The sequence below is a fragment of the Denticeps clupeoides genome, chromosome 8 (assembly GCF_900700375.1).
Source record: "Denticeps clupeoides chromosome 8, fDenClu1.1, whole genome shotgun sequence".
Taxonomy (NCBI): Eukaryota; Metazoa; Chordata; class Actinopteri; order Clupeiformes; family Denticipitidae; genus Denticeps; species Denticeps clupeoides.
Genome location: NC_041714.1, coordinates 3,150,332 through 3,438,689, shown reverse-complemented (window position 1 = coordinate 3,438,689; position 288,358 = coordinate 3,150,332). Strand labels below are relative to the sequence as shown.

General features: G+C 42.5%; 3 protein-coding genes and 1 non-coding gene across 9 annotated transcripts; 2 read left to right on the top strand and 2 right to left on the bottom strand.

Annotated features, from left to right (window-relative positions):
• Positions 1–35,349: 35,349 nt before the first annotated feature.
• On the bottom strand, positions 35,350–35,421 carry trnas-aga (transfer RNA serine (anticodon AGA)). The gene has a single exon. It is a non-coding gene; the product is annotated as a tRNA-Ser (tRNA).
• Positions 35,422–69,663: 34,242 nt separating this feature from the next.
• Positions 69,664–90,642, top strand: col9a1b (collagen, type IX, alpha 1b). 2 transcript variants are annotated; one of them, XM_028989268.1, is made up of 36 exons: positions 69,664–69,828; positions 70,267–70,347; positions 70,631–70,763; positions 74,226–74,622; positions 75,141–75,241; positions 76,545–76,605; positions 76,702–76,737; positions 76,829–76,891; positions 78,134–78,187; positions 78,784–78,819; positions 78,904–78,927; positions 79,022–79,075; positions 79,548–79,601; positions 79,681–79,716; positions 80,410–80,466; positions 80,598–80,651; positions 81,094–81,147; positions 81,253–81,306; positions 81,402–81,455; positions 81,600–81,653; positions 81,755–81,808; positions 81,938–81,991; positions 82,074–82,127; positions 82,455–82,499; positions 82,622–82,675; positions 82,775–82,828; positions 83,843–83,896; positions 84,788–84,859; positions 85,248–85,283; positions 85,370–85,414; positions 85,524–85,556; positions 85,701–85,847; positions 86,999–87,053; positions 87,797–87,985; positions 88,389–88,466; positions 88,994–90,642. In XM_028989268.1, the coding sequence occupies exons 1-36, from the start codon at positions 69,744–69,746 to the stop codon at positions 89,188–89,190; spliced, it is 2,763 nt and encodes a 920-aa protein (XP_028845101.1). In that variant the 5' UTR covers positions 69,664–69,743; the 3' UTR covers positions 89,191–90,642. The 2 variants fall into 2 exon arrangements, with proteins under 2 accessions (XP_028845101.1, XP_028845100.1); XM_028989267.1 differs by lacking the exons at positions 69,664–69,828; positions 70,267–70,347; positions 70,631–70,763; positions 74,226–74,622; positions 75,141–75,241 and adding an exon at positions 75,874–76,030 and having other exon boundaries at positions 76,543–76,605.
• LOC114795692 (collagen alpha-1(XIX) chain) lies at positions 90,127–209,113 on the bottom strand. Of its 5 annotated transcripts, none has more exons than XM_028989256.1 (53): positions 209,014–209,113; positions 208,050–208,153; positions 206,335–206,409; positions 205,945–206,044; positions 197,259–197,382; positions 195,261–195,536; positions 195,104–195,184; positions 193,979–194,098; positions 193,571–193,624; positions 188,454–188,498; positions 187,683–187,736; positions 172,874–172,909; positions 167,507–167,527; positions 167,325–167,351; positions 167,081–167,125; positions 145,235–145,279; positions 143,487–143,522; positions 137,663–137,725; positions 137,530–137,574; positions 136,472–136,504; positions 132,904–132,942; positions 132,777–132,812; positions 131,649–131,684; positions 130,719–130,763; positions 130,098–130,151; positions 129,584–129,637; positions 126,654–126,734; positions 123,330–123,371; positions 123,014–123,091; positions 120,455–120,490; positions 120,302–120,355; positions 119,946–119,999; positions 118,968–119,009; positions 116,592–116,696; positions 116,296–116,349; positions 115,602–115,655; positions 115,435–115,488; positions 114,683–114,736; positions 113,460–113,504; positions 112,589–112,639; positions 112,005–112,040; positions 110,776–110,802; positions 109,194–109,247; positions 108,351–108,395; positions 106,903–106,947; positions 106,737–106,799; positions 106,134–106,169; positions 104,516–104,560; positions 102,371–102,532; positions 100,225–100,291; positions 99,771–99,908; positions 95,037–95,114; positions 90,127–93,828 (listed from the first exon to the last, which is right to left on the bottom strand). In XM_028989256.1, coding segments are annotated over exons 1-53 (3,369 nt in total). In that variant the 5' UTR covers positions 209,016–209,113; the 3' UTR covers positions 90,127–93,709. The 5 variants fall into 5 exon arrangements, with proteins under 5 accessions (XP_028845089.1, XP_028845090.1, XP_028845091.1 ...); XM_028989257.1 differs by lacking the exon at positions 209,014–209,113 and adding an exon at positions 208,343–208,490; XM_028989258.1 differs by lacking the exon at positions 209,014–209,113 and adding an exon at positions 208,347–208,490.
• A 4,906-nt stretch (positions 209,114–214,019) lies between these two features.
• lmbrd1 (LMBR1 domain containing 1) lies at positions 214,020–285,046 on the top strand. Its single transcript, XM_028989271.1, has 16 exons — positions 214,020–214,127; positions 216,303–216,479; positions 221,390–221,453; positions 231,927–232,024; positions 232,816–232,883; positions 234,914–234,999; positions 240,743–240,816; positions 250,966–251,091; positions 251,468–251,620; positions 254,367–254,431; positions 254,831–254,933; positions 263,836–263,940; positions 264,158–264,307; positions 266,006–266,072; positions 283,322–283,413; positions 284,000–285,046. Exons 1-16 carry the CDS (start codon positions 214,068–214,070, stop codon positions 284,108–284,110), a joined length of 1,599 nt encoding a protein of 532 aa, XP_028845104.1. The 5' UTR covers positions 214,020–214,067; the 3' UTR covers positions 284,111–285,046.
• Positions 285,047–288,358: the final 3,312 nt, after the last annotated feature.

Genomic DNA, 288,358 nt, shown 5'->3' with positions numbered 1-288,358 from the left:
TGCCCTTTGTATTTCCCAAACTGGACAACATATTCTCCCAAACTTTTTGTCTGTAAGACACATCCCCTCCTCTGATTAAAACAATGGACCGTGCATTCTCTTTCAACACCTGCTCTCTCTGAGGAGCAGACTTGTCTTGCAGGGAGGGGTTGTCTTTGATCCTCCTAGCTTCATCTGAAGGATACTGCCTTAGATGTCCTGATGGTCCTCTCCTGAAAGACACCTTAAGCTTCCCAGGGAAGAACCTTTTCATCTTCAGTGACAGGAATAAAGAAACCAGGATAGACATTTAATTATGAACAGGAATTCTGTATATTGACATGTATTTAGTACCTTTATTTGAGTTTAAATTTGTAAATATTTAAACAAATTGATAGAGTGGGTTTATTAATAATTATGTTGTAAATTGGTATTACCTAAATTGAATAAAATACCAGCACACAATATGGATACAGTTAATGAGTTTTAGTCATATATAAGTGACTGACAGGTTACCATAACACGAAAGTGCATCATTAGTATAACATTAGTTTATAAACAATATGTCACGACTATGGACTTACGGGGGAAGGAAGCGCAGAGGTGTGACATGCTGGGAATGGGTTTTTATTATAAATGAACAATAAATAAACATAAACAATTTAACTTAAATGAAGAACATAAACAAACCCGCAGGCGTGTGCCGATTGCCAGAACTCAAAATACATAAACAATTGCAAAGGTCAAGTTCACTACCGTTCACCAGAGTTCACGAAAATGCCGGAGATTCTGAAGGGGCGGAAGTCTCTGGCATTTATACGCCATCAGGATTGGTCACCGGTGTTGAGCCCAGCTGCAGTCAATCCTGACACAATAATCCAGTTCATGCAGGCTCATCTGCCTATAATCCATTATATCCATTATATCCTCGTTTCACTACAAATAATTGTCTTCATAAATTGATTGCGGTGCGTTTTGCCGTGTTACTAATAAATACGGTGGCCCTGAAGTGCAAATCACAACGACAAATTGAGAATCACAACGACAAATTGAGAATCACAATTACATTAAGAAACCGTAAAGGGTAGGTACCAGTCAGCAACGGGAGACATCACTGATTGGACGACAGTCTTTCGTCTTTGGAACCAGGCGTTCCTCTGCCTGTAGCGCATTTCGTTTGAACGGCGGAATGTTTTGTTCTGACTGTGGGAAAAAGTTGGTGGAGGAGTCACCGAACTTTTGCAGCGGCTGTGGCAAAAGGCTTTATGATGCATCCAGCATCGGAGACACTTCACTCCCATCGAGTAAGTTAATAAGCATGATAAAAGGTTTGTATTAGCCTAGCATTAGCATTGTTTCCAGACCATAGCAGACCAGAGGGCTGTTCCATGAAGCGAACTCGGAAAATCGAGGCTCATTTGAAAATGCACACCGCTGTCAACATGAGTGCTCAAGACCTTTCTAGTAGTGAAGGTTTGGGGGCAGTTCTAGTGTTAAACAAACCTCACAGCTAGGGTGCCACGAACCAGGCTTGTCCATATAAGTGAATAAGCTGAACTACTGCAGGTTAGCTTGTTCCTTTATTGAGCCGTGATTTTCAGAGTGAGCCTGGCTTTTGGGATTAGTTTTTTAAGTGCACTGCAACAGCATTCCAGTGTGCTGACCCCACTCATATGCTTCTCTGCCAAGGCCCTGACTGCTTCAGAACTGGAGAGCATGTTCAGACCAGATCTCAGCCCAAGCAGGAAGCAACAGGCAGCATAAGGAGGTCCTAACACTTGGCTTTTGGGCAGATTATCTCCTTGATTCTGAAGGCTTGAATGGATACCTTTTTGTTTATAGTTTTATGAAAGGAGAGATAAGGAAATTAATTTTAATGTACTACAGTGTTTACTTTCTTCTTTCAGAGAAGGCAACAGCAGTGTGTCTGGAAGATTTGATGATGTTTGCCACAGGGCTGACGGCAGTTCCGCCGGCAGGAATGACACCACCACCATGCATCCAGTTTTTAAGTGATTCGCCTTTTCCAGTTGCAAACACCTGTGCAAATACTCTGAAGCTTCCCATCTGTGACTCATACAGCATCTTTAAGGCCAACATGGACTTTGGAATTCAAAATGCTCCAGGATTTGGATGTTCTTAAATCACCAAGGTCATGTTACAGTCACTATGTTACCCTGTGAAGTTCAGCTGCCCTTGGCACACTACTTAACACATTCATGTGAGAAAGCAACTTCCATCTTGTTAAACACTTGTTTTATTCTGAATATTGTGTATGTTGGAAAAGTAACAAATGCTGGACACTATTTATAAATGGTTTTATTAAAGAAAATTTAAAATGTTTCCTTGTGGTTAAATGTTAATATTTAAATCCATACCAGGTGCTGTATATTATGAACAATATTATATTCAATTTAGCAAGACGGAAAGGAACCACTACATACATTAAAAACTGAAGGAAAAACAGAAGGGCTGGAGCACTCCATTGAGTCCAAAGGTTCTATTAGGTGCAAAAAACGAAAGGCACTAAAGTGTCAACACAGTGTGTGTCTTCGTCAGAGTAACTCTGACCCTTCTGTTTTTCATTATGGCTGTCCATCAGCTGTAGAGCAACTCGTGAGTGGATGACGTGCGGAGTGCCTTATTACACATTCAAAACTGAAGTTCAGTTAGTTGGTGTCTAAAACCCAGCTACGTCCTTCAGGGTTAAATACAGTTCTGTGGCTGATTCCCAGTCTTGTGGCTGCTGCAGTGTAGAGCCTGTTGTAAATATTCCTCAATGTTTGGATCACCACACAATCCAACCGGTGGCCTCTCCTCAGGAAATGCATCCAGTTCCCTCTCCTCAACAGCAAATCCTCAGTCTGTTGAACCATATCTGCAAAATGAAAATAGAACAGTGAAGGATTTTTTTGCTGACAATATGGAACTATATAAATCAACGCATGCAGTGACAGGTTATAAACTGCTCTATCATACTTATGTGTAAAATTATGAATATATTAACCAACTTAAGCAATAAGATAACAATTTGCATTTAGTTTAATGCAAAAGCTTAATTCATTTTGTTAAGAACTCAAATACCTGTGAGGCAAGAGATAGAGTTTGCTTGGAATCCCCCCTGGACACGATGCAAGTCTGCTTGGCCGGATCCTGTATTTGTTCCAGAGGTCTTTGCATTCATCCAGGTCTGTCTGTAGAACCCTGCTGAAGCAGAATCTCAGCAAGCATTGGTGTTCGTGGCTTTCCAGAGTCTCTTAGGTCTCCAAACAAGTCCATCCAAAACTGAGACCTGGGTATATAATTAGTAATATTTAAGTATCAATTTAGCTTTGTCCCATGTTACATTTTAGTCTAATTTAAAACATGCCACAAATGGATGTCAAACTAAGTAATGCATATTAGTTTTCCATAAATATTGTAGCGACCCAGCAGTAATGTTATTGTTAAAATGCTTTTCACTCTGCTCTGTTCTCAACACGTCCAGCAGGACGCTACTATATTCTCTGTAGCCTACATCTACCGGACACAAATGTACCCACCTTCCTCTTCTGAAATAAGACCACCATGACTCGATGCGCTGATTCCCAGTAGATGATCTGTAACTGTCCGTGTGCGTGTGACGGAGCGTACACTGTATTGCTGCCATAGTCCCATTCTCAGTCCCGAGGTCTGTTCGTAATCTCATTGGTATCACACCAAGACTCTTTACACAGTTTATATAATTGTAAGCTATAACAGCCGGATTGTTGTTTGTTGCTCCACACACAAGCCACATCATTCTTCTTGAAAAGCCATCTATACATCCTGACAGGGCCAAGCCAAAGGGTATCAGTTTGTCATAGCCATCTACATGCCATATGTAATTGGGCCCCATGGAGTGATACGTTCATCTTGTGAACCTCCTTCGAGTTCTCAAAGCGATTCCTTGAGGATTTTGTTGTCTCAACAGTCTCAACAGCTTGACACGCAGCTTGTGTTTTTGTTTGAGAACTTGCCACATGGTCCAATACCCAAACAATTGTCCTGGTCCTCGAAGATCGGTCAAAATGGCACGCCTCACCTCAGGAAAGGGAGAGTAGTTGCCTCGTCTGTACAGTCCAGATTCTTTTAGATGCATTTTCAGTGTACGCATACTAATTGAAATGTCATGATTACACTTGAGCATATCCACTATCACCTCGTATGTATGTCCTGAATCAAAATATTCTCGAATAGCGAGAGCTACGTTTGGGTCACTGGTAATGTTCATGTTCATGTCTTTTGTTTTTGTGATTCTCAATTTGTTTGTGTGGTTTGCACTTCAGGGCCACCGTATTTCTCCCTTCTCTCTTCATTTTTCATTTTTCTGTATTCTAGGACGGTGCTGAAGGTTGGAGTCGGGCAGTTTGAGGTAGTCTGTGATGCTAAAGGGAAACAAAGGAAAAACGTACTACAATGTCACACATTAAAGACATATTCATTCACGTGACATTCCATTGTCCACACAACACGCAAATAAGGACAACACTGAATAATTTCACTAAAAAATTTCTACCATGCAATGACAGTTCCTAAAGTTGATAATAAATGAACTCATTTATTATTGTTGTGGAAATGCTCAGAGGGCTGTTTCACGAAGCAAACTAATCCCAAAAGCCATGCTCACTCTGAAAATCACGGCTCAATAAAGGAACAAGCTAACCTGCAGTCATTCAGCTTATTCACTTATATGGACAAGCCTGGTTCGTGGCACCCTAGCTGTGAGGTTTGTTTAACACTAGAACTGCCCCCAAACCTTCACTACTAGAAAGGTCTTGAGCAGTCATTTTGACAGCGGTGTGCATTTTCAAATGAGCCTCAATTTTCCGAGTTCGCTTCGTGGAACAGCCCTCTGGTATGCTATGGTCTGGAAACAGCTAATGCTCGGCTAATACAACTGTTACGTCCTCTGACGTATTTATTTTAGGTTTATTGTATTGTAAACATGAATCGTCATGCTACAGTATGTTGTGTTTCTCTCATCTTTTTCCCTTTTTTCTTCCTCTCGTCTACCACACTGCCGGCTTGGTGGAGCTCAGCTGTGCTTAATTGCACCAATCACCGCTGGATCCACATTGGCTAATGAGGGGAGCTCTGTGGAGTTAAAGGCTGCAGACACCTGAAGGACGGGGGAGGGTGTTTTGTGAACAGGCAGAGTAGAGCAGAGCAGCTTAGGAGAAGGTGCCCTCCTGCTTTCTGACCCGCTCACTAGAGAAGATTGTGTTTTCTCCTGCCTTAGACATTAGCTTGTGTGCTATTGCTTGTGTTATGTGTTAGCTTATTATTTGTGCTAAGGTGCTAGCCTTAACTTCAACTTCACCCGTTGTCATCTTATGAGTCATTACTACAACCCCATTCCTACTCTTTTGCGAAACTTGAGTTCTTTGTTTTTGTTTACTTACTTATTTTATAAGGAGCAGTAGGGAGGAGGACGCCATTTACTTTTGGTCATCTTTTCTCATGTGTTGAGTTAGTAAGGGAGCCAGGTAAGACTTCTGTCGTTTATTTGATATTTTCTTTTGTGAGGTTACCTGAGTTTCTTTAACACTAAGTTAGAACTGTTATGTTTGTTATTTTGGCCTTGTTCCCTCCTGAAGTTTGTTTTGCTCCCTGTTTTGGATATTTGAGTTTGTAAATAAAATCTTTTTGTTTGGCATTTAAGAATAGTGTGATCTTTTCGGAGTGTTGGGACAGGGGAAATGCCAATTAGACATTGTATTCAGGTTAGTAGATAAAAAGCTGCTATCTTAATTCGTTTTGTTACTTCTCTTCCACCCCTAGACACGAGGAGAACGTAACACAACCATAAAAACAAACCTTTTATCATGCTTATTAACTTACTCGATGGGAGTTAAGTGTCTCCAATGCTAGATGCATCATAAAGCCTTTTGCCACAGTGTTGTGTTTGCTATTTGCGAATAACCACGCAGACTCTCGACACGCGGTCTGCTTCTTTTCTCTTTTATTTCCGTATACCCAGAAACCCTTACAGCAACACCCACAACCTGGAACACACACAAAACGCACACTGCCCATGTGCATATGTAACATTCCCCCCCCAGGAGGAACGGCAACAACACAATATAACTAGGCGACCGGGGTCGACTACCCGGAATGCCAGCATAGCCATGTGGGTTATTCTGCCACGTGACAGGCTATGCCCTAACTACGTGGTGTGCTATTCAGTCACATAGTCCTTGAGGTAAGCTGGTCTACAGCGGACACGGACAGGGCGTGGTGAAGCTGCGCTCGCCCGGCCTCCAGCCTCCACTGGACAGTTCCGTGTATCATCGGGTAGGTCCTCCACTAGGTCCAAGTCACTAGCCATGGAGTAAGGGTCTACGGGGGTGGGCGGTGACACCTTCTTGAGCCGGCTCGCATGCCACTTCGTACCATCAGCCAGGCGGAAAGTGGCCAAGCCCAGCTGCCCCGTAATCTGCACTGGTTCAGACCAAAAGGAAAGGAGCTTGTTGTCCCGGTGAGGCCGACGAACCCTGACCCAATCATGGACTGCCAGACAGGAAGGTGTCACCTTCCGTCGGCGATCAAAGGACTGCTTCATCCGGCACTGAGAAGCCGAAACCCTGTGATGCAGGGCCGCTGCAGTAAGCGGAGGAGTCTGTGGCCGCAGCCGGTCTAATGGAAGCTGCAGCTCCCTGCCCAGCATGAGGAGAGCTGGGGAGACGCCAGTGGTGGAATGGAGAGATGATCTGTAATGAAGCAGGGTGCGCTGCAGGGCTGAGGAAAAGGCCAAGCCATCGGCCAGGTGAGCCCGAACACCGTTCTTCAAGGTCTGGTTAAACCTTTCCACGCCAGCCTCTGGGTGGTAGAAAGCGGTGCGTGTGTGTCGAATCCCCCTGTCCCCGAGGAATGTCTGAAAATCCATGGAGGTGAACTGAGGCCCATTGTCTGTTGTAATGGTGTTGGGAAGGCCCCACCTTGAGAACAGACAGTCGAGGAACTCCATGGCCGCCTGGGACGTGACCGAGCCTGTGGAGGAGATCTCGGGCCATTTTGAGTACAGGTCATAGGCAACCACTAGAAAACGCTGATGATATGGGACCCCCTGAAATGGCCCACAGATATCCAGCTGAATGTGCTGCCATGGCCCAGCCAGCCACTGCACAGGTTGCAGTGGTGGAGGTGTGGGAGGGCCCGTCTTTCCACTGACGAGACAGGCTGAGCAGTCCTTCACCGCAAATTCAATATCCCTGTCGATCCCAGGCCACCACACCCTGTCACAGCAGCGCTGCTTGACTTTTACGATGCCTAGGTGTCCCTCATGAGCCATGGCCAGGATGCGAGGTTGTAGGCTGCCAGGGACGACGGCTCTGAGTCCCCGCGCCACACAGACCTCATTCCAACAGGACAGCTCATCTTTAACCCAATGAAATGGCACCAGATCCTTAGGCACTGTGCGTGGCCACCCCTCTCGAATGCAAGTGCAAAGCTGTGATAGCACTGAGTCTTGCGCTGAAGCCAGTCCGAGGTCCTGTAGAGACACAACCTTCCGGAGTGGCCCATGAAGCATGTGGATAAGCTCTGGCTCCAGTGTATCCGTGGCTGGGCCTGGGGGAGTGTCTGGAGTGGCCCTGGAAAGGAGGTCTGCCACAACATTGTCCCGGCCGGGGGTAAACAGCGGAGTGAAATTATACTGCAGGAGCCTCTCCGACCAGCGGTGGAGCCGGAGCGGTCTGTGCCCCGTGCCTGAAGATGAGAGTAGGGTCATTAGGGCCTGATGGTCCATGCGGAGGGTGAAATGTCGGCCATACAAGTATATATGCCACCGCTCACACGCCCAGACACAGGCCAGTGCCTCCCGCTCCCCAACTGAATACTTCTGCTCGGCCGGAGTCAGAGACCGGGAGGCAAAAGCAATGGGGCGCTCAGAACCATGTTGGCACTGAGAAAGGACGGCACCTAGCGCAACACCAGACGCATCACAGGTCAGAAAAGTAGGGCATGACAGGTCAAAGTGAGCAAGCACCGGTGGTGAGGTAAGCTGGGCCTTAGCAGGGTGGTAGTAGCCTAGTGGGTAACACACTCGCCTATGAACCAGAAGACCCGGGTTCAAATCCCACTTACTACCATTGTGTCCCTGAGCAAGACACTTAACCCTAAGTTGCTCCAGGGAGAATGTCCCTGTAAATACTGATTGTAAGTCGCTCTGGATAAGGGCGTCTGATAAATGCCATAAATGTAAATGTAAATGTAGCTGACGGATGGCTGAGGAGCAGGCTGAGGACCAGGCCCATGGGGCTCTGGTTTTCAGAAGCGCACGCAAAGGGGCTGTAGTGGCAGAGTATTGAGGGAGAAAACGCAAGTAGTATGCAGTCATTCCAAGAAAGGATGCGAGCTGGGCTGGGCTGGAGGGCTCAGGGAGACGTAGAACAGCCTCCACGTTAGAATTTAAGGGTGTGATGCCCTCTCCAGACAGGCGAAAGCCCACAAAATCGACCGCTGGCACAGTGAAGACACATTTGTCCCCATTCAGCGTAAGATTGTGACCTGCCAGGATCTTGAAGACACGGTCCAGGTGCTCATCATGTGATGCGAGGGTTGGACCATGCACCACAATGTCATCCAGATAATTCACTACCCCCGAAACTGCAGCAAAGATGGTGGACATGATTTTCTGGAAGCAGCTAGGGGCAGAACTGAGACCGAAAGGCATCCTAGTATAGCGGAAGACGCCCATGTGTGTGACAAAAGCGGTCAGGTTGCGGCTCTCGGGATGCAGCGGAACTTGGAGATAACCCTGTCGAAGGTCTAGTTTGGAAAAGACAGTAGAACCATGGAATTTAGCGGCCAGCTCCTCCACAGTAGGCAGCGGGTACTTGTCAGGGACAACAGCTGTGTTGACCGACCTTAGATCCACGCACGGCCGGAGAGTCCCGGACTTCTTCCGTGCCAGCACCAGGTTGGAGACCCAGGGTGAAGCATCAATCCGCTCAATTATGCCCAGCTCGAGCAGGTTGTTGAGTTCCGCAGTGACTTCATCACGAAGAGCCAGAGGAAGGCGGCGCAATGGCTGAATGACCGGTCGCACATCTGGTTTGAGCAAGGGCTGGTGGTTAAATGCGGTGAGGCAGCCCAGGCCAGAGAACAGAGAGGGCCAGCGTTGCTGCCAGGGTGAGCCCACCGTGAGAATGGTGGCACCATCCACATCCAGCAGTGAAAAGCCCAGACTGCTGAACAAGTCCAGACCCATTAGTTTAGCCCCGTGGCGCGAGACGTTTAAAGTAAAAGACGGTAAAGTTACACTCTGATACTGAAGTGGTAGGGAAACTGTGCCTACTATGTCTATTTTGGAATTCCCATACCCACTCAGGAGCTCACAGTCAGGGTGGAGGGTATGATGGGAAAAAACTGCTTGACAGTGGCCAGGTTCAGCAAGGAGCGTGAAGCCCCTGTATCCAGCAGCAGTGGCAGTGGAACACCGTCCAGCCGCACCACACACGTTTTAAATGGGGGAGATGCTGCAGTAACAGAGTGAATAGTAGTAGGTGGCGCTGGAGAAGATGGCCTCTGAGGGCGGCCGGATGCGGCTGAACGGCAAACACGGGCGAAATGGTTAACTTTCCCGCATTGTGAGCAGGTTTGGCCATTAGCCGGGCAGTTAGGCGCCCTGGTGTTATGCGTGGAGGATTCGCAGTTTCCACACGGGCGGCGGGTGGACGCGCCGCGGCGAGCGGCATAGTTTACGGGGAGGCCGTGGTCAGGTGTGTCGTCCCGGAGCGCAGGCGGCTGGACAGTAAGTGTGGGCACTGCGGGCTGAAGAGAGGGTACCGGCGCCAGGCGAGATGCTAATTCGGCTGCTGACTCCATCTGAAAAGCCAGTTCCACAGCTATGGCGAGCGTGAGGTCGTCCGAGGACATAATGAACTTTTCGCGGATTCTGGGATTGTTTGTATGCTCTGCCAATTGATCCCGAATGAACTCGTCTTCCATTGTTCCGAACTTACAGAAACTCGCCAGCCCCCGCAGGTCCGTCACGTAATGATGAACCGACTCGCCCGGTTGCTGCCTCCTCTGGTGCAGGATAACGCTCTGTGGGGCGGCGAAATGCGCGGCCAATTTTGCGTCGCCGTCCGTGTACGTTGTGTCGGCTCCCAGGGTCCTGAAGATCCGCTGCCCTTCCGTGCCCAGGTTATGGAGCAGCAAGGCTCGCTGACGCTGGTCTGGAGAATCCGCGAGGCCGACGGCCGTGAGATACGTCGAAAAGGATTCAAACCAGCGGTCCCAGGGCACCGGCGGCTCGCCGGGCAAAGCCAGAAAAGGAGGTGGAGGAGGTAGAAAAAACTCCATCCTCGTCGCCAAATGTTATGTTTGCTATTTGCGAATAACCACGCGGACTCTCGACACGCGGTCTGCTTCTTTTCTCTTTTATTTCCGTATACCCAGAAACCCTTACAGCAACACCCACAACCTGGAACACACACAAAACGCACACTGCCCATGTGCATATGTAACACACAGCCGCTGCAAAAGTTCGGTCACTCCTCCACCAACTTTTTCCCACAGTCTGAACAAAACATTCCGCCGTTCAAACGAAATGCACTACAGGCAGAGGAACGCCTGGTTCCAAAGACGAAAGACTGTCGTCCAATCAGTGATGTCTCCCGTTGCTGACTGGTACCTACCCTTTCTGGTTTCTTAATGTAATTGTGATTCTCAATTTGTCGTTGTGATTCTCAATTTGTCGTTGTGATTTGCACTTCAGGGCCACCGTAAATGAAATATCTACTTGAATGTAATTTCAATAAACTGTACACAAGTTCTCGAAACACAAGTGTCTCTGCAGAGCGCATTTTCTCCACTGCAGGAGATGTGGTCACTGCTAAAAGATACACTCTCAAACCAGAGCATGTAGATCAGCTGGCATTCTTGCACAAAAACTTACAAATTCCCAAAGTGTATTGTTTTGTGGGTTGTGTCTGTGGTTTCTGTATTTAACAGGCATTTCTTTTTCTGAAGAAAATTAATTTTACACTCAACTTTACAAACATTTCAATTCCACATATTACAAACTCTTCTTCAATCCCCTGTAATATACTCACTTCCTAAAATATGTTTTCAGTCCACTCACAGGTTCACCTCAGTGAAACATTTCAACAGAAATACATATTACTAAAATATTACATTCATTCAATACCCCTTTACAGAATGAACACACATTCATACTTTCAACCCACCAAACAACAATTTTCATAATAATACACAACAGTTTTAACTCCATATGAATGCAATAATTACTTTCCATCACACAGCACATCAGTGGTCTTAAACATATGGCAGTAGTAATCTACCTGGCAGTAGTAACATAATCAAAGAAACACGAATGGCGCGACCACCATTTCACTGAACTCCTGCGGTGTGTTTTTACTAACTCCTAACCACGTGATACCTGTCGCTTTTTCCGACCGCTCCTATGAGTAATTTCTCTATTATACCCAATGGGTGTATTTAGAAATAGTGGTGCATTATACTAACCTGTATTTAACAGAGAAAACACCAATGCCCCCTCAAGTGATAGCTTCCACTGGTGTTAAAACCGAGCTCTTCCCTGAGTGTGTTCCAAGATGTGGGATAAAATACAAGATACTCAAACACATGCGTCTATTTATTACCAAACTTTTGTATGCGTCATAGTAGCATCTAACTTAAACATGTAGACAACAATGAGAAAGACTTAACTAGTGATATGAGTAATAAATGTGCAAAGTAAAACAGTTCAAATATTGCTGTGAAAAAGACAAATGGTGCATTAATAGATATTATTACAGACAGATAATATTACTAAATTTAACAGAGGTGGAGTGTGTGTGTCGGACCAGAGTGGAAAGTTCCTAAGTTCATGTGTCTGAGGGGCTGTTGGATGAAGTTGTTGCAGAGTCTGGCAGTGAGGGCCCGAATGCTTCAGTTCCTTTTTCCAGATGGCAGGAGGGTGAAGAGCCTCTCGAAGCACTTCATCATGATGGGTGTAAATGCAACGGGATAGTGGTCATTGAGACACGAAACTGAAGACTTCTTCAGCACGGGCATGATGGTGGTGGCCTTGAGACACGTTGGAACAACGGCGGTGCTCAGTTTGCAATGTAACACTGTTGTTCCTGTCTTGTCAGAACTATTGACAAAATATTTGCAGTGAGTTTGGTGCAGGGAGGACCAGCACCAAAATCTCAAATTTTAACAATAATCATATATCTGAAACTTGTTCAGATCACAGATGCCGCTTTAGATGACATGAGAGAGCTGACTACTGATATTTTGTCCTGTGGCTATACAGGCATCATATCAGTTGCCCATAAGCCTGGCATTCTGTGGAATGTTTTTCTATATGAATGTATTTCTAGATTGATTAATTGTTTTATAGCAACTGCTCAATGCACTCTTGTTCTTGTTCTCCCTTCCCTGATTTCCTGCTCGCTCCTTCGTCTTGTCTACAATCTCATACCTTGAGAGACTCTCCCAGCCCTGCTCTCCGAAACGAGGAAATCATGGATTTGATCAACTGGCCTTTCAATGCGATTGACAACACTTTTTTGAAGAGAAATCAAGCTGTGGGGAACCTGAGTGTCGTATTGGACCATATGCAGCGGGCTACGTCATGGACAGTTGAATGGGGTGCCTTGCAGCTCTTTCCTTGGAGAAAATCGAGGATGTCTACCTATTCAGAACCATGATAACCGGTCTTCTGCTGATTGGATTAGGCACAGCCCTGGTTTATCAAAGATTAAAAATGGTGAAAGCTGCTCAAAACCCCACAATGCTGGCTGGGATGAGTGGGCGGAGCTGCTGATGCTCAGACTGTGATGATCGATCACAGATTGAACAACATCACCCTGATAATTGATCACAAATTGGATGCCCCTGGTGACATCATAACAGTATAAATCCACATTTAAAATTTTGCAGTTCATGAACATCTTATCATTTTTAAATATGCTTTTGCAATGTTTAAGGTACCTGATGCAGATTTCCTTCTATCCTGCATATCTCTAATTCTCAGTGACAATGGCACAACACAGCACCATGTGGAAATACAGTCAATCAACCACATACAAGCTTGAAGATTGAATCTGCTGGTTTGTTGAGAAGTCTGCAGTATGAATGGCCTGTAATGTCTTGACATTTGATGCCAAATGTACAGTGTTCATGAGTCATTAACATCCTGCTAAATGCATAACCAGATAATGTGGCATTTGTTATATTATGGGCAATTAATATGTAAAGTGTCGGTGATTTATAACTGAATGTGATGTATGAAATGTAGCAGCATGCAAATGTTAGTCAAGTTAGTTAGCACTATTAACTAATTATTTATTTATGTGCATAATGTATTCAAATTGAATCTCATGCAGATGTACACTATCATGAAATACCATATAAAAAATACCATTTGACAGCAATAATAAATTCAAAACAGATAACATGGGATTACTGCTGGCTTCATCAAAGTTTTGAGAACCTGGCTGGTACTATATGTAATTGAATCTTTATTTTGAGGTTACTTAGTAATTTATTGACCCTACTGACTGCTGGACTAATTACTTTGTATTCTGACATCAAGTCAGAAGTAAAAAATAAGGCAAATATATCTTGAACATCTTTTATGCTTTAGATGTCATTATTGAAAGCTTGCCACATACAGTGCAGATGAGAGAGAGCATATAAAGTTAAACTTAAATTAGAATAATTTATTTATTACATTTAATGTATTACATTAATGAGAAGAAAATGAACTTAAATTATTTTAGTAAATGGCTGCAATATAATAAAGAGTGAAAAATTATAGGAGGTCTGAACACTTTTGGTACTCACTGAATGAATTAATTGAATGTACATAAAAGTGAAAATGTGAAAGTCATGGTGAAACATTGCAGCACAGGACACCAAATGTGTCCTCTGCTTTTAACCATGACCCTTGGTGAGCAGTGGGCAGCCATGACAGGTGCCCGGGGAGCAGTGTGTGGGGACGGTGCTTTGTTCAGTGGCACCTGAGTGGCACCTTGGTAGCTCGGGATTTGAACCAGGAACCTTCTGATTTAGGGGCCGCTTCCTTAACTGCTAGGCCACCACTGTCCCTTAAATGGAAAACTGATAAAAAAAATGAAACACTGATCCTGTTTTCCATCCTTCCCAGTGACATACGATGCATGCTGATGTGGCGCCTTGGACATTTGTTTGGATGTATGGTGCCCTGTATGTATAAGGCGTATGTAATGAAGTGTGGGTGGATGTCGGCACCTAGTGGGGAATCTGTATAGTTAAGGTAAAACATATAAGAGGTGAAAACCATAACAAACAGACACTACACATTGTTCTGGCTGAGCAGTGTAGTTTCTCTGCTCGTTCTGTTTGTTTAATTTGTAATATATTTTCTATCTCATTGTCTTGTATTACTTGCCAGTATAGTAGACAGTAAGTGAGGGACAGATTTGGTACTGAAATTTTAGAGTTGGTTTGCTCAAAGACAGACGGTGGTTTTGCCCATGCTTGTTGAAGTGTGTACAGTGCTGTTTCTTGCGCTAGAAACCCTCGGTGTAGATACGTCTGTAAGTGATATCTGTTTACCGACACTTGTATGCTTATGTAGCTTTATGAGATGTACGGGTTTGGAAAATGTCACATTTGATCATGTGACAGTGTTCTTTTTCATGTTAGCATTACTAGCCTGATGTGGACTCAAGTTTGCTAACGAACTAGCATGTAAAAGCAGAAGTTTTGCTTAATGTATTTAGCTGCTTACTCTATGTAGTGAAAGATTGTCGTGTTGTAGTTTTACGGTGGGATGAAAGACATCTGTGTGAAGCCATAACTTGTTGGAACAAACGAAATATACAGTAAAAAGTGAACTGAACAAGTGTGCTTAGGCTTCATTCAAACCGTCTGCTATCTGCCTATACATTGTTGGGACACATCGTTAGGGCAGAATACTTACAATGAAAGCGAGACACAGGGCTGAAGTGAATGTTTATTTGAGCGCTGTCGGCCACAGTGACGTTTCCTCGTTCATAAAAAAAAAAAAGTTAAATGTTATTCATGCCAATGACCGGATTCGAACCGGCGACCTCTGGACTCTTGTCACAGCACGCTACCGCTGCGCTACATTGGCAGAACAATTCTTAATGGTAAAATAGTACATTTGACTTGGCAAATTTTTTTGAAAATATTTTGCCCGTGTCCTACGGTAGTCATTGCAAACTTTTGGGCTGCTGCTGCTACCACCTGCTGGTGTTTAACGCTCCCACACCGGCGCGCACCGCAAGCGGAGCGGCTTTTGGCTCAACTCGCAAGGTCACGTGACACTCTTTATGCAGCCGCAAGGGGGCGCAAAGTCCCCGCTGCCTGCAAACAACAACAGCCACGCGAATCAGGGAAAAACAAAAGAGGAACAACAATCATTTCATGGAAGCGCCTGACGGACTGCACAAGTGCTCGCCGGTGCAACATTAGGCACCAAATGGGAAAACCTGCTGTCTTCACCTTAAAGAACCAAAAAAAAATGCGCGTGCCCACATCTTATGGAACTGCTCTTTGGTGCAGACGACCCGGGTTCGAATCCTACCTGAGACGCATTCTCAGTGCAACAAAACTTTAAACTTTTACAACATGTGTGCCACAACACTCAAAAAATGTACTAAAATAAAGTATTTCAAAACAAAATTGTTTAGCTTTTTTATTATTATTTAATTAATTCTTCCCAGAACAATTGTTACATTTCAAATTCACTGCACCGCCATATTACAGTCTTATGACACAGCTGTTTAAACCCAATTTAAACTGCATAATGAAAGTATAAAAGCAACGATTAATAGAAAAACTTTATTTTTATAAACATTGTATTTTCATAAACATTGTATCAACTATAGAGAAAGAACAGAGGACACTTTAAACAAACTGTAAATTGCTCTTTATTGCTTTAAGTACACATTACTACTTATGATTTCACAATGATAAGTTTAGGGAACATATAAACATTTCAAACAATAATCATCCATTCAAGTGTGTGTGTATATTTCCATGGGTTAATCAAATAACAAAATCAGCATAAATGGTTTTTTAAAAATCTGTCATAATGAGCTGTGAAAGTATGCTGAATTTACATGGAATTACACGAATAACACTCTTGCTGAAGTAGCACGTAAAGTGCTACTTATTTCTCTCTTTTGACCAACGCTGTTTTTCTGTCTCATAAAAGGGAGACTTTTGAAATTGCTCCCAAGTCATCTCTGCCTGCAAACCTGGCTTCCAGATGAAAAATGAATGCAGCTGGAAATGCTTTGGTGAAGGCAGGTCAGTGCTGGAGTCTGTAAGCTCAGGCTGAGGTGGGTGATGCCACAAACAGAAAAGTAGTGAGCTGGACTTGATCCTGATACTTTACTTTACTATATTTAGCAGACGCTTTTATCCAAAGCGACTTACAAGAGGAAGACACCAGCAAATAAACCCATGAACTCTACCTACGATTTCATCCAAAGTCGCTGCTAATGGGAACATTTCCATCGGCTGATTTCATCATCATATTTGGCGACTGTGACAGCAGGCTGATTAGAATGTGGATCTGCTGATCTGCCTGGTGGCTGTGCAGCAGCAGAGCTTATAGGAGGACCATGGTGCTGATGAACATACCATACCATGGTGCATATCAGACATACATAAAAAATACTAATACAGGCAGCAAGAATAAAATATGGGTGGTAGTAGCCTAGGGGCTAACACACTCGTCTATGAACCAGAAGACCCAGGTTCAAATCCCACTTACTACCATTGTGTCCCTGAGCAAGACACTTAACCCTAAATTGCTCCAGGGGGGACTGTCCCTGTAACTACTGATTGTAAGTCGCTCTGGATAAGGGCGTTTGATAAATGCTGTAAATTGTAAATATAACCCCCGGTGTGGGTGGCGGAGGTCCAGGACTCATGCATTCTGGGCTTTCTGCAGGATAAGGGCTGCCAGTTGGACCTGGGGAGGGCCACGCTGAACCTGGATGATGGCCAGGTTGTGGGCTCTGGTGCACAGACAGAGGGCATTGTTAGTGACAGGCACATCACATGTGTGATGTGCGGGAGGAGGAAGCGAGTGACTCAGCAGAGACAGTTGACACAGCTATGGCAGCTGTTGATTGAGAAGTTGTGTGATGAGGGGAGCAATAAGGATTGGAGTACACTCTTCAGACATCAGACATTCTGACCTCAAAAGGTGTCAGGCTGTAGTGCTGCGATGGAAGAATGTCGATATACGTCGGATGACAAGCAAATCCGTAAAACGCTTCGCCGAGGAGCCACTGACCAAAGCACCATCCTCACACACTGCTCCCCGGGCGCCTGTCATGGCTGGCCCCTGCTCACCAAGTGTGATGGTGTAAAAGCAGAGGACACATTCGGTTGTGTGCACCGTGTGCTATGCTGCAGTGTTTCACAATGACAATCACTTCACTTTCATAATATTAGTCCTATTGGAGAGTGGGAATAGATTATTGAATAAATCATTTTTAGGACCCAACACAGTTCTCATCACCCCCGCCTGTGTGCAATACGCTATCTGCTGGTGACATGCCGTCAGAAGTAGACCAGGGACCTCCAAGAGCACATGGTGGTCCTCCCAAGACATTTGCTGTGTATAGTTTATTGGTGTCAATACATTGATGCATTTGACTAATCTTTTGTAATTATTTTTTTCATAGATATTGGACACACACACACACACACACACACACACACTTTACACACTAAATAAATAAGTGGATGCTGCTGTGGTCTTGCCAGCTAGTCCTTAAACTCAATAGGAATTAACTACTGTGTCATTGTGGCATAAGTAATTAAGTACACAGCCCAACTATGTTGAGTAAATCACTGTAAAAGTATCAGAAAGTATTTCTAATGCAGGAACACCAAAATAGTCTGACTTTTACAAAAGTCAATTATTGAATACATACATAAATAAGCAGAGTTCAACCATGTCACCATGGTTACAAATGTGGAGCGCCCACAAGCTAAAATGCTGGTGGTCTTCTGGCATTTAGAAGAAATGTAGTTGTTACTTCTCGTAATGTGTAGAGCATATTTCCTGTTGAAGTGTGTTTGACACAACGCCCCTCCCACCCTTCCCGTCTATTTCACTCTGTCCTCTTTGGTTGGTACAGTGTTTATGGTACAATATTTTGTTCTGAAAGCCTTTATTTTACTTAATTTGTGTTGTGGCACACATGTTGTAAAAGTTGAAAGTTTTGTGGAGAATGCGTCTCAGGTAGGATTCGAACCCGGGTCGTCTGCACCAAGGAGCAGTTCCATAAGATGTGGGCACGCGCAAAATTTGTTTTGTTTTGTTGTTTAAGGTGAGGACAGCAGGTCTTCCTATTTGGTGCCTAATGTTCCACAGGCGAGCACTTGTGCAGTCCGTCAGGCGCTTCCATGAAATGATTGTTGTTCCTCTTTAGTTTTTCCCTGATTCGCGTGGCTGTTGTTGTTTGCAGGCAGCGGGGACTTTGCGCCCCCTTGCGGCTGCATAAAGAGTGTCACGTGACCTTGCGAGTTGAGCCAAAAGCCGCTCCGCTTGCGGTGCGCGCCGGTGTGTGAGCGTTAAACACCAGCAGGTGGCAGCAGCAGCACAAAAGTTTGCAATGGCTGCCGAAGGACACGGGCAAAATATGGCTTTTGTACATTTGCCCATGTCAAATAAACTATTTTACCATTAAGAATTGTTCTGCCAATGTAGCGCAGCGGTAGCGCGCTGTGACAAGAGTCCAGAGGTCGCCGGTTCGAATCCGGTCATTGGCATAAATAACATTTAACTTTTTTTTTTTTTTTATGAACGAGGAAACGTCACTGTGGCCGACAGCGCTCAATTAAACATTCACTTCAGCCCTGTGTCTCGCTTTCATTGTAAGTATTCTGCCCTAACGATGTGTCCCAACAATGTATAGGCAGATAGCAAACGGTTTGAATGAAGCCCAAGCACACTTGTACAGTTCACTTTTTACTGTATATTTCGTTTGTTCCAACAAGTTATGGCTTCACACAGATGTCTTTCATCCCACCGTAAAACTAAAGAAACACAAAGAAAATCTTTCACTACATAGAGTAAGCAGCTAAATACATTAAGCAAAACTTCTGCTTTTACATGCTAGTACGTTAGCAAACGTGAGTCCACATCAGGCTAGTAATGCTAACATGAAAAAGAACACTTTACATTATCAAATGTGACATTTTCCAAACCCGTACATCTCATAAAGCTACATAAGCATACAAGTGTCGGTAAACAGATATCACTTACAGACGTATCTACACCGAGGGTTTCTAGCGCAAGAAACAGCACTGTACACACTTCAACAAGCATGGGCAAAACCACCGTCTGTCTTTGAGCAAACCAACTCAAAATATTCAGTACCAAATCTGTCCAGTAGATGTCACTCACTTACTGTCTACTATACTGGCAAGTAATACAAGACAATGAGATAGAAAATATATTACAAATTAAACAAACAGAACGAGCTGAGAAACTACACTGCACCTTACTAACTAGTATTTTTAACTAGAATACACCAAAAAACAAATGTAACAATGGAGAGGCAAACACAAATAAACTATATATACATACAGGGCACCATACATCCAAACAAATGTCCAAGGCGCCACATCAGCATGCATCGTATGTCACTGGGAAGGATGGAAAACAGGATCAGTGTTTCATTTTTTTTATCAGTTTTCCATTTAAAAGACAGTGGTGGCCTAGCAGTTAAGGAAGCGGCCCCTAAATCAGAAGGTTCCTGGTTCAAATACCGAGCTACCAAGGTGCCACTCAGGTGCCACTGAACAAAGCACCGTCCCCACACACTGCTCCCCGGGCACCTGTCATGGCTGCCCACCGCCCACCAAGGGTCATGGTTAAAAGCAGAGGACACATTTGGTGTCCTGTGCTGCAATGTTTCACCATTACTTTCACATTTTCACTTTTATGTACATTCAATTAATTCATTCAGTGAGTACCAAAAGTGTTCAGACCTCCTATAATTTTTCACTCTTTATTATATTGCAGCCATTTACTAAAATAATTTAAGTTCATTTTCTTCTCATTAATGTAATACATTAAATGTAATAAATAAATTATTCTAATTTAAGTTTAACTTTATATGCTCTCTCTCATCTACACTGTATGTGGCAAGCTTTCAATAATGACATCTAAAGCATAAAAGATGTTCAAGATATATTTGCCTTATTTTTTACTTCTGACTTGATGTCAGAATACAAAGTAATTAGTCCAGCAGTCAGTAGGGTCAATAAATTACTAAGTAACCTCAAAATAAAGATTCAATTACATATAGCATCAGCCAGGTTCTCAAAACTTTGATGAAGCCAGCAGTAATCCCATGTGGTAGTAGCCTAGTGGGTAACACACTCGCCTATGAACCAGAAGACCCAGGTTCAAATCCCACTTACTACCATTGTGTCCCTGAGCAAGACACTTAACCCTAAAATTGCTCCAGGGAGACTGTCCCTGTAACTACTGATTGTAAGTCGCTCTGGATAAGGGCGTCTGGTAAATGTAAATGTAAATGTTATCTGTTTTGAATTTATTATTGCTGTCAAATGGTATTTTTTATATGGTATTTCATGATAGTGTACATCTGCATGAGATTCAATTTGAATACATTATGCACATAAAGAAGTAATTAGTTAATAGTGCTAACTAACTTGACTAACATTTGCATGCTGCTACATTTCATACATCACATTCAGTTATAAATCACCGACACTTTACATATTAATTGCCCATAATATAACAAATGCCACATTATCTGGTTATGCATTTAGCAGGATGTTAATGACTCATAAACACTGTACATTTGGCATCAAATGTCAAGACATTACAGGCCATTCATACTGCAGACTTCTCAACAAACCAGCAGATTCAATCTTCAAGCTTGTATGTGGTTGATTGACTGTATTTCCACATGGTGCTGTGTTGTGCCATTGTCACTGAGAATTAGAGATATGCAGGATAGAAGGAAATCTGCATCAGGTACCTTAAACATTGCAAAAGCATATTTAAAAATGATAAGATGTTCATGAACTGCAAAATTTTAAATGTGGATTTATACTGTTATGATGTAACCAGGGGCATCCAATTTGTGATCAATTATCAGGGTGATGTTGTTCAATCTGTGATCGATCATCATAGTCTGAGCATCAGCAGCTCCGCCCACTCATCCCAGCCAGCATTGTGGGGTTTTGAGCAGCTTTCACCATTTTTAATCTTTGATAAACCAGGGCTGTGCCTAATCCAATCAGCAGAAGACTGGTTATCATGGTTCTGAATAGGTAGATATCCTCGATTTTCTCCAAGGAAAGAGCTGCAAGGCACCCCATTCAACTGTCCATGACGTAGCCCGCTGCATATGGTCCAATACGACACTCAGGTTCCCCACAGCTTGATTTCTCTTCAAAAAAGTGTTGTCAATCGCATTGAAAGGCCAGTTGATCAAATCCATGATTTCCTCGTTTCGGAGATCAGGGCTGGGAGAGTCTCTCAAGGTATGAGATTGTAGACAAGACGAAGGAGCGAGCAGGAAATCAGGGAAGGGAGAACAAGAACAAGAGTGCATTGAGCAGTTGCTATAAAACAATTAATCAATCTAGAAATACATTCATATAGAAAAACATTCCACAGAATGCCAGGCTTATGGGCAACTGATATGATGCCTGTATAGCCACAGGACAAAATATCAGTAGTCAGCTCTCTCATGTCATCTAAAGCGGCATCTGTGATCTGAACAAGTTTCAGATATATGATTATTGTTAAAATTTGAGATTTTGGTGCTGGTCCTCCCTGCACCAAACTCACTGCAAATATTTTGTCAATAGTTCTGACAAGACAGGAACAACAGTGTTACATTGCAAACTGAGCACCGCCGTTGTTCCAACGTGTCTCAAGGCCACCACCATCATGCCCGTGCTGAAGAAGTCTTCAGTTTCGTGTCTCAATGACCACTATCCCGTTGCATTTACACCCATCATGATGAAGTGCTTCGAGAGGCTCTTCACCCTCCTGCCATCTGGAAAAAGGAACTGAAGCATTCGGGCCCTCACTGCCAGACTCTGCAACAACTTCATCCTACAGCCCCTCAGACACATGAACTTAGGAACTTTCCACTCTGGTCCGACAAACACACTTCACCTCTGTTAAATTTAGTAATATTATCTGTCTGTAATAATATCTATTAATGAACCATTTGACTTTTTCACAGCAATATTTGAACTGTTTTACTTCGCACATTTATTACTCATATCACTAGTTAAGTCTTTCTCATTGTTGTCTACATGTTTTAGTTAGATGCTACTATGACGCACACAAAGGTTTGGTAATAAATAGATGCATGTGTTTGAGTATCTTGTATTTTATCCCACATCTTGGAACACACTCAGGGAAGAGCTTGGTTTTAACACCAGTGGAAGCTATCACTTGAGGGGGCATTGGTGTTTTCTCTGTTAAATACAGGTTAGTATAATGCACCACTATTTCTAAATACACCCATTGGGTATAATAGAGAAATTACTCATAGGAGCGGTCGGAAAAAGCGACAGGTATCACGTGGTTAGGAGTTAGTAAAAACACACCGCAGGAGTTCAGTGAAATGGTGGTCGCGCCATTCGCGTTTCTTTGATTATGTTACTACTGCCAGGTAGATTACTACTGCCATATGTTTAAGACCACTGATGTGCTGTGTGATGGAAAGTAATTATTGCATTCATATGGAGTTAAAACTGTTGTGTATTATTATGAAAATTGTTGTTTGGTGGGTTGAAAGTATGAATGTGTGTTGATTCTGTAAAGGGGTATTGAATGAATGTAATATTTTAGTAATATGTATTTCTGTTGAAATGTTTCACTGAGGTGAACCTGTGAGTGGACTGAAAACATATTTTAGGAAGTGAGTATATTACAGGGGATTGAAGAAGAGTTTGTAATATGTGGAATTGAAATGTTTGTAAAGTTGAGTGTAAAATTAATTTTCTTCAGAAAAAGAAATGCCTGTTAAATACAGAAACCACAGACACAACCCACAAAACAATACACTTTGGGAATTTGTAAGTTTTTGTGCAAGAATGCCAGCTGATCTACATGCTCTGGTTTGAGAGTGGATCTTTTAGCAGTGACCACATCTCCTGCAGTGGAGAAAATGCGCTCTGCAGAGACACTTGTGTTTCGAGAACTTGTGTACAGTTTATTGAAATTACATTCAAATAGATATTTCATTTACGGTGGCCCTGAAGTGCAAATCACAACGACAAATTGAGAATCACAATTACATTAAGAAACCAGAAAGGGTAGGTTCCAGTCAGCAACGGGAGACATCACTGATTGGACGACAGTCTTTCGTCTTTGGAACCAGGCGTTCCTCTGCCTGTAGTGCATTTCGTTTGAACGGCGGAATGTTTTGTTCAGACTGTGGGAAAAAGTTGGTGGAGGAGTGACCGAACTTTTGCAGCGGCTGTGTGTTACATATGCACATGGGCAGTGTGCGTTTTGTGTGTGTTCCAGGTTGTGGGTGTTGCTGTAAGGGTTTCTGGGTATACGGAAATAAAAGAGAAAAGAAGCAGACCGCGTGTCGAGAGTCCGCGTGGTTATTCGCAAATAGCAAACATAACATTTGGCGACGAGGATGGAGTTTTTTCTACCTCCTACACCTCCTTTTCTGGCTTTGCCCGGCGAGCCGCCGGTGCCCTGGGACCGCTGGTTTGAATCCTTTTCGACGTATCTCACGGCCGTCGGCCTCGCGGATTCTCCAGACCAGCGTCTGCGAGCCTTGCTGCTCCATAACCTGGGCACGGAAGGGCAGCGGATCTTCAGGACCCTGGGAGCCGGCACAACGTACGCGGACGGCGACGCAAAATTGGCCGCGCATTTCGCCGCCCCACAGAGCGTTATCCTGCACCAGAGGAGGCAGCAACCGGGCGAGTCGGTTCACCATTACGTGACGGACCTGCGGGGGCTGGCGAGTTTCTGTAAGTTCGGAACAATGGAAGACGAGTTCATTCGGGATCAATTGGCAGAGCATACAAACAATCCCAGAATCCGCGAAAAGTTCATTATGTCCTCGGACGACCTCACGCTCGCCGTAGCTGTGGAACTGGCTTTTCAGATGGAGTCAGCAGCCGAATTAGCATCTCGCCTGGCGCCGGTACCCTCTCTTCAGCCCGCAGTGCCCACACTTACTGTCCAGCCGCCTGCGCTCCCAGACGACACACCTGACCACGGCCTCCCCGTAAACTATGCCGCTCGCCGCGGCGCGTCCACCCGCCACCCGTGTGGAAACTGCGAATCCTCCACGCATAACACCAGGGTGCCGAACTGCCCGGCTAATGGCCAAACCTGCTCACAATGCGGGAAACGTCACCATTTCGCCCGTGTTTGCCGTTCAGCCGCATCCGGCCGCCCTCAGAGGCCATCTTCTCCAGCGCCACCTACTACTATTCACTCTGTTACTGCAGCATCTCCCCCATTTAAAACGTGTGTGGTGCGGCTGGACGGTGTTCCACTGCCACTGCTGCTGGATACAGGGGCTTCACGCTCCTTGCTGAACCTGGCCACTGTCAAGCAGTTTTTTTCCCATCATACCCTCCACCCTGACTGTGAGCTCCTGAGTGGGTATGGGAATTCCAAAATAGACATAGTAGGCACAGTTTCCCTACCACTTCAGTATCAGAGTGTAACTTTACCGTCTTTTACTTTAAACGTCTCGCGCCACGGGGCTAACCTAATGGGTCTGGACTTGTTCAGCAGTCTGGGCTTTTCACTGCTGGATGTGGATGGTGCCACCATTCTCATGGTGGGCTCACCCTGGCAGCAACACTGGCCCTCTCTGTTCTCTGGCCTGGGCTGCCTCACCGCATTTAACCACCAGCCCTTGCTCAAACCAGATGTGCGACCGGTCATTCAGCCATTGCGCCGCCTTCCTCTGGCTCTTCGTGATTAAGTCACTGCGGAACTCAACAACCTGCTCGAGCTGGGCATAATTGAGCGGATTGATGCTTCAACCTGGGTCTCCAACCTGGTGCTGGCACGGAAGAAGTCCGGGACTCTCCGGCCGTGCGTGGATCTAAGGTCGGTCAACACAGCTGTTGTCCCTGACAAGTACCCGCTGCCTACTGTGGAGGAGCTGGCCGCTAAATTCCATGGTTCTACTGTCTACTCAAAACTAGACCTTCGACAGGGTTATCTCCAAGTTCCGCTGCATCCCGAGAGCCGCAACCTGACTGCTTTTGTCACACACATGGGCGTCTTCCGCTATACTAGGATGCCTTTCGGTCTCAGCTCTGCCCCTAGCTGCTTCCAGAAAATCATGTCCACCATCTTTGCTGCAGTTTCGGGGGTAGTGAATTATCTGGGTGACATTGTGGTGCATGGTCCAACCCTCGCATCACATGATGAGCACCTGGACCGTGTCTTCAAGATCCTGGCAGGTCACAATCTTACGCTGAATGGGGACAAATGTGTCTTCACTGTGCCAGCGGTCGATTTTGTGGGCTTTCGCCTGTCTGGAGAGGGCATCACACCCTTAAATTCTAACGTGGAGGCTGTTCTACGTCTCCCTGAGCCCTCCAGCCCAGCCCAGCTCGCATCCTTTCTTGGAATGACTGCATACTACTTGCGTTTTCTCCCTCAATACTCTGCCACTACAGCCCCTTTGCGTGCGCTTCTGAAAACCAGAGCCCCATGGGCCTGGTCCTCAGCCTGCTCCTCAGCCATCCGTCAGCTAAAGGCCCAGCTTACCTCACCACCGGTGCTTGCTCACTTTGACCTGTCATGCCCTACTTTTCTGACCTGTGATGCGTCTGGTGTAGCGCTAGGTGCCGTCCTTTCTCAGTGCCAACATGGTTCTGAGCGCCTCATTGCATTTGCCTCCCGGTCTCTGACTCCGGCCGAGCAGAAGTATTCAGTTGGGGAGCGGGAGGCACTGGCCTGTGTCTGGGCGTGTGAGCGGTGGCATATATACTTGTATGGCCGACATTTCACCCTCCGCACGGACCATCAGGCCCTAACAACCCTACTCTCATCTTCAGGCACGGGGCACAGACCGCTCCGGCTCCACCGCTGGTCAGAGAGGCTCCTCCAATTTAATTTCACTCCGCTGTTTACCCCCGGCCGGGACAATGTTGTGGCAGACCTCCTTTCCAGGGCCACTCCAGACACTCCCCCAGGCCCAGCCACGGATACACTGGAGCCAGAGCTTATCCACATGCTTCATGGGCCACTCCGGGAGGTTGTGTCTCTACAGGACCTCGGACTGGCTTCAGCGCAAGACTCAGTGCTATCGCAGCTTTGCACTTGCATTCGAGAGGGGTGGCCACGCACAGTGCCCAAGGATCTGGTGCCATTTCATTGGGTTAAAGATGAGCTGTCCTGTTGGAATGAGGTCTGTGTGGCGCGGGGACTCAGAGCCGTCATCCCTGGCAGCCTACAACCTCGCATCCTGGCCATGGCTCATGAGGGACACCTAGGCATCGTAAAAGTCAAGCAGCGCTGGTGTGACAGGGTGTGGTGGCCTGGGATCGACAGGGATATTGAATTTGCGGTGAAGGACTGCTCAGCCAGTCTCGTCAGTGGAAAGACGGGCCCTCCCACACCTCCACCACTGCAACCTGTGCAGTGGCCGGCTGGGCCATGGCAGCACGTTCAGCTGGATATCTGTGGGCCATTTCAGGGGGTCCCATATCATCAGCGTTTTCTAGTGGTTGCCTATGACCTGTACTCAAAATGGCCCGAGATCTCCTCCACAGGCTCGGTCACGTCCCAGGCGGCCATGGAGTTCCTCGACTGTCTGTTCTCAAGGTGGGGCCTTCCCAACACCATTACAACAGACAATGGGCCTCAGTTCACCTCCATGGATTTTCAGACATTCCTCGGGGACAGGGGGATTCGACACACACGCACCGCTTTCTACCACCCAGAGGCTGGCGTGGAAAGGTTTAACCAGACCTTGAAGAACGGTGTTCGGGCTCACCTGGCCGATGGCTTGGCCTTTTCCTCAGCCCTGCAGCGCACCCTGCTTCATTACAGATCATCTCTCCATTCCACCACTGGCGTCTCCCCAGCTCTCCTCATGCTGGGTAGGGAGCTGCAGCTTCCATTAGACCGGCTGCGGCCACAGCCTCCTCTGCTTACTGATTGGGTCAGGGTTCGTCGGCCTCATCGGGACAACAAGCTCCTTTCCTTTTGGTCTGAACCAGTGCAGATTACGGGGCAGCTGGGCTTGGCCACTTTCCGCCTGGCTGATAGTACGAAGTGGCATGCGAGCCGGCTCAAGAAGGTGTCACCGCCCACCCACGTAGACCCTTACTCCATGGCTAGTGACTTGGACCTAGTGGAGGTCCTACCCGATGATACACGGAACTGTCCAGTGGAGGCTGGAGGCCGGGCGAGCGCAGCTTCACCACGCCCTGTCCGTGTCCGCTGTAGACCGGCTTACCTCAAGGACTATGTGACTGAATAGCACACCACGTAGTTAGGGCATAGCCTGTCACGTGGCAGAATAACCCACATGGCTATGCTGGCATTCCGGGTAGTCGACCCCGGTCGCCTAGTTATATTGTGTTGTTCCCGTTCCTCCTGGGGCGGGGGGGGGGAGAATGTTACATATGCACATGGGCAGTGTGCGTTTTGTGTGTGTTCCAGGTTGTGGGTGTTGCTGTAAGGGTTTCTGGGTATACGGAAATAAAAGAGAAAAGAAGCAGACCGTGTGTCGAGAGTCCGCGTGGTTATTCGCAAATAGCAAACATAACACTGTGGCAAAAGGCTTTATGATGCATCTAGCATTGGAGACACTTCACTCCCATCGAGTAAGTTAATAAGCATGATAAAAGGTTTGTTTTTATGGTTGTATTAGCCTAGCATTAGCTGTTTCCAGACCATAGCATACCAGAGGGCTGTTCCACGAAGCGAACTCAGAAAATTGAGGCTCATTTGAAAATGCACACCGCTGTCAAAATGACTGCTCAAGACCTTTCTAGTAGTGAAGGTTTGGGGGCAGTTCTAGTGTTAAACAAACCTCACAGCTAGGGTGCCACGAACCAGGCTTGTCCATATAAGTGAATAAGCTGAATGACTGCAGGTTAGCTTGTTCCTTTATTGAGCCGTGATTTTCAGAGTGAGCATGGCTTTTGGGATTAGTTTGCTTCGTGAAACAGCCCTCTGAGCATTTCCACAACAATAATAAATGAGTTCATTTATTATCAACTTTAGGAACTAACACTATTATGTTTGTATACATTAAAACTTACTAGTGTACAATTGTATTGGTCTGTAGTATCAGTTGTATTGTCATTGCATGGTAGAAATTTTTTAGTGAAATTATTCAGTGTTGTCCTTATTTGCGTGTTGTGTGGACAATGGAATGTCACGTGAATGAATATGTCTTTAATGTGTGACATTGTAGTACGTTTTTCCTTTGTTTCCCTTTAGCATCACAGACTACCTCAAACTGCCCGACTCCAACCTTCAGCACCGTCCTAGAATACAGAAAAATGAAAAATGAAGAGAGGCAAAAGTTTTCTGAAGGGAGAAATACGGTGGCCCTGAAGTGCAAACCACACAAACAAATTGAGAATCACAAAAACAAAAGACATGAACATGAACATTACCAGTGACCCAAACGTAGCTCTCGCTATTCGAGAATATTTTGATTCAGGACATACATACGAGGTGATAGTGGATATGCTCAAGTGTAATCATGACATTTCAATTAGTATGCGTACACTGAAAATGCATCTAAAAGAATCTGGACTGTACAGACGAGGCAACTACTCTCCCTTTCCTGAGGTGAGGCGTGCCATTTTGACCGATCTTCGAGGACCAGGACAATTGTTTGGGTATTGGACCATGTGGCAAGTTCTCAAACAAAAACACAAGCTGCGTGTCAAGCTGTTGAGACTGTTGAGACAACAAAATCCTCAAGGAATCGCTTTGAGAACTCGAAGGAGGTTCACAAGATGAACGTATCACTCCATGGGGCCCAATTACATATGGCATGTAGATGGCTATGACAAACTGATACCCTTTGGCTTGGCCCTGTCAGGATGTATAGATGGCTTTTCAAGAAGAATGATGTGGCTTGTGTGTGGAGCAACAAACAACAATCCGGCTGTTATAGCTTACAATTATATAAACTGTGTAAAGAGTCTTGGTGTGATACCAATGAGATTACGAACAGACCTCGGGACTGAGAATGGGACTATGGCAGCAATACAGTGTACGCTCCGTCACACGCACACGGACAGTTACAGATCATCTACTGGGAATCAGCGCATCGAGTCATGGTGGTCTTATTTCAGAAGAGGAAGGTGGGTACATTTGTGTCCGGTAGATGTAGGCTACAGAGAATATAGTAGCGTCCTGCTGGACGTGTTGAGAACAGAGCAGAGTGAAAAGCATTTTAACAATAACATTACTGCTGGGTCGCTACAATATTTATGGAAAACTAATATGCATTACTTAGTTTGACATCCATTTGTGGCATGTTTTAAATTAGACTAAAATGTAACATGGGACAAAGCTAAATTGATACTTAAATATTACTAATTATATACCCAGGTCTCAGTTTTGGATGGACTTGTTTGGAGACCTAAGAGACTCTGGAAAGCCACGAACACCAATGCTTGCTGAGATTCTGCTTCAGCAGGGTTCTACAGACAGACCTGGATGAATGCAAAGACCTCTGGAACAAATACAGGATCCGGCCAAGCAGACTTGCATCGTGTCCAGGGGGGATTCCAAGCAAACTCTATCTCTTGCCTCACAGGTATTTGAGTTCTTAACAAAATGAATTAAGCTTTTGCATTAAACTAAATGCAAATTGTTATCTTATTGCTTAAGTTGGTTAATATATTCATAATTTTACACATAAGTATGATAGAGCAGTTTATAACCTGTCACTGCATGCGTTGATTTATATAGTTCCATATTGTCAGCAAAAAAATCCTTCACTGTTCTATTTTCATTTTGCAGATATGGTTCAACAGACTGAGGATTTGCTGTTGAGGAGAGGGAACTGGATGCATTTCCTGAGGAGAGGCCACCGGTTGGATTGTGTGGTGATCCAAACATTGAGGAATATTTACAACAGGCTCTACACTGCAGCAGCCACAAGACTGGGAATCAGCCACAGAACTGTATTTAACCCTGAAGGACGTAGCTGGGTTTTAGACACCAACTAACTGAACTTCAGTTTTGAATGTGTAATAAGGCACTCCGCACGTCATCCACTCACGAGTTGCTCTACAGCTGATGGACAGCCATAATGAAAAACAGAAGGGTCAGAGTTACTCTGACGAAGACACACACTGTGTTGACACTTTAGTGCCTTTCGTTTTTTGCACCTAATAGAACCTTTGGACTCAATGGAGTGCTCCAGCCCTTCTGTTTTTCCTTCAGTTTTTAATGTATGTAGTGGTTCCTTTCCGTCTTGCTAAATTGAATATAATATTGTTCATAATATACAGCACCTGGTATGGATTTAAATATTAACATTTAACCACAAGGAAACATTTTAAATTTTCTTTAATAAAACCATTTATAAATAGTGTCCAGCATTTGTTACTTTTCCAACATACACAATATTCAGAATAAAACAAGTGTTTAACAAGATGGAAGTTGCTTTCTCACATGAATGTGTTAAGTAGTGTGCCAAGGGCAGCTGAACTTCACAGGGTAACATAGTGACTGTAACATGACCTTGGTGATTTAAGAACATCCAAATCCTGGAGCATTTTGAATTCCAAAGTCCATGTTGGCCTTAAAGATGCTGTATGAGTCACAGATGGGAAGCTTCAGAGTATTTGCACAGGTGTTTGCAACTGGAAAAGGCGAATCACTTAAAAACTGGATGCATGGTGGTGGTGTCATTCCTGCCGGCGGAACTGCCGTCAGCCCTGTGGCAAACATCATCAAATCTTCCAGACACACTGCTGTTGCCTTCTCTGAAAGAAGAAAGTAAACACTGTAGTACATTAAAATTAATTTCCTTATCTCTCCTTTCATAAAACTATAAACAAAAAGGTATCCATTCAAGCCTTCAGAATCAAGGAGATAATCTGCCCAAAAGCCAAGTGTTAGGACCTCCTTATGCTGTCTGTTGCTTCCTGCTTGGGCTGAGATCTGTTCTGAACATGCTCTCCAGTTCTGAAGCAGTCAGGGCCTTGGCAGAGAAGCATATGAGTGGGGTCAGCACACTGGAATGCTGTTGCAGTGCACTTAAAAAACTAATCCCAAAAGCCAGGCTCACTCTGAAAATCACGGCTCAATAAAGGAACAAGCTAACCTGCAGTAGTTCAGCTTATTCACTTATATGGACAAGCCTGGTTCGTGGCACCCTAGCTGTGAGGTTTGTTTAACACTAGAACTGCCCCCAAACCTTCACTACTAGAAAGGTCTTGAGCAGTCATGTTGACAGCGGTGTGCATTTTCAAATGAGCCTCGATTTTCCGAGTTCGCTTCATGGAACAGCCCTCTGGTCTGCTATGGTCTGGAAACAGCTAATGCTAGGCTAATACAAACCTTTTATCATGCTTATTAACTTACTCGATGGGAGTGAAGTGTCTCCGATGCTACATGCATCATAAAGCCTTTTGCCACAGCCGCTGCAAAAGTTCAGTGACTCCTCCACCAACTTTTTCCCACAGTCAGAACAAAACATTCCGCCGTTCAAACGAAATGCGCTACAGGCAGAGGAACGCCTGGTTCCAAAGACGAAAGACTGTCGTCCAATCAGTGATGTCTCCCGTTGCTGACTGGTACCTACCCTTTACGGTTTCTTAATGTAATTGTGATTCTCAATTTGTCGTTGTGATTCTCAATTTGTCGTTGTGATTTGCACTTCAGGGCCACCATATTTATTAGTAACACGGCAAAACGCACCGCAATCAATTTATGAAGACAATTATTTGTAGTGAAACGAGGATATAATGGATATAATGGATTATAGGCAGATGAGCCTGCATGAACTGGATTATTGTGTCAGGATTGACTGCAGCTGGGCTCAACACCGGTGACCAATCCTGACGGCGTATAAATGCCAGAGACTTCCGCCCCTTCAGAATCTCTGGCATTTTCGTGAACTCTGGTGAACGGTAGTGAACTTGACCTTTGCAATTGTTTATGTATTTTGAGTTCTGGCAATCGGCACACGCCTGCGGGTTTGTTTATGTTCTTCATTTAAGTTAAATCGTTTATGTTTATTTATTGTTCATTTATAATAAAAACCCATTCCCAGCATGTCACACCTCTGCGCTTCCTTCCCCCGTAAGTCCGTAGTCGTGACATATTGTTTATAAACTAATGTTATACTAATGATGCACTTTCGTGTTATGGTAACCTGTCAGTCACTTATATATGACTAAAACTCATTAACTGTATCCATATTGTGTGCTGGTATTTTATTTAATTTTAGGTAATACCAATTCACAACATAATTATTAATAAACCCACTCTATCAATTTGTTTAAATATTTACAAATTTAAACTCAAATAAAGGTACTAAATACATGTCAATATACAGAATTCCTGTTCATAATTCAATGTCTATCCGGGTTTCTTTATTCCTGTCACTGAAGATGAAAAGGTTCTTCCCTGGGAAGCTTAAGGTGTCTTTCAGGAGAGGACCATCTGGACATCTAAGGCAGTATCCTTCAGATGAAGCTAGGAGGATCAAAGACAACCCCTCCCTGCAAGACAAGTCTGCACCTCAGAGAGAGCAGGTGGTGAAAGAGAATGCACGGTCCATTGTTTTAATCAGAGAAGGGGATGTGTCTTACAGACAGGAAGTGTTGGGAGAATATGTTGTCCAGTTTGGAAATACAAAGGGCAGACTTTTTGCTGGCTTCTTGAAAATGATGTTGGCTACACCTTATATTTGATCAGGAAGGTTGAGGATAAGGAGAAGGCTGGACAGTTTAGTCCAGAAGGACTAAAGCAGGACAATCTACTGTCTTTTTTAGAGTATACTAGAGGTTTCCAGGACATTGAGAACCTCATACACTACCTGGCAGTAAGAGCAACACCACAACTGAGGATGAGAATTTGGTTTGGAGTCTGTGCTGTCAAGATCTAGAAGGACTTTTAGGACAGCAAAGATAATGGATATTATCGTTTATCCTCAGAAAGCAACGTGTCCCAGGCACCAAAATTAACCGGCTACAGCAGGACCTGAAGCTAAAACACAGCAGTCTTCAGAAGACCACTGAACCCCAAATCCAGCTTCACAATCTGTATGTCAAGATTAATTTTCTTCCAGATGAAGGAGGAAGTTCTGTTCAGCACAGTAGAAATATTGATCCTATTTCTTAAAACCAGAAGGATTTTGAAGTACAACTTCAGGGTTGATGTAGGATGTAAACTGGATTTTATGGAGTAAGGTAGTGGAGGAGAAAGATCTTTGCATCCAGTCGTATAGAAAACACAGATCCAGTCAGATCAGACCGGTCAGAAAATGGACGCTACATGGACAAACACAGACAGACACAAACACAGAATGTTAGTGCAGTACATGGTAGCAATAGTACAAATATCAGGTAATTGTCACGGCCACCATATCGCCTCCAGCTTCCCAGAGGAATCACGATCAACCAGGGAGACAGCAGCATAAAAATGAAAACAATACAGAGACTATATACAATTATTTGGAGAAAAGACTTGAAAAGAAGAAATATAAGTTAAACAGAGAGACCAAACTAATTCAAAAAGCGTATGGTTTTTATAGCCTTCCGGTTGGAAGACCCAGTTATGTATCAAGGTAACATTTGAAATTTAACCCAATTTTTTAAAAGAATGTTTTTTTTTGTTACTATATTTACATATGTAGCACCCTCTCAGGTGCACTGATATTATTTGTATTATTTTTGTTATTATCTGTACAGCAAGTGTATTTTTGTTTCATTATATGCTCATATAATATGTTTATATCTTATTTAAACTGTGTAATGGTATGCAGAGTTTATTTTGTGCTGTCTTATCAGAGGGGGATGGAGAGCATGTGACAGGAAGAGTTGGGAGAGAAGAGACAGGAGACAGCGTTTATTCTTAGTTTTAATTTAATTAGTGAAGTTGCACGCTTTTGGTTAAAAGAGCAAATGCATGCACATGCATTTATGTTGTACTAGTTTGGGAGTTAAATATTTTTCATGCATGAGGGTGCATAGTGCATGGCGGAGGTTCGCTGACTTCTAGAAAAATAGCAATTGCTATAAAGGGTAGAAGTGCACAGACTTCGGTGGGAACTCTGCACGCGGCGGAGACCGGGAGACCAGCGCGACGCGGGACGGCCCGGTGCTGTGGAGGCGTTGGACCACGCGAGGAGCGTTAATTCTACATTAGGAGCTGCACCGAAGAAAGGTTTGTTTTTGCAGACGGCAGAAGTGCAGCAGATCCTGGGGACAATACTGGAAGAAGTAGTGAGTAGACTCAACACACCAGTTTGAGCTCCACCAAGCGCGCCAACAATATTAAAAGTTACCTAGACGGTGTGAACATTTAAAACCCGGGTATTTTATTTTATTTGTGTTATTGTTTTAATGTTTATGTGGTGTGGGTTTTCCCCTGTATAATTGTTGGGGATGGAAATAAATGTTCAGTTGTAATATATAGTTCTATTGTACCTGTGTTTTCATGTGTTGTGGTTTTATGGGAATTATAAATTAGTGCAAGGGAGGTGAATCGCATACAGCTATAGCCATTCCAACAGGCTAGCCTGAGCTCTTCGACACACTGCGAGATCATAACCCTAGACAAAATTAAATGTATTTGGTAACTTCCACTTAAACTCCTCCCTTGCATCATATATAGGTGAATCTGGTGGTGGGTTCTTTAAAATTTCATCATTGTAAAAACAAGTTTAGTGGGAGTGTTACACATATATAAATAAAAAAACCTTGCCATAAACTAAAAATAGGTTGAGCATATATTTTCTCAACACAATGTAAAAGGTAATTTTCTTGTATTTTTAATAAATTCGGTCAGAAATCCGGGTCCTCTCCCGGGAACCGTGCTGTCCTCCAGCCCTGCCAGCTCCATTAGCCGTAACGCAGAACGAAGGCAGCCGCTGTACTCCTGCATGACGCGTACAAAGTTGTCCATGTAAACGTTGTCCCCCACGTGACGCCACCTCCTCCGTCTTGTCCATATTGGCTGCGAACTCCCGTGTGTGAAATCGTCCGTTCCCACTTTGACTCGTGACACCATTGTAGTCGTGCAAAACGAGGCACAGGGCTGAAGCGAATATTTAATTGAGCGCTGTCGGTCGCACTAACGTTTCCTCGTCCATTAAAAAAAAGAAAAAAAAAGTTAAATGTTAATTATGCCAATGACCGGATTTGAACCGGCGACCTCTGAACTCTTGTCTCAGCGCGCTACCGCTGCGCTACATTGGCAGAACAATTCTTAATGGTAAAATAGTACATTTGACATGGGCAAATTTTTTTGAAAATATTTTGCCCGTGTCCTTCGGCAGCCATTACAAACTTTTGGGCTGCTGCTGCCACCTGCTGGTGTTTAACGTTCACACACCGGCGCGCACCGCAAGCGGAGCGGCTTTTGGCTCAACTCGCAAGGTCACGTGACACTCTTTATGCAGCCGCAAGGGGGCGCAAAGTCCCCGCTGCCTGCAAACAACAACAGCCACGCGAATCAGGGAAAAACAAAAGAGGAACAACAATCATTTCATGGAAGCGCCTGACGGACTGCACAAGTGCTCGCCGGTGGAACATTTCATTAGGCACCAAATAGGAAAACCTGCTGTCTTCACCTTAAAGAACCCAAAAAAATTGCGCGTGCCCACATCTTATGGAACTGCTCTTTGGTGCAGACGACCCGGGTTCGAATCCTACCTGAGACGCATTCTCAGTGCAACAAAACTTTAAACTTTTACAACATGTGTGCCACAACACTCAAAAAATGTACTAAAATAAAGTATTTCAAAACTATTTTTTTAGCTTTTTTATTATTATTTAATTAATACTTCCCAGAACAATTGTTACATTTCAAATTCACTGCACCGCCATATTACAGTCTTATGACACAGCTGTTTAAACCCAATTTAAACTGCATAATGAAAGTATAAAAGCAACGATTAATAAAAAACTTTATTTTTATAAACATTGTATTTTCATAAATATTGTATCAACTATAGAGAAAGAACAGAAGACACTTTAAACAAACTGTAAATTGCTCTTTATTGCTTTAAGTACACATTACTACTTATGATTTCACAATGATAAGTTTAGGGAACATATAAACATTTCAAACAATAATCATCCATTCAAGTGTGTGTGTATATTTCCATGGGTTAATCAAATAACAAAATCAGCATAAATGGTTTTTTTAAAATCTGTCATAATGAGCTGTGAAAGTATGCTGAATTTACATGGAATTACATGAATAACACTCTTGCTGAAGTAGCACGTAAAGTGCTACTTATTTCTCTCTTCTGACCAATGCTGTTTTTCTGTCTCATAAAAGGGAGACTTTTGAAATTGCTCCCAGGTCATCTCTGCCTGCAAACCTGGCTTCCAGATGAAAAATGAATGCAGCTGGAAATGCTTTGGTGAAGGCAGGTCAGTGCTGGAGTCTGTAAGCTCAGGCTGAGGTGGGTGATGCCACAAACAGAAAAGTAGTGAGCTGGACTTGATCCTGATACTTTACTTTACTTTTTTTAGCCGATGCTTTTATCCAAAGCGACTTACAAGAGGAAGACACCAGCAAATAAACCCATGAACTCTACCTACGATTTCATCCAAAGTCGCTGCTAATGGGAACATTTCCATCGGCTGATTTCATCATCATATTTGGCGACTGTGACAGCAGGCTGATTAGAATGTGCATCTGCTGATCTGCCTGGTGGCTGTGCAGCAGCAGAGCTTATAGGAGGACCATGGTGCTGATGAACTGTGTATCAGACATACACAAAAAAATATTAATACAGGCAGCAAGAATAAAATATGGGTGGTAGTAGCCTAGTGGGTAACACACTCGTCTATGAACCAGAAGACCCAGGTTCAAATCCCACTTACTACCATTGTGTCCCTGAGCAAGACACTTAACCCTAAGTTGCTGTAACTACTGATTGTAAGTCGGTCTGGATTAGGGCGTTAGATAAATTCTGTACATGTAAATGTACCCCCCGGTGTGGGTGGCAGAGGTCCAGGACTCATGCATTCTGGGCTTTCTGCAGGATAAGGGCTGCCAGTTGGACCTGGGGAGGGCCACGCTGAGCCTGGATGATGGCCAGGTTGAGGGCTCTGGTGCACGGACAGAGGGCAGTGTTGTTGACAGGCACATCACATGTGTGATGTGCGGGAGGAGGAAGAGAGTGACTCAGCAGAGACAGTTGACACAGCTATGGCAGCTGTTGATTGAGAAGTTGTGTGATGAGGGGATCAATAAGGATTGGAGTACACTCTTCAGACATCAGACATTCAGACCTCAAAAGGTGTCAGGCTGTAGTGCTGCGATGGAAGAATGTCGATATACGTCGGATGACAAGCAAATCCGTAAAGCGCTTCGCCGAGGAGCCACTGAGCAAAGCACCATCCCCACACACTGCTCCCCGGGCACCTGTCATGGCTGGCCCCTGCTCACCAAGTGTGATGGTGTAAAAGCAGAGGACACATTCGGTTGTGTGCACCGTGTGCTATGCTGCAGTGTTTCACAATGACAATCACTTCACTTTCACTTTCATAATATTAGTCCTATTGGAGAGTGGGAATAAATTATTGAATAAATCATTTTTAGGGCCCAACACAGCTTTTCCTCTCACTTAATACAGAGTGCTGAACTTAGCAGAGAGTAATGAAGATGGTAAGAATGGACATCATGGAAAAGAACGTATGGGCAATACTTAAGTTTTTGTATTTATTACTGTCACATGTACTAATATTAAAATCATGATCCATCTCAATTTTTTTAATCCTAGTTCTCTCAACAGAGCCACCACTTCCTGGTCCCCTGCGTAGGGCTGACATTAAAAACTGGAGCTGTTCTCATCACCCCCGCCTGTGTGCAATCCGCTATCTGCTGGTGACATGCCGTCAGAAGTAGACCAGGAACCTCCAAGAGCACATGGTGGTCCTCTCAAGACGTTTGCTGTGTATAGTTTATTGGTGTCAACACATTGATGCATTTTACTAATCTTTTGTAATAATTTTTTTCATAGATATTGGACACACACACACACACACTTTACACACTAAATAAATAAATAAGTGGATGCTGCTGTGGTCTTGCCAGCTAGTCCTTGAACTCAATAGGTATTCTGCCTTGTGCAGGCAGTAAGTTGGCCTATAGCTCCCTCTAATATTATTTTTGGTTACTCTGAAAACGGGAGAATAAGAATCCAGAATTTCTTTTTTTTATGTGTGGTAACAGTATAATTATTTGTATATTAGTAGCGTTAGAAATGTGTATTTTGTGTTAGTCTGCTGTGCGCATGGAACAAGTTAATTTGCTATCTTATTTAGCTGATCGTCACATTTGTATTTTTTCAGTTTTACGATGGTCATAGAGAAGGCAATGGTCAGAGGCCATTCTTCAATAAATCAGCCCAGAGAAAACCAAATACAAGTCTGTTTATTGGAGCATCGTTATCTCGCTGTCTAGCTGGTGGAGACTAGAAAACCCAGAGCGAGGGCAGCATAATAAAAAGACAACTAGCGCAACGAGCACAACCACGAGGAGATATCCAGCACACCAACCATGAGCCTACGATCGGGGAATCAATATGGCTTGGCTCTTCTAGAAGAGGAAAAAATACAAGACCAAATGGAATCAGAACAATTGGATAACACTGAGAACAAGGATAACGGGAGTAACACAGACACACAGTCAAGGTCTTCTCGCTTGCATGCATCCAAACGTTCCACAACAAGTTCTGCAGCACTAAAAGCACGGGCAAAGGCAGTAGCTGCACGCGCGCAGTTAGCATATTCAGAAAAAGAAGCAGCCATAATGAAACAGAAAACGGAACTTGAGGCTCATTTATATGTTTTGAGTTGTGAAAAAGCTGTTGCAGTTGCTGAAGCTGAGGCTGAGGCTGCAGTTTATGAAGAGGAGGAGGCTCTCTCAAAAAGCGTACTGAGTCAGGATATAGAGGGAACACCTGTCGGTCCAGTACAACGCACAGCAGAGTACGTACAAAAACATTCAGACATTTGCTATGAAGGATTCGCATTGCAAGTTGATCCATCCACCCGTCACAAAGCTGCGCATGAGCAAACTGAAAAGGATATGTACACAGTAACGAACAATAACAACTCTCACACTGCAGAGAAGGTTGGGATCAAAGTGGAGGACCAAACACAGCAGAAAGGGGACTGAATCCCCCCAAACTGTATCCGTACAACACTTTTCACACATTAGCAGAGACACAGGGTGTACAGGACATTACAAGGTACTTGACACGGAGAGAAATGTTAAGTACAGGACCCTTGCAGTTTGATGACCAACCAGAGAACTACTGGGCATGGAAGGCGTCATTTCAAAATGCTATTAAAGATTTGCAGGTTACACCTCAAGAAGAGTTAGATGTAATGATTAAGTGGCTTGGAGTTGAGTCTGGTCAGCAGGCCAAAAGAGTCCGCTCAGCACACGTGTTCAACCCAGCAGCAGCTCTCGAACTTGTGTGGCAAAGACTCGAAGAATGTTACGGATCTCCTGAGGTAGTGGAAAATGCACTGCTAAAAAAGATTGATCAGTTTCCTAAACTCAACAGCAAAGACAACACAAAGTTAAGAGAGTTGGGTGACGTTTTGAGGAATTGAAAGATGGAGTATACCTACCGGGACTTTCATATTTGGACACGGCTCGTGGAGTCAACCCCATTGTGGACAAATTACCCTACGGATTACAGGAAAAATGGATTGCAACAGGAGCAAAGTACAAGGAGGAATGCAGTGTCGCCTTTCCCCCTTTCAGCAGCTTTTCGAAGTTTGTAAGACAACAAGCCAAAATAAGAAATGACCCAAGTTTTGTCATCATACCTCCTGCTAACACCAACTTCAGAAGAGAGAAAAGCTTTAAAGACAACAACAGGCAAGTGGTTAATGTACACAAAACAGACATCCCTACGGAGGCTAGTGGAGCTCAAAATAGGTACAGTGTGCTTACAGAGAGTCCAGACAAGTTGTGCCCTATACATAAGAAGCCTCATCCACTTAAGAAGTGTAAAAGCTTCAGAGCAAAACCCATGGACGAGTGTAAGACATTTTTAAAGGACAACAGAATTTGTTTTAAATGTTGTGGCTCTACTCAGCATTTAGCAAGGGATTGCAGGGTGCAAATAAAATGCACGGAGTGTGGCAGCGACAGACACTTGGCAGTGCTGCATCCAGGTCCACCCCCTGCTCCAGCTGAGAGTACTGAGGATGGTGGGGAGACACAGGATAATTCGAATGTCTCAGTCATTTCTAAATGCACAGAAATCTGTGGTGATGCAGATAGACCACATTCCTGCTCAAAAATAAGCCCTGTGTTAGTCTATCCAGACGGCAAAAGAGAACAGGCAAAAAAGATGTACGCAGTGCTTGATGAACAAAGTAACAAGTCACTAGCTAAGTCTCAGTTTTTTGAGCTTTTCAATATGAAGACATACTCAAGCACCTACAAACTCAGAACATGCTCAGGAATGTCGGATAATGTTGGAAGAACATTGATATGATTGAGTCAGTAGACGGCAGAGTTAAGCTCCCACTTCCAAATCTGATCGAATGTGACATGATTCCAGATGACAGAACAGAGATCCCATCTCCACAAGTTGCTATGAAGTTTCCACACTTGCAGAAGATAGCTGAAAAGGTACCTCCTGTAGAAGAACAAGTACCTATTCTATTGCTCTTGGGAAGAGACATCATACAGGTACACAAGGTGAGAGAGAAAATCAATGGGCCACACAACATGCCTTACGCACAGCATCTAGATTTAAGATGGGTTATAGTTGGGGAAGTCTGCATGGGGAAGATGCATAAACCAACTAATGTGAAGGTTCTCAAAACACATGTTCTTCAGAATGGTTGTGCTTCTTATCTCTGCCCATGCCCCAACACGTTCCAGATCAAGGAGTCAGGTGGTTACAACTACCAGTGTAATACCACATCTACCCCTCAAAACAACGCTAACCAACTTGGAGAAATGGTTTTTCACACAACAACAGATGATGACAAACCAGCTCTGTCAGCAGACGACAAGGACTTCATTGATATTATGGAAAAGGAAGTGTATCAAAACAAAGGTAATAGCTAGGTGGCACCTTTGCCATTTCGCTGTCCGAGACCACAGCTTCCAAGTAACAGAATGCAAGCACTTAAATGCCTCCAGAAAAACACTGGAGCGCAACCCCGAAATAATAAGACAGTACATAGAGTTCATACAAAACATGCTGGACAATGACCATGCGGAGCTCCCACCTCCTTTGGACTCAGACAAAGAACACTGGTACTTACCATCCTTTGGTGTGTACCACCCTCAGGGACTATTTGAGATTCCTTTGGTATGAAGACAATGATCCTAAGAAAGGCATGTGTGACTATAGGATGAAGGTTCATGTGTTTGGAAACAGTCCCTCTCCAGCTGTAGCTATTCACTGCATGAGGCGTGCTGCAGTCGAGGGAGAAAAGGAGCAAGGACATAATGCAAAGCGGTTTGTCATGAGACACTTTTATGTGGATGACAGCCTTGCATCCACAGAAACAGCAGAAGAAGCTATCAAGGTCATCACAAGTGCGCAAAGCATGCTGGCGCAATCAAACCTAAAGCTACACAAAATAGCTTCTAATGACCAAAAAGTAGTGAAGCATTTCCTGCTGCAGAGAGAGCAAAGGATCTAAAAGACTTGGATTTAGAAAAGGACAACATACCCCTGCAAAGGGGTTTAGGGGTACTGTGGAACCTTGAAAATGACTGCTTTACCTTCCACGTCACTACTGAACAAAAACCATTCACCAGGAGAGGTGTCTTGGCCATTGTGAACAGCTTATACGATCCGCTAGGTTTCGTGTCACCCATCACAATGCAGGGAAAAGCTCTTCTCCGTGAACTATCTACAGGGCAAGAGGACTGGGATGAACCACTTACTGTGGATAGAGAAGAGGAATGGAACAAATGGAGGGACTCATTGAAGGATCTTGAGCAGCTACAGATACCAAGGTGTTATCTTCCATAAAATATTGCATATTTTCAGATGCCTCCACCATGGCCATAGGAGCAGTGGCATATCTGAGAGCTCTCGAAAGTGAAGGTCAGTGGCATACAGGTTTCATCATGGGCAAGTCCAAAGTAGCCCCCCGACCTGCCCACACTGTCCCTAGATTAGAGTTATGTGCAGCGGTTTTAGCTGTAGAGATGTACGAGCGGATCAGAGATGAGATGGACATTGAACTGGATACTGTTAGATTTTTCACGGATAGTAAAATCGTCCTTGGTTATATACACAACAACACAAGAAGGTTCTACACTTATGTTGCTAGCCGAGTGAGCAGAATCAGAAAGACCACACATCCAGCACAGTGGGTTTACATATCTACAAGCGACAATCCAGCGGACAAAGCTACCAGACCGATTGCGGCTTCCACATTAGCTTCCACCAACTGGTTCAGTGGTCCTTCTTTTTTGATGCAACATGACACAGAGACATCTTACTGTGACACCTTTGCTCTGGTCGACCCTGGCATAGATGCAGAGATCAGACCTGATATCAAAACTCTTGCTACCAATACCTCAGTAAAACAGCTAGAGTCATGTCGTTTTGAAAGATTCTCTCGATGGAATTCTTTTGAAAGATGCACACGTTGAACTCACACATGAAGTGTTAAGTACATTCATGGCGGAAGTAATGGCAATATTGAATGCAAGACCACTCGTACCAGTGTCAACAGACCCAGACAAGCCAAACCTCCTAACTCCAGCAATGCTTCTTACCCAAAAGACTAATGTAGTATCTGCACCAACAGGAAGCTCTGCACCTCCAGACCTCTACACAAAGCAATGGAAGCAAGTGCAGTGTCTGGCAGACTCTTTTTGGAAACAGTGGAAAAGTGAATACCTTTTGACTCTACAGCAAAGAAGAAGCCAAACATAAATGTTGGTGACATTGTGTTATTGAAAGATGCTCTCACACATAGAAATGACTGGTCTATGGGAAAGATTGTGAGAACCTTTGAGAGCAAGGACAATAAGGTTCGAAAAGCAGAAGTGAAGGTTGTTAAAGACGTCAATGTAAAAGTGTTTTTGAGACCCATTGCTGATATGGTTTTGCTTTTATCAGATGATAAATAAGGTTACTAGACCTGTACACTGTTTTAACTGTTCAAATGTTCATGTAAAAGGTTACATGTAAGTAGCACAATTATATTGTACTAGGTGGGGAGTATTCTGCCTACAGCTCCCTCTAGTGGCTGTCTCGTAATATTATTCTTGGTTACTCTGAAAACGGGAGAATAAGAATCCAGATGGCGGAACATAGTGCCGAAGCATTCCCGTATTCAGAAAGAATGCTGTTGCTTTGGACAAGATTTGTCTGTAAGTATTGGTTAAGACGAGATAAGCACTTTCTTTTTTTGTGTGTGGTAACAATATAATTATTTGTATATTAGTAGCGTTAGAAATGTGTATTTTGTGTTAGTTTGCTGTGCGCATGGAACGAGTTAATATGCTATGTTATTTAGCTGATTGTCACATTTGTATTTTTTCAGTTTTACGATGGTCATAGAGAAGGCAATGGTCAGAGGCCATTCTTCAATAAATCAGCACAGAGAAAACCAAATACAAGTCTGTTTATTGGAGCATCGTTATCTCGCTGTCTAGCTGGTGGAGACTAGAAAACCCAGAGCGAGGGCAGCATAATAGGAATTAACTACTGTGTCATTGTGGCATAAGTAATTAAGTACACAGCTCAATTATGTTCTGTAAATCACTGTAAAAGTATCAGAAAGTATTTCTAATGCAGGAACACCAAAATAGTCTGACTTTTACAAAAGTCAATTATTGAATACATAAATAAGCAGAGTTCAACCATGTCACCATGGTTACAAATGTGGAGCGCCCACAAGCTAAAATGCTGGTGGTCCTCTGGCATTTAGAAGAAATGTAGTTACTTATCGTTATGTGTAGAGCATATTTCCTGTTGAAGTGTGTTTGACACAACGCCCCTCCCACCCTTCCCTTCTATTTCACTCTGTCCTGTATGGTTGGTACAGTGTTTGTAAAGGAATATTTTGTTTTGAAAGTCTTTATTTTAGTTAATTTTTGAGTGTTGTGGCACACACGTTTTAAAAGTTGAACGTTTTGTTGAGAATGCGTTTCAGGTAGGATTCGAACCCGGGTCGTCTGCACCAAGGAGCAGTTCCATAAGATGTGGGCTCGCGCAATTTTTTTGGTTCTTTAAGGCAGCAGGTTTTCCTATTTGGTGCCTAATGAAATGTTCCACAGGCGAGCACTTGTGCAGTCCGTCAGGCGCTTCCATGAAATGATTGTTGTTCCTCTTTTGTTTTTCCCTGATTCGCGTGGCTGTTGTTGTTTGCAGGCAGCGGGGACTTTGCGCCCCCTTGCGGCTGCATAAAGAGTGTCACGTGACCTTGCGAGTTGAGCCAAAAGCCGCTCCGCTTGCGGTGCGCGCCGGTGTGTGAGCGTTAAACACCAGCAGGTGGCAGCAGCAGCCCAAAAGTTTGTATTTTGCCCGAAGGACACGGGCAAAATATGGCTTTTGTACATTAGCCGATGTCAAATGTACTATTTTACCATTAAGAATTGTTCTGCCAAAGTAGTCCAGAGGTCGCCGGTTCGAATCCGGTCATTGGCATAATTAACATTTAACTTTTTTTCTTTTTATTTAATGGTCGAGGAAACGTCACTGTAGCCGACAGTGGTCAAATAAACATTCACTTCAGCCCTGTGCCTCGTTTTTGCCACGATGCTACAATGGTGTCACGAGTCAAAGTGGGAACGGACGATTTCACACACGGGAGTTCGCAGCCAATATGGACAAGACGGAGGAGGTGGCGTCACGTGGGGGACAACGTTTACATGGACAATTTTGTACGCGTCATGCAGGAGTACAGCGGCTGCCTTCGTTCTGCGTTACGGCTAATGGAGCTGGCAGGGCTGGAGGACAGCACGGTTCCCGGGAGAGGACCCGGATTTCTGACCGAATTTATTAAAAATACAAGCAAATTACCTTTTACATTGTGTTGAGAAAATATATGCTCAACCTATTTTTAGTTTATGGCAAGTTTTTTATTCATAGATGTAAATATAGTAACAAAAAAGCCTTCTTTTAAAAAATTGGGTTAAATTTCAAATGTTGATACATAACTGGGTCTTCCAACCGGAAGGCTGTAAAAACCATACGCTTTTTGAATTAGTTTGGTGTCTCTGTTTAACTTATATTTCTTCTTTTCAAGTCTTTTCTCCAAATAATTGTATATAGTCTCTGCATTGTTTTCATTTTTATGCTGCTGTTTCCCTGGTTGATCGTGCTTCCTCTGGGAAGCTGGAGGTGATATGGTGGCCGTGACAATTACCTGATATTTGTATATTGCTACCATGTACTGCACTAACATTCTGTGTTTGTGTCTGTCTGTGTTTGTCCATGTAGCGTCCATTTGCTGACCGGTCTGATCTGACTGGATCTGTGTTTTCTATACAACTGGATGCAAAGATCTTTCTCCTCCACTACCTTACTCCATAAAATCCATTTTACATCCTACATCCACCCTAAAGTTGTACTTCAAAATCCTTCTGATGTTAAGAAATAGGATCAATATTTCTACTGTGTTGAACAGAACTTCCTCCTTCATTTGGAAGAAAATTAATCTTGACATACAGATTGTGAAGCTGGATTTGGGGTTCAGTGGTCTTCTGAAGACTGCTGTGTTTTAGCTTCAGGTCCTGCTGTAGCCGGTACATTTTGATGCCTGGGACATGTTGCTTTCTGAGGATAAACGATAATATCCATTATCTTTGCTGTCCTAAAAGTCCTTCCAGATCTTGACAGCACAGACTCCAAACCCAACCAAATTCTCATCCTCAGTTGTGGTGTTGCTCTTACTGCCAGGTAGTGTATGAGGTTCTCAATGTCCTGGAAACCTCTAGTATACTCTAAAAAAGACAGTAGATTGTCCTGCTTTAGTCCTTCTGGACTAAACTGTCCAGCCTTCTCCTTATCCTCAACCTTCCTGATCAAATATAAGGTGTAGCCAACATCATTTTCAAGAAGCCAGCAAACATATTCTCCCAACACTTCCTGTCTGTAAGACACATCCCCTCCTCTGATTAAAACAATGGACCGTGCATTCTCTTTCAACACCTGCTCTCTCTGAGGAGCAGACTTGTCTTGCAGGGAGGGGTTGTCTTTGATCCTCCTAGCTTCATCTGAAGGATACTGCCTTAGATGTCCTGATGGTCCTCTCCTGAAAGACGCCTTAAGCTTCCCAGGGAAGAACCTTTTCATCTTCAGTGACAGGAATAAAGAAACCAGGATAGACATTATGAACAGGAATTCTGTATATTGACATGTATTTAGTACCTTTATTTGAGTTTAAATTAGTAAATATTTAAACAAATTGATAGAACGGGTTTATTAATAATTATGTTGTGAATTGGTAATACCTAAATTGAATAAAATACCAGCACACAATATGGATACAGTTCATGAGTTTTAGTCATATATAAGTGACTGACAGGTTACCATAACACGAAAGTGCATCATTAGTATAACATTAGTTGATAAACAATATGTCACGACTATGGACTTACGGGGGAAGGAAGCGCAGAGGTGTGACATGCTGGGAATGGGTTTTTATTATAAATGAACAATAAATAAACATAAACGATTTAACTTAAATGAAGAACATAAACAAACCCGCAGGCGTGTGCCGATTGCCAGAACTCAAAATACATAAACAGTTGCAAAGGTCAAGTTCACTACCATTCACCAGAGTTCACAAAAATGCCGGAGATTCTGAAGGGGCGGAAGTCTCTGGCATTTATACACCGTCAGGATTGGCCACCGGTGTTGAGCCCAGCTGCAGTCAATCCTGACGCAATAATCCAGTTCATGCAGGCTCATCTGCCTATAATCCATTATATCCATTATATCCTCGTTTCACTACAAATAATTGTCTTCATAAATTGATTGCGGTGCGTTTTGCGTGTTACTAATAAAATATCTACTTGAATGTAATTTCAATAAACTGTACACAAGTTCTCAAACGTGCCACGCCGTCGAAACACAAGCGTCTCTGCAGAGCGCATTTTCTCCACTGCAGGAGATGTGGTCACTGCTAAAAGATCCACTCTCAAACCAGAGCATGTAGATCAGCTGGCATTCTTGCACAAAAACTTACAAATTCCCAAAGTGTATTGTTTTGTGGGTTGTGTCTTTGGTTTCTGTATTCAACAGGCAATCCTTTATCTGACGAAAATTAATTTTACACTCAACTTTACAAACATTTCAGTTCCACATATTACAAACTCTTCTTCAATCCCCTGTAATATACTCACTTCCTAAATTACGTTTTCAGTCCACTCACAGGTTCATCTCAGAGAAATATTTCAACAGAAATACATATTACTAAAATATTACATTCATTTAATAGCTGCTATACCCCTTTACAGAATCAACACACATTCATACTTTCAACCGATCAAACAACAATTTTCATAATAATACACAACAGTTTTAACTCCATATGAATGCAATAATTACTTTCCATCCCACAGGACATGTGATGGAAAGTGGTTGTTGGAAAATATATATAAGTTATCATGCAATTTCCTTTTTGACATTTATATCTCACATGTATTAAACTGTATTATTCTTTTTAATATGCGCACTATATTTAATCTTTAGTCTCTTGGATGAGAAACTGGTGGGCTAAAGGTTGTTTGCAGAACAGAATGACCGCGACTTGATAAGAGGAGGCCTGCAGCCGCAGCGAAGCAAGAAAACAAGAAGACCTTGCGATGGAGCGTCTACCAAGAGACAACCCTACATGCAAATTATAAGCTTATATGGTGTGATCCTGTGATGAATGTACCGCCCTTTATTAAATAAAAAGAGAGGAAGCGGAAGAGACGGCAGAGCTTTTGGAGGCATGGTCGTCTCTGATCGCTCTCCTTGCAAGTAAAAAGAGAGCTCAACTGCTTCGTGTCATATCTCTCTATTTTATAAGTGTTGGATAAGACGGATAACTCTAACAGTGGTCTTAAACATATGTACACATACACATAAATAATACACTCTACCTGGCAGTAGTAACATAATCAAAGAAACACGAATGGCGTGACCACCATTTCACTGAACTCCTGCGGTGTGTTTTTACTAACTCCTAACCACGTGATACCTGTCGCTTTTTCCGACCGCTCCTATGAGTAATTTCTCTATTATACCCAATGGGTGTATTTAGAAATAGTGGTGCATTATACTAACCTGTATTTAACAGAGAAAACACCAATGCCCCCTCAAGTGATAGCTTCCCCTGGTGGTAAAACCGAGCTCTTCCCTGAGTGTGTTCCAAGATGTGGGATAAAATACAAGATACTCAAACACATGCATCTATTTATGACCAAACTTTTGTGTGTGTCATAGTAGCATTTAACTAAAACAGTGATACTTAACTAGTGATATGAGTAATAAATGTGCAAAGTAAAATAGTTCAAATATTGCGGTGAAAAAGTCAAACGGTGCATTAATAGATATTATGGGTGGTAGTAGCCTGAACCAGAAGACCCGGGTTCGAATCCCACTTACTACCATTGTGTCCCTGAGCAAGACACTTAACCCTAAGCCTAAGTTGCTCCAGGGAGACTGTCCCTGTAACTACTGATTGTAAGTCGCTCTGGATAAGAGCGTCTGATAAATGCTGTAAATGTAAATTATTACAGACAGATAATTTTACTATTTAACAGAGGTGGAGTGTGTGTGTCGGACCAGAGTGGAAAGTTCCTGAGTTCATGTATCTGATGGGCTGTAGGATGAAGTTGTTGCAGAGTCTGGCAGTGAGGGCCCGAATGCTTCGGTTCCTTTTTCCAGATGGCAGGAGGGTGAAGAGCCTCTCGAAGCACTTCATCATGATGGGTGTAAATGCAACGGGATAGTGGTCATTGAGACACGAAACTGAAGACTTCTTCAGCACGGGCATGATGGTGGTGGCCTTGAGACACGTTGGAACAACGGCGGTGCTCAGTTTGCAATGTAACACTGTTGTTCCTGTCTTGTCAGAACTATTGACAAAATATTTGCAGTGAGTTTGGTGCAGGGAGGACCAGCACCAAAATCTCAAATCTTAACAATAATCATATATCTGAAACTTGTTCAGATCACAGATGCCACTTTAGATGACATGAGAGAGCTGACTACTGATATTTTGTCATGTGGCTATACAGGCATCATATCAGTTGCCCATAAGCCTGGCTTTCTGTGGAATGTTTTTCTATATGAATGTATTTCTAGATTGATTAATTGTTTTATAGCAAATGCTCAATGCTCTCTTGTTCTTGTTCTCCCTTCCCTGATTTCCTGCTCGCTCCTTCGTCTTGTCTACAATCTCATACCTTGAGAGACTCTGCCAGCCCTGCTCTCCAAACGAGGAAATCATGGATTTGATCAACTGGCCTTTCAATGCGATTGACAACACTTTTTCGAAGAGAAATCAAGCTGTGGGGAACCTGAGTGTCGTACTGGAACATATGCAGCGGGCTACGTCATGGACAGTTGAATGGGGTGCCTTGCAGCTCTTTCCTTGGAGAAAATCGAGGATATCTACCTATTCAGAACCATGATGACAGGTCTTCTGCTGATTGGATTAGGCACAGCCCTAGTTTATCAAAGATTAAAAATGGTGAAAGCTGCTCAAAACCCCACAAGGCTGGCCGGAATGAGTGGGCGGAGCTGCTGATGCTCAGACTGTGATGATTGATCACAGATTGAGCAACATCACCCTGATAATTGATCACAAATTGGATGCCCCTGGTGACATCAATTAAAAATTTGCAGTTCATGAACATCTTATCATTTTTAAATATGCGTTTGCAATGTTTAAGGTACCTGATGCAGATTTCCTTCTATCCTGCATATCGCTTATTCTCAGTGACAAGGGCACAACACAGCACCATGTGGAAATACAGTCAATCAACCACATACAAGCTTGAAGATTGAATCTGCTGGTTTGTTGAGAAGTCTGTAGTATGAATGGCCTGTAATGTCTTGACATTTGATGCCAAATGTACAGTGTTTATGAGTCTTTAACATCCTGCTAAATGCATAACCAGATAATGTGGCATTTGTTATATTATGGGCAATTAATATGTAAAGTGTCTGTGATTTATAACTGAATGTGATGTATGAAATGTAGCAGCATGCGAATGTTAGTCAAGTTAGTTAGCACTATTAACTAATTATTTATTTATGTGCATAATGTATTAAAATGAATCTCATGCAGATGTACACTATCATGAAATACCATATAAAAAATACCATTTGACAGCAGTAATAAATTCCAAACAGATAACATGGGATTACTGCTGGCTTCATCAAAGTTTTGAGAACCTGGCTGGTACTATATGTAATTGAATCTTTATTTTGAGGTTACTTAGTAATTTATTGACCCTACTGACTGCTGGACTAATTACTTTGTATTCTGACATCAAGTCATAAGAAAAAAATAAGGCAAATATATCTTGAACATCTTTTATGCTTTAGATGTCATTATTGAAAGCTTGCCACATACAGTGCAGATGAGAGAGCATATAAAGTTAAACTTAAATTAGAATAATTTATTTATTACATTTAATGTATTACATTAATGAGAAGAAAATGAACTTAAATTATTTTAGTAAATGGCTGCAATATAATAAAGAGTGAAAAATTATAGGGGGTCTGAACACTTTTGGTACTCACTGAATGAATTAATTGAATGTACATAAAAGTGAAAATCATGTTGAAACATTGCAGCACAGCGCACGGTGCAAAACAACAAATGTGTCCTCTGCTTTTGACCATCACCCTTGGTGGGCAGTGGGCAGACATGACAGGTGCCCGGGGAGCAGTGTGTGGGGACGGTGCTTTGCTCAGTGGCACCTGAGTGGCACCTTGGTAGCTCGGGATTTGAACCAGCAACCTTCTGATTATGGGGCCGCTTCCTTAACTGCTAGGCCACCACTGTCCCTTAAGTGGAGGACTGACCAAAAAATGAAACACTGATCCTGTTTTCCATCCTTTCCAGTGACATACGATGCATGCTGATGTGGCGCCTTGGACATTTGTTTGGATGTATGGTGCCCTGTATGTATATATAGTTTATTTGTGTTTGCCTCTCCATTGTTACATTTGTTTTTTGGTGTTTTTGGTGTTTGTTTTTCTAGTTAAAAATACTAGTTAGTAAGGTGCAGTGTAATTTCTCTGCTCGTTCTGTTTGTTTAATTTGTAGTATATTTTCTATCTCATTGTCTTGTATTACTCGCCAGTATAGTAGACAGTAAGTGAGTGACATCTACTGGACAGATTTGGTACTGAATATTTTGAGTTGGTTTGCTCAAAGACAGACGGTGGTTTTGCCCATGCTTGTTGAAGTGTGTACAGTGCTGTTTCTTGCGCTAGAAACCCTCGGTGTAGATATGTCTGTAAGTGATATCTGTTAACCGACACTTGTATGCTTATGTAGCTTTGTGAGATGTACGGGTTTGGAAAATGTCACATTTGATAATGTGACAGTGTTCTTTTTCATGTTAGCATTACTAGCCTGATGTGGACTGTATTTAGCTGCTTACTTTATGTAGTGAAATATTTTCTTTGTGTTTCTTTAGTTTTACGGTGGGATGAAAGACATCTGTGTGAAGCCATAACTTGTTGGAACAAACGAAATATACAGTAAAAAGTGAACTGAACAAGTGTGCTTGGGCTTCATTCAAACCGTCTGCTATCTGCCTATACATTGTTGGGACACATCGTTAGGGCAGAATACTTACAATGAAAGCGAGACACAGGGCTGAAGTGAATGTTTATTTGACCGCTGTCGGCCACAGTGACGTTTCCTCGTTCATAAAAAAAAAAAAAAGTTAAATGTTATTTATGCCAATGACCGGATTCGAACCGGCGACCTCTGGACTCTTGTCACAGCGCGCTACCGCTGCGCTACATTGGCAGAACAATTCTTAATGGTAAAATAGTTTATTTGACATGGGCAAATGTACAAAAGCCATATTTTGCCCGTGTCCTTCGGCAGCCATTACAAACTTTTGGGCTGCTGCTGCCACCTGCTGGTGTTTAACGCTCACACACCGGCGCGCACCGCAAGCGGAGCGGCTTTTGGCTCAACTCGCAAGGTCACGTGACACTCTTTATGCAGCCGCAAGGGGGCGCAATGTCCCCGCTGCCTGCAAACAACAACAGCCACGCGAATCAGGGAAAAACAAAAGAGGAACAACAATCATTTCATGGAAGCGCCTGACGGACTGCACAAGTGCTCGCCTGTGCAACATTTCATTAGGCACAAATAGGAAAACCTGCTGTCTTCACCTTAAAGAACCAAAAAAATTGCGCGAGCCCACATCTTATGGAACTGCTCCTTGGTGCAGACGACCCGGGTTCGAATCCTACCTGAGACGCATTCTCCACAAAACTTTCAACTTTTAAAACGTGTGTGCCACAACACTCAAAAATTAACTAAAATAAATGCTTTCAAAACAAAATATTCCTTCACAAACACTGTACCAACCATACAGGACAGAGTGAAATAGAAGGGAAGGGTGGGAGGGGCGTTGTGTCAAACACACTTCAACAGGAAATATGCTCTACACATTACGAGAAGTAACAACTACATTTCTTCTAAATGCCAGAAGACATGGTTGACATGGTTGAACTCTGCTTATCATAATGAGTGAGCCGTAATTTTCCCTCAGCCAGAGCCGGAAGAGAAACCCCACGACACAGAGCCAAAGGTCTCCAGTGTCGCTACAGACACAAACAGCACGCACAAGTCTCACCTCTTTGACTTGAACTGAAAGATTTGCACAGGTAAGAAAGAGTTTCGCTTACATTGATTGAAAATGATGAATGCTATATAATGCAGAAAATATGGTCAATCATCAGGAAAAAGGATGTTTTTTTTTACAGGGATTTGTTTTGCTAGATTGTGATCGTTTATATAGTTTTTAATGAATGCTTGATGTGACATTTTAACAGGACGTATGGCGCCCCCTGTGGAAGAACCAAGCACCAAGGTGGTGAAAGTGGCCACTACAGTGGTCAGGAGGCAGTCTACTGCAGAAGGAGATGCGGCTCCCACACCTTCCATGGGGACAGAGGATGAACTCAGCGCTTTGGAAGGCAGCCTAATGAAACCCGGGGTCTTATCCATCTGAGGGCAGGTATGATCACTTTCCATGTTTCATTAATTCTTCTCATTATATTTAAATATTTTATTGTGGTTTTAGAATGTTTGACTGGATGATAAATTAATAAACATGGGCTGTCTGTTTTTTACAGACCAGAGAATCTAGGCACTAAAGAGGATACAGCCACATTTCTTGCCAGTTTGGACCATCTGTGGAGAGGTTTTGTTGACATGCCAGCTGTGGCCAAGCTCCTCACAAAAGCCTACCCACTTTCCGGGATTTTGGACCGCTTGACCGAGGTAAACATTTGCAGAGCGACTTACAATCAGTAGTGTCTTGCTCAGGGACACAATGGTAGTAAGTGGGATTTGAACCTGGGTCTTCTGATTCATAGGCGGGTGTGTTATCCACTAGGCTACGACCACCCTCAGGACATGGATGCGCTGGATTCTCCACGTCTTCAACACGGAGGGTTTGAAAAGGAGCAGATTGTTGGGATCTGTGGACAAGTAGAAGTGGTGCAAGACATCTTCCACTCTCTTCAGTAGCTCCAGTGGTTGTGGAATTTTTATCCTACAATGCTCCCTGATGTGTTGTTTTGTGGGAGTAGGTGGAGAAATTCCACAGAATGTATATGTATCTTTCTACCTCTCTTTTCTACCTTTCTGCCACCACTGGGGGCAGTGGTGGCCTAGCGGTTAAGGAAGCGGCCCCGTTATCAGAAGGTTGCCGGTTCGAATCCCGATCCCCCAAGGTGCCACTGAGGTGCCACTTAGCAAAGCACCGTCCCCACACACTGCTCCCCGGGCGCCTGTCATGGCTGCCCACTGCTCACTCAGGGTGATGGGTTAAATGCAGAGGACAAATTTCACTGTGTGCATTGTGTGCTGTGCTCCTGTGTATCACATGTGACAATCACTTCACTTTACTTTACTTTAGGTCACCTTGATCAACCACAGAGAACGCTGCAGATACAAACTGGCTGAATGCACTGTATGGTGAGTGATGCTCTGAAACACACGAAGAAACACATCGCCTCATGCAGTTTTGGCACATGTGCTTGTTGTACAGGCTGCGTGAAGCTCATTTGTTGATCAGGTTTCCAGAAGTTGCCTCTGCTGCCACGTCCTCTGTTGTCTTCCATGAACCCCAATGCAGATGTTCATCTGGGCCAAGTGAAGGACTTTAAAGGCAGCACAGCAATCTCTGTGAAAATAGGAAAAATAAACAATTTCAATAAATCTAATCCAATTTAGCAGAGCAAATCTAGGAATAGAAAAGTACGCTAAATCTGCTGAAAGCATAAAAACAAATCGTAACTGTTATGTCCTGGTCTAGGTCAGGAACGTGAACAATTAGAAAGAGGGAGAGAAACGTCACAACCGTTGGAACTAAGTTATTTTTAATAAAACAAAGCAATACAAGTCACGCCTTGACACACAGTCAGGCCACGAAAAGCACCGGGTAGACTAAATGTAACAGGGCATCTGTCCTGCGTATTTTACCTCTCTCCTTCTCGTCTCCCTCTCTCCTTTTCTGTCTCCTCCAGGTCGCAGCACGCCGATGGGAGCGCGAATCAGCGTCAGGTCTGGGAGGAGTTCCGTAAATTACAGGCTCCTCCTACAAAAAGGAAAAACACCAACAAGACAGAACATACAAACCACACATCACATGATCACGGGACGTAACAGTAACGTCAAGGAATTATGGGTGGTTCCCAGAATGCGTTACATGCCCAGTTTTAGTTAGGGGCACTAGTTGTAGATTTACCCACCGTCTTGAAGAAGACATGTTGCCTTAATGGGCTTTGGGGGAAATGTAGGCTGTGGTTCCTAGCGGTTGGAAGGCTTATGCTTGTTAAGTGCATCTACTGTTTATATAAATATGGTTTTATTTCATTTGGGTGAGCCGTCTGCTCTTTCTGACATTCGGCGCTACAATATTATTACAAGTAATAGAGCGTTTTTTGTGCGTTTGGCAATACCTGTCTATCTACTGGTACTTAGCTTTCTGAACACCAGCAGTACTGTAACAGCGAGCAAGACCCTGATACAGGGGTACCAGAGAAGGTGACTGCAACATCACCCAGGACAGATCATCCAATTCTCATTCATAACAGCAAATGATGACATGGTGCCAGAACTGAAGGTCACTTTCCTGGCCACCTTCCTTGCGTGGTCACAACACCTGACCAAATGTGCCGTACAGAACACCTGACCAAATGTGCCGTACAGAAGTTGATTGAGAACTAATTCTTGCTGTCTGTACACCTGAAATGAGACAGTCCACCAGGTAATTGGCACTGACAGAGACACAGTGTTCTCTGGCCATACAACCCTGCCTCACCATCCTTGACATTCTGAACACTGAGGAGATATGCCGAAATGGGCTGCACGCTCATTAGGGCTGCACGATATTGGGAAAATATGCGATATTGTTGTTGAATATTCCGATAACAGTGGGAAGTCGACCTGATGGACTTACCACCAAGTGAGAGGGTCCATCTCACTGTCTATGGTGGGACACATCATGCAGTTGTTCAGTTCAACTTCCATAGTGTGCACTGGTTCCATAGAGGATGGAGCTGGGGATGTCTTGAAGAAACTGCCCATGGACTCTTTGGCCTTCTTTAAGGTGCACATCTGTTGGACCCATGCCCTGGTGATCTTTATTACTTAGGTCCTAAAATAGAGAAATAAAGTAATTGTAATCAAATTTAGTTATAGTGCATTATTTTGTCACTTACTATTGTCATATTAACATTTACCTTTGGCACAACTGCTTCAATTTCAGACATCACCCTGGCTCTGATGTCTGACACCTTGTCAGAGCTGATGTCGTTGGCTTTGAATCTGGGGTCTATAAAGGAGGTCATGTCCAGCAGTTCTTGAGTTGCTGGGTTGTCATACTTGGTGTTCATACTTGGTTACTCTAGAATCTTCATCTTTATGGACTTTGTTAGATCACTGTCTTCTTCATTTGCAGCAAGAATTGAGGTGTTCATCAAGTGAAGTATAGGTTTTACATATGAAACACTTACATAACTTACCTGATAGAGCATCTGTAAATTCTTGCAGAGGCTGCAATGCCTGGTTTACAGACTCCAGTACATCTAGGTCCTGCCAAGAGGTAACTAAATGTCTTGACTTTCTGTCTGCTGGCAGGACGTCGCTTATGGCCCGCTGCTGCTCTAGAACCCTCTGAATCATTCTCTGCCTGGAAGCCCACCTTGTAGGGTATTTTGTGATGAGGGAGTGCTCTGGGAGGTTGTGCTCTTTCTGTGCTTTTTTCAGTGCACATACAGGGTGTAAAACATTGCAATATTATAATTACAATATAACAGCATTTGAGATGTGAGCTATTTGAAACAGCCTTTGAAAGTGTCAGCTACAATTTGCTAACCTCTGTGAAATATTTTCCCCAAATTAACACATTATCTTAAATATTACAATATGTGACCCTGCCTATGATAACCCAGCTAAAGTAATTTTTTGGCAACTCTCTGTTTTATACATCAAATAATTCAACATAATTTAAAGAACATTGTGAAAATGTAAGGCTGATATGTTTAATACTGACCAAGTAAGGTCAAATATTTGTGAAATTACAGGCTCCGAAAAACAGGGTTTTGAGAAATGTTGATGTATAAACAAACATTTTCAACCCTGTTGCATCTCTGAAGCATAATTATGGTGACTGTGAGTCATATAGCAAATGAAAGCTTAGAATGAAAGTGTCACGGCCAATACACCTCCAGCCCACCAGAGAGTGCCAGACCAGCCGGGGAGATGGCAACCCGGAAACGGAAGACAGAGCGGGCAGCGCCAAGTATAAAAGCTAGATGACACTGAGGAGACACTGCCCGCTCTTTGATGAATTTATTTCCAGAGACGCCAGCCCTACCCCGACTGAGTAGAGATACATGACCACGACCTTTGCCTGTCCCCGACCTAGGGAAAAACTAAAGAGGAACAACAATCATTTCATGGAAGCTCAGGTTCTGGGCAAGACGTGAGCACACGTTAGTTTTAGTGAGCTGGTGTCACGTTCCTCTAGTTTATATTATTTGATGTTTTTTTTTCCACCCTTGCACGGTTAGTTTTGTTTTATATTAGACACCAAAAAAAACAAGAGAAGGTCCAGTCACCCAAAGAAGATAGGTAGAAAGAGAAAACGAAACTTTTAAAGGATCACGACTACGCATCGGACAGGGAGACTGAAAGAAGTGGAAGTGAAAAACGACCTCTAGATTCGGCAGAAATGCCTCAAACTCCTTCAAAAGGAGCTCACCCTCATAAAATAGACAAGACACAACGATGAAAGATCTACTGGAAGCCATTCAAGTGCTACATCAGAGATTTGACTCCCAAGATGAGAAGATGGCGGACATGAACACAAAGTTGGCACAAAACAGGGTAATGATCAGCAACCTTACCAGAGCTCTAGAATTGAATGCGGCTGAAGTGAAAGATTGTAAGGAGAAGGTGGCTGCTGTGGAGTCAGAGATGTCCAGTTTCCAAACTCCAAGAGGATGCAAGGGAACTGGATCGATATAAACGCAGATGGAACCTGAGAATCAGAGGGATGAAGGAGGCGATGGGGGAAAGCGTTCGGCTGGACGTGATTCAACTCCTGGGGAAGGTGGCTTTAGAATGGGCTGAGGACACTGGGCGAGCGGACACTGGGCGAGCGGAGCAGGAGGACCGGGGGCGCCTGGCCGGCGAGGAATGAGGAGGCAATGGAGCGGGGAGTCAGTTCGGGATCTTTGGGAAGGACCGTGGCAGAGGAGAACCGGAAGACGGCGGGTTCCAGGATGGTCCGGGATCTTGGACTGGACGGGAGTAGGTCTTGGGCGGCAGGAAGGTAGGTGAGCAGGGAATCCCGTCTTAACCGATGGGTCAGGTAGGTTCAAGGTCAGGGGCAGGTAGAGGTTGTAGCCAGGAAGTTCCGGTCGGGGTTCCTTTCTAGGGGGTCAGGCAATTCTCGAAGTCGTGGGCAGGCGAAGGTCGTATTTCAGGAAGGTACAATTATCTTGGGTCGGGGGTGAGAGAGCTAGCGTCTCTGGTGAGTAAACTCATACAAAGAGCGGGCGTGTCTCCTTGGAGTTACCTCACTTTAATACTTGCCACCGCCCGCTTCCATTTCCTCTTCCGGGTCGTCGTCTCCCAGGCTGGTGAGGTGCCCTCTAGCGCGCTGGAGGCGCGTTGGCCATGACAATTTAAAAAAAAAAAAATTTTATACTGTTATAAAGTTATTTTTGTATTTGTTCAATTTTCTTAACTGGTTACTGTTTGAACAATATATTTAATGCTTAAAACAAATGTATAATTTATTTCTTTGAATGCAAGAGGACTTAAGGACAAAGTGAAAAGGAAAGCGTTATTTTTCTTTTGTAAAGGGCAGGCAGCACACTGCACTCTGCTGCAAGAAACTCACTCGTGTGACACAGATGCCACCTTCTGGTCAAACCAGTGGGGAGAGAAGATCTGGTTTAGCCATGGTTCTAATCGCTCTGGTGGTGTAGCCATCTGTTTTAATAGATGTCCTGGAAATGTTGTTGCCTCCAAAACTGATGTGTTCGGTCACTGGATAGTAGTTGTGTTAAATGTTGAAGGATATTTCATCATATTGTGCAATGTTTATGGGTATGCGAATTCGAATGAAAATAAGTTCTTATTGTCAAAATTGACAGATGTTATTGCTGAACTTAAGGACACACTTAAGGACTCAAACTTTATTGTGGTAGGTGGTGATTATAACCTGACACCAGATGACTGTTTGGATAGATGTCCTTCTAGACGTCACAGGGAGAGTTTGAATCCTACTTTATTCGAATTTATTAACTCCAATAATCTAATAGATGTATGGAGAGATAAAAACCCTGATACACGTCAGTTCACATGGATCAAGCCAAATGTTCTCATAAAATCAAGGATGGATTTATGGTTAACCACTCCAGATGTAATCAGATACGTTTCACATGTCTCCATCTCTTCTGCTCCTTTGATGGATCACTGTGTAATTTCGCTTAAATTAAACCCAGTTAATGGGAACAAATTTTAAAAAGATTATTGGAAGTTTAATGCAGATTCATTAAAGGATGGGGGTTTTGTCAAAATAATCAAAGAAATGATACACAAAATTAAAAATGACCAAACTATAGGAAGCTTTTGCAACAGATGGGAATACTTCAAATTTCAGGTCTGTGAATTTTCAATGACATTTAGCAAACAGAAATGCAGACAACAAAGAGAATTTGAGGCTCGTTTGGTGCAGAATCTAAATAATTTATGTAGAAAGTCTGAAATGTCTGAAGCTGATAGATGTGAATTTATAACACTTTAGGCACACGGTGCATACATTAGATCTCAAGCTAAATAAATAGAAGAAGGTGAAAAAAATACATCGGATTTCAGTAATTTAGAAAAAAGAAGGGCAAGAGAGAAAAAACATAAATTCATTAATTATAGATGACAAGGAAGTTACTGATCAGAAAACTATTTCAGAAGACATTTACAAATTTTACTCAACCTTGTATTCATCTGCATACAACCCTGTAAAGTCAAACTTATTTGTAGAAGAAATAAAAAAACATATTCCAAAAATAGATGCAGCCTTTAAAGAAAATTGTGACGCTGATCTCAGGCTAGAAGAATTGGACAGGGCAATTAAAAAACTTGCTATTAGAAAAGCACCCGGCCAAGATGGTTTAACCACAATATTCTACAATTTTTTTGGGGAACATCTTTTTTTTTTTCTTAGAAACAATTAGTGATATGTTATTGGTGAACTCTTTAACGTCTACAATGAAACAAGGACTTATTACACTCATCCCAAAACCAGCAAAAGATAAAAAATACATTGATAATCTTCGTCCAATTACATTATTAAATACTGATTATAAAATATTCACACATGTGATCGCTGACAGGTTGAAGGATGATTTATCCCAGATCATAAGTGATACACAGTCCGGTTTTCTTAAAGAGAGATCTATTCATAACAATCTGATATTAGTTCTAGATTTGCTGGACTATGAACATCTGGTAGAAGATGATGGAGTCATTTTCTTTTTGGATGTCTATAAAGCCTTTGACAGCGTTGAGCACCCATTCATTATAAAAACATTTGAATACTTTGGCTTTGGGAAAAAATTTATAAAAGTGATTCAGATGCTTTACACAGATATTAACAGCTCAGTATCTTTATGCTCTGGAACATCTAAACGTTTTGAAATAATGAGGAATCCGCCAAGGATGTCCTGTTTCACCTTTTCTATTCATTATTGTGGCAGAACTGTTGACAATTTTCATAAAAAACAATTCAAATATTGAACCACTAAATGTGATTGGAAACTCTTTGATAATCACTCAACTAGCAGATGACACGGCCCTGCTCTTAAAAAATCTATCACAATTTTCAAAGGTATTGAAGGAGATACAAGAGTTTTCTGAAGCTTCTGGCTTACATTTGAATAAGAAAAAAATGTGAAATTCTAACTATTCATGATGATCATCCCTTTGATACTGTGTGTGGTATTCCAATTAAATATTTATATATATAAATATTTATATATATTAAGGTTAAATATTTAGGAATTAATATCTCAAAAAATAAAAATCTAATAGAAAATAAAATCCAGAAAAACAAAGTCATTCTTAATAGCTGGCTTCAAAGAGACTTGTCTATCTTTGGACGCATTCTACTTACTAAAATGGAAAGTCTATCTCGACTAATTTACCCAGCTTATTCGCTATATATATCTGATCTTACTTTTAACCTATAAAGCTCTAAATGGTCTCGCCCCACAGTACCTGAGTGAACTTTTGGTTCTTTACGAACCGCCACGCCCCCTTCGATCAATGGGTGCGGGGTCACTACTGGTACCAAAGGTGCAGAAGGTCACAGCTGGGAGCAGATCCTTCTCCTATAGAGCTCCGCAGTTGTAGAACAGCTTGCCTGTCAGTGTCCGGGATTCAGACACAGTCTCAGTGTTTAAATCCAATCTGTTTTCTCTGGCTTTTTGCTAAAGTCCTAGACCCTCATTTCACTTGATTTTGACGCAGTGTCAATTATAAAGTCCAGTTTATCACAGAGTCCCCCTGTTAGACACAGACAAAGTTAAATTCACCAGTTAGGCTGTCCTAGTTAGGGTACCGGGCCACTGTAGCACCAATATACCATTATAACCACAGATTTCAGTATCGGTCGTACAGTGCAACCGTCTGCCGCTGCTTCTGTTTGTTTTTCTCCGAGACATGGAATCAAGCACCCAGACTACTGGCAGACCCCAGTGAAGAGACAAGCAGATACATCCTGGTTCCTGACAACTGCTTTACAACAACAAAACATGAAACAAACCAGAGGGTCACCACAGCCACCACCACCATTACAACTACAGCTCCAGGGATCTTCAAATGGACCAGTAACATCATTATGGACACGTAATCTAGACCATGACAATGACTACATCCTGGACTTCTCCAACCCTACAACCGTAGGACTTATCATTATATCATATCCAACCCTGCACTGACACCATTTGCAGGCTCACTCTACCCTGGAAGGAGGTCCCTCTCTGTATCACTCCTTCCCAAGGTTTCTTCCTCTCTTTTTTTTTCTCTCTCCTAGAGTTTTTTTGTGTGGAGTTTTTCCTTGTGTGCAGAAGGGTCAAGTGTGGGGGTGTCAACTGTAGGGCCTGTCAAAGCCCATTGAGACATACTGTATGTGATTTTGGGCTATATAAGAAATAAATGTTGTTGTTGTTGTTGATGTTGATAAAATTATAAAAAAAATAAATCAGGATAATTTTAATTTTATTTGGAGGAACAGATGTCATTACATTAGGAGAGCCGATGTAATTAAATCTTTAGAAGATGAGGTTTAAACATGATTGACTTTGAGTCAATGAATGGCTGCATTAAACTCAGATGGTTGCAAAGTTTTATAAAAAAATTACGAAAGCTTATGGTTTAGTTTTCCTGAACCATAAACTTTTTCAAAGATTTTCAAAGATCTTGGTGGAATTAAATTTTTGATGACATGTGACTTTGAAATACCTAAATTACCAGTAAAACTATCAGACTTTCATAAACAAGTATTGCAATATTGGAAACTCATTTTCAAACACAACTTTTCACCACATTCAACTCCGATTTGGAACAACAGATACATCTTGATAAAACGCAAGTCATTCTTTTACAAAGATTGGTTTGAAAAAGGTATTTGGTCCATCTTACATCTTATGGAAGCTGATGGTAGTTTCTTATCATATGTAATTTCTGATATTTATAGGAAAATACACGTTAACATGTACAATAACTAAATTTAACAGAGTATTAAAGGCTTTATTATGACTTTATTAATTAAAGGCATGATAACATATTCAGTAATTATTCCAAAAGAACCATCTATGACTATAAATGGATGTGAATTTATAGACAGAAAATGTAATAACAAATTAGTAAGAAACAATCTAACTTCAATATTGTTTCCAGTCACCTTAAGAAGAAAACATTTGTTTAAAGATTATGATGTTATCTCTTTAGAACTAAATACCTCTCTTTTCCAATACCACAGAAAGCTAAAGCTAAAATCCATTTTAAAATCATGTATGACATTTATCCCTGTAATGATCTTCTGCAAAAGAAATTTGGTACAAATGACAATTCCTGTGTTTTCTATAACTCTAATATTGAGACATTAGAACACCTTTTTTGTTTGCAATGCCACACATATTTTTTGGAATGATTTTCAAAATTGGATAATGTGTAAAAACTCTATTCCACCTTTGAGTTTTGAGATAATAAGGCTTGGTCTGATAGGAGATGAAGAATCAGAATACTGTAATAATAACTTAATTCTTATGGCAAATGTTTTTATTCATAAGTCACGATTTCTAAAAATCACCCTGTTTTCAAGATTTTTGCAAATGAAATAAATTTATTCAAGGAAGTGCTAAGTCACTAAAAATACTAAAGCCCAATCATTATACCAGTACATAGACAACTTAATATAAGAACTGTAAGTCCTCTTGTAAGCAAAAACGATCAGTGTTTTAGTTTTTTGGTTTTTCATATTAAGCTATGTTTCTTCATTGAATAGTTTTGCTGTTTTTTTTTTTTTTGTTTTGTTTATTATTATTTTGTATTTTATTTATTTATTTTTCATTTCTTGTTAGGGTGATATTGGTTGTAATATTGTGTACTATTTGTGCTCAATTTACAATGTTCTGAAGACATTCCTTAATATGTGAAATGTGCCTTGTAATTTCTAACACTAAATAAAAGGTTAATTTAAAAAAAAAAAAACATTTCATGGAAGCGCATGACGGACTGCACAAGTGCTCGCCTGTGGAACATTTCATTAGGCACCAAATAGAAAAACCTGTTGTCTTCACCTTAAAGAACAACAAAAAAAAAATTGCGTCTGCCCACATCTTATGGAACTGGTCCTTGGTGCAGACGACCCGGGTTCGAATCCTACCTGAGACGCATTCTCCACAAAAATTTCAACTTTTACAACATGTGTGCCACAACACTCAAAAGTGAACTAAAATAAAGGCTTTCAAAACAAAATATTCCTTTACAAACCAACCATACAGGACAGAGCGAAAAGGACGGAAAGGGTGGGAGGGGCGTTGTGTCAAACACACTTCAACAGGAAATATGCTCTACACATTACGAGAAGTAACAACTACATTTCTTCGAAATGCCAGAGGACCACCAGCATTTTAGCTTGTGGGCTCTCCGCATTTGTAACCATGGTGACATGGTTGAACTCTGCTTCTTATCTGTGCATTCAATAATTGACTTTTGTAAAAGTCAGGCTATTTTGGTGTTCCTGCATTAGAAATACTTTCTGATACTTTTACAGTGATTTACTTAACATAGTTGGGCTGTGTACTTAAATACTTATGCCACAATGACACAGTAATTCCTATTGAGTTTAAGGACTAGCTGGCAAGACCACGGCAGCATCCACTTATTTATTTATTTATTTATTTATTTAGTTAGTTAGTTAGTTAGTTAGTTAGTTAGTTAGTTAGTTAGTTAGTGTCCGTGTTTGTGTGTGTGTGTGTGTGTGTGTCCAATATCTATGAAAAAAAATGACTAAAAGATTAGTCAAATGCATCACTGTATTGACACCAATAAACTATACACAGCAAATGTCTTGAGAGGACCACCATGTGCTCTTGGAGGTTCCTGGTCTACTTCTGACAGCATGTCACCAGTAGATAGCGGATTGCACACAGGCGGGGGTGATGAGAACAGCTCCAGTTTTTAATGTCAGCCCTACGCAGGGGACCAGGAACTGGTGGCTCTGTTGAGAGAACTAGGATTTAAAAAATCGAGATGGATCATGATTTTAATATTAGTACATGTGACAGTAATAAATACAAAAACTAAGTATTGCCCATATGTTCTTTTTTTTACCATGATGTCCATTCTTACCATCTTCACCACTCTCTGCTAAGTTCAGCACTCTGTGTTATTCAAATTCAAATTTTATGTCACATACATAGTCATACACGGTATGATATGCAGTGAAATGCTTTTTGCGACTACTAGACCACAGTATTGCAAATGATGCAAGTATAAAATGAAGACCAATATGCAAATATTGCAAACATAACCAAATATTACACTTTTATGTCTTTAACATAAAATATGTGTAACTGGTAGGGTGAAGGTGTGCAAATGAGTGAAAGACAATGTATAAGATACAAAATGTATAAGTAAAAAGAGCTGAGATTGTGCAAAGAGAAAAAAGATTTTGTGCAAAGTGATTTTGTGCAAAGAGTCCAGCATGATTGAAGGTGAAAGTGAAAGTGCTGGAGATTTGTGTACTGTTGTTATTGAGAGCTCGGACAGCCTGCGGGAAGAACCTCCTCCTCATTCTCTCTGTGTTGGACTTCAGGGATCGAAAGCGCTTCCCTGATCGCAGAAGAGAGAAGAGTCCATTGTTGGGGTGGCTGAGGTCCTTCACTATCTTCCTGGCCCTGATACAGCACCGTAGATGGATTGAAGGTCAGGGAGGTTGGTACAGATGGTAATCAGAAGGTTGCTGCCAAGGTGCCACTGAGGTGCCACTGAGCAAAGCAACGTCCCCACACACTGCTCCCTGGGCGCCTGCCATGGCTGCCCACTGCTCACTCAGGGTGATGGGTTAAATGCAGAGGGCAAATTTCACTGTGTGCACTGTGTGCTGTGCTGCTGTGTATCACATGTGACAATCACTTCACTTTCACATGTCTGAAGAGTGTAATCCAATCCTTACTGCTGCCCTCATCACACCACTTCTCAATAAACAGCCGCCATAGCTGTTCTCGCTGCAGGGCATTAAGGTCCTCCCTGCTGTGCTGCCAGACCTCCTGCAAAGCCTGCAACCGCTTCTCCTCCCTGTCAGGCACCGACCCACTGCATCCCCCCACTAGCGACAATGGACCTGAGGTCTGCCGACGTGGCTGGAACCCCCTGCGACCTGCTCAGCGCACCACTGGTGTTCCAGCGGGGCTGTGTCAACTGTCTCTGCGGAGTCACTCTCTTCCTCCTCCCGCACATCGCACATGTGGGTGCCTGTCACCAACACTGCCCTCTGTCCGTGCACCAGGGCACCTCAACCTGGCCATCATCCAGGCTCAGCGTGGCCCTCCCCAGGTCCAACTGGCAGCACTTATCCCGTAGAAAGTCCAACCCCAGAATGTATGAGTGCTGCACCTCTGCCACCCACACCGGGTGTTTCATAGTGCGACCCAGAGTCCACTAGTGCTTTGCATTGATGCAAACTGGAATATGGCAAAAGTCTGATATGGAGGCTCTACCCACCACCTCCGGCCACTGAACTCTCCCCCCGCCCCCTGTTGCTGGTATATGGGACATTTTCTTGTCACTCTCTTCCTCCTCCCTCACGTCACACATGCCCCTATCCGTGCACCAGGGCCCTCAACCTGGCCATCATCCAGGCTCAGCGTGGCCCTCCCCAGGTCATTTTCTCCCAGGTCATTTTCTCCCACTTTTCCGCATGCCCATAGACATGACTGAGGCTGTAGCTGTGTCTTCTTCTGTCTCTGGGTGGGGTTTGGGGTCAGGCCCAGCCCCTGTAACATTTCAGGCACCTTCTCCCTCCACAGGGGTCCTTGCACCATCTGGACACAGTCTCTCTCTACCCCCATAGAGGCACCAAGCAGCGCAGCGTCCATGACCATATCCCTCTCCAATGCATATTCCAATGTGTCCAGCAGAGTCCATGGCTGTGTATGCACGAGCAGATCAGCTGGAGAGAGACCTGAGGAACTGATCCCAGACCACCCTCAATGTCATTTGCCAGCGCCCGCAATGGTTCCCCCAGACGCCTATGACATGAATGCAGCTCCAAGCGCAAACGTTTTTTTCTTACATTTTTAGAGAACAGTTTAAACAATCAGACAATAATAACAAAAACAAACATTTACAAGAAATTAACAATAAAGAAATAAATAAACAAAAAAGTAAAGGTCCAGGGTCCCAGAGCAGCAGCATATAAACAAACAAATAAATAAATAAATACAGAGACTATATACAATTATTTGGAGAAAAGACTTGAAAAGAAGAAATATAAGTTAAACAGAGAGACCAAACTGATTCAAAAAGCGTATGGTTTTTATAGCCTTCCGGTTGGAAGAACCAGTAATAGTACCAAGGTAACATCTGAAATCGGCCAAAAAGAAATTTAAAGAGGGTTAAAACCTTGCATAAACTATAAATAGGTTCAGCACAAAAGACGAGTCACTATTTGTATAATATATATATATTGTTCTATTTTAAGAAATTGACACAAGTCAAAACAGAACTTTAAAATAAACACATTTCCAAAACAAATTCAACAAATCCATCTTCGCTGCGAACTCCCGCTTGTGAAATCGTCCGTTCCCACTTTGACTTGTGAAACCATTGAAGTGAATGTTTATTTGACCGCTGTCGGCCGCCATGTTAATGTTATTTATGCCAACGACCGGATTTGAACCGGCGACCTCTGGACTCTTGTCTCATTTAACCCATCACACTTAGTGATCAGTGGGCAGCCATGACAGGAGCCTGGGGAGCAGTGTGTGGGGACGGTGCTTTGCTCAGTGGCACCTCAGTGGCTTCTTGGCGGATCGGGATTCGAACCGGCAACCGTCTGATTACGGGGCCACTTCCTTAACGCTAGTCCACCACTGCCCGAATGTCTGTCTATGTCATGTATGTCTGTGAACTTAAATACAGTTGGTAAAAAAAGTTGGTAACTACTGATCTAACACGTTGTTGCTAGCTTTACAAGCAATCTGGCGAGCAGATATCTAGGAAAACGAATAGATAACGAAAGATAACTAATAGATAAAAGATAAAAGCCAATAGACATGCAGGGCCAACCCACAGGCACTGATTGACAGATGAAGTCATTCTGCTGAAAAGTTACCTTATGAAATAAATAGGCCATCTGGGGAAAAAAGCCATTTAGAAATAAAAGCCTGATTCTGAAAAAAAGATCATATTCATTTTTTCCTCAGAATTCTACAAATAAAACTCCAAATGACATAGGCTTTGCTATTAGGTAGTAGCTATTAGTGCTTTAATACCCCCTCCGAGTCACTCTGTAAACTGATCTGGGGTCACATCCGCGGGCTAACAAGGGAAGGAAGCGCAGAAACGGGACATCTGGACAAATGCGATTTATTCAAACAAAATGAGGGCCAAAAAACAGGGGAAACAAAGGGGAGAACAAAAACGTACCCGCAGGTGTGCGGCGATTGCCAGATACATACCCCAAAAACACAAAGGTAAAAAAAGTAACCACATCAATGTCACAGCGTTGGTCTGCTGCCCAACAGGTCCTTATAACAGGGCTCCAGCCAATTAGGCCTAATTAGCCCTGCTGTCAAGCTGATTGGTGCCAGCTGTGTTTCCAGCTGCAAGCAGCCTTGACATCTGGGTTAGTCAGTAACTTGATTGTTTTGCCATATTGACAGCTGTGACTCAACTGAAGTGTTTGACTGGTCTTTTAAGAGAAAGTAAAATGCCTTGTGATGGAATCCCTTTCAAACTAAAGCTGCTGGTTTGAGCGATTCAGATTCAGATGCAAGTTTTCTTTCAGAAGTATAGAAGAAGTTAATCACCGGATGCATGGACTCGGATTAAAAGCTGTAACTATACTGTATAAAAGCTGTAAATATACTGTGAGCTATACATATATACAACGTCTACGACAATGTATCCATACAAAGTTGCGTTGTTAACATTTGTGCTGATGTACTTGCGTCCATCGTAATCCATAGTATGTAATCAATATCAATGACACTGACCACGAGAAATCAGTGTCGAGGCTGCAAACCAAATCAATGAATGAAAACGTGTATCTGAAAATCATGATCTGTTGAGTGCAGACTTCGCAACACTGCCCCTATAAAATTATATAGGTATTGCATCCGTAGCCAATCTGTACATTTTTTTTCACAATTTTTAGGTTGTGCACAAAAACCAACACAGAATGCAGGATATGGACCATTATTCACCATCTCAGTTCTTCTTCTTTTTTTGGCTGCTCCTTCGCCACAGTGGATAAGCTGGTCTGGTTGTCCTGAGGCAGCTCTGCATGTTTCTCCAAGAAACACACTGTCACGTACATCCCCAGTGGCTGGGTTACCCACCAGCCACCAGTTACCTGATGGTAAAGCCCACAGGGCTCCTGCTGTCACAGACAGAGTGGAGGCACTATAATGTGGAAGAGTCCACACTGAAATGTTATTATAAAAAAATAAAAAAACATAAATATGTGTTTTTGTTTTTTTCATTTTTGTTATTACACAAACATGCTAGAAATGTCTGAAAGACAGATTAATCACTACTAACACAGTATTTTGCCACAATGGCTCAAACTATAGGTTGTTGAATCAGACCTATGAGTTGTGTGTTTTTGGTATTAGTTGGGGACCAGTTATGTCCAAAAATTGCTGGAAAAGGATGCCATCACTCTGGAGGTTTGGACCAAAAATGTATTAAGCTACACTTACAGTGTGTGCATTACACATGCAGCTGAACTTCGACAGGTACTTGGTCTACTTTCTTCTAATATTGAAATAGCAGCACGACACGACGAGTGACGTGGGTCCGAGTTCCACGTCCACCCGCGGGGTCGCATCCTCAGGGGACCCGACGCGACGAGTGACGTGGGTCCGAGTTCCACGCCCACCCGCGGGGTCGCATCCTCAGGGGAACCGAGGCGACGAGTGACGTGGGTCCGAGTTCCACGCCCACCCGCGGGGACCCGCGGAAGTCCCGGTGGACGAGGATTTCGTGCAGTGGGAAAGAACGAGGTATCACGTTCGGTTCGGTTTCTGTTCTGTCCACTTGGCCAGATGGCCGGGCAAGTGTGCTGTTTCCTCCTCTTCCTCCTCTGCGTGGATCCTCAGCAGGTGCAGGGCACAGGGATGCACGCCCAGCGTAAGTACACGAGCGTTCTGAAAATATGAAAAAGGGTATATTCCTAAAGCGTTGTTGGTTTATCTGCAAGATGTCCTTCATTATGTTGAAAGGTCCCTGTGGATAAAACACATTCCAGTATTATTGCATAAATAATGGCTTGTGATGGAATAATTTATTGTTGTATGTGACACATAAAAATGCAGAAAATGTGAGGCGGCAGCTGAGTGGTCCCGGGTGCCGCTGTAGGCTCAAGGCTTTACAAACACACTTTTACAGTCACTGTAAACACCAAGACCATCCAGGTCCCACAGCAACGGGGTTGACAGATGGTACACTGACAACACACACACCAACACACACAGTCACACATACACATGCAGACACACACAGATGCACACACACTCACAAAAACACACACATACACAAATATACTAAACCGCCTGTTTTTTCATGCAGGGGTGACTTTTTCAGCTCCAACTATTCAAACCGACCACAGCAAGTGTCCCCAGTCTGTGGTAGAAGGGGAACAATTTCCAGGTAGAAAAAAATAGAAAACAGTACAGGCCAAAAGTTTGGCCACACCTTCTTTATTTTCATGACCATTTACTTTGGTAGATTCTCACTGAAGGCATAAAAACTATGAATGAACGCATGTGGAGTTATGTACTTGAGTTATGTAAATGGTCATGAAAATAAAAAAGGACACATTAAATGAGAAGGTGTGTCCAAACGTTTGGCCTGTACTGTATATGTATATTTTATAAGAATTATAACAAACTCGTGTTAAGCGCAAGAGACACGTTTCTGTTTTTTTCAATAGGATTTTACATCATGTCTCAATTCCACATCGCTGAGTTGGCCAGAAGGGGGATCGTGAGAAGGGTGGTCGGGACGACGCCTTTTCAGGAGGCATTTAAATTGGGGTTGGATTTCAACTTCAGGGTAAATACAAGGTGGGTTTCATTTCGCCTGCCGGCACCTTCATTACATTCATTGTAGATTACAAGACATTATACTTTCACTATAAAAACTAAACTAACAAGCGACAAAAAGTTACTGAACAGAAACACAGTCAGTTCAAATAAAGTGGTTATATAGTGACAAAATGCTTAGTTTAATATGACCAGAATGTCAAGTCATTATGACATTGTCAAGGCAGTCACATGACATTTTCATGTTGTCAGTCACGAGATTTTAGTCTATTTTAGTCTGAAAATGTTCAAATCCTTTAAGTTACACATTATTTTGTGAGAGTCATTCATTGCAAGAGACAGGACATGTAAGTGAAAGTGGCATGTGGAGACGCTACCATGATCTAGGGGACTTCAGTGGCAGCTCAGGATTTGAACCCAGAACTCTTTGGTTATAATTCCGCTTCCTTAATTGCTAGGACATTGATTTCAAAGCAGACCCCGTTTTTTTTATTAATTTACTGCTGTACTGTACATGTACAGGTCTTTCTTATTTGGCCCTGTGAAGGCCCTGGGACGTTTCTGTTAGGCCACATACAATGAAATGTGTCCTCTGCTTTTAAGCATCACCCTTGGTGAGCAGTAGGCAGCCATGACAGGCGCCTGGGGAGCAGTGTGCGGGGACGGTTCTTTGCTCAGTGGCACCTTGGCGGCTCGGGATTTGAACTGGCAACCATCTGATTATGAACCCATTCGGCTGCGAAAAAGACTAATGACATCAGCAGTAGCCTGCAGCAGCTCATAAGCAATAAATGTTCTCCCTTGCAATGCAACATGGGACATACATAGCGGGGCAGTGTTGGCCTAGCGGTTAAGGAAGCGGCCCCCTAATCAGAAGGTTGCTTGTTCGAATCCCGATCTGCCAAGGTGCCACTGAGGTGCCACTGAGCAAAGCACCGTCCCCACACACTGCTCCCCGGGCGCCTGTCATGGCTGCCCACTGCTCACTCAGGGTGATGGGTTAAATGCAGAGGACAAATTTCACTGTGTGCACTGTGTGCTGTGCTGCTGTGTATCACATGTGACAATCACTTCAAAAAAAAAAAAAAAAAAATACATTTACAATTATGGCATTTATCATATGCCCTTATCCAGAGTGACTTTGTTCTTCTTGGATTTACCTCCTTGAATAGTAAATCTGCCCTCTGCAGGACTCGTGCTGTGTTGTCATTGCATGCTGAATCCAGGGCAATAAGCACGTCTGGGGCTGGCCATCAGGTTGTACAGAGCATTTCTAAGCAGACCCCTTAGTTCTCAGGGATGATACATAGGATGTCCAAAACGTGAGCAGATGTTGGGTTTTTGGAGTGGTTTCATTATACCGGTATTGTCACAATATTGTAATTAGGCTGGGACAACATGTCCACATCATCAATTGCATCGACGCAAACAAATATGTTGACGCAAAATATGCACGTATACACGCTGGACCCAAAACACACTGGCAAGCAGCAGCAACGAGAATAAATTTCAACAGTGCAAGAATTGCGATCCTTCATCAAAGTTATGTTATTCTGTAATTTGTAACTTATACTCGATGCTGGAGAATGCTATAAGAGGAAATCTACTGGGGGGTAGAGCAGTATTTCCGTATCGCAAGTGGGTGTGTATGATGCCCAATGTAAAAACTGTAAAAACCTGGCCAATGTCTCAGGCTACTCTTGGTTCTCTGTCTAATACACATGAAATCAGGATATGGGCAATGAAAAGTGGATTTGCTTTTCATGGTGCTGGCCTGTGATAAAATCCCCTGCACCCTCAGTTGATCAGATCAACTGTTAAATGAAATCACATGACTCTGTGACTTAAGCAATGCATGGTAAAACTTTTTTGTGTTTCCTGAAAAATGTATGTTGTTAACATAATTGTTAAATTCTGTTAGATGAGGAAGGACACCATGGTGGGCTGCTGGTTCTTTTTATGAATTTTTATATAAGCAATAAACCAAGAAAGCCCCTAAGTTTACATTGTTAATTGGTCTGATTTTTTATTAAATACGTCTCTATGACATTAATTTGCACTTATTTTATTCTTGGATTTTGTTTTGTAATTAGCAGTTTAAGTGCAATAAACATGTATTGGAATTTTAAGAAATTGCAATTTTTTTTCATTGAGATATGTAAATTAGATAGCAGAAATGGCTACATTAGTCAATTAACGTGGAAATGATTGATAATTGGATTGAATTGATTTAAACTGATTATGAAGAAAATATTTTTGGATTAATCAGTGCCTCATAAAAATAATTGTTTGATTAATAGAAAAAAGAAATAATCATTTTGCCCAGCCCTAATTTTAATGCATTTTCTAATCATATCTCATATTTCAAATGTGCTGCCCATCTAGGCTACTACCACCCCAGTAAGTTATGGTTGAATTAAATCACTATAATCAACTTATAATCACTGCTATAATCATCCTCTCCAATATCTGTTACAAGTCTGTTACAAATATGGCAGGGTAGAGGTTACAGGGATGAACAGTTATTATTAGTCCATCGCTGTTTGTTTATGGGGGAATACACCCCCCCACACACACACACACGCACACACTTCTCTCCTTACTCTCCTCCTCTCTCCTCATGTGATTCTGTTTTCTCTGTTTTTCCAAATCCCCTATCATCCTGACCTGTGTACCCCCATATGTAATGTTTGTGTATATGTATGGGCAGGTTGATGGCCATTTGTTTGCTGGTACATCTCATCTTCTCAGGTAGATTACTATTGCAATTGCATGGAAATATTCTATGTAAAATGGCACCTATTTTACCCAAATTAGAGAAACAGGGAAAGAATAAGAGTGGGAAAGAGAGAGAAAGAGCAAAACGTAAACTCCAGATAAGCAGGGGGAAAGCAGAGGAGAAGAACACCCAGCAAGGAACCAATCTAAAATGTTTTGACCGGCATGGCATTACCCATTGATAATGTACAAAACTGTAGATCATTATACGTAATCGCTTGCTTGAAGTAGTAAAGCATTTGGTGTTTATTTAACATTCCCGTTACAATGTGCACAGTTTGAACAGGCAGTTCTGAGAAAGTAAATTTGATCTAACTCAGAGAAACAAATAACTAGAAACAAAAAAAAGAAACAAATTAATTTTACAATGTAATGGTCGCTAGATAGAAAAAAAATACTGTAAATATAAGATTTCTAAAGATTTCTTAAAAAGATTTCTATATATAAAAAACAAATAATGAAATTAATCCACACAAACCCTTTGCTGTGTTTTGGTACTTTCTCTGTCCATGGTTCTGATTTAGAGGGCATTAAAGACAGACAGACAGACAGAAAAGACTGGACCATCTTTTTCGAAATATGTTAATGCTTTAAATTAATTTCTTTTGACATGAAACTCTGTCAAGTTTGAGGACAGCTAACATTTTTAAAGCTGCAATGTAGTGAATAATATATAAAGCATATCTAAATTTGATTACATTTCAGGTCAGCCTATCCTCTTGGGCTCCCTGAGGAGTTTGCATTCATGTCCATTTTTCGTATGAAGGGGACAACCATAAACAAGACCTGGAATATGTGGCAGATGCAGGATATGGAAGGGAACCAGCAGCTCGCTGTCAGGCTGAATGGGGAAAGCTTGTCCCTGGAGTTTGCCTATATAGCACTCGACTCCAGCAAACGGACAGCCACATTCCCCTACTTGCCATTCCTGTTCAATTCACAATGGCACAAAATCTTGCTGGTCATTAGGAAAGGATCAGCCAGTTTGACGGTGGACTGCAAGGATGTTGGCTCCAGAATTCTGCAGCCCAGAAGCAGAGTTAACCTGGACGGTTTCACCCATATTGGGAAGTTAAAGGATAAAGCAGGAAGTGCAGTTCCTGTGAGTTCTCATATACATCTTTTTTTCTCATGTCACATTTTCCAACAAGTAAAAGGAAAAATCTATTTATTCGGGTAACTGTGTAAATTATATGAAGTCATTTATATCAGTGTAGAATTTTGTTTAAATGGCATGCCGATACGCCAGACCAGATTTTGACGGGTATGTGTAAACTATAACAGGGTGGTTCTACTCCAGTGACTGACCTCAGAGGAAACTAGTTCAGTGTGAAGGTACTTAAATGAAGTTTCTTCTTAATATATCAAAGAGGAGGCTTTGTGTGTATTCTACTATCACAGAGTACATGTAATAATATAACTGAAATCCAAATCAATTTTTCTCATAACGGCTTACAGACTTAAAGGCTGCACACGGTCTCCTAAAAGTTTATACATTCCTCACCTAATTGTTTTTTGGTAAAAATCTCCCATGTTTTTGTCCCTTATTAGTATTTTGTCCCTGTATTAGTTTTGCAGTAGACAGGAGAGTGATTTCATCTGGGCTTTTTGTGGTCTCAGTTCGAGCTTCAGTCCATGCTGATCTTTTGTGACATTGTATGGGCGCAGAGGGAGACCTGCAATGACCTTCCAGCACAGACAGAGGTGAGACGTGACGTCAAGCAAATATAACATTACCTGCTTGTTTTATCGCTGTTGTACATAATTTAACACAAATAAAGAGCCATTGGATCTCAAAAAAGTAAAATAAAAACACAAAACTCCACAAATGTTCACAGGATTTAGTTATGTAGATCAGTCACATGAATACAATTATTTTGTGTTTCTTGCTTTGTTACCATTGCATTTTAATACTAAAGCAGATCCACTTTATGACCTTATATACACCAGAAACACAGAGTAGAGCTGGATCAGTTTCCCCATTTACCGGGCTTGGGACCGGTACCAAGAAATGCTCCGGCACATGCGTCCGCAGTGGCTGAGTTATAGTTAGATTATATATAACAACCTAAAATATGCCCTTTGACCTTGTAACAATAATCTCTGTCACTGCACTGATCAATACACGTTAGAGGTCTCTACTGCTGAAAGAAACCGTCTAAATTCCTCAGGTCTGTAGAAATTCCCGCTGAAAATTTGCCCGGTCCTGTGACCTGTCCTGGGTTCCACCCCCTGAATTCCACCTCTGGTCCACCAATGGCTCCTCCTGAACCCATCCTCATGAATAAACACGAGTCCGTCACAGTTATGCCGCCGGTCACTTTTGTGGAAGTGGTTTTAGTCGGTGGTTTGGTTCTGGGGGGTCCATCCACCAGACAATCCCAGAAAAAGGAAACTTATTTTGGGAGGGGGGGTTCCATCCAGCAGGGGAGACCATGGCTGGGGCCGGGGTGTGTGGCTGCCCGCTCTGGGTGCTTTTGTTCGGGATATTTCTCATTTCTTCTGCTCAAGTAAGTTTTTTCCTCATGTTTCCCTGTTTCTTATAGATCACTGATGCAGATTTTGAGGTGAGCACTAGATCCTAATCGCACCCTGGGTTAAATTAAGACTGCTCTTTAATGATTTATCTGAGGTTTATATAGTGTGCATGCAGATAACGCATGCAGAACAGTACCACATGATGACAAACTACTGGTCAGATGCCTGAAGTTGGATGCATACTGTGTGCACACCGTTTGGTTGGCAAATTTCAGCATAAATCATAAATAAACACACCTGCACCTTTTCTAAAGCAGGTGCCTCCATTTCCCTCATGTGCATTTACTGAAATATACATAGACATATATGCATATATGTATAAACATGCCCTAAATACCTACTCTGTCTGACGTACCACTGCTTACCTCCGTTTTACTCCTATATTAAGACCCACCTGAACTGCACCTGCATGTGAATGATGAATGTGCTTTGCTTCAGTCAGTTTGGTGAATAAATATGCATATTTCTTTTTTTCTTTATATAGAGAAATGGGGGTCCTGCCGGCCCACCGGGTCCTCCTGGTGTTCCTGGAATTGATGGCATTGCTGTAAGTTCATTGTTCATAGAAATACTAAACAGAAATGATTGTTGAACTTCATTAAAAAAACTCGGTTATAATCTGCTTTAAATACATATGTTCCAGGGGGAGAGAGGCGATGATGGAGAAGACGGCCCTTCTGTAAAATCAATTCTTCATTTCTCATGATGTGTGTCTGTGTGTAAAGTGCTATTGTTAATATCTGCTTTGTGGCTTTGAACGGTCCACCTAGGGTATTGATGGAGACGCTGGCAAACCCGGTTCTGCTGGATTACCTGGCCTGCCTGGAGCCGATGTGAGTCCTCCGACCGCTTCCTCTGTCTTCCACCCACATTTCTCTCCAGTGCTGTCATCTGCGATGACTGGCGATGCCAGTTCTCCTGCTCATTTGCATTCGCGCTGACTAATTAAAGTTCCAGAGAGGCGTAAAATGCACAGGGAACTCTTCCAGCTGGTCAACCTGAGCGGAGCTTCCTGAAGGAGACAACAGGCCTTTTGTTTGAGTTGGGAGAAGCAGGGCCTGGACTTAATTAACTGCTGTTGCCTGCCAAAATTGAAGCATGGGTTAAGAAAACAAATCTACAAAAGGCTCTGACAGGTACGTCCTCAGAGTAAGAGCCCGGAGAGAGCAGCCCAGCTCGGCGCAGGAAGAACTCTTTTATGGGAAGAAATATTAGGTTTCCTTTTTTGTCAATGAGGTATAAAATCAGCACAAATGTGAAAATGGAAATAAAAAAGGGTGTTGATGGGGTATGGGAACCCATTGATTAATAACATGTTTTTGTACAATATTTTTTTTATATCATTAGCTCAAGAAAGTGATAATCTGATGAGATGAACAGTCTTGAAACAGTGATGGCAGATTTGTGCCAGACGGATGGATGGATGAAACTTGCTGGTTTATCTGGACAGTTGGAGTATTTGTTTTGTCCGATGGCGTCTCTTGGAGAATCCTCAGATGGATGCGGACTGATGGCTGTGAATGGGCTGTTGTTTGCGAGCCCCTTGTGGAATGTGGCTTCAAAGTCTGAAAGCCATGTCTAAGTGACTTTTTACTTGCTGCAGAATACAAACATTCTTTTAACTTTCTTAAATGTGCTGAATCTTATTTGCAAATAAGAATCTTTTTTTGTATTTAAATGACATATTCAGATTTCACATGCACCTCTTTTGCTTGTACAGATTTTTGCTGAAGGTGGGGCAAATGAAAACTGTAGAGCTCCTCTCAATTATATATTGGGAATATTTCATGTTTTAGGGATTAAATGGAGTAAGCTAATGCATAATATCTTACATTTGCTGATTGCATTATATTATCAATCAAGAACATTTATTGTAGCTGCATACTACACTCAAGCATCAATACAATTATGTAACTCAAAGTGCAAGTAATTTTTTTTATGTACAAGAACACAATATGGGAAAGGAAACAAAAATTTTGACCTCTGCAGCAACAGTCCACTGGGAAAAAAGCACCACAACCTGCCTGACCTTAGATGACTTGTTTCTTGTGATTAATTAGTTCCTTTTTTTACAGGGACTGATGGGCCCTGTAGGGGATTCTGGCCCAGATGGTCTCCCTGGACAGAAGGTGACTGCCTAATGAGTTTTACTTTTGTCTGGTATTTAGGGCTGGGGGACCAACCCATTGTCCAGTGTGCAGAATGTGCAAAGCAAGTTCTCGTGACCAATAAGCCTTAATCCTGACTGCGCACCCTGTAATCTCGGAGGGGAGAGTAGCCCCCTAGACTTTGTATTAAGATATTATTGGAGTGCAGGCCTGAACAATACAGCCCATAGTTTCCAGGCTTAATTAATATGTTGCCGTTCTCTTAATGAGCAGAATGTGTTCTAAAATAACCCTCTCAGCAAACCCATGACACAAGCATATGGTCATTATTATTATTCAGTTAAACAGCCAGCACTTTCAGCACCACTATTTGGCAGAGAGTGTCAGAGGCAGACATTGCAAAAAAATGGAAGTTAGAATGTGTATGTTGAATGGCACTGGGTCATTTTTTCGTGATTATTATGAGAAAAGTCCTCATATTGGGGCCACAGCAGCATAAAAAAATCTTTGATGCCTTGACACATGTCAGCATTCCACTGCTAATGTCTTAAATAGTCCAGAGGCTGAGATTCTGTAAACGTTGCTGATTTGGGCTAATCCTTTCCACTCTTCTTTAGGGAGAACCAGGAAAAAATGGTCCTCGTGGAGCAGCAGTGAGTATAAATGTTGTCCCTGTAACGTCACATTATGATGAATTATCATTAGTTATAATTAACGTTTATTCCTTTGATCCTCAGGGCGCTGGGCCAGATGGGCCCCCTGTAAGTATACAGTTTAAAACTGTCTAATTAAGAAGCGGAAAAGCAGGGTTACTGTGAGAACTCACCACACCACTCCCACTGTGTACATGAGCAGGGACCACCAGGGCCAGGAGGACTTCCGGGGGAACTGGGAAAAGTTGGACCCCCTGTGAGTCACTTCTACACGCACACACACACACACACACACACATTGGTAAATGAACATGACTTTCAATTTTTTTCTGACAGCTTCCCTGGTAAACAGGCTGTTGTGGTGCTCAGCATGGTGCTTGTATAATGAAGGCCTCTCCTCAGCACATAATGTGGGAACAAAACAAGGCAGCGTAGTGCCATGTCCAGTCACCCACTACAGTCTGGAGGGGAAAGAAATCAGCTGCCTTTTCATTTCCCAGGGATCCAGACCCTAATACCGGGTCTTTATTCTCTACACTTTCAGAATGTCCCTCTGGGAACTATGTTTCATTCCTCTTCAACACTAGGTTAACATTAAGTTAATTAGGTTAAGAGGAGTTGTGCTGGATTGAACATTTCAAATGTTTACATATTTTTATGTGTTTTATGTGAAGATATATGTTTTTAAAAAGCATTTAAAGCTTTGACATTTTTATTTAATCACACAGGGTGCTATGGGTGTGAGAGGACCTCAAGGACCCCGTGGGCACCAAGGGCCCAGAGTGAGTGTCAGCTTATTTTATATCCACTCAGCATAGGCTTTAGGCTCAGTTAAATTGTTGATTTGGGGTTTCTTCGCAGGGTGCTACTGGCATGCAGGGGGGCACAATGGAGCTGGTAAGGACATTTATTGATCTTATTGTATTTTATTACTCTGTCTTGATTGTGTTTGTGTGGGATAGCTCGTTGTTCAAATTAATCCTGCTGTTTGAGTTGAAGGTGCATGTATTTGAATGAGTGAACACAGAAAGAAAGAAGGGACGGATTGAATGCATGGATGAAGTTACATTTGGAATCTAAGTAGAATTTGACAGTTAGTTTGACAGAGCTACACTTGGTTAGGCCAGTTTTGCTAAGCAAGGAATGGAATCACAGGCAATTATGAGGCAATTATTTTCTTTAGCAATCAATACTGAATTTTTTATTTTTTATTCATTTGTTCTGCTGAGTGAGAAATGCAATGCCAACAACAATGCTGATGCTAATGATGCTAGTATAATGTTTTATTATTAATGTTTGCAATTGTGTGATCTTGCGCATATTTTTTGAAGGGGATTGCAATGAAAGGGAATTTAGTTAAACATCATATTTTGTAGAGCAGGTTAAATTAGCTTTTTATGCAGTGCACATTTAAAAGATGACATAGCACACTAAAAGACATTGCTGAAACCAGAATAGTAGACTGTTTATGCATGTTCTACACAGTTACTTATTCTTTAGTCATATGGAATATGCATTTTTTCTTTACATACATTGCCATTTGGGGATTTGAACTGAAATCTCTAACACCAAGGTGTTTTCTTTGCTTAGTGTCCCAATGCCTGCTCAGCTGGGCCGCCAGGACACCCTGGCCTCCCAGGTATGAAGGTGAGTCGAGAATGTATATTGTGCCGATAAATGATAGGTAATCAGTTTGCAAACTAGTCTTGTTATTGCAGAGGTCAATTGTTATTTTTGGTCATTTAATATGAGCTATTATTTGTTTGCTGTTTCAACAGGGTCACAAAGGAGTCAAAGGAGAAGCTGGAGAGCCTGGAAAACAAGGACACAAGGTATGAGCAGTACAACAGTATGCAAAATGAATAGATATGTTATGGATAATACATTTATGAACTGTTATTATTTTGCCATTTAATGCAGTTGTACAAGTAGGAGTCACATAGATTGCAGATTGTATCTGCATGTAATAATTCATATACTTTCCTGGGATCTCTTTAAAAATCAAAGAGGAGTGTATCATTTTTTTCTTTAATTCAGAAGCAGTTAGTACATTTTACAATGATCAATCTTTAAATCATTATAACTAGATTTTCTGGGCTGTGTAATTTATGTGTTCCCCATCATTTGTATCTGTTCATTACCTTGTTTGTGCGATTGTGTATATCGAATGCATTATGCTTGACTGCTGAGACAAAGCCTAACAAATATGCCTGAAGCTTTATCAAATTCTGTGTTATGAGTTGCATGCATCATGTGTGTCACTGCTTCTCTCAGGGTGAAGAGGGAGACCAGGGAGCGTCTGGAGAGGTTGGAGCCCAGGGTCCCACGGTGAGACCTTGCTTTATGCTCTTTTATCCTCACATCATTTTAATTGCTATAGCAGCGTTTATTCTGTAAAATCTTGAATAAATTTCCATGTTTATGTGTCCTCAGGGCCCGCAGGGGATTCGTGGAGCTACAGGAATGATGGGCGCCAAAGGTGAAACGGTACGAAAGTATCTCATAAGTATGGATTAATGGGATGCATGGCTCTTGTTGACTTATTGGCATCTGTTTATGAACTGCGTGATGTTTTCTCGCAGGGTCTCCGTGGTAATGACGGGGAGCCAGGACCTCAGGGTGTCCAGGGGGCCACGGTACGTGCTGCACACCTAATTATTACCCTGTGTGTTTGTTACAGAGTGTATGGGGAACTGTGGTCCATGGAAATCGATGAGAAACAAAGGCACAGGGTCTGTGTTTGATTGCCATGTGTGGGCTTATTGGCTTTCTCTTTGCAGGGAGATCAAGGGCCAAGGGGGGTAGTGGGAGAGAGGGGTCCCAAAGGTGAAGCGGTAAGACCTGCAATCCTACAAAGCCAAGACGCACTGCTGTCTGATTGAGAACATTGATGAGTTCTTATTCCACTGGTTGATTTTTCATTTCTGTTTTCCAGGGTCTACAAGGACCAAGAGGAATCACAGGCCTTCCCGGTCCAAAGGGTGAAGCCGTGAGTATAAAAAACCCTGAACCCCAAATCTGCAAGGACTGAACATGTACACAGAGGTGCATCTGTTGGCATGGCAGAAAAAATGTCTCTGTTGATATTCTGATGTGTGGTCTGATGTGATGTCTCCAGGGTTTACCAGGCGTGGATGGCCGCGAGGGCATTCCTGGCATGCCAGGCGCTAAGGTAGATTGCTGATCATCCTGGGCTACAGGTTGGGTTGAGATCTGGCATCATCTGACCTCTAGAGAATTATGCTTTATTGCAGGGTAATGCAGGGAAGGCCGGTGCTCCTGGAGAAGTTGGACTTCAAGGACTTCCTGTAAGTATGACATGCCACAGTACCCCACTCTGTTCAGAGCTCACATCGAAAAGTCACCAATTTCTGAACTCAGTTAAAAAACCTTCAAATAAATTATTCAGCAATAAAGTGTTTAGTCACTAGAGGCCTTAGTTTGTTTCATTGTCAGATTAGGGTAAAAAATAGGACATTTTTACAATTAGTATTGCAGTTTGACCCAAAAATAATGCCCCCCCACCTTTAATTTACCAGAAAACGGTTTCTTGTAAACCAGAGCTTGTTTCTATACAGAACATAAAACCATTTAACGATAATGAATGCAAATAAAATACTGCTGTCTCTCTGTAGGGTCTGCCAGGAGTTCCAGGGCCCAAGGGTGCGGGTGGAGAAAAAGTGAGTGTTTAAGCTCAAACAATCTTTTCTGCACTCACCAGAAACACAGACCTTAGAGAAATAATTCTGCAATGTATTAGAGGAAAGCCTTCAAAAATGAACTTCTGTTTACATTTTTTTAGGGTAGTGCTGGACAGCCCGGCCTCATTGGGACAATGGGGTCAGCGGGTAAAAGTGTAAGTTACTGCGAACCTGTGTTTTTTTTCACATTACATGGTTCTTTGCATTTAATGTTTGCTTGACCCTTTGTACCTCACTCTCACGTCGGTTTTCAGGGAGAACGTGGGAAGCAAGGAGAAGTAGGACCTTTAGGACCAATCGGAGAACCAGTACGTGTTGTTTACTCCTTTGTCTGCTCTTTCCTTTCAGGTGCTTTTAGGTGAAGTTTGTGATCCGTAATCAATATATTCTCCTCAGTACTTATGATAGTGATAGGTAGACAGGTTTAATTTACTTTACTTTATTTTGCAGACGCTTTTATCCAAAGCGACTTACAGGAGGAAAACACCAGCAATTCTCATTCGATTTCTATAGATTTTGAGTTTACAAAAACTAAGAGCCCTGATAAGGCCTAACTTGTCAGCAAAGAGCATGCTCGGAGATTGTTAAAGTGAAGTGAAGTGAATTGATTGTCACATGTGATACACAGCAGCACAGCACACAGTGCACACAGTGCAATTTGTCCTCTGCATTTAACCCATCACCCTGAGTGAGCAGTGGGCAGCCACGACAGGCGCCCGGGGAGCAGTGTGTGGGGACGGTGCTCAGTGGCACCTCAGTGGCACCTTGGCGGATCGGGATTCGAACCGGCAACCTTCTGATTACGGGGCTGCTTCCTTAACCGCTAGGCCACCACTGCACCTAAGTGCTAGACAAAGAAATTTTTTTTTTATATATATATTATTTTGTGCAGGTTTAAGGTTTAAGGCTTTGAGGCTTGAACAAACTGAGACATGGAGACAAGTGCTTTTGAAGGGAGTACAAGGAAAATGTTACTAAACATTTTTTTTTATTTTAACATTGGCATAATGTCAGTTACAATATGCTGTTTTTTTATATATTTGTGAGTGCTGTAAAAATGCTGTAATTATCACAATAGTGTATTCATTTATTCATTAATTAATTAATTTGTCTATACTGGTCCCTGAAATGTTTGCACAGTACTACGGGTGTGTAAAACATCACAATACCATCCAGCCAAGGTCTGGCCTGGTAATGATGCTTCGCTGAAGAAGTTCATCATCTACATGATGTCTATTGGCGTTTCTACTGGCAGTATGATCCATTTTTAATAGTTAATATTTTTCTCTCCATGTTAATTAATTTTTCTTTTTGTTCCTCAGGGTGACAGAGGAGGACAGGGACTCACTGGACCAGCTGGGAAACCAGGTGCTAGAGTAAGTGTGTTTGTGTGTGTCTGTGATAATTTCTTTCAAAATGTAGAACGAATATGGACATAGGGCTTCCAAAAAATGTATATCATACTAAAATGTATGTGTTGTCCTGGACCTGATTGTGTTCTCACAACTGAACGTCAGGATAGGCAGTTAACTGCTTTCAGTTATTGTCCCCAACCAGACACAATAACAAGGTGCAAGGTAATCAAATAAAAAAATCATTTTAACAACAGCAAGGCCCGGAAAATAGATTGCAATATAAAATTGTTAAGTTCTGAAGAAGAAATGAAAGATGAAGAATTTGAGGAGGATCCACTGTGATGGGGGGACAGTCTGGGAATGCTGGAATTCCATAGAGCTCGGGCCTGAATGGCTATTTTCACAGTAAGGAGAGAGCTGCCCAACAAGCAGCATATTGAAAGAGGTCTCTGTTTCTCCAGCATTCCTCCAACAGTGAGGCTTGGATCAAAGGGAGACGAGAACCATGCCCACACACTGCTCGCCCACACCACACACACACACACACACACACCCTCAATCAATTCCTAAGGCACAAACCTCTTTCTCTGAAACAGTGGTTCTATTAATTGAATTATTGGTGGATCCCTAACCACATAGACCCCCACCCCACCTAAAATTTTCATCTTTGCAAAATGAGATCTTTTTGTAATAAGGCAAAACTTGGGTGTCATCAGGGCTCAGGTGCAGAGAGATGAGCTCTTCATGAAAGAAAGGTCCTTTTTTTGGACTGTAATAACCCCAGAGGTCTCCACACACATCCTGTGTGCTTAGAATATTCATGGAAGGTTCATGGTGCAGAGCAGCGCTTTGTTTTTAGTACATTACAAGTCTCTGATCGTATCTAAATGCCGATATCCATTTCACCTGCAGGGGCCTAAAGGTGATCTCGGCCTGCCTGGACTTCCTGGACCCTCCGGCCTTCCTGGAATTAAGGGTGACAGGGTGAGACGAGAACTTTCTTCACTAATCTCACAATGGGTCAAGTTGCCATAAAATGAAAAATAGATCATCCTTGTTCATTAAATGTTTTTTTCTTTACAAACGAGTAAATCACCTGTCACTCTAAATTGGATATATATTATTGTCCTCTGACATGATCATTTAAATTAATGAAATTATTATTTTGCTTATTAGTATATCACTGCACAGAATAATGACAATCGATTATTTATCTTACACCTACAACACTAAATACAAAAGTAGAGTATTGTTAAAATAATTAAGTATTTTATTAATTGTGAAGATTTTCTGGCTTCTTGAGTTGTTCTTTTTTAAGTTTGTATATAATTTAGGAAATATCAAGAGATATTATTTTCTCATCATCTCACAGGGTGAATCTGGAGAACCTGGGCCCAAGGGAGAACAGGTATGAAGCACAATCAAGAACATCCAAGAACAACATATGCAAAGTGCAAAACCTTTGACACGTCTTTTTTTTTTGGTTTGTTTTAGGGAGGTGCAGGTGCAGAAGGGAATCCAGGAGATAAAGGCGATGTTGTGAGTTCAGTCTGTACTGTTTAAAAGCCTGAACTAATTTCACAGTAGTTTTTAAAGACTTTTTCTAGTGGGTCCTGATCATCACTTTGTCTATGGTTTCTTCTGACAGGGAGAAGCTGGAGAGCCAGGTCCTAAAGGAGATGTGAGATTTATATTTTTCTAAAAATATTGTATGTACGGTTAGCTAACAGCACACCTAAAACCATATCATATTAGGAGAAGTTCTGCCTGACTGTGCTTCTCTAGGTGTCTTCATTTCTGATGGTGCTTTTTTATGTTACTCCAGACAGGGAACCCTGGAGAGCCTGGCAACAGAGGCCCAGAGGGCACCCGTGGGCAGCCTGGGATTGAGGGACCACCTGGCAGTCCTGGACCTCGTGGCATGCAGGGAGACCGGGGCTCTCCAGGACCTCGCGGGTCTCAGGGCCCAGCAGTACGTGTCACCCATTAAATATGTCCTGGTGTCATGAAAGAAAGTGAAGTGATTGTCACATGTGATACACAGCAGCACAGCACATGGTGCACAGAGTGCACCTCCTGATTACGGGGCCGCTTCCTTAACCGCTAGGCCACCACCGCCACAAAAAGTAGTTCCCTTTTCCGCTGATGTTAAATATCCATTACAGACTGGTTCATATTAAATATTTTCCCTAAAAAGCATGAGAATCCATCAGGATCACATCACTTTCTGCAAATGAGAATGTTTCACAGTGACAAAATTAATGCGCTTATGGCAGTGGTGGCATAGCGGTTAAGGAAGCGGCCCCGTAATCAGAAGGTTGCCGGTTCGAATCCCGATCCGCCAAGGTGCCACTGAGGTGCCACTGAGCAAAGCACTGTCCCCCCACACTGCTCCCCGGGTGCCTGTCATGGCTGCCCACTGCTCACTCAGGGTGATGGGTTAAATGCAGAGGACAAATTTCACTGTGTGCACCGTGTGCTGTAATAATTTAATTTATAAAGTAATTTATTATTACTTTATTATTATTCTCATGTTGTACTCACTCACTCACTCACTCACTCACTTTCTGTAACCACCTATTCCTTAATAGGGTCACAGCTGCCAGAGCCCTCAGCCAGAGTGGGCACCATCCCACCACAGGCCACTCACACACCACTCACAATTTTTAGTCGCCAATTCCCATGGAGTCTAACATATATCTTGCTGGCACAACTTTTCTGTCTGGCTCAGTCCATCATGTGAATGTTCATGAATAAAGTGGTACATGACTGGCCAGGACAGTCAGAAAGTCTATCTTAAAAAACCTCATTCACTAAAATGCCTGTTTTCAACTTCCGCAACTGCTCTGATGCAGACCTGGCTGGTGGAACACTGAGGATCCACTCAATCATTTAACACACTTTTTAATAGCATATAGTAACAAAAATACATAGAATCACACACTCTCTCTCACACACATATATGTAAATATAATATATACACACACACACACACACACACACTTTGGACTAATCGAAAGTTAATACTGCTAATAGTTATAGAAAAGGCTAGAAAGCATCCCTGCTTCATTATACCTGACACATGAAGAAGTTGCCTGTGTTAATTGCTTGTTGTGTTTCTAGGGCAAGGAACCCAGTGATCAAAACATCAGACAAGTGTGTATGCGAGTTATGCAGGGTAAGGTTGTCACATTGCAAAAAAAAAAAACGCCCTATATTGTTCAGGGCGTTAGATGTTCCTCTGCTCCACGCTTTTGAACACTGACACCCACATCATTAGACCTCTGGAGGCGGTTTGGAGATGTTTAGTAGGCTACTGTGAAGGACCGAATGCGTGGGGATGTGAACTTTTCCTCCGCTTTTGTTTGTTTGCTAGATGAAAGATTCCATTTGATTCCTGTCCTGATCTTCAGAAACACTCACAATGTCTGTTCCACTCATCGTCTGGCTCCATCTTCCATTCTGGCATCTGCTCAGAGTCATGACTTTTTAATACCCCCCATGATGAAACATTTATTTAGCCTACAGCAGAGTTGCACTTTTCTTTCTTTCTTTCTTTTTTTCTTTCTTTTTTGTGCATCTGTCCCTTGAAAAGTCTACAAAACAGTTTACCCAAGTACGCACCACATAGATGGGGGTGGTTTAGTAGCTGCTAGTGTCTGAAATCACTGGAGAAGTGTTAAGGCCAAGGTCCACAGCTAAATGTTATCAGCATTTGAATAATGGAAGAAAGTAAAAATGACTTCTGGCTTCGATTAGCTACAACAGAATCCACTGAAAGATTCTTCAAAGTCAAACTTACTGCAAAACAGAATGTCAGGAAACTTTCTCAGTTGTGAATGTTGCTGTTGTCATGCATTAACATTTTCAAATTTAAGACACATTGTACATAAGAATGTATCAATCGATTTTGGATTTCAGAACAACTGGCCCAGCTGGCGGCCAGCCTGAGGCGACCTGAGTCTGGTGCAGCTGGTCTACCGGGTCGGCCTGGACCACCTGGTCCTCCAGGTCCACCAGGCGACAATGGTTTTCCTGGACAGGCTGGAGCCAGAGGACTTCCAGGTCTCAAAGGCCCTCCTGGACAAGTTGGATACAAGGGACCCAAAGGTGTGTCCATTTACCTGCCTGTGCTCTGCAGTATAGAGTTGGGACATAACAGAATACATGTAACTAATGCTGATATATCTTAAGAATACAAATATTATATATATAGTCTAGCATCTCTATTCAGTGTATGTTACATTTTGCAAGGAAGTATTTACAATAGTTACATGATTAATAAGGACATCTTAATATTGACCATCGTCAATAAATAATTTTCATGTTGACATTTTATTCATGATGCAGATATGAAACAACAAATTAATCACCCAGTAATATTGCAATAGTTACTGGGTTTTACACATGCATTTCAGACATGTATTTTACATTCTGAATATGTTCTGAAACTGAATATATTTATGGTAATGTGTCTGTTTTCAGTCATTTTCTTTCCCAACACTCTTTTCAGGTGAAATGGGAGACAGAGGTGACAGAGGACCTACAGCACGAGGGTCCAAAGGCATGCCAGGACCTCCTGGTCTTCCAGGTATGCATTTATCTGATTAAAACCTAATAGTAATGGCAAATACATCAGCAATGGGAATGTGTTTAATGCTTAACTAGTATAAACAGGTCCCTTGCCAGCTGAGAATAATGCAGGATGCACAAAGGAACAGGGAGCTCTGGAGGGTCACAGGCTGGAATGCATCATAAAATATTTACCGGGCTCCTTATGTTGCTGAAATTGCTGTCCTGTGAAGGCCAGCTGAGAGCAGCCTGCAGAATAGATGCGTCTCACCCCTGACCCAGCTATGAATGAGAGTCTCATCACCTGATATAAGGGTCCATGGTTGCCTGTGACACCATCTAGTGGTTCACAATAGGGTTGAATTTTTCAGCAGAAGTTGGGCTACAAAACTAAATTGGAGTGGAATCTGTAACTTGCTTTGGAGAGGCTGGAAGTATTAGAGGTCAAGGTGGCAGTTCTAATCCTTAAATAATAAAGACAGTAGAATTTGACAGTGAGATTTGATTTAAAATAGTGACCAGATCTCTCTCTTTATCATGTGATAGGTGAGCCCGGCAAGCCTGGGTATGGCAGGGATGGACGCGATGGTGAGAGGGGTCCACCTGGACAGTCTGGCCAGCCTGGTGTTCCTGGAGCTCCAGGGCCAGCCGGCCCCAACGGCTACTGTGACCCTTCCGCCTGTAATCTACAGGCAGGCGCTGCTCACCTGGACACCAGCATTAAGGGGCCTGGGGGAAACTGAGGGCCGTGGATTGAGACACAGAGGAAGGAACTGATGGACATTTACAGTCCTGGAGTACATGCCATTCTCACAGCTTCTCCACAATTCAGCTACAGTCAGCTTGCAATGTTGTGAGAATGATCCATAAAGTGCAGACTGATAAAGATCTGTAGAAGTGCTCCACTTCAGATGCAGAGACTACACTTGTGATATGATTTAAAAAAACATGATGTTTTTCATTCTAGAATATGAGCAATATATATTTTTCATCCCACTGTTCCAAAGATTTTTTTTTACGTATTCTTCAATTCCTGACAGAAGATTGAACCAGGACATTTATAACCATAAGCTGAAACTAAAGTCAACATTCAAAAATTATCCTGGAGATTTTTTCCTTTTTTTAGCCAAAATGCCTCTCGATGTCTAATATGTATACCAGTTTACTATCAAGTAACTCATACAACCAACTGCAGAGAACCTTCCTGTGTTAGCAGTTTGGACATGGTTCGATGAAGAGAGTGTGTATTGTGAACTATGGAAAGCAAAAGTTTTAAAGGAAGCCATGTCTTGCTATAAAATATACAGATTAGCTCAATGTGAATTGTGATTTGGGTTGTTGCTATTCTCACAGCGGTCTATTGGAAAGAGTCCCATTTGAAGCATTCATGCAAGACAATATGTTGTGCACAGTATGTCTATTTATTATATTAGGTTATTATGTGAGAATGTCAAGGAACATTGTATGTAGATATTGGCAGGAAATATGTGAAAAAACTACAGAAAATAATAAAAAACATGTTCCGTATATTTTCTGTTGTGCAGTCTGGGACATGAACTTCATAGCCCTTCTATGTGACGTTATTTGCTGATGTCACTATTAATACAGTTTGCACATTAAAGAATCTAAATTCTGTGAAAATGTTATTTCAAACCAGCAATAAAGAAAAGAACTTAAGCTAAACCACAACAACAGTTTATTAAAGTTCAATTAGCAGGGTGAGACATCAGCATGTAGTAGGTCAGTTTGTAGAAGTAGCCCACAGTATGTCAAGCAAAATGTATAAAATTACAAAAGCCAAGCAATCCATCGATCATAAAGTTGCCATACTGCAAAATGTTTCTGGAAACTTTAGCTGCAATTAAATTAATTAGAAGATAAATTAAGCCCTGAACAGGAAGCATACTACAGAAACTATAAAAATGTAAAATGTCCATTTTCATAGTAAAAAAGTGATGTGAATGAAACATCCAGATAAACAAACTCTCATCTCATTCACAATTAACTACAATGGACCATAAATGCCTTTACTTTTATGGTAGAAAATGTAAACAAATATATTCTTCATTGTTTTAATTGAAATATAAGGCTCATGATGGTTAATGCACTTGGTATAATGATACAATGAAATTGCAATTTTCCCCTTTGTAAACCTCTCATGTCTAGTTTGTTCTACATTTGCACACTTACAAAGTCCAAACAAGTCAGTTCAACTGTAATATTGCCTTAAAATAAATGGTATTAAATAAAAAAGGCTGCCAATTAAACGTGTAGCTAGGGACACCGAGTTATTGTCAAACATAACAGGATGCTCTAGAACGTAATATGAGCAATGCAATGATTTAAAAAAAGGTCAGCTACATATATTGTAATAAATGTGTTGTGGGTGTGGAATTTATCACTGTAATAAAAACCAGGCTGTCTAAAAAGGCAAATAGTGGCTATACATTTTTGCATGGAAAATATTATACATTTAAAAATATGGATCATGTTGTTGAGGTCAATGAACATATCTGCAATACATGCAATCACAATATATATATTTAAAATAAACACATGTAATATATTCATTTGGATCTTATACAATGTCATATTAAATTCTGAAATATTTTCAGAAACGCTATTTCAGACAGCAGAAGAACATTTGATATTCCCTCTATATTGGGATAACAAACAAAAAGTAAAACCTTATTTTTTATCATGCTTATAACTGAATGTGTATATTCTACAACCTTTGGTTTTTGCTGATTTAAATAACTATTAATTTGTAATATTAACACGTAAATATAACCGAAAAAGTTTATTTTAAACAATACCCCATCACTCTATTATGATGATGGGCTAAAAAACACAAGCAAAACAATTAGCCATATTTTCTATGATAAGTATGCAATTTCTTATGCAGTCAATTAAAGGGTAAACAAACTGAAAAAAACAAAACAAAAAAAAAAACATGTGTAACATAACACAATTCCAAAAAAGAATATGTGAAAAAAACTGAAAAGACTGAAAAAACATTTAGATTTACAGTTAAGACCAGATAATCTGCAGCCTATCTGCATTGTTCATGCTAGAGTACATGACTATAATATTTGTATTTAAATAATGAGATGCATAATATATATTTTTGTTTAAAATTAGAAGTGTAGAAGTGATCTGTTAACCCTACCCCTGACAGTCTGGTGGTGTGGTGGCTACGTGTTCAGTACAAATATCCTACAGCCACAAGGGGGACCCTAACAACAGCAGTGGTGCCGTACACAGACACACACAAAAAAAATGCATCAGGCCAAAAACACGGTAATTCAGGACAAATGGTTGACAGATATTTTATTGTACATGGTAGAATTTAAAAATGAAAAAGCTTAAAGAGTTGCAGCTTTGAGGTACCATCATCATGTCTGATGATCAGCACACACACACACACACACACACACACACAGGTTTTAGAAGTAGAGTCCCTTAACATGTCACTTGAGCCACATATGAAGATACAGTCATCAGAGCATCCAGAGAACTGGTCTCCTCCTCGTCACCTGTATGACCCTGAGTCTGCATGACCCTTTCAACATTGCATGTATGGAGGTTTGAAAGCTTGTCAAGCTAAGCTCTTCTGTCTCTTTGGTTAAAAAGTGCACAGAGGATATGAACAGAGAACCCTGGACAACGCTGCACAATGTCAGTGAACTCACATAACTTTAACCATGACAGAGGAGCCAGGGGGCCACCGGAAAGCCACATGTGACGTTAAAAGCCCTTTCAACTTGCATTTTGTCTCTAAACATCCTACGTTTGATGTTAAGAAGGCAAAAGCAGCGAGGCACTAACAGCTTCTATGTTTACATCGGGCTGGCTTCCGTACAGAAATCTCATTAGAAAAATTGAGCCTGCAAGAACATGCAAATCTCCATAATGAGCTACTGTAAATAAAAATAATCCCCCTGTCTAATCGCGAGTCCGGCAGATCAAATCCAGTCTTAAGACAAACGTATGCAAGTATAAAAGGGGATGTACAGTACAGTGATGTGGAGCTACGTGGTCACTGAATAAACGTGAAACCGGCTTGAGCAAAATGAATATGAATGTCATGTTCATATGCTTTACAAAATAAAAATAATGACACAAAGAAGAAATCAAAGAAATTATTCAAGTATGTTTTGTTGAAACAAATGGACAAGCAACCTTATAAATATCATGAAGCACAATGTACCTTGGATGACAGCTCATAAATCCCCAAAACCCGTGTAGTCAGGCAACCCAGCGGTTTGCAGGGAAGAGTTTCTGACAAGCTTCCTGGTAAACAAGCAGAAGTCATTGTTCTCATCCGTCATCCAAAACAACTATCCTATCGTCGCCTTGGACTACAACTCATGCTGACGTTAAATCAAATTAAACCAGAAATACACGGCTGAGCTAGGCGCCCTAAAAACCACATTGGAATATTTTCAAGATTTACATTTAGAAAACTTCAATATTTTATTCCCTTTTCTAATAATCCATACAATTCCTAATAATTATGGAGCAAAGATTTATCTCAAGAACACACACATTACATAATGTGCCTTAAATGAGCGTAGTTGAAGTAAATTTGTTTTGTATAATTAGGAATTCACATTTGTGGCAATATTCACAACATTCAAAACGATTTATATTTTAGTGGTATATTGCCCAGCCCTGCATTAACAAACAGACATTCAGGAAATGATAATACATCAACAGACGGGTCACAATCATTTCAAAGCCAATAAAAAAAAAGTTTTCTTATGACAGACAACATTTCACATTCAACCATATATCCTACAAGCAACAGGACTTCTAAAATATGTACATTTTCAAATACAGATCCATGCTACATTGTATGATTGCATAGCTCCATCTTTGTATAGCTGAAATTACTAAAAAAAAAAAAACATTTATAAATTACATTTTCAAAGTAGCTTACATTACGTCTTTGTTGAAACAGAAAAAAGTTTATCCTGATGAAAATAAAGCTGTTAGTTTTTGCACTTATGGTCTTGATGAATTTGTCTGGAATGCACTGGATCGTCAATGTAAGACAGCAATGGCAAATAAGTTAGAATATCATAAATAAACGTTAAATAATCAATCCCAAGTCCTTAACACAATAAACACCCAACCATTGTTACATGGTAAAGATACGGTAACTTTCACCCATGTAAATGCATATTATGTTGAAGGCTTTGCAAGATGGGCTGTGTAGTCCTTCTGAAATAAATAGTGCAAACAGTGAAGCTGTGCACCCTAGCCGCTCCGCCGTGGGTGGGGGAGATGAGGTTGGCAGTCACTGGGGTCACATGTTCCACGTGGCCCTGTGGGTCCCTGAGGTCCGGGGGGACCGTGGGTTCCCACACCAGGCAGACCTGAAGGATGAAGAAAGCTTTTTCTTGTGATTGCTTTTTTTTTTTTTTTACCACTGACCCAAGATAACAAAAACAATTCTTAAGTCATATGGCAACTCAGAACATATGCCTGAAAAATCTATTTTTGGCATCACTTTTTAAAAAATATCAGTGGTCATGTTAATGTTTGATAATCAGAATTACAGAGATGATCACATATTCTGAGTTGACTAACCTCTAAGATTTCTCAATAACTTCTGGATAAAAAAATGCTCTGATCTTATGTTAATGCTCAATTTCCGTGTGTATATTTGGATTTTATTGGCTGATGTTGCATTGAGATACAATTTAAAACCCTGCAAAAAATATTATGTAGATGTAGACCACAATTCATGCATGGAATGAGTGTGGTCTCAGTAAGCTCAGTTCACTGACTTTTTATTCATAACCACAGCCAATAATGTAATTATTGCTACTTCTGTTGACTGAAGACAGTTTTGGAAAGACCCTTAGGTGGATCAAATATGGTGTTCATTGAATGTTCTAAGTTGTGTCTCTTTGCTGGTTCTGCAGTGATATCAGGATTATAGATAGGAAGTGCCTGAACCCGCTTCCCTTAACCGCTTAGTTCTACTCAGGGTCATGGCTGCTGGGGAACTCACCTGGGGTGGGGCGCACACTATTCACTCACACACTCCTACAGACAATTCCGAGTTGCCAGATCACCTAATGTATATGCTTTGGTGGCAATGAGAGGAAACTGGAGAACTCGGATGAGACATATGCAGACACACGGAGCGTGCAAACTCTGCCCCCACATTGTCCGAGCCCATACAACACTAGTAGTTGTGAGGCCACATTGCTAACCACTTCTGGAGATAATGCTCCAGACAGAGGCAAAGAGACACATCCCCACCCTGAGTCCAATATCCGGTTACCTAATTAGCATTTAGCATTTATAGATAGTAAGCGATAGTAATCAAGTGATATTAAAAAAATGCAATTGTAGATTCACACTCTATGGCTACATAGATTAATTTGCTACCTAAATGCACTGCATTCATTCATAACTATGATTAATTATGGCTGCCACATTAATTATGCACATACCAGCAAGTCAGGGTATTTTCTCCAAACCGTGGTATAAATAAATGGTATAAGTAAGTTCTATGTATTTTCCAAATCGTCATTAGTGGCACCTCATCATGAGGTGACCATGCAGCCCTTACCCGGTGGGCCAGTAGGACCAGGGGGTCCAGGTATCTCCAAACCTAGTTGTCCCCTCTCGCCCTTCTGTCCTCGATAACCTGGAAGCAGACAGAGCACATTCAGGCAGGCATGCGCCACCACACACAGTCAACCTCGGCAGTGTTAGTCAGGTGGTGCACCCCGGGACGGTTGTTTAGAAATATTTCATTCCCCTCCTTTTGGTTAAAGGTGCTGTCAACCCATGCCTGTCAAACCGCCCACCTGGATCTCGAGTTCAGTGTCTGAATGCTACCATGGGTTTTAGTCACCTGTCTGTCAAAATGACAGAACGTAATACTTAACAAAAGCACTTGCATTTGAAACCAGCAGGGAAAAAGCATCAGTCGCTCTGAGAAAGAAGTAAATGTATTAGAAAAAAAAAATCTTGGCTATGAATAGAATGTCTACGGTTATCAAAATGCCAGGAGAGATTTTGTGTATAATTGTTTGCTCTCGCCCTCAGACTGACTGAGTTTTTTTTCAGGGTGACTTAAAAGCCCCTGAGTTGCCCAGAAGATGGAATGTAGGGTGGTAGTAGGCTAGTGTAAAAGACTCTCGCATTTGAACCAGAAGGTTCAAACCCAACTTACTAGTGAATTGTCTACAGGGGGACTGTCCCTGTAACTACCAACTGGAAGTTGCTCTGGATAAGGGTGTTTGTACATTTAAATGTAGTATTACAGTAGTAGTGTATTGGTAACACAGCAAAAAAAAAAAATCCAAATGCTGAACATCAAGCGCAGGCCAGCAACAGGCAAGCACATCTCTTCATCATTCCAGTTATCTGTTCTAATGACATGAGTCCTGGCAGCACTGCATGCAGACGTCAGGATGAACGCAAGCTTAGCCTGACGGGGGAGCAGGAGAAACCTGAAGAGCATGTTGCAAACTGTACTGCACTCCCGGCTCCATATGACAGCATTCCACAGGGATGGAACAGCACTGTACCTGAGGACAACCTCGGGCCCGGCGTAGATATACACGGAACCGAGCTGCAATTTGGTTAATGTAAAGGAGCCACTGCAATACAATAGGGCAGTCATTCCCAGCGTCTCCAGTCATCCCACTCAACATGCGGCAGGCGTGAAGAATGGATCATTTCATCACTTCTCGCAAAACAACATGCTTCTCAATAACTTCACACTTCATTCATGTATAATCAGTCACATGAAAACACATAAAAAATGCTAATCCATATAATCAACCGTGAACCATGATCGCCAGCATCTTACACTTTCAACACTGTACAACAATTAACCAGTGTTACTGAACTCATCAACTGCTACTACCATGAAACACCATGTGCCATGAACAGATCATTGGCTTAGACATTAATAATGTCTAGTACACATATACAAAGGTAAACAGTGGAAATGTATCCAGTTAGTCTTGCATTTAGTTAATATGTAGTAATTTTCAAACTGCAACATTTCCAATTAAACAAAATGAAAACATAACAATGCAACAATATGAGAGAATTCAGTGTAATATAATAGTACAACAGTACAATGTAACATAATAGCAAGGTAAATTGCACAGATAACAGTACCATGTATACTGAAAACAAAAAAAAAAAACAGAATAAGTAACAAAGAAAAACCATAAAAACTCCAGAAGCTTGTGGAGGAGCTGAATGGAGCTGCAGAGCTGGAGAAGTGACCTCTACTGAAATCAAGGTGTTTCAGAATTGAACTCGGCTGCAGTCTACAGGTTATTTTTCTCTATAAACTATTCGTTTTGGCACATTTCACAAGAAAAAAAAGCCAAATTGGATATTCTGTGGGAGGACTGTCTCCAGTGGAGGATGACGAGAAATAATGAGGAAATATCACCCCAAAGTCTTTCAGCACGCGAACAGAGCTGGAAGTCAACATTACAGAAAATTAAAAAGTTGTTGAATTACCAGCGTACCAGACCAAACTCAATTCTCTCACACTTCTTCTCAACTACTCATTTGTAAACTTGTATTAGTAGAAAATTAAGTGATTTTAAAAGGTAAACAAGGTTGAAAAACTATATATGTACTCTAAAACACAAAACTAAAAAAAGAAAATGAACAAAGGAAGGATAGAGATGTGTTTGGGAAATGCTATAGTGGTTAATACAAGGCATTCAGCTATTAATGTTAAACCTAGTAAATAAAATCAATGCATAAAAGCAGAAAACCCAGCAATATAATATATACATATATAATATATATGTAATATAAATATAATTATAAGAATGATATAATCTAGAAAAAAAATGGAAGCCTGAATTACTCTTGTTTGGAGTCATATATTTAAATCTGCACTATATTCCTTACAGGATGCTATTTTTAAACATAGATCAGCATTATGGGTCTTTTGTCCTGCAAATATGCCCTCTGGATTTGTACATTTGCAAATATTTAAATACTGTTTGTTTAACTAAATCCTAAGGACATACTTGATATATTACTACACTACACATATTTTGTGTAGTGCTGCACTTAGCTCCAGTCTGAAAATAGTGCCCATCACATATTAGAATATTGGCTCTGTTCTGGCAGCATGTAACTATGTGCATCTGTGTGTAGGTGCGTGAATCAGGACTGAGGAATGACAGCATGACGAAAGTAACTAAAGTGAACAACCAGAGCAAAAGTAAAACCAACAACCTGCGGTACACCGATGCCAGTGACTGTGGTCTTGACAAGAGCAATTCACACAGCACGCTGTGTACAAAATGAGAGTTTGCGGCCTTGCAAACTAGTGATATGACTATAAAAAGCATGGCTATATTGATTAATCATCTGCACAATATCTCATCAATAATTTTTTAAATAACATGCCTAACATTTGTACTTTCTGACTCATTCAGAGGGATGTCTGTCTAATGTGGTCTGGAGGCCACAACAGGGCAACAAAAATCTATTGGCCTGGTATAATAAATTAATAACCTGTTCACATTCAGACAAATCAATAAATGTTTTTGTAACATCAATGTCTGAAAAAGTGATCAATCCCAAGTCTTGTAATTAATTCCTCATTCCAATTTATAATGGTTTATATCATTATACTCATGTCTATACACTGTCCCTGAGATCTTCATGATCACAATAACTAAATCTATGCCAAACTATGCTTATGTAAACTATGCCAACTCTATATATTTGTAGAAAATCTAGTCATTTTATTCCGGTTTCCGTATCCTGCGGGTGTACGGCTGCCCATGAGTGAGCACTCAGAGTGCCATCAGTATTTACAATTGTGCCGCTGATTGTGGAACAGTCTCATCTCCCTGCAAGCTCTGCTGTATTCATCTGTATTCATCCAGCTACAGTAATAACTGCCTTACGTAACTGAAGCAGGTTCTGAATGGCTAGATGAAATTATTCTTCATGTGTTTGAGTTATTGTACACACCCAGAAGACATTAGATGATTTTTGTTTTGCCCATGCTGAATTTGTATTCAATGTTTTGCTTTTAAATGACACAATCAATCAGAAAATTGCCTACGCTTGATACAGCATGTTTACAGATTTAGCATCTTTGGCATGTTTGTGATCATGTTGATGAGGTCAACAATGCAAAAAAAAACCAACAAAACAAATAAAACAACATTATAACAGCATGACAAATTATAGGGCTGTTAAAAATATTTAGTTAGTGCAGTTATTCTTGAGTGTTATACAGCATGTAATTCAGGAAGGCTTTCCCTTTAAATAATCGTAAATGTTTTAGTGCAGCAGTAAAAGCAAAACAAGCTCTGCAGAATATACAGTACATTCAAATGCTACATGGCCGTAATTTAGAGGTTTAGTGGTTTACGTGACAGAGTTTCGTGTCAGCAGATACTATTTCCACAGCACTTCATTAAACGAGGTAGATACGTGTAAGCTCGGCCACATGGGCGTTTCAGCCTGGAGGGACCTTTTCTTGCATGCCGTACTAATGGCGGCCAAGTCCAACCCTAATTCAGATGGAAGTGACAAATCTGAGGAGTACAGGGGTAATTGATGAGGAGCTTTGTGCAAACAGTAAGATACTTGCCCGGGTTTGATAAATGATCACCTCCTCTTTTCTAGGCTTTTTTTGTTTTATTCCACAAAGTAAGATATCGCCTGGCCCGCCTGCCCCCCCCCAGTCTGTCCACACTGATATTACATTCGCTTATTCTCGGCCAATTCTTCATTTGTCTTCATATGTTCCCGCGTGTCGCGCTGAACCCTCAGCCGCTTCGCAGGCCTCTGCCCCTCAGGCCGCATTGATAAATGCGGCTACCGGGAGAGAAACACCCATGAATCCTTGCAACAAAGTTTCAATCGATTCATTCATGACGCTCAGGCCATCCCCCCAACATGCTGCCTGCCGCTCCAGAAGCCGCTACTTTTTCCAGTTTCTTTAGCCGCTTTCCTCCGACTTGCTCATTTCCCACTAAAAGCTGGGGTCAGTGCTGTGTGATCACAGCCAGGGCCTCATATTTCACGGCTCATTCTGCCCCGAGCAATGTGACCATGACCAGACAGGAGCAGGAATAGCGCTAATAAACCGTCACACCCAACACGATCAGACACTACACTAACACAGTATACAATCACATACAAACACAACACGGCACTCCACAGTTTCTACTGAGCATCAAACGTCCATCAAGTGTTACAAAGTGCTTCGCTCTTCAGAGTGTGTAAGTAGCTATGGGGCAGATGGCATGGAGCTCTGCGGGCATTTAGGCAGGAATCTGGAGTTTCCTACCCGGAGGGCCCGGGGGCCCAGCCTGCCCTGGAGGTCCTGGGGATCCGTCATTGCCTGGGGGTCCTGGAGGGCCTTGTCGCACCTGTGCTGCTAATATGGCCGCTGGTGTCTGCTGCTGAGCGTAGCTGGAAAGCCGCTCTGGACAAAGAGAGGGAACAATTCATCGGTTGTATGAGAACGTTTCCAAAGCAGTCATGTACCATTCTAATTTGCAATCATTAAAGTACAAATGATTCGCTAATGCTTTAACTGAACTAGTCTTACACAATTCTCATCTTTTAGACCCCCAAGGTCTGTGCCTGATTTCCAGTCGCACTAATCATGACAAATCTCCTGAAGAGCGACCTTTCTGCACCACAAGATGCCAATGAAATTTAGACCAATGAACTAATAGAAAGGAAAGTTATATTCTTCCTGTCAGTGTGAGATATATGTTTGTGTATTGAAGACTTACCTTCAAAGACCTTTAATACTTCATTTCGGATAAGCATTTTAATTTCCTCCATAGATGAGGCATCACTCTGCAAATGAAAGAAGCAGCACAAACACAAGCAAAACATGTTCAGTAGATTAAGAAAATGCAATTATAAAACTGCAGTAATTCATGTTTTATTCATGGTTGAAATGGTAGTCTTAGGAGATAAAGGGATGAATAACACATAATGGCATAATAATCATCTCTCTGCCTGCCACCTATCTCAGCATGGATGCTATTCATAATGGGAGGTAGCTTAGATGGAGGAATAAATTGGCAGAGACAGACAACTGTGCAAAAAAAAAAAAAAAAAAAAGTATTCCCACAAATGGTCCACAGATATCAAATAAATCTTTTAATGAGGCCAGAAACTGGTTACAACAACTCACTGGCCCTGTAAGTTACAGTTTCTGTTTGGTTACACACTACCAACACACCTTTTTGCAAAAACTTCAAGGCCAAAAACCTAACAGTGGTGGCCTAGCGCATAACTAAAGGGTTGCAGGTTCAAATTCCTAAAATTCATCAAGGTGCCAATGATGTCTCCTTGATCAAGGTACCGTCCCCACATGCTGCTCCCCACTGGGGCAGTGGTGGTCTAGCGGTTAAGGAAGCGGCCCTGTAATCAGAAGGTTGCCGGTTCGAATCCCGATCCGCCAAGGTGCCACTGAGGTGCCACTGAGCAAAGCACCGTCCTCACACACTGCTGCCCACTGCTCAAAGTGACAATTTTTATAATTAAGTGGACTGAGAAGAAAAAAAAGTACATAAATAGTTCATTAAAATAGGCACCCAGTAATCCCAGCCACTGGGAATGCAGGTGACAGTGTGTTGGTGCCGGTTCCAAACCCAGGTAAATGAGGACATGCTAAAGCCACATCAATGATTTTGTCAGAATTAAGAAGAAAGGACTGCTTGTCATCTGTATCTGTATCTTAGAGAGGAAGGTAACAATGTTTTTAAACTGATACTTAAATGACAGGAGTCCATAGAGATGACTGGCAGCTCTCACACATCCTTCTTCTTCACTCTGGATGATTTAAACCACTCGTCCCACAGTAGCCATCTCCAAGCTGTCCGTATCATTTGCTTTTGTTTGTTTTTAATCCAGTCTATTTATAACTCTTCTTTTTGACGGTATTTGATTTGTATTTGATCTGATATTATTGCACATAAAGTTTACAATGTTAACACATGCTTGCTGTATAGAAGGACATTGTTAAAAGAAAGGAAGAATTCCTGAAATGGTTAACTTTTAATCCCTGCATGTTCATTAGTATATTATTATAAAGATTGATTATAAAGATTGATTAGGCCACAAACGTATCAGAAGCCCTTATCCAGAGCCACTTACAATAGTAGTTATAGGGACAGTCGCCCTGAAGACACTCAGGTTTAAGTTTCTCGCCCAGGGACACAATAGTAGGAAGTGGGGTTTGAATGTGTGGCGTTGCAGTCTTCTGATTCATGAATGTGTTACCCACTAGGCTACAATCACCATAAACTGTTACTTTGCAAACATGACTTTTGCAGGCTAAACAATGATGCCCTGAAAAGTACAGTAAAAAAACAGTAAAGTGTATACTAGTCCTACAAAAATGTCTACTACACAGCAGTATCGGACACCTATAGATTCACCCATAAAAGTGCCCGTAGGGCACCTAGAGACATTTGGAATATTTTTGGTGGAAAACAACAGAAGCTGAGTGTTTTTGGAAATGCTGGTGACTCTTATGCAACCCCTGTGTGCTGCTGAAAAGCATGTTTCCATCCTGTGCTGCGCTCCTTGGACGCCCACGGATCCTACCCACTCCCCCGATGGGTTGCTGCATTTAAAAGTGGGAGGCAGAGACAGAAGACGGCACAGACTAAGTAGCTTCCCATGTTGCAAAACAAAAGAAAGGAAAAGTCCAGAAGCAGTGAGAGGGATACAGAGAGGAGACAGGGGAGAGAGAATGACTGGGGTGATGATAATTACTGGCAACCTGTGACTCGTACCACTGATTGTTATGAACAGACTTTCATGTGCATATGAATATTGAGACACTCAAAAGCTACTTCCCTCTTCAAATTATTCTCTTTGCCTGGGGACTGAATGCAGAGAGAACGTTTCTGGCATACATACTAGAGGGCCCGGGGGTCCCGGTGATCCCAAAGGCCCTGGAGGCCCAGTGTCCCCCTGCAGTCCCGGTGGTCCAATCGGTCCTCGTTGTCCAGCGGGGCCCCTATCGCCCTGCCGACCTCTTTCCCCTTGAACACCCCTCTCTCCTGTGATCCCAGGGTCCCCCTGTAATACATCACATTATTAGAAACTCAAGGTACACACAAGGACTGTTGGACTATTTTTTCTGCACTTTTTCCCACTCTACCCTGGAAGGGGGTTCCTCAAGGCTTCTCTCTCAAGTTTTAGTGGAGTTTTCCTTGTGTTTAAATGGGTCAAGTGTAGGGCCTATAAGGCCTGTCAAAGCCAATTGAGACATTCTGTATGTGATTTTGGGCTATATGAGAAATAAATGATGTTATTGTTGTCTGGACAAGAAATTATATTTCCTAAAAACCTATAATCATTACCCAAGATAAAGGATGCACCTCAGTGCACATTGCTGGTTGGTGCATTTGACCTCTTGACCTTCTACTGCTAAGGTACCACTGCTTCTATGAGCTCTAAACATTACTTTTAATGAAGCCATGTGGGATTATTTAAATGTATTTAGATGCAGTAAATAAAAAATACATAAAATTGACTTTTAAATCAAATAATTCCATCCAGCTATTGGCATGTCATGCTGGTCAGGCAAACAACAGTGTAGTGCAAGGGTTGGCAACCAGTTGCTCTTTCATCCTTACACTGTGGCTTCCTGTGGCTTTGAATAAAAAAAATTGCCCAGTTGCTTTTGTTATTGAGTATTGTTGTAACATTAAAATGCCATGTATTTAATTTTTTGTTGCTCAATATATGTCACAGACTTATCTGTGTCATGGGCTTTTACACGCATATTTGTGCTAGTAAAAGCCCCCAATCCATCTGCACACGTATGAAAATGTTTCCATCTTACATTCACGGTCTAGTCAAAAAGTGCATTACCACTAGATGATGCCAAATATAACATTTCTGACTTGTGGGGTGGGGTGCTCCGGTTCCATGATCCGTTTTTGTTGTCTCCCTGATTTTCTGATTGTATGCAGCTGTTTGTATTTAAGTCAGCCCTGTGTGTCATGTCCTCATCCGGTCATTGGTTATTTCTCCCAGTGTTTGTGTTTTTGATATTTTGCGTGTCTGGCCCTTACGCCTCTTTTGTTACTAAATCCCCTTTTCATAAGCTGTGTAAACCCCCCCTTCATGCGCTTGCGTTCCCTTTTTACCTGCCCTGCCTTGCCCCAGTGACAAAAGGTGTTTCAATTAGTCTTGATAAAGGGTGTTCATCTTATTTTAGGGGTTTATTTTGTAATGCCATGATGACTCACTGGGTGACACCATTTAACTGTAATAAAAGTCCTTATGAGTTTTGTGTAAATTAGAACTGTTACTTGCCCTGTAAGTTATGACTGTAAGTTTCCCTTTAGTCTCCTGCCCCTGTGCTGCTTTTACCATGTCACCATGATGTTGAGTTCTTTGCTGTGCTTGCTTGTATGTGTTTCTGGCCATTGTGCCGTTTTTCTTTTGTTTATTAAAAAACCCTCTTTTTTTAATGATGTCCTGCACTCCGCCCTTCACCCCACTTAGCATTATGATAATATAATATACTATATAATAATATATGATTATTACAAATATTTTACTATCAGCAGCACTTCTGTGGTTAGACTTAATAGACTAAGGGAACCAATGAAACACCTTGGGGGTAAAATCTCCATTTTAATGGATCACAATATTTCCCAGAAATATGGAAGGTGACCCTGAACAATGGGCCTTATTGTGTGTAGCCACAGCCCCGCACAGATTTGTAGCCCATTATATAGCAGCACATTTCAATTACAGCTCTTTATTAGCTGTATTTGGAGAAGAAAGACAAATGTGTGCAGTGAGGCGGGGCTTAAACAGCACATTGTTTCACTCATGTGAATGGAGTTGAGGTAGACGTTCTCTGAAATTTACATTCTGTCCTTTTAAATAAAAAAATGTATATATTATATTAAAACTGCCTTTAGTATGCAAAAGGCACTTGTGTTAACATCCAAGAGTTCAAAAACTTTTCATTAATGCCTTAACACCTCAGGAATCAGTGCCATAGTTACTTTATTATTCAGTCACCCTATTTTACTTCCTCACCCGTTCTCCTTTTGCACCCCGTTCTCCAGGTCTACCGGTGGCTCCCTGAGAGGGAAAAGAAAAGAAAAAATGAAATTAGTCACTGCATTCTAGTAATTCTAGTAAATTAGAAATTGGGTGCTGGAAATGAGGCTGCGACCCAGTGGCTGCAGCCTTCACCCCCTTTCACAGCACACAGAGCACCCAGCTCCCACTGTAGAGGCCAGCGGTGGCCCCCGAGACTCCCGCCATTTTACACACAGACACTCAAAAACAGCTCTGAGTTGATGACAAGAAAATACACACACACACACCCTAACAGTGGAGATAAATTAACACATACTGTAGTTCTGCTAGAACACACACATAAAAATATAAACGGAAAAAAACATAATGACCAAGTGCAGACACAAGCATGACTAAAACACACACCCAAACAAGTGTGCATTCTTAGTAAAAACTAAAAAAGTATCAAAAATGTATGACTACAGGTCAAAAAAACCAACATCTGTTACATAACAAGTAACTCCAAGCTGTTCCAGCCGAGCTCGTAGCGAGCTGCCCGTCTACGCCCTCGACCCCCAACAGCGGAGGGTACCGAGCAACACCTGTCGCAGGGGCCACGCAAAACACAGGCTGACATTACGAGCTTTTTACAGCAGGGCGGCCCTCTGCGTGATGCTCCTTCCCCCCGCCCGCTTTCATCTGCGCCTCTCCCAATCCCCCGGTGCCTGATGAGGAGGCTTAAATCCATCATCGTGCCCACTGAATTGTGTTTCCCTGGGCTGTGCGGTGGAGGAGAAATATATAAATAAATGCAGACCAACCCCCCTTCAGACCTATGGAGGATGGCGAGACAAGGCTTTGTTTTTTTGGGGTTATGCCTCCCCCTGCTAGATGGCACTGTTGCACCACCGGAGTTCCGAGCGGGAGAAAATCTGTTGAGCGCTCATCAGTCGCAAAGTCGTGCCGTTTCAGAGCACTGTGACGTGGGAGAGGAAATAAAAAGCAGAGCTCCCCTCGGGTTTCGTGCATCCGCTAATGGGGCTGCGCAGATGCAGAAGTGACTCACACACCTAGGCTCGTATTTTTATCTTAGTTAATCTAACGGGGAATCTTCAGAAGCGGGGTGCTGGTGGTGGGGCACTTCTTCGTTCTGATAGATCTGTCAGTGGGTGCAGACAGACGCAGGTTCAGGGGAGCTTGTCATACACAATTATGCGTGCAGAGGCTCGCAGATCTGGTTCAGTTTAGGACTTTCTCCTTTAATTAGTTACATGTATTATTCATAGTCTACTGCCCTCAATAACAGACATTTTAGGACTGCCTGAAAGCATGAATGTTTTGATTTAGGATGGGAAAATGCCCTCTTTGTCATTAAAAGCTCTGATAACTAATATTAACGCTGCACTGGTGCTGGCAGGACAGTTCTTTACCCAAAAGCCCCTCTGCCTCAATGTTCAACCCCTCGCCCACGTTTACACAGGTTAACTCCAGAGGAGAGCCCTGGGTTTTATGTGGGCTTAATATCGGAAGCCCCTTTGAATGAGGAGGGCTGCGGGAAGCCCTGGGAGTAAATGAAGATAAACAGGTGATGAAATGGAAGTGAAATCCTGGGTCCGCTGGCGTTTGTCCTCACCTCGTATCCAGGAATCCCATCTTTCCCTGGCCGCCCCTGCCGAAAGGAACCAGGAACGAGTCAGAGACAATCTCGTCGTGTTAAACAGTGTGACTGGAAGTTACAGTTGCTTTGTTTGTAATCTCCATACTTAATGAGATGGCCCAACTGTGCACTAATGATGCTTACTGCAATAAGAGAATTGCTGCTCTCTGAGCTATAGAGTGAAAAAAAAACGTAGGAAAATGATTTACTGTAAAAATGAACCATACTGGCCTGAATGTAAGACGATGCCTCTACTCTTCTTTAAAAGACAAATTAAAACACACACTCACTCACTATCGATTACCGCTTATTCCTAATTGTTATTGCTGGAGGCAATTCCTGGTCACTGGGCGTGCACACACACACACACACACATGCTCACACACTCATACACTTACACCTACGGACACTTTTTTATCAGGAATTTTATTTGGTGCCTAGACCACAAACATTAAATGACACCACTTTTCAGACATATTTTGGTGACAAATGTCAGATTTGGGACAATACAGTAGTCATCTATCAATCAATCATGTTAGTAGTGTGGTAGAGGAAGCTGTGTATGGATTGTATTCTCACAGATGCGCCCGGCGGTCCTTCCGGCCCGGGGAATCCCGTCTCTCCCAGGGGTCCTCGTTCCCCCTGCCAGAGAATAAACAACACCCACCCAAATTGTACATTTCCAGTGTGGAGTGTGTTTGTGAATGACGGACGAGGAGGAAGACAGACGGTAAAAAAAACTCACCGCCTCGCCTGGGATCCCTGGCTCGCCGCGTGGCCCTGGTTTCCCCTGTCAGTCACACAGGATGGATGTTAGCGCTCGTTAAAGCACCAGCGAGCTGACATTTCCCCGGCACTAATGCTACTACAGCCAGGCCACTGCCGATGTGAGTGACGCTTGCGTTAACTGCGTCCTAATGTGCTGTGTGGTGAAGTATGGCATGCTAGACCAGTGTTAAACACCACCTTCTTACTGTGAATGCTATACTTTCTGGAGATTGAGTGTGATTGGCATTTAGCATGTAATTTATATCAGAATTTCTAATGCATAATGTGTTCAGAATTTGAATTGCAGATTATGCGTATATTAGCTACGTGTTACTAAGTCTGTCTACATTTGCTTTACTGCTATTGACACAAACAAAATGCATTTACTAAATGTAAAAAACCACAACAACAACAAAACATATATGTACAATAGTCCTTGCAGACTCCTGCCACTATTGGCCGCCAGTTCTAATTATAGCTGAGCTTTTTTTTCTCAAGCTGTACTTGTCAAGCTCAGATCAGGTTAAATACTTTTGGGGTCGGGCCTAACTTTTCAAGACGGTTACATCTCTAGTAAGCAGCTGCACAACAGCGGGAGGCTTTGATGAAGCAAAAAATCTCTGTCGTCAAAATCATAGCAACTCATGAGACGCTATGATACAACTAGATGACGCAACAAAAAATATATATCTATATTTGTACAGTCAGTGGGGGTTTAGTCCTTTGTTCTTCTTCCAATTTCTTCCTCACTCCCACCTGCACCACTGTGAGCCTGTCTGCCGCTTAGAGCCGACTGGAAGACCCAACTCTGCACTCAACCAGTTTCTCCTTTCATATACTGATGTAATCACAGCAATTTTAGTAAAGCTCGTTGATATTTTTTTATTACTTGGGCCACCTTTATTAGTTTTGTTAGTATAGGAAATAGAGAGAAGAGTTACTGTTTACTATATTTAATATTAAGTTATCCAATTGAGGTAAATGTCATGTTTTTATTGATTAAACTCTGATTTTTTGCTGTTTTTGCCGTGGTCAGGGGGTTTGTGTGCAGGTTGGACAGGTTTTAGGGTAGAGGCCTGACAAAGTCCAATCCAGTTACATGACAAAAACAGTAATCCAGAGCATCTTACCAATTTCCTGCCTCTGTCGCCACCATGTGCCCCCTTTTGCCCCCATTTCTGTCTGCCTTCTCATATATGCTAAACCATCTCCATCAAGGTTGGGAGGCTGGGAACCTTATTTTCTTCAATATATGAGATAATTTCTACTTCACTTTATTTCACCTTTTCTCTGTTAATACACAACCTGTGCAAGTCCCAGTCTTTTTTATTTGCAAGTACATCCTTCCTCCTTCCTCAATTGGACATAAATGTATGTTTTGTAATGACATGCTACATAGCCACTGAAAAGCTGTAAAATTCTTACTTGGGGTCCTGGTATTCCAGGAGGACCTGGCATACCCGAGTCTCCCTAAAAAAAGAACAGGTAACACTTGTTTTTACACGTCAACATTGCATTTTGATAGTGAAAGTGAAGTGATTGTCATTGTGATACACTGCAGCACAGCACACGGTGCACACAACCATGGCGGCTCAGGAATCGAACCGGCAACCTTCTGATTACGTGGCCGCTTCCTTAACCGCTAGGCCACAACTGCCCCACACGTGACTAAAGAAACAGCCACCTCTTGCTAGCTCTCTGGCCCTAAAAATCCTTCCTTTTTCTTTTAGAAATTCCTCCACCGTGTCCTGTTTGAAGCTGTAAATTGCACAGCCTGAGCAGGGACACCCCTGGTCCCAGAGGTGATTGCATGGATTCATGAATTAATGAACCCGTCCCGAACTTTTGTGCACCAACCCAAACAAACAGTTCTGCATTGCAGCTCTCGCTTCTCCTCCATCTTTTATTTTTCTCTTTATTTAATTCGGCACATCCGTGCAGGCTGCCATGTGGTCGATGTGGCTACTGCATCTTGACAGGGGGTCTCCAGAGAGGAGAGCTCGTTTGATGTCACCGCAGAACGCGTCCTACTCAGGCTGTCACACAGAGGTTCGCTTTTACTGCTCCAGACATTAGCATTCAGACGAGGAGGTACGGTAAGTGCTGTTTTGCAGCATCTCTCTCCCGCCATTAACTCTTAAAGACACATCACAGGAAATTGGGCCGCGCTCACACAATACATTTGCTGAGACTCGAAGTGCGAGCTTATGGTACCGCCATATAATATGGACCGTTCGTGGTGGAATGAGAGACTCTCTCTCAGATTACCTTGGCACCAGGCAGTCCTTCCAGCCCAGGCAATCCCATGGGACCCGGCTCTCCCTGCCAAGAAGACACAGTATTTCAACAGCAGGGCAGCAAGACCGTAACAACAAAGTGTGTGTGTGTGTGTGTGTGTGCGTGCCTTGGAAGTGAGAAACAAAGAATAAGGTAAACAACGAGACAGAAGGAGTCACAGAAAACGACCGAAGATTCGGAGCAGGAGAGAGACGGAGAGCCAGGGTAATGCACAATTTTGACACAAATTCCTTCAATGTAGTATCATTATACATGTTTCATACTCCAAAAGGATTAGTAAAACCTCCTCTCTTTTTTTTGTTTCCTTCAGTGCATTGTGAAAGAGATAAAGAAAGATGAGGAAAGAAAAAGAGACAGAGCGAGATGGGAGAGTGGGAGAAGACGAAGAGAAACGGAAAGAGGGAGAGACAGAGGGAGTCGAGGCAGTAAATAACAGACACAGCACAATAGGGAGTGTTCACAAGTATATCTCCTGGATTTACAGAGATAAATACACACCGGAAACGAACGATTGCTAATAAGCCAATGACCAAGCCAGACATTTTTAATGCCGTCATCATTCAGAAGACGAACGTGAATGATGTTCCATTTTAAACAAAGTTTAAAAAGGCAGGAGTTCCGCAGGGATGACTGACAGCTCTCACAGCCCCCGACAATACGCCACAATGGTGTCCAGCAAGGCCCCATCTCCTCCTTTCCGCCTCCATCTTCCTTTGCTCTTCATATCCTAAAACGTCTTCTACATGCCCACAACCATACCAGCAAAACTGACTCTCCCATTCCCAGACACTCGCCACGCCCGGCGAGTAGAACGACGGACAGCCTGACGGGCAGATGGAGAGAGATATGGATAGACAGAGCGAGAGAGATTAAGCGAGCGACTTCTTGTTATTTAGCCCATGTCGTCCCCTGGTAGCGGCGGCGGTGGCGGCGGCAGCTTCTCTGGCAGGTGAGCCGACAACCATTTATTCACATGTAACTTCCCCCCAAAAATGTAAAAACCGGTCTCTCCTGTTAACGTCAAAACCAGTACGGGGCTTAAAAAATGAAAGGAGCGCAGTTTACTCTCCCCTCAGTCAGGAAGCCCGGCTCCTGTGCGCCATGGCGCAGACGAAGCCGAACGGTGACGGCAATTGCCATACATGTAGATGGCCATGAATAGTGGAGTGCATCTCGCGTTGTCAGGAAGCAGGCAGTGGATCAGCTGCGAGACGGATCGGGCCAATTCTGCTACAGCTCTCGAGCTCCGGGACTATTTATTCAAATGTCAAATTAACATCGCGGTGAAAAATTGCTCTGCACCGGAACAAAAAAAGAGAGAGATAACACAGGTGCGGGAAGTGGATGGAAGGTATAAGGGTGGTGCAAGTGTGATCCCCTCCCACTGTGCATTATTCTGAAGCAGGATATGAATTTCGCTCGGTTGAAAATGTTGCTATCGAATGCGAGCCGCGAAACCGCACGGGTATTTCTGGAGGCCGACCAGCAGCAAGGCCCCTGCGTGCCACTTCATTAAAGTGAATTACGGAGATCAGGATTCAGAAAGACTCACCACTGTCCCCTCATCTCCTTTAGGCCCCTGAAAATAAAATAAAGAGATTATTACATTTTCAATTAAATTCGGCGCCATTAGAAAGGTCTGCTTGGCGTTTAAGATTTCTTTAATTATATATTAATAATAACAGGCAACCTCCTCATTAAAAAAAAAATGCTGTTTGCATCCAAAAAATATCCAAAAAGAAATGCAAATAAATGAATTTGCACAAGCGAGATTTATGTTTTTTCTGTTGATCCTGCCTCATCCCATCAGCTCGTGAATGGCAAAATCTGCATCATGTGAACGTTATTTATTTATATATTCACAGACACACATATATCTATATAATGGCCTGGGTCGCACGTTCCCTCCGTGCTCATGCAGTTTCCACCCACACGCCAGAAACATGCCGGTTAGGTGAATTGCTGCTGTCTAGATTGGCCCTAGGAAGTGTGTGTGTGTGTGTATGAGTGATAGTGAAAGTGGGTGTTTTCCCTTGGCACCACATTCAGGGGCTGTTTCTCCCCGTGCCCTCAGCTTGCTGAACACCCCCCAAGCAGGTATGGAAAATGGATGGAACAGATTTATAATACGGACATTTTGGACCAAATAACGATTTCATGCTTTACTGTGTCAACTGGAATTTTTCATCTCTTGGCTGGAACTCGGGTTGAGGCCACTTTTTCATACTGGGTTCACGCAGGGTTAGGTCACCCTCTGGGCTCCCACTCTGGGAGTGTCGACACTTGTCCTTGCCTGTTTTTTTCTTCCCCCGGTGGAGGGCTGAGTGCCTATTTTTTCTGAGCCTGCTGATAAGGTGAATGTGGGAGGGAGGTGTTTTGGACTCTACCTCCGCCTCCTTGGGGGCAGTAAGGAAATGGCTCCTGCTTGTCTGTTATGGCAGGGCCAGATCACAGACAGGGCGATAAGGCTGGCCGTGGCACGCCTAATAAGCCAATCAGACGGCTGCGCCAGCGCACGGCGGCTGCTCTGCATTTCAATGGCTTTCCATTACAACGCCTGCCTCCTGGGCACCTGGATGGGAGTCAGGGCCACTTAGCCTCATGCCGCATGCGTTCCCATAGAAACCCGACGAATTCTGCTTGTTTACACTGTCCACCTGTATTTCTGGGCTAATGCGGAGGCTCGGTCATATCCAATTTACCACACAACCTGACTGTCACCTATTTTACATTAAAAAAGACAGACATTTGATATTTAAACAAAAGGAACACATTACTTACTGGAGGTCCAGGCTGTCCTGCACTAGTTCCTCCACTCTGTGAAAAAATATTAATCACTAAAGAAATAGAAAAATATTTATGTACATTTACATTTACAGCATTTACCAGATGCCTTTATCCAGAGTGACTTACAATCAGTAGTTACAGGGACAGTCCCCCAGGAGCAACTTAGGGTTAAGTGTCTTGCTCAGGGACACAATGGTAGTAAGTGGGATTTGAACCTGGGTCTTCTGGTTCATTGGCGAGTGTGTTACCCACTAGGCTACTACCCCTGTCAATGTAATGTTCGTGTAGAAGAACAATGCATTGTCCCAAAATTCCTAGCAAGGCTCATGGGGGTTTAAACACAAATAAAATGACAGTGTTTGTGTGTTCCGGCTCTCTTTTCTCCCACAGGAAACACATTAAAGCATTCAAAACAGGACAAAGAAAATGTGAACAATCTATTGGCCAGGGGTAAACTGCATGGTAAGAGGGGGAAAAGTCATCAAAAAGTTACAAACACACACACAAGGTCAACTGGCAGCCAGAACCTGTTCTGGGCTGAAATGAAATGACGGTGATTGAGGCGAGACTGCTCTTACCTGCAACTTGTACAGGCTGCTCATCCCATTGCCCTCTGGATAGGGAGCGCCCTTAAAAAAAAAAAAATCTTGTTTTGACCAGACCACCGCATCCTGCCGGGCGGTAAAAAAATACCCTACACACACAGTACACCAGCACTGCCAGGCAGATCAATACCCCGCCCGCATCATAATCACCAAAATCAGGAGGAATGGCTGCACTTGTTTTAGCTGACTTTGTGGGGTCAGATTATTTCACTGCTACGGGGGAGAAACTCATTGATCCCTGTGAAAATATAAAGCACCGTATCGACCAGGCATAAGCGCAGCTCAGAGCGGCAGAAAATCACCGGAAAGGCAACGCTGGAGGCTTATCGGCGGAACATCTTTACGGCCGCTGATGACAGACGCAGGGTTTACTGGGGGGAAGAGGCGTCAAGGCTGCCCGTGGCCTTTTCGGAGCGGAAGGCCGGCGTCCAGACCTGGCTTTACGAGACCGAGGAGCAGGGATGAGACAGGGGGCAGGGAAGGTTCAAGGAGACATCTGATGAGTTATAGATCCACCATTGAAATGTCTTACTTAGGTGTTTTTTTTTTCTTGGCGGAGAGCAGGCGGCGGCACGGCCACTTTCCAACAATCCCACTGCATATCAATGCATTTGCATTCTTTCATCTCCCCATCTAATCGGCTGCCTTTGATGTCTGGACACACTTAATGTGGATAAGATGGGCCGCTCTTAAAAATTTGGATGTTGGACAGGACAGGCTGAAACATCTCTGACCCCTGTCCTGGCGTAACCTTCAGCCAGAGAAGCGATTTCTTCATTTAGAGCACATACAGAGTATCTAAGAGTATTCAATTATTTCTGTACGCAAATGGGTGTTCACTCACAGGTGGGCCTGGAGGTCCGGGTGGTCCAGGGATGCCTTCACTGCCCTGGACACAAAGAAGAAGGACTAAATTAATAATATGTATAAACATTTTGCAATTAACTCATCAGGATTCATTCTTAAAACTAAAGCTATAATGTATATTTAAAACTATGAATGAATAGTGAATGAATGTATCTGAATTGATGGGGATATTATCTGTTTTTTTAATAAGACACTCAAAAACAAACTGAAAATACAATTTTGTGCAAATTTTTTAAACTCCAGCCACGTGATGAATTGTGTGTCTGTGCATTTTCATGCGGTTGTGACTGATTTCACACTCTCTGTCCCTGAAAAAAACTTGTCCAGACACAGGTGCATCAGGGACACACCACAAGCATGTTGCTCCCATGAATAAGAGCCTCGGCAACCATGTGTCTCCATTTGAAAAAGATGCTAAAACTCCTTTGCCGTCCCCCTCCATCTCAATGTCTCTGCCTAGGATAAATTTCACATCCGTGTCACAGGTCAGACACAGGAAGTAAGCAACATGTTAATTATATACGTTCACTTCCCCTCATTAGCTCACCTGCAGTAAGTGGAGAGCTTCATTAAATTCCTCAAACTGCATGCAAATAGCTGCTGAATGGTGCATTTACACCCTCCCCCGTTCTGCTGCAACGGGGCTGCACTGTAGGAGGCACAGTGCTGTATTGTGAACGGCTCCGCTGTGCTATGAATTATAATCGGACTCGGGCGCGGGGCCGGGAAAGTGCGCTGGCGCGTGTTTGTGTGTAGGTGAGTGTGCAGAGATTGAATGAACCACTGGCTCTATTGGATTAGTCCCCCAGCACGGCCTCTCCACTGATGGAGGACGATACCCTTTCTCTTTGCCGCTGCATTGCGGGACTGTAGGGGCCTGCTGAGTGCTTATCCAATTCATCAAAAGACATATTCAATCTCAACTTTGCATGCCGGCTCCCTGAATTTCATTACTGAACTTTACCAGAGATGAGAAGACGGTGAACTGCATGGCGGTGTGCGAAAATGCAGGCCGTGTTTCCTTCTGCAACTACATGATAATATCGCTGATAAGAGGACTGAGGGCTGCAGTATTCTATAGGAATCTGAATTTGTGGCATTCTCAGGACTATCTGAAGGGTTTTCCTGCCACAGCTTGTCAAACTACAGTGATGCATATATGCTTTTATGAAGGTAAAGAAATTTAAAGTAACATCATACTCGTTCACCCTTTGCCCCAGGAGTCCCAGTCTGACCAGCTCTGCCAATAGTACCCTAGAAAGAGAGAAATAACCATGAAATTAAATATTAACTTAATTTATAGTGGAAACTTTAATAATAACATAATAAAAGCATAAATAGTTAACATAATAAATAATAATCAATAATATTTGTATATTTGTATGCACCTCCCATTCAGTAATTGGTGTTTAAGAAGTATAAAAGTAAACCCAGCTAATGAAAAGAATAATGAGAAAATGCAAATAAACAATTTGTTTCCAGCGTATTTTTTCATGTACATAAGATGACTCAAAACAGACAATCACCAAAATAACATATTTGGCATCACCTACCAGCACTCTATTTTTTATCTAAACTGCAAACGTAAGACAACAGCAACTTATTGAAAAAAAAAATAAAAAAAGCTTTATATTTTCACTTATTGAATTTGAACAAAACCAATGTGTTGGCCATTGGCCTGCTTTCTGCTTTCACTGAGGAAAAAGAAACATTCTGAACGGATGATATTGATTATGGAGAGACATGGAATGACACTGTTACCAGTTTTCTGCTGTGGAAAGGTTGGGCATTATGAGGGCCATTGCAGAATGCTTGACTTCAATTTCAGCGGAACAAAATTGTCAGAAAATGGTGAAAATGGCATCAACTACCACAATCGACTAAAAATGTGGAAAGCCAAACATACCGGCATTATGCCTCTCAGTGTTGACAGGAGGAAATGCATTACTCACCGGCGGACCAGCGCGACCAGTTGCTCCAGGGATTCCGGACGCGCCAGGGGGACCCTGGGGAGGGAAGGAGACGGCTGATACAGGGAACACACGGGTGAGGAGGCACATCTGTGCACGAGCATGTGTGTGAACGCTTCGAGATGAGACTTTCATCACTTTATACCCACCTCGTCTCCTTTCTCACCCATTGGGCCAGGGAAGCCTCTTTCCCCCTTCACTCCCTAAGAAATAAAATAGAAAAAGACTTCAAAGGGTTAGTTTTTGTTGTTGTGATTGTTTGACTCTCCCCTATTTCAGCCACTTTTATTACCTGCCGAGTCCCAATCAATCTCTGCTGGCCTCTATTTGACACGCAATCTCATGTGTTATACCTGGGCTTTGCGATTTTCAATATACCCGTAATTATTAAATGCTGGTTCGGTGTCGATATAATTCATGTCATTTCCATGGCAACAGCTGCATCACTGCTACCAGCGAGATCTAAAAGCCTTTGTAGACTGGACAGATTCACAGAGAGATGAAAAATACGAACGTTTTGAATGTATCCTGCTGGTCCGATCAGCGCTGCGGAGGTTCTGTTGTTCACTCTGCGGCTGACAGATGTCACTTATTGCCATGTTTCCTTCCCTCAAACGAGTTTGTCTGAAAGTGCGCTCTCTGATCGGTACTATTGCCTGTTTCAATGTGGTGTTGCTGTTTGTAGATATGGGGATTAGAGTCAAAATGGCACCCTGCGGTGTTCCCATCGCCATTTGAGGTTTCCTGCTGTGTTTCGTTTGCTGTCTGATGATCCCTGTAACTCTGTGTCCCTTAGCATCTGCTGTGTTATCTGATTGGTTTGTTGACTGTGTAATTTCTCACCTTGGGACCCTCTTTGCCTGGATGACCAATAGGACCCCGCAAGCCTTGATCGCCCTGAATAGAGAGATCAATTACAGACACAGACTCACAAAACCATTTGTTTCACTGCATACAGACAAATCGTTGTTATTATCGTTCACTTTAATCATTTTATGCTCTGATGGCTGATTAAAGACTCAATTGAGTGCTGTGTTCATGTGGCTTTACAAGCGTTTAAAGGTGTGTTTGCAGACGACAGCAGAAACGGTTGAATGACGGCCGGATAATGGGCATCTGTGTGGGGGCGTGTCTCCTACCTTCTCCCCATCGATGCCCTGCACTCCTGGCAACCCGGGTGATCCCTTTTCACCCTTCTGCCCAGGCAGACCTGGCACTCTCATCTGGCAAACACTGCAGGCATTCTGCCAAGCAGCACACACACACACACACACACACACACACAGCAGGGTCAGACATCAGTACTGGAAAACCATTGTTGGCTGACCGAGTGTGGGAAGGCTGTTGTTGTGCCCCTCTGGTACAGAGGGCAGGGTTCGTCCTGAGTTGTAATGGTCTCTTCGCTAGTAAAGAGCTGGAAGTGATGCAGTCATGCAGGGGTGGTGGACCTCAGGGGGAAGAACCTTGCCACATGGTAGGTATGAAAGGAAGCTTTCTCCGCTTAATCTGCATCTCTGCCGTGATGTTAAATAGCATATTTAGCCATTGAAAAAGGCAGGCCGTGTGCCATGGCCCTGTGAAACATTGGCCATTCACATGTAAACATGAAATGCCTCAACACGCCACAGCCAACAATTGGTTTTCAATAATACTTATTTGCAGCACAAATATCCATTTGAGTGGGGGTGAGGAGAGCAAACAGGCCTGAGTTCATGGAGTTTAACTTTCAAACCATTATAATAAGTGTAGGAAATCTGAGTTGCCTGCATGAGGGGGAAATCTACGACCTCTTCAGCCAACGCGCTAATTTTTTATTTTTTTTTAATGATCAAAGGTTTCTAATAATCAGCTATCTTGAACACGGGGGGACACGGTGTGAAATCTCACATCCTGGGAAATGGTGGTGCAGCTGGGCTTTCTTAAGGTACCATTTTCCTGGTGCATTAGCCTGACCTGATGTATAAGTGGAGAGCTAAGTGTGCTCCGCACCAGGCGCTGCTGCCCCTCGACACGTTACTGTCAATTAGTAAATAAATTAATAAATTAATAGCGCTGCAGCCGGGAGGATTTACCCTTTCAAAAGATGCCAGGGGAGGAATATGAAATCTTTGTGCAGCTTGGAATTCTCAAGGATTTCAGGTGTTAAAAGTGAAAAATATTCTTTCAGCTGCTCAGCTGCACCACAAGAATAACTGATGACAATAGTAGCTGATGCCTCTGGCTTACATGACCCTGGCCAAAACTAATTAACCCTTCTGATTAGTAAATATGATGTTCCTCTTCGAACTGAACTGTGACCATCAGGTTAGCAGCATATTTTTGGTATAGACTTCATATTGGCCCCTTGTGGTCTCCGGAACGAGTTTTCTAGATAGTCTTAAATGGAAAATCAATTGCGCATTTACAATGTCAGATCATTTGAATACGTCAATGCCTGACAAAATACATTCATACAATCCCATGCTGATCCAAAGTTGGCCTATCAACATTATATGACATTCCTGATGTTTATGCAGTTGTCATAGTTACAGGGTCCTCCATGAAAATGCAGGATGCGAACTTGTCTAACTCCAGTCATTTCACCCCCTCATCATCAACCTCAGCTCTACTCAAAGGGAGTCGGAGCACCAGCGGCGTTTGTTCTTTCATGACTTGATCGTGTTTTGATCTCTTCCATTTTTTTAAAAAGTGTAGAAACGGTGCGCCTGCTTCTCGGAGCAAGAGATAAATTTTTATCTACCCCGAGTCAGTCTCTCAACCAATGGACAGATGCTGTTCTCATCTGTGACTGTTTTTTTTCCTACCCCCTTCTGCAGCAATTGCACCAAAGACAAGCCTTTATCCGTTGGACAGAAAGACATTTATGAAGTCTTAACAGTAATTGTGCTCCGACTGAATGCATGTTGCGCATGAAGAAAAGAGGCATGCGGGGGCGGAGGAAGCGGAGACAAGAGCAACACATTTACGGAGGCCCAGAATTAAATGCAAGTTTAGACAGACGATGGCAGACAAAGGGCAAGAGCCGGTTTCTAAAGTCTGATCACCGCTGTCCATGCTGAATTGAATAATATACTTGCAGCCAGCATTTCTGCCCTTTCCCACCTACTCTCCTTCATTTCCAGCTGCAGTTTCGGCTGGATCCTGCGGAAGGCGCTGTGGGGCTGTCGCTGAATCAGAGACTGATATGTACTTGAGCCAAACTATACAGAAAGAAGACTCACAAACTTCTCTACTCACTGAAAACCTTTTTTTCCCGCTACTTCCTGAAGCCAGTGTAAAATACGGAGGGGGTTTGGGGGGGGGGTAATTATAACTTTTCTGCCGCACTCAAGTGAAGTATTACTTAGTAACCAGCTCTTTCATCTTCTGTGTCATTCAAGACTAAGGAAGGACATACAGAAGTGAAAAACAACAACCGTGGGTGACTTCATCTTCATTACCGCAAAAACACATTGATCCACGAGTAATGGCATCTGCACAGATTTAGAAAAATAAGTTTGGGTGAGTTTTTTTACCTTCAGCAAAGTGCTCACATCTCCAACAATCGGCAGTGCTGTCTGAAAAACAAGATGATGCATTATCACGAGTTTTTTTATTGGGCAAGATGCATGCATTCTCTCACAGTGACTGTGGTTTACACAGACAGCTATATTGACCTTATTTTAAATGAGATAAGTACTTTAAAGTGTTTACATGAGTTACTCATGGAGTTATGGTTCTAGCCAAGTGGGTAAAACACTGGTCTATGAACCAGAAGACCCTAAAGTCCCAGGTTCAAACCCCACTTACTACCATTGTGTCCCTGAGCAATACACTTAACCCTGAGTGTCACCAGGGGGACTGTCCCTGTAACTACTGATTGTAAGTCGCTCTGGATAAGCGTGTCTGATAAATGCTGTAAAAATGTGAATGTTATGAAGCATTCCAGTCATTTTCCTGCATACTTGCTCAAAAGGATGCTTCCTATGCACCTGTATCCAACCATTTTGAGTATTTCATTTGAACGTTGCTAAATTTTACATTATTTTTATGTGTATACATGCCAAAAGATGCAGAAGCCTCTGCACTGCTTTACTGATCACTAATGCCTTTACATGAACGTGGTGAGTGATGCAAGTGCAGAGTAAGGACTGGTTGGACTGGTCGTTTTAAATCAATTCACTGATGCTGTATGTAGTGACAATATCCAGTCGATCATTTATGAAGCTGTGTTCACCGCTGTGCATGCATCTGGGCTACTGGAAATGACAGTTGCAAAATGTATTGTGATGAAGCACAATGAGCACAAAATATATTTAAATAATGCTTCTTCCAAATATGCATCGTAAGGTCATGAAACACAGTCATTGTGCTTTAAAGAGTTTGATCCCAATGCAGAACCTGAAGATGGTATACAGCATCGTTAAAAACATCCATCTGCCTTCCTGCCTTGATGTTCCCTCGTTCGTGGTCTTGTACTGAAGTTGTTCGACATCGATGGAGAGATTACTTACTGGCTCTCCGGGGGGTCCAGGAGGGCCCGGTCTTCCTTCGCGACCTGGAGCACCCTTCATAAAATCAACCAGACACACACACACACACACACACACACACACAAGCTAATTAGTTCTCAGGCAAGTGACGACAGTGGAATATGAAAGAATAAAACTCCAATCGTATGGGGGATGTGAGCAGAGCGCATGACACGTCCCTACACACAGAGACGGGGCAAATTCTGTGCCGTGCTCCACTGTCCTATTTTTGTATGGAGAGAGAGGGCAGGAAAGCTTGACGGAGGGAGGCAGATAGACTGCTGGATTGAGGGATGTGATTCACTGAGCCCCTGAGAGGAGGAGGGTCTTCATCTCACCTCGATGCCTGGTTCTCCTGCTGGGCCTGGCAGGCCTGGGGGTCCACGTGGGCCCTTTGGGACAAAAACATGCTTTTCCAGCCGTTTTTCCACTCTGGTGTAATGAAATTCAAGTGTGTGTTGGGGGGTTTCCTCTAATTATTTTGTATTTACCTCAAATCCTGGCTCTCCCTTTGGTCCCGTGGCTCCCTGAAAACACATCCATCAAGTTAACATCAAACACCAGAGTGGCTAATATGATAGACATCCTTTTATCAGAATTGAACAGAGCCACCTCCCCAAATCTATATCAGCCCAACACTAACTTCAAACGGCGCATTTAACTCTCGCCATTCACACAGAAAGCACGTCTAAACAACATCTGAATCATCTTCAGTACTGCCTTTAGAAACACAGTCAATACGTTTATCTCAAAAACCTTTTCGTGTGTAGAGAGTGTAGGTGTTGTGCTCTGAGCCAGTTGCTTAGCTGAGTGCCCGGAGCATTACGGGTGGATGGATTAGACAAGAGGAAGAATGGGTCTGAAAAAAAACGACTCAAGTGCTGAGTTTTAACAGCATATTCGAGTATGATAGCATGAGATATCCTCTGGGAAATATGCTGCTAGTACAAAACAGATCAAGAGTTTAATGGTCAAACATTGTGCATCTAACACTTAACATTTAACACTACGGGGGATATTTTGGAGGTGCATTTTAAGATCAAGCACTTTAGCAGTGTTCATTTATATTTTACGGCACTGTCATGGCCAACACGCCTCAAGCCCGCTAGAGGGCACCTCACCAGCCTGGGAGACGACGACCCGGAAGAGGAAATGGAAGCGGGCGGTGGCAAGTATAAAAGTGAGGTAACCCCAAGGAGACACGCCCGCTCTTTGTATGAGTTTACTCGCCAGAGACGCTAGCTCTCTCACCCCCGACCTACGATAATAGTGATTTCCTGAAATACGACCTTCGCCTGCCCACGACTTCGAGAATTGCCTGACCCCCTGGAAACCACGAAAGGAACCCAGACCGGAACTTCCTGGCTACAACCTCTACCTGCCCCTGACCTTGAACCTACCTCACCCATCGGTTAAGACGGGATTCCCTGCTCCCCTACCGTCCTGCCGCCCAAGACCTACTCCCGTCCAGTCCAAGATCCCGGACCATCCTGGAACCCGCCGTCTTCCGGTTCTCCTCTGCCACGGTCCTTCCCAAAGATCCCGAACTGACTCCCCACTGCGTTGCAGCGCGTCCATTGCGTCCTCATTCCTCGCCAGCCAGGCGCCCCCGGTCCTCCTGCCCCGCTCGCCCAGTGTCCTCTACCGGTACGACGGCTTATCCCCACACCCAAAGTATGTCTGCAAGTACGTCATCGAATTCCCCCTGTGACAGGCACCCTTATCCAGAGCTACTTACAATCAGTAGTTACCGGGACAGTCCCTCTGGAGACACTCACGGTTAAGTGTCTTGCTCAGGGACACATTGGCAGTAAGTGGGATTTGATTCATAGTGGGATTTGATTCTTCTGGTTCATAGGCAAGAGTGTTACCTACTAGGCTACTACCACCCTTCCTTAGAATGGACACTGTCCATTTAACATCCATAAGACATGAACGGATGAGGATTATGAAATAGATTGATATATGTGGAGGTATATATTTATGAAATCCACTGTGTGGATTGAAAAGCAGTGGTGCTTTAAAATTACGTTTTCTACGTACTGGGATACAAATGTAGTAGATAACAATAGCTGTCAAGTCTCTGTTTTTATTCAAGCTCCAGGTATGTTGCACTGAATCGCACACATCTCATTAAATCTGAGTTTCACTTGCAAGAGAACAGAATGACAATAAACTTCGGGTCCAGCAGTAGTGTGGTGGTTGGTCTGTTTGACATATGCTCCTATATTTTGGACATGTTAATTGGTGTATATATAATTCACCCAGAACTAGATCTTGACTAGATCTAGATAGATCTGGGTGTTTTTTTTTAATAGGAGGCAGCTGACAGCACACACACCCTCCTTCAATCCTTAGCCTATGTGAACACGTCATTAGCGTAAAACAATAAAAATAGTGCTCTTCTAAATCTGATAACTCCAAATACGGGCCTTATTTATTGCTCGACATACAGCTATACCTCCTCCTCGAGCGACATGGAAGTATTTATCTTATGTGATTTGGGCCTTTCGATGAGCAATTACTCCCAACATTAAAAATATACATCTGCCAACACTGAGAACTACCAAACCAAACATCAAGATAGACTATCAGCACCAGAATTCTTATTGGTGAACTGGTGAATCAGACATCCCTGAACACATGCAATACGCCTTGGAAATATTGTCAAAAATCCTTGCACAAGTACTGTCTGGCAGAATTTCATAGTCCATGCAGATACAATCAACATCAGGCATGTAAAAAGACAGAGAAGGGAATTTTCCTGTCCTAAAAATACAAACCATTTTGCTGTCCTACAAATAAGTGTTACCTGGGTGTGTTCATTTCCTGGGTGTGATCACATTTCGGTGATCTCCAGTCACGATTATTTATTCAACAGTCTACCACTCTTATTCCAGGCTTTATGTTATTGGCAACTATTAAGCCAATTCTAGTATTTTTCCTCCTTTTTCAAAAAAAATTTCATGACATATCGTTCATTAATATACATTTATTTTCTATTGGGAAAGTGTACAGTATTAAGTGATTTCTTGATGTAGTTTACTCACCGAAGGCCCTCTGATGCTGATTCCAGGTTCACCTTTTTCTCCTGGCTCTCCGGGTACACCAGGAACCCCTCTCTCCCCCTGTAAAATGCCAGAGAAAGAGGGGGATGAAAAATGCAGGAGTCATGAGCGGTCTTTTAAAATGGAGACGTAAAAACAGCGCTCAGGCATCAGGGCAGCATGAAAGCGCTTTAAATATTCAATTCAAGGAATGTGAAGCGAGGCCAACGACTGTTCATGAGGGAAATATTGCTTATAGTCACCACAGCAGGCGGTCAGAGGCGGCCCTGCTTTCGCATTAGCTGAGGAAGTGTCCTACCTTTGGCCCTCGAGATCCTCTGGGCCCCGTCATACCGTCCGCCTGATGAGAGAGATGAAAGCGAGAATCACTGAAAAGTGTTTCACTTCGGAGACGCTCACCTGCCCTCGCCTGGCCGAATTGAATGGTATATTGAATCTGTTCTGAACCACAACGGGGAGGGCAAGTTTCTTGAATGGTGCATTGCGTCCGCTGCCGCCGTTCAATACACTTTACAGTGTTTTTAATAGTTTGTATGTGACGTGTGACCAATACTGCCAGGCCTTACACAAGAACAGATTGGTAAAGGGGAGGCGGTAAGCATTATTTACTGCATGTGCCTGATGGAAAATTGATTTCTGGAGTCAGCATGCATTAGAGCTACAAGTATCTCCAGCGCTGCACAATGTAAATGAGCTGTTCCCAACTTCACTTCCAGCCATTGCAGCAGTTTTGAACAGCGGATGGGGCTCATATTCCGAGAACAAAAGAGGAAAAAAGAAAAAGAAAAACGGGAGAAAAATGAAACATGGAGCACAAAGCCTTGTACAAGAGGCACGCTGCCCTCCACCTCGCATACGCAGCAGTATGATGGGCAGAAAAACGCCTTTGACTACAGCCCACCGGAGATGAGTTTTCTTTACCCATTTCCCTCGTTTGCTCGCTAATGTTCAGATGTGGGCAGGAGTCGGAAATGAAAGGCCCTGTGCTCCTTCCCAGCACAGGAGGTGTGATAGCGGTGGTCTCTCTGCCAAAACGGCTGTCCGTCTGGCAACCTCTCTCTTCTTCATTAGCAGTGTGGGCCTGACGTTAGATTGCCATCGTTTGGCATACAGTGCATAAGTGTTCAGCACTATGGAGACCTGATGGTCTTGACGCTACTTTATTAGTCGTTTACTATTGTGCAGAGCTGTTTATCCTGTAATAAGACACAAGGGGGCTTACAAAAATAATTATATTATGATGAAGATGATAAAGTCATCATGCACATACCCTAATTTCCAATAAATTATTATTATTGTTTTTAAAACCGCTACCAATATTATTAATATTCTGCCAAGTACTGCAGCTCATTAAGAAACTGCAGTTGCCTGGCAACATTAAGCACCTCTTGGCACATTGATCTGCAATTCAAGTGAAGAGCGGATACAGGTGTGCAGCTAAATGTGAGTCGACCAATCAGAGTTCACAGCCAGAACCAGACACAGCACCGCTCTGCCCTGCTGCACTGAGCTGTAGGGCAACCCGCTGTCGTGGCTTTTTATTAGTTTTGTTCATTCTTTTCTGCTGTACTGTATCTTTCACAGGGTGCCCATTAATAAGTGTACTTCAGCCTCTTTGTGCTCTTGCACTCTCAGTGTCTGCAAGAACCAGTACTCCAGAACGGGATTCCCTGGATGCTGGTGTTTTTTCTCAGGTCAAAAAAGGTCAAGGATTCATTGGTTTTATCCTTGCTAACAATGTCGGTGAATCAATGAGTCTCATTCTGTCACTTTTCTCAGTTACTTCATTGTTCTACATTTTGTTTCAGTGGTGTATTGAACAAAATATCATTTTATACATATTATTTTTTGGAATTACATATATAGTTTGTATATGGAATTACAATTATATATTACATATTTATATGTTAAAGTTTTTCATGTTTTTCAGAACCCAAAAAGTTTTGCTTGAAAATTATTCTTTCAGTTGTCGGACAGAGGAACTAGTAACTAGCTAACTCTGCATAACCTACTTATCAACTTACAGTCAACATATCCAAATAATTAAAAACGAAATATTGCAAACAACTGATTACTCACCCCAAGAGGCTTGAAGCACTACTCTAAATGATTAAGAGCTCCAGTTGGGGGTGGCCTGGCAGGGTGGTGGGAATATATGCATAAACAGCATTTGTGACGCATATTTTGAGTGACAAAAAAACACATTGCATTTTAATCTTACAAGATCACGATAAAGTTAAAAAAATTGAACTACACAAAAAAAACAGTTAAAAATAAAATACAATTTTCAAAACCACAGGGATCCGCAGTGTAAGGATGAAAGAGCGCGCTGACGCCGACCGAGTCGAGCAGTCCGCCTCTAAGTTTGGTTATAAGCTTGTTATAACACCAGTGGAATGGCCACATTGCAATGTTTTCACTGTAGTTACTATCATTACCTGGAAGGTCAGAGCAGGTCAGCAATGTGATGCTGCTCCATGGGGCGCTCAAATTGCTGCATTATGTGTGACAGCTGCTGTGAGTACACAGTTGAAGGAGGGAAAAGGGAGCGGCCTTGCAGTATTACACACTTTTAATTTGGAATCATGATATCATGAACCCAATATTTTTATTAAAATCTTATTAAAATTAAAAAAAAAAGTCCAAAAGGCTTAGATGCCCCAGGAGCAGTCTTGCGCGTGCCTGCAGCGTTGTGTTACGTTGTGTAATTTTTTGGGGCTGTATTGCATTCCACCCTGTTGTTTCCCCCTTTATTGTTCTCTCCGTCTGCACTGTACTCATTTGAGCGGTTGTTCAGAGTGTTGCTCTCCCAGAGGGCTTGGTGTTAAGAGCTTGCTGGTGTGAGCAGAGGTTCACTCATCATCTTGCTGCCACCTCTAAATGTCCACACAAACACAGACCCTGTTAAATACACACACCTCACACCCGCACCCACACTCTCCTAGATAATGTTGTTCAAACAAGTGCATTTGTGCCAGCTTGATGGGTTGCCCTACAGTCACCGTTAATATGCAGTTTATCTCCTCCCTGTACAAACAAACATAATTGCTCAGGTCGTGGTGCAATTAATGGTAACCACTTGAACAGCCCAGCCGACATCCACAAAGCATGAATTGGTTGCTCTTGCAAAATTAGTGTAGTGCTCTCTGTGTGTGTTTGTGTGTGTGAAAGTGGCTACTGAGCACCCAATGGCCACTGAGACAAGAGTCCCATCCATAAAGCGAGAGGCTGTGACAGGTGTACTCTGGAAAATGGGGACAGATAGCCCATTAAGTGAGAGCTTCTATTGAATGGTGGATTAGCTAATAGCGATTCATGTACATGATGTCAGGGCTGCTGTTGGTAGAGCCTGTCTGCCGGTCCGGCAGCCGCTGGCAGCTCTCCTCCTCCTCCTTCAAGATATACGCTGGGCACATCTACTTCCAGAGTCCAAAAGCTTCCTGTCAAACACCTTCGGCTGCTGAATTGAAAATGCCAATAATTTTGCTGTGCCGTCCAGGAGTTGCCCTGAATAGCGGCCAATGCCAGTGCTACAAACAAGCTGGTAATTGTAGGGAGTTGGATTTGCAGTGTGTGCGTGTGTGAGATGTTTTGTGTTTCAGGCAAGGGTGTATAGCATTACCAGATTTCCAGAAACAGGCTCTCCAGGCTCCCCTTTGGGTCCAGGTGGCCCCTGTGGTCCAGGAAGTCCACCCAAGTCACCCTGCACACAAAAACCACTGTGATTTAGAATGAGGGAGGCCGATCTTCACGGGATGACTGTCATCACAGATTGGCAGGTGAGGGGGCACGAGGCAGGGACCAGGGACAGCTGCCACTCACCCGGAATCATTTCACACACCCAGAGAGCTCAGGTCACATACAAAGCCATCTGATTTGTCTGACCATTCGGAACTGGTCTTCTACACACAGGTGGTCACTGGTCTGCACCATGGTAATAATAATAATAATAATAATAGAAATAATTCCAGGCCAAGCATTGCACATTGAGCTTCAGTAGTTAATTTGTCTCCTTATTAATCAGCAGTCAGCAATTAGAAAAACAACAACTTCCAGTATTGCTGGTGATTGGTGGCAAATTTCAGTTTGGCTCCTGAATGAGAATTTGAGTGAGAATTGGCACTGATTTCTGTCCCTGGTCTGTCCATATCTGAAATCAGGACAGTGCTTGCAATCAACGTAAATCAGTACAAGAAGCAAGATTTTAGATAATCAATCATACAGCATAACAATCACTAAACCTTTAAGTCTCCAGGATCAGCGCAGAATGTTTGCATGCACACATCTGGAAAAATTGTGTATGGCTATAATATATTCTTATATAATAAACAGTTAATTCACTGCACTATGAACTTAGCACCATGCACTGTGGGCAATTTCACAGGGGGAACAAGCCAACTAACCCCATAACCCCCACTGTTCAAGTTGAAGTACAAGTTGAAGTTGAGCTTTATTGTCATTTCAACTATGTACAGTACATAGTGAAAGAAAACAACGTTTCTCCGGAACCCGGTGCTACATGTCACATTTAAACAAAGTTATACTGACATAAAGTGCACATGTGTGACAGACAAACCAGCTACATAAAGTGCAAAAACATGCAACATAGGCAAGCAGTGCAAGAATAACAAGAGCAACGTCAAATAAACCATGTAGACAACCAAAAAGCTAAAAAAACTGTGATATTGGTAATTAAGGTGGTGGACCCAGATTCCCAATCCATGCATTTATTCCATGCAGGTGTTGCATTACTAACATGCACTTACTGAATAACCAAGTGTGCAATGGTGCTGATTCCTGCAATGTTGAAGGTTCAAATGCTCTACCCTAACTACTTTACTGCTAATAATAAGTAAGTTATAGAACTCTTTAAATTCTTGTGCATTACTATTTTTACTATGGCTCATTCACCATGTAAATTAGACTACAGTTACATAAAGACAGCCACTTTCACACCTGCAAATAATAGCAGAATCATATAGATTCCGTGTATGAACACATAATGTAAGCAGTCATCTGAAACTGCAATTCACCAGAAGGCAGAAAATCCTTTACCGTTATACTTTTCTTGTTACAGTTTTTTCAATGTAAAATACTTCATATTTGCACAACATCCCTTGAATCTGTTCTGTGTCTTGGGGTCCGATTTTCACGTTACTATTTAAAACAGTGCATGGGGAGTATCTGAGTGTCTGTTTTTAACTTGAAATTAAACAGATACTGGAAATAAAATGACTGTTGATTGACATTCTAAATCATTCTAAATCAGGCTGTATCATCACAAATTCAATCGCTGCTTTAGTCATTTGATTAGTCACATTCTGATTGGTGGAGTAGCTTTTGTTACATTAGCCAACAGTCCCCATGCATTATATCTACAGCTCTGAGCCAGCCCATGATGTCAAAGAAAATGTGATTATTCAGACCATGACACCATTATTCCATTTTTCTGCTCCAGTTTGAGTTGTCAAGTATGGTTTGGTGGTCGATATTGGGGAGTTCGTAGTCTAGTGGGTAAGACAGTTGCTTATGAAAAAGAAACCACAAAGTTAGAGGTTAAACCCTCCAGGAGCAAGACACTTAACCCTGAGTGTCTCCAGGGGGACGGTCCCTGTAACTACTGATTGTAAGTCTGGATATGTGCATCTGACAAATGCAACAAATCTTTCTGCTTCAAACACAATGTTCACATGCAGCCCAACATAACCCTCTCAGGTGGTAGGTACCATCGATGATATTCACTTCACTTGTTCACCTGTCTTTTACAGTTATAACTGTTCGGCGTATGTATAAATACATAAATACGACACTATTTTGCCACAGCGTATGCACACAATTCCAATGTATCATCATACATTAGTATGATAATGGTATTTCTTTTCGCATTCTTGTGCTTGTGGTCTTTCTCTCTGTCTCCTTAAGGCGTTCAAATTCAGCACCACTCAGCCGGTGCTGTTTCATCAGCAAATGTTCTTCATAATAAGTTACTTTACTCTGAGACCCCGCAGACACTTTTCAGCTCCATGAGAAGAACACTGTAAGCAATTAGGGTGGAAACAGTAAAGGCAGTAAAGTGGCAGAGTTGTTAGTGTTGCTGCTTTATGTCACTCGGTCTGCGTGCCTTGAGAAGTCTTGATTCTGACTCGTCTCTGCACTCATAGGGAATTCCTTAGTAAACAACAGGAACATTGTTGGGCACTTCCCCTAGTATGAAATGGACTACAAATTACAAAATAATGTACCTAAAGCCAGACAAACATGGAGAATGATCTGTAAGTATTGACTTTATTTTAGGAAGAAGTTAATAACCTACCATACTATATTGTTGACTCTAAAACCTTATTGTTCCAATAAAGTGGATTTTTTAAAGTAATATAGCTTTATGTCCCTATTATATTGATACTAAGTGATACATTCAAGTAAATGAAGGAGTAAAAAGTAACTTCTTTTTGTTTCTGAGTAACTGGCCCTACAGTGTTAAGCGACATTACAGGAAAGCAACAGGTGTAATGGTGACACATGTAAAAACACTGTGTGTGTGTGAGAATGTACCTTCTGTCCTTTAAGGCCATCTTTTCCCGGTACTCCAGGTTCCCCTGGTGTGCCCTGTAAATTGTAGGGAAAAAGAGACACATCTATCAACAGCTCCTCGGCCACATCCATCTCCCTTCCTCGACACTCCAGCAGGCCGCAGCCTTCCCAGGATTTATGAAACGCCGCTCCCCCCCACCACCACCACCACCCACCCCCCGCAGCTGAATGAAGGCAGATGCTTGTTTCAGCAAGCAGGTGCTGGGAACAGATTGGGCTCAGCCTACGTTCCTCACACATAAAGCACTCAGATCTGCTTCTATCCACTAATTATTTTTCAAATTTGATTACCGATTGTCTGTGTAACAATTGGAGACTTCGCCCCACTCGTCCTGTCCCCTCCTGCCCCTGCGTTGCTTGTCTTTATTCATTTCCTTATTTCAATTTGGCACATGCAAACAGAACGGGCAAGATGGCACGTCTGTGTCTGCGCTGAAAAGAAGAAAGCCTATCAGTCGCCTCCATAGATCCTCACCTTGTCTCCTGTAGCCCCGGGGAGCCCAATTGGGCCTGGCGGACCTTCCTTGCCCTGAAAAAAGAAAGAAAGAAAGAAAGACGTACTGTGGCCCCATCATCCCAGCAGGTGTGCTGCAGGCATTTAGACTGGAGAGCAACAGCCCACCGTTACCGCTGGAGACGAGCGATCATTAACACCTTCACTTTCTGGCCTCTCCTCGCATTTAAGAGGAAAAATAATGAAGGATTTTGTCTCTAGCAGTGACTTTATTTCAACTTCTTTTTCTTTCTTTTTTTGGGAGCAAAAAGCTTTTAAGAGAATTGCGACCAAATGCAAAATTGTATCAATGTGACCGCTGGCTGCATCATGTGCCCCATCTTTGTCCCAAAGCTGTAAAACAGGGCTACTGTAAAACAGGGCTGATATGAATGGCCCAGACCAGAGGCATTTGTTGGGTCTCCCTTATGTTCTTTGTGATGTGTTACATGACAATTTCCACACACTCAATAGAGGAGGCTTGTGTGGATTGTGTGGGGGATGGTGGAGTAACCCCCTGACAACCAAATTCATCTCCTACCCAGGACACTGGGTGTTGTGCGGGGCTGGTGGGGTGGTAACACAGGCAGGGAAAATGCATACCTCAGGACCTGGCTCTCCCGCTGGCCCCTGCAGTCCCATAATTCCCTTCACAGCAGGCACAGTAATGAAGAACAGAGAAAGAGCAGAAGAGAGAGAGAGAGAGCAAAATCATTTAAGTTTAGATTTGTTTTTCACCACAATTACACCAGGTTTATTATTGAGTCAGGCTCTGGGAAAATCAATTGCTGTTAGGCTTCAAGGGAAGGGAAGATGGCCGGAAATAAAATCTACTGAATCTCACATTGCGAACTGCCATCCGAGGGCGTGATGATATTATTTAAGGCTTGTAATCTTTAACACTGTGCTTCAGTATAGTTCATACGTACGAAACACAGAATCATTCCAACGCACTGGCAACAGCAACATTCTGAAGGTGTGAACCTTCGCTGGTCTCACAATTCGATTTGATTATGATTAGCAATGTATCGATTATCAATGCATCACATACATTTATTTACATTACTTCACATTTTGTTTTCAAATACGAGGGTTAATGTCTCATTCATACAGACGTCTGAACCAGTGAAACGTGAATCGAATGCAGCTACAAAGCACAACAAAATTGCGTATGCTTTTCAGAGGGCGTTCCGTTTCGAACATCCATGTGGGCGAGAAAAAACTCCTACCTGGAGTGCCGCTCCTACCCGGAGTGCCGCTGTACTCAGATCAGGCCGCCACAGTCACTACCGACTACATTTTAACTAGAATTTTTATGCCACCTACAGACAATCACCAAGCGCCGTCATTTTGATATAATCAGTTATGTTTTGCTCTGCAGAGCAACATTTGCAGTGGTTTGCATCCCGATGCATCGATAATTACACTAATTTCAAGAACCATAGCCAGCACCAGACAATCTGTGCATTCCAAAGATGCAATATTGTTATTGCTGATTATTACATGATTATTTATATTATTGTTGTTATTTACCTTTGTGCCCTGTGGTCCTGGAGCTCCTATTTCACCCTGGCAATGATTTAAAAAAGGTTAGGCGACATCATTGTTTTCAGCAGAATACACTGAGTAGTCCAATATGTGTAAGCATGTGTGTAAACTAAATAGTAAGGGTGTAACAATCCATCTTTCGATCCATAGATCAATTGAACATGCAACTAATGATAATATAATCTTTTACATGAGTCAACATCAATGCATGCCAGCCATGCTCCAGGAGCTAATCCTTTCACTGATGCCAAATATGCCAAAATATGTAGCTCTATATACTGTAAATCTGTTACCATGGTAATGACCACATTACCACAGAACCTCCTGGTCTGAGCACTGCAGACAGTGTACTGATTCTGCTGGACTATTTGGCATTTATATCAAAAACATGGTTGGAGGTACTTAAAGGTAAACGTGGGACATTTTTGATGTAGTGTACAATTCTTTCATAGTAAAAAGATGCAGACTGGAAATCATAATAAATCAAATGACTGGAGTTCATATATATGAACATATTGTGGTGAAATTGGTATCTTTTAGCTGTTTTCAACAAAACACATCCAACAGATCATCCAATCCATATTAGAGGATAATATTAACAATGGAAAAATGTTTGCTTGTAGTTGGCTTGGTTGAAAAAGTCTGCAAAAATACTCCTGTATGTTTACTCTTTAAATGTTTTTAAATTTATCTACATAGTATTTAAATGCCTGTGCTTACATGAATTTTCATCCAAGAAGTCAGAATTCATGAAATGGTTCCCAGCATGCCCCCGATAGTATTTTTGCTTGTTAACAGAGCCAGAAGGAGATAGGGTTCCTTTGTGACACCGTCCATGGTGAACACTATTACTGTCCTCATTTCCGTGACCTCTCTTCTGTGACAAATGTTAGGCTGCGTAAACAAGCTCAGAAATGAACAAAAGACGCTTTTACCTTTGTCTAATTATGAGCAGCTACTTTTGGCGCCAATTACCACCATGTAGCCAAGACAACAGCCACTCAGCACAGAGACGGGCAGTTGCTCATTTCAGAGAAGTAGCTTTTGCAATGGATGCAAATCCGCTAAGCGGCGCCTCGTTCTATGGTGGAACTGTGGAGAAAGGCCACTCACCTGATCTCCTTTTTGTCCCATCTGTCCCTCTTCCACCTTATGACGTAAAAAGACAAGGCTGTTAGACTGGACAGGATTTAATATGTGACTGATAAATCAAGCATTAGGCCATGTAGCTTCAACCTACAGGTCCAGAGAGGAGGCGGAGTCCTTGAGCTGTCATCACCTACAAGAGAATTAAAACACAGCGTCTACACAAACTGTGGTAATTGCGTGGTATTCTCCTCTGAACTAGGCCACCCAGCACTGAACAGTTCCATCGGAACTGGGTAGGCAAAGTAGGCAACTGAGCTGCGATTAACACTTACACTGCACACACATTGATGGTATATGATGAAGATGATTCCATAAAGTCACTTTTGGGTATTTTTGTTTTGTGGGGTACAATCCTGGAAATATATATTTCAATTGTAAAAGATTTGGGTGGAGAACACCCAAGGTTGATGTATGCTGATACCTAAAACCTTTGACAATTTACAGAGAAGGTGACTCATCTTCCTGAGGCAGTTCATCATACATAATAATAATAAATAAATCAAATATAAAAAAACATTTATTCATATTGATTATATTGCCTTAGAAGCCCAATTAATCCATTAATCTCTTCATGTTTGTTTGCGTGTGTCGAAAAAATTGACATATTCCCAGAGTCTGATTTGGTTTGATGTTGGTTAATCCAGGTCCCTTTTGTCTGGAGTCTGCAAAGTGCCTTGGAATGGCCCTGAATGTAAATTTGTTCATGACTGCATGATCACCACCAGTCTTCCATGGTCATTTGCTTTTATAGTTGCTACTTTTTAATTTTAGTGTTTGTTTCCATGCAATAGTTGTGATCTTTTTTTTTTTTTATTTTTAATTGACAGACAGGACATGATAACGTCTTTCTAAATGATCTCTTAAAATATAACCACATTGTTGCAGAATCATATTTTTTTAGAAAAAGATTGATTATGTTTTTACGGATAAATATTTAAAGGTCTCATATCATGAAAATTTCACGTTATTATTTAACACATATATATCTTGTCTATGGTCCTGCAGTGGCTAGAAATGGTGATTGGTGTAAAGAGTACTTTGGTCATTCTGCTTCGCCATTCAGAGAGTGGCAGTTCAGACGCTTTTTTTTTTTTTAGTTCTGTCACACGAGACTAAAACCAGTGGGTTCATTTGATTTCTTCTGGAAAAACACAGACACGACTTCCTGTCTGCATCATTTCCGCGAATGCCTGCTGTAATGGTCCAAAATGACGTGCGACCCATGTGACGCACTAGGGTTAAAACACGGAATTGTGGGTAGGAGAAAGAATGGAATGGAGAAGTGTGTGAGAGCAGTGCAAAGTCTGTGTCATTCATAATAAACCGTAACCACAGCCAGACCCAAAAACCCAACCGGAGTAGTGCTTCCACACCCACTCAAGGCCCCAAAGGACGAGACGTTTGTCCCCACACTCCCCAACACCAGTTTGTTACACCACTCAACTTCTATAGGCCGCTCTCCTCCTCGTCCCGCCTCTTTCCTTCGATTAGCATTTAAAGCTACAGACACCGAAATGGTGCGTCCTGGGGAAATGTCATTGTGGGGCTGGATCAAAGTGGCTGTAATTCTGCACCAAGGCTGAGTTTCATGTCAGGGGGACCTTTAATTGTAAAAAGAAAAGTCTAGATGTTTTCTTTTAAAACATAATCCTTAGTTTCACATTATATGAATTTAAGAGATTCTATGTCCGAGGGCCAATTAATGGGTCACATGACACTGTGACTAGAGTGAAAGTGAAGTGATTGTCATTGTGAAACATTGCAGCACAGCACAAATGTCTCCATCACCTTAGTGATGGACACAAATGTGTCCATCACCTTAGTGAGCAGTGGGCAGCCTCCCGGGGAGCAGTGTGTGGGGACGGCACTTTGCTCAGTGGCACCTTGGCAGTTCGGGTTTTGAACCCGCAACCTTCCAATTACGGGTCTGATTCCTTACGCTCTAGCTACCAGAAAGCAAACCCCAACAGTGCATAAAGCCGAACAAGCCATGAACTTCCACACAACCCCACCATTTCACTGCTGACAGATTTTGTAAGGATCCATGCACCACTTAAGCATGTTTAGACCTGTACCTTCACCACCCCTGTGGAAGAAAGTTCAGCGAGGCTTTAATTCAACGTGCTCCTCAGAGCTGCTGCTTTAGAGCAGGGTGGAGGGTGGTGGAGCTCCATGTGGCGTCACAGCTGGATCTCGCATGAAAGGGAGACCCCTCGCTGCCTCGTCCCTGAACATCTTCTATACTCAGATCAAAATGCTAATCCTGAACTAATGACATTTAAAGCAGGGATAACATGGAGTGACATCAAGGCCACACTGGGTAAAGTCTACAGTGGCACTGTTTGAGGAACTGGGAACCCAACTGAGAACACTACAAAACTCTATGTCCTATTCTACTATATTCATTGGCTGTGGCCAGCAGGTCTTAAAGCTTTCACAGCTATGGCAGTTCAACTAATCACAGACTTCCATGAAAGAAAGTGAAACTTTCCAAGGACATGAAAGCTTAACTCTGACCCAACTCATGAAAGCAAGATGTACCTGGTCCCTAGCACAGAAGATAAATGATCTGAGTGTTTGGTAGTGTTGTCTGCGTTGGGTCTGGCAACACTTTTTTTGTGTTTCTTATGAGTAACCATGGCTAGGAAGTTCCATGAGGACATAACACTGTGAAAATAGTGACACACGGAAACCACATTTTTGGAACATCATCTGTAAAAAATGGAATACAGTTTTTAAAAACTGTAACTGTCTTCATCATATAAAATATACAATATCAACAAATCTGTAGATTGTAGCAGAAATAAGTGAGGAAACTCATGGTCAATTTCTTAGTCTAATCATGTGGTAGGTCTCAGTCAACAAGAGCAATCCAGTAATTGCCTCTGATGGTGGCATAAATATGACTAATTTTATAAAGTCTCCCTGTCTAATTAGTAAAGGTGGTGTCACTCAGCACACTTAAGTGTTCCATTTTCATTTAATAAATGATTAAATTCTGCCCTGTTTCTTTCCATTCTGACACAACAGGCCTAATTAAACATTTGAAAACATTAATTGCAGTTGCAGTCAAATCCTCTTCTCTACTCTCAGGACTTATCAAGACCAGCAACAAATGAAATTAAGAGTTGGAGATATGGAGTAGTGACTGGGCAGAGGGGGAAAGGATATGAAATCATCACCTTTCTGAAAACAGTTTAAACATGAATCACTGGCTGCTGTAATTGCCAATTAGGTTTACAGCAGCGGAGGCCCGATCCTGTTCACAGCTTGACTTCATGAATAGCGCGGGAACTCTTGCACGGGCCACGTTGTTGCTCAGATACGTCGAAAATGAATTATTTACGCAACCTCTGCTGTCAGAGTGTAACAATGCGGCTCCTTGCATGTACTGTCAATAATTACAGAAAGCAAGGTTGTGTAATCATGCGCGTGTGGAAAAGCAATGCAGTATTCTTTAAAGGACACGCGTGTCATCAGTACTGGTGGCATCGGGAGAGAATTCTGTGACGGAGCCAGAAACAGACAGCCACTTGAGGAAGTGTTAATACCCAGAATGCATTTGCCACAGCTCAGACACCACAACCATGGGATTTGGATTGTGGTTGCATGTGGTTTGTGGTGTGACACTTGGATGAAAGCTCTGGAAACATACTCACAGGGCCAGGGGGTCCCCTGGGGCCGACTTCCCCCTGGATATGAATGAAATAAATGAATTAAATACAAAATTTACTGTGCATGCATGAACAGTTTTTTCTGATACAGTAAAAAAACAACAACAACAACAAAACAAGTTATGCATACAAAAGTGACGACAACAACAACAGCAGCAGCAGCAGCAGCAGTGACAGTGATGGCAGTTGTGCCAGAACACCTGGATCCTCCGTAGACTGAGCGCCAGGCTCTGCAGCTTCACACTGGAACTAGCATCACTTTAAAACCTGATATCAGTTTAAATCGGGAGGTGGGGGGCGGGGTCACGGGAGGTGAACCGCAGCGCAACCCCAGTGCTCCTTCTGTCACCACAGCTCCGCTTTTGGCAGGAAGGCTGAGGCAGTGGGGCTGTAGGTTCAGCATGAGCAAGCTTTTTAATGGTACATTTTCCTCTCCTGCCTCAACCGCCCCCCTCACACACACACACACACACACACACACACACACACACACACATTCTACCTTACATCCAACCACTCTATCACCTATGCATGCAAACGTGCACACACATATTTTTAGTCAGTGCAATGGGCTAAAAACCAAGCTTGAAATGAACCAGCAGGCGCATTTAGCTTCAAGTGAAGAAGTTCCGCTGCTGCACATTAAACCCCTGAAGGGAAAAAAAATGCTCGAGGACACATGACAGCGTGCGCACACACACATACACACACGTTTTTGTTTCTCCCCTTTTCTCATTCATTGACTATCTGCAAGCATAATACAACTTTGAAACCCTTTCACTTGCATTAGGACAATTAGTTCCCATCGATTAAACCTCAACGCGTTAATGGATCAAAGGGCGGAGAGAAAAGTATCAGATTGTGATTAATGGAATCACACCAGCCAAAAAAAAAAAAACATTATCGATTTGTACCCATGTGGAAACATTTAATTAGGCTGGCACCCCCCATTCCCCCCTCCCCCCCCCCCACCCACCACCTTTGCTCACATAAAAAAAAAGAAACACAAACACACGCAGCATCACGTGTTATCTGTGACATACCTTCTGTCCCTTTGTCCCATTGGCACCGTCAGAGCCAGGCAGCCCCTGTGTGTGTGTGTGGAGGAAGTGGTTAATCACCAGCATTGCTAAGGTCATCCCAAGGGCGAATGGCCCATCACAAAAAGATACGTACGGGGTCGCCGTTCTCTCCTTTCACTCCGGCCTCTCCTGGGGATCCTGTGTCGCCTGTGTCCCCCTGAGGACACACACAAACACACGTCACTTTACAAACACACACCAAACAACATGGTCCCAAACAACAAATGAGGTGTTAAATACATCTGTACGCCTTCTGGCAGAAGAAAGCCCTACGGCCCCCTCCCCAAGGACCGCTGTCACCATAACACCTTAATCATGAGACACATGCATCTGTGGAGACCGCAGTGAGAGGGAATCTCCTCTCTGCCAATAGATGGCACTTTATCACTGCAGATGAACAGCACTAATCACCGGCCTCTTCTAAATGCCTTTTTTCTGCCGGGAAGTGCGGAAGGCACAGACAACCATCAGCACATTTCAGCCATAACATTATGGCTGCTTGAATAACATTATTACGATTGTCTCGTAACAGTGATACTTGGCAGTAACAGTGATACACAACACAGCAAGTGAACGTTTAACCTTGAAGTTGACGTGTTGGAAGTATGAAAAATGGTGTAAGAATCGAGTGATTCTGACAAGGACCTGCTCAATGTTCCAGGTCTGGTGGTGAGGACCTCACAAAAATTAAAACTAGTCAAGACCACTGTTGTCTGATCCAATAGAAGAGCCGCTGTAGCTCAAATTACAGTAAGAGTTCATATTGGTTCTGACAGAACGGTGTTAGAAGACACGTATGTATGAAGTACAGGGATGCGTACCTGTCACCATTCCCGCACTGACCTGTGTCCACCTCCAAAAAAACACCTAGTGGCCAATCTAACTGAGCGCCTTCTCCTTCTCAACAATGTTATAATGTTAACAAATGTTAACAAGTGTATATACAGATGCCTACAACTCATACACGCAGCACTACCAAGATAATCTTTTATGTATTATTGTATTATTTTTTACTTTTTTCAATAGGTTTTGACCTTTATTCAATAATCACTGTGTTATACCTCACGTTTTGTGCTTATGATCATTTTAATGAGTGTCAGGCAAATGAAAGACATTTTGTTGAAAAAATCACCTAAAATTAGTTGACTAAGCAAGTACTTTCTTACACAAACAGATGATAGAACATTAGAACCATAATAAATAACTGTACCTTTACTCGAGTGGTAAACTTCAACCCAGAGGACGTATACCAGAGTAAAATTTTACCTTGTGAATCTCTGCTCAACCTCAAGTACACAGCTTTTGTACTTCGTCCACCAGTGTTTGCTACCAAACAGCTCTGACCAATTTGATGGTGTCCTGTAGTGTCTGGTACCAATACATTTGCAATAGATCCTTTAAATCCTGCAAGTTAGAGGTGGTGCCTGCATGGATCACACTTCGATTACGGCAGATCCCACAGAGGCTCGATTGCGATTTTGTTCAAGTCCTTAATCTCTTTTTCATGTTCCTTAAAACCAACTGTTATGGAGCATTATCCTTCAGAAAGAGATCACTGTCACACACGTTTCAGTGTCAAGAACCCAAGGACCCATGGTTCTACCATCCTAGAACCTCCTATCATCTACCATGTCTGTGCCTTATTCTGTGAAGTTGGCTCAGCCACATGTGAATTAGGGAACTTTGGGTGCCTATGACCCTCTAGTCTCCCTCCTTGGACCACTTTTGTGTGTTTCAGTGACATCATCGTTCATAAATGTAACTTAAGCCCTTAACACCTCAATGTCATGTAATTACTGGATTCGTGAAATGTAGTTATTTAAAAATGTGCGTCCTATCCTGCAGCTTCATGAGGTTTTAAAGGGTTTAATATAACCTGTGGCCTAGAAAGACAGCAGAATCTTTTCTTGATGATTTATCATGTAAGATCAGGCTGTCTTTCTACAAACGCTTCACATATTTGAATTAATGGTAATGATTACTCGCTAATAGTGTGATATTTGATCTTCATATAGGCTGGAGTATTTGTGTGTTTTTCCCAATTTTCAATTCTGAATGATTGATAGGCATGGTGCTGTTGACACCCAACACTGCCAGTACTGTGCACTGCAGATCGAGAGGAATCAAATGCCTCGGGGACAAATAAAAATGACACAGCGGCACGAACAGAGGCAGAGAAAAGGTGCCGAGCACAAATGGCCAGGACAGATGAATACATTTGGATCCGGGGGAAATTTAATGCCTGCATTTTCCCCAAACGCTTTTTACTTCCTATCCGTGCTCGAGACGGGCCTTCCCATTCTCCCGCCTCGGCCTGCGCCGAGGGCTGCTGCCACCTTTTCAACTCAGCCAATAACCTGTTGTTCATCACACGACGACTCGATGGAGACGGGGGCCGCTGCATCTCCCCCCGAGGGGATTCTGCACCAAGCAGATTGACTGATGCCTCTGAAGGAAGAGGCTGAAAACTATTAGCACTTTCTTCGCCGCCACCTGAATTAGAATGGATGGATAGATAAATCCATGCCTGAGCTCCCAGTGCCCGGCACCAGCTGCCTGAGAGAGACAGCACTTTAATAACCGCCATTACACTGCAGTTTGGCGTAATGAGATTAACTCACTGTGTGCGAGGGTTTTTTTTTACATTATTCCAGGAGACAGCAGAACAGCTCCTTACAATGTGACTTTTGAGTCCTTTAAAGCAGACACGGTTGAGGGAGGAATAAATATCTCTGACAGTCACTGCAGAAAGCGCTATGACTACGGCGGCGTCCAAATCTTCTCTGGTTCTGGTGCGAGGAGAAGACAGTTGCCGTTTGAACAACGGTCTTTATCATTGATAAGTGGCGTTATTTGTCTGATGTGCCGGTACCAAACCCACTCGGCGCACACAACAGAGGCGCCTGAGCAGCGACAGAGAAGGGGTCGAACCTCCGAGTCCCCCATCATGCTCTCTGTGGGGGAAGGGAATCACTTGTTTACAGGCACTGACATCCATTTACCTGCCAGCAATTAAGAGAAGATACCTCACCTCTGTCTACCTCCCATACTTCCCGTCCCTCCCGCGTCGTTCCGTCTCCTTCCCATTCCAGGCAGATACGATTCATCATTTTACTCCCGCTCCCCTTGCCCGCTCGTCGGTATTTTTTTTTAACGTGAAGAGGTTCACAGTCTGCTGGCTATGTGAGAAGCCTCGGCGCGGCGCAGCGCGGCTCACTCACTTGTACAGATGCTGCGGCTCGCGGGCAGCAAATTGGATTGTGGGACACTGAGATCCTTTTGTCTGGGCTCAATTGTGCACAAAGGCAAATGAGTCCCTGCGGAAACGCCAACGCTTGGTTCACTCAGGCTATTCTGAAATCCTTGACTGCTCACCCTGAGATGTTTTTGGGCAGAGGAATTGCAAACACTGTGTCCAAACACTGAAAAATCCTCGCGCCTTGTGTTTGGCAATAAAAGCCGCAAGGCAGATAATGATATCTGAATTATGAGAATACTGTGAAAAATACAGTGAACCCGTGAATCAAGCATGGGGATACTCAGTAAGGTGACGGACATCCGACGGTGTCGGGGACACAGCTGGGTTTCTTTGGCTTAAGGCACAGGTTCAAACCTCACCTACTACCATTGTGTCTCTGAGGAAGACACTTAACCCTGAGTTCTCCACTGGTTGTAAGTCGCTCTGGATAAGGCCGTCTGATAAATGCCATAAATGTAAAATCTAAATTCCCAACTCACAATTTGATACTTGTCTCTGAATGTTGAGTTTAACCAAGTCAGCAAAATGTGATTTCTCTACTCATTTATACCTGCCTGTATTTGTCTGCCAAAATAAGGAAATTACAGGTAAAGGACGAGTCAATTTCATGAACGTGTCTTTGAAAACCTTAAATTTGAGTGCTTTGCATATCCCTAAAGTGGTGCTGTAAACTGCACAATCCTTGCAGTCCCTGGATTGAACATGAAGGGACACTCCTGTAACAACCAATTTCTTTTTGTTGTTACAAAATAAAAACAGGACGTACGCTAGCGCTCCATCAAGTTGCTGACATAACAGTGTCTGGCACGTCTTGAAATAAATGACATAAGCAGTCATCACAACCACATAACTAATTGTCCTGAATCTGCAGACAGATCCTCAGCTGAAAAGTTATCCATCACAGGGGCCGTCCAAATATTTGCAATTCGGAAATGGGTCTCATTGTGCAGATGATGTATTTGAAGAATGTGTTGATGCATTTGTCGACAGCCAGTGTACTCAGGGGTTTGAAACGTGTCTGCAGGGCTGATATATCCTCACCCTCTGCTAAATGTGCACATTAATGCAGGGAAGCATCTGTGTATGAAAGTAAAATCCATAAATAAAACAAGTGGCGCAAATGGCAGGCACTCTGACAAAGTTTTAACATGCATTTATTAAACCATTATAGCTTTTAATTATGCCTCTGGCTGCAGTAAAACATTGACTCCTCTGTTTAAATGTCAGGTGCATTTGTCAGTGCTGGGGACAATTTCAGCTCCAGTCCCTGTTCTAGCCACTCAGTGTGTTCTAGCCACTCATTACTGTCCTTTTTCGGGTCATACTTAATAGACTGGTGTGAAGTGACAGCTGGGTCACAACGTGGCCACTTTATGTAGGGACTTGATGTGGTTGCATTATTTTAACCTGTAGCCATGGAGTCATCAAGGAACAGTACATGGCATGGATGATTACTCTTTGTAATAAATAACCACTAATTAAGCATTACCATTATTGTGAGTCCTCTTGGCCAATCAGAATGCTAAATTGGACCCTGGTGTTGTACAGTGTTCAATTTCTTTTGACAATATATTTCAAAAAACATACAATTGATTTCAGTGCACTGTAATAACAAGTCAAATGCAGCTATTTTGGCCAATGTAGAGCATATAGATTTTTATAATTTATTAATTAAAATTTGACCTTGGTGAATAATATAAATTATAACTCATATTTTTTTTTTGTGTCTATTTATGTCAATATGATTTACAAAATGTATAAATAGATATTCAATAACATCACTTAGTTGCTTAACATGTAACAAGTCACTTTCGAACTGGAATATAGAGTAAAGCCTAAATTTTAATAATCAATAAATCTGCATGCGTGTCCTTTGCTATCACTGTAATGACTACACAGAAGTCATTTTTCAGAAATGTCAGCACTATTATGCAAAGGAATACATCTTTAAATCAGTTTAGCATTGAACCACTAAAGTAGTAAACACGAGGCTGAGGAGGACACGGCTGAAATTGATTCTCTGTGACCTAAAGCTTCACCGGGGAGAAGAATGAATATGTCGCGTGGGGGAAGAATGCGCAGGGCGAAGAGTAACCCGTTTTATATATGTATGTATATTATATCATGCATCAAGTGAGCTACAACACCCCAGGGTTCCATGAAAATGATGGCAGATCTTTTGCAAAAGCACTGTACATAATTACCATCTGCCACTGCCGCGTCTGAGGGTAAGCGAGACTGTGGTGTGTGTGTGTGTGTGTGTGTGTGAATATCATTCGTGCATCTGTTTCACATGCACAGTAGAGAGAGACCGTGTTTGACGGAGTCCAGCCAATCGGTGGGATAAGGGAGTGTCCTTCTCGTCTCCCGTCCCCAGAAATGTCACTCATGGGTAGGACAGGACGGTTGGCCGAGCCTGCCTGCCAGCTTGCCGGCTGAAGCTTTTCAGAAATGTTTGTCCCGGGTCGCTGTCTGTTAGGCAAGGTGAACGTGCGTGTAATCAGACTCGGTTTACGTATTCGCCAAGCTTGCCCACATGGACAGCGCAGCCCAATGTACCAATCCCCCCTCGAGGGGGCAGGTCCTGTCAAATCTCATGTTCATAAAAAAAGAAAATGAGTGCTGAGTGACTTGCTCTGTTTTGAACGTGGGTCCTCACCTTCATTCCTGCTCCTCCGGCAGTTCCAGGAAGACCCTGCAAAGTGAAATAAACTCAAAATTACCAACATTAGCCAGAAACCCCTCAAAACTCAATGTGACATTGAGACTGACTGTAAGCAAAGTGTGTGCAGCTTGCTCTGTGTGATGGATGCTGGACGCCACATACTCCTGTCGATGGTCACTGACAAACCAAGCGCAGTGACAGGCTCCTCTGTGGGACACCGTCAGCACGTCCTTGAAAAAGGTCGATTGCCCCAACCGCGCTGGTAAATACGCAGCCAGGTAGGACCAACTCTCCAGCAAATGGTGGGAGAGGGATTTTAAAAGGAAATAAAATAAAAATAACGAACCCCTACTGCACTGGCCTTCCCACAATGCACCTCAGAGAGACAGGTGACTCATGAAATGCCAGCTCCTGGGGACAGCGGCACCGCCGGCACATGGCACGGGTATTATCAGGACAGTGCCATTTACAAATGTCACCCTCCTCCGCCGCCGCCACAGCCAGCTCTCCCACAACTTTATGAGTTATTACGGCGGCAGACAACACCCCGAGTCATATAGGAGGAGCGAATTGGTCAGCCGCTGGATCGTGGCGCAGATATCTGCACTATTGGAACCTGGTTGGTTTTTTTTTTGCAGAGATCCTGCGCTTTCATGAATCATCATGGAAAAAAACAGGAGGCAGAAGGCCTCTAAATAAAAAAAAAAAAGAATAAGAATGGCAGCACGTGGAGATAACTGATAACCTGATGTTTGAAGGTTTTTTTGGTAGCCTAGTTACCCGAGTCAGATGATGATCATAGGTAAGAATGTAAACACTGCCAAACACTGACTTATTATCAGATTATGCATCCTACCTCATGGGAGATCAATATGTGCCCTTAGGGTTAAAGCAAAACATGTGGCTATATTCAACTGACAGCATACATTGTACATTTCTTTTATTATTGCTTTACTATTATATGTACATTGTGGTTTTATTTAATGTCTTCCTGGTAAGTGCAAACTTGCATGTCTAATAATAAACTGACTCTTAAGTACTTTGGAATCCGGCTGGGATGCGACAAGCCGGCGCCCTGAAGTCTGGGGTGGGGTTAATGCGCTCAACTCTCTCCCTCCATTGATTGCTGAACGACGATATTTCAGGCAGTCAAACAGGCCTTTTGGGCTGAATCGTAATGCACATCAATAACATCTATGCATGGGAGCCTTTATAATAGTACCCCCCCCCCCCCAGACGGGTTGCATAATAAAACGAAAGAAAGTCATTTAATTTGCGTGGAATACAATGGTTGATAGATGAGCGTGGCAAATCAATATAAAGCCACAAATTCCCCAATCAGCTCCTGTATGCATGGAGGCGCTCTAATCACTATGCAGCTATCTGCATAATAACACCAGCTGTAATAGAATTACACAGCAAGGGCTCACATTGCATATTAGACGAGGATTACCATTAGATTTCCTATAGGCTCTGGTACCTGCTTGCGAAGAGCTCGCTGCGCCTCAGACGCGAGACAAATGTCGATTCGCAGCATGCCCAAAATGATCTGGGCTAAAACGTGCAACAGCGGGTGTGTCTATCTGTTTATTTTTAAGTGATGAGTTTGACATGGTAATTGCTGCTGGGAGTATATGGTTCGGAAGCTCGGCAGGGAAGATAAACGCTGTTTTCTCTGAGACATACAGATTGAAACCTATGTCGGTATGGGAGAGATCAATGTTCTGGAGTCTGGGACTTGCCTGTTGTCCAGGTTTTCCAGGCTCTCCTGACTTTCCTCGACGACCCTAATGGAAAAACAATGACAGAGAGAGAGAAAGAAATATGCATGAATACATGTGGAGTAAAATATACATAATATATATATATATATATATACACACACATATTAACACACAGCATAATCAGCAGAGTTCAATTAACACTACACAGTGTTTATAAAATCCACACCAAAGTCAGTGTTAAATTTAAACATTTTCAGTGTGAAAAACTGAGTTTAGTGTTAAATGTCAGTGACTCCGCCCCTCCCCAGGTGACAAGCTCATATGGGTGGTCCATATCAATTCCACCTTATTAAAAGTGAAGTGAACCCAAGTCTTATTAGGAGCAAGAGTTGCCCCTGACTTACCCAAAGTCATGAAAATGACGCAGTCCAACAAAGGGTGGTAGTAGCCTAGCGGGTAACACACTCGCCTATGAACCAGAAGACCCAGGTTCAAACCCCACTTACTACCATTGTGTCCCTGAGCAAGACACTTAACCCTAAATTGCTCGAAGGGGGACTGTCCTTGTAACTACTGTCGCTCTGGATAAGTGCGTCTGATAAATGCTGTAAATGTAAATGTACATGTAAACATGGACCTTTCTGGCTGTGCATAGCGGTCACATGAAGAATTTACATAAATAATCTGTATCTTGGAGAGGATAAACTCTTTTTAACTATTTCTGACACCCACAAGAGTAACGCTTAATGATGTTTTTAATAAAGGGAGTGGCTCACAGCGATGATTGACAGCTCACACCCACTGCTTCCTGATTCTGGATGATGTAAACCGCCTCCTGTCTTATATAGTGCTGGGAAAATGCTGACCGTTAATGGATCAATGGAGACAAGAAGGGGGGAGAAGTAACAACAGGTTCACACAAGTGTGGCTGGCCAAAGGAACGAGGTAGAAAAAACGAACGCTGCCGGCAATTAGGGCCCGACAGCTCCTCTTGTCGCAGTAGCTAATTTACTTTTAATTAACAGCAAGAAAACAACTTAATTGCTGAGCCCTGTGTGGTGCACTAGTCTTTCTTTACCCCTCCGGTTTATCGCCTCCCATCCAGCTGTGTGTGTCCCTGGCCCCATCATTCAAAAGAAGAGCTCAGGGACAAACCCGACCCCGGCCACCAGACACAGCGCTACTGCTCATATTCAAGTATACATGGGAAAAAAAATCCTAACGATCTTCTCAACCTATAGACAGACGATCCTGAAGTGTTTCTTCAGCATGAATGCGGTCTATTCATGACTTTTTTTCATCTGGAAGCAGCTTGATAGCATAACTATGTGACAAATCAGCAGGGATTGCGTGAGTCGGACTGTCGTGGAGAAAATATCGCTTTTGAGTCCGCCGGTGGAATGCGGCTTTCGAATGCCGTGCTTTAATTCCCAAAGAATTTCGAATATTCTGCTGTACAAACAGTGCATGCCGCTGCCTACAATGCGAACGCCGCTGCTTTTAAGTGCTTGTCCATTAGTGTGTGTGTGTGTGTGTGTGTGTGTTTGGCTGGTATAAAGTCTCTCAGTAGATCACTGGTCACGGCTGGATGAAAGAGTGGCAGCGAATCAAAAGGCCTCTTCCCTGTCCTCTGACATTCCATTTACATACACTTTGATTATGTGGGGGGGTTTGATTTTGTGGCTTGCGCTTTCACCCCCAAAACAACAAGAGCTCGCCTGAAAACAACGACAACAAAAAAACCTGCACTTTTAATAATCTGACTGGGTCGTGTACACACGTGTGTATTTGTGTGTGCGCCTGGGTGCCACAGGAGGTAAATATTACCCTAAATGATGAGACAATGGGAGCAGGGTGTGTCTCTTTGTTGGGACTCTGGTGCGTTGCAGTGCTCCTGCCATTTTTTGGGGCAGTGGTGGCCTAGCGGTTAAGGAAGCGACCCCGTAATCAGAAGGTTGCTGGTTCGATTCCCGATCCGCCAAGGTGCCACTGAGGTGCCACTGAGCAAAGCACCGTCCCCACACACTGCTCCCCGGGCACCTGTCATGGCTGCCCACTGCTCACTCAGGGTGATGGGTTAAATGCAGAGGACAAATTTCACTGTGTGCATCATGTGCTGTGTATCACATGTGACAATCACTTCACTTTAAAACTTTTATTTGAAGATCAGCCCACTCGCGTTCTTTTTTTATTAACATTTCCGTACAGCAAACATGCTTCTGACTAGCAAGCCACCAAGCTTTTAAAGGTGCCTCTCCCCTTCACCCCCACTCACCATTTCCTAACATTAGCCTGATACAGCCGGATTGTCATAGAAACAATTGCAATACTTTCAATTATTTTAAAATCATTATCATTTATGGGTTCACCAGAACAATACTTGGGGTACAAAAGATATGGCAAAGCGAACAAATGGCTGCAGGACAAGAAATAATCAAAGAGGGGTTTTACCACCAAAAAGCAGTAATGAAGGTGTAATCAAAGCCTCCTTCATATTAGAGTGATTGGGATGTCTGTTCTGTCTTAAGCCCCGGCACCTACCTGAGCTCCCTCAACTTCAGAGAGAAAAAAGGCAGTGTCTGTCGAGATTAGGTCATTTAACTAATGAATATTTCATAAGCTATTATTCCAAACAAGCAATGCATTATGCATTTTTGAATTATCACTCCTTTCTCTGCCCTTAAAAATCTTTGTCCTCCTTGTTCCTCATCGCATACAGATTTCTTCCGAGGTGTTGAGTCATTAAAAAACATTGTCCAAGCAACACTGTTAGCTGCTGATTTACACGCTTTTATACAAGATTTCTCTTAATCATGTGAAAAAGATTTGATGGAATCCCACATTAGAAATAATGATAATACTACTACTAATAAAGCACATTTAACCCCAAAATACCCCAAGCAGCTGTCTCATTACAGAGACAAATAACCTTTAATTTATACGTTCATTTCAGAGAAAGGTTTGGGGAAAAGACAAAATATGTACTCTAGCTTAACATCAGAGAAATGCGGCTGAACGAAGTATTAATTAGACGTCTGACTTCATTTGAACTACTCAGGCTTGTGTGGAAATCCAGTGCCAGAGACCACAGCAACAGACTTCAAAACGCTTGCCAATATTTGAGTGGCGCTTTACAGTAAACGGGGGATAAAATCTGCTGTGCGTCCCTCAGACGGATAGAAACACATGGCTGGAAGCGATGGAGTAACAGTCTGAAATGAACAATAAAACAGAGTGGTGTACACGGTAAACAATAAAGGGGATGCAAATGATTTTACTATTGCGCTATGCGACAAACACAGGTTTATGAAGACGTTAGTCCACATCTCCATCCCTTAACCGGTCTTGCGCTATAAACAACCCCATCATGGGCTCACTAACTACACATCCCTTTCCCACCTCACAGGAAAAAAAATCATTGGATTTACTTAATTGAATAATGGACATTGGTTCCACATGATTCATTTGGTTTAGGAGGTCCTAATTGCTTTGCATTATTACAAACCAGACATATTAAGTTAGTTCGACTTGATTTTTTAAGTAACATATGATTTTTTTAAGTTTATCAAACGTAGTTTGAGTTGAAGTTGATGATGAGATTTACGAAACAACATTGGTGTGTGAGAGATCTGCAGGGTGGAAGGCAACATCAATAGTCTGAAATACCAAGAAATCTTAGCTACCTTTTATATTCCCAACCATAAAAGAGGCCAAATTCTGCAGCAGGACGGTGCTCCATCACATACTTCCATCTCCACATCAAAGTTCCTCAAGGCGAAGATCAAGATGCTCCAAGATTGGCCAGCCCAGTCACCAGACATGAACATCAGTGAGCATGTGTGGGGTAGGATGAAAGAGGAAGCATGGAAGACGAAACAAAGAATATTGATGAACTCTGGGAGGCATGCAAGACTGCTTTATTGGCTATTCCTGATGACTTCATCAATAAATTGTATGAATCCTTGCCAGACCGCATGGATGCAGTCCTTCAAGCTCATGGAAGACATACAAGATATAACATTTTGATCTCACAGCAACACTACTCAATTTGCTGACATATTTTTGTATTTGCAGTAAATTTGTTCAATTTCTGTATAGACGACAAAACTTTTGTCTTGGCAAAATTTGACCTTTCTGTCTTGAATAAATGAGATTTTTTTTCAGTGAAACTAATTCATTTCAATGCACCAATTGATTAATGAAAAGTCAGGTTAATAGCTGGAGTTTCTGCAAAATCGATAAGCGACAAGACTTTTGTCACGACCGTACTCCTCCAAGTTGATGCCGTTGGTTACAACAAAACAGTTTGTCAGGGTGTACATCCTGCAGACCGCTAATAGCTGCGTACAGTACGGAATGTACACTCTTATCATGAACACCAAGGTGAATCCCTGTGGTAAATAAAAAGGTCTGCATCTCAAAGTCCCAAACTGTCCACCAGCGGTGAACAGTAGCTAGAGACACGAAAGCAGCAAGAGTAAGCCTGTGTAGCTGAATGGCTCTATATTCCCGCTGGGTAGTTCACTGAAGTTTAATGTTGTCCAGTTTATTGTCCAGGGAATAGATGTTAGACTGGCTGGCTAGTTTGTAATTGAATTCTAAATGAAACACATAATTTTCTTTTAACTGTGATGTGTTTTGTTGACTATGTGTTTTGTGATGTGTTTTGTTGTCAGTGCACAAAAATGGCTTATCATAACCTAGTTCACAGCCAAGACACAAATTCTTGATCCACAACATCAAAACTGCATGTCTAATGTTGAGTGGGTCGTCATTTTGTAGGTCAGACCCATCAAGATACAGGGAACTTTTTCAGCCTTACGTGCTGGGGATGATTGCTAGTGTAAAGTCACATACATAAATCAAGTATATCAATAAATAGATGAAACAAGCAAGGACAAACAATCTTTAATAGTGTTTGTGCATGTGACATGCTGATGGGTGTCTGTTTCAATCATTTAGACGTGTGTGTGAAGCAGTCAATCATTGGGCTCCTCCCACTATAATCTCTGCTCACAAAAACATAATTCAAGATTGTGTTCCGAGCGACAGGCTATAATTAAACACCAACAAAAAGGGTAGCTAGTTTCTCAAAGGTGATTCTTTATTGTTTTATCCATTAATGTAAATCCTGGACATTTTAAATCGTACACTAGCAAATAAGCCCCACACTTAGTGCCCACACAAATAGTGCCCATGGACCACCCTAGACGGAATATGGTGGGTATCTGGTCCCAAGATGTAAGTGGCAAGGTGGTGCCTCCATTGACAATTTTTATTACTAGACTGGATTGAGACTGGATTAAGAAAACCGACTGCAAAGCATTTTTAAATTTCCTCAGTCGGTTTCCTTAAATTGATATATATTTCCTTAAATATATATATATATAAATAAACATTTTGAGTGGATGTAGATAGTTTGGAGGCCAAATCAACCCCTGTCATCTCCTCCAACCACCCATAAACCATCAGTGGAATCCAAAATGTTCAAGTAGGTGGTATGTGACTTAAGTTTACCAGTTGGATTTTACTTGAACACTTTTGAATGGTACTTCACAGCATACAAGGAACACAAGGCATTTTGATTTGAAGACATTTCTAACATTTATCAGATGCCTTTATCCAGAGCAACTTACAATCAGTAGTAACAAGGACAGTCCCCCTGGAGACACTCAGGGTTAAGTGTCTTGCTAAGCGACACACTGATAGTAAGTGGGGTTTTCTGGTTCATAATCAGCTGTGTTACCCACTGGGGTGAATTACTACCACCCTACAAGACACTCTAACCCAATCAACAATGAAGCAAACCATTGATAATTCAAGCAAAAGAAATTATATAACAAGTGTGTGATGGACTCCCCAGTCCAGAGAGAATGACCTCCATTGCACCTCTCACCCCCTCCCCTCCCCCCAGAACTCGGCTGTTCTAGAAACAGAAGACCAGGAAAGCCTCGGGATCAGGCAGTGTATCCCTCCTGCCTTAAAACCTGTGCTGATCAGCTGGCTCAATTCATCACCGGCATCTTCAACAGATCCCCGGAGCTGTGTGATGGAGCTGTTCTCTCCTGCTTCAAACGCTCCACCGTGTGTGTCCTCTGCTTTTAACCATCACCCTTGGTGAGCAATGAGCAGCCAGGGAGCAGTGTGTAGGGCTCAGTGGCACCTCAGTAGCACCTTGGCATATCGGGATTCGAACCAGCAGCCTTATGATTACGGGTCCATTTCCTTACCCACTAGGCCCCATTCCGGTTCCAAGAAATCCACTATCATAGTACTGAATTACTTCAGAACAGTCATGATCTGTGGTCATGAAATTTGAAAGACTGCTTTTAGCTCATCTGAAGGACATTACAGGACACCAGTTGGACCTCCTGCAGTTTGTCTACATTGGAAGATGCAGTGAATATGGGGCTGATTTAAATCCTGCAACACCTTGACCGTCCAGGATCCTGTTTATGGGCTTTTAAAGTGTCACCTGCTACTTTTCTGTCGATCACCAGCTTCCTTCCTTCAGACAGGAAGCAGCAAGTAAGGCTGGGGGAGACCACTTCCAGAACACAGTCCCTCAGTACTGGTGCCCCTTAAGGATGTGTCCTACCCCCACTGATCTTCTCCCTCTACACAAACGCCTGCACCTCCAGAAACTCGGCTGTTAAACTCCTGAACTTTGCAGATGACACCACCATCATTGGACTCAGGATGGTGATGAATCTGCATACAGACAGGAAGTTTAGTGGCTGGTGCTCTGATTCTGGTAAATGTATAAAAAAAAAACACCAAGGTGTTTATTCAAGTTTGAGGAGGTAAGGTGAGATTTGAAGGCAAGAAAAGATAAAAAAAAAAAGTCCACATTACAGATGTTTTGTGATACAGTGGTGAAGGGCAGCATGCCCAAGGGCTCTAAATCCCATTGTAGTCAAGTGAGGAGAAGGTATGGTGAGATTGATGAAGGTGGTGCATCTAAGGGTACTGGAGGGTGTGCAGATGTGAAAGAGATGAAAAGGATGCGAAGATGGCAGGTTATGAAGCATCTTGAAAGTGAGAAGCAGCATCTTGAAATCGATACGGAATTTAAGAGGGAGACGCTGTGGAGTTGCTATAGGAATGTTCAGAGGATGGACGTGTGGCGGTGACCCAGGCAGCTGAATTTTGAACCAGCTGAAGGATAAAGGAGGAGTTTCTGAGGAAGATGAGACGGGTTATTGATGTATGTAACATAACCAGAACACGAAGACAGTGCTGTGATATTTTTTTTTTTAGATTAGTACAGTAAAGTATAAGGAAATGAATAAAGTAAATGAAATTGCTGAGTTGGATAAGGACCATATATCAGTACCAAATATCAGTATGTCCTGTTTTCCTGATTTTGCTATCATGTCAAACGCTGCAAAATCACAAATTTAATGCATATTATTGTGAAGCCTCATATTTCCATTCCTTGTGCATAATTTTCACAAAAATGAGCCAAAAAACACAGCTGTTCTACCACACCTGTTGGTGGCAGTGTTTCCCAGGCCAGACAACATTGCAGTCACGTTGGTTGAGCGAGGAATGCGATTCATCTGCCTATCAATATTGTTCTTCTCACTCATTTACTGTCTTACCAAATTGATCCTGTTTTTTGAGAAAACACACCACACAATCTGTCATATAATCGCAACTTTCACCCCAAAAATGATGAAATCTTTGTGGGGTTGCTTCTATATGTACAGGCTCAGGGAGCATTCCAAATGGTACATTTCAATAAATGCATGCTCACTATCTTTCCACATTTCTAAATACGGCTGTTGAGAATCTGCCTTTGTGGTCCGAGGTGCTATTGTTGTGCCGGTTGCAAAGGCTGGCGAGCGGGCTGACAGAAATGGGGTGTAGAGATATTTTCTTTCAACAGACCGTGTGGTGCTTCCCCATGCAGTGGCAACTCATGACATGATTGAAGGCCTATCGTTTTTTTGGAATTGACAGCGGGATGAGATCGCTGCAGAGCTCCAGCAGCCCCCCCCTCTCCACAGACGCAGAGGCCAATCTCGGTTGCTATGCAACGCTGGGTGTCCTATAAATTTGACAACATCCGCACTCTTGATTATTATTTGAGCACTGTGGTGCGAAGCCCACCTTCAGGTCATTGCAGTAGATTAGAGTTGAAAAGGCAGCTGGAAAGGCTGTGTGTGTGTGTGTGTGTGTGTGTGTGTGTGTGAGAGAGAGCATGATAAAAATGTTGAATGTGTCCAGTAGGAAAATATCTTGTGTGATAAAAGTGGGCCTTCAGCACATTAGCACTTTGTAGCGTGATGGCATTAACAGCACTAAATCAGGCAAAAGCTGTCCCTAGGCAACCAAAGTGGACGTGGCTTCTCCAGTGGCTCCGCCACGTGTCTTTCGTTCCCAAGACGCGAGCCACGCCGGGTCCCGCAGCACGCGCCGGCTCAGGGTGAGCTAAAACGGGCGCCTAGGCACACCTCGGCGCCGGCGTTCCCTCCGAGGCAGCACAAAGCAAATAAACAGAGTGGAGCGGCACCTTCAGAGGCAACGCCGCCACGTTGTAATCCCGAGCCGAAATGTCAACAGTTTGGCTCAAACAGCGGATTTCCGTCATCGCGGGAACGCCGAGGGCTGGATGGGGGCAGCGAGGGTTTGGGGAGGCTGGTGACTTGGGGACGGTTTAGTGACATAAGTGCAAATAAAGCGCTTCACAGGCCCACATAAGCCAGCAAACTGTCAGGAGGGGTCACCTGATAAACCAGGAGAGCTCTGTGTATTACCGAGGCCGTTAAAATCCCTTTAATTCGCACACACATACACGGAAAAAAGGTAGAACAGAATTAACACACGACTTTTGACAGCAGCCTACTGCGCGTTTTACTGCACGTGTCTAATAAGCAGTGAAGCTGTGGAAAAAGATTGTCTCTAAGACGGCTTACAATCCACATAAATGGGATTCTGAATCCATGTAGAAAATCCATGTAATTAAGCAACATGCCACTAGCTCTCCTTTCAGAAATGCAGTAAGATGAGATGTCTGCAGTCATTCTTCTAGCGAAACGTAACCACTGGTTTCCAGATGCACATGAACGTAAAATGTACACTACCGAGCAGACCCACTGCTCTGTCCTACTCTCATTTTACTTCAGAACCTACACTTACAGTGTGTGCTGTTACACTGCACTTCAAAAACCTCTGAAGAAAGTTTTGAAACAGCAGCATTTACTTGCGTAATTAGTGAAGTTGTGGTCACTGTTAGGACGGTCTTACTGTCACAGCAAGAATGTAGAAAATTCAAAAAACATTAAAACGGGGCAGCTCATATTTTTGAATGCATTGAAAAGTTTCCTAAATGAATCGTGAGAATATGACTGACAGAATGAATGAAGTGAGAATATGAATGACAATATATTAATATTATCATAAACCCGGGCCCGCCCGACATGTCCATTTCAATTTTGCCCAAATAATTACTCAACAGCGCCCTATAAAAGTCCCAACATGCCGCACTCTCTAGACAAAGAGACCGACAGAGCAACGCGAGGTCCCAGAGACAACAGAGGCCGACTCTTGCTGAGGGCTACACTGCCCAACACGCTGTGTATACCCTCCCGCAGGCCGGAGGGCAGGAGTGATGCTGCCACTGCGGGCAGATTGGCCGAGATCCCAGACGCGGAGAACAATGGAAATGAGTCTGGAGTGTTAATGCAGCTAAACTGGCCAATAAATTACACAGGAAAGGCTGGTGTAGACGCACGCACAGAAGCACAGACATGTGCGTATCAAACTACTGCATCGTACGGGGCTCTACTCCACTCCTCCGTCCAGTAGCGAATCACAGACCCCAATAACAACTATAATATTACAATATTCTGTGATATTTCATGACAGTTCTCAACGATTCGGTCAGGCTACATATGTATGAATTTCAGCAGAATTTCAGGATTTGATCATGAATCACTTCATTTAGTGTTTAGACAGGTTTAGATTTTCAACTTAGATACGTTGACGCTTGATTTCCACCTCATCAATAACGCATCACCAAAAAATATTGACATTTTTGGGTAGTGATGGTGTAGCTGGTAAGAAAGTGGACCCGTAAACTGAAGGTTGCTGGTTCGAATCCTGATCTGCCACGGTGCCACTGAGGTGCCACTGAGCATGGATGCCCACTGCTCACCAAGGGTGATGGTTAAAAGCAGAGGACACACTTCACTGGGTGCATCGTGTGCCGTGCTGCTGTGTATCACAACGACAGTCACTTCACTTTCACTTCTGTCCAGAGTGTCCAAAACAGAGCCCACTACCAGCGTCTCCGCACTACTAGCATCCAGCTGTGTCTGGAGGTGTGGCTGTGCAGCAGGGCTCTGACTCATCCTGTGCCCTAGCCGAGCCCTACGAGCGTGGGCAGAGCACAGCGTCTGTACCCCCCACCCGGCAGCAGCTACGCTAAAGATGTGCAGTGCGCCGAGCAGCCAACGCAGCCTGGAGACAGGTTGCCATGACAGTGGCTGACTCGAGGTGTGTGTGTGTGTGTGTGTGTGTGTGTATATATATATATATATATTCGAGAGATATGATTTTATTCCCTGTTCCTTGCACTTGGCCTTTGAGACTTGGCAAAGAAACACATCATAAACAGATGCCTTTGATCCGCCAGGCTTTTGGTCAGGCCGGGAGACGAGAGGCGCTAACCTTTCCTATCAGAGCGCTCATTATTTCCTGACTCCGGCAATTACCCCGACTGTCTACCAGCAGCAGGCAAACACTGCTAATTAATTCTTTAATTAAGATTAATTCCAAAATGTCATCCATGCTCCCCTGTGCAGATGTTTCCACATCCTTCAACTTAAAACTTTCACTTTTTCTTTCATTCCCGCACGCAGCAAAAACTTTGCGTCCTTTCAGCGTGGGGAGCCGGGGAATAAATCTTGTAAAAAAATGTCCATGTTGTTTGCTTGGTCTATCTGGATATGCAACGCCAGCCCCTCTTGCCAAAGTGAAATGCACAGATCTGGTGCTAGTGTACACTTCAAGACCAAATCAAACGCGGCGCGGCTGAGAAGGAAACGCAGCGCTTCCCTCGAAACCAGAAGAAGAAAGGAACGTCTTGAGGAGCAGCTTTCTATCCAGAAAATACAGAAGAATACAGTGCGAAAAAAAAATTATTTTGCAAGCTGATCTATGCAACCGAATTCAAAATTCCCACAACGTGGTTAACCAGAGCGGATGTTGCATACCAGGGTGACATCGATTTTCACATCTTCCCCAGAAATCATTATCGGTGTGGGCCGTGACTAATGAGCAGGATGAGTTTATAGGGTGAAAGTGAGGAGGGTTCCACTCTGGTCCTGTTGCCATGTTTGCTCATCAATTTCCCATCAAAAAAATAAAAAATAAAAAAAATGAAATGTTGGGGTCCCTGAGCTCGCAGCTTGGAAAAGCCTCAATAAAAAGGATTTGTTCCAGTTGTTTACTGCGGGTTAAGAGGAGCAGCCGGGGGCAGGAGGAGATGCTAAAGCCGACAGCTGCCTGGCAGCCTCTCAAACGGAGCTTAGCGTTTCTCAGTAGTAGCCCGAGTGTCACACGGCGCTGCCATCCAACTCGCCCATATCTGCATACGCGGGGCGGGCGTAAAAAAAAAGATGACAGACAAGCAAGAGAAAGTACTGACTTTATACCCACTAAAAACGTTATGCCCCTCCCCTTCGCCAGTCTCAGGCAACAAGGCTGGGGAACACTAGACCTCTGGGTCCTTTTTTATTTATAAAAGAATCCGGCCACTGGGTGGCAGACTTGCTTCATTTTTGGCTAAAACCTCTCTGGACCCAGAAGGACTCACAAATATTCTGCTGTTAGGGGAGTGCGAGGGCGTATGCACACGTACCACATAAATCTGCTGGGTTATGTTACTTAAATACCTTTTTTTCGTATATGCTTGTGAGAAGATGCATGAAGGTGCATGCTTGTGAGAAAATGCATGCGAAAGATGCATGAACTCGAAATAAATGAAGGAGTCCAATAGAGACACCCCACCATTAGGACGGACCGATTTACAGACACACATTCAAATAAATATAGAAAGAAGTGTACAGGAAAAAAAACAGGCTAGTGCATAACCTAAGCCAAGCTTAACCCCTTTCTTAAGTGCAGCTGAGTGTCAGAGTCTCTCTCTTCCTGTGAGCCGGAGCCCTTCCCCAATCTCCTCTGATGGATTTTAAGAGCTCATTGACTTTAACAGCTGATAAGAACTTGAGAGTGTGGTAATGCCATTACATGATTCTGCATTTTTATGTGGGCTGAAGATAATGAACTTCCATTTAACTCGCGACTCCCATTTACAGTCATAAGATAGAGGGGTAAACGGATTTTTTCCCTCTTTTTCTTTTAACACAGAGCCTGCGCATTTTGACGAGACAGCGCTCTTGTCTCTTAATGGATGCCGTAATTGGTCGTGGATCCGGCTGACGTCACGGTCAGATCTCTGGACTTTCCAGAAGGCTGAATGTGGGGCATGATGCAGTAAACACCACTCCAGAGCCGCCTCTGTGTTTTGTGATGTCATGACAGCTAGAGGGAGATCCCCAGTCCCATTCCTCCAAATTATACATCTGCTCATAACTCGCAATAGTCGGGATGCTTCGGGCTTGGCGAGCTTTGGCAATCTGGACTCACGCAGCCGGTCATGGGCCAGGGTGACGTAACCCACCCCCTCGCACTGCAACCCCCCCCCCCTTCCCTCGTTCTTGCCGTTATTTCTCCCTTTTCAAAGCAGCGGCAGGAAAACAAAGGGATAAAAACAATTACGGCCATCTGAGATGGCATCACCTGTCATCTGAAACCGTGGCGTCCAGTCACGGGCTTCGGCCACCTCTCCTGACACGAGACCCCGGGGGGCAGGGCCATGGAGGCGCAGTTCTCGACCCCACCTGACACCTGCCATTCCAGCGCCGCAGCGCTGACCGGGCCGACATTGATTGAATGCCACAGACGTGTGCGGCGGTAGATGCCTATCCTCGGGCGGTGCTTGCTGGCTAGATGTGACACAGGAACCCCGGGGCCTTTTTTTAGTGGCTACTGCCATGCCTGTGCCGTGAGACAGCAGATAGTGAGCCAGAATGTGTGTGTGTGAGCGTGAATCAGAACCCTGTGGTGCTTGTGGTGTTACACAAATGCACTGACCCATATTACCCCTGTTCAACATCAGCGAGCGAGTTCATTTCACATCAGCAGCCTTTTCAGAACACACACGGTTGCACACTTGACACACGCAAAACACACACCCGGGAGTTCACCCGCATTCAGCCAACCAACAGCGCGGCAGTCCGAAACGCGGTCCTCTCAAGGTCTTGCCCCCACTATGAGTCCCGGTAATTAATTGGCCGCTTAATGTGTGTTTATAGCGGACGGGTGTAGATTCTCGGCAGACTGATAAATCACAGGCCGCCACATCTGTCCATCGCCCCGCCCCCAACGCCATGCCCAACCAAGTGAAAACCTGTGAGTTCATCGCGCCGGTGACATTGTCAGCGGTCGGTGTCTGAGTGCAGTGTGACAACTGTGCTTTCAAAGCTGCCGCGCCCCGCCGTCCTCTCAGAGTGGCGCTGAAACCCAAGCTGGCAAGAGTCGGCCATTGAGTGTTACAAAAGGGTTAACAAAAGGCCTTCAGCTTCTGTCAGAGGCTTGGAGGTGTAAATCCGAGTGCGAAGTCTCAGCTGTGGTCCCCGCCGACCCAGAGACCACCCCCCACGTAACCTGGCTGCACCGTCCTCCCCATCACGCGCCTATAGGCTGTAAAAGACAGCGTTCCGATGGACGCCGGCAATTATCCGTACGGCATGCTAATGCATCACGCTGATCCCCAAAGATCCTTCCAATGTGTCGCATGAGTGGTGGTCTCACAGCGCACTGGAGGTCAGAACGTAGAGGACACCATGTCCTTTTACCCTGCAACCAAGGCAGAGGGGCATTATAAATAACACAAGGAATACACACATGCCAGAGAGTGTATCGGGTATGAGTGGGACATTGTTTAGAGGGACATGTCCCATAAACAAACATCTGTGGTGGGACACTAATGGAGCTAAACTATGCTTCTAACCCAAATAAAATGGAAGTCAGGGTTATATGCATAACGTTTCTGTACATTTGCTGTGTGTGCTTTGGAAATCCTACAACTACGGTCCATTTCAAACTGTAACATTTTTGTAATCCAAAATGGTAGATTTTCTATGCACTTTTTGTGCATTGTTCATGATATGATATCTCATGATATGAACAAAAAGCACACAATTTACAATGAATTTCATGAAGTATAATACAGTACTGTGCAAAAGTTTTAAGCACCAATGTAAGCCAGTGAAAACAAAACCACTGCGCATCTAAGCTGCAAGCGATTTTAATGTAAAAAAAAAAACAGTCAAATATTAATTAATACTGAAATGATTAATTGCAGAAATTGATTATGTTTATTAAACAATTAAATTATTTGAATAGCAAAAAACAAACAAAAAAACTGCACTCCACTACTCTGTTCTCGGAGCAGCAATTCAATATTGTTTTCCCATCTGTAGACTTTTGCTTGTAGGAGATCATTTTTTAGTTTACAGAGGTGGGAGAGACCATCTCTAGATATCAACAGTTTTATCAACAATTAAATGATGGAATTTTCACTTTCATATATTAATCCTTATTATTTGTGTTCTATTTTTTTTAGACAATTCCTCAACAATTTCAGTTACTGTTTGGAAGATGAAAAACCTTTAATTATTTTCACTACACACTAAAACGGTTGCACAGTGCTGTATATTTAATTACATTATGTATTCATTTGTATTTGAATCAACATCATTTTATTATTACATTTGAGGTTCCAAAGTCTGGCTTAGGGATGAAGACAAGGCAGCTTCTTTATTTTTCTTATTCCTCCCAGGGACATAACAAATATACCTTATAACCAAACTAATTACCCAAATAATGTGTATCCTTTTTTTCTTAAAATCTTTACCAATTGCAAAACATGCATGTCACTTCACTTCAATATGACTTCAATCTGAATCAACATTTACTCTCTGGCAGATATTTACAATGGCAGCTATTGCACAAACATGATCCTATTGACCAATGACTTCACACATTGTGCCAGATGACCCTGAACAGTCTGAGATCTATAATCCAGCAGTAAGCAAAAGTAAATGCACATCACTACTTACAAAAAAAAAAAAGAACAACCACTAATAAAATGCATGGAGAAGACTACAGTTCTCCAAAAAACTACCGAGCCAGGGAATCGGTTAATAGAAATTCATATTGAACGAAGAAATGTGGAATCCTAACCCCAAAGACCACATGATTTATTAGCGGGAGGATAAAAAATAAAGTTAGAGTACATTGTTAGCCATGCCATAAATAATTCGGTGCCTGTTTCCGCTGCGAGGCCATGACAGCAGCGGTGGCTTATCAACAGGAGGCCATTTGGATAATCACCCAGCCCTACAGGTGATGTAGTAGAGGTCAACAGCATATGCGCTGCTAAATATCGAGCCAAGTTCCCTCTGACCTGTAACGCGTAGAATAGCCCCCTCCAACTGTGACACTTGCAGCTACGCTACAGGCCTTCCTAATTCTTTCTGTAATTTCAATCGGTGGAGGCCATCTTTTGGTATCGTACATTGGACACAAAGTGAGGGGTCCCCAAATTTTACAAATCTGAATTCACATTGGCTCCAAACCAAGGCGCGCGGGCAGGAAGAGGAAGCAGCAAGTCAGATTTACCCGGGAAATTAATTAGCAAAGCGTGACTGGGGTGAGTAATGTCTGAGCAGTGACTGGACACAGAAGGGCTCGGTCTGACTTTGTCACCCTGGGTGAGAGCGGCAGACGTTGCTCTGACCTTTCCTCACATTGTCCACACGCCATGTGCATGCAGGAAATGATGTGTCGTGGGAGGGCAGGGGGAAAAAAAGACAAGCTGCAATGCAAGACAAGTGGTTGCTGGCGCTTCTTCCTCCATGGCGGGTGTTGCTCTGTGTGACCAAGGGTATGGGGCTGAGGACATGTGTCAGAATGGGTGCACACACACACACACACACACACACACAGCTGCCAAGCTGCAGGTGTCTCATTCCACGCAGGAGGCCAGCAGGCAGTTGTAAAAACCCCACCAACCCTCTCCATGACACTGACATGAGAGGACAGGCAAGCCTCACGTGAGCTTCGGTCTTCAGTCTGCAGATACTAGTTACCTTTTATCAAAGCGGCACATTGTTTTAAAAGACTACATATAATTATGATATTTTACTGCAAGCGGGGCAGAAACCTTTTTCTCTATTAATCCGAAAAGCATTTTTTATAAGCCCGTTTGTATTAAACATTGTTGCCACAATGCACTCATTACCCATGAATCCCCACATATTACTCTCCTGGGCACCAGCTTCAGTGCATTGATCGGCCCGCATGCCTGAAGACACCCTTGACACAGAGGCTTGCGGCTACACGCCAACATCCGATTCGTAGCTCAATGATCCCCATCAATTCTGAACAGACATGGATAGATGTGGCGGCTGCGGGGGCCTCGTGTTACAGGGCAAGCTTTGCGTTGTGCTAACTGCTGGGGGCGTGCCTTCCTGTCGCCTGAAAAAGACATGCTGTGTGACCTGCCGAGTGACCTATGAGTTTACACGGTACTTGCTTTGCAATTGATGACACATCACGTGACTAGTAATTTTCGAACCCGCATTGATTTCAGCTAGCTGTGAAAGAAAAGCTGCGACCGTGGCAGTGAGGCAGTTCTCAAGCCAAATTACAGTGTCACACTGCCCTCCAGTTTCAACGTTTTCCCAGCTGTCTTGTCATCCTAGGGAAACAAATGATTTTCAATTATTTTCAATTAACACAATTAGTGAGACACCAAGCTCATTCATACTGCTACATTTGCGGTGATGTCCCAGAGAGTTTTTTTCCCCCACAAATGCAATGGTTTTATTGCATATAATTACACTAACAGTGTGTAATTACTCAATCTTGTGCTTATTCATTATACAGGAGGCAGAGAGGACATGCAGTCAGTGCTGTGTTATCCTCCTTGGCGACTGCCTCCCCACTCATTCATAAGGACACTGATCGACAGGCTAAACACCTTCCTGTCCCTCTCAGGTACATTAATAGTGCAATCTATACTCGTTTAATTCTGCCTTGCTAGAGGCGTGCACTTGGCTTGCAATACCCACATGACCAAGCTTTGAAGGCCCGCTTCATAATTTGCCATGAGCAAATTAATTAAATGCAAAATCTTTCAAACTTTTTAATACTTTTTTTTTTGCATGGAGAAGGTGTTGTGCAAACTACTCTTAAAATGTGACTGAGCCTGCAAATCTCCCCTAGAGAAGATGATACATCACAAGGTTCAGTGTTCTGTTTAGTAGCATTTAGTAATACTTTACAAGGGAGTAAATGTTGTTTTATATATTTAATTCATGTAGCCAAATGTAGTATATTTTAGGCTAAATCAGTTCATCCACCACAGGATGTCCATTGCTACATATTCAGTAACATACATTACTGAATACATGAATGCCAGTCTATATAGCCCAGCGCTGGTTAAGATACACACTTTTGTTCTGTCCTCTGCACATCTCTGTAAGGTAACAGAGTCAAACCCAGTTATAAGGTTGGTGTCTGTATTTTAATCAGAATTACATTCAATCCCGTATATATTTCTTATGTCCCCTACAGTGGCTGCTAGCAAGATCTCAAATACATGATGTGATGCACAATCAGGAGGTGAATTTTATTTTGTGCAGGGCGGACTGGGATAGCTCATGTATATTCATGAGCAAACGCTACCTGACCGGCCAGCTAAATGTGGTCAGACGCACTGCAGAATCAACGTCTGCAAAAATGGCGAAGTATCCTCAGTGTCACGGTGAATCAAAAGCAGAGATCAGCAAACATGTAGCGGAATCGAGGTGAATGGCAGCAACAGCGATACCAAAAGAAAGAAAAATGGCCTGGCCATACAGCCTGTGACAAGATGAAAAACAGCAGGGGGCAGAAGGCCTCTGCCATCGTTTTATGTATGGGAATAAACGGTGACCATGTTTTTCATGCACGGTCCTCGGTTTAATGCAGTAGAAGAAATGAAATGGAAAGAAAGCAAAACATTTCTTTTCTCAACTCTTAGTCAACAAACTGTTCTTACCTAGAGCAAGACTGGAAACTAGTTCACTGTGACAGGAGTAAAATACATCAGCATCAAGGGCACTGCTGCATAATTTATTGACACACATCCGTATCCAAATCAGTGGCATTGCACAACATCCTGAAGAGCCCACTGGCAATTCCCCACTTACTGAAGAGCGCACTTCACACGCTGAAACCGAAAAACAGTGTGGTCCAAAGGCTGCGAAAAATACAACTACAAAAAGACAATGCCAGTGCTGGTGGGTTGCATGTCTGCTGGTGATTAAAGTGCATTTTAAATGCACCGCCTAAATATACACTTTACTTCCTGCAGGATACATCAAAGGCAAAATGAAATATTTACATTTGTTTAAGAGTCTGCAAACTATGAAGTATTTATGAATGCAGTTTGCGCTGCAAAGCAACATATTTAAAGTCCTGCCACCTTGCATTCTACAGGGCACATTAGGGGACACTTTTAAACACCAATGTGTGAATCCTAATGGACAAAAGCCACATGAGCTACAGGACATTTTTCGAACTGGAAGTCTGAACCCGAATTTGCATACTATGCAGGCGAGCACCCAGCCCTAACCAGAGCGCTGCTTATTTTTAAGCTGATATCTATTAATCCACAGCAGCCCACCGGCTTGCCCAGCGGTAAACACATGTCTGAACTCAACCCACACACTAGCTGGTGCCAGCCAGTGCAGCAGTGCATGCTGGGAAGCCTTGGCAGAAGATGAAAAAATATTGTGCTCCTGTATATTATGCCTTTGAGCAAGGTTGATGTGCTGTCCAAATTTGTATTTTTCCTGATTCTAAAATGGCATAATGCTTACCTTTTATTTATTGACCAATACTGGTCCAGATTTCTTACAGATAGAGATTAGATTTTGCGGCTGCTGTTGCAGCAAAATTGTATTATTTTGCACGGGCTAATTACAGTGTTGGGCTCACGGAAGTGCCAACTGGCTCTCCGCACAAAGATCCAAATCCCCGCCCTGCTGCCATTACATGTGCGCTCAACTCCTCCTGGTCCTGTGTAGGACACAGAGAACCTCCCAATGACAACGCGGAGCTTAGCACATCATTAGTAGCGACGATAAATATTTCAGAGGGCCGCCATCGGCAAGGGGAGAGATCCTTTTTACCGGTGCTCCTTGCCATCCAGCTTGATCTTCTTCAGCATGTCTCCCAAAGTCCTACACTTCTCTTTCCGTCCTATGTCAAAGGCATCCATAATGGATGGCAGCAAGCAATTCACATTACTATTAATGTCCTCTCGTCAAAGCCCTGCAAAAATAATTTCAATCAGTCTTTCCACCTTCGCACACTCATTAACATAGGTTAAGTGTCTGTGGCACGTTTCACGAGAATGTTTTAATAGGCCGGCATCGTGAGGGATGTTGCTGTAGTGGCAAGTTAGCGACATTAATTAACCATCCACCAAATGGTGTAAAGTGTGGGCGAAAGGCTGACCTTTTGCAGAGATACAGCGGTCCAATTCACACTCATGGTAATTTCACTGGAAGTCTTTTACCGTGGGCTTTATGTCATGACTGCCCTGCTAAAAAAATGCTAGTAGCAGGTTTTACTTGGGTTTGTAGAGTAGCATGACCAGCACAAAAGCACATCTTAAGCAAGTCAAACTTGTTGGCCAAAGCTGGTGTAAGCTGACGTGATCACCATGACCAGCAGCAAAATACAACCAACGGAACCTCCTGGTCAAAGCTCTTCATTACTGACATGACCAATTACAAAAAAAACTTTCAAGCACCTCATGGCTCAAATTATCATGTATCTTACAGTGAAAGGTCCATAATTCATAAGTGATGAAGGCCTGATGACGGCTAGTTTGGTGTGTTCAAGTTCACTACCATCTAACTAATCTTTTTCAGTAGAAATAATAAATCCATCAGCCTTTGCATTGAGGCTGGTTGGGACAAGAACAGTTTAATGACAGTACATGATGATCTTGGTTTGCAGGGTTACGCTGGTGAAATACAGTTTAGCAGCGTTAGCTGGTTTGGCTACAAAACAAACAGCAGTTTAACTGGCTGAAGGGGGTTTATGAGCGAGGAAAGGTGTTTGTGTTGGTGGGTACACATTTGGGTAGTGCTGTAATCTGTCGTATGAATAGCTTTGTCTCAGCCACCCGACAGGGACGGCAGCCCAGGTCAGAAGCAACGTGGAGTAATGCTGAGTGAGAGCTGCTAATTGGGTGAGAGACTCCTGGCTTGACTGGTTGGTAAAAGAGACAGTGATAATGATACATGTCCCGAGTTCCGAAATAGGCCCTGCAACGGCATACAGATGAGGTGGTCAACAACCTCCCGGGGCCACATGTGACCGCCAGCTCCTAAAATAACCAGAACATTAGCACATTCCCATCTAGCTATCAAAGACTTGGGAAAAAACAGCAACGAAGTTGTATAATTCCCACTCATTTAAATCCACAGCCCTGTCTAACGCACCCTGAATTCATTCATGAAAGTAATAAATGCTTTTATACTCCCAAGCGGGTGATGTGAATTTAATGAACACTTTGTGCCAACCAAAAAACCATTAGAACATAACTATTCGATTCTAAACATGTTTTTTTTATAGCCCAAACCAATTAAGGACATATAATTTGACTTAAGCTTGACATTATGTTTCAAATTGTCAGGAGGAAGGTCAAATGAGCTTTCTGGCCTTTGCCATCTAGTCATACTTCTCTTTTCTATACATATTTGAAATGTTTTAGAAGTAGAACCAGAGTAACTTCCTAACTGTGAAGAATTGTTGCCTGGTGCCTTTTTAGGCCTCAGACCTACATTGACAGCCAAGAATGACACAATGCTACAGAGTCCAGTTATCTACAGATTCTGGATCAATGTTGGATCTGCAACTGGAACTCAAAACAACAGCAACTGCCAATCACTGGCACTTAGCACAATCTCTGTCCATTACCAGTAATTCACTTGCAATTGACAGCTGTTAACTACTGTTCTTCACACTTAAACTTAAATCGTTATTACGCTGAATCTTCCTTTAACAATATTGTTGAGAAAATGGTGTTAAAGCCCAGTTTGTGTCGGATTCCTTCAATCTATGAATTTTCTGTGAATAACACGTAACACTCTGTATTCCCCTCATCCCCCACTGGATCCTGGATATATATACAGCAAACACAGGGTAAGACTAAGCCTATATTGTATTGTGTGGGATAATATGAGCCTTGCAAGAGGCATTTCCTTAAATTCTGGTGATTTGGTTCGAGATGTTAGTACAACAAACACGCAGAGTACAAGGCAGGTCAATCTCAGGAGGAACATACAGAGACACCAAAGCAACTGCATGTCATCATGTCATGAAAAATATAATCCAGAATGATCAGAATAACCATGACATATTAAGATAGGTGTGAAGAATGTAATAAATTGACAATGCAACCAGGAAAACATCCACAGAAACCCAATCCCACCGTCCTTCCTTCCGTTTTCCGAACTTAAATCAGCCTTGAGACAACCTCCTGCTGCCGTTCGCCACGTGTGCTGTCAGTCACGGTTTCTCAGCGTGACCCCAGCCCTTCAGCTCATGCAACTCGTTTTCTATTAGGAAAGCCACCCTCCCTGGCCCACCCATAGCCTACACTCGCTGTCTCACCTGTCCCTCGCGCACACCCCTCCACACAGACGAAAGCCCCCATTTACTCACCCTTTTGCCCTCTTTACCCGCCGGCCCCGGCATCCCAGTCTCCCCCTGAAAAAGGAAGGCACAAAGTTTCAGACTGGATGTGCAAATGGCCGACTTTCCATCCTGCTGGTTGCAATGTGCAGTGAGACAGATGTTTGTACCACATGTTCTCAGCAGACCAGTGGCTGACTAGTGGGCTTAATTGCTGCATGAAACGAGGCTGGAAATCGGCTGGATTTTATCAAAGCACTCTTTAAACGCTTACCTTCTCTCCTGCAATCCCTGCTGGGCCCTGTCAAAGGCAGTCAGAGGTGAATGTTAATGTGCTTAATGGAAGTGCTTATGTGGCATTAAAAAAACAATGGTGTAATTAAGGAGCTTTATAAACTGATTTATGCACCAGTTAACTTGGTAAGGTGCACCGTGCACAGGAAAAACTGTGTTTACCTGATCGCCCTTCGGACAAACCTAGAAAGAAGGAAAAATTTAAATAATCAGATCAGCCAGTGTTATGACACTACAACGCTGTCACAAGTTGAATGCAATGTTGAGTTTGTTGATAATCTTCTTTAATAATTGACGACCTTCAAGGCATGAACAGCATTGATGAGCAAGTCACGGAAAATAGGCTGAACACTCCATTTACATCTACACCTCATTTATTTGTGGAATGTGAAATGCAAAATAATGCAAATGAAAAAACCATGTAGTTAATGGTTCTCATTTATCACAAAACATGTTGGAAGGCCAGGGGAACCACATTTAACAACCTCATCAAGACAGAATAAACTACAAAAAAACGTAATATTGCCTAAAACAAGCCTGATATTAAAACTGACAAAAATAAATCTCATATAAGAATAAATAAAACACAAAATTGATCACTTTCCATAACTGTGTATTCCTAACGGGGGCCCATCCCAGGACACTGGGGACATTTCGGGACTCACCCAGAGCCAGGCGCCAGCCCAACGCAGCTAAAACTAACTGGAATCTCCAAAAATTCCAAATGAACACGCTGGCTGTCAGGTTGGAGGACATCTGATTGAGACGTGCCCATTGTCGACATGTTGCAATGCCTTGTGGCCTTCTAAACAAGCCAGGGGTCGGGCCCTTTGGCCTGGTCAGCAGACAGAGCCGTCTCTGCCTCTCGGACACAGGATGGACACTGCCCACTCAGATGATCTCTCCATTGACTTTTTCCTTTCAGCTGTCAGCCTCACAAACACTGACACCTTCTTGGAAGGCAGCTGCAAAAATAGTCATTCGCAACCTGTGTGTGGAATGTGAAAGTCACAAGACCAAAGCGAGAAATGTTATTTAAAAAAAAAGAAAAAGAAAAATCCAACAGGGGGTCGGACAAACCTTTGGTATATGCGGACCGGCCATAAACAAGGCTGTCAGTTATGACGTGAGAACCTATTTAAAAATATGGACGAATATCCAGAGTCCGTATGACTACATGATTTACGAGCAAATGTAAGTACACATTTCCTTCACTTACAACGGAAATCACACCAACCGGCTCGAACCTGAAAGGTAACATATCGCTAGCGCTTTATAATGAGAAATTCCGCTGACGCTGTCCTCATCCCCTAAACTCACGGCGTTGCCTCGTGAATGTAAAATTAGCCAGAGTAAATAGTCGCTCGGCAGCGACGCGGCTCCTGTGGGTTTAGTAAGTATTTGGGTGACATAAAAGGGGCAGGCCGGAGAAGGCCTAATACAGTAGGAGCTGGTGTGCACTACTTTAATACTGATTAAAAACGTCAGCCCTACCCTCTCATGATGCGCAGGTAATTAGCCAACCACCCGCAGCACGCTTTTAATCTGCTCTGCCTGCTGTCTCCCTCGATACCACCAACCCCAGAGAACGTGTGTGTGTGTGTGTGTGTGTGTGTGTGTGAGCACATTGTACAGGTTTCAAGGCCATTCATAGTTTCCCCGGAGCATTCATTTTCCTTTTTTTTTAGGGGAACTTGCCAAAAACGCAGCATCCTCAATTATCAGAGTAGTGAGTGTAATATTTGCAGCCATTCCCTCCAGGATTTGGGTAAACGCTGCAGGCCCTGTGGGACGCCGGGATGGCGAGTAGTGTAAAGTGGGCCTTCCAATTGCTTCTCGTCTCGCAAACCTTCCTGTGTCTGTTACATGTCCTATTTCTCCCAAACTGTCAACACATTACAGCTATTTTAGACCAAGCCGGCAAAACAGTTGTTGCCTTTAAACTGCAGTTTGTCCACATGCAGATGATATCGAGGAAGTCAATTTGAAGCACTCATTCCTCTAATGGACACATTCTTTAAAAAAGAACTTGGTTAAACTTAGATTTTAAGAACATCAAAGTTTGTCTTTGGGTGTCATAAAAAATGTACAACTGACAAAAAGCGCAGGGTGGTTGCTTAGTTTCTCCACTCAAATGTAGAAATATAGAAAGAAGTCTTTTATTTCTATGAATCTCGAGAACATATTTGAAGGGACATTTCAGACATTGACCATGTGCTATGTCCATTGTTCTCTCCTGGCTCTCGCATCTTTTTTCTGTCCCTCCCTTCCCTGTCTTTCTTGTTGCTCCTTTCATCTCAACTTGTCACAATGGCTGGACATGGCGAGGAAGGAGGACGCATACACACGACGTCCCGAAACAGGGGTTTAATACATGGATGACAGGGGAAACATCCCCAAACAATGACCCAACGGCGAACAGACACAAACAGGGCAGCTTTATACATTTACACACAGGTGATAACATCCAGGAAACATAATAACACAGGACTAACATGACACTCCGGTCCGAACTCCGGACCCGGAGTAACCCCTGCCAGACCGGATCATGGCACATCTTGTCTAACACCATAAGAGACTCTCTCAGTCCTGCTCTTCGAATAAAGGAAATCATGGATGTGATTAACTCGTCTCTCAACTTTTCGAAGACAAATCCAGGTGCGGGGGAACCTGAGAGTCCTTCTGGAACATTCCGTGTAGGACATCAAGGATATCTACCTATTCGGAACCAAGATAACAGGTATCAAAGATTGAAGAAACGGTAACAGGCGCTCAAAACCCCACTGTTCTGGCCGAGATGATTGAAGGAGTGGGCAGAGCTGTTGCCGCTCAGACTGTGACGATCGTGCACAGATTGGATAACATCACAGTGAATATAGATCGCAAATTGGAAGTCATCTTGGAGAAAATCACAGCTGCTGACCGAGGACCAGCACGGACACTGAGCTGAAAATTTACAGCTTTCCCACCAGGATAAACCAAACAACCCATCCTATCAGCTTTTGACCTCCACTAATCAGCACTGGCCTCGACTGATACAAATCACCCCCCGAAGAACAGGGCAGCGTGACTCTCTCGCCCAACCAACGCCTTCATCAGCTTCATACCCATCAGATGGGTCTTTTTTCAGTTTCTACAGCTGGGGGCTGTTTTTTAATTCTCCTCCTCTCTCCCCATGTGATTCCAATTTCTCTGTTTTTCCCATATCCCATATCCCCCTATGTAATGTTCGCTGGTACTTGTCTAGTGACATGGTGTATTGCAAAAGCAATAAAGGGTTAACATTATTATAGCACAATGAAAATTGGGCCCTTGCAGCCAATGTTGAAGTGAAGTGAAAGTGAAGTGACTGTCATTGTGATGACAGCACAGCACACGGTGACACAATGAAATGTGTCCTCCGCTTTTAACCATCACCCTTGGTGAGAAGTGGGCAGCCATGACAGGCGCCCGGGGAGCAGTGTGTGGGGACAGTACTTTGTTCAGTGGCCCTCAGTGGCACCTTGGTGGCTCGGGATTCAAAGCGGTAACCTTCTGATTACGGGTCCGCTTCCTTAACCGCTAGGCCACCGCTGCCCCACAAATGTTATTTGTAAGACTCCATGCCCATCCAAAAAAAAAAACAATTCACTCACTCACTTTCTGTAAAGGCATAAACCTTATTCCAGATCCTATCCCAGGACACCTGGGTGCAGGACAGGGACATGCCCAGGGTGAAGCCCACACTCACACAACCATACATATAACCAAATTCAGGGCCACCAATCCACCTAGTTTTCTTGACTTTAAAGCCAGGAAACTGGAGAACCCGGAGGAAACCCACACCAACATGGGATAAACATGCGAACCACACAAAACCAGAGCCGGAATTCGAACTCACAACATTGGAGGCCAAAAAAATTGTTCAATTATGGGATGAAGCTGATCAAAGTGATTTTGATTTAAAGTGGGGACATCATTTGTTTTGGTTTGTCCATTTCACACCCCCTCTACATGCCTGTGGCCAATCCAAGCATTGCAATTACGATAACGCAAAGCAGAGTGTGCATTATCCTGCTTCTCCAACCGCTGTGGTGAGTAACACAAAATAACCGCTCATATATCAAAGCGGAGCTTCAGTTTATCTGCAGTGTTATCTGAAAGGGCCAGTAAAATGGATGTCCTGAGGGTGTACTCAGAGCCTGGGACGTGTGGACTGTGCAGTATCCTCAAATGACTCCTCTACAACCGGTGACTGCCTGCCCATGAAATAGAATGGCAGCTACAGTCGCTCCCAATTTGTGAAATATCCCTCTGGGCCAAGAACCCAGGCCCCGTAATACAAATGGCCAGCAGTTCCCCACAAAATTAGGAAAACATGACAAATGATTTGCTGATCACTATGCTGATATTCGCAAAACATGACACGGTCTGTGTAAGGTTGTTTTCTATGGGAAGGTATGTTTTCACACATAAAAACACACTTAGGGTTATCGTTCTGTTTATTAATATGTGATCAACTGTCTGAACCTTGGAAACTAATGGAGCAACGTCCAACATAATTACAATCTGACTGGATGCCATCACACCGCAGTAACCGGTTATTTCTGACTGGAAGTTTAATCCCCTGGACGGCCGAATGAATCATTGCAAAACTCAACATAAGAAAACGCTCGATTATTTCAAGAAGATTTTTATTCGCATCTCCAGTATACATTGCAAACGACTATTCAAGTCCAGTCAAACTTAAATGTCCCTAGTGTGCAATTAGTGCACAGTACAAAGAAAACAGACAAACAGCCCCCACTTTTACACCATTACACTTCTAATGTATTGTGGAAGTCAGAAAAAGTCGATTCTAGCACTAACAAAGAGGTGTCATTAGAAGCGCTGCTCTCATAAACGGCGTCCATTAAGCTACAGTGTGGCGAACAATGTGGCTATCTATACGTTGAGCCTTTCTGCAGGGTTTTCTCAACCATTTCCAGTTTCTTTTCATAATAGCAAACAGTATAGTAGAGCAAGTGGTAATGGATAACATTTAAACGTAATGCAAACATTAATACTTTAACCAATTTTAATATACATATGTTTCATCAATATACTTATTGCTGCATCTAACAAAACACATCATTGTGGCTGTCAAATCAACCTATACAGCCAATGTAAAGCAAAAGGTCTCACTCAATCTTCTCTAATACACTGCACTACCATGTCACCTTGTTCTCTGCATTGTTTATCCATGCCATTTATAATATACTACCAGCAAATTTTAATGAACAAGTACACCAAAACATTAATAATACTCTTTCTTAGCAGTTTATTGCATTACAAAACAGTAAAGCAATGTTCAGCGTTCTTCTGGACACCTTTATGTCTTAGGTGAAGGCAAAACAAGTTCAAATTCCTGCCCTCGGTTACCAGTAAAAGCCAGATGTTTGACAACTTTGCACCAGTCATCCATGAGTTGCAATGGATGAAAAAAGATTTATGGCTATGTGTCCATTACTGCACCCAATAACAGTATTATTACTTGTAAGTGATACGTACCGCTACACCAGCTGGACCAAGCAGGCCGGGATCTCTCTACAAGACAAAAGAAAGAAAGAAATAAAGATATGAATGATCTATTCCACAGCTGGAAAATACTGCTACAAAAAACATAACAGGAATATTTAGAGAAGATTAAGATTAATTGATATAATGTAATCAGCCATGTATTTTTCTTATTGATTACTGCAGCATACAACATGGATCCATCTCATTTTGAGGGTGCAAAGGATAATAAAAAGGAAAACCGTCCTACAATATATTTTAAACAAATATATTACATAATATATGTACATAAATTGTCTGTTTGTCTCCTGTTTTTATACCAGTGACCCAAAGCAAACTGAATCAGCGATTTTTGAAATGCATTTAAAATACACAATTTTGTGCATTGCAACATGAAGTCCAGCGTGGGCAGAATTCATGTTGAAAGCTGTTCCATGACATATGGATAAAAAGCTGGAGGCCCATGCCTAGTGGAATAAAGGTCACCAAAGCAAAAATCCCTTCAAATCACCGTGCCATTTTGATATTTGCCCACATCACGCTGTAGTTCACCACAGGTAAGCCCCCGATGTCTGGGTCACAAAGTAAGGCATCTGTCCTGCTTTACTTAGCTGTCAAGCGGGACTCTGGCATCTGAACAGTTTAAAGCCAACGGGCCTTAAGAATAATCCCCACGGTTAAACATGTATGTGAAAAGCTTTGTAATGATAACAAAAGGAAAGGTACGGCTGGAGAGCTTTGGAAAATGTCACATGACAGGCCCTGAGTGGAGCGCTGCACCTCTGCCAGAATAAACATTAACTCACAGACACTTACTTCGGCTCGCTCTCGATTCCTTCACTCACAGGCAAACCTCGAACAGCCACATCCTGAATCCCTCCATTCAAAAATTCTGCCTTTAAGAAAAGGGATCATTTTGTAGCATTCAAAACCCTGATCGGCTTTCTAATTTAAATGAACACACACGAGTAGGACTATCCAAACCCATAGGGCTGCAGCATCTTATGGCTCAGCCTGCTTGATTATAGATGTTCCTCAGCTTTGTTTCTTTTTATTTCGATCAATTAATCACAAACCAATTTGTCACACACATCGCTAAAGCCAGAAAAAAACGGCACACATGTTCAGATCTAATATGGACGTGTCACACTGAAAAGATCCATTGTGACGCGGTATGCGGTGACTCATTACTTTATGCGTCGAGAGCAAGGCAGGTTCAATGCAAACACACGTTGCCCTGCACTAAACTCTACACTCCTGCTGGGGAGATGGGATAAAATAGACAGTAATTCGCTGCACTATTCAAAGAGGGGAAAAAACACAGAGCTCATTATAACTTCAAGGCAAGGAGACAGTGGACACACAATTACACCAAATCACAGAGCGCCTCCGAAAGACAACACGAAAAGCCCGATGTGGAAAGTCAAAATATACGAGAAAACAGGCAATACCAGAGCTAATTAGAGGAACACATTTAGTCTTTTACACAGAAAATAATCCCACTGTGCTCGGGAGAGCAGGAGGTAGGAAAAGACTCAAAAGACACATATTCCTTTCAATTGTAGGCTGAATTAATCTAATTTGAATTTGAATATTGTGAGGGGGCTATGTAAAACCAGCCCCAAAATGAACATCCATGGCTACATTTGAAGTCACTCCAGAATTTGCCATACACACACACACACACACACACACACCAGTCCCTGGTTTCACAGCTCAAAACCCGCTTGCTCGCCCAGAGGCCTAATGCTCTGGCCTCCACACAACTTCTGACAGTCGGAACACTAGTTGTATTCATTAGTTGGATTTGCTTTCTTCTCTAGCAGCAGGTTAAAAGGGTTTTGAAAAGTTGGAAACACGGTGGCCAGTCATGTCCCACCTGACCTTTCAGGACAATGACACACTGCCAGCCATAATACTGAATGTTATAACACGAAATATGTCAGACCTTACAGTGCTGCTAGGCTCAAACACTGTGATGCCTAGGCTGGGAAAAGGGGTGAACTAGATCAGTCTTGCTTTATTGTCTTTTTCAAATCATTTTTTTTTTTTAATCAGTTTAATGTTGTTTTAATGGACAAAATGGGAATAGGGAGGACTATTTTTTCCAAAGTCAGGATTCAATTACTGTAGAAATATCAAATACAAAAATGTTTAAAATGCAAAGAAAAATGTTTAACAGATGTATTATATTTTATTCTCTGTTGTTAGTGTCCTGGTACATGTTCAGACAGTTAAAATAAATGCCTTTATGCTGAAAAACTGTAAAGCCCTTAATCTTATGACAACATCAAAAGACTGACTAGGAATCAATAAGGGAATCAATAAATAATCTACATTGGATTAAATGAATTTTTTATTGAATTCCTTCCCTAGTCGCTGTAAGCAGTATTAATATGTTGAATCATAATATGTGTTCAATTATCTATGTTTCTACACATCATGCCTTCAACACTTGGGCAAAAAATAAACTGCAGACTGGCCTATATATAATTTGACAGTTTGTCTGATTGACAGTTATGTCCCCATCAGCACTGGTACTATGCTAATGACCTGTACAGATATATGCACAAAGAATGTTACTGCAACAAAAACACACACGCCTTTACTACGTACGCAGCAGATTTCTGGCTTAAAGTTCACCCAAACTATCTTCAGATGAGAGTCACAGCCAACAAATGCCGCTCTACATATTTTCAAAGTGTCAGCAGAAGAGTGTGTGCTCGGAGCATTTATACTGCTGTGCCCCTGTGGGGTCTGAACATAATATATCTTCACTTTATCAAAGCGATGAACAGTTTACAGCGTTTGGCCAGATAACGGAATTAAATTACACATTTCACAAATGGACACATGTGATCCTTCATGCAGTCCAAGCATGAATAAGCTAGATCTGTTTGAGGCCTCTGGGTCTATCTCTACGACACACACAATGTAGCTAAAACAGCTATAACAATGTTGTTGCATGCAAATCAGGATCGTTCGTAACACATAGAAGCAAAAGAACACATACTGGCAATATGCATGTTATCTGTTCATCAGGAATGTTAGTATTATTTAAGAATTCTCAGTTTTCTACACATCCTCCAATCAATGCAGATAAGCAATTATACAACTTCACCCAGAGTATTACTATTTGGGTCATGCCCAAAGTCTGAACAATACACACTTACACAATAAATCTAGAGCCTAGCAAATAAGGGAGGTAGAAGGCCTATACTACTATTTTACAGGGCAGGGGTGGCCTAGCAGGTAATTGAACTCGTAACTGAGAGGTAGTGGGTTCAAATCCTAAACCGCCCCCTTGAGCAAGGTACCGTCCCCACACACTGCTCCCCATGTGCCTGGCATCATTGCCCACTGTTCATTAAGGGTCTTGCAGGGTTAAATACAAACACTGCACTATCACAATGACAAATGTCAATGACACTTTCATTTCAGGTACAAGTGCAGTGCTTCATCAGCACTTCATTCAAGACACCAAGGCCACACTAGAACGCAAATCTAAAATGGATCTGGTTTACTCACAAACGGTGTGTAAACTAACCAGACAACTATGACAGTTTTGGCACTTGAGACCATCTAAGTTTGGGTGTTTTTTTTTATGTGTTATAAATATGATCAAATTGTGCATCCTATTTACTTCAAGTGTGATACATAACAAATTGTGTGATACATAACGAACCCTATTGCAGATGACACTACAGTAGCATCGCTCATCTCCAACAATGAGTCTACTTACAGAGAGGAGATAAAACATCTGGTGCCAGAGCAGCAACCTGACTCTCAATGCCACCAAGACCAAAGAGATGGTTGTCAACTTCAGGAAGGAAACGACTGTCCCCAACCTACTGCCCATCGATGGATCTGCTGTTGATGGATCAGCGTGAAGTTACTGGGTGTGCACATGACAGATGACCTCTCCTGGATCCTCAGCATCACCTCCATCACCTACAAAGCCCAGCAACATGCGCACTTCCTCAGACAGCTGAAGAAGGTCAACCCCCCTACATCATTCTACCCGTGGACCACTGAGATTGTTCTCTGCTGCAACATCCTTCGATAGCTCAGATGGTAGAGCGGAGGACTGTAGTTGTACTGCATGTAATCCGGGTGGCAGTAGCCTAGTGGGTAACACACTCGCTGTCAGGGACTGTCCCCCTGTAACTACTGATTGTAAGTCGCTCTGGATAAGGGCGTCTGATAAATGCTGTAAATGTACATCACTACTACAGGAAGGACCTGCAGTAGATAGTGAAGACAGCAGAGCGCATCATCGGGGTTCCACTTCCACCCATCTCTCAGCTCTGCAAGTAACATCTTATCCGTCAAGCTCGCAAAATTGAGAAGGACTCTCACCATGCCCCGTTCTCCCTCCTACCATCTGGCAGAGGGTTCCACAGCATCAGAACTGTAACTACCAACTCTCAACTCACTGTCATCACCAAAGACTGTTAAACTCAACAGCAATACACTAGAAGCACAAAATCAGCTGATCAGAAGCACAAGACAAGGAGTGGAAAACCGGAAATTGGAGTACCAAAAACGTCAGGATGGTGATTCATGACACCCTCACGCAGTATGTGCAGCAGTGATGTCTCACTTTGTGGTTGACCAGCGCCGCTACGCCAGTCCTCCAGATAAACCAGCACCAAGATTGAAAATTTATGAGGTTTACTCTATTATATTCATATCATTCTGCAGGAGGCCCAGCGCTTTACACGCTTTCTCCCTATCTGGCAGCTTTGGCTGTGTATAATAAACGTTCTCACTTTATCACCTCTGAGGCTAGGTGGACCTTGAAGTCCTAGATTGCTTTCAATCCCTGGAAAAACACAGAAATAACAGATTTGTTTAGATCTGTTGCTCAGCTTCTCTCCTGGGTAGTATTTTCGAATTCCGGACAGGAAGAAAAAAATCTGGCTCCACTGCAGTGCCTCGCTGTGACCGTGACAGTATGAAATATTAGACCAGCCCTGGACCTGCACAAAAAATCCTTAATAATGTAAATGTCACATGTCCAGGGGCTCAGGTTAACTTTTACCTTTTCTTTGCAGCTGAAAGGGAAGGGCGTCAGGCTGTGACCCCTTTAAATCAGGCCGTGGAACTCCTTTACCCACAGATATGCGATTAGCTGATACTGGCCTCCATCAGAAGCCCTCGCAGGTTGTAGTCAGGATTACGAGTTTCATCACCTCTGCCTGCAGGCAACGCGTGTTCAGAATCTGATTGGAGGGAAAAGGGCCACGGGCAAAGTCAAGACTTTCAGTGGTGAAGAGTGGCAGGGGGGGGACGGCTGAGATGAATGGCCATGAATAAATGGCTGCAGTCATGATCGCTGATGAATGAGTCCTGACACCTATCGACAGGCTAAATTTACAGCGGGTCCTTGTTAGGTGTGACACATTTGGGCCGGCAGCGAGAGGTCTTTGAAATAAGTTAGGGGAGTGCTTGAAAGCCGGACCGGGTGGCGCAGCAATTTGTCTTAGTTAGCTGCTAAAGTGAAAAGCGGCTTGGACTCCGAGATATATCTGCCCAGCTCAACGGCATCCTTTTTATCACATCTCAAAGATCTTAGACAAAAGAGGTGACAAATTTACAGCTGCCAAACAGAAGACACCCACTGTATGCAAGTAAAAGGCAGTTGAATAACGGCCCCGTGCGGATCCCGTCGAGCAGAAATTCAGTTTATCCGTCTGTGGGGAAGTGGTGAGAAAAGACATCAGTACCAATGCAGGGAGTCTAATTGCAGCAGTGACAGAATCATCTCTGCAGTCAGGTGCAGCACACACAACGACTCCCATTCAAGTAATGGGAGAAAGACCACCACAGTTGGAGTCATTGTGATCTTGTTATCTACCACTTGACACTCAAGATGTACAGATCAGTCAATGTGCAGTTTGTAAGACCAGCATGTCTCAGATGCACAGGGAAACCACAAAGAGTCTTAGTGAGGTTTCAACCACCAAAAGCTATCAGAACATCTCCAGAACTGCTTGTTACAAAATCGACTGTCCCAGTTACTCTGCAACAGGACTTTCCCAGCAGATATTCCCTCCTTTGCTTTTTGATAATGTGGCTGAACTGCTCTTTGGACATGGGTCTAAAATCCATCATAGGTGTCCAAACGGTCCAATTACAGTTGAAACTTTTTTTTCTTTCTGTCTGATATTAAGTCATACAAAACCCTTTCAGTTTTAGGCTCATTCGGATTCCAAAAATAATTTCTATTAGGTATATGTCAAAATAATGTGTGAGAGAATTTTTTACAGATTTTTTATTATCAAAAGTTTACATACATTTGCTTAGTAAACTGAATGACTTGACGCTGGGTATCCTTCCACAAGCTTCTCACAACAGTTTAATGGAATTCTGGCCCATTCCTCCTGACAGAACTGATGTAATTTAGTCAGGTTAGGCCGCCTTGCTCTCACACGTCTTTTCAGCTCTGACCACAAATTGTCTATGGGATTGAGATCAGGGCTTTGTGATGCCCACTCTGAAACATTGACTTTGTTGTCTTTAAAGCACTTTATAACCAATTTTGCAGTATGCTTAGGGTCATTGTCCATTTGGAAGACCCATTTGCGCCCAAGCTTTAACTGATGTCTTGAGATGCTGTTTCAATATTCAACATACTGTTCTTTCTTCATGATGGCACCTATTTTGTGATGCTGCCACCTCCGTACTTCACGGTTGGGATGGTGTTCTCAGGCTTGAAGGCTTCCCCCTTTTTCCTCCAAATATGACAATAGTCATTATATTATGGCCAAACAGCTAGATTTTTGTTTCATCAGAAATTAGGGTCTTTGTCCCTGTGTGTATTTGCAAAGTGTAATCTGGCTTTTTATGTCACTTTTGGAGTAAGGCTCTACTCGCTGAATAGCCTTTCAGCACATGTTGGTACAGGACACGTTTCACTGTGGCTTCAGCCAGCATCTTCAAAAAGGTCTTTTGCATTTGTTCTGGGATTGATACGCATATTCCGCACCAGAACACTTTCATCTCTTGGACTCAGGAGCCGTCTCCTTCAGGAGCGGTTTGATGGTTGTACATTGCCATGTTTATACTTGCGTATGAACGTGGCACCTTCAGGCATCTCAAAATTGCTCACACGGATGAACCAGTCTTGTGGAGGTCCACAATTCTCTTCCTGATGTCTTGGCTGATTTACCATGGTGACTTTCCCATGACTTTCCCATGGTGTCACAAAAGGAAGCAGAATGTTGTGGTGTGCCTTTAAATCCATCCACAGATGTGCCTTCAATACACTCAAGTGGTGTCAGTTAACCTATCAGACACTTCCAAAGCCATGACATCATCATTTACATTACATTTACAGCATTTATCAGACACCCTTATCCAGAGCGACTTACAATCAGTATTTACAGGGGACAGTCCCCCCCTGGAGACACTCAGGGTTGAGTGTCTTGCTCAAGGACACAATGGTAGTAAGTGGGATTTGAACCTGGGTCTTCTGGTTCATAGGCGAGTGTGTTACCCACTAGGCTACTACCACCCTCATCACCTGGGTTTTCCCAAATAGTTTAAAGGCATGTAACCTTAGTGTATGTAAACTTTTGACTTTGAAGAAAAATCTCTAAATAATTCTCTTACACATTATTTTAACATTTAGAAAATATAAATTATTTTGGGTAGCCGAATGGGCCTAAAACTGAAAGGGTTTTAAATGTGCTTCACACGTTTGGAAGCCATGACAGCCGGTGGAGATCATGTTGTCACAAATTCCAGATCCGACTGTCTGAGCTGCCGCTCTCTCAAAGAAACAGAACCAAAGCACGCTTTACACCTATCACCATTTCTAGCCACTGCAGGATCATAGACAGGCTAGGGGAACTCGTATTAATGTTAAATAATCTAACAACATGACATTTTCATGATAGGGGACCCTTAATGATCCTGAAATGATCCTGTTAGCTTTATACTCACATACAAGTAACATGATCCTTATAACCAAACTCTTCTTGAAAAGTGAACAATTTGGAGTGATTTTTTCCTCGAATGGACAAGTTTCTCCACTCATTCATTTGCGTTTTGCATTTCATTTGCCACCCAAGTAGAATAAGGAGCGTAGCCACTCTGTTTAATGCACAAGGCCACGTACTAATGAATATCTGCTGAGGTCCCTTAGCTACAACAGATTCTTAACTGCACATATAAGTACACTGTCATGATAAACATTGAATACCGGCGTAATTGAGCAGTGAGTTTTTGGGTCGATAAAAACCTAACACTCCCATTGTTCGCAGTCGGCTGCATATTTCGTTATTTGCCCCCAACCATTCCATTTACCGGCCCACTTGCTCCCCGCAGTGGGTCAATATTTATGATGAAGTTCATAAACAGAGGAAGCTTCCCTCGCCGATAGCCATGTGCAACAAAGACTGGGTCACTTGACCACGCTAGCGCCGGACAAGATGACATTCAATTCTATTGGGGCAGTCCATTGCTAAAACAGGCCTGATTAACATGAAGGCTCCTGGCAAGCTCAGAATATGCTGGAAGATAAGCAAGCAAGATAAGCGGGTACTATAAATCAATTAATTTCATGCTAATTAAACCTGCATTAGGATAATAGGTGCCCAGTGAGTTTCATGTTTGTCTAACGTAGACCTGTCGGTCCTGATTGTGCCTATCATGTGTATAAATTGATGTTTTGTGCCATAGCACTGTGCTCTGTCATTGTTCTACTGAGTATGAGTCTGTGTATTTTTCGAGTTCGAGTAAAATCCCTTCTTGGTTAGTCGTGCGTTTGCGTCTTTTTACCCCCTGCCCCGATTGATCCCTGACATAAGTACTAGTAAGTCTTGTCTTTTTTTTAATGGCTTCTAATAGGGTGCTCATTCATGTCAAACCCTGGTCAGATCAGCTTTAACCCATCACTGTTATTCGAAAGCTGAATCTGAACTGGATCAAGGTGAGTGGGAAGAAAGAGAGAGAGAAATGGACAGAGGTGGTGAGCTACTTCCGAATGATGTATGTTGTTGATCTTCAGATACAGGTCCCGGCCCTGCGCTTGGCATTGTTTAACGACCCCATCAGGGAGGGAGCGGACCTTTTCTTCCGGTGCTCCACCTAGAGCAGGACGCAAGGTAAATGTGTCTCTAACTTCTTTGGGGACGGAGTCCGTTACCTACATAACGTCTTGACTCAGCCTGCAGTTGTCATGGGATGGGTTGGGGGAGGTGTTTAACTGTTGCTTGGCAGGTTGGTGGAGGGGTTTGGGGGGTGGGGATGAGGTGGTGGGGTTTCTCATACTTCCTCCCCTACAGAAAAGGGTCAGAGCGCCGCAGGGAGTGGAGCGCGCCTGCCTCATAATTATGTACCACACACAGTGTCCTGTCTCTAGCAAAGGAAGGGCTGGAACACCTCCTACTTGCAGGGCTACTGCAGCTGAGCAGGTACACACACACACACACACACACACACATGAGTGCTGGACAAGTGCTCTAACATACAACACACGTACCCTGAGGCAAACAGGAAAGAAAGCATATAGCAAATACAGAAACACACATTCACACTGTGAGACCATACAGACAGAAAGTCGTTTTCATAACCATAAAGGCCAACAACACAAATAAATACATTCAATACACAGTGCAGGCAGCACGACACCCAGGCATGGACAGACACGCACACACGAAAGTGCATGCAGTTCATTAGTAGTGTTATAAAGGTGAAATGGTGATGGTGGTGTGAACGAGGAGTATAACAAGCAAAGGAATTAAAGGGAAACACAGGAGGTGGGAAGGAAGGTGGAAATGGGATATTGTTTGCAGATCGGACAGTTCTGAATTTGATATTTCGTGAAAAATTGTTTGTCAAGAATAGACACTGACACACCCAATTCCTATTTAAAATATGAGAAGTAGTCACTGTGGTTAAAAACTTTCCCCATAAAAAAGTTTCCCCATAAAAGTTTGTATTCTGGGTGCCAGAATTGACACTCAAACAAAAAGAACAGGGTGCTACCTCTGTTTTAATATTGACTCATATGTCCTTACACAAATACACACTCAGATGAAGTTGCACTTGCACACACACACACACACACACACACACTCACGCAAGCACAAAAATGCTAACTACAGTCCTTTTTTTATGGTGGAAACTGTTGATCGGTTGGAAAAACAGACCTTCAAAAGCTCTCTGGAACCAGAGCCAACCGGGTAACAGAGATATCTGGAGTGCCGCTTCACAAATGCCAAAGAGGTTACAGCAGGAAATGCTTTTTGTGACTTTCCATTCGCTCAGCGTTTTCCCTGCTGCAGATGTTAGTGGCGGGCTGTGTGTGGCGACTGTTGCGGCGGAGAGTACGAGCGAGATGGGCCTGTTGATTAATGCCCGCCACCGTGCTCGCGGGGATATAATGGCCTCCTGTAAAGGTGCTGGAAAATGGAGGGGCACTTTTGCTGACACGCCGCGGAGAGCCTTCAGTCAGGTTGTCATTCTTTTCTTGGCAGGCTCAATGCCCCCCTTCCATATGTCATTTTATACGGCCACTACAGCTCAACAGGCAATACCGTCTGGCTCGTAAGGGCCCAGTGTAAACTTCCAGGGGCTTCGTACTTGAATTAGAAAAATGATACATGCTCACATGGTCGTGGGAAGCATTTGCCGCTCTCGTATGTCTCCTATTGGCTTTAAAAGTCACACTAAATTTAGGGTACAAGAAGCAGCCTGCAGGTTGAAGTAATCAACAGAAAACACAGTCAATGCACCACATATTCATGTGAATTGAGGAATAGAAAAATGAATTTAAAAAACAATGTCAATTGCAGACTCTCCCTTAAAAATTACTTCTCCTACACCCCCTTTCTGACCCTGAAATAAAAGACACAGAGCCGGTTAATCACTTGAAATACCAGTTATGATAGAGTTTGCGTGAAATCACTGTCATTGTAGGGAACGTCAGAAGCCCCCTGGGTGCAGTGTCATGCAAATGAGCACAATCTCCTCTTCATAATAGCTGCAGGTTATCAGCTTTGTGATGCTAAATAATCACTATTGCACTGATTTTTTTCTTTTTAATTCCCACGTGTCCCTTTTTAAGGTCCATTGGCCAGAGAAAATACCTTTTTCCTACAGAGTCTCCGTTTTTAATTCAACTATTTTGCGCAAACCACTCTGCAATAATAATGTGAGTGAAAGAAACGCCTTCATGCAAATACAGTATAATGACACACAAGCATCTCCTGTCATATGTTATCAATTTAAAATGACCTGCGGTACCTGAGAGGTATATTTAACAAACCAGCACAACACTCCATAGCTGACGTGACAAGTACATCCAATTCTGCTGCCATATGTTCCTAATTGGCTTCATTGCTTTAGAGGAAAAAGACAAAAGGGTTTCCTTCCATCCAGTCACCTCCATCTACGCTTGTAGTGTAGAAAAAATGCCCACGAGGTAAAAACAGGTCCTTCTGCTTTTCTGGGTGGATGAATACAGATAAAAACATCCGTAATATTTTGTGTAATGAGTGCTAATTAAAGTAATCAGATTTTTGAAGTCACGTTTAACAAAGTACTGAATAGTCACACCTGAGGCCACATTTCCCTCAAATGACATTCATTCACATAGAGAGGAGGATTTGGTTTTCCTTTTGCTGTAGGCAACAATAATCCATTAATTAAATAAATTGCCTGATAGTGAGACAGTTTCAATTGATTATTATTAATGAATTCAATAAAAGTCTATTTGCCATTTAATCATGCTGCTACAGTAAGTGTTTTCTAAAGGCTACAAATCATGGTTGTTTTCTGGTCAAATCAATGTAGACTCTTGTTTATTTAATAGGATAAGATAAGATGCCTTTATTGTCATTGTACACATACACAATGAAATTACAAATGATGTTATAGATTGAAATCACATGTTAATTATCTATTCATTTATTCCCCTGAACACATTGCTGTCCATATTCCTAATGTATCTACATATAATTATTACTAATTGTAAGAAAACATTTTCTTTAAATAAAGTGTTAAATAAACATCTGAACTGAAAAATAAGTCATAATTTTTAAGGTCACAGGCACTACGGTGGCTGAAAGAAGAGCTCTCTGTGATGAAACACACTTCCGCTACTACATGTAAATGTAATATTTTATAAATAGTGCCTAAGATGACAGCCTCGATAACATACAGCAAGTCACTGTCAGCCTAACAAAGCGTGAGATTGAGCTCTCCATCAACAATGGGGACTGGTCCCCTGCCATACAGATGACACCGGAGCACACTGGCTTCTACAGCTCACTGAGGCTCAAGGCCTTACTAAGACCCGCCTCCCCTATGCTGTGAGGAAGCCCGTCTGTGGGCAAGGCAACACAGGGAGAGCAGATAATTGACAGAAAACCATGGCGTGAGAGGGAGGATGAGCACCCTAGAGCTCCAGAACTCAGCTCTTCATTAGAGGACGTATGGGATCATAGATTTTCACTGCAAGAATCTGCAGCTCAGTTGCTGGATGCAAATCACTCCAAGTCTGTGATAAAGCCAACAGTCTTAGAAGAAGCCATTATATAGCATGGCTGGGCAGAGACTTTTTCTCGTTTTTTTTTTCTGACGGGGAAAAAACTTCTCTGGCTCCTTTTTTTTCTCCTGGTGTGGATTTTGGAGTTATTTGGAGTGCCGTGCACTCCCAATGCTCTCCAGAAGTGTGGCTAGATCTATCAGCGGTGCCATGAAACTGCCGGTCTCTGGCTAGATGCAATCAGGAATGGAGTCACACAGAAAAGGGTGACAGACTCCAAAATAACGAGTGACAAACATTTCAAGTTTTCTGTGTTGTCCATTACACAGGCTATTATGAGACCCAGTGTTGAGGGTTGTGCCAGAGTAATAAACTCAGTTTATTCTAGTTTATTATAACACTGTAAACAATGTTATGTATTGTGGTAATATGTAGTTTTTCTTATTGGAAAAAAAACTATGATGGCATAAAGAAGACACTACCATGTGCATACTGACTTAAGGAAAACAAAATGGACCCTCATAAGGCCAGTAAACTATACATTAAATATTGACAGGTCTTTGGAAATCTAGGATCATATAGCATCATAAAAAATAATGTGTATTGATTTGTTCATACACACATCAAAGTGAGATGATTAAAAAACAACAGCCTTAAATCTAAAATCGAGTCCATGAAGACTTTTTTTTCACCTGAGTTTTTGAGATAAGTGACTGCTGCACTAGTAAACAACATTGTCATGAAACAGTGGCCTTCTGAGGATATGTGGATTTAGTTTATTAAAACAGCCATTGTGCATGAATTCTACAATCAATTCTTCTGAACTCCCTGCTATCTGTCAACATCTAAACAACAACAACACAACAACAACAAAACAGCACACAACATGCGGCGCATCTTATTTGCGTCTAAAGAGGTGCAAGGTCTTATGGCACAAGACTGTCTTTACTAAAAAGCCACCCGCTCCTTCAAGCACTGCAGTGGCCTTGTTTACATGGTCCAGCTTCGTCTTCATTCAAATTCATGGCCCCTTTGGGCGTCGGAGCATTACTCACAGTGCTAGGGACCATACGGGAAGCCGGTGTGTGGCTGTTTTCAGAATGGCCTGGATTATCATTGGTAAGAAGGACGTCCTGGCTGGTGCCTTCGCTCTTTATTGTAATTAGAGTAGCGGTGTCCGAGCCGGGACGCCTGAATAAACAACGATTGACTTCAGCTTTAAGCTCAATGGTGTGTTGTGGCTTTTTTTTTCATTGCACATACAATTCTTATTCACCAACCCCCCCCGGGGCACGGCACATACCAGTAATCAAATTAGAAAATGAACTTTACACCGTGGATAAATAACCCAAAGCTATCGATTGCCATGTAGGCTCTATTCAGCCAGACGGCTCAACTTTTCACTACAAATTCCTTTCGCTCCATTGGACCCGGAATTGCCGTCGATAGCAGAAGGAGACAGCAGCAGGAGATCTATTACTTTGGTATAATGCACAGGTGAACTGGTTTGTTCTGTGACCATGTATGAGCCTTCATTTCCAAGACAAAGCCGCAAACAATGAACGGACTCAAAGATAAATGGTCATACACGAGGGCCAACATAGAGCTAAAAACCAAACATAACAAACACGCACATGTGACCCAAGGGTGGAGTGCCAGTGGACATAACAGGATTTAAATTAACATCCACAGGCAATTACAATTAGGCAAAAAAGGGGAGAAAAACTTCAAAAGTAGCATTTTTAAAAATGCAAAGAGCATTTTTATCGTTTTTATGGAGTTATACAGCAAATTACAACTTTGATACGTACTTTCATTTGTATGAAGATCTCAAACCTCTTTCTGATCAATATTCCCTCTCTTCATGCACTTTATTACCAAACTGGACGTTCTACACCAACTAAGAAAAAATATTTTTTACTGGCATGGTCTGATTTAACCTGATCCCTTCACTTTTAGTCCAGAGGAACAATCCTTCGTCTCTCTCTGATCCGTGCTGAGCATAATCTTTTTAGGCCCAGCATTCCATCATGGAATCTAGATCGATTAGGGGGTCATCTTGTCGCCGCACTGTGCCAAAAGCAACAGTGAGAAATACAGTAGGATGAGCTGCACAGTTCCTAGGCAACTATCAACGGATAAGTGCCAGGGCTGCTATTCCGTTTCCAAGCACAATGGCAGCAGTTTTATAGGTCTTTAAAATCTTATTTAGGAGCGTGGCATGATCCCTTTGGCTTTTAGGTCACTTCATAAACATGAAACCTGCACAAAGACAAGGTGATTTATCAGGGCTGGATGGCCTACCTTAACTCCAGGTGTTCCATCTAAACCAGGGAGGCTAGTGGGTCCACCTTCGCCCTGGGCAAATATGTATAGCATTACTCGCATTATCACAGGCCACCGTCAAATGTATCCATATTTGCATTGTCATTAGGGAATGCCCTTCCCTAAGTCTATTTAAAGTCCACTCCTGTAGTGTAGAGTGACATGTCGCCTGTGCCAAATATTATACCTCATTAACATGGGCAGAAAGGCTTCAGCAATTAAATCTGTATCAGGTTGCATGGGCTGATGTTCCTGTGTGGCTATCTTAACATCCGGCACGAAAATATGCCCGGGATTAACACATCCCATGCACGTGGCAAGGAATAGTTTCATTGGTGAAGTGTGACTTGCAAACAATCTCATCGGTCACACGGAGTATCCCATGTACTGACAGGGGTGTTATGGGATGTGACGCTGCACACAATTCTGTTCCAAATCTCCACCCGTTTGGTAAAATAAGGCTTACGAGAAGCGACCGAAGACATCCATCTTTTTCCAGACTGGCTCCATTTCACAACAGGCTAATCGAGAACTGTTTGCCTGCTGAAAAGAGCATACATCATCAGACTAATTCTACGCTGGTCCGGCCGCGGGCATTTAAAGGGCCTGAAAGTGAGTTTTGAAGCACCAATTCTCTTGAGTGAGCTGGGAAACCTAGCTAGCTTGGCAAACCACTCAATGAGCTCAGTGACAAGGTACTCGCCGGCAGGCTCAGAGAACACTCACACAAGACACTCCAAAGTGGCATACCTTCATTCCAGGGCCGCCCGGGTCCCCGTTCTCTCCAGCCTCCCCCTGTAACAAATGCGGGAGAGTTAGTGGATGGTCCCTTGCTGACACATTAGTGAGTGGATTTGAGGGGTCAGTTCGCTGTGCGCCCATTCCGCGCCATTACAGCTGTTGCAGGCCTCTTTTTAATGCGGCCGGGCAGCAGCTGCAGAGGTGGATAATGTTACCCATTAATTGGAAGGCTACATGTTCCAGACGCACACAGTAACCTTGTTTGACATGCCTGGCTACACAATGGCCCTGTTCGGCCAAGTGAAAACACACTGTAAACTGCACAGCTATTTAGAGATGGGGCACGCAGGAGGAAGACCTAATTCAAACATATAAGCAATTGTATTAACACCGTAAAAAAAAAAAGTTGGGAAAAGCATTTTTACGTTCTCTCAACTTCACGCCCATGTAGTTTGTGTGGCATTAGCGTGAAGAAATGAAAGAATTAAAAATGCTTTGCAGCAAGTTGCCTTAAAGTCTTCCCAATGTTTTATTTTTTACAGTGTAAATTTAAATTTAGCCCCAAAAGTCCTATAAGAAATCACAACTATACATGCCATTCCCTTGCATGTGGGGCTTTAAAGAGAAAAGGATGCTTACACTACAGCAGTAAAGGTTTGCCTGGACCCCACCCAATGGGATCAGGTCGGACTCGGCCTTGCGCAGTAAATGAGCAGTCCGGTAACGTGCACTTCCGGTCTATAGTGCATATCCCTTCCGTATGATTCGCTACTTGTAAACTTGTTTCAGCGACTGGTATGTTTCGCATGCTGCAAATTAGTTTTATTTGCACTTCTCAGACAGGTGATGCGTTTTGGAAAAAGGCATAAGAGCTGCGTGTGAGTTTCCTGGCTGGAATAAGAGCTGGAATAAGCTGGTAGGCTGTGTTTAACCCCCACCTGACATCCGACCCACTCCTGTCCCTCTTAGTTTAGCCCTCATAGCGCGTGCAAAGCATCTGCATCTCTAACCTGCACACTCTCAGAAAATTAAGATTGCACCATTAGGGATACTTTGTCTTGTCCCCGGGGTGGTTCCTTCCCTTTAATCTACCTGAAGTCTACATATATGTACCAAAACCGTTACAAATAAGTACCATAATGTCCAATAATTAGACTAGTGGGAACAATCTGTGCCTTGGAGGATAGAAAAGGACTCCTACTTTAGAGGGTATGTCCTAGGGCCAATAGCAATTAAACTGTGCCTTTTACAATGTTGTGTAAAACTTGACATAGGGCACTAATGCAGTGAGAACAAGCCCTTTAATCCTCAAATTAAATTTAATGAATTTGTTAATTAAACAAGGGATTATCTCTATCCCTGACCTTGACGTTATATAAAAAATGAAATCACCACAAATAGCTGTACCTCAGCAATACATTTAAGAACATAGATTTAGATTTAAAGTACACACTAAATAATAAGTACATCCTAAATTCAGTTTTCCCTGATGTATCACATTTTATTTAATGTGGGCAATCTTAAAGTGGTCAGAGTCGAACAAAACATATCCACCAAAAATAATTTGAACGTAAATGATGCAACAAAACAACTCTGCGAAATCCCTCTTCCATCATTTGTACTATTTCTTTTGCTGTGTCAGTATATGTGATAAAGCTGGGATTTAGGAGGACAACCACTGTAAAAGGATTTCTTTCAGGGTAAGCAGCGCTCTTACATCCCACTCTTTATCTCTATAGCTTCCTGAAGGCCTGCGGATTAATCACTGCTTCTTTAATCCCAGCCAGACGAATTAGGATATTCCCCACCACTCTCAGCACAGTGCTGGATAATATTCTCTCGGAGGGCAACACATTCGCAATAATCCCCTCAAAAACTTAAATGTGAACCGCAGGTCATTATGATTAACCCCCAAATGACAGTACGAAAGAAAAAAAAAAAAACATTACTGTAACGTTAATCTTTGCTACAGGAGCAGACCGTATCACCGATCATTTTGAATGAAATGCCCTTCACTGTTGTGGGGTGAGGACCACTTCTGGCACACTATTCTATTACAACCGTGTAAAATGGATTTGGCCAACGTGGGCTTGGCGGCACAAAATTTCCAATTAGTTCCAGGCGTGTCCGATTGGCTCGTGCCTTCACTCATCTGACCCTGTTCAGATTTTTTTGCTCCTCTATCTTTTTCATTACAACATCTCTCTGACAATGAGACTTATAAATATAAATGTGTGACACCGGGGCTTTGTAGACATCATTTGTATAGTTCGGCAACCTAGGAGAATTTAAATGTGGGGGTCTGTACGGATTTTTTCCTCCTCAGCTTCGATCAATTTTCCTCCAGGAAAAAATACTAAAATAATGCACAAAGAACATATTTCATTCATGCTTATTGTGCGTTTAATGCCAGAAAATTGTGTCTTTATATCTGATTGAAATTCAAGCATTCAAAAAGTTCAAGCATGTTTCACACAACCCTCTTGACACATGTATCACACACACACACACACACACACATGCACAACCACAAACTCCAATTTGACCTAAAGCGGTCATTAAGTCATTTTGAAAACCTAAGATGTCTAAAAGCATTCCCATGTGCTAGTGCAAGGAGAACATTGGACAACGTCATTGTCACTAAAACAAAGCTAAAGTGGCAGCAACAAAAATCGACCTAACAAAAGCAGATAAAAAGTGTTTCTTTCTGTTGTTAAACAGTCAGAGGACAAAGAGAAGGGGCTAGCAGGCCTGCTAATGCTAGTTTCAAATGAATGACAATCTGTAACACTTTTGCATTTACATTTATGGCATTTATCAGATGCCCTTATCCAGAGCGACTTACAGGCAGTAGTTACAGGGACAGTCCCCCCTGGAGACACTCAGGGTTAAGTGTCTTGCTGGGTCTTCTGGTTCATAGGCGAGTGTCTTACCCACTAGGCTACTACCACCCTGTGTTTCACTGTACTTACATTATTCACAGATAAACCTCAAGACAAACACCATGTTCCAAATCCACTGTGGTTTCAATGATGTGGCTGATCAGTGTATAATGCGTAAACCTACCAGCTGAGAATACAAATGAAATACATGCAGTTTGGACAGACATCAAACAATTCACTTCATACAAACTCAATTAGTTTTGTGGTTCGTAAAAGACTCACACTGAGTCTTCAAAGGCCACCACTTATTTTTTTCACACACTCGTAGAAATGAACCTCCAGAACATCTGCAAGCTCTTGGTTTGAGAAAATTTTGTTTGGATTGGATAGTAAATGATGTCCAAGTAAAATATTCAATGCAAATGATAGGGACAGAAATTCATGAAATCATATTGGAAATCGGAAGTTCATATCACTACCAGATTTGGAAACAATGCCACTTCCCACTCATGAAGATAACTATAATGTGTAATGGCTCAATTTCTCCCCACTTAGGCTTGGTCCATCAGGTATTGTGATTTAATGCCAGCAACAAAGTTGCTCCCTCTGGGATTCCCTGAGTGTTCACCTAAAACAAAACAGGTTCTGATGTTCCTGAAAAATGTCTTCATCCTCAAAGCACAACACAGTAATTAGGCCACTGACCTCAAAGGCCATCTGCTCTTAATAGGCGTACCACCACCTGTTCATAGAAAAGAATTCCACTCATTCCGGCAGCACCAGTGCTATACTTTTACCAGCTAACACACACCAATATCCCTCACAGCAGGGCAGTTCCCACTGTAGCACAACAAGAAATTATGAAGGAATAATTACATTGGAATAAGTACCTTCCTAAAAGTCACCCAGGACCCACGTATGAAATACAACCTGACTGCATATATTTAAATATCATTTCTCTTTCCTGATTTACAGGTCAAACGAGCCATTTCTACATCCAGCTGAATGACTCCTGTTCAATGGCAAGTACAAATTCCATGAAGTCTATGTTTCTCTGAAACAAAATATATGTGTTTTCAATTGACCATCAATTTGAGATGAGTACAAATATAACAACATTCAACAGAAGGAAAAAGTTTCATCAAAAGGAATCTTGTAGGTCTACAACAAACAATTATTTTGATATGAATAACACAATTTAGCCCTCAGCTTTTACATTTTCCATCTATCAATCAAAATAAAGATAGGTAATTCTCTCACACTATACTATGCTGAAAAGAAAATCATTTCTAAATGGTGAAGCACAGATCGCAGTTACATCAACTGGAACCGCAGTTCATCCACAAATGGAGCAAACCCAATAATAAAATGTTACATTCTGATATAGGCTCACTCATTTGAAACAACGTTTATAATATTTTACATGCATGCATGAGATTTCAATATTAGTTGAAATGAAACAAATTCTAAGGCATTTACGCCAATGTACCTCATTACAAACAACAGTAACAATGGGCCCAGCATGACTTTCTCAAACATAACTAACCATCTTTATCATTGCATGTGTTGTTTGTATCCAAAGGCATGGTCTAGTCTCATACAAATTAATAAATTAATTAAATTTATTAACTAAATAAATTAATCTCATCGCGATGCAGCAGTGGACAATTCTGCATCAGAGCAGAACACATTTGATTATATCATAATAACATTTCTTGGTGATTTTCTGGTGGCGGTATAAAAATTCTGGTTAAAAATAGTGCCAGTAGTGACTGGCTGCCTGATCTGAGTACAACGAACACACTCTGAGTGGCATACGTTTTCGTTGTACTTTGTAGCTTCATTCAGTTGCGGTTTCACTGGTGTTCGCTTGATGCTGTTTAATGCTCAATAATGCAGAAACTGATGCAAAGAAAACATTCCATGCAACATTTATTTGACTTGATCTGAACGTGCAGCTGACTAAATGCTACAGCTGAACGCCCGCGTTGACGCTTTGATTTACTTCAATGAGTAGAAAAGCGGTCGGTGTTCAGTCCACGGTCACCTGTCGCCACAAAGAGCGCCTGGTTCAGACGTGTAAACAAGGCCTTAACTCTCATCTCACCGACGTATTTGGAAACATTATGTGAAGTAATGTAGAAAAATCAATGTCATGCATCGATAATCGATGCATTGATAATCGTAATCGAATCAACTCGTGAGACCAGTATCTAATGCTGGCAATAAAAAAGAAATTCGTACCTTGTCTCCTTTCTCTCCTTTTGAACCTGGAAGTCCTGGGAGTCCTTGATCCCCCTTTAGGAAAACACAGTTACATCAGAAACGATTAGCATGCCTTTCATGGCACCGAACAGTGTGTTTTCTTCTGATTCTGCCATGTTAACCTAAAGGTGTGATAGGGATTCAAGCAGGCACCTCTGTCTAAACTTCAATGAGCCACAGGCTCTCTGTAGTTCAGTGAAGATTAGTCTAACACATCCAGTGATTAAGTGCACTTCACATATAAAACACCTCCCCATTTGTGCCAAATTGCAGCTAATAATCTTTTATTTTGCAACCCTGGCTGTCGGCCAGGAACTGGTGGAAATGTGCTTTAATTGGACGTTCATTTCGCATGCAGCGTTACTTGCTGCAGTGGCCCTGCCTTACCTTCACCGCAGTGCACTGACAACCATCGCCAGTCGGCAGAACTGGTTGGGTGAGCATCCTGGGAAGGTAGCTGGTCACCGTTGGAAGCGCCGTGCCGTTGGGGCCGTCCAGAGATGAACACTAGTCAAACGAGAGGGATGAGATTAATTTACTCAACTTGACTATTATGTACTGTACAGCACAAGCACACATGCATACTAAGGCTGTGCATCTGTCTATAATTATTTTCCAATCCCACAATCATTTTGAGATGATCAACACATCACAAATTTTGATATTTTAAATGATGAAAAATGTACTATTGTTACATGTTGGTTACATAGATATATTGACAGAAAGACTTGAGAAAAATAATGCACACCAATGATTTATGTTCTCGTATCTTATACTATATTACACTCGCTTCGCTCCCGATTAAAAGAAGATATCTTCTGACTTACACAATGCATTTTACTGCAATAAGATCATTTTAAAGCTTACTATATATCAGTCATACACTCATACACTACTACAGTAAAATCTGTAAGCACACTTGTAACTGAAGAGCATCATATATGTTGTATTTCCCCCATTAATGCACAAGCAGGGCAGTGTGGATTCACCTACATGTCAGACCGCCCTCATCAAGAGAGGTAATGGCTCAGCAATTATCATGCTAATGAGAGGTGGATAATGATTTTCTCTGCTCTCTTTCACAGTGAAATTCTGTGTGGGTATTTTTTTGTACTTTAACTGATCTGATGCAGTTCAAGCAATTGAATGACCCCTTTGAAGCACCTACTCAAGGCACTCTTGTGATTCTGAAAACAACACGCAGCTCTGAGATGTTCCAAGGACATAAATACCCACTTAGATGGCCCAGTGTCCATGCCTGAACAGACAAACTAAAATGCATGTACAAATGCTTTTTTCCAGCTAATAAACATGGTCTTAATTCCAATTTAAGTTGTGAAATAAAATATTCAGAAAAATAATAGAAGATGACCCCGCCCAGCTCCCCTAACAAGACTTGATACAAAATATCAGAAATTGTATCAGATGTTATATTTGGCCCAGTACAGTAACTGTTGTAATCAGAAAGCAGCTTCTTTAAAACCAGAGAAACACATTATCGATGTACGTTACCTTGGACCCGGGAATCTCGCAGCAGTTCATCCTCTCTGCTATGTCAGCATCACAAAAGATGAAGATCTCCTGCAGCTCAATCTGCAGAGTGCAGCAGAGAGAGCGTGAGATAGCGGACTGACAGCGTGGGATGCGTCTGTGATGCAACACCACTTACATCCACCGGCCGCCCGTCCTGGGTTCGGGTGGTGATCAGAGTTCGTCCTTTCATGTCCATCGAGCTCCTCTCCTCCGTCAGACGCCGCTCGATCAGCTTGCAGTCCAAGTAGACAGAGATGATGCTGGTTTGCACCGCTATGCCCAGCGTGTGCCACTGCCGGTCAAAAAGGGCCTGCAGGTCTCGGCTCTTAAACATGTAGTAAAGGCTGTTTTTCAATAGACCCTTCGTTGAAAACTCCACCACCTTCTTAGCACCGTCCACCACAAGAGACACCTGCACGCAGAGATGATGACAGGGTACAAGAGAGAAATAATGACCTCTAGCATCTCAGCACTGAACTCTCAAAGTAAATTATTCTCATTCAGCTCAGCCTGCCTTCGACCTACCGAAATAGCAGGGGTGTAATGATTCTTCAAATTCATGGTTCATTTCAAGCCTTGATTTATTTGAGCCTTTTTTCTCTTTCAGTCTATTTTTTCGAAGGATGGCCTTATCTGGGTTTTGTTACAGCATCATCATTGCGGGGAATTTGACCCCTTTTCACATTGACAATCAGCACCTTTTAATGCACAGTTTAGTTGAACTACGCCTATAGATTGAATAGGGGCTTTAATCGCTCTACTGTCCTACTGGATTTTTTTTTTATTGATGTGTGTCACCCACTGCCAAAATCGATGGCAATTTCTGATTGTTTGTCATATGCATTTTTTGGTTTAGCTTGCCTACTAATCTCATTGTCTCTGTGTGTGAGAAGCTACAAGTATTATTACTAGCATTTCTGTGTGTGTAGTTTGCATGCTGTCCTGGTGTTGGTGCAAGATTCATCCAGGTTGATCTGGCTTGCTTATGCCATCAAGAGGTCTGCACATTAGGTGAATTGCTAACTCTAAATTGTCTATGGATGTGAGTGACAAATGTATGTGTGCCCTGCACTGTGCTGGCGCCCAACCTATCCCCTAGTGTGCTGGGATAAGATATGGCTGCCTTGACCATTATAAAATAAGGAATTATATATATGCTGCCTAAAAAAATTAAGGGAACACTTAAAACTACACAATGTAACTCTCCTGTCCTCTTAGGAAGCAACACTGATCAACAATCAATTCCACATGCTGTTGTGCAAATGGAATAGACAACAGGTGGAATTTATAGGCAATTAGCAAGATGTCCCCAATAAAGGCGTGGTTCTGCAGGGGGTGACCACAGACCACTTCTCAGTTCCTATTCTTTCTGGCTGATGTTTTGGTCACTTTTTACTGATCACCTGACTGATCATATGCTGGTGCGGTTGGCCCTGAGTACCTCCTAATGCAAGACAATGCTAGACCTCATGTGGCTGGAGTGAGTCAGCAGTTCCTGCAAAGGCATTGATGCTATGGACTGGCCCACCCGTTCCACACACTTGAACCCATCTATCTGGGACATCATGTCTCGCTGCATCCACCAACACCACGTTGCACCACAGACTCTCCAGGAGTTGGTGGATGGAGACCATCTGCCACATCATCAGGAGCATGCCCATGCATCCTCTGCTTTTAACCCATCACCCTTAAAGTTGGATCAAATTTGATTAGCCTGTGGTGTGTTTTTCCACATTAATTTTGAGTGTGACTCAATATCCAGACCTCCATGGGGTGATTTGATTTCCATTAATAATTTTTGTGTGATTTTGTTGTCAGCACATTCAGATAAGTAAAGAACAAAGTATTTCATAAGCATATTTCATTAATTCAGAATGTGTTCCATTTTTTGAGCATTTGTCTGTTGTTTCAAAATGTATCTTACATTGTGCAATGATTGATTCTGAAGAATTAATTCTAAAACATGTTATAATGCATATATAAAATAATATAGAGACAAAAGTGGGAAAGTTCCAAAATGATTGAAATGGGTTTGGTAATTCAGGAAACACAAATGAAAAAAACAATCAAACACCATTTTATATGTATAATTGCAGAAGTGCTATGTGAAAATAGGCACAGACTCTAGGCATACCTGATTGCTCCCAGTCTTATCAAAGATCTGCCACAGATACCAGCGGTCCTTCTTTGTGGTTTTCCGAAGTCGAAACGTGGCAACAAGGGAGTATTCGTTTGGCAGTCCATCTGGAAAAACAAGTCTGCAGGAAAAAAAATCAAACACATAAACCAATAAATAAATAACCAATATGTGAAGTCCACAGGCTATGTGAAGTCCTAATAAAAGCTTTTCTGATTATCCCACCGGAAGCTACACATAATTATGGACAGTCTGTTTGGTTGTTTAATCAGTTTATCCAGCTCTGAGCAGAATATTAAATAACAGTTTAAAATACAGGACAGTCTTCATGACACAACCGAGGGCTGCCGGGGAACAGAAGTGCTGAGACGGGACATCATGATTACTGGGATTTATTTGACAAAACACAAAGTAAACAGTGTGGGGGCGAAAAAGGGGAAACCAAAAAAAAAGAACAAACCAAAACCAACCCGCAGGCAGGTGGCGATTGCCCGAACTGAGGACAAAAACACAGGGTAAGAGTCTCTGTACACATTAATGCAGCAGCGCCGTTAAGCAGCTGATACCCTCGCTTATTGAGCCCTGATCAATCAAGCCGAATTGAGATCAGCTGTGATCGACCACGGCTCCCTAAACAGATGACTCAGGTTGTGAGCGCCCAACCCCCGGGTGTCAAGGTCACTGCTCCGAGGCGACCAAGCTCCATCACCGGTGCCAGAGGGGATGCCAGAGGACCCAGACCCTCTGGTTGGACCCCAGATGTTTTCCCGCATGGCACCTCTGGTGCCCTGCACACACAAAACAGGGCGAAGTTGACTGGCCACGTGCAGCCCTTGTTACTGCACGTCCCCTGTCACGCATCCCGCATCCATCCCTGCGTCTGACAGGGAGGCGGTCCTGAACCGCCCGGAGACCAGACAGCATACTGTGGAGTGACCGTCTTGGCATGTACAGGCCCTGCCTAAGTACATCCCTGATGTCTCCTCCTGTGTCCCTCCCTGCATGTCAGGGTGGCAGTCCTGGACCACCCGGTGACCTTCTACTGAACTGCAGGGGGTTACCATCGGGGCAAGTGCAAGCCTTGCCCATGCATGTCCATACTGACGCTGTCTGCGTCACTCCCTGCCACCCCCAGGGAGGCCCGGAGACCGCTTGCCTAAATCTAAAGGTCTTCAGGCGACTTGCAGGCCCATTTCCTCCCCCATGTGGGGGCTTTGCCTTTGTGGCACTCTGCCCTCCTTGAGGCAGACCAAGGCCCACACCTGGCCCTCCCTCCTCGCTGGCTACCTGAAGGTTCAGCCCTGTTGCTTCCCTGCCCACCCCTTCCTAAGGAGGAGCCCTGAACCCGCATAGCGCCCAGGGGCCTCCTGTGGCAAGGCCACCACGATCAGGACTGGCGGCTTCTTGGCGCTGAATGGGTGGCCTGAGTCCATCTGCCAAGCTAATTTTTTTCCTGCAGTTGACTGCAGGCTGCGGTGGGAGCGTGTGTATTGGTGGCAGCCATGAACAGCCTGCAGACCCGCTTGGAGTGGGTCAGGTGCGGGGAGATGGAACAACGCTAGGGTTCCCCTCGAGGCAGTCCCGGCAATGAAGTTGCTTGTTGGCGACAACCCATCGCTCTCTTTGCCCAGCTCTCACCTGCACAGCTATCTTCCTCCTTCACGCCCCTCTTACCGTCTTCACGCACCAGGAAGTCACGAGGGCTTTATACTTTATAAACTTGAGTCCTTAATGGATTTAAGGACATTCTGTATTTGTGTAATGACAGTAATGAGTGAAGTGTGTGTAATTATTAGGCAGCTTCTTTACCTAAGGCAAAATGGGCAAAAAAGATTTAAGTGACACTGAAAGGTCCAATATTGTAAGTATAACAAACTTTTAAACAACATTTAAAAACTATTCCAGTCAAATCCAATATTTTCATGTTTTACTAGATAAATAATATGCACCACTGCATAAAACAACTTAGATGGTTTACTGTGCTCATTACTTGAAGCATCTTTGTCTTGTATTATCGACCCGATCAATCTCAGACGGCATATCATAAACATTACCCAATGTCTGAGCTCATCTAAATGCTCATGGCATGAAGCACGTTTTAAAGAAAGAAAGAAGGTTGGGGTGAATCAATTGCTATTATTAAACTGCAGGTTTAAGCCAGACAGTGCTGCACTGAGACATTAAAAAAAAAATAAAAATTATGTTTTATTTCCTGACCTCTGAGTATATGTCAAAGATTACCTGCCATTAGCTAATGACGTTTAAATGATTTAATTGATAAAACTCAATTTCTTACAATACAGCAGTCAGGCAGTGGTTATAATGTAGAGTTTCATTGTCTAGCACTATAACACTGGTTATAAAAAATATTATTATTTAAAAGCTAAGAACTTGCAATTGTTAATTATTGCAACAGACACACTCAGATTGTATGAAAATTTACTTCAAAGATAAAGAACCAATGAGACAGAAAGAGAGTCACAGAGAGGATGGAGTGGGATCTCAGACAGGCCAGAAATTAGTTTTTGCTCCAATAGATCATAATAAATTCTATCAGGACCCAGGCCATCCACAAAAGCATGTCTCCCAAATTACAGAACCAGAAGAAAGAGCAGATTATTAAAATGATATATGCACTGACTCTGAGCCACTGCCAGATTCCAGGCCATGGATGTTGTAGCATGGCCCAGGGGTTTCGAACGAGACGCTTTCATTACTCGCACCGCAATAGCACTCGGGAGCGTTTATAGATCAACGATTTGCACCAAAGATCCCTCTTTTTAAAATTCTTAATTAGCATTCTAAAGCACACAAGTGGTAATACACATAAAAGGGCAAAGCTTTGCTTTGTAGTGCTAAGCTCGGAGAAAGTAGCACCTTGAGAATTTGGGAGCTGCTGAACCATCAGTTTGTGAACAAAGCAGCGGAGGAACACAGAGGCAAGCATTCCGCCTTATCTTCTGAGTATTGATCAGGCCTAACAGGGTACCGTGGCTCTAACAGAGTGCTAACTTGATTTCCGGGTGGATGCAGACACTCTTTTGGTCCTTAGATCTGGTGTGGGCATTGGTCTCGGTGATGTACTGATGTGATGTTATGACTATAAAATTTCCTGCGTGGGCTTCAGTGATGAGCAGCACAAATACGTCTTCTAGGCTGTAAGAAAATTGGAAGGTGTTCTTCTGGGCTGTATCTAGACTGTGTTAGGCTATTCATGGTAAGTACAGGACACCACGTAACCAAATTTGATACCATGTGCATGTAGACATGGGTTAGAGTGATGGCTGGAATAAGTGGCATAAGGTAACTAGAGGGTATTAGATTTTGTTACATGGTACACTGAAAAAAAGTGGACACCAGCTAAACTTAAAGGTCCCCTATTATGAAAATTTCACTTAGTGAGAATATTTAACATTAATACGAGTTCCCCTGTGTTCAAAATGGCGATATGTATAAAAAGTGTTTTGGTCATTCTGCTTCACTGTTCAGAGAGCGGCAATTCAGATGATCGGATCTGGAATTTGTCCCCTTATGTCATCATAAAGGTAAATTTCCCACCCCTCCCTAAAACACAGACCGTCATGGCTTCCAAACGTGCGACGGATGAAAAAATAAGCACAAATAACACAAATGTGTCTTTTAGTTCTGTTGATGGCGGCGGCTCTCTTCCTCGCCATAATGTAAATAAACTAATCAAACCTGCTGTAATCTGTTACATTATGTCAATGTTAAATGAAGATTACTTCATTTTAGTTTAGTCTATGTTCACTTTTTACAGTGTATATTAAACTGTAGTAATGCAACAAGGGCACAGTAATATAAAGTGCTACAACCTTTTCTTCTTCTCCTATTCATTTCCAGTCGTGTAAAAGACACACTTGACATAATGTTGGCAAATGTGCTCCTAGAGTTAAAAAAAAATCATTTGAAGTCTCGATTTGCCTCTTTTTCTATGTTCTTTTCAACAGACTTTGTCTTGATGAAAGAGGAAATATCTCCCTCTGTGCATTTTCACTCTGGTTCAGGCTACTGCTTGTTCTGGGGTTTGGCATGAAATATTTTTCTTTTTTGTGGGCTTCCAGGGACATTTTAATGGAAATTGGATGGAGCAACATATCATCCCTGAGGGGATACAATGCATTGAACATTTTCACATTTCCAAAAAAAAGCTAATGATACTTTACGTCTGCTATTTATTTGCATATGATAAAAATCAACAATACATTGTTCATAACCATTATTAAACTAACAAACTTAAAGGCAAAATTAAATCTGATGCTGAATGAATGTATTCATGCACCCATTGCCGTATTCATGAATACAGCAAGTTCATGTAAATACGTTTTTTTTCGTTATCCCAAAATGCTTTGTTGAAGGTCGATTGGATGAAGCTGTGTACTTCTGTTTGTGCTTATGCATGTGTTTTCACATTTTCCACCAATTCCTGCTGAGAGCGAGATCAGGGCTCCGGCTGGGCCATGGTAGGACACTCACCTTATTGTTTTTGATGTATGGCAACATTGCTTTGTCCTTGTGCTTATGCGCTGGTCTTTTACCAGCCTGTAGCAGGTTATTTTGTTACCGTACACATTCTTACATATTTTTCTTACGTAAGCTTGATGCTTGGAACACATACATTTTTTTAAAGGATTGTACTGTGCCACATGTAACCCATTTTTTGGGACCAAGATGAATATAACACTGCTCATATTCACAGCTGCAATGTGACACCAGCATCAGCATGCTTTCACATTGGGGACCGCTGAAAAAGAACAATGCATGGAGCAAAGTGCAGAGCAACGGGGCAAGACAACCTGCTTCAGTAACAAAAGCTCAGGGAAATATAATAGTCATAAGAAGAAGGCCACAGCAATGTTCTATGTTCTATCACCTCAAGAACTAAGATGTGACTGCAGTGATTTTATCTGAAACCTGTGCAATATTTGGAACGACCTGAGACAGGCCACATTACCATGGTGTATGGAGCATGTTGGCCAATGTAACATTCACTAGTTCACACAAAAAATCAAGCTGATTAAGGACCGACAATCTCCATATTCACCTCGATAGGAACTGAATTCCTGAGATGCCTACTGGGAAGACTGAATTTGTTATGTTCGCCGACACCCCCATGGACAAGAGGTATTACCGAGGTGAAAGGGACGAGATGGGATGCTGAGAGGCACCTGGGCGTGAGACGTATTGACAGGTTTAAATCATCCGAGACCATGAGGGCCTTCAATCCTCCCTGTAGGTGTTTAAACAGAAATCATTAAAGGAAAGGGGCTGGGTGACTAGTTAATTACTCCTTTCTTAGATCCTAGTATTTTTCTTTTTTTTTTTAAAGAAGACCTATTCATACGCATTGAGTCATCAACCATCATATAAATGCATAATTATATAAAATTGTCAGGGATCCATCAGGGTAGGGAAAAATAGACGCAACGACTCTGCTTTTAATTAACTAGGGGGGGGTATATTACAACCTGGCACATGGACACCAAACAAGATAAAATACAACGCATCACCCCAAGAAGTCAGGATCATGACAAAAACGAGATTTCTGTTTGCTGTGTTCGTCTGCCAGTTCACCATACTGGGTCGGTGATAGAGCTACAGGGTTTTTTACATTTGTTTTAATGTTATTTGTTATATAACAGATTGCTTTCTCAGCACCAACGGTGGTGCGGTTGAATTCGGTTTACCCATGATTCTCCACTTACAATGTTAAATAGACGAGGCAGCACAGAAAAGCCAGTTAAACACCGCAGTCAAAAACTATTAAACAGTGAAAAAGCTAGTACGTGTGTCTTTAAAGAGATGAACAAAAATGATTCTGACAATTATTCCAAAATAATGACTGTCAGTAGGGATAAAGACATTCCACTGAACTGCATACAAACCGACTAGAAAAGACCCGGCTCTACAATTCATGAAAGCACAGGATGTTCCTACTTTATGTAAGTTTTCATTTCTTCTCCCTATAAATGTTATCAGCTTATTCAACTCACGCACCGTCTAATGTGCAATTTGTTCTGTTTGCCAGGCATCTCATTAGTTGACCCATGTCAAGATCTAACTTGCTCACCAGCTATTGTCTGCCACATCTGCACACAATGCTCTGTGTCCTTGAGAAGATGAGACACGTCTTTGTCTCTGATTTTGAAAACTGTCCGTTTCGGCTTCACGCTAAAGCCAGCTGCCATGAAACTCAACCCAAAGTGTCTGTAGGCTGACTGATGAAGGCTGATGATGAGCTGTCACATTTTTCATTGTTTCAGTGTTACAGGTCTCGTTGAAACACTGCCCTTGACTACAGTGACTGATCTATGCTGCCCTGTCAGTGCAGGTCAAGGTATCAGGAGTCCCTGACCGCCGTGGGGGATCTAACCCTAACACCAAGATATTACATCTAAATATACGGCAATACATGTGTATTATGTAACACAGAGTTTTATAGGACGCACAGCAAATTGTACAAATGCTACGACGACACTAATGCATCGGTGCTGTACCCTAATCGCCCCTGCCCACAGAAACAGCCCCAGTTCTGGAACATTCATCTGGTATATGATGATCAGGAGTGGGCAAAACCATTCATTTGTTTGGATTATTAAATTAGTTAATTAGTTTCAGCACGTCAAGCCTGTGGATGGTAAAGGTGGACATAAATTCAAATACGATTTCCTAAACAGTCGCTTTCTGGCCGGACACAATAAAGTCCCTGCTGCAGTTCTGACAGATACAACTCAAGAATCATCTAAAATGTGCCTAAAAACTGCCCAAACTATCTGATGTCTGCAACAGTCAAGCTGAAAAACCGCAATGTTGAGGAACCTTGTTGAGGAACCTTTCTGAACCAAGAATCTGGAGTGTAGCTTGAAACATTCTGACTCCATGATATGAAGGGACAGGAGGTGCCGCCTTACAGATAATATCTAAAATTGTGGGACTAATAAAGGTTGATCTTAATTTGGATTCTCATGAGCCATTAGAACCGCCTGCCTGGGCCCTCTGACTGTAACTAACTAAACTAACTAAACGTCCCAGAAATTAAATCCCGTATCACAAATACCACACAGGGTGGCATAGCGATAGTACAGTTAGTCACTATGCTGCTGAATGGGGTAGAAACTTGAGCTCATAATAAAGCTCTGTGGAAGTAATTGACTGTGTAATTGTGGTCATAAAAGGACTAAATCACTCTGTTTCAACTTAAGCAGGTGAAATGACACATGATGCGAAGACGCGGAAACATTAAAGCTCCGGCAGAACAAAGTGGGCGACCAAAGCAAACCTCCCAACGCCGGCAAAAACACAGAAACCCTGAACTGATCACCTGACTTCTTTATAAAGCAATGCAGGCAGTGGGTGGAGACTTGCATCCCCGCGTGGGAGACGCTGGGCGCCGGCCAAACACGATCCGGACTGGGAAAGACGAGCCCGCCTGCTTTTCCTGAGAGTAAAGTGAGAGATGTTTGAAGTTTGTGCTCGGCCTCCTTTGCCCCCTCAGCGTCCAGCTGACAAACGGCGTCACCTGTCACGGCACTACGATAATTAACTGTGTGTGTGTGTGTGTGTGTGTTAGATATTCTCGCCCTTTATTCCAGCCGGTCTGCAGGACTGCAGGAGTTTCTACCCGGGGACGGCGTGAACTGCAAGGACAGAGGACAGAGATCTGGGGCCGGCGGAGGGCTTGATCGCAAATCACCGGACAGCAGCGATCCCTCGCTCTCTCTGCACCCTGAGACGGGACAGTGTGTTTACAGTAGTGTAAAAGCTAAAAATACCCCCCCCCTACCCTGCGAGGACGGGTGTCTTTTTCACACTTGGACTAAGTGGAAACTGCTGCATGTTGAAACCTCGGGGAAAAAAATGACTAACAAATTCCTGGACGAATGAACACTCATTCGAAATAAGACAAGTTGGATAATGGAAGCGTTAATGCGCTCAGTAATTCATTGTAATTATCCTATCATAGTAAATCATGATAAATTATTAAATACCCTCATGCCAGATGGCACATACTACAGATCTACAATTAAACTAAATAGCTTCAAATACCTTGATTTTGACAAATCGCATACATAATACTTCCTTCCAGCAAAATATCCCATGCAGCATGTGAATCTGTGTATGCGCGGTCTTCGCTTCCAAGTCAGCGAAGTGATCTGTGGGTCACATTATGTCCCCACCTCAGCACTTCAGCCAGAGACCAAGCTGCTAACCTCTTTTTCTACCGGATGTCATCCGAAGTCAAAGCAAGCTTACACCCTGCGAAAATATTAGTTTGCACTGTGGCAACCCAATATCGACCTGGGCCGTTTTCAAACCGGCCAAACGTGCACGCTGGTTTCATGCTAAGGGGGTTTAGGCATTTAATGGCCTAATGCTTTCTCCAAACCGGCCGGGCTGTTGCCATGTCCGCAGCAATTCATCAGCACCCAAACAAGCACTTCGGCGTTGATTAAACGCAAAGTTTTTCACCGATGTGGCTTCAAACTTTGCAATTAGCCTAGGCCGGCCGCGGTGAGAAAGCCGAGCAATAAATTATCTCGGGCTGAAGGCGGACGGACTGCGAACACGCTAGTTTAATTTCGCGAGCAAAGCAAGGCAGAGAAAGTCCAGACACCGTTACCTGCTCACACCCACGCCTGCATTTCGCCTTTTGGCCGGCACTTACTCTGAGAGCTTAATAAGGGGCCGGCTGCCGAGCCGGAATAATGGCCTGTCCTCCGTGTCTGGTCCTTTTCGGAGCAGAAACTTCCCTGTCAGGTCAAATCCTGTGAAGAGCAAGAAAACACGGTAGAAAATCACAATGCCTCACTTTCATTAAACTGCCTGCTAATACGTAATATAGCATGACATTCATAAAAACATGGTTTTACATCATGTCACCTGGTATGTTACCATGTGAATACGTGAGAAAACTGCTGTCATTTCTAAACATTTTGGAGTTGAAATTACTGGCTTAACACGTTCAACTGATCAGCCATCAAATTTCATGTCACTCAGTAAACCATGTTGGGTAGGTGGAGATTCTATTTAATGAATTAACATTTACGATCCATACCTGTAAGTTCCTGAGGCTCACTGGTCGTATCAGTAAACCGTGTCTCCTCCAGAACCAGGAGAGGGCATGTGTTCTCTACAAACAGGACCAAAATATGTTATCTTTGTGTGTGGAACTGTGTACTGAAGAAAAGGATCATCTGCATTTAAACCCACCACCTTTACTGAGCAGTGGGCACCCAAGAACGGTGCCCGGGGAGCAGTGTGTGGGGATGGTACCTTGATCCACTGGACCTCGGTGGCACCTTGGCGGATTTGAACCCACAATTATAGTTGCTTTTGGTGGCCTGCCTTGATTTTAGCTTTAGTTTGAGTCTTTTTGTCCAGCTGGCATTTTAGTCATTGTTAGTCTTTGTCACATCTAGACTCATTTTAGTCTAGTCGAGTTTCAGTCGACTAAAAGTCAGAACATTTTAGTCTTATTTTAGTCAGAGTTAACCATGAATATTTTAGTCTAATTTTAGTCAACAAAAACTGTATTTTAGTCTCTTTTTCCAGTAATGCAATTCTATTTGACACAGTCAATATAGTACAAGTATACTATACAGACAAAACATTTTCCTTTTGTCAAACCCATTTCATAATTAAACATAATTAAAACAAGGTTATATTATTATTCTATTATTGTGACCTTCTAGACTCAAGAATACTCTATATCCATTCCAGGCATGGAAGAAGCTCTTGTCTGTACCATGGTTTTCGACCAAACATTTTTCGACCAAACAGTTTTCTTTTCCACTTCATTATATTGAAAGTGCATTCAAAGATTGCTTCGTCATTTTCTCCCATTAAACCATCACAGAAACTACACTATGATAACATGATTAAACGTAAGGAAATAACGCCTCATTTAGTTTTCATCAACAAAAATGAACAAGAGGTCTTTTAGTATAATTTTCATCTTGTAAACCATATTTTTTAGTCAACAATATTACAAGACATATGTCATAATAGTTATTGTCACATGACCAGCATTTGCGTCTCGTCTTAATCACGTCAAAAAGGTTCGTTGACTAACATAAGTTTTGCTGAAAAAAACAACACTACCCACAAACCCTCAGTTACGAGTCTGCTTTCTTACGTAACAGGCAACCACTGTGCCATTGTGAGCAATCCCCATTAAAAGTTCATCTGAAATTGTCCCATATACATACTGCAAACCCTCCATCTGTCACTGGCCATACGTTCATTTATCCAGGTTTGAACCGGGTTCATTTAGGTGTTTGGTCCACATTAAGGCCTGTATCTTCAGTGTTGCATTGGGTTGCATGCAGTGCCAGGGTCTGTCGTGAACAGCTGTTTTAACACCTCCCAAACAGCAGAGAGAGCGTGACAATCACCGCAAACGAAGCCTGATCTCGCATGTAAAATAATACATCTAGGGCCGTGTTTCATGCCGCATGTAATTAATGCTGCGGAGCAGTGTTCTCGTTGCTTGATAATTTGTTCCAGACGAAGTGCGGCCCAACCAGAAGGACACGGCGTCTTTCACCGCATCCAATTCATTAACATTAAGCAATGGGCCAAACAGCAGAGGTGAGAAACCAGTCATTGCAGGTGCTGAAAGTGCGGACAGGAGTCGGTCGAGCGCTGGCGGTGACACCAGCCTAATCTTTGACCTCCGTGCCAAACGTGCGGGCTAAACGCGGAGAGCCAGCGTCCCAAACGAGAAAGGTGTCCTTTGAAGACATTCCGCCCTGCTGGGGCGGCACATACCTTTTCTGTCATTCACCGCCATCCCACCAGCGAAACGAACGCCATTTACAACCCAGAGGAGCGCGGTCCATCTCAGCAAGGCAGTCATGTCCTCCACGGGAGACCTGGCAACCAGCAAAACCTTCATTATAAGGATCATAGAAAATATTACCTCTCACAGACCCTTATTGTCAACCTAAGAAACTTTAAAGCAAAGTTGTTGTTTTTTTAAGCAAACTCGTTTTCGTTGTTTGTAGTTTAAAACCGAAATTAACCCAGAAAAGAAACTCAGAGGCGAAGTTGCACACACTTACTCGCCTTTCTTCGTAAACGCCCTTCTTCGTGCTATTTCTTCATCACACCCTGGCCATGATGAAAGTGCTTATTGGACTGCGCCACACGGCAGGTTCTGTTTCTCCGCCCCGCGGACCCGTGGGTTGAACTTGACCCCGACGCGGGAATTTAATCTGGTCGATAAATAGCGGCGTGGACCACGTGCCGCCAGATACTCCGTGGCCGTGGCCGCAAGGCCGGTGGACCGGCACCGTCGGAGTTCGGAACTCGCGTAAAAAAGCGCTGCCGTGCGCTCTCGGTGCGTGTTTTATTCCGGCGTGTTTTCCCTGTCACAAGATCGGCCGTAAATCACGACGGGGACCGGTGTGCGCGCGATGGCGCGCAATAAACACGCGGCGGGTTATAACGCGCCGCATTAAATCTCCAGAAGAAGAAGAGAAAGAAACACGCAGGAGGGTGTCCATGTACATTTACAGCATTTATCCAGAGCGACTTACAGTCAGTAGTTACCGGGACAGTCCCCCCCTGGAGACACTCAGGGTTGAGTGTCTTGCTCAGGGACACGATGGTAGCAAGTGGGGTTTGAACCTGGGTCTTCTGGTTCATAGGCGAGTGTGTTACCCACTAGGCTACTACCACCCCGGACTTTTGTCCATCATTCCTCAGCACGAAGAACAAGAAGTTTACTCACATGTAACGTGAAAGTTTCCTCCGATGCGCGCAGAACTACAGTCCGAACACGGGCTGGTGTTAGAGGCGCATGTCCACTCCGAGTCCACTTGGAAATAAAAAAAAAAAGTCCGAGTGGGATCTCACGAGTGAATCCGGTCCTTATTAGTCGCGCCGACCGGCCCTCCCACTCCCCCCCGAGCTCAGCTGCCGAGGAAGGACGGATCTGGTACCGTCACCGGCGGGCGGCGCCGCGCGGAAAACTCGTCCATTCATTCATTCATTCATTCTTTACTTTACTTTACTTTACTTTATTTGGCAGACGCTTCATTCATTCATTCATTCATCCCACCCCATCCCAGAGATTTCACCTCGTTTATTACACGAGTGGGGGGGGCGCAATTCACTTCCGAAACGCATCGCGGGTTTATTTCACGTCTCCCACTATAATAAAAAAATTTTTTAAAAGAAAATGTCTGTAATGCTTGAAGGTCGCATTTTATTGCTGTAATGAAGTTCCCACTGGAGTTCATATTCTTTACTTACCTGGTTTAATCAGACTTCGGATACTTTACGCGAAACCAACATCAAAACTTTTTATTCTCTGAACAAAATGTAGCAAATCATGTTGTTCAAAGTCAACCAACCGTCGTGAATTCTGTGCGACCTTGCAATTTTCTCCACTTTTGTCACTGCCGTCGCTGTCGCTGGTCTTTGATGGTACGCATGCGCACACGTGACCGCAGACCGGAACGGGGGGCACTTTTACCTCGTTTTTAACTCCCCTTAACTAATTGTTACAGCCAAAACCTTTTAGGGAATTAGCTTAACGGCTAATGGATAACAACAGATGTATTATAATGTGTAAAGTTTGGCATTGCAATTTTTTAGAAAATGTGCCATGATATCGGAAATTTTAGGGCTACTACTCTTCAAATGACTTGAGATCTCGAGGGACTGGTTATTGCATGTAATTTCTTACTATTACATCGTACAGTATTCTTGCTTTATTATAAATATACTGAATTATTAAACTTTTATTACAGATATAGTGTGTGTGTGTGTGTGTAGAAACATGTAGAAGAGCATAACAGAGGTGCTTAATGTATAAGCATAAATAAACAAGTGTGAGCTCAAATATGTGAGAACATTAGCAAATCCCAGTGAGCTTGTAATGGGGAGCTAATCTCTTTGATATAATATTTCACCCAGGGAACTAATGTAAATGACACAGAGCATGTGCTACTTAGAGCAACTAAATGGCCTCCTCTGTGTCGTCAGCAGCTGAGACCATTCAACCAGATCCTTTCTGAAGATGGGACTGCTATAAAATAAAAAGTATGCAGATCTGAGCTCCATTATCACTTCACATAATGAGCCACACACATCTGTTCAGTCTGCACATTTCCGACATTAAAAAAACGAGCAATAAAAACGGGTTCCCAGCAAACAGCAGACCACACAGAGTTGTCAACATTTCAGAATGAAATTTCTCAAAGGACTGTGAGAATACTTGTGTCACTTATGGAAGTGTAAATCTGAAAGCAGGACTTGCACTTGGAAGGGGTGCATAAGCTGCTTAGAAACCAAGGCAAAAGCTCTAAACACATTTATTTGCTGTCAAGTTGAATGCACTTGGTCAAATGAAAGCAGGGCTTTAATAGCTGTAGATAACTGGGCATATGGCTTATTGGCACCAACATATGCCAAAAGCCACTTTGATACTTTGTTTGTGCATTCAGGAAAAGGCAAACAATATCACTTTTGATGGTGCACTCTACACAATATGCCCATGATGATACAGACAGGATGAAAAGAAACCCTCAAATGGCCCTTTTGTTTCCTAACAAAAGGAGTGTTGCCTTTATACAAGGCTCATGAAATGCATGTGCAGCATAATGGTGAAAGAGTAGAGTAAATACAATTAATGGCTTACAGCATTGAACTGTGAATCCAGGTGGCCTGCCCTTCTCTGTGAATATAGCCTATTGTATAGAATAGAATATGACACCAAATCTTAACATTGATGGGTCTATCAATAGTATCCTGCATTAACTGTGGGTTCCACTTCAGATAGCCAGCCATCAGAGACGCGAAATAACTGACTTCAGCAGTTTCCCCTGAGGTTATCAGGTCCTTTTATTGGCTCATTCTGCATTGTAGACTTTTGACACCAGATATGGATTTGTAATTTCTGAACAGATATGTTTGCCTGTGCATAATCTTACATATGCATTCATGAGGCTACTGCATGTAAACCGGTGGGATAAGCATACAGAGCTGCTTGGTATAAAACAGCCTGAAACAGATCCCAGAGCCAATCTTTCTAAACAATCTACCCAATCTCATCCACAAGAAGTCATTAATGCAATCCACAGTGTATTGGTAGTAAAAAAACACAGGATGCTGATGGTGCACAGTAAATGTTAGTATTGTTGGTATCCAACTTGAAATTGGGTGGTCAGCTTCCCATGACATGATCGATTTAGTGGAAAAATTGGAATTGGAAATTTATAGTACATCTACTGGCGCCAGTCAAATGGTGCAGCCAGTCAATTTCCCCCTTTGGTGTTCTTTTGATTCAGTAGTGTCACAATGTTGGTCGATGCTATCTCAAGGGTAAAATTGGAAGGGACAAAAGTAATAAAGAAAAGATAAAAATAGTATCACACACACACACACACACACGCACACACACAAACATACTGCACATTTTGGGGGTAACTTAATGGATAAGAGTCCAATTCAATTCATCTTCCAGAGCAGGCCAGCACTTAGGCAGTATGAAGAAAAAGCAAAGCCACATAGTACATTATAATAATAAATCCAATATAATCACTGGACCACCTGAGAAATGAAAATGGATAACAGAAAGACAACTTCTTCTGAAAACTGCGGTGCTCAGACTTTCTGTATTATTTCAGGTAATTGCTTTTACTGAAAAGGCTTAATTAGTCATTTCTCTACAACATACTAATAATAAAAAAGTAAAATGTCACACAAGCAATATGTATTACGACGTAACTTGTTTATTTACATTGATTGTTATTTGCTCATGAAAATTCTATACCTCAATCAGTCAAATTCAGATTTACAGTTAAGACACACACTTTAAACAAGTACATTAATTTATACCATTTCTGAATTTACTTTTTGTGTTAAATTAATATTTTTAATGATATTCCATGTAGTTAATGTTGTTAGTTTTATTGAATTGCAAATAGGCTTTTTTGTATTTCCTTTTCTCATTTCTTAATCCCTTGAACTGGTGCAAAATAAATGTGTTATTGCATGCCTTCCTTCCTGATTTTGTGTCATGAAGTGTTTAGTCTCTATGGTAACAGTTTTGATGGCCGGCAACATGACTTCCAAGTTGGTAAGAAGACACGATGTATAAATAAGGTTGTGACGTAAGCCTAGCAGGTAATAAACTAGCCGACCCACTGTGTCCCACATTGGCTCAACTTGCCTAACAAACTGAAGACTCTCAGTACAGAAGAAACCCATATTCTAAATGACATGCCACTACAAAATGTTTGACACAAAAATGCCAATTTGATTCTAATGCTAAAATCCTAAATTATTCCATATAATTGTATGATACATTTGTAGTTACATAACGTGCACATATTTGTGTGTTATGTGCACATCTTGGAAAAGACAAAGACTCAATAATAGGCCAGAACAGTTAACCAATAGTATGTGAATATGTGTGATTTTTTCATGTTGATATTTATTTCAGGGAAATCAATATCACATGTCATGTTTTTGTGGGCAACTAATGACCTTTTTATCGGTACACATAATGTTATTGAATGGCTACATAATCACCTGAACCAGTCCATAAGAAATAGCCAGTACAAAATCACTAATTTTGCAGATACGGAACTTTATTTGAAATGAGTTGGTAATGAGTCATTTTGATTTCAGGATCCCAGCAATCTAGGAACAAGGTTACAACCTCTGGACTGGACATCAAACACACAAGCACATGGCCCAAATTATTCTTACACACAGACAGCTTCTCAGAACAGAACGGTTTTCAGTTTAGAAGCACATTACATTGCATTGTTAATATAATTAAGCCTTATTCTCATACAAAACATACAAAATTATACTGGAAAGAAAGTTTTCTGTTTGCATCTGTTGAATAGGATGAAGAAGGTGATTATAGGGACTGAAAATGACTGCGCTGGCAAATCTGGAGCCTAGTGAGGAGAGCAGAGTCACAGTGACTCTGTAAAAAGAAAGCATGAACAAGGAAGATGACAACGCTGTATTAGTATTATCTTTAAAGACTTGTCATTTAAGCGTTTCTTGCTGTGATAGTCACAAATAGTCAACCATCTTGTACTTTTCGAGGGCCAACTCAGTTGATGGCTAAAAGTGCCTTCCAAGGCAGCGTTTCCTCATATGCAGTGTGCAAGTGTGACGAGTTCCTCCTCATTAGCATTTGAAAACATGGTGGTCCCACTAGGAGGAGAAAGAGAACATCATATCTCTAGTGGTTCTTGATCAGTTCCCACAGCCCTTCGGGACATTATGCAGGCTGTAAGTTTCAGAATCAATAAATCCAGTGGAAAAATTATGCTGGTGCTATTTTTCTATATGATGATTTGGAAGCACGGCTGCCATTTGAAAGAAAACGAAGGATAAAGTGAATTATTAAACAAATTAATTATTTTAGTGAGTATAAGTTAATGTAACAATTAATAGACTCCTTAGTTGCAAATGAATATCAAGGTTTATGGAAGATTAAGCCCAAATATTTTTCTATTGAAGGTCTAAATGCTGATCTTATTGAATCGTTGTGAATTGTCCATCAATGTCAATTTTAATAAACGACAGAAACCTTGATTGCCCAAAATGTGTTCTTTAAAACCAGTAGAGTGTAGGCACTGCGTATCTGGTTGTTGTGTGAAATGTCTTATAAATGTCCCTTTCTTATTCTGTTAACACATCTGCCTAGAACACGTTGGCCCGGATCAGCCGGCGGAGGCCACGCCCCCTCAATCTGATTGCTGTAAAGCCGACCACGTGGTCCGTCTCGGGTTTGTTGCAGGAAGTACGCTGAAGATGGCGCCTCTGCTAACCGAGTCAGTTCTCGGGTGGTCCATTTTTGCCCTTGTACTTCTGGTAAGACGCCTTTAACGTTACGTTTTATCACACGCCTGTCTTTCACCAAGTCATGGTATGCCGCGGTTAAAGAGAACAGCAGCGTGGACCCGATGTCCCGCTCTCGAACAAAGTTTTTAGCCTTGCTAAGCTAGGTCACCAGGTGATTAGTTTTCGTAACGCACGCTTTGTCGCTGAATCACCACTATGCTGACAGCACTTGTTCTTTTATCTTTTTGTTTCCATTGGGCACTGTCACTTTAGAACTCTGTCTCGTCTCGCAGAGCTTTGTACGTGGGGACAGCCCCGACGCCGAGTAAATCACTACAGCCTTGTTGAAACAGGAGCTTGTGTAACCACTAGGCGCATCACGTTGATGTCACCCAGGTTCCACGAGCACACGAGACCATTGGGATGTCGTTTGCCACGGGTGCTTTTTTTTTCACGTGGCTGTCACTGATAAATACAAGATTTTAGTCTGTCATGTTATGGGTTTGTGCTTGTCACGTGGACACACACACACACACACACACATTATGTGTTAAATGCAGTGTGATGTTACCTGGATAATTAGCTGGCTCATTTGGAAGGGTAATGTGTGGTATAATTTAAAGATTGTATCCCCTTGGAATCCCTTCTAATTCTAACCATCAATTTCGAACACTTGAGAACATCTCTGGGTTAAGACACTTCATCTAGTGCACCATTCCAATGCAAGTGCCATTTGAGATGACATTTTATAATAAACAGTGTCTTGTTTTAACATCTCTTCACATTAAGCTACTGGCTTGCAGCGAGCAAATCCTTATCTTGTTTATTTATGCAGTCTTCTCATTGGCACCATGCCACCAGAGGCTTAATAAAGAAGGCCTTTAATTGATCCTGTCTGAAAAAGGCCGCCCTTGATCACAAGGATCTGGTTTTAACAGTGTCCTTGCAGTGTGTGCTGACATTTGGGTTCTGAGCTTTGCTGCCTTTTTCTGCATTACTTCTTTTTTTGAGTAGTCAATACCTTATCAAAAGCAGCTTTACCCACCTTGTGTCTTTGTTGCATTTATTGAGTGAAGGTTAGCTTAATTATGCCAGTTATATATTTCGAGGAACGATTTAACTTAATCCTCCTTACAAAGATAAGAAAACCAACCAGAGCTTGTTATCTTGCTAATTTAGTGTGACTATTATGCTTAACTGTAACCTTTAACTTCATCATAGACCGACCGGGTATAGTCTGCTTTATGTGCTGATGTAATCTGATGTATAAAATGTATGTAATAATTGTACAATATTACCAAACAAAAGTAGGTGGTATCTAGAACCAAAGCATCAGCACCTATATTCTTATCCTCTATTCTTTGAAGGCAAAATATGTGTAGGGCTCAGCCCTCCAGGATCTGAGTTTGAATTAAGTGGGTGGTAGTAGCCTAGTGGGTAACACACTCGCCTATGAACCAGAAGACCCGGGTTCGAATCCCACTTACTACCATTGTGTCCCTGAGCAAGACACTTAACCCTAAATTGCTCCAGGGAGACTGTCCCTGTAATACTGATTGTAAGTCGCTCTGGATAAGGGCGTCTGATAAATGCTATAAAAAAAATTAAGTCCTGTTACTTCTATGGTGAGCCTCCATAGATTAGACAGCACATCCCACACAATTCTTGATCTGAGTGGGGTATCATCCAGGGGTATCTGGACACCTTTTGGATTTCTTGAGGTATCTTTTAGGTGCAGATCATTGCTTTTTTCTCCAGAGTGTTACATGTTATTCATCAGACCAGAACACCTTCTTCCGCTGCTCCATCGTCAATTTCTGATGCAGTCTAATACATGCCCATTGCAGGTATTGCAGGGGATGTCAGCATGGTCACTCTGACTGGTTCTGCAACCTCATGTGACACTTTTCTGTCATCAATAACAGAAAGCGCTTCTGTGGGATCAGAGCAGTCTGGCCAGCCTTCCCACGTGTATCGCTGACACCCCCCTCCATGACAATTCACTGCTTGTTCTTTTTTTTTTTTTTTTAACCACTGAATACCTGGAACATAAGACCTGCTGCTCCGTAGATGCCTGTTGACTAGCCTTCATTAACTCCCATGACAGGTGCAATTGTAATTGACTTTGCATTGACTTGTTCTTATTTTTGTGACCAATAATTGTGCATATTATTGTAAGTTATATATTTTTTTCTCTGTATTTAGGTAATCTTGGCTTTCTGTTGGGTCTATATTCGAAAATATCAGAGTCACCAGGACAGCGAAGTCATCTCTACAATAACCGCAATATGTGCCCTGGCCGTTGCACTTATAACATCTGCGCTCTTACCAGTGGATATCTTCCTTGTGTCCTTCATGAAATACCCAAATGGCACTTACAAGGTATGTACCTCTGACTGGTCCCAAATATTCAATTAAGAAATCTACACACATTTCCAGAATATTGAAGCATATTCATGTCATTTTGAGAGTGTTTTGGCACCTTGTTTTGGTCTGAATGAGTCAGTGAGTTTCCTCCTATTTCCCTTTCACATGCATTTACCACTTTACATATATTTTTAAAAACTGTAGCACTGTTATGTCTTGAAAACAAGGTGCTGATGCACTGGAGTCACTGAAGGTGAATAACAAGACAACACAGGAAGTGGTGTGCATTAATTCTTGGACATTTAAGCACACTAGAGGATGAATGCAATATTAAGGCTGACCGCATTATAACTTACATGAGTTCAGGAATGCAGCGAATTCAAAGGTGTTGCCCTTTGGCATTTTAGAATCCTTGAGTCGTGTAAGGATGCTGAGGTTGTGTAACTACTACTTTCTCATCCTGGGTATGTCATTTATTCAGTTTGTATGTGTAGTTTTCAATTTACACCCATAAAAAGAAGATTGCTCACATGGAAAATTGCTCACAATTTGTATTCACAAAATACTGAACAGAAATATGAGTTAAGGCATCTGTATTTCTATAATATTTTTCTTTTACAAAGATAGAATGATTTTCAAATTCAAAACCTGTAGTGCAAATACCAACCTGCACTAACTTGCCTAATGCTGACAGAAAAATATTTGTTTGCATATCCACAATCACATTAATGAATTATCTAGCCACTTAAAAAGCTGCAGGTAAGGTAACAATCAATTCTGCTGCTGAAGACTACTCTAGTTAAAATTAATACAGAACTCACCGACCCGTTCTGACTACTCATCATCTTGCTATAATGTTGTGCTCTGGTGCTTTTGTTTAACCAGAATTGGTTATTATTACTATTGGTTACCTTACTTTCAGGTTTATGGGTATATATTTCTGTTCAGTATTTTGCGACTGCTATTGGTTTTCAGTGTGAGTCAGTGTGTCTTCTTTTTACGAGTGTAAATTGAAAAGTACTCATAGAAGTAAATATATATGGCATTATTCTGGCTCCATCCACAGAAGCTCTTTCTGGTACTCTTGCAGAAGCCAGAGTACCATAAGTTCTGAGACTTAAACATGTACCACAGTCTGAGAAGCAAGGAATTAGCCCATTTAGATCAGACCAGTTGGGGTTCAATCATCTCCTACTATTTCATGCAACTTCCTCTGACACAGATATTTAAGACATTTCACACACTCCCCAGAATGGTGCACAATCTTGATTAAAATGTTCCCACTTCAATAATGACATTAAATATTTGGTCTTCTTCATTGCTGAGTTAGAGATGGCTGTAGACAGTTCTGCATGGCACGGCAATTTCATGACCTTATTTTAAAGGCACAAGTCAACGTATTTCATTGACATAACCACTGGGCAACATACTGTATATCTTCCTGGTAAATCTGGTCAGCACTGTGCTGCATAGGCTAATAAAGTTGATTAGTGAACAGTTTAGTAGCATTGAAATATCAAGTGAACCTGCGATCTTTGGAAATAATGGGAGATTGTGATTGTGCTGTGCTTGGATTGAGTTCATCAGCTGGTTGGCATCAGCAAGAGAGATTTACTGCAGCAAGGTGGAGAGCAATTCTCTCTAGCATTTGGACCTCCTTTGAGAACCTGCGAGTCATCAAAGTGTCAGGTCACGTTTTTGATTGAATCACTGTCACAGAGGCTTAAAAAAATTTCTAGACTGGGGGGGGGGGGGCAACTAGCTGTCACTAAAATACCACTCCTTGTGGAGCCTCTGTACTGTTGTATCCTTTGAGTCCTTTCCTTGATCATGTTTTGTGTAACAGAGGTTCATACCTTATGTAGTTATTTTTTAGCTGTAAATAAGCAGGGCTCTTACAAGTCAATACAATACAAGTGAAGAGATTGTCACTTGTGATACACAGCAGCACAGCACACAGTGCCCGCAGTGAAATTTGCCCTCTGCTTTTAACCATCACCCTGAGTGAGCAGTGGGCAGCCATGACAGGCACCTGGAGAGCAGTGTGTGGGGACGGTACTTTGTTTAATGGCACCACAGTGGCACCTTGGTTCATTTCCTTACCCGCAAGGCCACTTCTGCCCAGTCTCATTCGCAGTGAGAATACCTTTATATATTGTTGCTATTTCTGCTAACCACAGTCACACAAGATGTCTTGTGGTAGCAGCAATTATATTACTTCAAATAATACATCAATGAGGTCAGAGTCAATGAGGTCGTTCGTGGTGTCAGTGAGGGTGTTCATTTCAAACTTCTGTGTGGACGAGGCCAAACTCCCAACTCAGATCAGGCAACCACAGTCACTACAGTGGCTGGCTGACATTGTCATTATGATAAGATCAATTATATTCTGCACTGCATTGACCACATCTACATCGTAATGCATCGATTATGATATTATTTTCAACACCCCTGCTGAATACGCATACATATGATGGTCACAGGAGGGATAGTATGTTGATCAGTACTGGCTTAGAACAGAAAACAAATCTTCTCACATTAGTTTAGTGTGCATTGTGTGTTCTAATATCACTACTTTTCCCTACGTCTTGTCAAGTTGACAACATCTACAGGTAACAGGAACTGTCTGAGTGAACAATGGTTAAGGTTTGGTGACAAGATTTGAGCATGTGAAACCTTGTCTAGTGAAAATTCCATGACCGGTGGCCAGTTGGGTGGGTGCTACCAGTAATTCCAGCAGCATGTGTTAGTTGCTAGCGGTAATTCGCGAGCAGGCGGGAAACTGATCCACTGTTGCAAGACTGACAATTCTTCATCTGGTCAACCAAGTTAAGAGACTGGTTCAACATGGTAAGGGTTAGGGTCTAAGAAACCCTACAAGGGTATGGAGAGGAGGACATCCACTGTTACACACACAACCAAACAGTGATTTTATTTCCAGTGAACTAACAGGTACAATAGTGGACTCAGCACAGCTAACCAACATCAAAACAGCCTAAAGGAAGGGATGGATATCTCAACCACAAAAATGGTACATAAAGCTAACAGGCTAACACAGGGGTCTATCAACAACAAAGGGGTCTATCACACAAAGCAACAAGACACACAAATGAGATCCCCAACGGAGCTCCTTGCAGATCTCTGTGGACCCTGGGGACATTCCGAAAGTGTAAGGGCCTAGCAGACCCTGGGGACCTCCCGAACACCATCCGAAGTCTCTTTATATACACACGTGGACAAAATTGTTGGTACCCTTCAGTCAATGAAAGAAAAACTCAAAATGGTCACAAAAATTAACTTGAATCTGACAAAAGTAACAATAAATAATAGACAAGCATGTCAAAGGTAAAGGCTATAAGACCATCTCGAAGCAGCTTGATGTTCCTGTGTCTACAGTTGCACATATTATTCAGAAATTTAAGATCCATGGGGCTGTAGCCAATCTCCCTGGATGTGGCCGCAGGAGGAAAATTGATGACAAATCAAATAGACGGATAATACGAATGGTAACAAAAGAGCCCAGAAAAAAGAGGTCCAAGGTGAACTTCAAGCTCAAGGAACATCAGTGTCAGATCGCACCATCCATCGTTGTTTGAGCCAAAGTGGACTTCATGGGAGACGACCAAGGAGGACACCATTGTTGAAAACAAATCATAAATAAGCTAGACTGGAATTTGCCAAACTACATGTGGACAAGCCACAAAGATTCTGGGAGATTGTCCTATGGACCGATGAGACAAAGATAGAGCTGATGTGCCTTGGCAAAAAGTTCAATGTTCACAGACTGAAAAATGAAGCATATCAAGAAAAGAACATCGTCCCTTCTGTGAAACATGGAGGAGGCTCTGTTATGTTCTGGGGCTGCTTTGCTGCATCTGGCACAGGGTGTCTTGAATCTTGAATGAAATCTCAAGACTATCAAGGGATTCTAGAAAGCTTGGTCTCAGTCGCAGGTCATGGGTCTTGCAACAGGACAATGACCCAAAACACACAGCTAAAAACACCCAAGAATGACTAAGAGGAAAACATCGGACTATTCTAAAGTGGCCTTCTATGACCTTAGTCCTATTGAGCATCTTTGGAAGGAGCTGAAACATGCCGTCTGGAAAAGGCACCCTTCAAACCTGAGACAACTGGAGCAGTTTGCTCATGAGGAGTGGGCCAAAATACCTGCTGAGAAGTGCAGAAGTCTTGTTGACTGTTACAGGAATTGTTTGATTGCAGTGATTGCCTCAAAAGGTTGTGCAACAAAATATTAAGTTAGGGGTACCATAATTTTTGTCCAGGCCTGTTTCATGAGTTTATTTTTTTTAAATAATTCTGTTGAAGCATGGTTGAAAATCAATGTCTGACTTTCATTGGTTAAATTTCATAGAATTTTTATTTATTATTACTTTTGTCAGATTAAAGTTATTTCTGTGACCATTGTGAGTTTTTCTTTCATTGACTGAAGGGTACCAACAATTTTGTCCACGTGTGTAGGTGTTGGTGACCAATAGGCAGATGGTAGGTGGAGCTGGCAGGATTCAACTCCTCCCACAAAGTCAACCTAAAATAGACAGGACACAAAAACACAGCCAGCCACACAGAACACGTGGGAACGTACGTCAATATGTAACATTGAGTGGAAAAATTTGTTTTTGTTTTTATTTTCTTTATGGGAAAATGACACCTATAAAATTCATTGTGCAATGTCTCTGAATGCGTAACAATGTGATTAATTGTGATGAAATATATATAGATATATTTTCCCTGTGTGCCCATGCCACCAAATGGAAATGTTATTTTGTCAGTGCAGGCATCACCTGTAAGGGTAGCAGTGGTTTGTGTATCACAATTCTGTTCTGCTACACAAGGTCATTGACATTATAATAGCAAGTTTGGTTTCATTTTGGTGAAGTTTTAAATACTGTTACTCTTTTCAGGAGTGGGCTGCAAACAATGAGACAAGAGGCCAAATTGAAGATACTGTACTGTATGGATACTACAGTAAGTAGTCTGTGCCATGTTTGTAGTCAATCAACTTCCCCTTATAACACTGTTATTACATGTTTACAGTTATATTTAAGACACTTTTTTTTTTTTTAATGCATATTCATTTGACTGTTTTGGCCTCTCAAAATTGCTTGAGATTAGTCAGTTCTAGTTGTGGACTGTTTGAGGCAGCGTAAAGCCCTATAACAGTATAGTAAAGTTAGTGATAATAGTTGATTTATATGCAAGTAATCCCCTGGGACATTAGCGTTAAGTGACTCCCGTCTCCCGCCTGTCTCTTCCGGCGAGAGGATGCATCAGTCAAGCAGTCAGTTATAGACAACCTCTCCCTCGCTCTCTCACACTCTCTGTCTCTCTCTCTCTCTCTCTCTCTCTCTCTCTCTCTCTCTCTCTCTCTCTCTCTCTCACACACACACACACACGCACGCTTTCTAATTGACTGTTCTTTAACTACCCAATTTTTTGGCCCTTTCTGCACTTTCATCTGCAGGTGTGGCATTTTCACAGCGCAGCATCTGAAGTGATCATCAACGCATCCTTAAAATAGCACGTAATACTGCAAAATTACTGTGACATTTATTTTAAAAGCCTTTTGTGTGGCGTTTGAAACTTTGTAGGCATTTAAAATCAACACCAAAGCAGTCGGGAAGATTGTCTAATGAGTTTTATTCAAATAAATGTCAACCTAGCACTTGTGATAAATTAGATTATATTTTTGTTGATTATGGTCTGATTGCTGTGATGGAGCCCTTTAGCTTCTGTTCTTGTGGTGCCTCAGTATTGGGATTTAAATGTTTTTTTTTTTTCTCTGCGTAAAGCAAATTAAGTCTTGCCACATACACTTGATCATCAGCCATTAGATTTCTCTAACAGATGCTGGTCCAACAGCCTGTCAGAGCTGTTGTGCAGGCCCGTCTGTTAAGGAATGCTAAACTCGTGGGAGACAAGCTGTCTGCCAGCTCCAAAATATCCAATCCCAGGCTCAGGCTACACTGCTAATGCAGCATTACAAGGCTGCATCAGATAATGAAGTTCATGTAAGTCCACATTTACACTCTTGCCAAGCAATTCATGAAAGGGGGAAAAAAACGGTACCTTTGGGTAGAGTTTGTAACCAAGACCATCATTGCTTCATACAATTGTCACCAGGAGCAGGTTTACACAGCGAAACCTGCTTCTCATGCCGAGCTGCGGCAGCATCTTATATCCTCACCTACGTCAGAGGCGGCAGCTCTTCATCTCCAGCCTGGAGCCAGAGGCTCCGACATCTGGCAGTAGCGCGGCCTGTAATTTTACATCCGTGCGTATCAGCTGTGGTCGCACGCCGAACGATTCCTCACGTGCAACCACGGGGTGGCAGACAAACAAGTCAACAAAAGTGAGGAGGGGCGGAGGCAAGGCGGCATTAGTTCCGCTGACAGCTTGATCCCCGGCTGCTCGGAAGAGGTGGATGAAGGAAGAGAAGAGAAGAGAAGATGGAGTGGGGTGGGTGGGTTCGGATGCCGCCTGTTGCCTGCGGCACGCTTCTCTCGTGAAAATGGCGTCCGGAAATGAGCCGTGTTTTTGCGGCGAAATAGCTACCGGCCATCAATCAGTGATGGTTTGGGGCTTGTATGAAAATACATGTGCATGAGAGGCCGTGAAGCCTTTTGCGGCGTGGGAATTTGCATTTCCAGTACGACTCCAGGCATCTTCAGGTGGACATACCTGCTTTACAATCGCCATCCTTTCATTTAGCGTCTTCTCTTTCTCGTCTCATTCCATTTCTCTCACTGTCTTTGTAAAATAAATATATTCCTAACAGCACCTAAGCAGACAGGAGGAGTCTATCTCAGAGATGCGTGACATCAGCATCATCTGGATCATCAGTATCCACTATGTGAGGAGGAGATGCGCTGTCCTCGCAACTGTTAAAAACGCGAGTGGCTGTCTGTAATATGGCTGCCTACATTTTTCCGTCCACGCAGGAACTGCGCGCAACTTGTGATTTTACAGGTGGTCATTTTATTCCTTCATTTAGTTAACCCCACCCCCCCGCCACCCCAGTAGTGTTGATTCAGTTGTGTAGCGGCATGGGAGCAATCGTCAGGCGCAGAGCAGCGCAATTTGTGTTGATTTAGGCGCATTGATCGGCCGCCGCCCACGCCTGCGTGAATCTGGTGCTCCGCAGTGCTTCTCCGGCAGCCAGTAGGTGGAGACCCTGCTCCATGCTGAGCGCTGAGAAGGTGGCTGGGGGCGGCGTATCCACATGCAGAGTCTTTGTGCTCTAACCTTAAAAGCAAATCCTATTCAAAGGTAGAATCTGACAAGCCCCTCCATCCATACCTTCACAAATAGAATAATTACAGCTCTGATTTTTATTATTTCGCTCGCTCTCTCTCTACCTCACTCACATCAATCCTCCGCGAGACGGATTGATTTGTTGTTTCATGGTGATCACAGTTAACAAGCGTGTTTATGCCCCACATGAAACTGTTGTGTTGTGTTTTTTTTTTTTTCTTCTCCTCTCTCAAATTCAGCACAGTTCAGCCGCAGCTCGCTGTAATTATTTCATTATCCGCTAGTTCTTTTGCCTGACACACGTGCCACCGAGTCTTTGAAGATTATTACTGGTATGTAAATTTTATTATATCAGAATAATGATGTGCTTTTCCTAGTAAATCAAAGGCAATCGCTCTCACTACGGGGGAACAGAACTTAAATTGATATTGTTAATATGAGACTTCTAACTTGTAACCCCAGTGTTTCCATAGTAAAGTCTACTGTTGTTACACACCGTCATTTGCTGCCGTGTATAGACCCCATTTCTGCTGCAGATGCAGACCTTGGACGAACCTGGCCATCGAGACGCTGTGACTGAACATTGCATCACATGGCCATGTTTTCCCCTGGCTCGCTGTCAAACGGTGGCAATGTCAATGATTTGTAGCAGGCCGTTAATGTCCTAGAATTTCCCCATTTTCAACCTGAATATAAATTGGCAAGGGATGAGGTTTGCACATTTTCCCCCTCCCTGTGTTTACAGGGGGTGATAAATGTCCAAAATAGCTCGTCCTGATCTCCGCTGAACCCTAATCTTTTGAAAGCCTCTCTCAATGCGCAGCATCTTTTCCATTTATACATGTGCATGCTCTGCACCGCACTTCAAAGCCCCGGCACTCAGGCCCCTAGAGCAACAGGGCAAAATACCCCTGAGCCCTCTAAATAAATCATTGGGCTTGGTTATGCTTTCTTCTCCCCTCCTGTTTTTAGGAGTGTGTGTGTGTGTGTGTGTGTGTGTTGTGGTGGCGACGTTGAGGTGGGAGGATGCAATAGTCTTGATAAACAAACAGAAAGTCCAAAACGCCGCTTCGGACCCGCCACCCGCGCCGTGCCTGCCTGCATTCAGTGGTTACTAATGGATCGAGGTAGTGTTAGTGCGGCGGCGTGGCAGGAAACACTGACAGATTGCACGTTTATTGAGGAGGGCGGCCGTGTGCGGTGCAAGGTCACCGAACTCGGAGATAAGTGCTCGGGCCGCTCCGCGAGGAACAATGCGCATGCCTCTCCGGTAGCTGAAGGCGGGGGCCGCATCTCGTTCATCTTGCCTGGAGGCGGAGATTTCGATCATCCGCAGCCAGCGTGGTTCAGCACTGAAGGATCGCGGCCAAATCTGTTGTCTCGGGCTCAGTACAGTTTAGTACAGATTACGCAAGGCTTAGGTTAATTAATTATATGCATTTTATTTTCTGGTGGCCTTCTCAGTCACAGGTCCTTTTTTTTTTTTTTAGTTTTTACTGTAGTACTGTACTGGGGGGGGGGGGGGGGGGGGGGTGTGCTCTTATTCAGACGCAGGAATGTCAGATGTCACTTTCTCACCACGCAGAGCAATTTTCTGGCTGCTGTGTAGCACGTCCTCACGAAACGCTTCAAAGCAAACACCTGCAAGGGGTCAGAAATACTTTCTTTATTTCTTCACCATCTGTAAAAAAAAAGAATTATATATCCTGGAGGGTGTGCTGGACTTTAAGCACATTAGAATAATGTCATGCACTCTATCGTGTGTTCAACTGTGAACGATTTGAAATCCAGGGGGGGTTAAGCCTGAGCTCCGCGATGGTGCGCTCTCTCCCCCGTCTCCTGGCCTTTCGGAAAGGGAAGATTCTGACAGGGGGGACTTCTCAGACCGCGCAGTGGTGAAGCGGGGTTGACTCTGCGAAGGGTAGAGGTGCAGTAATTGCCTGGTCCCTGCAGGTCGTCGCCAGAAGGCTGACAGTGCGTACACTTTTTGTCCCTACACCATGTGGTTGAATTAGGGGACAAGTAGCCGTTAGTAGACCTCTAACAATGCTGATAAGACTATCATGATAATTAAATTGGAGATTATTACCTATATACTTGCATTGAATTCTGGAACAATTATTATTTTTATGTGTTTCTGATTGGTAGAGACACTCTTGTTAGGGAGGTTGGATGTCCCTTTTATTTAGTGCCTTGTCTAAAAGCTTCAGCAACAGCCACTTGTCGCGATTGAACCATGGCTGCAGCAATCTAACTGCTATGCAGAACAATTAAAAACATGACTGCTTTCCACTAGGCATGTTTTTTTTTTTTTTTTTTTTTTTTAACCATCTTCTAGCGTAGAGCATGAGGCTTCTTTGTCCTTTCATTGGTGGCATTTTGCACGTTATGGGGCTGCATTGGGAATGAACTGCCGAAAATCAATTACAAAAACTTATTTGGTGTGTCAGTCTTCAGGGTCAGAGCCTCATTTTATAATGTGTTGCATAAAGACGGCCCACCCCTCCCTCGCCTTCTCCACATTAATTCACCATTCGAGTCTTGTATTACACAGCCACTCCGAGAAATTGATGCAGCTTTCCTTTCCTCCTGCGTAGACAGGCGAGGAGTCCTACCGTATATCCTACTGTGGGAATTGCTCTCGCTTTTCAATCAGCTATCGGCGCCACCAAGCTGTAAAGTGGAACAAAAATGATACATTTCAAATGCTACCTTTTGAATAATCTCCAAGGGATATTTTCCCCCTCCTCCTATTCCCACACTGTAGAGATGGCAGTATACAGTGACACTGTCTCGCCTGATGTCTTGATTATTATTTTTTTTTAATCTCCTCCTTGTGTTATAAATCCCTTTGGGTTCTTCTGTTTGAAGGAGTTTGTTGCATCTGAAATGCCACATGCAAAGACATGTAATAAGAAGCTAATGAGAAAAACAAAACAAGACGGCACTGGCTTCCTTGTTTAGCATCATGTCTCAGGTCCTTATGAGAAATACCTAATCCACTTGTACAACCACTTCAGCAAAAAATGGAATAATAACCAATCCCTGGCTGGATGCTTGACTTCATGCGCTATTGACTTTGACTCGGCTGCAGTCCTAGGCTGTGTGAGGAGCTGTTTCTTCCCGGTCCAGCGGTGTCTTAACATCAGTATTCCTGTGGTGACTGCTCGCAGGACGATGGGACCCCAGGGGTTGTCTTTCGAGAATCCAATACAACGGCAAATTATCACCCACCCTGATTTGTAATCCAACGGGCCTCGCGTGGGCCAAAAGGGTAATGCTCTAGCGGACTCTGCTAATTTACAACCTTGTGACAATCAATTGCGGGTTCAGCATGGCTGGTCACTTTTAGTCTGGGGGGGAAACATGTTTATTGTGCAGCCCCTGCAGATATATATAAACCAGGAATCTTGATCAGACGGGTACGAAAACAGAACAACTCCTGGTACGCCAGCTCAGATTTCATTGATTTCCAATAGTCGGGCAAGCAGGGCGGCCTACACATTTCACATAAACAGTGCTTTGCACGCGCTGTTATGCCCTGTTCAATTCATGCACACAGATTAACTCCACTCACGCGTGCTACACACGTACGTACTTACCTAAAGATTAAAATATTAACCACAATGATATAATCATTATAATAAAAAAAGAGCCTAAATACAAATTCTATTGTTTAATCAATCAATTATATTGCTCAGAACTAACGGCAAAGTGGAATCATGTTTGATTTCAAGTTTCGTCTTGACTCATTGAGAGTTCCATGTGTGAAAGTGAAAAATATGCTTAGTCGGGGAAAAAAAATGTTATTCAGAAGAAAGGCCCGTCTTCCCAGTGCCAACACAGTGTTTCCCCAGACAGATTAATGTCTCATCACAGCCCCTAAGTTCTGTGCCCCTGTTCCGCTGACAGTTTACAGGAAATGAGAGTGGGGGCCTGGGCAGCGCCAGCGCTGAGATTTCCACCAATCTCCAGAGTCCTTTGTCACTGCGTTTCACTCCTCAGCCTCCCATGACATTTCATTTTCACATGAATGTAATGCATTCCCTCTGTCTGGAAGAACGAGAGGTGTGCTGGCGGTGCCCTTGCGGCGAGCCACCTCTTGTTAGGGACGCCGGCGGAATGCTTCTCATCCCTTCCTGACCTTGAGTGCTCCGGCAGGAACGCTTTCAGCCTCCTTGTACCCGAGTGGTTCAGCGGTCCCAGTCTCAGGGTTCGAGTGGGCCACTGGTTTTTGAAATAATTTGGGACAATCCCGCTCCCCAGCGTTCTGACCCCCCGGCTTTGGTCTGTCTCTCACGCTCTGCATACCCACTCCCACCTTTACTCGTCCTTTCCCCAGATCCTCAGTGAAGCGCAACATCTAGCTCTGTCGCAGCAGCTGGAGCTTGCAAACGCGGAGAAGCAGAGTCATGTTGCTCATTAATAATTGGTGGAACACTACTGGAGTGACTCGTCCACTGAAATGAGTTCAAATGTAAATCCCAAGATTTGAACTGTAGTTTCAGAGCCATAACATAGTGGTTGTGGTGTGCATTCTAGTAGCTGTCCGGCTGTTATATGGAGGGAATTATATGATATGTGTCAGTACAGGATAATATGCACAAGAAGTACAGCTTTTTTTAATGCTTTGAATATTCAGTATAGTGGTCCTCAGACCATTTCTCATAACCCACCAGATTTGAACCAGCCATTGACCAGAATGAAATTCAAGACTGGTTGTTCAAATTGGTTATGGCATGTTTGAACTCTCCCAGTATCTTCAAATGAACATCTAGTGTTTCCATATGCAGGGGGTGGTGCCCATCTGTGGCATTAACCAGGTGTCACCAGTTCTCTCGGCAGCCTAACTCGTCTCGACTCGTCTCCAAATCTGCTAGTGAGGAGAAAAAAAACAACAGATCTTTGTGGATGGCTCAGGTCGGCTTGTTAATTATTTAGTTCCCTTTTCTCGCTGTCAGCTGGATTAATATGCTAAACTTCACTCCCTGGTCAGGTGCTCTCTCTGGCATTGGATCTGGTTACACAGTAATGGATGATATGCACTAATGCAGTGCGGCCAATTCCCCCAATGTGTTAATATTCATGGTGTTATGATTAATATTACTCCTAGGTTTGCGGTATGGGCATATGTGCCAGTAGGAACAGTGCTCTGCGGGCTCCGTGCTCATTTGTTATCCGTCCAGGCTGAAGGGGCCATAAATGGCTGTAAACAAACACCTCCAGTTGAGTGTCTAGTGCGAGTTCATCGGATTGAACGTGCTGAACAAAGTTTCCTCTGGTTTGAAAGGCATCGGCCTTTTTTTTTTTTTTGAGCGAGAAGAATTGTGCCAATGGTTTCCCAAGGACAAACAAACTGCATGCGGCTTGACTGTGGGAGCCATATTTTTTCTATATTTATTTAGTCATATATTTAAAAAAAAAATGATGCAAGTCAGTCTCTTGACTCGCTACAGGCGTGTGTATCCTCCTAAAGTCTGAAAGGATTGTGGATAAAAAATTCAGTTTTTACTTGAGCGGGAGACATTATTCCATGTTAAGACGTTTTGGGGATATGTAAGAAATATTGATTGTGTAATAGGTAATGAAATGCCATTGTCAAATAACAATGTACTACAGGTATTCAGAATTAATGAACACGACCCGTTGAGAGAGAAAGTGGGGAAAATTGCATTTCCTCCCTTCTTGCCTTTTTATATTCGTCTTCATCAAACACTTTTTGAAAAGGATTAATGGCTTGCAAGTAAAAGCCCCTCCCATCCATGTTAAAGGTCTTATTGATTCTGAAAGGCCCATTCTGGATCTGCTCCTTGTTGAACCTTACGCTGCAAACCAAGCTAATGAATCTCATCATCGCCTTAAGGAATGCGCCTTTCCGCATGTCTCCTTATTTTTTGGGCCTGTCTACAGATATCCATTAACTGTAGGTATCAAGATGAAAAAAGACCCCACTTTTTCACCCCATCTTAATATAGCTGTGCCCTGCACCCTCTTCCTGAGCACGGATTTCTTATTCCGCGCGGTGTTAGCATCTCGCTTTAATAGTCAATGCTCGCCCAAGAACATCCGAACAAACAAAGTGTGCTGATGTCTCTGGGGGTGGCGCAGAGTAGGCGAAGGAGGCGGGGAGAGAGCAGAGAGACTGGAGAGAACAAAGGCTATTTCTGGGTTGCTGTTTAAACCGGTGTAGGAGATGGCACTGCTTTTACTACTGGTGGTCGAATTTATCCTGGTCTATTTATTTCCAACCTCCCAAATCGTGTTGCACCTTAGCGTGAGATGCCTTATAAAAATGTGAAGGTTGCAGTGAATGAACATTCCAATCATGACTGCGCAGGCCTGCATTGGTGACTTAATGAAGCAAATGAATTCGACTTTGTTGCAAAGAGATGGCCTTGCTGAATCACGCCTGCCCACAGAAAGCATCAAAGTGGCGGCAGCGTTGCATGCATGGGCGAAATGCTGAAGCATGAGAGGCTTTTTAAAAATGTTTTTGCTCCTTTTGGTGTTTGACTCTGCAAGTGATGGTTTTAGAGAGTTCTTCTTTTTGTCTGAGGTATGACACAATGACTGAACACCTGTTGAGAAATGGACCACTTTCCCCCCCCAAAGTAGACCACACAAAAAGGTTGAAAAGCTGCTTTGATGAAATCAAGTAATGGATAAGGAGCTGTGTGATTTAATCCTTTAAGCTCAAAAAGCAGAAAAAGAGATTTGGCAATAAAAAGATGTATGTGTGTATACTTGCAGGTGAAACTCTCTTCCTTCTGGTCTCAGGCATTGCTGGTAAAAAGTGTTTTTTTTTTGTTTATAGCCTGACGAGACCTGAATCTGTTTATTTGTTTTGTCCTTGCAGCAGTTGATAAGCTTCAAATAACTTGGTTGATAATTCTAAATGAACTTACAGTTTATCACCTACCAAACCTTCAGTTCATCAGTCCAGAGAAAGTATAATTAGCAGTGGCAGTGTCACGCTGGTTTGACATGGCGAGGCAGGTGATCTGGAACGATGGCTGGACATGACAAGGATGAAGGACTCAAATGCACAATGTTACGAAACAGGGGTTTGAAACATGGTGAACAGGACATGGGAGACATCCAGTAACAAGTAACAATGACCCAATGGCGAACAGACACAAACAGGGCAGCTTTATACAATCATACACAGGTGAAAACAACCAGGAAACATAATAACACAGGACTAGCATGAAACTCCGGTCCGGATCCCGGACCCGGAGTAACCCCTTCCAGACCGAATTATGACAGGCAGAATTTGATATGGGCAACATGGGCGGTTGCCCAGGGCGGCATCACGAACATCTTGATTGCATGGCCACCGATCACCATTTTCTATTCCCTGTTTGCGGGAAGTTTTTTTAGGTGCGCCTGCTTCTTCAGGGAGTGGCAGGAGATGGCTGGAGCGGATATAGTTCAGCGAGGCTTACAGCCAGGAAATCTGTGTTCGCCCAAGGCACCACAGGACCTAGGACCGCCCCTGATTATTAGGAATATTATTATTGATTTTTTGTGATATCAAGTAAGTAAAGATGTTACAGCTAAGCTAAACGCACGCTCGCTCAGTGGCAGATAGAACCACATACAAATTCTTAGTTATATTATGCTATTATTGATTGTTATCTGATTACTGGGCCTTGTTTTTGTCCCTGTCATCTGAGAATCATTGTTAAATGTAGTGAAATGGCTGCAGATCTATTGCAAGATTTCATGAAACTGTTCAAAAGTGGGATTTTCTGTTTGCATGAAGTTGCACACAATAGATAGCAATAAAGGACGCAGCAATAAATGTTATGGCCCCTCCCAGGACTGTAACTTGAGAAGGAATACAGTTCCTTTGAGAAGAAACTGTCAAGGATTTCCCATTGATGCCTCCTGGCAGTTCATACACGAGTAATAACAGTGTTCCAGATAGATCAAAGTTTTTTTTTTTTCCCCTCGCCTCCTCCTTCCCAAGATGTGTGATCAGGTGAGTGCACTCATAAAAAGCATGTCCATAATAGCTCATGAGACCGCAGGGAGTGTTCAACTCAAGACAAGCCTTTTCAGACAGCATGTGCTGTGCTACCTGACGGCTGGAGAATTCTCTGCCTCATAGGCCATAGCGCTTCATGTTATTGAGAGCATGAGTAATTTTCCCTGGTCTTTGTCTTTTTTTTCTTTTCCCCACAGCTCTCTACTCCATTATTCTCTTCTGCGTCTTTTTCTGGATCCCGTTTGTTTACTTCTACTACGAGGAGAAAGATGATGACAATGCCAACAAGTGTTTGGTGAGACTCTGTTATTGTGTTGACATGTAATACATTTTATCCTAGGGTAAAATTATACACCAGTTATGGTATTAGGGTTAATATCAGTTGGGCCCAATCAATTTACGGTCCAACAGAAAGACTGTAATGAGGACAATCAGTTTTGCATTGATTCCGTTTAAATTGAATTCAATTGACATTTTATAAAAAATTGATTTCAAATGTAAAATGTGTATCTGTCCTTTCATCCATTTCTCAAACAAATGTAAGTGGCCTTTTCAAAAGGCTACTTGGATGTGTGGATGTGATGGTCTGTCCAGTGGCTGATTATGTTCGGAAAGGAGCTCTTGCCACTTGGTGTAAAAAAACAGCCATCTCAATAAAACCTCCCAGATTTAGTCAGTATAAATCTCCAGCCCTTTAAAATGGTCCACAAGTTAAATTAGACTTTTTCATAAAACTCCACATTGGGGAGCTGTCGCAGCCCTTTTCTGTATTTTATTGGAAGACAAATATTTTATTTCAAATATTTGTCTCCAAGGACACTGCAGTGATGTGCAGATAACACACAGCTGTAGCTTCCACTTCTCCCCATGTTGGTTTTGTCGAGCTGACAGAGGCACTTCTATTCTCTGTGGAGGAGCGCCTTTGAAACTCCTGGCCATGGATCTCAGGCCACTTCTCCTTCTCCCACTCAATACTTTACCATTTTACTTCTTAGCCACTAGTGTCCACCACCCCCCACCCCCAGGTGAACTTTTATTTGATCATTGCCTGATTAAATGCAGTTTAATTTCTCTGTTTCATTACAGCAAGTGAAAAATGCGCTGAAGTACACAATTGGATTTATCATTGTCTGCGCAGCGCTGCTTCTAATTGGGTAAGTACAGGACTCGGAAGACCCTCAGCGGTACAGGTGGGACTGGAATATGTCATTAAAGCATGTTAATGAGCGAAGCCTTGCGACTGGTGCCAAGCCTGGGCTCCGTGGCACTCCAGGCGCGAGCATGAAAGCGCAGGTCTGGGTTGAAACGAAGAAACTGGAGAAACTGTTGGGGGAAATTAAATAGAATAGGCATGGTCAACTTTCTTTTTTTATTTCCTGGTTCCCTACATCTTTCCCTGACAGCCTTGATTAGCTTAACAAAGAGACCCGGCCCAGCAGGAGGTTGGAACCTGGGCGGAAGGCAGGTGGATTGGCGACAGCCCTGCCAGCAGTAATTGGGATCGGTAATTTAAGATCACTCCAGTTTAGGATGAATTGAATTATTTTTGGTTCATCATCTGTTTCAAACCTCTGAAGCAATGGTTCAGGGAGGGGTGTAGCACTTTAAGCCCAGACAAACCCATCCAACCAGGTTTGCATCATTCATTTGACGGTGACTTCTACAGAATATCAGAAAGCCCTCTGGTAGTTTTGTGAATGCAATGAAAAAATAGAGAGGGTAAAAAAACAGAACAACGTGATGTGGAGTTTTTTTCATTTGTGTTGGGAACTCTTTTTAGCCCCAGCGCAAGGCACACGCTTAGTACCTGCATTGGCCACTCAGTGATTAAGTGCCTTTAAAAGATGACTCGATCCCTAAATCTATAGTGATATATAGCCACGAGCGTGTCCCATTTAACCTCTGATGTAGACTGTTGGTGTTCTCCGGTGCCACGGCAACATAAACACAATGGATTTCTATTGCAGCCCCCGACGACAACATGCTTGTGCCCCGGTCATATAATTTAATGTGCTCTCAACCATTAAATGGCACACTTGTGCAGGAGATACCTGAGAAAAGGGACCAGTGACACCCTGCCTGAAGATGCATTGGAACCAGAAGCAATTTGGTGTCTGTTTTACCTCTTAAACCGTTCCATTGCCCCTTTTGTACCTTGGGGATTGATGCTCGGGCCTCTTGACATGCGACTGTATGATAGCTTTTACCCTCGGCCCCTTTTCCCAGCAACATCAGTTCATTTGGAGGCTGGGTTGAATTTTTTATTTATTTTTTGTCCTAAATAGACACCTGCGCTCTCATTCAGACTTTGAATGATAAAGCGATCGGGATGTGCCGTAGAAGTGCATTGTTTAGCTGGCTGCTGATTCACTTTGCCGCTTATGAGTGACACATTTAATGATGACCTGGGGCTTGATTAGTGCTGTTTTTTTTATATAAAGGAACGTTGAGACTCTCTCAGAGTGATGAAGGGTGTTTGAAATCTTGCAGGAGTATTATAACAGAGTGTCTGCCCTCCTGTGATTATATAAATAAATCATTATGAAAGGGACTGAAATGTCTACTATTTTTTTAATTATTCCAAACATCAGATATAACAACACATTTTCACCTAGACATGCATTTGTTTGCTTCCTTTGTGCTATATGTTGGTTATGTGATGCTCTTTACATATGATTATGAATGTGAAAGCTGTTTACAGCATTGCCAACACTTGCCTCTTGAAAGTTTGCTGGCACAAAAGATGCTTTAGGCAATTGACATTAACATTTATCTTGAGAATTCCACGAAAAAATCAATATATTCACATTTTGAAATAAAAACAAATGCCTTGGGTAATTTGTCTTTGATTTAATGCAGTTTGCTTTATTTGTTTTAGTGAAGCGTTCACACCCTCCAAACTGCCGCTTATTATGCATGCTAGCGCGTCGCAAAAATGTTAATATGAAAATATATTTAATTCAAAACACCAAACCCTAAAAATACATATTATGCATTACATAGAAAGTGAAATATTATTTTTTTTTTATTTTGATTTATTTTGGTTGATAGCTCATGAAAATTTGAATTTCAGCATCTGAAATTATTAAAATATTATGAATAATCAGTGTGAATTGGATTAATAAAACGGTGCTTTGCTGAATGATTGATTCTAAAAAGTGAAATTTTCCATTTAAAATTGCAGGGCTTTTGTACCCCTGTCCCCTCCGCCCAGCCAGAACGCCACACAATGGGAAAAGGTGCAGTTCCTGGTAGAGGAGTTTGGGAACCGTAAGTAAAAATAAATATCTCAATATTACCCGGGACTAACAACAGCAAGACCTAATCACCTGCCAAAACCTTATAGAGTTGCCATGGACTGGTCCTTTGCCATGGACTGGCATTGTGAGCATGTTGACATAATCTTACAAGAAATGAGAAAAAGAGGGGTGTTTCCCGATGGAATATAAACAGCGGTGTAGACATTCAGTGGAGGTCGTATTTGTGATGTAACGGTATTACAGCATCATTCAGCCCATGGTGCAGTGAGTTAAGCCTAGACCTGTACATGCTGTGCTCCAAATCCCACGGGCACCCGACTGCTTATTCTTCCAACATTTAGTCAATATTTAGTGTGTCACATTACACAATGCAACAAAATATCCTTGGTGTTATTCTGTATCATTTTACCAATTTTTTTATGATTTCTTATAATTTCTGAAAACTGCTATCGTTCCAATGTTCAGGAAAGGAAGGTAACATGGCACAAGTCACTATTACATGTGGTGATTCTAACAATGGCAACATGGTGTGCAGATTGCGGTCTTTAGGTTTTCCAACAGTTTTTTTTTTGTCACCTCCTAGTTTAATATGTGCACATTAAGTCTTTGTGATAATTTCACCTCGCATGTTGGTTAGAACCACCATTAAGATATTACTGCAGACAATATATATCGCACAACCCCTGGCCAACAATCTCTGCATCAGTGAGAAAAGGTTGTCCTAAATGCCACCACAGAGACCTTTCTGAATGTCGGCCAGCGGCGGGCGACCGCGTGGCTGCGTTGTTGGTCACGCGGTGATTGAAAAGCAGCTGCGCTGAAGGGATGGATGCTGGCAACTTGTGCACTGCGGTGACACGGAGGTTTTGGCAGCGGCAACATTTAGCCTCATCAATGTCAGCTCTCCTCATGGTTCTGTCTGCGTTGGAAGCCTCCGGAAAAGCCTCTGCCCGGCTTTGAAGTGTCAGTCACATGCCTCTTTTCTGCACAGAACTTTGAGTGTGTGTGTGTGTGTGTGTGTGTGTGTGTGTGTGTGTGTGTGTGTGTGCGCGCGCCATTCTTGTTTATCTGGAGCCGGTGGGATTTATATTCCATTTTTCTTTTTTGGAAACGTGACTGTGTCTTTGAAGTATAACCATTTTAATGTGCTCATTTATGCCTGGGTTTGTCTGTCAGCTCGTATTAGAGGTGTGTGTGCGCCACATTATTGACCTGTTTTCTGGTATTTATTATCTTATTAATTCCTCTTTGACCCCTCCGAGGACCCATGCCTGTGGGCATGTTAATGTGGCACGGATCCAAGAGCGGAGTCATCCCATCATCCAAACTCTGTGGCATCTGGGGATCAGGAGAGGTAGTGAACCCATCTGTCACTGTCTCCTCACCGTGGCCCAGCCTCCCCCTCGTCTCCTTTGCTTAAGCCTGCAGGGTCTTGCTGGGCATCCAGGGATTTCGCAGGGCTGCTAAGGATCAGCTTTCCAGATCATCCCAACCCTCTAATTCCCCCTGTTTTCTCCTCGCACTCCAGATGGGAGGTTAATTGAGCAAAATCAAGATGCACTCGCACTAAGTCAGACCTTTTTTGAGGCAGAAGCACCTCATTTAGGGTCATGACCACCGAAAAATTCTCCAAAGGTCGTAAAGGCCCAGAGAGTCTCCCCTTTCTCTCAGGCACTCGGGTAGCCTTGTGTGGGCCATACGTGTTGTACGCATGACAGCTGACCACGTAACCTCAGCTTTTTTCAGACGGCCCAGAGGTCTCTCCCTTGTTAGACAGGGTGGTAATTTCACTCGGGCGTCTCAGTTGAAGGCCTGCTCTCCCAGCCGCGCTCGACGGCTTTCTAAGACCCCGCAAGACAAAGAGGCTTGGAAAAATCCAGCCTAATCCAATGATAGCCTTGAGTAACTCTATGACAAGAGCCACCGTCCTCTGGAGAGGAGTGTCGGGGCTGTCACATCCCTCCTTGTCCCCTGCACCCACCACCCCTGACATTTTTGTGCTTTTGTCTGCTTCCAAAGATTTCTCCTAATGAATAGAAAACCGGCAGGAAATTTCTGGAAAATAATGACGCGTTGAAAAGGGGCTTGTTTGTCATAATCAGCACCTGGGCAGAGGCTGATGGGAAGAACGCTCCATTACCCTGCTGGATCGATGGCCGCTCTGCTGGAGCGATGGCCTGCGGATCTCGTAGGTGTCCCAGTTGTGGAGCAGATCTCCCTTGGGCTCTGTCTGTTGGCTGATGGTCGAGCCCTGTGTCCATTTTATAAGTATGCAGTCTGTGCCTTCGGTGTGATGTTTTCTCATGGACTCTGTTCGTTGGTATTGGGTTTATTTTTTTTCTCATCATGATGCAAATATTTTCCACAGCTGCTGGTATGCTGGTGTTCGTATAGGATGTACTTGGCCAATGAACCTGCGCTTAAGTCATGTTCATTTTTTTAGAATGGTTTAGACCCTGTCCTGCAGATAGTTCCCCAAAACAGTTATTTCTTGCACATCAACTTCAAGGTCGAAATGTTCGCTTGCTGTCTGATGCCTCCCGCCCACTGCCAGGTGCTGCTGCTGCAGCAAGATTATCAATGTTATTCACTTCACTGGTCATAATGTTAGGGATGACTCCCACATCCTCTACCCGGTGTGCAGGGAGGCTAGCACTGGACCCATTGTGTATGACATGGTCACATTATACAGTGATGAAACTATTATTAGGAATCGTGTTGCATTGTGTCGTGTAAAAAACAAAACCAACTCCTACAGCCGTAGCTGAGATTGAGTCAGCACTCTTCATTCAGGTATTAAAACACTGCATGTGTTACCCCACCATCCCTCGACCCACCACACAGGTTTACCCAGGAGCTCTGCCAGCAAACCGGAGCTTAGCGTGCTTCACAGTATCTGCACATGATTGGCGAGGTTAAAGGAGCTCTTTAATAAACACCTCTCTGTGGATGTCTCTTCAGCATACACATCCCTGAGGGGCTATATGCAACTGGAGATAAGGCCCTTCCCTCCTCTGCATGCCTCAAAACCGAGGCAGTGCAGATGTGAAGCGGCGCCGATAATAGACAATATATATGATGTCTAATCCCCGGAAAATCTGCTCAAGGATCCAGGCAGGGAGGCAGCAAACATCCATCCCCCTCTTTGTTGGGAGTTGAGAAACATTGCGTTCTCCATGCAGAACATGAAGCCATTGTCTCCATAACCAAGCTCGCCACTTAACAAAAGCGGCAAGATCAAAAAAAAAAAGGGAAACACCTATTCAAATGTTAATGCTCATTGCAGCTGTCAGACTTCAAAGCTCTTTCTGTACTACAGTAGCAAGCAGGTATGGAATACATCTTCAGATTCTGTTCTCAGTTTCTGTTTTGTTTTGGAGATTGTCTCTAGCAGATGGAAATGGTTGGACTGGTGTGAATGGGGAAGGTTATTCTCCAGGCCCCTGGCTTTGTTGCTGCAGTGCAACTGGGGGATTATGGGAGATTCTGTCAGAGTGAGGAGGTGCAGCAGGCCGGTCCCTCAAACAGGTGGGATCGTGATTGGGAGCGAGGGCGGTCATTGCCCATCCATCTCCCTCTTCTGGAGCCAGCCCCGACAGCTGGCATCACGCCCACCCGCCAGCACCAGTCCCCCTGTCCCCCGTCCGCCCTCCCAGGATGTTTGTTTCTCGCAGCAGAGGACAGATGTGACTCTTCTGGTTTTGTGTTGTTAATGTGTCAGGTAATGTGTGTTTTGATGGAAATCATATTTTGACCATTTAATTTAGGTCTGCACTTAAAACATATACATAGACAGTAAGCAGTGTAATATACACAGAATCATAAAAATGATTTCACCTGCCAGTGCCTGGTTGCTGTGTTGGAAGCGGCGCAGTTTGTTTGGGATACTGTAGCTGTAGTCTGGTCAGGGTGCCCATGCTGACCCGTGTCCACTATCAAAAATAACTTTTTTCTGGGCATTTATTAGGACCATGGAGCAATAGAAGGTGTTCTGGTGATGGTGTGATGAATCATGTTTTCTTTCACATCTTGTGGATGTGTGTGTTTGTCATTTACCTGGGAAAGACCAATGCAGCAGGATACGCTGTAAGTAGAATGCTAGTCAGCAGAGGCAGTGTGATGCTTTGGACGATAATCTGTTGGGATCATAAGATTATTGGCTGATTAATGTGTGTGTGCATGTGTGTGTATATAAACACATATACAGTGCAAAAGTTAAACAAGTGTAAACAAAACCACTGTCTACCTTTACTGCAAGCCTTTTTATGTTTTCCCCTAATACTGTATCTGAAATCTGTTTGTGAAATTTCAGCCTTGGTGCAGAATTACAGCCACTTTGATCCAGTCACACAATGAGATTTCCCCAGGATGCGCCGTTTTGGTGTCTGTAGCTTTGGGGAGGAGTGAGCCAGGACGAGGAGGAGAGCAGCCTATAGAAGTTGAGGGGGCATTCGCATAAATGACGTCATCAACACCATTCATCAACCACAATGTTTGACGCACACAGGAAATCTCACAAAGTGCTGTTTTCATGATTGGGGACCTTTAACATTACAAAAAAACTTTTAGTTAGGACTTTTAGTTCGGTGTGAAAAAATGCTGTAATCTGTCAATTGTTTAACTAACAATTTTCAAAATGCAAAGTGAGCAAACAAAAGTAAAAAAAGTGAAGCTTCCTTCAAACCAGCATAATTTCATATGGGTGCAATTGGATAAAGACAGGAATTTTATAAGAGTATACTTGGATGTATGATCAGTCAATTATACAAAACAGATGCTAAGGATCATCAATTTCACAAAGAATTTAAATACCCCCCCCATCCCCACACACTGCTCCCCGGGCACCTGTCATGGCTGCCCACTGCTCACCAAGGGTGATGGTTAAATACAGAGGACACATTTATTTCACGTTGTGTGCATTGTGTGCTGTGCTGCAGTCAGTGTGCTTCACTTTCACTTATTGGAGTGGAGACTTTAAGTGAATTCTACCACCATGCTAACACTGAAGACACTATCAAATTAGTTATACTGCATCAGCAAGGTCTTTCCCAGACAAAGATTTCAATGGGGTTTTTCCATGAGCTGTGATGAAGCACTGTCTGGAGTGGTCTTCATAGAAGTGATACAAGTGATACAAAAAAATCCATACCTCAGACATGGAAACAAGGCCAAACAAATCAGCAATGTGTAAAACATAGGAACGGTGGTGCAGAAACATGGCACCTGGTGCTCTGGACTTGGTGGAGGTTCCTTACAGGTTTGGATCTTGGAGCTGAACTTCTACATTTGTCCTCAATGTTGACAAATGCATGCAGATATGTATCAATCAAGCAATAGCATAAATATATTCGTACGATTGGCCCCAAATGTATTATACAGCAGGACAATGATTCCAAACATACAGCCAATGTAATATCTTCAGCATAAAGAAGAGCAAGGCATTCTGAAGCGATTGTTCTCCACCCAGAGCTCTGATAATATCAAATCTTTCAATCTACATGCACAGGAGATCATATGTTCCTTGTTTTGAATGATCTACCAGCTGAGTTCCTTCAAAAACTGTGCAAGTTTGCCGAAAAATTGAAGGGTAGTCACATTAAATACTTTTACACAGTACTGTGCATATATCAGCGCACAAATCTTTCATCAGCCTTATGGAAGAGTTCTAAAAATGTTTTTGTGTGTTTACAGAATGTATCATTGTCCTTCAGGCAGATTTCAGACTGGACTGTCTTCTCACTTTCTCTCTGCAGACAGCCTGGCTGCCCTGTCTTTCTCCATCAGCTCCTTGACCTTGATTGGCATGCTGGCGGTGATCACTTACACGGTGAGTGAACATGGGAACGGATGGCGACCGCCGCTCTGTTGATTTGCATGTGCTCTGAGGTGCTGCAAAGGCATGTGCCAAAAGAAGGAAAAACTAGACTTGAAAGTGGTTGATGTTTAAAGGGTCACGGCTTTTTATTTTTAAATTTGTTTTATTATTTGCCGTGCACAGGTGTGAGGAAAAACCTAAAATATGCTTCATATGCATTAAGAAGAATGTGCTGAGGGATCTTTCACCCGTGAGAAATGACTATTTTATTAAATGTAAAATATATTTTTATCCAGTTTTCATAACATCCTTTATTCAGTAAAAGTTCTCTTAAAACTATATCTTTTTTGGCCTTAGTTAGAACTGTAATGCTAACTATGGCCACATCAATTTAAACTATGGAGCTCTAATTAGCTGCACACTGGCAACCAGAACTGCATACAACGATTATGACACCAAATGTGGTGTATAGATTTAGAGTAAATTGTCAGTCGAGAGACCTGATGAGAGACCTGATCTTCAGTTTCTTCTGAGAGTGTACTCTGTACTTACCTAACAGAATTAGTTAAAGACAAACCCAGATAGCTTGATTAATTGGGAGCTATAATGAGTAGAAAATAAATTTGATTGTCAGGAATTTCTTTGTTCCAACTTATCATTAATCCTGCTACTTACAGCTTCTCATTACCATTATCTCAGTGAAATATTGAATTGATTAATGCCACTGAACAAGATGACACTATAATATGTAAATCATAAAATTATTATTAGTGTGTGTGGCCTCCACGTGCCTGTATGACCTCCCTACAACGCCTGGGCATGATCCTGATGAAGTGATTGTCTCCTGAGGGATCTCCTCCCAGACCTGGACTAAAGCATCTGCCATCTTTTGAGCAGTCTGTTGTCCAACGTGCCGTTGGTGGATGGAGCGAGACCTGATGTCCCAGATTCAATTGGATTCAGTTGTGGGGAACAGGGGGCCCGTCTATAGCATCAATGTCGACCCATTACCATCCATAGCATCAATGTCGGACTCATCACTGCCAAACTGGTCATGCTGGAGGATGTTGCAGGCAGTAGAATGTTCTCCATGGCGTCTCCATAGAGTGTGAACTTGCTTTCATCTGTGAATTGCACGAAGAACAAATGCCGAATTTGCTGCATGGTGTTGGGATGTAAGCGAAACACCCACCTGTGGATGTCGGGCCCTCATACCACCTTCATCCAGTCTGTTTTTAGTGTCCAGGAGACAGCCCGGTATGTCAGGAGATGTGGTGGAGGCCGTAGGAGCAGCAAATCTTCTTGTCACAGCTCGCACTGATGTGCCATCCTGGATGAGCTGCACTACCTGAGCCACTTGTGTGGGTTGTAGACTCCGTCTCATGCTACCACCAAAGCACTGCCAGCATTCAAAAGTGACCGAAAGATCAGCCAGAAAGCATAGGAACAGAGAAATGATCTATGTCACCACCTGCAGAACCACGCCTTTATTGGGGATTCCTATAATTTCCTCCTGTTGTCTATTCCATTTTCACAACAGCATGTAAAATTAATTGTATTTCTTCCTAAGTGGACAGTTTGATTTCACAGAAGTATGATTGACTTGGAGTTACATTGAGTTGTTTAAGTGCTCCCCTTTTTTTTGGAACATTGTAATTACTAGAAGTTTGCAAAAAAATATATACAATTATAAATATATAAAGAATCCAACTGTTTTAAATAGTTGGTTTTATGCTCCCACACGCCTATTCACACAGAAATTCACTCAGAAATATCTACATACCTAGCTATTGATATGTGTTTTTCCGTTCAACTCAGAAATAATATATTATTATATTATTTAACAGACAATTTGGGCAGTTCCTGTCCACCATAAAGTTAATGTTCATCCCAGAGGAATGAAGAGTAAACACACAATCAAACCCAACTGGAAAACATACTTCTGCCACTTCACAGCAAACAATCTTTGCCCAGGGGTATCCAGCTCCAGGCAGGAAATATTTTCTTGGTATTCTGGAATGAATGACACGGAAGTTAAATTAGCACTTCTTGGCTGCTCTTCTGCCACATTCTCAACTACTTTCTCAGCAGTTGTCATTAATGTTTGGCATGGTGGCCGCCAAGAGGACCGTCCTGAGGGGGTGGATTTCTACCTCTGCTCCCAGTTTTCAAAGCTGATTTAATGAGCTTGTCTCTTCCCTGCAGCTTGAAAGAATATGATTCTTTGAAATCAATGCTCTTGAAAGTTCTCTGAGGGTTTTGGCTCCTTCCTTGAACATTTCAATAGAAGCTGAAATAACTAAGACTCCCTCCCTTGCTGTGTGGCATAGTTATGTCTATCCATATATTTGTATATCTATAATGTAGGCCTATTTTGTGGGGGATGGAGTCTTTTTTGTGATGTGATATGTATACATGTTATGTTATATGATAAATTTAGATTCACAGTTGAAAGAAACAACCAATATAGAAACAGCAGAAAACAGAGTTTACAGCTCTGAAAGTGTTTATGTAACAACTGATCACATTTGCATCAATCAAAATTGTAGTTGTCCTCCAATGCTTTTATTAGCTGAAGAATAGAACAAATAGAACAATTAAGTGATTCTAAACAAGAATTGAAACATGTTTACGCCAACTATTAAATAATATGATATCGCTTCAGAAGATATCAGCAGTCAAGCCATGGAGTTCAGCTTGAAATATGAGGCCACAGCAGTGGTTTTCAGGCATTTTTCTTGTTTGGTGAGACTTGGCTAAGAAGGTGTGTTAAAGTTCAGGTCTCAATGGACATGGAATAGCTTCCATAGAAATAGAAAGGCAGTTTTTACTGGAGGCCATTCACCCAAAAAAATGGGGGATGCTCATCTGTGTTGGTGCTTCAGTAAAAGAACACGCCACATGCCGATCTCACTGTATTGCGGCACCTGGAGTGGTTTAACGTGATCATATCCCATTTTAGCCTTCTCAGCTCCAGCTGTACTTATTAAGTAGCGGGCAGCTGCTGCGCACGAGATGTTGCAGCAGATGAGCGGTGATGCGGTGATTTCCTAAATGGATTGGTCAAAATTAAGCATTCAGGGTCATGTAGGGCATTCAAGGTCAGAGTTGTCAGACCTAACCACCTCTGCGTTTAGATGTTATGCTGTAAATTGCCATTAAATCATGGGTGGTAAAACCTTAAAGGACTTCCTGTCTCAGCATTTGCCAATTTAAGATCTGATAGTTACACCAGCTTTGCGGTGTGCTTTCTAGGGGGCATCTGTGGCGACGGAGGTTGACTGAGGCTGACTGAGAGCAGCCAGTGATTGATCAGCCCCTCAGCATTAGTAATGTTTTGTGATTCTTGTGCTTTGGGCTTCGATCGCTCACATCTATACACAATGTCGTCGCTCACCTGAGTGGAGCAGGTGCTGCCGTGATGTATAGGCCACCTCCACTGCCGCCTCTATCTGCCTCCTATTTATATATTTCAGGCTCAGGGGCCATTAATATATGCCTGTATTTTGATTCCCTCAGCATACTGTAGCTGTCTACTTTTCCCCCAGATAAGAAAAATTGACTGCGGCGTAACACTTGTTAATGTTGCCCATTTTTCATGGCCGCTATCATGCCAGCTAGACTGTGAACATCTCTTGGGTGCCTGTGTCAGGGTGCCGAGGAACGTTGAGGCTCTCAGAGGAAAGGCGAAGGGGGGGTGGTGTCAGTGCTGTAGATGAAGCGACTGCTGCGACCATCTGCAACCATGCGGTGCTGCGGTTCAAAGCCAGAAAGAGGTTCGCTGCTTAGAGATCTCCCTTTGGCCTGCTTAATCCTCATCCATTGAGATTTTTTTATTATTAGATTTTTTTGCGCTACACAGGGCTGCTTTAAAAAGTTGATAATTACCCCCACAACTCCGGCTATGGTAATATGCTTGGCTCGGCTTTGACCCCATGTTGTTAGAGGCTTGCTGAAGGCCCTGTGAATAGCTTCTCTTTCTCTCTCACTCTAATGCCTCGTGCTGACTTGCGGAGTCTTGAAGTCAGTCAAAGGGAGAGGCTTTGTAGAAAACAGCGGCAGCCCGAGGTTTCTTTCCTCTCCCCGCCCAACTATCTAGCTCTCTCCAACTCTCCCTTTCATACTCTTCCTTCCCCCTTTCCTCAGACTTGCTGCCCCATAAACATTTTCTCTTCCTCTGGCTCTCTCGCGGGCCTGAACTTTCCTGCTCCTGATCTCCTACTCACAGCCTCTCTTCTCATTCTGTGAAAACCTCTTCCTCGTAATGGAACCTTCACCACAACAATCCACTTCTCCCCTCAGCTCTGCTGGAAAGGGCGATTCATCATATTGCCCAGTGTGTTGTTGTTATGCTTGATTTACCTAATGGAATGGAAGTGATGTGCTCCGTATGCGGGGGCACTGTTGTCCTGGGCTGGACGAGGGTTAATTTATCACCGGCCAGCACACAGAGGTGGCCACTCACTCTTAATTCAAACAACTGGCGCAAGATGTAAACTGCACAGAACACTGTGCCACATGTGCACTTTGGAGTAAATGCAAGTGCAAGCACTTCCAATCCCCTGTATGTGTATGTGTGTGTGTGTGTGTGTATGTGACTCTTTCCAGTGTGCGGGCCAATTAATATTCACCCACCCCTGATTAGAAATGAGAGCCCTTGGCCATTATTAAGAATCCAGAGTAGCATCTGGTTAGGACCCATCCCCGGTCAGAGCCCATGATAATAGTCTCAATGATGCCTTCGAGGGAAGACCTTATTCCCTTTCATTATCACTTGTTACCATTTTCAGTCCAATTTTGCCAGGATCATAAAAGTAGATGTAATATATAATTACACCAGCCATGAAACTGTGTGTATAGTATATTTGAGGCTTAATAGTATAGTACATTGAATGGGTCAATGTATGCATTAAATATGAACATATGAGAGCTAATTGTCTAGTGCTGATTGCTGAGCAGTTTTTTCCCCAGAATATTCGGAATGTACACAAACAGAGCACTGTAAAAACACAGCAACATTTCATTTTATTTTTCACTTATTAATCAGTTGATGAGCTTGTGTTTTGTAAAAATACTACTCATATTTGAATCCAATTCCAATCAAAACTTTTATTAGATGAATTTGTTAAACAGTATAACAATGCAACAATATCGTTCATATGGTTCCTTGGCACAACACCTGAAGATAAGACATTTTCATCCAATTGTGAGGTAGTCTGTGAATAAAGTGTATAAAAGTGTACATTTGCTGAACTGTAGATTACTATTGCAGGTATATGGACATATAGTACTTAAAATGGTACCAGGGTTACAGAAAGACGCAAATTAGAGAATTGGAGAAAGTCCCCACACACTGCTCCCCGGGCGGCTGTCATGGCTGCCCACTGCTCACTCAGGGTGATGGGATAAATGTAGAGGACAAATTTTACTGTGTGCACCGTGTGCTGTGCTGCTGTGTATCACATGTGACAATCACTTCACTTTCTACTTTCTTTCCCAGAGAGGGGCCCGCACCCAAGATAAGTCCCTCAAGGAGGTCTGAACACCTCCTTTATACTGGACATATAAAAAAAGTTTACAAAGACTCAGATTGTCCTTTTATGTTTCTTCCATTATTACAGGTAATCTGGAACACAGTGGTCATCTACCCCCCACAAGACTGTCCCCTCCTGGCTTTTCAGGACATTTGTTGCCCTTTTGGCCATTGGGACGATTGTCCTTATTAGTGAGGGGGAGGCCACTAAAGTTGGGGTCTTAATTAACACCGAATAACTGGAATTTTCTCTCCTTACAATTTCTAACCACTGTAACAATTGAAGATACATCCTTTTGATGGATGTATTATTTTATTTATAATTTCATTTTCGAACTTTTTGTATAACGTGTTCTGGCTTTCGGTATGTTTACATGTCTTGATTGAGGCCAACTCTACTTAAAAAAAGACCCTGCCAATTTATTACATATTATATCCAGTGACTGTCTTTTAAAGTTAAACCCCCCCTGAATTTTCCACAACATGAAAGAGAATACTTATCTTCATATTTTTCTTCATATTTTGGAGTCCTTTCTATGCTCTTTTGTCTGTGAACTGCTGTATTTGGGTTCACATTATCTGATGTGATTAGTAAAATCCAGTCCAGAATATTTATACTTCAATATCAGTCCTCCTTATTTAAGTATTTATGAATACATGTGGTAGAGGCATGTACTTGGTGAGTACGTACTTCTGGCTTCCGTTAAATGGCTTCAAGTCCTCCCTGACACCCTGCTGACTGACGCCCTGACTGCTCATGCAGATTCGTTTAATCTTTCCCCGAAATGTGTTGTCCTGCACTCACTCGAAGACTTGTTGACACACCGCCTTCCCACATGCATGCTATGTTTCAAGGTGTTTGTGCCCGGGAGGCATGGAGCTGCTGTTATCACACATCACGAGGTGCAAGAGTGCGTCTGAAGATGCGTCAGCTCTGGCTTGTGTCCTGTGAAATAAGGTCCATCTTGAGGCTTTCACTGGTGCTTTGTGTGGGAGAAGGTCCAGACACTCTAACAAAGGGTGCCTCTGGCATTCCGACTATCTGTGGAGGATTTGGTATTTTATTATTTCTTTATCTAGATAAATAATATCTCAGTAATACGTGTGTGTGTGTGTGTGTGTCTGCCCTTAGAAACCTCCACACTTCCCCACAGGGATATTTTTTTTGTAGGTTTTGTCCTTTTTTTTTATTTTTTTTTTTAGTTTCAATATCCCATTGTTTACATTTGCTATAAATAATGTTGTTTTTTAAATCAGGTCAAGTCATGTAGGTTATGTATTTTGCTGCCTTCAGCTGTCATCATTGTTCGCAGTCACCCTTTGTGTGCTCTCTAAAACTTTTGAGTCCATTAACTTTTTTTTTTTCTTAAGATGTCATTGTGGAACAGTGCATCCACCTGCGTACCTTCTGCAATCTGGCCCACACCTGCCATGCTAGGTAAATTGACAGTGCTATATTTGTTAGACCCGAGTAAATAGAATTACTCTCTAATTTCCTTTAGTCTGATCTGGCTGTATTTAATTTACCTACATCCCTGGGTAAAATCTGAAATATAAAAGCTGGAGGTGCCATCTGGCACACGGCGCATTGTAGCTTGTTGACAGAGCCGGCGTGCGGCATGATGTGACGTCTGATAATATCCCTCCTGCAGGGGCCAGGGTACGCCTGGCTAATGCCACGTCGCTGGTGACGAGGGTTAAGTGTCATTGTGTGTCTGTGAGATCTGAAGAAATGTTAACGCAGGAGGACCTGCACAAGCACGCAAATCGTATTTGCCTCTTTTTGGTTTGTTGAAAATCAAATTACCAAAATTAAGTTTTTAAGTTTTATTAAGTTTTAATAAAACAGGATGTCCCTTTAAAACTGATGACTAGATACGGATTTCTGGAGGTTTTTATTTTGAATAGCTGCTCTATGTATATTGCTATTTTTTGCATATTATCCTCAATTCATGTATATTGGGTAAGAGAAAAAAGGCAAAAGCCATTTGTTAGCAAAGAGTTGTATAGTTGACTAATGTGTCATTAATCTCAAATTGTTCTGAGAATCAAAGGTGGCTGTTTCACAAGCAATGTGAATACAGTGTCTTGATACGAGGATGCTTTTCTTCCCCATGACCCGGTATCTTGTGAAGAAAGGGGACGTAATAAATAGCTCTAAATTCCAAAAGTACAATTTTGCTGCCACCTGTCAAGAAGGGGAAGATAAATCATTTCACTTTCATTCTAGGCTGGCCAGCAAATGCAGGACTGTGAGCTTGGAAAGGGGTCAACTGAAGGTGACCTGGGGTGCACTGGTGCACCATAGCTTGCTCATAGGTCAGCAAATCACACAAGCGTTGCTGCTTAAGCTAAACGCACGGTCCTTTTTACTGTAGTGCAATTAATGTAGCTGATTTGGTGACAGTCACCCCCTCCCATCTTTAAACACAAAAACTCACCGCCAACTCAATTAAGAACTGAAAGAGAACTCGAGACTAAGAAAGACAGATCAGTGTCTGGGAAACGCTCAGTCAATTTCTATAGAGAGCCTGCAGAGTGACCAATTTAAGAGCCCCGCTGTGCCGAATCGCAGAGTGATGGATACCTGTCGAGACAGATGTGCTGCTCTAATGAAAGTAGCTTCAGAAAAAAAAAAGTTATGAAGTTATGCAGCTAAAATTTTCTGAATTTAATTAGCATAACATCTGGATAAATGGTAATATGATTCAAAATTTTATAAAATAAATAAATAGGTTATTTTTTTGTGGGATTTGACAGAGATGCTTACAGCAGCCACCCTAAATGTCGTAGAGCCTAAAATAATTGAAGAGAAAATGTGTAGTAACCATATATGTATGTAAATAAAATGTAATAATAGTATTTTTTTTTTTTTTTTTTATTACTTCAATTTCACATTGTATGTGACTGATATTTTTGTGGGAAAAGAAAATCACAGGGCAAATTAACATAGTTTTTGTCTGCTCTGCCTCCTGTGGTGCTGTGCCCAAATGTGGTATTGCAGTACAAATTAATCTGTAGCTTGCTCCTAAAATAAATTACTGAATTTCAGAGAATCAATTATTACCATGGTGGAGGGGTTAAAGTCACATGATACATTTTAATTTGAACTTTAAAGTGGGCAGTAAGTGAGGTGCATACAAAAATGTGACTTACAGAGGGGAATTGCACCATGTCATCATACCAGCAGGGGAGCGACCCGGATATATATATATATCAGTGTGAGAGGATCAGTAGAAACAGAAGAGATTTTTAATTCACACTCCGACCGCCATTCCTCCCTCCACCTTCCCATTCATTTCTGGGAACAAAGAGCAGCCTTGTGCGTGGGGCGCAGCGCCTCCGTTTCTCCCCCCTCGCCAGTCTCCAGCTAATATCTCCTCAAGCGCCCGCCAGCATGGCTCTCTGCGCCCTCATTTCTCATGCTCCGGGTCGCCTGTGATCAACGTTTCAAACCGCAACCCCTTATTCTCCAATCATCGGAGAACACACCTGTTTGCCTGGCATGTTTCTTTCCTCTCTTGGCTGGAAGACTGAAGGGCAGGGAGTGCTGCACCAGAGGGATGCGGGACAGGTTCTCCTTTTATGAGAAGTGCTTGGTATTCGGGACATGCTCCGGCCCTAAGAGCCACATGATTCATTGCAGGGGGGCGACATCGCCCATAGCAGAGATCTGCAGCCGAAACTAATAATAGTCCGGCCTGCATTCGCATCCCCTGCGACTTGCTCAACACCACGTAACTTGCAAAAAGGCAGAAGAAGTTGTGCATGTTTTTTTCAGCACTGGATGAATGCTCATATAAAGGTTTAAATAAAAGTTAAGGCACTTCATAGATCTAATTGCACAAAAAGCACCCGTTTTTTTTTTATGAAAGAAATGGCCCCATCCTTGCATTGTGTACGCACAGATCTTTGGGAGAGTGCTAACCGGTCCACCTCCCCCGTCCTCTTCGCTTGTATTGATTTGCCACCACACAGGTATTGTAGAGGGCACTAATTTTTAATTAAAGTTCAGACGTCTCATATTGTGCCTGCTAGGAAGCTCCTGGTCTTAGTCATGCTTGAAAGACGCATAGAATTTAGAAATAAAAAGCAAATATTTATTTTCTTCTTTTTAGACCTGGAGTAGGAAATGGCTATTTATGTACACAAGGGCACTTAATAACATCTGATTTCTAATTTTTATCAAGCCGTGCTGGATTTTTATATCTATTTTCCCTGGGTTGTAGCTTGCAATAATCCTTGAGAACAGAGCGAATGTGCAGTTTCTGTCACATGGGGGCACTCTTTGGCTGCATAGTGCATCAAGCGAGAGCCTGAGAGCCTGCATCAAAATGGTTGCTGCTCGGCAACATTCACTCTCACACTTGAGTGCTGCACTATTCTAAATGACACCCGCTAAAGGGCTTTTTCTTTATGTAAGAGACAACCCCAAAGTGCTGCAGTGGAATTCGTTTGTACGTGCGCGTGTCTGTTCCGGTCCCGGTGTGTTTATGTACATATGTCACCGTCTGCGCTTGGGATGGGGAACTAAATGGGTGAACGTGCATTAGACGGCAGCCGCGCTCGGCCGTCAGCTGGTGACTCTAAGTGACGTGTAATTGCTCTTTGATGTTTTGTTCTCTAAGGCGTACGGGATGTCTGTGCTCCCGCTGAACCTCATCAAAGGCACGCGCAGCATTGCCTATGAGCGCCTGGAGAACACTGAGGACATCGAGGAGGTTGAGCACCAAATCGAAAAACTGAAATCTAAGGTTGGTGTCATGGCCAGGTTTAAAACTTTGTGCGCCCGTTGTTTAATATTAAGTATAATAAAAAAGTTCATAATAATAGTGCAGATGGGTGACCCCTGTTATTCCACCTGATACGCAATGATTGGCCATTGTGGTTTGAGTGTAGTGACAGATAGATACATCATATGATTTATACCATTTAATTTGTCCTCTTCTGTAATCTGTACACTTGGAGGAATAGACCTACACATAGGGCGAAATTCAATCAGACAAGTCTAAATCTGGAGATAAGGTAACCTACACGCGTGAAGGTGGCTGGTGCGGTGGAGCTGCAGAAATATCTTGCCCTGCAGCAGGTGTTTCTCTTTTTACTCTTCCCTGCCCCCTCCCTCCCCAGTGCGAGGACGGCCGACCGCTCTCCATGCGGGACAGGAGGAACCTGCAGGAGCTGGAGGCCAAATTGCAGGTGCTTCATCGCCGGGGAAGACACCTGGAGATCGTCGAGAGGAACTGCTGCACCAAGGTCGGCAGCGCGCTCCGACCCCTGAAGGTTGGTGCTTCTCGCCGCCTTTTCCATCACCGGGGCCTCCGAGTCCAGGTTCCTCGCCCTGTTATGTTTTAAAAACAGAATACTTTTCACCTGTTCCCAGCAAGGACTCGCTGTGTTGCTGAAGCTGTGAACAATTCTTTCATCACAAATCTGCTGCAATGTTGAACGGGAGATATGCGTGAAACAACTATTTATTAAACTAATATTTTCATAGTAGTCAAACTGATTTTTATTTTATTTTATTGTTTTTTTTTTTTCTTTCTATCCATCCATCCCCCCTCATTTATTCAAAGCATTGGCCTAGGGTTGTAGTTATGTCTGCTCACTGCACCAGTGAAGAGGGCGATGTGGGCGGGATTTAGCTCTCATGTTCACTTTGTCAACTTGTGCATCCGCTGATGACTTTTCAGATGAAAGCGAACTTCAAAAACACTCACCCCCAAAAAAGCAGAGCAAACACACCAAGGCTGTTTCTGTCAGAGTAGGATTGAAGCAGAGTGTACTACTCAACTCCGAAAGCACTTTGCCCACGCAAGTAGTTGGAACATGGAATTAATTTTGGTCTGATGGGCTAGAATATTGTTCAAAAGGCCTGAAACACCCTTTGAAAGGCCTCAATTGGAAACTTTGTTCTGGTGTGTTTAGACCTACGACTGTAATACCTAAAGGAATGCAGTCAATTTATTTTAAGTAGCCTGTCCTAATTATTTTGTGATTGAGCGTGAGCATTTCAGATAATTGTGATTTTTTTTTTTTTTTTTCTTTTTGCATAATTCATTGAATCATTTGTATTTATCTCTGTATGTATATCTTTTTACCATACTTGGTGGTTTAATTACATCTTCTGATTTTCTGCATGAGTGGAGGATCATGGGTAATTTACAATACCAGGCTGTGGATCACTCACTCACCAAATATATTGAACTACAATTATTTGCATTAACGTTAATGATCATGATCAGGACACCCCACTGCATGAATTTCCTCAATTTTCAGAGCGACATGACCTCAATGTTGCTGGGACTGGACTTCACTGTTGTATATATTGTTGTTTTGGAGCACAATTTAGACAGCCTCCCAACCAAAATCCAGCTGCAGAAAGCTCCTAGTCAAAATGCAGGTTTGTTTTCACGTTCCAGCCCAGCGTGAAATATTATGTCTAAGGTTGGCACGTCTTCAATATTTCTGCTCTACTCGCCCAACAGCGATGCTTGGAGTTCTTAAAAAAACTTCAGAGCATGGATAGATTGAGCCGATCAAGCTGGATGTGCCTTTGAGTAACTCAGAGTGGCTGTCAGGTTGCATCCATCAGGGGTCTGATCTTGACAGGTCTGATTGGCCCATCAGATGGGGGCTGAAGGAAACGAAAACTTTAGGCAATTACATGCAGGTCTGCATCTTTTTATTTGGACATCGTCTGTGCCATCTTGCATCTGGCTGGTTAGAAGAAAATGCTGTCAGACTCTGTCACCTGCATTGCAGATGACATCTTCCCCGCAACGCGATGCTGTGCGTCACGAGCAAACAGGAACCTGTTGGAGTTCGGCTTTCACACCCAGCCAAGTGATTAAAGCCTTTTTAAGGTTTCAGCACTCGTCTTCCCTCTGTGTAGAACAAATCATCCCCAGTCCAGAACGGATTGCAGCCATCGCCTTCCTGGTGCCGAACAGGTTGTTATAAAGTGGTGCTGTTCGTCTGCCTGTTACCGCCTGCTCCCATCTACGATGATCAACCTCTTCCCGTCACCACTTCCCTGGAATATTATTTACAGAGGGGTGACTAACATGTTGGCTCAATGATCTCCATTGAGAGCAGTGTCCCCATCCATATGGGCTTCTTTGACACATGATTGGTATATGATTGACTTTTGTCCTCCAGATTCTCCAGAGTTTGGTTGCATCAGACACTGAAGGAGGGAATTTCTTTAGGAAAATTTGTCCTTTTTTATGTTTTTTTTGTTCTTGCCAAAAGTTTCCACTTTCGGCATCCCATTAAATGAATTCTGCTCTGCTGTCTGCAGGGTAGCCGGTGTCCCTCCTGGCATTCAAACTGACCTTGGCACAAGCATTTAAAAGATGTCAACAGGACAGCAGTGTACCACAGCAGCCGGCAGCGTCCAGGGAGACGGAGGACGACTCAACATTGCTTTGAAATTCGCCCCTCCTCTGCACGGTGTCTGGCCCGAACTCTTGTTACTGGGTCACGGAAATGTTTGACAATGCGTCCACATGGCACCTCGGCAATTTAGGTGACAAATAAATGAGTCACCCTCCCCTCCGAGCTGCTGTGGCGGTGCAGCAAGAGCCACCCAAGCAGAGGGCTTCACCTTCCTGCTCTTGCCAACCTAAGAAAGTGTTAAGAAATGGTTCATTATAGCTGAACAATATATCTCGTCCCAAGGTCATGGGGAAACACCCCCGTGTATTGAATCACATTATGGAAATGTGGTGCGTTCGCTCGGTCACTTTTTTTTATTTCAGTTTTTCTATTTCTAATTAAGTGCCAGTTGTTTTTCTGCTTTTTTCTGTGTAAGTGTGTGCCACGCGTCAGGCTGCTCCGTCTCTGCCATCACCTCTGGCAGCCGTGGGAGGCGAGACAGCGGCTGGCCATGTGGCCACGATCTGACAAACGACGTGACCTCTTAGGTTAAGCATGGCGGAGCACAGGGAGGCTGTGCCTACTGCGTTCCAGTCCCCCCCAGTGCTGGATCATAACAGCCAGTCATGAATCTTCTCTTCTCTTTCAGATTCTGCTGGGGGTTTTCTTCGTCTTGGTGGCGCTCCTGTTCATCGTGGCGCTGTTTATTTCAAAGTAAGCACCCGTCCCACACACCATGGCAACCCTCCCTGGAGGGAGAGAAATAAGTTGAGAAGGCAACACCTTTATGCAGAGCAGCCTCTTCTGCTGTCTTTTCTTGACACCTGAGTCAGAGAGGAGAACTTCAGCAGGCTGCGGCTAAACTGAGGCAGCAGCTCTCAGCATCAATAATTAATGTTGACTGAAGGAATGTTCATGAGAACATTGCAAATGAGAAGTTTACTGAATTGTGGTCCCACCTTGCTACCATTTCTGCCTTCAACTTGTTTCTGAGTACACTGCTGTTTGTGGAGCAGGGTTTATATATTGTTCACATTGGAGCAAAGTCAAACAATGTTAGGAGACTGTTTTGATCTGTGTGTGTGTGTGTGTGTGTGTGTGTGTGTGTGTTAGTCTGGATAAGGCTCTACACTCTGCTGGCATCAGTTCGGGGTTCATCATTTTTGGGACAAACCTGACCAACCCCCTGAATGAGCTCCTTCTGGCCTTGCAGCCGGTGAGTCCCAAACCAACACTTTCCCCAAACCTTTTTCAGTCTCTATTATTAAAACGCAGGATGAGACTAGAAGTCTCGAAGGATATCTGCAGTGTTTTGTTTGTTCCTTTTTATGTGTTTAATTGCAATGATGAAGAAAAGCAAGTAGATTAGTAGGTCACTAGTATTTTTAAACGTTTGATGAACCTTTTAGTAGACTAAGCATATAAATGGGTTGTGCAACATATTACCAAAAATATATAGAGGGAGTGCAGAATTATTAGGCAATTGAGTATTTTGTCCACATCATCCTCTTCATGCATGTTGTCTTACTCCAAGCTGTATAGGCTCGAAAGCCTACTACCAATTAAGCATATTAGGTGATGTTCATCTCTGTAATGAGAAGGGGTGTGGTCTAATGACATCAACACCCTATATCAGGTGTGCATAATTATTAGGCAACTTCCTTTCCTTTGGAAAAATGGGTCAAAAGAAGAACTTGACAGGCTCAGAAAAGTCAAAAATAGTGAGATATCTTGCAGAGGGATGCAGCACTCTTAAAATTGCAAAGCTTCTGAAGCGTGATTATCGAACAATCAAGCGTTTTATTCAAAACAGTCAACAGCGTGTGGAAAAACCAAGGCGCAAAATAACTGCCCATGAACTGAGAAAAGTCAAGCTTGCAGCTGCCAAGATGCCACTTGCCACCAGTTGGGCCATATTTCTGAGCTGCAACATCACTGGAGTGCCCAAAAGCACAAGGTGTGCAATACTCAGAGACATGGCCAATGTAAGAAAGGCTGAAAGACGACCACCACTGAACAAGACACACAAGCTGAAACGTCAAGACTGATTTTTCTAAGGTTTTATGGACTGATGAAATGAGAGTGAGTCTTGATGGGCCAGATGGATGGGCCCGTGGCTGAATTGGTAAAGGGCAGAGAGCTCCAGTCTGACTCAGACGCCAGCAAGGTGGAGGTGGAGTACTGGTTTGGGCTGGTATCATCAAAGATGAGCTTGTGGGGCCTTTTCGGGTTGAGGATGGAGTCAAGCTCAACTCTCAGTCCTACTGCCAGTTTCTGGTACAGGAAGATGTCTGCATCCTTCAAGAAAAACATGATTTTCATGCAGGACAATGCTCCATTACATGCGTCCAAGTACTCCACAGCGTGGCTGGCAAGAAAGGGTATAAAAGAAGAAAAACTAATGACATGGCCTCCTTGTTCACCTGATCTGAACCCCATTGAGAACCTGTGGTCCATCATCAAATGTGAGATTTACAAGGAGGGAAAACAGTACACCTCTCTGAACAGTGTCTGGGAGGCTGTGGTTGCTGCTGCACACAATGTTGATGGTGAACAGATCAAAACACTGACAGAATCCATGGATGGCAGGCATTTGAGTGCCCTTGCAAAGAAAGGTGGCTATATTGGTCGCTGATTTGTTTTGTTTTTGAATGTCAGAAATGTAGATTTGTGAATGTGGAAATGTTATATTGGTTTCACTGGTAAAAATAAATAATTGAAATGGGTATATATTTGTTTTTTGTTAAGTTGCCTAATAATTATGCACAGTAATAGTCCCCTGCACACACAGATACCCCCCTAAAATAGCTAAAAATAAAAACAAACTAAAAAGTACTTCCAAAAACATTCAGCTTTGATATTTTTTGGGTTCATTGAGAACATTGTTGTTGTTCAATAATAAAATGATTCTTCAAAAATACAACTTGCCTAATAATTCTGCACTCCCTGTATAAAAACTGTACAGCTCCATGTACATACAGCTTGGTTAATGTTTGAAGCACCTGCAGGGTCTTTAAAACTTGAAAAAATCTTGAAGAAAATCTCACTTAAAAGTTATTGAATTTTATTCACAGGTCTTAAATTTAGTTAATTAAATTTGGTGCATGTAGGTTAAACTGTCATACCAAAGGAAGAAAATAGTCTTGCATGTGTTTGAAATGTCAGTGTTAAGTCACTGTTCAACATTTACAGCATTTATCACCGTATGATTAAGTCCTTATTAGAGCTTCAAAAAGATCTTCTTGACAACACCCTGCCCAGATGTCACGTAATTTTGATGAACCATGACCGAGCACGATGGAAAACTTTAAAACTCAAACTTTCTATGACCATTGGGTGCCGCTATACAAAACTGTCAACATTTACAGTACAGGCCAAAAGTTTGGACTCACCTTCTCATTCAATGTGTTTTCTTTATTTTCATGAACATTTATATGAACACATGTGGAGTTATGTACTGAAAACACGTTTTATATTCTAGTTTCTTTGCTCTGATTACTGCTTTGCACACTCTTGGCATTCTCTCGATGAGCTTCAAGAGGTCGTCACCTGAAATGCTTTTCCAACAGTCTTGAAGGAGTTCCCAGAGGTGTTTAGCACTTGTTGGCCCCTTTGCCTTCACTCTGCGGTCCAGCTCTCCCCAAACCATCTCGATTGGGTTCAGGTCCGGTGACTGTGGAGGCCAGGTCTCCACTTTTTGTTAAGTACATAACTCCACATATGTTCATTTATGTGAGTATCTACCAATGTAAATGGTCATGAAAATAAAGAAAACACATTGAATGAGAAGGTGTGTCCAAACGTTTGGCCTGTACTGTATACTGGCAGCTTTTTAGGGCTTTTAATCCTAGGGGTACCCTGAGGTTGATGTGTGAACATTCCCCAGCAAACACATATATACCCTTAAGCCCAGTCATAGAGTTTGAATTTCTACAGAGTGCATCTGAAAGTGGGCTAATTTAACATGGAGTGACCACACAACTTATTATTACATATCCCAAGCTCAGAAATGGCTTCATGTGCATGAATGAGGTATGATTTCGTATCCAGCGTGTCATTAGAGATTGCTTGATTAATCACAGCTGTTAAGGAGCACTAGCCAGTGATTTGGACTATTATTCTAGCAGAAGCGTTTGAATAAGAACACACTTGTACTGCTGTAATGAGAATTATTACTCTCATCTGCTGAAAGAGTCGTAATTACCACATTGTGATGTGAATTACCAAATCCTTTTGGCAAGATGCAGAAATCTAAAGGTCGGTTCGTATTTTTACTCATTTTCAAAATGTGCGTCAACTCCAACAGAGTTATGAGCTAAATGCTGCCAAAAGTCGAGCATTAACATTTCTGCGAAATGAAAGGTAGCCAAAGACACTTAGAGAGATGGTATGGGGTGGTGGAGGGGTAATTTCTAGCTTGACTTTCAAATAGTTCTCTTTAGAAATTCCTCTTCCACTTCTGACAGGAATTACTTTCCTCCAGTTTTGCTGTAATGATGCATCAGCACTTCAAAACCTAAATTAATGAATATTAAGCCGAGAGATTCTTGATTAAATGGGAACCGGAATCAAAATCACTTAGGATTTTAAGAGAAAATATTTGTTGTGTTGATCCCTTTAATTAGCGGTGATCATTTAGTAATAACTCACAATCTTACAGTAAGTAAGTATTCGCAGAGCATCACTTTTTGCATATACTTTGTTACAACCTTATTCCAAAATGGATTACATTTTTTTTTCTCAGAATTCTACACACAACACCCCATAATACAACATAGAAAAAATGAGCACAAATGTATTTTTTAGTTCCGTTTTTTAGTTCCGAGACTCTGAACAACCAGTTGGTTAATATTATGTTCTCTGAAAAACACTGACATCACTTCCTGTCTGCGCCAGACATTGTTGTTGGTGAATGGCAAAAAAAAAAAAAGAAAACCTGACAAAGCATATGTACATAAGCAGTTTTGGCAGCAATTACAGCCTCAGTTCTTTTTCAATATGATGCCAGAAGCTTGGCACACCTTGACAGTTTGGCCCATTCTCTTTACAGCACCTCTCAAGCTCCATCAGGTTGGATGGGAAGCGTTGCACAGCCATTTTTACAGCCATTTTAAGATCTCTCCAGAGATGTTCAATCGTATTAAAGTCTGGACTCTCTCTGGGCCACTCAAGGACTTTCACAGAGTTGTAGGGTCGTTGTCCAGCTGAAATATGAACAGTTGCCCCAGTCTGAGTTCAAAAGCACTCTATATCAGGTTTTCATCCAGGATGTCTCTGTACATTGCTGCAGTCATCTTTCCCTCTATCCTGACTAGTCTCCCAGTTCCTGCACCACCATGCTTTACTATAGGGATGGTATTGGCCTGGATAGGCGGTGCCTTGTTCCTCCAAACATGACACCAACGACCAGAGAATTTAGTTTCTCGTTGTCTGAGAGGCTTTCTTTTCAGCTCTAGGAAGTCCTTTTGGTTTTGAACTTCTTCCAGATCGAGATTATTCCAGATGAATGAGGCCACTGTGCTCATTGGGACCTTCAAAGCAGAAAAAAAATTCTGTAACTTTCCTCAGATTTGTGCCTCGAGATAATCCTGTCTCAGAGGTCTACAGACAATTTCTTTGACTTCATGCTTGGTTTGTGCTCTGACCTGAACTGTCAACTATGGGACATTATATAGACAGATCAGGTCCAGGTGGATTCCAATTAAGCTGCAGAAACATCTCAAGGATGATCAGGGAAACAGGATCTGAACAACACTGGAGCTCAATTTTGAGTGTGCTTTCCCAGGTTTTTATTTTTTATAAAATTGACAAACTTTTCCTCATGTGGTCATTATGGGGTGTTGTGTGTATAATTTTTTAAATCTATTTTGAAATAAGGCTGTAACCTTAATAAGGCCTATGTGAATAGCTTAATTTTTCTGAAGTTCCACACAATAGCAGCAGTAGTATATATTCTCTTAGTGCCAGGATTGAATGTGAATTGAATGCCTCTTCATTGCTCATATTTTTATTTATGTACACTACTCACAATACGTTATATAAGGGATATTGTTATTTATGTGCTTTTCCTATCTGCTATTTAATGAAATAAGTAAAAGTTACTTTAATCTAACTAATAATGTATGAGAATAAACACCATTTTCATTAGTTTAATATTTATTACCCCAAAAATGTAGACAATAACTGGGATAGCCCCAAAATTGAAGTGAAGTGATTTTCACTTGTGATGCACAGCACACGGTGCACACAGTGAAATTTGTCCTCTGCATTTAACCGATCACCCTGAGTGAGCAGTGGGCAGCCATGACAGGCGCCCGGGAAGCAGTGGCACCTTGGCGGATCGGGATTCGAACCGGCAACCTTCTGATTACAGGGCCGCTTCCTTAACCGCTAGGCCACTACTGCTCCCCAAAATATCCCTGACTGGGAATCGAACCAGGGCTGTGGCGGTGAGAGCGCCGAATCCTAACCATTAGACCACCAAGGGAATTGTCAATAGCGGGTGTTTCCACCATTTGCCGCAATGACAGCTTGACAGTGATGTCTCATGCTCCTCACCAGCCTCTTCATGTTGTTCTGAGGCAATGCGTTCCACTCTTCCACAAGTGCTCCACGCAGTTCTGCCAGGTCACGTGGGGGTGGGGTACGATCATTCAGTCTCTGCTTCAACTGGTCCCAGACGTGCTCTCAGGGGACATTGATGGCCATACCATATGAGGTGACAATTGGTGGTGTGGTGGAGCATTATCATCCATGAACAGAAAGTTGGGGGTGTGCTGGCGGAATTGGGGGATGATGATGGGTTCTATGATGTCTCTGAGGTAAAAACGTGCAGTGACTGAGCCATGTACAATAACCAAATCTATTTTGCACTGACTGGTGATGCCTGCCCAGACTGTTGCACCTTCTCCACCAAAGCAAACTCTGGTGTCCTCATGTTGACCAAAGTGTATAGCTCAACTCACCTTCTCCAGCAACACTGATAACCCTCATTTCTGTGCGAGGTGACCCGACACTCTGCATGAACACTGCCGCATTGTCCAGGTCACATGGTCTTGTGCCCACTGCAAACGTTCACGCCGGTGTCTTGGTGTCAGTGGAGTCACTGCAACAGTCATCTGGCATTCAAGCCAAAGTGGTGGACTCTGTTGTGAATGGTTAATCTGGAAACCCTAGTACCCCTCGCATCTCATAAACGGGCCTGCAGACGTGTGGCAGTTGCAAAACGATGTCTGAGTGCATAGGTCCTTAGGTAGTGGTCATCATTGCGGTCTGTCACTTGTGGGGCACCTGGGACTGTCATGAAGTCTGCCAGTAGTTCTGTTGTCTTGATGCAAGTCTGCTGATGACACTGCTGATGACACACCAAGTTCACGAGCAACATCTGACCGCCTGCCACCGACCCGAAGGTGTATGTATGACATCCACTAAGTCTCTCACAATATCCCTTACTTATTGTGAGTAGAGTACATCATCCTCCTGTCTTTGGTTATAGAATATATACTTGGATATATGTCTTTTTTTTTTTATTTGTGGAATTAGTCTTGCAACCCCACTGGACTGTTGATTTGCTGGATGTTTCAAGGCACCTAAACAAATGTGGGTCATCTGCATAGCCATAATCAATATCTGTTGTACAGGGCTTGTACCTACAGCAGGTCAGGAGCCTTAGCTGTGTTCCCTGTCATTCCCACACCGCCGCTTATTATTCAGCCCATGTTTCAGTGTCTGCAGCACCCATTGAACTGGTTGTCCTCCAGCAAGCATGTTTTTGTTGAAATCAGCAGCATCTTGTGATCATTTTTTCTTCTTTTTTTTTTTAAACATCACATCTGTTTTAACCTCCTCCCCCTCCATTATTCCCACTTTCCCACCATGTTAAATACACTCTTGGGACACAGATATTTAATCTGTCTTGCACCTGAAGGGACCGTCTCTTCTCTGTTTTTGTTATGCGTGTTTTAAGACTGCTCAATCAATTATAATGCACCATAAAACAATGCCCTTCTGTTTTTTCAACTCTACTGCAAGTCATATATATGATTTTAGAGTGCTCCAATATCTACCCATGTGCAGGATTACAAATGAATAAATGGGTGATATTGCAAAAATATCATGATTTTTTTACGACCTTATCTTTTTACATTGATTTATATTATAAATATATTTATTATATATTTATTATATTTATATATATATTTTTTTTATATTTTGCAAGTTACTTGCAAGTTACAGTACAACCAATGTATTGTCCTTTGTAAAAAATATGGTCCTAAAGCACAAAACTGCATTTAGGCCAAATAACATATTTTAATCAGTTTGGGCAATTTTGCCGACATGTTTATTTAAAGATGTGTTTTTTTAAAGCTAAGAATGTGGTATTTTGCTCTGAAGCAACAAAGAATAAGCCACTTTCAAGCTAGACCTAAAAATTTACTCTTTGTTAATTGTACTAATGCAATTCTTAAGCGATTACTGAATTATTCAAGTAATTTTAACATGACAATACCTCCTAAGGTAAAAAGTGAAAATAAATAAGTCCTTAATATGGTGAATAAAGGGTATAATTGAAGTGCAATATTGTGGCAGTACTTGTTACTGGAATTTAAAGATTTATCTTGTTGGCGAACCCTTGGAAAGTTTCCCTCACGTAGTCTCCACCGTTCAAGAGGATCCATCTTACTCTCTGAATGCCGTGTGAGCGCCGCTGGGGCCCAACACACTGTGATATACTCACATAAAAAGGCCAAGCGTAAAAAGGCCAAAAAAAACTTGGAAAGCACATAGAACTGCAGTCGATAGACGATACCATGATCTGTCTTCTTCGGCAGATCGTCAGCACATAGATTGTCTTCACAATCTTATATCTTCATAATGCCCACCACTACATCTCATGTAAGAGCAGTAAAACTTTTTTCCCAAGTTTATTTTTAATTAGTACAGATCTATTTGTAGACTATATAAGTGTTGAATCTAATTAGCCCAAGATAAACTCTATGTGGTATGATTAGGAACGGTCATCAGCATCTTCAATACACTGTACACCAATTAATCTCTAAACACCAGTTAAATTAATGCCTTTTAAATATATAATAACATTTTTATCTGAAACAAAGCTATGAGGTTTCTTTTTGTATGTGAAGATTATCATCTTTATGAAACTTCTGAGATAAGCAAGCTTTACTTGCTGAGATTGAACACACTGTATTTGTGATGGTAAAGTGTCCAAATTCTAAAGTTTTAAATAATGAATGTTACTTAAATGAATTCACCATTCTAGTAAAACAGTTGGCCATTTGCAGTGCTGAATACTTATAGGTATAGCAATAGATGGCAAAAATATACCTACATTTTATTACATAATATAGTAAATGTGTACATTGTAAATAGTATTTGGTGAAAAATCTGTGTAAGTAGCATGCAGACATTCTGCTTTGTTTCCAGAATTCTCCTAGATATAATAGGGTTTAATTACATTAGGTAGGTACATTACCTGATATATTGTACAAAGCCCTTTTTAGGGCTGCAACTAACAACTTTTCATAGTTGACTAATCAAAATTGCATAGTTATAAAATGGCTCCTACCAACTTTTACATTTAACATAAGGTTATTTAAGTTATGTTGCAAAAAAACTTTCACTTAAAACACATTAACTTCCTTTCTCATCGTATCAATGTTGTACAGAAGTTTTTATTTTCATGGCATTAGCTAGAGTGAAATGGTCCTAGACTTCAGAGCATTTAACACGTGATTAAGCCTGATTTGTGGCCGCCATTCTTTACCTGTTGCTGAATGCTGTTTGTACTTTTTGAGTTGAACCCCGTGGTTCTTTTACTGCTCTGAAACAGCTAGTGACATTTATCAAAAACAAATAAATCAGCACAATTTTTGTAATGATTATTATCTTTTCATCCCTTATTGAGGGCAATGTCTGGTCAGTGATGTTTTTTTCAATGCAATCTAATTTTGATTTGTTTTAAGGATCAGAGATTCACAAATAACTTGGCTGGCAAGGCTATTAAATGTAAAACAATTACATTATTCAGGTTTTACAAAGGGTCTGTTTTGTTGAATTGCTTTTCTTTCTCTCTCTCTCTCTCTCTCTCTCTTTCTTAGGTCTTCCCTTTGGACTATGTGCTGATCACAGTAATCACAGTGTACTTTGTCTTCACCTCCATGGCAGGGATTAGGAACATGGGCATTTGGTTCTTCTGGATGAGGGTAAATCACAGGCACATCCAGCATTGCCACCATTACATTTCCGGTGACCATTATAGCCCCACCTTTCTTCCCACTTCAGAAAGAGTAGAAATCCACAGTTGTAATGGAGAAGAGTAGGTGGTGAGATTTCCTCTCTGATTTTCAGTGTGAATTGGGGGGTTGGCGAGGTCCTTGTGGTTTTTATCCAGCCTCTGGAGCCGTTTTCTTTCCCTTACAGCTGTACAAGATTAGACCCAGACGGACCCGGCCTCAGGCCCTCCTCTTCCTCTGCATGATCCTCCTCCTCATTGTGCTCCACACCAGCTACATGATCTACAGCCTGGCCCCGCAGTACGTCATGTATGGCAGCCAGAAATACCTTCTGCAGGTAAGGAGTCCCTGTGTAAATCTGCTTAGAGAACTGCACCAGTGTGTCTCTTATTAGGCCAATGGAATTATGTCTCCAGTCCTCACTGTTAAGGGAAGGATTATAGATGTGATCCCTTCTAGCAAAAGATACGTTTGCCTTGAAAAGGTATGTGCGAGGTCGGCTTATGTTAAATTTCATTTAAAGTGGGCCCATTATGCATGTCAGTACTACACAAATAATACATTTTTTTATTTAAGAACAAAAGCAGCCAAAATATTTACTTCGGTTGACTGGGGTTAAGCTCAGGGGTAAGACTGGGCACAGAAGATTCTTGTTAAACATTTATTATTCATATATTACAAATTTATTACCCTGGGTCCTCATAAATATTTCAAATATTTCCGTGATTTATGTTTGTTCTGTTGTTACTGGTGGAAAGAAAAACTAATAAAAAAAGAAGACATTTAGGTTTAGTCTTATTCAGAGCGATGTCACTGGTTACAGAGTCTATCCCACAAAAGGCAGTTCTGGCTCCCACTGTACGGGAGCCAGAACTCTTAATGGTTGGTAGGGGTTCAAATACTTATTTCACTCAATGAAATGCAAATCAGTCTCTATCTTTTATTTAAAGTTATTTCTTAAATTTTCCTTTTGATGTGCTATCTGTCACTGTTAAAATAAACCTACCATTAAAATGATACTGTTCTGAGACTTTTCATTTCTTTGTCATTGGACAAACTTACAAAATCACATTGTCATTTGACAAACTGAGGGGTAAAATAATTATTTCCTCCACTGTATATGTAGTAGCACACCATTTTACACAATGCTAATGCACTCAACAAAAAAACTGGGAACATAACTGGTAATTTTAACAATTTTTCATAGGTCCTGCTGGAAGGTATTTGTTCTATTTGTTTCAAGAAATAACAAAAATGAGCTGTCTATGGTTCTGATTCCTTGAGGAATATGATGTTAAGGCCAGAATCATTACATGCAGTCTGCTTCTTTCCTGATGATTTCAACACGCTTTTCTTCACCTGTTAAATTCACTCTTCTTTCAGGTACAGTGATGCCAGTGTTTCTGATCTTAGCTCCACTCCCATTTATTTAGTCCACTGTCAAACTGAAGACTTTCATCAGCACATATACCACATCTCTTCATAACAACTGGTTGCCCCAAGCTGTCGTTTTTCATTTTCTTCTTTCGAACTTTCAGTGTTCACCATGCACTCTCAACCCATTTAGTCACAGATTGGCTGTGGTAGGATCCCCAGTTAAAGGTGTTTGCAATTTGGCCCTCTTCTGGCCCGCAGAAGGAGCAATGGCTGGTAGCATTGTTGCCTCAGGATGGGGAATGAGTGTTGGCTTGTTGCAGCAACTGGCCACACACTGTCTTCAGCAAACACCCCAGTGGGTGGTTAAGATGACCAATTAGTCTAGACCACAGTTGGACTGCAGCATCTGCCATTAGCACTGTAAGGGAAGGGCTGTCAAAACTCACACATTCCGGTACACAGAATCAGCAACTATTGATTCTCTCACTGCTGGTTGAAGTGTTCTGTCCTGTCCTAATTCACTTCAGTACGAACCAAACTCAAAAGAATGTTCTTGCAAATAATCTTTTATCTGACTCTCTGTTGATTTATATGTACATTTCTTGCTGTGCTCACATTAAAGAAAAGAATGTTGTACATCTGTTTTTTTTTTCTTTAGAGCCCTGATTCACCTCACAGCAATCAAACAGCAGTGACCAGGATCTGTGATGCAGATGCCCCTGAAGGTAAGAAGCAGAATGGGATAGGAATGGATGGGGAGTGCACAGTGAAATCAACTGAATGAATAATCCCAATAATCTCGGTAGTAAATTATTTACAAGACATTAAATCAAGGGTGACCACTTGGTCTTGAGTTAAAGCAGCTCCTGTCAGCAGCCTTCATTTTAAGTCGTCCACACAAACACGGATGTGAAAATACATCGGTCCTGCTACGTGTGTCTGTATGCCAATGATTTATTCCTCTTTCTAATGCCCTCCTGTGGGTATGATGTGGGGCTAAGACACAGACAACAGGGTTCACTATCGAGTATGGTTACCAAGATGGAAAAAGCATTGAAACTCTAATGAGGACAGTAGTATGCAGTACAGTGAGAAATACTGGTTTATGTGAACTCGGAAATTTCAACACAGAGAAGGAGACCCAAAAAAAAAAAGACACTGAACATTTACACAGAATCATTTTTAAGCACTACAATAGAACTTTTAATAAATTCACTGAAATTCATTTTAAGTATAATGCCTTATTATATTGCTATTATATAACAAGCCTGTTTGTCATTATTTAGACATGAGGAATTTGTACTTTAGGTTTAAGCATTAACTCAAATTCCTATTCAAAAACAGTACTTTTCAAAAGTCCTTTTGGGGCATCTGGAAATCTCGTTTTTATGTGAGGAAAAAAATATTGAAATAATCATTAACAAAGTAATAAATAATGTTTTTTTTTCTTTCAAAGGTTACCTAACAAAGAATCCTCCAATTGCAGCAATTAAAGGCATTGTTGCTTAAAATGAGTCTCTAACTAACTAACAGCCATTTCCAGATACCATGGCCATTTGCAACATTAACTATGACTGGACCGTTTTCTTCTATCAAAAATTATGACATTTCATAATGACCTTTTTTTTTCTTCTATCAATTATGTCATTACGTCATATCCAGAGTGACTTACAACGTTCTTTCATGTTACATCAATGAAGTAAACAGTTCTGGTTCACTAGGACTCAAACCATGAATGCAATTATTTTATTTCACTCTGCTGTAGTCAGACTTCAAGAAAGTTACAAGTTAGTCTAAGTATTCTCTAAAGAGGAAGGTCTTAAGCTGCCATTTGAAAATGTGTGTGTTCCTTGTACCTCCGGTGGTGAAGGGACCAGGCAAGCAGTACTGGAGGGTCGGAGAGTGTGAGGTGCAGTGTGAGGTGTAATAAGGGCTGTGAGGTAGGATGGTGCTTTGGTCCCATGTTTGGCTTTGTAGACCAGCATCAGTATTTTGAATCTGATGTGGGGAGAATTTGGAAAGGTTGAAAACCAGTCGCGCTGCTTCTTTCTGTGTTAGTTGTAGAGGCCTGATGGCCTTCAGAGGATACGGGAGTTATAGTAGTCCAGTCGTGAGATTAGTAAGGACTGAACCAGTATCTGGGTGGCCTGTGTTGACAGATAAGGCGGATCTGTCTAATATTGTAGGGAAGGAATCTACAAGAGTGGGAAGATTGGTGATGTAAGTCAAGAAAGAGAGTTGATTGTCTATAGTTACTCCAAGTTGTGTTTGAGTTTTAGATGATGGGCTGCCATCCATGATGAGATGTCAGTTAAACATGCAAAGATTTTGGAAGCAGCATGTACATCTGACCACAACACACTGTGTTCTTGTTGGAATTTTAGTTAATATTGTGACTAAATGTTACATTTGAAATGTGTATACTAGCAATTCATTTTTGTTTTGTTAAAATGAACCTTCAGTTACATTTTAATGACAGTTGAAACTTTCTGGGTAACTTGTTACTACAATTTTGACTAAAACTGCAATTTCTGAAAATAGAACTCCATTCACTGTCAAAATGAACGTTAGTTTGGGTTCTAAACATTCAGTGGCATGATGTTTCATTAGCAAAGCCTGTCTTAGTTTTTTAGAAAAAACTGGTGTGCACTGAGGAGAAGAGAGACATGAGAACGTAATTTAAATACTCCTCTTGAAATGTTTTGACATAATCAGGTTAATGAGTGACATTATGTAATTGCAAGCAGGCAGTGACATCCATCCATGATCTGAAATGCAGCAGCAGATAATTTGCCAAATGCTTGATGCTGAGCAGACCTCTCGATATCCAGTCCCTTTTTGAGAGCAATGAAACTGACAGATTTCTTATTGGCCATGACCCTTCTTGTGCATTGCATTTCCTGTATTTTGTGTTAAAAGCAAACCAGGAATACTTCGCTTTAAATTCACAGCCTTTAATTCTCACTTTTATAAAAGACAGACTGCTCATTTAGAATTACATTAGAGCCATACTATGTGTGTGTTTATGTATTATGTGAGTGTGAACGTGGCATGTCCCTTTTTGGCAAACTGTTAAACAATGGGAACATATTCTTATGACAGTTGAGTCTAACACTATAATCTCCCATCTGATTTATTTTTTTTTATCCAATTTGAGGCCCAGTCTCTCCCAGTGGAGAGTAAATCTGCTCAACAGAAGTTGCTCTGTGGGTCATCAGAAATCGATCCATCTCCAGTTGACTCGCAGTTTAAACCAGTGAAGTTTCTAGCCTGGCGCTTGCCAAATATCACAGTCTCCCAATCTGTTAGTGTGGGATTGGCCTTTTCCCATCTGTGGTCAGCGTGCTCGCTGTAACTTTGCCACCCACTATCAGTAAAATGCCTGTCTCATGACTGCATAAAATTAAATAACAATGCGATCCATCAGTGATGACTGCTAAACAGTACAGTTTAGTTCGTGGTGAGCATTGAAAGCATCTGTCTGCATTTAAATGGAGAATCACGGATCTGAAATAAAACTTCTTATTACTCAACTGGTAATGGTGCAGATTCCAATAATTATCCAATCCAAGTACAGTGAGTCTAAAATTTCTGCACACGCTCATTGAAATGCCAGGTTCTGAAATGAAAGACAACTAATGCAGTGTGATATGTCAGTGCATTGGCACTCAAAAGGAATTATCTTGATTGACATTTGACATTTTTGTTTTTGAGAACTCTGCACTGATGATTTGTGAACATGGGATAGCTTCAAGTATCAAGAAGGTTTACTTAATCATAATGAATTACTGGCTTGATTCAAAAGATTATGAATTAAAAATATTTTATTTGTACAGGGCACCTTGAAGTTTTTGAAAACATATTAATGGGGGGAAGGAATCCAGATTGTATGTACTTAAGTTCAGTGTGAATATACTTAACAGAACAGAGGCTAGAATTCTCATGAGACCATCTTAATAAGAGTTCCAGTAAACAACAGCTAGGAGGAATTTTAAAAAAGCACTCTCAGCCCAAATATCAATGAAACCTTAATAATAAAAAGAAATCTTACACCACCGCATTCTAGACAACAGTATGAGGGTAATACTAGTGTAGCATGTGTGGCTAGATGAGGCCTGTAGAATTGGTTTTAGAAGTAACTAATATGGTTTTACCGAGTATGAAACTACATCCATTCTTAATAAAGGGCAGGGAATTTGTGCCTTTACAGTAATACGTATGGGTTTGGACAATGTACATGGAAATACCAATCTGTAACAGAGAAGCTTCAAGAAGTTTTACATTTTGCCATCAAATTATGACAACTTTATAGGGAAGGATTAAGAAAGGCCAAGAAGCCATGGTTGTAACAGTCTGTGAGATTTGCATAAGGTAAAGGTGTCAGTAGTATTGTTCAAAAAATTTTCTGAATGTCCTTTAAACATAATCTCAAATAGAGTTTAATGCAAATTCAAATCTAGGCCATTACCTAGTCCCCTGGTAAGTTATAGGTGTGCAAAATTCCTTTCACATACCACCCTCTGCCTCTCGCCAAAAGCAAAAATGTGCAAATGACTGGAGTTATGGCAGCAGAAAAAGTAATGAAATCCGGCCTGAATGGCTATTCTGGGCATTGAGGTAGGATAATGGTGCGTCTATGTTCTGCTTAATAAGACTTGACTAATGGTGCGCTCTGAACTGCTGAACATAAGAGAGAGATGTTTCTTTTTTTTTTCTTTCTTTCTTTCTTCCCCATAATGTTACCTACAGTTGTCCAGAGCCCTCAAAGGAAGAGTTTAAAGCATGCTTATCTGACAGTGGTACTATTTTACACCATAGACACATCTTGACAGACAGAGAACATGTTTCATATCTTTACTCCCTTGTGCTATTGTTTCACCTTACATGAAGAGGTTTGAGTTACTCAAGAGTCACTGTAGCTGCTTTATCTTCTCACTCACTGGCGAGGTCCAACTGTAACCTTGGACGAAAATATATATCAAGTCAAATATATCCTGTCAAACTTATTCAGGTCATTTTGGGCCATATGTGTGCTGACCGGCAAACCGAATAAGTGAGATTACGATATGGACTCTGACCAAGCGAGACTGTACCTTCATTAGTGACCGAGGGCTTTCCCACTCATTGAGTTCCTTTCACGTGTAGTGAGGGCTCATTGAAATGCATGGTAAGTCATGGCCACCTCAGGCCCTCATATAGGCCACAGCTCATGGCCAGGGTTAGCATGAATAGGGTGGTGATAGTCATATGAAGAGAAAAAAAATTCATTCTGTATGGACACGCATCCCAGTTGCATCTCATTGTGAAAAAAAATGCTGAACTAAGTGAACTATGTTAATGGGATAAACATCATGTTTGATGTTTACCATTAAAAAGTGGCCTTTCATGACTTCACTGATTACACTTTTGAACACCATGAACACTTTTTATTACAAACATTGTTTTGCATCTACCAAGCACATCTAACACACTCGCCTATGAACCAGAAGACCCAGGTTCAAATCCCACTCACTACCATTGTGTCCCAGAGCAAGAGACTTCACCCTAAGTTGCTCCAGGGGGACTGTCCCTGTAACTACTGATTGTAAGTCACTCTGGATAAGGGTGTCTGGTAAATGCAGTAAATGTAAGCACATCAAGCTTGATTTGTCCTGACTTCACATTTAGCAAAGTACTTAGCAACCATATGCCAAGGCTCAGGGGCGGCTCACAAAAAAATGCGTGTCAGTTGTGTCTTCAGTCTTTTTCCTACCTGTGCTCTGAATCCAGAACAATGCCCACTCAAAGCCCAGTCGAGAGGGATATGGCGAGAACGCCAGCTTCCCTAACGGAGGAAGCGCCGCCAGCACCTCCCACCTGCCTGCCTGGCTCCAAGAGGCCTGGCCTCCTCACGCATTTTGGAAGCGCTTCTTCCTTGCATAACAGCCATTGCACAACCAAGCGTGAGTAGGAGGAAGTGTCAAGCAGGGAGAACACATGCGACAGGGAGGGGTCGCCAAAGGGATGCATTGCCTCCAGAGCCTCAGCTGAGCACTCTATCCATGCCTTTTAGGCAGGGTGGAGGCATCGCGCAGACACATTCGTGCCTCAGAAGACACAGTTGGCGTCTGGTTGGAGTGTCTGTCATGTTTCCCAGAGAGGGACCAAGGTTTTCTGCATGTTGGGATGTTTCCAGTCTCCATGGATATGTGTTGCTTCCAGTTTCTTCTCAGATGTTGATCTGCTTTCTTTTCATCCTTTACATATGGATTTTCTTGCGATCCATTTTTGCGATTAATTAAACATTGTGGCTACATGTTTGTTCTGTGGAAAAGAAACACAATGCTCCTTCTGGTTTAGCAGACCCACCCTGCAATGCACTAACCTCAGCACAAAACTCCACCCAGGAATCTGGAGTTTTCCACCAGGCAAGAATACCAAAAGTTAATAAGAGACATATTTCATGAGGTAATCTATTACAGCCATTACCAAGACATCACCACCATTACCAAGACATCATGCACCATTTGAAATACTTTACAAATGATTTCATATTACTTTTAAACATGATAAACCAGCATTTGATATACCACATACAACATACTTTTCATCCCTGTTTATGGACACCAGCATTGCTCACCAAGAACAGGTATTGAGCAAATCATATTGCAAATTTTGTGGTAATGAAATTTTTTATCTGATTTTTCTGTTCACTTGATTTGAACAATCAAGTATCTGCCCACACAGTGTGTAGCACCATCATTTGTGATGGTATGTCAAATGCATTGAATGGTGCACAAGGGTATTGTTTATATGTTCTTTCCCACTTGAGACTTAAGGTCTTGAAATTAGAAAAGTGATTTCACTGAAACACATTAGCATGGGTGGAGCTAGAAAAAAAACACTGCTGCAGCCAGCCAGCTGTTTTTTTTTTTTTCTTCTTACTCTTTGATGAATGAATTAAACCTATTTTTAATAATGGACTGAATTTATGAACAATGATCTCAGTGCATGTTAAAGCATATTTCTGTGCTGCATCCAGTTAATATTATGCCTTTGCTCATCGTGGATAGTTGCTGTATCTCAGGGATCAAGTGTGTTGCCATGACTTCCACCCACTAAGTCACTTGATGTTTTAGTTCATTCTGCAGCTGCAGACGCAAATGAAAATATGCCACCTTTTCTCTGGAAACAATGCATGCGTATATGCGTATACAAAACGTGTGTAAAAAGTTGCACCAACTCATTTATAGAACAAAACTGACACTGAGCTATGAAATAACACAACAAATGACAAACAAGTCAAAATGCTTTAACATTTGGGCCTCTCCTTTGGTCTATGCTGGACACTTTCTCATCATTCACTCATGTTAATGAGCATCTCATGAAACGGCTTATGATTACAATAGGGAACAAAGCAGCGATGAAGGTAAAAGGAGGCGACTCTGAAAAAACAGATTCATCAAACATACTTTACTTTCTCCTGACACAACAAAAATACTAAATATGGATTCTTTAAAATGGCCTCGGTATATAATATATACACCTTCTTGGTCTTAGCAACCTTGTTCTTGTTAAGAACCATTTTCTTAAAATTCATTAGCATTAAAAGGCATATATCACAGAATTAGTGCTTGTATTGAATAATGGCAAACATTTCTTCACTTTTTCTCCATCAAGGTTGTGATATTTTTAATCTACTCAGGAAGTTTACTGTTATTTTATGTAGTCATATTTCAGTTTTTGCTGCAGAGATTTACCTTTGTTACTGTTGCCTAAAACAGATGGCTTCAAGCACTGTGCTTTATTGCAATTTAGCTTGTTATTTAGACAAGCTGCATCTTGCACATGATTCACAATATGATGTATGCAGATATTAGTAAACATGACATTTATAGACTTTGACATCTGTTGTCTGAAGTATAGACTTTTATTCCCACAAGTTTATCAGAGTCTTGTGGAAATGAGCTGTGTTCATGGCTGGTTTCTGTGCTGTTCATGGGTATGGAGTTCAAGGGAGTTCACCAGAGCTCCTCATATGGCCGTTTCTGCTAAATGGTCACATAGACGCACAGAAGCACCACCGTGAATCGCCTGCTTATTTTTTAATGTTCTTCCTCACTGGCTAACTTTCCAGTCTTTCAATAATTAACAGCCCTCCTTTAGTGACCTAATTTTCCTTCTTTATATCCACCAATCCTTACGATCAATCATTTATGTCTTGGTCTGTGTGTGTGTTGAGGGGGCGGTTAGGAGAGTGTGTTGGTTATTCCACTGGTCAGGTGGTGTGACACCATACTGTGAGCAGGTGGTGGTTTGCCTGTCTGCTTATTATGTTCTCTGAGGTCATTACTGAGCCATTATTCATTCACTCCATATAATACTGATGGGTCAGGGCAAGTTTGTATCCCTCGGCCCCTCTGTTTGAATCAGCCTCAACCTCTGAGGATAAGGCACAGACCACAGAATTATTTCAAGAGTGCCCCTCCCTCCCTTTTATTATAATTCACTGTTAAAATCTGATACGGTGCAGCAGGGAATTTTTTTGCTATGGCTGAACGGAGCAGAGCTGAGATTGAGAGCCCCAGGCAGAGATTTGGACAGGAGGAGAGGTCAGTCTGCAGACATTGGGGATGGGAGTTCTGGCCAACTTTCAGCCCAAGATAAATTGAGACAATGGCTATTATTGAAGCCTATTGTTGGAATCTTTTGAGATGAGCCGCCTCTAAGACAGTAAATACAAAAAAAAAAGAAAAAAAATTGGAAAAAAAGTATTTCATACGAATCTAACACTTACACTCGCACATGCACACACACTGCACTAATTAAAAACAATTTCCTCGTCTAGCACTTAACAATGTTCTTTTTCTGACAAGTTAGGCCTTATCAGGGCTCTTAGTTTTGTAAACTCAAAATCTATAGAACTCTAACAAGAATTGCTGGTGTCTTCCTCCTGTAAGTCGCTTTGGATAAAAGAGTCTGCAAAGTAAAGTAAAGGAAATATTTGCGTATGAAATATGTACTCAAATACAGTGTCCATGATGCGCCTGCAATGTTCATAACTTTTTTGGCAGTGTCTGAATGAGCCCTTTAAATACAAAATCCGGGCAGTGGTGGCCTAGCGGTTAAGGAAGCAGCCCCGTAATCAGAAGGTTGCCGGTTCGAATCCCAAGGTGCCACTGAGGCGCCACTGAGCAAAGCACCGTCCCCACACACTGCTCCCCGGGCGCCTGTCATGGCTGCCCACTGCTCACCAAGGGTGATGGATTGAAAGCAGAGGACACATTTAGTTGTGCTGTGCTGCAGTGTTTCACAATGACAATCACTTAACTTCACTTTCATGAAATGTTACTGATAAAACCAAAGTCATTTGCAATAAGTTGACAGTTATACAGTCAGTCATAAATATTAGTTGGGTTTCGTCACATGGTTATGCATGGTTTCTAATGGAGGGCAGGAAGTAAAAGTGGAGAATACGTCTATTAAGGAAAGCGTTGCAGAGTCTATATTGTACAGGTATATACCCAGTGTCCAGACAGAGACACAGGCAATTAATTAAAAATGTTACATATATGTATATAAATGATCATGTTTGGGGATAAGTTTATTAATTACAACAGTTTATAAATGTGCCTCCCACTTTTTAAATGACCAAAAGTAATGGGTCAGTTACAGCTTGAAGTCCAGAATGCATTGACATCACCAGTGGCTGGGTTACATCCCTGGTGATGTTCTGCCAGGCCTTTACTTGACAGATGAGGTGGTACATTTAGGATCATGATCAGTTGTTGTTCCACAACTGTAAAGGCTTTTTTAGAAGATGTTTGGCAATTTCTAGTTTGGCCTTCCTGTTTTTGAGGCTCAACAATGGTTTCCATCTTGTGGTAAACTCTCCGTATTTTGTCTGGTGAAGTCTGGATTATTGACTTTGACACACATTCCCTCCTGGAATTCCCTACCTCCTGGAGAGTGATTCTTGGTCTGGCCAACTGCTGTGATGGGTTTTTTCCTCACCAGGGAAAGAATTCTTCAGTCATGCACCACAGTTGTTCTCTGTGGTTTACCGTGTCTTTTGGTGTTGCTGAGCTCACCGTAAATGTGAGCTCTCCTTGTAAATGGGATAATGAACTAATAACACACACCTGATGATTGTCCCATTACTTTTGGTCCCTTAAAAAGTAAGGGGCGCATATACAAACTGTTGTAATTCCTGCAGTTTGTCTGATTTGGACGGAAATTGCTTGTTGCTATTGTGGTTGTGTTTTAGAGCCAAAAAGATTCGAATTGTGTCAGTATTCCATTATTTATGGACCTGATTGTATATGTTGCTGTTCATGTTGCTTTTTTGGTGTTGCCCCCTCTCCTCTCATTTGCTGCATGCAGAACGAAACTACTCATCTTGGTTATCGGATTATATCTACATCCGGTTTCACTGTTCATTTATTTATGCCACAAAATAGTTGGTCTATGTTTTTAATATCCACCCCAAATAGAGTGGGCAAAAATGGGCTAAGTTACCTCTCTAAAAACTGACTACAGACCAAAAATGACATGTCAAGGCAAAGACATTTAATGATATTGCTCAGTTCCTTAGCAACAGTTGCTTTGAATACCTAGCATTGTATTATTTCTTGTGGGGAAATTTGATTGTCATAATTTTTATCCGCAGCTTGAAAGGTGTCTGGTGTTATGATGCGAATCTTTCTTCTTTTCAAAAAAAATTTAATTTTTTTATTATCAGGGGGATTACAGGGGCATTTCTTTCCTGGAAGCAGGCTGTCAGTCAGGACCTTATTCTGCTTTTTAACTTTTCTGCCAAAATATGGCAAGAAGACCAAAGCCTTGTCTGTGTCAGGTGGGATGTGGGACGTTTTCAGCAGTTAATAAGCCCAGTGCAGCTCGATTGTGAAATTTGGGAGTTTATGACGAATTCAGACAAAAACAACTGTCTTCAGGTGCTATGCTGCATCTCTACACTCCCCACTGAAATGAAGCCGCTTTGGAAAATGGTAGTTAGTAGGAACTTGCTCCTGACAGCATTTCATGAAAGTGAAGCAAGTGCAGCTTTTTGGCTATGGCACAAAGCTGCTTTTATTTCTTGGAGCATGTCACAGTTGTGTACTTTTGGTTTTGCTGTGAAGGTTAACTCTGTATGACTTACAGGCACAAAATGGCTGCACATCGTTTCAGCTGATTAGTGCAACGATTGCTCATGCTGAGCCAAAGAGGTTTTGTGATGGACACAAAAAAAATGAATCCCCACAAAACCACACCAGGAAATGCATACACTGAAGGGCTTTTAAGTGGAACAATAAAGAACTTAATTGTCCTTCATGAAAATATAGCCCAGATTTGCATCTAACTAAAGATCTAAAATGTCTAAAAATGATGGTGAACAGACTATTTTACCTTGCGGACAGGGACTGGGTACATATTCACTCTGCCCAAAAAGCAGTGGACCCATTAGGAGTGCTATGCCCCCCCTCTTCTGTAGGCTCTCTGGCGTCATAAAAATGAAAAGTGATGGCAAGTGAGGATTGGTTTTCTGTGAGTGATATCTTTCATGGGTGATTACAGTCCGCACATTGCCCTCACCCTTATACTTCAGTCAAATTTCACTTGCAATTATGTTCTTTGTGACCTAAAGAACCACTGATACATGCCAGTATTTCCATGTTCGGTTTCTCAGTGAAGAAATTGTGAGATGACTTTTAACACGCACCCCGGTGCGGACACACAGAGGTTTTTAAATGTTAACACTGATGATGTCACTGTTGTGCTGTCCATTATAACCTTGCTGGTTTATTTAAAAACTAGATAATACATATTCATATCTAGCCCTTCTAATGAACCTGTCTACTCCTTACAGGACCACAAGTGGGGTGCAGAAATTGCCCACTGAGTGTGTTCACCGTTCAGATCTTTCATGTCCTGGAAACCGGTCATGCCAAGCATTATAAAATTCCATCAATATATTCTGAGATCTCTAACAAATTGGGAGACCATTTGATATATGTTTTAAGATTAAACAGAACCTCCTCATTTATTGACTTCATAACATGAAGTGACATAGGGTATTAATCATGTTGGAAGAAAACATTGTTAATGAGTAATTGTTCTTTTATTGATATATTTTGAGGTCTTTGTGACATTGACATTTAACTTAGCTGCATAATATGTGCACTTTAATCAAATGTCCTTGTGTTTAGGGCTCTGTTTTTGCTCTGCTGCCAGGCACCAGCACATTTCACTTTGCGCAAACCTGTTTTGAATAACCATAGGAGCTCGGCATATCGCAAATCCTAGTGTGGGAGGGAAGGAAAGGTTCATATAAATAAGCTTGCGAGGGGGGAGTGGACATTTAAAATAAGTCAGTGCAAGGCACAAATCTGTCACAAAGTCTGTCCACTAATCTTTATTTACAAGATGCTGTCACAACTCATGTTTTACAAAGGCACAAATTAAGAGGATTTTGTATTACAGTGAAGACCAGATATTTTATATTTAAATAATTACAAAAATACGGGAAATGTCTTTCCACTGCCATTATAGCATGATATGTTTAGTAATTAAGGAGTAGCCTGTTAAAATAAACAAGCCTTTTAACCATCACCCTTATTGAGCAGTGGGCAGCCATGACACGCCACCTCCCTAGAAGTCTTGCAGTTGCTGGCCTTCCTCTGCTTTCAGTCCTTAGAAAAGCTTACAGAAAAATAAATCTAACTTAATGAATCCCAGGCCTCCACGCTATGCCATGAGTCCTTCCCATGGCTACACCATGAGGCCCCACCATGAGTCGCTCCCAAAGACCCTCCCATGCTACACCATATGACTCTCCCTTTATTGCTAAAAGGCACATGTGGTGGCAAAATAGCCAGAGATGGTTCTTTTAATGCTAACCCGGGGAAGAGGAAGTGTGTAAAAGTTACACTTTACTCTGCAGATTGCCACCCATCTCTACCAGAAAACAAATCTCTGTGAATTGTCCCCAATCACATTAAAAGAACAGCTGCATTGGCATTCATTGCAGGCATATTTCAGCAAGCAGCGCTTCTCTCACCAGGATATGCCAGTCGCCTGTACATTCATCAGCGACATCCTGTCTTGTACAAAAATCTGCACAGTTGTTTTTCCTTCACCCGTGACCAAACACGAAACAAAATGGCAGTTTTTGGATATTTATGCCATAGGCTGCACACAAAAGTACAGCCTACAATATCCTGAACAGCAACAATGCTACATGTATAATTGTATCACTTAATTGTGCTTCAGGTATATTATTATAATAATAACAACAATAATAATAATAATTATTATTATTATGTGCTGTTGTTATTATTATTTAATGATAAAATATTTTTTATTGATTATTTATTGATAATCTGTCTTTTTTTGCATTCTTTTTTACCGAATTCTGTTACATTTGGTGTCCTATTAAGGAAAATAAATTGCCATTCGTTTGTGTGCTGATTGTTACTCTTGTAGTAGACCATTGCATGACACATTCATTGCATTTGCATTTTTGCATAGCCAAAATAAGGCCCTTAATGTTTTCTTCAGTAACAGCTTTGCAGACCTTTAACATGAGTTAACCTGACATCTTTGTTTGTACATTGATGACATTAAATACTGCTTAACATATTAAGTTAGGGTTTGTCATTTATTTCTGCTTTAGATGGATTGGACTGTGGTTCATGCCTAGACTCCAGTATCACACAGACCCAGACTGTGGATGTGTTTCACTTGCATTTTCAGAGAAATTCACATTCATATCATATACTTTCACATTTTGGTTAAAATGACACCATCCAACAGATTTGCATTCAACTGTGTACTTATCCTCACGAGAACAGAATAAATCTCTCATGGGAGTCACAACTTTTTTTGGGGCTGGGACTTATCATAATGCGTAGGTGGAAAGCATGAGGCTGGTGATAAAAGCATCCTGGTGCGAGGAGGGCAGTAGTAACAAAGGACTAAGAAGCACAGACATTCAGAGCGGGAAAATGAGTATATATCAGTGGTGAGAAGTGACCACAGCCGTATTCACCTCAGACCAGAAGGAGTGGGGCCTGTGGTGAATAATTTATCTCAGGGAAAGGGCACGGGCTGCGCAGGCTTTGTGACTGGCGGCAGAATCACCCGTGTGCGCGAGCGGCCGGAATGCTCAGTGATATGAAGGTGAAGCGGGTCAGCGGTGTACATGATAATTTGTTTAGGCAGACCACTGTTGAGAACCATCTGCGAGTCCCTTTCTTAGGCCCGTAATTCAGGTGAGCAGCTGGAGGGCTGCAGATGGTGAGGGTCGCGGAGGAGAGGGGCGGGGTCATTAATGGGAGACTGCCGGTAGGTGGTTTGTTCAAGTCTCCTTTTCTACGGTACCATGACTAGCTCTTACCTTAGGTCATCTGTATATCAACTGTGACTCATGGCTCTTTAAATACCAACACGTCTTCAGAGGAAAGGTTACTAGGAACCCTCAGAGTTATACTACTTGTATCTAGACGTCTTCATCCAGCTGGCAGCGCATGCAGCGCTTTTTTTTTTTTGTTAAGTCTGTGGATCTTGCAGTGTCACTTTTTTACAAAACTTCTCCCTTGTCTACCATTTCTCAGACAAGTCCTTTTCTGCTTCCTTTCTGGTTCGAGACAGAGCTCATCAGTCAGTTGTTGAGAATGGCACTCTATTTCCTGAGCTGAGTCTGAAAGACTTAACACGTTGGTGTCAAGACTGAACATGCGCCTGAAATGAATGGAGCATGCCACAACTGCACGAAACTTTTTATTCTGGAAATTCTGGGAAATTTGTATTGACTATAGAGGACTTTTTGTATGTGTTTAAGACTGAATATGTAATCATGGTTGAATCATAATTGAATCTGATTGAAATGCAAAAGTCTAGTACAAGAATAACACTTTCATTGCATTGATTGCCAGTTTGAGATTCTTGGCATTGGATATTACTTATTAGAGGACATTGTGCAATGTGATTTTCTGAGGTTCTAGAGTAGTGTAGCAGTACTCTATGTATGCATTATGTGCATTAGCATTTTTTGTGAGGTATGTCTTAAAAAGCCTGCATGGAGTTGATTATAAATAGTGAAATTGAAAAGGGAAAGTGACATTATCTAATGGATATTACCAATTTTATTTTGAACTGAAATTGGTTAATAAAAGGATTTGCTTTGGCGAAATAAATAAACAGTACGGAATAAAAAGATAATTGAAACTGTTGTTGACTTTGAAAGTACTACATGGTTACTTAGAGGGGAATCAGAAAATGGTTGTGATAAACATCAATATGATTCGCTTTTACCTTCTGCATAAAATATATTTCTCTAGGGGAGGTCATTTAAATCTCTGCTGTCCAAGTGCCAATTTCATTGGGCTGTACAGCGGTGTAAAATTGAATTGACGAGCCTCTAAAATGGAAGTTTCCTTTTATTTCTGTAAAAATAACCTGCTCTGAAATGTCTGCCATTTAAAAAGCATTGATGTAAAGTACTCACTTTAAAGCATAATTAAAATGTTCATCGAAAGGGAAAAGAAACACACATCAACTCTTCTTACCGAGAAGCTCAGCTCGGTTACAGTACCGCAAGTAACTGCGGGGTATTACTTTCCTCGTCCGCCTATCGGCCACCGCCTGATGGCTCGATTTAGAGCACATTACTGAGGCCTCAGTGGCTCAGGGGCAGAAGCCAGAGATTCTCTCTCTCCTCCTTTGAGCCCGAGTCATTTCTCTATGGAGTCATTGACCATTCTTTCACCCTGCCATAGATTCGCCACGCCTCCGGGCTCGTCAATAATGGAGCTAATCCTTCATTACCGTGCATATTCTCCCTAAATAACCTGGAGACACTCCTGTTTTTTTATACAGAGCTTTATAAGCCACTGTGCCAAAAAGCTTTGGCCACTTAATACAACAATTCATGGTGGTTTCCAAAATCCTGACTCTGCTCGAACCGCTATTCATTGTAGGCTGAGGCCAGTTTTTCACAAAAGCTGTATTCCCATTTTTTGATATAATGAGGAGCAGATTGTAAACTACACACATAAGAAAATACCAGTCACAATTTTTTTGTAGGTTGTATTTGTTACCAAATTTTTTTTGCCATAATACAATAAACAAAAACATTAAATAATATATAATGTGTATATGTGTATACATGATGTTTGTTGGTTTAGGCCTGATAGGCTCATGCATTAAACATGGAGTTTATGAATAGTGAACGCTCACGGTCGAAACCTCACTGACGAAATCTCACGAGATTCCTCTTCGCCCGAAGACTTGTTGTCCTTTTTCGGTCAAAGTGACAGGGCAGCCCGAGGCGGGTGTCCACCGTGATGTTAACAGGCTCTCATAGGCACATAAGTGGAGACCGGAGCGCGGTTATCATGAGCCTGTAGCGCACTGCTGGTGCAATTACCGAGGCTGCGTGCGAATGTGTCGCGATAAACGCTCACGCTGCTCCTCTCCATGTGCGAACGTCCTCCTCACCTTTCACACCATCACACAAACACGAGCGCAGGGGCTCTGCGTGGCGTGGCGTGGAACGGAATGCAGCTAAAAAGCAGCACCTTACTGGTAACGAAGCTTCTACTTTGCATTACCTCGCTCTCTTTTCACTGCGAGATGAAAGCTGATGTTCCTGCCAGAGGCTGTGATGTCTTTTTGAAGGTGGAGCACGAAGAGGTGGGGGGAAAAAATACATCTGCAGAACATTCCTGAATATGTGTGGAATAATCGCTGCAAAGCATTTTGGGGGCTAAGATAGATTCTGCGGCATCATTCGACGAGCTCTAAACCATCCAGCATTGTAGATGTACCTTAAGGATGTCACGACGGATATATTACGTTTTATTTGGACGGAATGAAGGCTGGTGAGAGGATGTGCTGCGTTTTAATGCCATCATGTAGGATAAATAGTTAACTGACTCGGGCCAAGTGCATTCTGAATCTGTTTCTCCACCGTAATCATCACGAATCCTGGAAATACTCATTTTTTGCGTCTGAGTGGACGGATTTGTCATTTCGGTACATTAACGTGATTGAAATGTGCCACAAATGAAATCTTCTCCCTACTTGGATCTGTCATGATGTCCGAGAGCCAAGCCATCATCCTCTTTCCAAAGTCCTGGCCGACTTTTGCAGCGCCATGAGGACTTTAACGTGATCGGTGCGTTTTTCCCCTCCCATCCCTCCCTTTCCTGGTATGTTTGTGGCTCTCACATCCCATTAGCTGTTGCATTATCCTCATGATTTCAGCAGATGCCGCACTGCAGTAATTAATGATGGAGCCCGTCTCGGGGGTGGCACTCTGTAATGCTGACATCCGGATGCTTCTCTAATCGCATTAATCGCTCACAGGATAAGGCACTCAAATTCACGGCCACTCCACGGCTTCCCTCTGCAATTTACGATGTATTAAAAGTTCAGTTTTCTGTTCACCGTATAACATGGGCAGTGAGGGATCATTTTTGTAAATAAAATGGCAGCAGCTGTGCTCAACATGGTCACCATTTTTAAAAAGAAAAGCATATTCATACATTTATTGACAGGAACTGTTAACAGTTAAACATTTCTACTTATTTCAGCTTTTGAGTCTTCAATCTTTTGCTCGATTGACATTGTCATGGTCAACTGAAAAACTTGGTGGGGGGTGGGGGGGGGTGCTTTTCTTGCGATTTTCAGTAGCACAGTTAGAACTTTTTGGAAAATAGACGTGAAAGTGTCCAGCTTTTGTTCACGTTGAACAAGTTAATGGCTTTTAGAAGCAGTTTGTGTCAGAATCAAGTCCTGCTGGAATAATCAACCATTCATTTTTCATTGTTTAATAGTTTCATTACTCAGTTCAATCTTGTATTCATAATGTGTGGTGGTTTTTAGATCAAGGTAATATATGGTTTAATTCAGGTTAATGTTATAAATCATTTTACTTTTTCACATTTGTAAGTGAAATTTATATTTTTTCTTTCATTTTTGCCCCTTTCAGATCAGTGCACTGTCACAAGGTCGTACCTGTTTCTGCACAAGTTCTGGTTCTTCAGCACCATCTACTACTTTGGCAACTGGGCTTTTATTGTGGTGAGTGTACTACGTGTATTTTTTTTAATTATTCATGGTTTCATTTTCTCATTTGCCTTCATATTCTACCTGGCACTGCTGAAATTATATTGTTTGTGCCTTGGTAGCAATATGGATGTTATTATTAGTTTTTTAGTTTTTGGTACGTTATTCAAATGCACACATTATTGCAGATTTTATGTCAGAATTCTTATGTTCTGAAGTTTCAAGTTAAACTTAAAATGTTTACTTTAATTGGATAAGTGAAAATATTGTTCTCTCTTGCATGTTAAATGTTAATAGAAACCCACAATCCTACAATGAGAGTTAAAATGCATATTCTGTTCAAAGCAAGTATGTTGAATAGCTCAATCAAATGAATTACTGTCTGTTCGTGATGGATCATTCAGATGTGCTGAATATTTCATAACTGTATCCAACAGCTAAATTACATTTGTCAAGCACATTTTAGATCTGTGTGTTGAATGGTGGATGTTCTACAGTTTCCTTTTGTTTAAGAATAATTGCAATTTTGCAAGATGTAAAACATGCAAACAGGCATTGTATGAAATCAGGTGTCCTCATGCAGCACGACTTTAACCCTCAGGTTTTCCTCATTGGCTTGATCATCTCCTGCTGCAAAGGGAAGAAGTCAGTGATTGAGGGAGAAGTGGAGGTGGACGACTCGGACATGAGTGATGACGAATACGTCCACTGAGAGTGTGGCTGCTGTTCACCTCTTTCAGAAGATTATTTGATCAGGATGGCCACTGACATTGTATTATACACTGGATGTAGTGGGCTGAAGATTTCATTTACTGATCTTATGGTAAACATCTCAAATGAATATTTATTTTTGTCTCCTGCTGATTTTACTTTGTCCTTTTTGTTTTTTTTTTGAGAGGACTTGCTACTTCCAATGCACAGATTGTTTCTCCATGAGGCAATGTTAATCCTTTCTTCTTTTATGCTTCTTGCATATATGCATGATGTATTAACTTGGTGTCCAAACCAGTGAAGAGGACTGGAGTTGTAGCCAACCCCGCCCCTACCCACTAAAAAGAAAAAAATGTGACTAATGTTATTTAACACGGTACTAGCTTGCTTTTTTTTAACTCCTTAGTGCACTTATTTAAACCCTATTCTACAGACTTACCATTTCAATTGTCTAATTTGTATTACATTAGTTTACATTTCTGTCAGGTTATGGTTTTTATTTGCCTGTGTGATTACATTTGTAATAAATGTACTTTTTTTTTTTCAGGTTTCACAATTTTTTTTTCCCCACAAAAGCTTTATAGTGCATTAAGATAATTATCATAAATATTTTCAACATTGAGTTTGGAATTTAAATGAAATTGAGGTGCATTAGCAGTAATAATAACAATTGGTTTCATGCCACATTAGCATGGTACATTCTTCAGATAAATTTTTATTGAAAGTTTTAGGAATTACTGTGACTAGCTGTGCAGTCTTAAATTCTGTGTACATATGACATATGTGTCCTCAGCATGACAGACGGGAGTGATTCCTGTCCGAGAAAGGGATGGTTTTGTGTGAAAATTGATGCAGAATGCCTAATGTAAACATTTTGTTGTATATTTAGCTTAAATGGATGCTGTTGAACACAATAAACAGGAAAAATTACGTCTAATTCCCGTTTTTTCCATTATTAAACTTAAGTGTGAAGTTTCTGAATTGCTGCTTCAGTCCTCCCAGTTACATAAACTGGCCTTTTATGCTCTTTGCTCCAGTAATGACAGCAGCCTGCAAACAAGTCCGGTTTCATCTACCTTTTGAATGTCTTCACCTGTCAGTTTAAAGAATTTGGCATGAAAGCACACAGCAGCAGGCCAGCAAGTCAGGCAGTAAAGCAGATTTCAACACCAGCACCTCATAAATGTAAAAATAATAACCTGAACCAGACATAGATTGTTGGGTGTGTCTGTTTCTGACCGTGGAAGCTTCTCAACAACAAACCTGGATTGTGGTCCATGAATATGAGTTACAGAAGGAGGAGATGGTGGGCTTTGGAGGTGGAATTCCACCTGCTCCCTAGATTTCCAGTCCAGAGCAAAAGGTTCCTGATGGTGGCTGTTGATAGGACCTAGACCAGATCAGAGAGAGAGAGAGACCTCGCTCTTTATTTAATACACATTCAATTCAACTCAGCTTTTTTATGTTTGTCTTGTTTCGGCATGCAGTTTCTACCACCGTTATAATCCCAAAAAAAAAAAAGAAAAGCATAGACCACCATGTAGGGAAAATGAAAAAAGAACAGTAATTTAATAACACAAAAATGCATTTATACACACACACACAAACACACACACACACACTGGCCATAGAAAGAAGCTAATTATCTTCATTGCAGTGAGAGTACACTTTTCTGCAGTGGATCTGTTTTGCATGCGCTGGGCTTTGTAATGCGGAGGCTGTATTGTGAAAGGTTTGGCAAAGAGGCTTCAGCACCACTTATTATCCTCTAGATGTTCTCATGTCCTTCTCATCTGGTCTTCACTTTATCTAAAAGCATTGATGCAATAAATGTAAAGTTGGGTGAAATAGGACAGAAAAATGGTCAAATTGAAGGAAATTGCATCTGCAAATTTACACAAATCAGCAGGTATGACCTAGAAAGCAGAAGGTCCTCCGTTTGTTTCTCTCAGCTTGCCCTAATAATTATTTATAATTTAGTGTCCCTACGGGATAGTGGCGTTGATGTCGGGACGTGTGGGGGGTCCAGAGAGTTGGTCCACCTCCTCCACGGTTGCAAGAACTCTACTGCTTTACTGCTTCTTAGTGCTCAGTGGAGACAGTCCAGGACGTCAGAACTGAGCGTGTGATGAATTGACGCGAGGGAATTAGGAAATACAATGTGTGACTGTGTGTGGAAGCTGTCAATCATCTCCATGGGCTTGTCTCATTTTAAACTTGTCACATGATCCCGCTCACATGACCGGGAGCGCCAGCGAAACGAGGTGACGCGACTCTTTTAAAAGGACAAGTATAACAGCTCCTTTTCCTGTCCTGCCTCCCTGCCTTCTCGCATCCTGCTTAGTCTTTTTTACGCGAGCGATGACATCTGTGGATGTTGCAGCTTCAGCTGAGTTTAACGTCGCGCTAATTCACCGGCCGGGTGCTCACTGTAAACTTTATTTATCAAGTCATGTAGAGAAACAACAGAATGGACTCCTGAAAGCATTTACTTGACGTGCCTTATTGAGCTGTGACTGCTTGAGCTACTGCTGCCGTTGGCCTGGCATCCTGGTGCGCACTGACGCTGCGTGGTTGAGTTGTAACATGGACAAGTGTTCTCGTCTGGTCCAGATGTTCATGTGATACGTGTGAGTTGATATTTTTTCACGGAGAACAGATGGCGGGGGTGTTGGGAAAAAAATGACTCATTGCGGGTTTGATGCTTTTCGCTCCCTGCAGGAGAGAACGTCAACCCTCGCTGATGAAAATATTGAAAGGTTTTTACGAGACACTTTGCCCAATAATCTCTATAGACGAGTTCAGTGTGTAAATCATGGATAATGAACACATGCCTGGGATGAGCTGCTTCTGGTGGACCTTGCTGGAGACCACAGACGACAACATGGACGCCCTGACGACATCTACATACTGTTGTGGTGTGGTGTTGTGTCTGATTCCCTCCTTCTCTCCCTGTGTGTGTTCCATGCAGGACTGTAGGTGGTCCGTCATGATTGGATTCCTCCCGCTCCTTGCCTGGATTGGAGGCCTGGAGCAAGGAGGACGGCAGTGATTGACCGTGTGACTTCTGATCCTTATAAGAGGATTTTACTTTATAGTTCTGCTACTTTTTTTTATCCTCACTGCTTTTTTGCATCCCTGTCCCTAGACCTGAGGTAACGCCGGCTCCTCCACCCACCTCAGGAGAATTCCTGGAGCACTGACTGCAGGCCACGCCCTCTTGATTCCCCGCATCTGACGTCCTCACAGTCCAACTTTGCCTGCCTGGTGTTCTGCGTTCTGGTGTTGAACCCTGAACCATGTCAATGAAGGGAGACGCCGTTTTTGCTCACCGATTGAGTGCGATTTTTCCCCAAATTCCCCACTTTCTAAAGCTTGTTTCTTTTATGTTTGTTCGTCCATTGGTGACAATAAATAAATTGTGGCACTTATCTGTGCCTGGGTCTTCCCTTTCTTCTGTGTTGCGACACCTGGGCTGTCACAGTCTCATCATTTTCTAAAAAACCTCAAAATTACTGCAGTGACAACAAGAAAAGAAAAAAACAGGTCAATCTGTCTGTATGTAGTTTGAAATCGACCAAATAATAACTACAAACACTCCATTTTTCAGTTTTGCAGAGGATATTATTATTATTATTATTATCACAACAGTAAAAGTAGTAGTAAGTTTTGAGAATGACACAAATCCTGGTTTTCACAATGTTTGCTCACAATGTAGCATATACTCCACAATGTTATGAAGAGTCATCAGATGAATTGCAATGACCCTCTTTGCCATGAAAATGAACTTAATCCCAAAACCCAGCCCTGCCACAAAAGGTCCTGCTGAGATCATCTCAGTGATTCTCTCGTTAACACAAGTGAGAATGTTGAGGAGCACAAGGCTGGAGTCAGAATAGCAGTCTGGATGCTTTAAAATGAAGGTGATGATTGAAATCATTGTTCTTCCTCTGTTAACCATGGTTACCTGCAAGGGACCATGTGAGGTCATTATTGCGTTGCATAAAAAGAGCTTCACAGGCGAGGATGTTGCTGCTACTAAGATTGTACCTAAATCAACCATTTATCGGATCATCAAAAACGTCAATGATAGCGGTCCAAGTGTTGTGAAGAAGGCTTCAGGGTGCCAAAGAAAGTCCAGCAAACACCAGGACTGTCACCTAAAGATGATTCAGCTGCAGGATCAGGGTGCCACCAGTGCAGAGCAGGAATGGCAGTAGGCAGGTGTTGGTGTATCTGTAGGCACAGT

Excerpts from the sequence above, each read along its gene's own strand:
- col9a1b (XM_028989268.1), top strand. The coding sequence starts at position 69,744 with ATGGCCGGGCAAGTGTGCTGTTTCCTCCTCTTCCTCCTCTGCGTGGAT. Across the intron at positions 79,602-79,680 it reads GTGGGCACCAAGGGCCCAGA|GGTGCTACTGGCATGCAGGG; the intron begins GTGAGTGTCAGC and ends GTTTCTTCGCAG. Across the intron at positions 84,860-85,247 it reads CTGGAATTAAGGGTGACAGG|GGTGAATCTGGAGAACCTGG; the intron begins GTGAGACGAGAA and ends ATCATCTCACAG.
- LOC114795692 (XM_028989256.1), bottom strand. Across the intron at positions 130,152-130,718 it reads CGGGAGAGCCAGGTCCTGAG|GGCAAGGAAGGTCCGCCAGG; the intron begins GTATGCATTTTC and ends TTCTTTTTTCAG. Across the intron at positions 115,489-115,601 it reads TGGGTGAGAAAGGAGACGAG|GGTCCCCCTGGCGCGTCCGG; the intron begins GTGGGTATAAAG and ends TTCCCTCCCCAG.
- lmbrd1 (XM_028989271.1), top strand. The coding sequence starts at position 214,068 with ATGGCGCCTCTGCTAACCGAGTCAGTTCTCGGGTGGTCCATTTTTGCC. Across the intron at positions 216,480-221,389 it reads ACCCAAATGGCACTTACAAG|GAGTGGGCTGCAAACAATGA; the intron begins GTATGTACCTCT and ends TACTCTTTTCAG. Across the intron at positions 266,073-283,321 it reads TGATGCAGATGCCCCTGAAG|ATCAGTGCACTGTCACAAGG; the intron begins GTAAGAAGCAGA and ends TGCCCCTTTCAG.